This window comes from Arthrobotrys flagrans (assembly GCF_004000055.1).
Source record: "Arthrobotrys flagrans strain CBS H-5679 chromosome Unknown unitig_15, whole genome shotgun sequence".
Classification (NCBI taxonomy): domain Eukaryota; kingdom Fungi; phylum Ascomycota; class Orbiliomycetes; order Orbiliales; family Orbiliaceae; genus Arthrobotrys; species Arthrobotrys flagrans.
In genome coordinates, this window is record NW_027137545.1 from 1,851,798 (window position 1) to 2,068,539 (window position 216,742).

Below are 216,742 nucleotides of genomic sequence, written 5' to 3' on the forward strand. Positions count from 1 at the left end.
GGCTATGTCTATTTTGCAATTGAGAGGAAGAGCGGGGAGCAACAATTTAGACGTCTTCATCCGTGCGATAAACTACAAACGGCAGGAATTCTCTCCGATAATGACCCATTGTCAACTCAGTCATCATGCCTCTGAAATTCCGGATTTCGATCGTCATGGGCTCATAATCCGTAGTTCAAAAGTATTTAAACGTCGTATTTCCATCGCATTCAACAATGAAAGACAGCAATTCAATCGATATCATCAAGCATCAAAGCCGTTCTCAAAATTCCATTAGCTCTTACCATTTTATACCGCTAAGTTACGGTGATCGCAGTACTGTATTTTGAAAATGAGACTTTCATCGCTTTTTGTCCTTCTCTGGGTCTCCAGTGCCCTCGCCGCTCCTCAGTGGCCTTGGTTTCCAACAACTACTAAAAAAACCACCACGACCACAACCACAAAGTCGACCACTACTAGTAGCAAGGTGACAACTACCCCATCAACCACTGCTAAGGCTACTACCACTACCACTACCACTACCACTACTACCACCACCACCACCACCACCACCACCACGGTTGCAACAACTACCCCGGATACCACCACTACAAGCACCACGACTACGACATCTGCCAATCCATCCTATACTATCCCCCAGGCGTTGATCTGTCACAAATTTATGTCAATGCCATCACTTATGGCGGCACTGGATGTCCTCAGGGATCTGTTGGTAAGGAATTCTTTAGCAATCCTCGATTATATCATTAACATTAGGTCGGACTGTTAACCCTCGCTTTTCTTGATCGCTAGGCATTTACATCTCTTCTGACCGTAAGACTTTTACCTTGATCTTTGACAAATATGTTGCAGCCATCGGCACGGGAGTCTCGATTACGGAAAGCCGAAAGAACTGTCAACTCAACATTGATATCCATTACCCGCAAGGATTCCAGTATTCAATCTTCAGCATGGATTATAGAGGATATGGTCTGTCAAAGCTTTCAAATCTATCAATATTTTGATTGAAAAGTTTTCCTAACGGCTTCTATTTCTATAGCTTTCCTCGAAAATGGAGTTACCGCTACTCAAAGCGCTACCTACTATTTCTCCGGGTACTCTCAACAGGTTCGTTTCCTTCACTGATGTTGGGAATAAATATTTTGCGTTGACACCAAAAATACAACAGGTCAGCAAGGCATCCAATTTGGTTGGCCCCAAGGACGAGGACTATTTGATCCATGACGAAATTGAGAGTACCTCTGTTGTTTGGTCTCCATGCGGCGAGGCTGGTGCACTTAACATTAACTCTCAAATCAACCTCAAGTCTTCTATTACTGGGGCAAGCGGACTTATGACCACGGACTCCGAGGATGGCAAATTTACTTACGTTCTTGGTATGCAATGGGCTCAATGCCCGTAAATAGGTGAATGATTTCTGCTCATTTACTATGTGGACTGCTGATATTGTAAGATGGACGTCGAGACAGAACTGTCTTTGAGAGTTGATCAGGTGATGGGCAAGCTTAAACGCTTAACTTTTCTTCTCATCCGTGTCGTGTATGCATGTACATACAGATATTTATGGGCTCAATTGTGGCCTGAAATTGAAATTATTTCTCTGCGAGTATTACTGATGAACTCCCTCGACATCGGTTGTGACTTGAGAAATTGTCTTAGTTTCTACCTTTAACGTTCCTGCCTGGCTATAAAATAGCACGCAATACAGGGCCTATAGGCCTACAGGACTCGCCTCAAAACATCTTTTCGTTTCCCATGGCAGGAACGACATCCGCATGAGCTTTACACTCTTGGAGATTGGTCTACCGAGTGCATGGGCGCATGGATCCCGTGTCTTATTTACCCATACAATAAAATCAAGTTTTCGATGGCTATTACAACGGTATTTAATTGATTTCGGCACCAGAATCTGGCAGCTAGTAAATCGTTGCTTAGGCACAATAAACATTGCGCCCTAAATAACAATGTACTCATGTAACTAGTTCCTAGCCATCGATTTAAAAAGTTCATGCTATGGTTGCGAGCGAAAAAAAAAAAACCCTGTACTGTACCTGGCGGACCCACCCAACAACAAAAAATAAATGCTATGTAATTATGTAGCATGGTTTATCCACCGCTTGGATATGGAATATTTCGAATCGCACAGGGCAGGGAAGGTGTTGGTTAACATTGCAGGGTCTTGGGGAAAAGATCGGTATTTACATTTACCATTGACGACGGCGGACGGAAAAGGCGTTCAAGCCGTCCGTTATCAGTCTAACAATAATCCAGAAAGTATATTACATTGTTCCAGATCGTCGCCCTCCTAACATTATGCTTTACTTGGTTCTGCACCTTGAGAGAAACAATATTTAATACCAGCGGCTTGAAGCAAGCTACGCTAGTAAAGTTGCATTCCGAGCTCGCTAGCTTGCATATGGTCAGCTCTACGAATCTTCTTCTCTGAGGCCATCCATTGGCACTTCTCAGCTGCTAGGCCATCAGCTGGAGCTCATCTTTCCGGCTAGGCAGAATTGGCGTTGTGAATTTTCACACCGCGTTGTGTTTCTTGCAAAGAGGAGACGATTTCAATATCTTTGAAATATGTGGCACCTGTCACAAATCAGCCTGGGCTGGACACTAAACCTTGGTGGGGCCACCAAATCTCCATATTTCGCCGGAACATTCAAGTTAATTGTGCGTCGAGGGACGGCATACGCAGGAAAAGGTGGCTAGCTAACTCGAGATGGTGACATCAGAGATCTGTACGCCGACATGGGTGTGTGACGTTTTGTTAACGACAGTTCCATTAGATGGGACTCAAATCTGGCTTCAATTGGAGACTAGTCTCGAATCCAGACAGAGTGTTCCACCAAAGGGTTTTGTGTTGCTTAAGGGACTCTCGATCCCGGCCGATCCGAAGGTTATACCAGTTGCGAGTCCGACTTGGCCGTTTGCATTCAGAGTTTGATACCTGCTAAGTTTCTGGCGAGCATTCCTAGTATCCGAATATCTACGGTGAAGTCCAAAGAGCGGCTGATATGATCCACACCATCAATTCCGTCCCCCCCCAAGGCCGTGCTAGCGGTGGGATGTCCGGCTAGATATGAATATTGGAAGATACCTAGATGGGAGGCCAGGATAGTTCATATAATTGTCATTGGGACCTCAAATGGTGTTCGAAATATGTATTTAAGCCCCAAAACTCTACTTTCAATTCTATGAATTTCTTCTCATGAATGTCCAGGCGAGCTTTTGATTTATTCAAGTATTCCAAAATGGCGGTCGACAAAAACAAGGGTAAGATAATTCCAATTGACTGCGTTTAAGACCTGTTTGGCTAAGATTTTATAGATAAAAAAGGTGTGAGGGACTTGAAGGCCGGTGCCTCAACTTCGGTCGCGAACCTTACCCCCTCCGAAAGTATTCCAGATGTTCCTGCCGATACATATGACGCCCCTGTAGGCAAAGGCGATGAAGCCAGTCTTTCTTCTCAAGATATTCTAGGTCAGAGGGAAGAGAAACAACTCGAAAAAGCAGCGGAATATCGAAATGGCGCGGCGATAACTTCCCATGGCCAATCGAACAGTCAGAATGGTGTGCCGCTAGTCTCCCAAGCCAGTATTCAGAACGGTGCGGGGGTATTGCCAACCAGCTTTAGAACTGGGCCAGTTGACCCGATAGCTTTGTCTTCGACTGCTCCAGTTGATTTTTCGAAATCGTCAGACATAAGTCGGAACGATAAAGTTCATGTGAACCCTGCACGAGCATCACCTCCTATAAAACTACCAAATGGCTCTGCGAGTTGGGAGACAAAGAGCATTGCGAGGGACTATTACTCCGATGTGAAGACGACAATGACTATGTCGGAGCCATATTCGACGAAGTATCAGTCCCGAACCACGAGCTCCCATGTAACGTCATCTGCTCAATCCAAAGGATTCGATCACGCCGAAAAAATCCGTACCATTTTTAAAAGATGCCGCCATGAACTTGGCCCTGATGCCGACAAGATTCTCAAGGGCTGCCCAAATTTGGAGAGTTTCAAGAGATTTGTCAATGCTCAGAGAATTCGAGATATGCCAGACGAAGGAAGCGTATCTGATAACAGTATGAGATGGGTCGGGCAGTTTGGGGAGCGCATTGAGATCTTCGCCCAACAGCTCACGTTATTCTTCCCCGGGAGCAGCCATAAACAGGCGTCCGAGAGCCTTTTCGGGTGCTGCAAGTCGTTGCTTCTAGTAAGTACATCTTTGTGCTATTCGTTTAGTTTAAATTGGATATGACAGTTTGATATGCTAATAAAAACTGGCGACACGCAGATTGGGTCTCGAAATACAGATGCGTTACAAAGGTTTTTTGATGAACTTTACAAAATTGCAACAGCTTTGGAATCTTTCGAGTCGCACCGGGATGTATACGTCTCGTCTCCAGAGCTTCAACGTGTTCTTTTAGCTATTTTCTGGAATATTGTGGAATTGGTGGTTCGGATAACTCTTCTTTTCCATAACGCACGAAGTAAATATCCCACGCATTGCATTCTCAGCAAAATCAACGAGCGCGGCGACATAACTAACGTATCTTTATAGTCACCCGTTATCTTATCACGGAGTCCGAGGAAATTATCAGCGCTATTATGCGAAGTTTCATGGCCAACAAGGAGATGTTGGAACATGAAATCTGGATCACTAGACTTCGTGAATCCCCAATCGTCCAGGGTAAGTGGAAAATCTTGATATTGACGTGATTTTATTGCTTACACACGGTAGGAACTGGACCCGTTCCGGTGCAGGACTTGAAATCTTGGCTACGACAGGGTGTTGTAGAGACACCTAAGCCTACTATTTCAGAAGGAACTTGCACTTGGTTTGATAGGATTCTCTCAGACCTTAAGGATGGCGAGGATCAATTACTATGCGTCACTGGTAAAACGGGCTGCGGCAAAAGTATGCTCGCCAACTGGGTGGTGGATCGTCTCCGGTTGCATAAGCAAGATATCTTAATGAGCTTTTCGTTCGGTATGTGGTAGCTCTGCGACCCCTTCGTGAACCATTTCTAACGGCATTATATATAGACACTACTGTTAATAACGGAACCTCTCCCGTCTTCTTTTTGAAGTCGCTTCTCTTGCAGTTGATCAACAAGAGCCTCGGAGACGTCGCATTGTTCAAAAAGCTAGCGGACATTCATATTACAGCAGTCTCTCATGAAGACTCACCTGCAGCGGAATTAGAGCTCGAACGAGCCTTGTGGGACGTTTTTGCAGTTGCTGCGAAAAATACAAGACAGTTGAATTTGGTCATCGATGGCCTCGACCACGTCGCAGGAGGTAGAGAGAAGGCTCAAGACATCGTGAACAGAATCCGCGAGATTATTGACCTTAACGGTGCAAACTCGCTGAACTGCGTTTTCCTCTCTGCACCATTCAATCCTCCTCTCACCGGGCGTTTCACAGATGTCAAGATCGACGAGGAAAACACCCGGTATGACATCAAAATCCACGTTACGAGGGTCCTCGAAGAGTTCTTTGGCGCATCGGATGTTAGCCAAAAAGATCGCCATACCGTCATTGAACTCCTTGCGAAGCAAGCGGACGGGTCTTTCCCAGTTGCGAACCTGCTTATCCAGAACGTTAAGCGAGGAAAGAACATTGCAGAAATTTTGAAGACTCTTGGAAGCATCAGCTCCACCGGTGCGGCTGGTCTTTTGGATACTTTGCTGGCCAACATCGACTTCACAAACGCGGATACCCTGAGAATATTGTCTTGGATGTTGGTCTCGGAAGAACCCCTCTCCATCCAGAATATGAAGGAGTTGCTCGAAGTCAACTATGGCGATAATGCACCATCCAGAGCCCCTAGAGTGAAGTGGGATGTTGAAAAGGATATCATCCAGCCCTGTGGGTCTCTTGTGGTCGTCGATAGAAACTTGCTTCAATTTTCGCACCACTCTCTTAAGGAGCACTTCTGGAAGAAGACGGAAACCGATAAATCACTTCCCAATCGTGCTAAGTGTAATACCGAGGTTGTGCTCAGCATGCTTGCGTATATCAAGACCGCCAACATCCCCGAGGCCTTGGAGAATGGTTTCAAACCACCATTGAAGGATATCATCACCAACACTCTTGAGGAGCACAGTCTTCTCAGTTATGCTATTCGCAAGTGGCTGTTCCATTTCCGTCAATCTAGTATCTCTAAATCTGGAAAGTCAGGACAGATCCGCCAATTGATGCCTGTCTTCCCAGCTGGACCTAACTTCCCCCAACTCGAATATGCGCTGTGGGTCTATGACAAAGTTCCAGAAAGTGACTTCCTCCTAGCGTCAACTATTAGACAAATGGTTCTTACCAATGTCCCCGCAACCATTCATTCCTTTTTGAACCTTGCCAGGGTCCGATACTCCAATGGGAAGACTATAAACGCCCTACAGGACTGCTACAAAGCTTTCAAACTCTCTTTGACGCTTTTCGGAGTCGCAAGCAGGGAGGGTTGGGATATCGCATCTGAGTTTTACTCAATTAGTAAGAAGCAGGGAGAAACGGAGTACGATAGCGAAGTCTACGAATGGATGATTAACTACACCAAGAATAACCATTCCAATCGTCCGAGTGATGATATTGTTGAAATTGTTAGGCGATATGGCCAGAGTCTCTCCCGGAAGGGTAAGGACCAAGAAGCAATGAAGCATTATCGATGGCTTTGGAGCGAATGCTGCAAGAACTATGGCGAGACAGACTCAAGGAGTTCGTCTGTGCTGGATCTTATGGGCCCTATCATTCAAAAAGATCCATCGTCGACTGAGTACGTTGACCTTTGTATCAGGCAGCTGACTGTTACCGAAGCCAAGTTGAATGCGTGGGAGGGGGAACGCATCAAAGCTGTTATTAAACTCTCCAACGCATATGAAACTTGCGGTAAATCCACGGAAGTTCGTGAGGCGTTTGATAAGGCCATTAGGGCGCTAACTTTCGCACTGACCGAGCACACTGGCGAAGAAGTCCTCGCGATCCACGAAGGACGTATCCACCTCATCGTCGAGTATGCCAAGTACTATTCTCGAAACGGTAGTAGAGATAGTGGTGTTCTCTTACTCAGAGAATTCTGGCACATGTACCGACCTGACGTTAAACCCCTTCGTTCTCATTCTACTGGTCTCATTGTCCGGCTTATATCACTCGCTGAGTTGTTGGACACCTCTGATCTATTGGAAGAAGCCGAAGAGCTATACTCCTCCCTTTGGTCTTATTTCAAGCAAACGCCAGAGTTGAGTACTAGCCAGTATGCCTACACCGTTGGTTGCGGACTTGCCAAGCTTCGGAAGAATGGACATGGCGATCCAAAGGAGGAAGAGAGCGTCCTACGGGGCTTAGTCGATATCCTCAATCCAACTGGAATAGAGAGTGCTACTAAGGTTGGATTAGACGCTTTCCTTCAACTTACTCGCTTCTATCAAGGTCGCAATGACTGGCGCCAGTCAGGCGACTCCTGCAAGAGAGGCTTGGATAAGTATTGGCCCGCGATTTTGCAAGGCAATAATACTGATACTCTCACCCTACCACAACATTACGAAGACAGAGGTATCGAGCTAGCATATCTTGGGGCTCGAGGGCACGCGAAGCAAGATCCAGCTGGGGCTTGTCAACAATACAAAAACGTTTGGAGAGCGTGTCAAAATACCTTGATGCCGAACACTCAACCTCGTGTCATCCAAGCCTTCAAGGATTATACCACTTTCTGCCAAGAAAACAACCGTCATGATGAAGCTCTACTGTCTACAAAGTCATACTTTGAGACTTTGTGCAAGAATCCCGGTATCTCCCACGAAAGCACCATTGAAGTCGGGTTGTCCTTAGCTGGGATGTACCAGAGAGAACACAAGATAGGAAATGCGATTAATATTTATCAACAGATCTCATATGCTCTGTTGCAAACTACTTTGACGAAACGAACTTTTGACATCCTTGCCACTTTGTTTTCCGTATATGAGAACGCACCCGGCCAGGAAGCCGAGGCCCGCGAATTCTGCAGCGCCTTCTGGGACAAGTTGGCAGCAACTAAGCACTGGGAATTCCACCCTGATGCCGACCTTGTCTTTAAGATCTACACCAAGCATAGGTTTGATCTTGAAAGGTCCAATGCCCCTCTGGCCGAAGTCATTGCCCTTGTGCAGAGCCTTATGCACATCTATATTCACACCGTTGGCGAATCAAGTTCTTACTTTTTCAAAGCGCGACTCGCATATGCTATCTTGCTCGAATCCGATCACTCGAAGACCAAGATCGCAACCGACGAGTACGAGAAACTCCTGGAAGTTGCGCTCCGAACGACTGGACACGAAGACAACGCGAGCATCATCCTCCAAATCCAACAAAGCTTGGCAAAACTCTATCTTCTTGACCAAACCACTGCTGGGAAGGCCGAGGATCTTTACAAGAACCTCTTCGAGGAGTTCAGAGGAACATATGGTCCGACCCATCGACCAACTTTAGGTGCTCTTGAGCAGTTAGTACATTTTTACTCCAAGAAGAAGGATACTCAAACAGCACTTGATCTGCTTCAGAATACTATCATGGACACCCTTTCCATGGAGTCGAGGGAGAAGTACTTGTTCGACAGCGCTCTGTCTATTGCTAAGCTCTTTTTCGTCGCTGGTCAACAGGATTTTGGGAACCGGTTGATTGTGGATTTGCGGAAGTACTGCCGTCTCGGACAAGAAGAACGTCGCGCATTTGATAGTCACGATGCTCGATTCAAGAAACTTGTGTTTAGAAACTCACAGAGTCTAATGACTGAACGCAAGTACCAAGTATTCTTCACCACCTTTGAGTCAGTAATGAGGAAAAATGGTAAGATCGAGAGTGAAGAAGAGCTCTATAGTTCCGTTATTGGCCTCGTTCTCCAAGAGTCGGAGCATTATATGGCTTGGCTTGGCGCTACCAAATTTGGAGACGGACTCGATGTTATCCTCGCTGCTGGTGCTAGGTTGAGGGCATTCCTTTACGCGCAGAATCGTCACGCCGAATTCAAGTTTGTTGAAACCGACCTTCGCACAATCTTTTTGCGCGAGTTCAAGACTTTTGGTCCCGATAATAGTGGGAAGACTAGCATCCAACTCCAGTTCTCGGATGATATGTTGGAAGAATTCTTCCAGGAATGTCTTGCACTTTTCGCTGATTTGCATCCTTCCCAGTCGCTCTCTTTGGTAGATGTCGGGTTGAAGCGTGTAGAGGCCTCGGTTGACATCGGAAACATTGAAGCCGCTTTCATCATTGCCGTCTGGACTCACAAGATTATGACTGAAGAGCATAAGCACGCCAATATCTTCCGATTGCTGTTCCATATGACCTCGGAGAAGGTCAAAGCCGACCGAAATCCAGCCTTGAAAGCAGATATTGGGAAGTTCACCCAGTTGATCTTGCAAGAAATCTTGTCAGGCGATATGGGAGTGTCGTGGGTCTCAGTTGACTTGGGAGACATTGACAAGCTCATGGTTCTCTTGGGCGCCGAAAAGCGTTGGGACTTCATGCTTACTATCTTGGAGCAGCTTTGGGACTCTAGAAACACGCACGATGACATCTGGAGCCCTCGTCTTGTTACCACCATCGGCTGCCGTCTTGTTGATGTTTACATGCAACAAGGTAAGAAGGAATCCGCGCTGAGAGTTTTGGAGAGGATTTATTACAATTACTTCCGTGTCTTTGGCATCTTGCAACCGGAAACACAACAATTTGGCAGGTTACTTTGCCAGATCTATAATAGCGCCGGGTACTACAACAAGACCATTTCCGTGACGGAGAGGCTTTTCTGGTCTTTGAGAGAGGAGGGCAATAACGGTGCCGGCTCCAAAGAGCAGATCTCCAACCTCATCTTCTATCATTTGGATCTCCTCAAATTCGCCAACCAATCTAAGAAAGGTCAGCTTAATACCGAGCATCTCGCACCTATGGTTAAGGAGTTACAAGCAGCGTTCTATGTTAAGAACTCTAAGTGGAATGAGGTCTTGGATTTCAACGCGTGGGCACAGAAGCCAGTGAATCAGGACGAAAAGTCATTCATTTGGCAATCACCGACTTCGTGGGGTATTTTGGAAGATGATGAACCGGAAGATCAGGTTACGCCTAGTGATATTGAGCTTACTAGACGTCAGTCGCTGGGTCCCTCGAAGGCAGAGCAGTATAAGACGTTCTCGAGATCTTCGTTTGCTTCATTGTTCCAAGCTTAATTGCAATAATTTTGTGTTAATTTAGTGTCTACCAGATTGGTATTTTTCTCGTCTACTGCTAACTCACATTGTATTTTTTTCTCTCCTGCTTTCGCGTCTTGTTGATGTAATAATATCTGTTGGCTTGGTTTTTCTTGCCGATGGCAGGATTCTTCCAGACTGGCAACAAAATTTCTTGATGTTATTTACCAGTTTATTAATTGAACAAATTCAAGTAGCTGCCAAAACTTTGCAAGCTCGCTTTAAGTCACAGATCATGTTATTAGGGGTGAAAGACTTTAGCATCCCAGCTCAACCGTAATGGGGCATAATTGCACCGAATTAATACCTTCAGAACTTGCCCGGAAACCCGCCTATAATCCGTATACAGGCGTATATATTGATGACTAGATGCTACAGTATACTTACTTCCGGCCTCATTTCGAGTTCAATAGTCCGCGAAGTCCACAATTCTCCATTGGTACTGAGTCATTAGGTCTCTAGTTCGCCGAACCGAGTCGCGTTGACTTCTTGCATGTGATATCATATTGTGAAGAGGATATCCACAGGATTGGACGGCGTCAAAGATGTGCGATGCGATGCGATGCTATGGTGTAGATAATAGGCCGAACTAACTCCGGGGAGGATGCTTGCCCGCGACCGTGGGGGTTGCACGGCAAAGTTTGTGCGACCTGAGTGACGCTCTTAACCGATTTGGGAAGCTTCTCAATTCGGGAAGAACGGGGATATTGTGTTGACGTAACTACGCGTTGGGAACATCGACGGCGAGATCTAGACAGCCTCGTATTGTTATTCCTATCGTCGAAATGAGCCCCCCGATAGGACAGAAATAGCTTCCTGTGACGATTTATTTTTGAGGCTGTCAACTTGAACGAAATGATCGAGAGTTTCAGGCACCATATGGTGACTTCCCTGCATCTTGACAGCCTTCCCGGCTGTCGTGCCACACAGTTTCAACTTACGCCCATCAGGCACGAGATCCACGGACAACCAATAGTATCCTGTAAAAGCTGCCTCTAAACATCGATGCTGCATGCGGCACAGTTGTTATGCCTAACGTTGTCAGCTGTTCTGCCCCTCCACATTCCACCAACATTCATCTCTCAACCATCATTGCTCCAACTTTCATCACCAACATCAACATCGACATCGACATCGAAATCAAAATCGAAACTCACACTGGTATTAGCAACAGTAAGAAACATCGAATCGAAGCTACAGACGGTATCAAGACGACCTCGAAGCCACTACTTGCAAGAAACATGCTAACTTGGAGACCGTACATTGATAGGTTCCGATAGCGTATTGCACCATAGTCATCAAAATGGCAGAAGCTCAAGATCAACCGTTCGCCCTTGAGTCTACCTTCAATCACATCGTCCTTCCTGCCCAGATTCCAGGAAAAGAGGATAACGACGTCAATGCCATATCTGGTGATCTTCTTAACATCGTAGCAACAGCTACACGCGAATTCCGAGATCTCACCTACGATCGATATTATCAGGAGTTCTCTTTCGTCTACCAATCCTTATCGAGCTACCGACAAGTTTGCATCGACGGCGTTTTGAATAAGCAGATTCTTCTTCAACAGTTTCGCCACCTAGATCTTAAAGAACAGCTCGTTCTTCAGGTTACAAAGCAGAATGCCGCTTTGGTTGTTCGACGCGAAAATAGGTAATATAAAACCCCCCAGATCCTTTCTTCCTCAGGCATACTAATTTAGCCATAGATCCTCGGGCGACTCCATCATTTTCGAGGCATTCGAAACTTCTCCTACCTCCCAGAAAGCTCTCGAAGCTGAATCTGCTCTTCAGTGGGACTTCCCTGCAATCGCCGTATCTATCCCCTATTCGACATTCAGTGATGCTGGATTTCAAGAAGAACTTGTATCCTTCCTTGAGCAAGCCAGCAAGGAGTCCGTTAAAAGATTCGCCGCTGTAACCAGCAAGGCTTCCTCCGGGGCATGGGAGAGCCGCGATACGGTTGACCCGAGCCTCATCACCGGCTTGATGATGACCCTATTGGAGGCAACTGGCACAAATATCACTCCTAACATCCTTCGGAAACGAGTTCGCGACGACGTGTGCTGGAATGATAGCGTCAATCCTTGGAGGAGGAATCCTACTTGGCTGATCCTCCGCGTTGCTGTACAGAAGCACCTGCAACTCCTCTGTGGAGTCGAGATCGGAACAATACAATACAAATTCATGAAGTGCTTTCTCCTACAGTCATTCCTTCGTCGAGTCCTCTATCAAACCGACCCGGAAAGAAGCACCATTCTCAAAGCTAAGCTTTGTCGTCGAATGGCAAAACTAGAAGCGGCCAAAATGCAGGCCCCGAAAAGCCTTAAGGTCGTGTACGATTATTTATTCGACAAAATCAATGAGAAAGTCGCCGCCGCCAGTGACTTAGTTGATGCGCATATTGAAGATATCTGGGAGCAATACTGCAGAAAGATAGAGCGTCGCATCAACCCTCTTCCGAAGAGAGCTGACACTGACGATACTAAACTCACTCTACCGAACAGCGGCCGTTACTTGAACAATATTTTAGATGACCCTAGAATAGTTATCCCGCCGACACAAGGAGGCCGCAAAGCGAACGGACGTGTCGAGGTTCCGAAAGATGGGAGGAAGGATTTCGCGGCATTCGCCGACAAATACTACAATTACTTTGCTCTCGAAGATAGTCTCCGCTATGTAAAAGACTCGACTGACGTTGCAGCGGAAAAGTGCACCAGACTCTCAAAGCAGCTAGAAAAATACCTCGATGGGGTAAATAATTTGTATCAGGGAATGCCTGAAGCCTTTTCGGGTCTCATCCTCAATGTTCTGGAGCTGTGGATTGCCATCGATGGATATGCAGTCGAGACTTTCCCTCTCTTATCTGACTTCCATCCTGTCATCACTGCCGAGATCCTCAATTCTCTCCATATCGAAGCAGCCCGCGATTTTGTGCGTCTTCAAAAGATCGGGGAGTATCTCCGGCATCGAGTTCAACGTTCTGCGAGCCGTATCTCCATATTCGTTGACCCAGTTAAAGGATGCTTTGCCGATCGATACGTGGAGTCACCTGCTGCCCAACTTGTTTTTAAAAAGTTACAAGATCATATTGAAACAACAGCGGAAGCAGGTCGTCTACGGAAAGAAGCTGAATGGAAAGAAAAGAGCAAGGAGTACGAAGCCTTAACCCAACAGATACTTCTGACCGCTTGCCAGTACTATCTGTCAAATGATATGCCACCTGTGCAATATCACGATAGAAATTGCAACAAATGCTACCTGGAAAGAAAAGCTCGAAGGATCAAGATTAAGGCCCACGAGCACCCCCTCCCGGCGGATGGGCCTCACCTACGTGCAACACTTTTCGAGCTCGCCTGCCCGCCCGCCTTCGCAGCATATCGGGATATCTCTTGGCGTATTATCTCTACTCTAGCCCTCCCCGGAAATCGCCCCCCAAGCGAACCACGTCTGCTCATTCAACAATATTCCGAACTTACGATATTCTCGAACAAGTCTGCGCCAATAGTCACATTGGCTTCAAGCAAGAAGTCGTTCCTCCAAACACATCTGGCAAATGTCTCCTTGCCTACGAGCCTTGAAAAGGTCTGCCTTCCAAACGGCTTGGCTTTAACTTACTTTGACACTAGCCGCAAGATTTGGCCTGGACGGCTAAACCTGTCAACCAGCTTCTACTATCACTTTCCTCTTCCAATACCTGAAAACTCACCTTTTTTTGCCCTCGGCAGGGAGTTGGACCCGGTATATCCTCCGTCATCGTACGATGTAATCGCAAGTCAGACTCGTTGCCCGGCCGGGATGAATGTCCATGAATTTTTGGCCTATCAAGGCATCTTGGGGGGTTGGAACAGAAGATTCCCTTCCATTTTGGTGGAGCTTGCTTCTTCAAACCTGAACTTCAGTTCAGAGGCGACCGCCTTGTTGGTGCGCTATCTCACCCACCAGGCTGGACCACCCTTTCCAGCTGAGCCCCTTCGTACGGTTCACAAGATCTTTCGGGACCCCCACTTCTCAGCTCAACTGCTAGATCAACTCGAATATCGCCTTAACCTCATATCTCCTAATTGGCGGGAAGTTCATTCCATGGATATGTTGATTATGCTACTCTCGAGAGGTATTGATATCTGGCAACTGCATTTTGAATGCCCAGAGTCACTCGGAAGGGCAATACAGATGTTACATAAGGTCCGAGCTACCATTTCGTCGTGGCTACATGCTCTACGATCTGAGATATATGGGGCTGAGACGACGGACTCCTCGCGGCGGTTCTCCGAATTTTCTTTATGGGCAGCTTTACTGGGGAGATCAACCTACTTCGTACAAGGGCAACATGCGGACTTGGCGCTGGACCCAAGTTCGCTCAAGTTCTTCATCGAGTGTTCCATCATGTTGCAGCACAGCCTTGTCACAAAACCTTCATCCTTGAACTTGAACTTGAAGAACGCTCTGATCCGTGATCTGAAGATCGTGTATAGCATCAAAGAGCTGCTTCGAGTCGCAATCACAAATTTCCCCATGGGCCTTTCGTCCGCTCTAGGAATTGCGTGGGCTCAAGAAGAGGAAGAAGAGCAAGAAGGTAGCCACTCTGAAACTGAAATGCTTCCGGCTCCGAACGAGTGGTGGGTTCGGATGGATATCGCCGCGACAAAAACGAAGAAGGCTCAGATAGTTCTTTTCCATCTCTTAGAGGGTCATCTACTTATCGACGGAAAACATTTGGGTCAGCTCCCACCAGAACACAGGAACAACCCGATCCTTCGAACTCTCTTTGGGAATCGAAACCTTTTGACCGTGCCATCCAGGTTGTCAGGGATGACGTACATGATTTCTGCTGAAACCTATACTCATCGTATCCACCTTGGATTCCGGGAAGGACAGATGATTGTACGAGCGGAATGGAGAGACATAATGGAGCAGAAACCTAAAACCACAATCATTGAATATGTACCAGTTTCTATATTCCGGAATGAAAAGATCGGTGAGGATCTACCTGCGTCCCTCTTAGATGACTGTTATCATTGGTTAGACCTCCAAAGAAAGCTCTTATTTTGTCGAAAGACTTGTTGGAAGCGGAAAGAAAGCGACTGGACTATTAACCTTGAGTCTAAGGAGGCCTTACGTCGAGGGGTGAAGCTCGTCGATCGGTTCAGTCCCTGCTTCAAGAAAGTTTCTGCCATATTCAACAGATTTGAGTTGGATAGGTTTCTTACTGTCTTCCAGCCTAGAACCAGGCCCCTCTCAGTGGAGATGAGGAGACTTGAATTAAAATGGGAGGTAAACGGTATGGGGTTACTCGAAAGTGAAGCCCTTCAATCTTACATTGACAAAGATCAAGACGCCGGAACCTGGTATGGGCTTCGAAGCAAGATTGTACTCAGAGATAGCTCCAACGGTCGTTTCAGGAGTATCTTAGTTCCAATGGGCCAACCACGTTGTCGACTAAATGGGCCTCATGTCGAAGTCGACATCATCAACGTTGGGGCATACGGCCGCTACCAAATAAATACCATTCTAGGACGCATCGATTGCCCTCCAGAGCCTCGCTTACTATACACAAAAGCCCTCGTACACGCATACACCTCCTTCGTACTCCCAGATCCTTTGACCAAAAGAACAGGAACTGAAGAGTCTCTTCACTGTTTGAGGTCGGGATATTGTCAGCCCTGGACTACTCTCAACCCGGCTCATTATCCACTCCTGGAGATGATCGCTAGTCTCACGCCAATACGAGAGTACTATCCTGTAGAGCTCAAAGTTATGCAGAAGGTTACTTGGGGAACGCACGTCCGCAGCTACGCTCAAAATGAGCATTTCTTTTTTGTCGTCAAAGAGATCATAGCTAAGTCGGAGCAACTCAAACCGTTCAGCAGAGAGAAGACCGATTCTCTTCCCCTTGAACGTGAGCACCACGAACTATACAAGCGTAGCAAAGAGCGAAGGGGGTTATATGAACGTAATATCTCTAACTATCCTCCCAAGCCTACCCAAGACCTTGTATACCAGTCTCGAGGACAGCCAATCGACGGCCAGATAGCACGCCAGAATGTCTATGCCACCACATATCATTTGCATCACTGGGATCAAATGCTTTCCTTGCCGTGCGATCTTGCAGGCATCTTGGAAAAGTGGCAAAATATTGGCGGCTTCGAAAACATTCTTGACAAGATTCTCCTCAGCGACAAGCTTAGCATCGACTTACCGCTCTTCTGGGGATCTCTTGTTTCTCTATGTCAATCAAGCGATCAAACGGATAGATACAAGCTGATGTTTCTTTTCGCAACACTCGTCTACAATGGTAATATAAATATGGACGCGGTTCGAACTTTGATATCGTTTGCAACAAATCCGGCGTTGAAGTCATGCGACGTGCCTATAGGAGCATCCTTCGACAACTTTCGCCGAAATCCAACCATGAAGGCAGAGAGTCTTCGACTACTTATTAAACCATACTACAGGACCTACATTAAGCCTGAGATTCAAACGGCTACCGGCTTCACTTTGAATCCGAAACTTCGGAGGAAGCTGGAAGCTGCGGAGATGGAATTCGTATCATCACTTGAAGTTGAGTGTACCAGGCTGATTAATCATCTTCTGGATCAATGGCCGTGTCTTCAGCCTACCATAACACTCAAATTTAATAACGAGCTTATTGATATGTCTCAAGTTCTCCCCGTTATCCAGCCGGAGTGGTCTCGCCTATTTTTCAACCTCCAACTATCAAACCATACCCAAGAGGTTCAGAGGGTCCTTGACCTCTTCAACCAACAGTCGCAATCTCCAATACCAAGTCAATTGCCTCTAAAAGGGCCACAAGAGAACACAAAAACAAGGCGGTTCGAATCGCGCTCATCTCTAGCCGAGCTCCTTCGGCGACCGGGTCCCAAAGCCTCTATCGCCAGCCTTAAGATTTTCCTTGAATCGAAGCGAGAAACCATCAGTTCTCACCACAGTAAAGATCTTATGAGGCCATTCAACCCACCACCGCATACTAGAGAGATGCACGAGTTAGAGGAAATTATTCAGGATATCTCTCGCACTGATTCCGTTGTTCGGAAACGTTACGCCCAGGATCTTCAGCAAAGCTTGGATTCTTTCAAAAAGGTGTCTGCCGTAGTAGTTGCGAGGAATACTAGGGCCTCCCCTTTTAATATTGAGGCCAAGATTGAAGACTACCTGCAGCGAGTGTATCTCAATTGTTCAAGCATCCGACAGGCGATCGAAGGTGATGGACGGCCCAACTACTGGCTCAAAATGGGTAATATGCTTCCCTGTGTTACCATTGTTTCATTGCTCGAAGGAATTCGGTCTTGCAATAGGATTTTCTTTGGGCAAGGTATGAAAGAGAGCTTGATACTTTTGGGTTTGTCGATTACAGAAGTTCAAAGGCTTATTCGGGTTGAATCTTATCGACTGAGGAAAGACACCCAAAGAGCGACAGAGGAGGAGCAGAATATCGGGCACCAAAACTGGAACCCTACGGAATACCCGGATTGGTTACTGCTGGAAATTGATGGCAATATTTTGATTCGTCCTGATCAAGTTGAGGTTGCCCATGCCACGATCCAACCGGCGAGCGGAAACAACTCCGTGCTACAGATGAACATGGGACAAGGTATGGGTATCTTTCTATTTAAGATGTTGTATATATTACTAATAGATTATAGGGAAAACTTCGTGCATTATGCCGATGGCTGCTGCAGTCCTTGCTGATAGCAAGAGGCTATTGCGTGTCGTAGTACCCCGTGCCTTACTCTTACAGACGGTGCAGATAATACATGCTCGTCTCGGAGGACTTGTAGGGCGGGAAGTTCGTCATGTTCCTTTCTCACGCCAGACTTCGACATCGCCAGAGGTTATCCAAGCCTTCCACGACATCCACTCTAAAATCCTTAGGTCATCCGGCTTGATGATTTGCTTACCTGAGCATACGCTTTCATTTATGCTTAGCGGCCTACAAAGACTTTCTGATGGACGAATCGAGGAAGCTAAACCGATGGTTCGGCTCCAGGGTTGGCTTAACAAGTTCTCCCGCGACGTCCTTGACGAGTCTGACTTCACTCTTGCCGTCAGGACCCAATTGATATATCCCTCGGGATCACAAAAGGCGTTCGATGGTCACCCACACAGATGGAAAACTGCCGAGGCGCTGCTTCAACTTGTCGAGAGTTACCTTGACGATATTCACGAGAAGCATCCCAGGAGTCTTGAGATCGTTCGGCGTCCCAGCGGTGGCTATCCTTTCATCTACTTTTTGCGTCGCGATGCCGAAGAAACTCTTATCAAACGACTCGTTAACGACATTTGTACCGGGAAAACTACAATTCTGCCTATGGCGGATCGGGAACCAAAAATTCAACGAGCGGTCAAAGATTTCATCTCCGAAGCCAAGATCGCGCCTGGCCTACCTACTGAGATCCGTATGTTATTCAGTGATAAAGTAGCCGTACTCAAGACCATATATCTCCTTCGTGGTCTATTCGTTCACCGAATCTTGCTACTTGCTTTGAAGAAACGGTGGAATGTTCAGTATGGTCTTCATCCGACGCGAGATCCTGTCGCAGTACCCTACCACGCCAAAGGTGTTCCATCGGAGCAAGCGGAGTGGGGCCATCCGGATGTCGCGATTTTGTTCACCTGCTTATCTTTTTACTACCATGGGTTGAATATGGACCAACTAGGCCAGAGTTTGCGATATGTCCTTCAGTCAGATGACCCAGCGAGCGAGTATGATAGGTGGACACACAGCTCCGAATCCTTGCCTGGGTCTCTCAAAGAGTGGAATTCCATCAATGTTGATGATGAAGTTCAGTTAACAGAGATTTGGGGTCATGTTCGATATAATGTCGTCGTAATTGACCACTTCCTCAACAACTTTGTCTTTCCTCGACATGCAAAACAGTTTCTCACGAAGCTTCAAGCTTCCGGCTGGGATATCCCACTATTTTCGGACGGCGAAGGTAGCCACAGGAGGCACGGAAAGCCTTTGACGACTGGCTTCAGTGGTACTAACGACAACAAGACTATGCTACCCCTAACAGTCACTCAAGAAGATCTTCCAACACTCTCGCACACCAATGCTGAAGTTTTAACTTATCTGCTTCAGAAACGCAATCGTGGTTATTGTTTAGCTGCTGACACACAGGGTCGTAGATGGACGGAGACGGGGCTTCTCAAACAGCTCATGCAAAAAGGAATCCGTATTTTGATTGATGCTGGGGCCCAGATCCTAGAACTAGACAACCTCCAACTTGTAAAGGCGTGGATGGCTATCGATACCAAAGCTCCTGCAGCCATTTACTTCGACAAGTCCAACAAGCCTTTTGTGTTTTACCGCAACAATAGTCTTGTTCCATTGCTTGCTACCCCCTACGCAGAAGACTCAGCCGACTGCCTTATTTATCTCGACGAATCGCATACTCGTGGAACAGATCTGAAGATGCCATCGCATGCACGAGGTGCGTTGACACTTGGTCTTGGGCAAACAAAGGATCATACTGTTCAAGGTAAGTTATCTCCATCCTAAAGTTACCAGAAAGATACTCACAAAATTACCCTCTTATAGCGGCCATGAGGCTCCGAAAACTCGGCACAACACAGTCCGTTATGTTTTTCGCGCCCCCAGAAGTTCACCAGAGTATTGTTGATACGCAGCAAAAACCGTTCTATTCCCCTATGGATTCCCGAGATGTTGTAGCCTGGTTGTTGCAACAGACTTGTGCTGGAATCGAACAGCTGCAGCCGCTCTACTTTGCCCAAGGAATGGACTTCTGTCGTAGAATCCAGGCCGCTTCTGACAATCCGGATTTCCTCGAGGATCCCCACCAGCTAGCATCTTACCTTCATACTCTCCGACAACCAGAACAACAAACTCTGAGGCAAATGTACGAGCCAAAGCAGAGCCATAAGGCCAGCACAACGATACAAGATCCCTCCCCGGAGATTGGAAAGTTCATGGACGAATTGAAGACTCGAAGACGAGGATTTCAGGATACGGGAGAGGCTGTACATGGATCTGCTCTTCAGGAGGTCGAACAAGAACGCGAAGTTGCCTTTGAGATTGAATCCGTACGTGAGGTTCAAAAGCCAGTTCATTACATGCCTTACAAATTTGGAGGGTTGCACAAGGATCTCGTCACTTTCGTTCATACGGGACGTGCCCTTGTTGGTACTGGAGGATATGAGCCAGCGTTTCTTGCTCTTCGACGAACTTGTTCGCTGGGAGAGAAGTATTCTGTTGATCACAATGCTACTTCTGGGCTATTATACTCGTCTATAGAGTTTTCTAAGACAGTGCATCTGATTGCAAGCAAGTTTAACGATAACTTTCAAGTATGTAGAAAATTTCCAAGAGCAGTATCGGGATGGTAACTAACATGGTTTCTGCTAGCGACCGGTGAACTGGATCCTCGTCAGCACAGCAACAAACATTGCGATCATTGTTACACCAGAAGAGGCTGAGTACTTGATTCCGCACGTCAACAACAGATCTCGGGAATCTCCGGTCCATTTGATTACCTACGCCGCGCCAATCACTCGCAAGATGGTCCAGTTTGATACGTTGAAGTTTTTGTCGATCCCACCACTCCCCGAAGACTGGAAGCCGCCAGCTAAGCTATCTGTGGAGCTGGGAATCGTCGCTGGCAGACTTTACTTCGCCTTCGAACACTCCTCGGATTTAAAAAACTACCTTGATCTGACTAACGAGGGTCTGGAAGAAAGCACAATAGCCGAAGCTGCCGTTTTCACCGGGAAGCCATTGTCATTCCTACAAGAGTGGCTGACTTTGAAGCGTAAAGGACAGGACTTCCTGCACACTCCGATGGGATACCTGTGTCAGAGCAAGGCACTTCTGAAGGGTCATCCATTCTTCAAGGATGGAAGATCCGACGAAATTACAGCGGTGGGGAGAAAGTTCGAGGACTTGGATTTGGATTTAGAGGATATTGATAAAGTCTCTCAGACTGAAGTTGAAGAGATCCAGAGGGATGTGGCGGAGGCGGAGAAGGGACCTAGGTCTTCGTTTGGCTTCTTCTCGAAGTCAAATTAAAATTAGTCTTTTGTACATATTTTGCGGGCTAGAGTGCGAGAGCATTTTTCTCTTCGTTTTCATAGACTTATTACCAGGTCGGGTTTGATCGCATTATGATTTTTCATTATTTGATTCGCTTATAGCCTTTTCCCTTCTAGTTTAAACGTTTCTGCTGGCATCGGGGTTTCGGAGTTAGCACTTTTCGGCATACGGTTTATTTAGGAATATTAACGTATATAGTTAGGACTTAATTTTTTTAATATATATACGACGAACGATATGAACACACCTTTGCGCCAAAAAACATTTGCCGCAACGCAAAAAATTCGACTTCAAAAAAATTTACCGCGAAACCAAAAAAATTAAAACTCCAGCCCAATTACAGCTATTCAATTATTTTAATTACATTCAAGGCCATATAATAGAAGCTAAGATATCTGGATTATCTAAGGCATTCGATAGAATATCATTAACATATAAACGCTCAAAATTATACAGTTCGAAGGCAGCGCGATGGGTATTAGGCTAGCTAAATGGAAGCTTGTCATCAACGTAATTCAGAGGCAGATTATAAGTATGTCAATCGTAAATAGCAACTAATTACTTAATAACAGGATCTGTCGACATAATTTAAGTTTTAACAGTTAACAGATAAGCTATATTAACATAGTTTGTAAAATTAGAACCTAAATCTATAATTATATAGGTAATCTACTCTTTATAGTCTCGGGTATTATCTGATAACTAAAACGTTTAAACAAAAGTATCGTGGATTTTGCTAAATAAATGTTGGTTTATAATGTCGGAGTTAATTATATATCAATACTTCTAATGACAACAGTAAGTTAGGTCTAAGAATAGAATATTAATAAATTTATTAAAATGATTAACTAATCCTTTAGCGACTAAAAAGTTATTGCTAGATTAAGTATTCAGAAGAAAGTAGCGAATGATTTAAAGAAGATAGAAAAAAAAAGCTAGTTCGTTTATTATTCGTTTTATTATACGCTGATTTTAATCTGACGTTACGTTTGAATTTAAGACCGTATACTCAATATTTAAGATATTCGAAAAAAATTGCGCATGATGTTAAAGTAAGACCGGCGTAAAAAAGGTTTATCATCTAAAAATTATCTAAAATAAATTGTAAATTCCGACGAGGATTTTATTAAGAATATAGAATTAACAAAACCTTAAAATAATATCTTAAAATCTGGCGACTATTCCTTAGTAATTCGGATATTAATTAAATATTTCCTAGGTAAATTCATCGTTAAATCCAAGTAAGTTTTAAATTAGAAGCTCTAAGAAAACTACATAAGTAAGATTAATAAGTTGCTAGATGATAAAGATAGCTAATAGACGAAAAACTAATATAGCTATTTTTCTATATTTTTTTAAAAAGGGCTTTTTTAGAGTTAAAGTCGAGGTTAGCAGAGTATATATAAGCCGTAATACTTAAAAAAAATGCTTAAAAAAAGAAAATCCAGCAGACGTTTACAAGAAAGTAAGGGTCTATTTATCGACGACTCAATATTGAAGCTTAGGCTTCAAAAAATATATAAAAAGGAATCTGCGTTGATTTTGTTGGATTTTTGATCAAGTATAATAGCAACGAACGGCATAAAAGAGTCACTTTTAAAGCACATAAAAACAAAAAAATTTTATTCTAATATTAACTTTTTTTTTTTTTTTCATTCTTTTTATTAATTATTTGTATATACTTTTTTGCTTTATTACAGCGTTTTGTTGTTTATACTCTTTTTTATCCCGTTCTTTTGTTATTTTACTCTTTTTTAAAGTTTAGTAAACTATAAAATAATAACGACTATAACTTATTATATAAAATGTGGCGCAGACCTCGCTGATACTTTAAGCTATTAAACTATTGCTTATTATGCTTTTAATGGACAGCTGCACTATCTTAATAATACTAGTAGAGTCGTTAGTGTTGTTATTGAATCTTGTATTAATACTCTAGTTACTACTAATATATGTGCTAGTACTGTATCCCCTAAAAGCCTCGTTTCATATAGACATATAATATTTTAGGAAAAATAAAAAGTTGGCGTCTGAGATAGAAGTATGTTTTAAAAGTAAAGGAGCTGTTACTTAGCCTAATTTGTTATATTACCTCCTACTACTAACTTTGTTTTAGATGACGATTCTGAGAAGAATTATCTCGAAGTTATCTTATTAGAAAAGTACTCTGGTGTTAAACGATTTATTATCGTTGATGGTAATATAAATAACAATATCATTCTATCACACAAAGACAAACATATCTTATAAAGTGATTATTATAAAGTAATTGTCAGAGACTTAAATAACTAAAAGGATTTTGAGTTAGTTAGCTATATGATCGATGAGAATCGCTTTATATACTTTATCGGATTTTTGAGTAGTTATGTAAACCCCGTTACTAATAACATCCCTTTATTAGAGGGATATAGCTTTGACTACTTTAGAGGTTAATGTTATATTATTCGCAAAGCCAAAGGCTCGAAACTTAGGTTCGGTATTGTTATATTTGTTAATGTGGACAGTCTCTTAGTTTGTTGAAAAAGTTTAGGTTGTAAACGATTAGAGACTTCTGAGATATTATAACCTTTTAAAAAGCGATCTTGTAGTTATATTTGGAAAAGTAATCTTTTAACTGTCTTTATTTCTTTGGAGGATGAGGAGGACTCTGAAAACGATATATATTTGAAAAAATATATTACCCTCTGCGACCTTGTGTTAGATGATGAGGAACAAGAAGCAATTAAAAAAAAAATTAAAGCTTTAATAATTTTAATTATTGAAGATCTTTTATTATATTTTATGCTAGCGTTGGAATACCTCGATACTAACTCTGATAACGTTAGCAGCTTTTTTTTAATATCACCTTTTTGCAGCCTTGTTATTTTTATCGAATTTTAAATTAGTACGCATACTCTACGTGTGATTCGCAGCAAGACGGCCAGAGTTTGATTTTAGCGTCTATGTAATCTTGTTAATATTTATTATGGTTAACTAAACTTTAATAAACCTTATTAACCTCTAGTAAACTTTACTGAGAATGTCTCTCTCTCTAACAACTCTTCTTTTTGTTATTGCTTTTTTTTTTTTTAACTACAGCTCCTGCAGAAAATCGAGATCAAGATTGTCGTATTATATATTAGTTGTTAGTATCCTTTCATATATTCTGTAAATTCTGTTATTTTCTCAAGCTTTTACTCCCTATTCCAATTCTTCGTATAATTCTTGTTTTTTTTTTTGTAATCTAGCCTTTTTTTACAGCCACTTTCTTTTACCCCTAGGTATTTCGATTTCGGGAACCGCTTCGGGGCTATTTCTTTGTTTTACTTTATATAATTTATTTTTTAATGTTATATATATTTCTCTATAAACGCTCTTTCCTTTGATAAGGCCATCGTATTTTTACAGTAAGCAGTTCTGAATTAAAATTCGCCTACAGAAGGTATTTGTTATAAAGTATATATATATACTCCAATTATAAACCTCTAACTCTTATAGCATATCCTCCATAATCTTAAAGTTAATTGGCAGCTTTTCGTCCGAATAGTCTTTAAAAGGGTAGTAGTAAAAATATTATAGTTTACTTATTAATAAATAATGTTTTTACTTTCTCTAAGGTGAAATTGGATATTGATTATATAAGTTAACGAAGGATTAAATGTTTTTTCTTAAAAAATTTATATAAACAAAGCATAAAGCAATAATATCTTATTTAAAACCAATAAACTCTTTATTATCTTTGTATTAAAGAAAAATAGTGCGATAATTGTTTGTCGTTGATGAAGCTAACTAACCCCACCATAATTTAATACGAGTGTTATAAATGCTAATCCTGAAATAATAGCAATCTCTGACTTTTAATACTTTTTTTGTGGCTGTTATTTATAGTCTGACTTGTCTTTTTGTTATTATCACGGTTTTAGTCCCTTTGTTGGTTTTTATTAAGATAGGTAGGCCGTGCTTCTGAATTGCTAATAGATAAAAGTATAGAATAGCTACTGCTGTTTGATTGCTGATATTGATGTAAGCAAAAAGAATGTATCGAGAGTAGGCGTTGATAATTCTGTATATTTGAAATTTAAAAATAGATAATTTATTATAGTTATCTACTGACTATACAGTATTCGGCTTAGGAACACGAAATTTAAGTCTATTTCGATGTAAAGCAGTTGTCTTAATTTTATGTTTTTTTAAATTGAGCTTGCGAATAGCTTTCTGGACGGTTTTTTTAGTGATAAGAACTCCTAATAGTACGATTCTTTTGATGTAAGTGGTAGCGTATTGATAACTCTTTTCTCTTAGCTTTTTTTCTATGAAAGCTTGTGCTGCGATCTCTTTTATAGCTTTAAAGTTTACGAGCTCTGTTTTAGGCGATGCTTTGAGATAAAGCCTATAATAATATCTTATCGACGAAAGTAGTCGATTTGTTAATTTCGGTTATTTCGGCGTTAAGTTATCGAGTATTTTTGGTTAAGTGGCCTCTTCTTTTATAAGATCTTTGATATTATCTAGAAGTTTTTAGTTTCGATTTAATGAGCCGCTTTCGTCGGCTGCTTTTTGCATTCGTATTCTAAGAGCCTCTTGCCTTTGATCTCCATTTAGTTTTTGTAGTTGATAGTCTTATTAAGCAATTTTATGGTCAAGATTTCGAGTACTTAAACTGCGCACCTCCGAAGCCTGTAAATTTTTTAATTCAGCTAAGATATCCGATCTGGTAGAATTACTCTCGAATATAAGATATTTAATGAGGTTTTTGTTGTCCTTCCAATTGAATTGGCTTTGAACGGGCATCGTAGGCTGCTATCGATAATACAGGGAGAGGAGACAATGGAGCCTAAAATAAAAAATTTTAAAGTCGAATTTTTTGCGTTGCGGCAAATGTTTTTTGGCGCAAAGGTGTGTTCATATCGTTCGTCGTAATATAATCTCAAGGGCGAAGTGAAAGAGGAGCTAATATAACATGTACGCGATGCAAAAGAATTAATAGGTGTTGAATAACGTAACCAGCAGTAAAAATCACCCCGGCCTAGAATATCGAATGCCCATGAGGTAAGAAGATATCAGCCTTAGAAAACTGGAAGAGGTTACACATGATTCCAATCACAAGAAAGGTTCGCTGGGGTTAAAAAGATTTCATACCCCGAAAACAGCACAGACTAGCCCCAACGCAAGAACCCCATTCAACACCATATATGCCTCAGAAGCGCCAGAGATATAAGTTGGAGTCGGCAAAATAGTATAACTAGTAGTATTTCCACTAATACATATGGTGGTGGTCGAAGTCAGCGTGGTGGTACTGGTGCTTCGAGCATCTGTACCGGTGATAGTGTCCGTTGCGTTTCCTGTGGCCGTGTCGGTGGTTGTGGTTGTGGTGGTTACTGCGGTTGCTGTACCACTAGCGCAAGCCGTACAGGTTGCGAATTCGCCGGTACCGTCCGTGGGTTGGCAGATTCCGAATGGGACTTGGGCTTCGGCGCAGAGGAAGGCGCAGCAGGAGTCGTAGGCCGTGGGGCAGGCTCCTGCGGGAGCGCTGTAGGGGGTACATGTTGAAGACGTTTGGGCGGATACGACGGCCGCGAAGAGGCTGAATGAACGGAAATATTAGAGTTCGGTAGGCCTGGATGAGGGACGGGTGTCTATGGCTAAGGAAGCGTCAACTTACCCGGCGAGGAGGACTTTGGAGGCAACCATTTTTGCGTTGGAGATTGTGGTATTCTGAAATAGGCAATTTCTGAAAGTGTTGGAGCAAGTGCAAAGAAAGAACGAGGTTTCTCTGAAGGTTATTCTACTGGCAAAGGAATTCGAAGGAGAAGAACTAGTCACCAAATCCCTTTCAAGAAAAAAAAGGCTGGCCCTTTGGGGCCGCATTCGAGAGGGGGGCCACTTATATATCCTTACCAGGTCTTCAGCGAGCACTCGAGTTTGATTCTTTCCACGATACTGATCGAGCCCGATCGTCTTTGATTTTATACCTAACCCAAATCACGCGGCGGGATTTGCCAGCTCAAATCGCGGTTTGAGGTGTGTGTGACATCAGAGGAGGTATGGAGGCAAGGGGGAACAAGCTTTGCCCAGACATTGATACCTGTAGGCGAGGTGAGGTTGTATCCGTGATGTATTAGGATTTTTTTTGCATGCCGTGGGCGCTTTGGGAGATATCGATTAGAAGGTTTATTCGATGGACCATGCTGTTCTTACAGGAACGTTCACGTCGAATTGCACGAGCATGCCCTACTCCCAATCATCTAGAGTCGTAAGAGCGGCGCCGGTCTTGAAACTTTGTGGCAAGTGGCGACTTAAGACCCCGACGTCATGAGATATTTTAGGAACCGGCTTCTAACAACATTTTTTCTCCTCGCAAGAAAACACTCTAATTTGAAGTCTGCACTTGATATTTATATACTCTATCGATTGACTAACAGTACAGAAAAAAATCTATCTATATTGGAGCTTTACTCCGGATCAATGTTCGCACAAGGAGAATATATTTTCTTCTAACTCGCGGTTCTGATCCTCGACGTATGTTTTCCTTTCCTCCATCAAATCAACTCTCAGTTTTTTCGCGGCTTCCATGTCAATGGGGAAGTCATCGACGCTATCGACAATCATATCCCGCAGTTCTTGAGGGAGCCGATTGAGCCGTTTCCCGGAATCTGCGTTGAGCACCTCCTCCCACCAATCCTTCCTTTGAGGCGGTACATTAGCGGTACTAATCACCCGGGTATGAGGATCGACGAGGAATACAACTAGGATCTTTCGATGGCCGGGTTTTGTTGGATCTTCTAGCTCAAAGGGCTGAACTCGATGCTGCAGGGTGTTAGGGAAGGTCACGAGACGTCCTTGTTTTGTATCGATTTTGCCGATTTTCTGGACCGCGGCTTCTTCGTTGCCGATACCGAATAACGCGCCCATGAATTCGTGTTCATTTTGTTCGTATGGCCACTCGATCGCAGCCTCGGTGTCGACTTCTTGGCGGAATTTGAGGGATGAGGGGGTGATGTTCTCGTTGGAGTAGTAGTAGATTGACGTCGCGACGATATGATCGTTCTGGAAGGGAGGTCCCGTTAGTGGCCTCCTGGTCCCGGATTACGGAATCTGTGACGTACCAGTTGTCCCTCGTAGTGCCAGACACCGCCGGGGTACTCTGGCTTCTCCGGCGTAAGATAAATTGATGCGAATTTGACGATAACTTGGAGGCCCTTATCCTTGTACTTTTCCCAGAGATCCAGCTCTAGGTCCCCGTCGTAGTTCAAAACGCGCGAGGGCCAGGGTTTGTAGTCTGGGGCATCGGGTTGGATAACATGTTCCTCTCTCATAGATCGCATCCAGTCGCGGGTTTTATCCCATCGTGCATCTTCGTCGTCGTCCTCGGAGTATACGTCCTCGGGAACCGCATCTTCGTCGAAATCGTACTTGATATTCCATGGTAGCCGGATTTCGGTTTTGTCCATTGCGGAGGCACCAAGTAGGGTTTGGCTCCACATTGGGATGGATTTGAGGATGACTTGTTCGAGGATGCGGTAGAGGGAGGTATGGCGTGGGTGGAGGTTGTTGACGTAGCTCTCAAATCTAGGGAGCCGCCCATTAGTTACCATCATTGCTGGTGAATACGTGGGTCTTGGGAAGGGTGGTTACTTTACGGTTTTCTGCCCGTCCACTTCCTTCAGCGAGACATCGGCCGGAAGCCACTGGAAGTTTTTGCTCCACGCGTGCGGAATTGAGATGTTGCCTTTGCTTTTCGAGAGGTTGGCGCCGTCTCGTACTGGCGGCAATACAGTGCCCGTGCCGATATTCTCCAAACAATTCTCAAGGGTAATGAGCTTGTCCTCCACTATTCGGGATTTACCGTATACCAGAGGGAATAGCGATGGGTGGACAAGGTCGAGAACTTGATCGTCGGAACCAGGATGCCAGTCCTTTTGGCTCTCCGGGACATCTTCGAGGACTTTGATCGCTTCTGCGATCTCGAGGCGGGTCTCCTCCGATATGAGCGTATCGGACTTGCAAACGTCGCCGTCGATTGCTACCACGAAGTTTTCCTTCCGGAATTGCTCGGCCTTGTCTTTCAATTCCGCCAAACACTTTGCGAGAGCAGACGATGATTAGTATTAGGTACATTTATCCGGAAATGGCAATCACCTTACCCAATCGAACATTTTGTCAGTGAAATCCAACTGCTCTTTGATCTCCGCCCTCCATTTCTCAGTAATCGCGGGGTCATTTATCTTCGTCGTCCAATCCGGTTTATCGGTTGTCGCGTTCATCGCCCTCACCATGTTGATCTCGCGCAACGTCGCAATCGGTGGACTGATAATCAGTTTTAGTTAACTAGAGATAGAAAATATCGCCGGCCCAGGGCGCTGTTACCAATAAGACAGCAATCCATGAGGGAATGCCTTGACGCTCTCGTGGTTCAATGGAAGCCCAACACCGGGCACCTGCAGCTTGGAGGCGGCCATTGTATTTTTGTTGAAGAGTCCGCGAGGTTTGCGTACTAGTATATGTAGAATATGAATACGCTCTTGAGGTTTGGAGGTATTGGTTCAATTGATTGAGGAGAAGAAACGGTGAGGGTTCGAAGCTGGTGTTTTAAAACTTTCAACGGTTCGTTCTGTATCCGGAGTTATTCGTGAGGGGCTCGACCAAAGCGCAAATACGCGACGGGGAGCTTGAGCTCCAGAGCTAAGTAAAACCACCATGCTTCAAACTCTCGGGTCATAAACCTTTAATTTTGTCGGGGGGTCGCGCATCATGATCAACTATTACACCGCATAGGAATAAACATGTTGGCAGAAGAAAGGGCCTCGGAACATTCCCGGTGCGGTTGATCGTTTTGGGATAATGAAAATACCACATCATCAACACAAATCTCATATTTTCAGGCAAGCTCGGAGCCAAGGGTGACACCAAATCAATACTTCAGATCTATCACGAGTAGTCCCGACCGCTCCTTTGATTGCAAGCCAGAATTCAGCCAATAATCTCTTCCATATACCGACCTGCTCTTTATACCACATTCGGTCGAGTAAAAGCATCTGGAGCTTTATCATTCGGATCATGGATTCGGCGCTGCTTGGCCTGGCAATCCTCTGGTCTCCACTTCGTTATCATAAACGGCAAACCCCGTTGCTTGCGTAGAGATTCACTGCATCAGCTTCACGCCATAGCCCTCAGATAAAAAAGCCACAAAGCTCGAGACCTCTGTTTGTCGCGCCGATCCGATTAATTCGGGTATTTTTATCCTAGAACAGTTAGTACTAAAAGGCCATGTGGGTATGGCGGTGCGACAGCCAATTGGAAGTACATCCGCAATCCCGAGGGTTTGGGCATATCGAAATCAAAGTCGCTTTGCGGCTGGCAAGGTCGACCTGTGCCAATTTTTACCGGACCCCAGCAGGAGCCGGTCTACCAGAGCGAGAAGACAGCGAAAGAAGGAGAGAACCATATGAAGCTGAAGGAGATGCTCCTATGATTGGTACATAGGTGGACACTTATAACAACATGTCGCCGTAAGATATCTAGATATTTAATACAAAGATAAGACCACGAACCCGCCACCCTGAAAGCGTAGAGCTATATCGGTGATCTTATTTCTTTTGATGATTCCAGAGTTAGAGCTAAGGAGCTCTTAATTAGGGACCGCTTGTCGGCTTCGATGGGAAGTGTTAAACATTTTCTTGCTTCCCGGCCGGCTCGTTTCTTTGTTAAACCCTCGTGTGTGTTTCTCGGGACGGGAGTTTAAAATATCAAAGAAAAACTCTTTAGCTCCATGTTGCACTTGAAACTAAAATCAAAAATTATTTTACGGGGTGTAACGTATCGAGGAATTAGGAATGTAGAAACTGTTGCGTGCCTACAAGTTACAGGAAGTTTAACAGAGGCATGATGGTAAACCCTCCTTACCGAGCGAAGGATCGGATCTCTCGATGGCTTCGACGATGCAGCGGCATCCCATGGTTTCACCACCACAATCGGAACCTTCAAAACAATCTATGAGGACGCATACGATGTTAGCAATTTTGATTTCTTAAATCACCATGTCGGCGGGGGGGTTGAAAGTGTAATGCCCACCCGTCATAATCTTTCGGAAGAGGCAAGCATGTGGGTCAGGTCGGTTGCTAGGCGTTTCGGTGTCTGCAGCGGCATCTGAGGCCTTGTCGACTGGCGTAGGAGCACAGCCGGCGGGAGTGATTGATCGATAAAACTTCATTTTGAGCGTTGGTATTATTGGTCGATCGGGTGGTTGTATTTCGTCGCTTGGGGTCAAGAATATTGAAAATATGATCGTTTTGGCTCGGTTCGTGTAGTTAGTACAGATATATACCTTATCTATACGTAGTGTTTCGAGGTGAGCGAAAGGTATGTGGGCGCATCATATTGACCGCGGACGATCGCGAGATTGTTTTCAACATGATCGAAGCACAAGTCGATCGTACGGACCTTGCGACCACAGTGCGAGGCCATGTATGCATGTAGTCGTTTCCAAAATTAATCTTCATTGAATCGACAGATCGTATATCGCTAAGAACAATCAGTACAAGCTTCGCGGGAACACATTAAATGATATCAGGCCGTAATATTCGTAGATAAAACCCGCTATGAAAATGCAAAAAGACAATTTGTGAATATCCCCAGGGTATAATGAGCGCCTACGAAAGATGTATGAACGAACACTCAACGCCGACCGAGAAATCGGGGGGAGAGTGGAGTCAAAGGTTCGATAAGAAAAGGCCCTACTGCCTTCTTATTGCATCGATTGCCTGCCGAGCGGTGTAGGATAGCGTGGGTGATGATGCCCGTCTAATAGCCCTCTGCGCCATGGTCGGTTTTGTAATGTTTTCTGTGAACTCCACGCCGGATTCCCGGTCGTCCCCAAGATAAAAGCTTCGGTCGGCGGTGATGTCCAGGTAGGAGTCGTTGGCGGTTCGCTGCGCAACAGGGACCCGGTGTACTGGCGTAGCCGTTTTTGACTGCTTTCCCACCTCGCCGAGTTCCAGATATTCAGGTGCACCCCCTGATGCCGACACGTCGGGCGAAGAAGTTAGATACTTCCTTGGCCCCTGAAATATAAAATTACGTTCGAAAATGCTGACACGGTGTCTCGTGGTCAGGATTCCAGGCGCCGACCTGTCATCGCTGTGGTAGATCCGTCGGACATATTTAAGTATCACCTGATTAAGAGCCGGGAGGCAGACAATGATGGCGGCCAAACTGCTCTCAAGTATACCCCACAATGCAACCGCCGTAGCGTTCCATGTAAGGTCGTAAGAATCCTGCATGATCCGGTAGAAAATGTAGAGGCGAACGGCACTGAATACCATCGTGAAAACTCCAAGAATAAGAAGAAATACCAAGTTGAACTTCTTCGCAGGCGCCAGAGGTAGACGGGCTAAAACGAACAACGGAGGAAAAATAGTCAAAGCGTCTAATAAAATATGACCAGCGATAAGGAATCCGTAGAGCCACATGGACCGCGATCCTACGCAGGTACCATCGAATTGGGCCGCCAGTTCGAATCTTCCTGCGAATGGTCCACACTCTGCCATTTCGCAACAGATGCAGAAGACGAGATAGCCGTACGAGAGCCCCAGCACGGTTTTCAAGTATAGTTGTTGTGGGCGAGATTGTAGATGAGAGAGTCGGAGGAAGAGATGTAGAATGGAGCAACGGCAGAGATGTATGGCGCCGAAGAGGAATATGAGGTGCAGAGATTCTAGCTAAAAATTGTACGTGTTTATTAGCAAGGGACGGCCTTAAAAACCAACCCATACGGCCGAAATTCCCATATCACAATTTGGGTTGAGGGCTAGTACACACGATTAGAAAAATGCGAATATCAGTAGCGGAAAGATCGTAGAGATGAAATCCGAGCCCACTGCCAAAGACAGCGGTGAGGTTGATAATGGTAAGACCACAGTAAAACATCTAGAGGTTTGTTAATATGCATTAGGCTTGTATTTCGGTCGTTGTCTTCGGATCGAACTCACAAACGAAGCTAACATTGCCCAATCATCCATCCCAAAGAGTCCTCGACTCCTGACCCATAGTCGTAAGCAGACTACGCATGATGTGAGGACACAGAATACCACACCCACTATCAAACAATAGAAAGTGTTGACGGGTGGGACGTAGTTCGGGTCGACGACAAGGGGGAATTCGAAATCGTCCGGAAATCCCTTTTTTCTAAGAAGGGGGAAAAGAGTTTTGAGGAGGTCCCTATCTGCGTCCGTCTGAGGATGCGGCGGGCTGCCCATAATGTTCGTATGTGGTTAGTGCTGTCGACGTTTGAATTGAATACTGGCTCAGTTTTCGAATTCATGAATCATCGGTCGGTTGAATTTCAGATCGATGATGGTCGTAAAGCAACAAAAAATCCTCCCCCTCCTCCATCGACATAGAAGCTTGCTACCACATCGTGTCTTTCGAGCCCATTTAAGGTGGCTGTTCGGTATTTTGAGTTTTCGGTTGGAGCTTAAAAGGGTGTCACGAGAAAGGACCGAAGAAATGGATCTGAGCACAGGATAGAATGCTGATTATATCCCTTTGCAGCGAAGGGTGCGGGAATAAGATGTGAAGAGTGAGCCTATAGGAAAGGTATCGTCCGTGCGTATGCTACAGTCAGCAAAGTAGTCGTCAATCAGATCGTGTTCCTATGCGCGAAAAGGTAGCACAGACTCACCAAAGCCTCGGGTTTGGGCGTTTGCCCCCCCCAGATTCGTGCAAATTCTCTAATGTTTTAGGCACTGACACAGTTTTGCGGATTTCGGCCGACTTGCCAAGGCCTTACTAACTTGTTCAATATGGGATAAACTTTGGCAAGATTAATTCTGGGGAAAAGGCGGGGTTTTTGGAGCCGTGTAACATGGTGATCTTTGTTATCTCTTTGCGAAAGCTTCGATAATTACCGCTTTTAAGGACTCGCTAGGCTCCTTGATAATATATTAGATGAAATAATATCCACCCGCGGAAGGATTCTGCTCCTCTACCAGTATGCCGGGTTTAAAGTTCAACGCTATCTGTTTCGATATGCCGACATCTCCACGGAAAATGACATCGTGTTTTCTTTTCCAGATCAGAAATATCCAGCACACTCTTCGTAGATAGGAATATCAGGCCACAATCAATTCAGCGCACGGGTTGGAGTACAAAAAATTTTTCTTAGAGAGACGGGAGTTGCCGGGGTCGGACCTGGCTAGCGAGGCTTGGAAAATCTCTGGGGAAAAGGGTCCAATCCTGTGATGATCTGCATGTGCGAAAGCCTAGGAATCCCATCATGGATATATCTACCGAGTTATACGAAAAGTCGAAGTCCCTGTTGCTGAGGAATATCTTCGCTTTATCAAAGCGTGAGAGTTGGGAATGTTGCAAAATCGTTTCAACGCCGCCTTTTGTGGTGTTCTCTGGTGTCCCATTACCGATATGGTTTGTAGCGACCGTTATATCTACGTATGTCTTATCGAACAATCCTCTTCACTGTGCAGTACACTGTAATAAGTTATCTATTTGGCCGGCATGTGCCGTCACATGTCATATATCAACCTGATGTTCACAGTTGTTGTTCTCGCAGTCCCCGGTTTTGCATCAGGCAAAGCGGACCCGGCTGACATGATGTGGCCAGTTGTTCCGGGGAACCGGTTCCCATTACAAATCCAGTAGATTGGCGTTCGTGCGGATTATAGGACGGGCTGTATCTGGTCAATATACTCCGTACCACGGCCTTTAATATCGATCCTGGTACCTGGGTAAGTTGTAGTCTGTTAGGTATTGTGTGTTGTGTTGCATTCCACTCCATGACATACGCGTCTGCATTCGAAACCACGTTCATCGACCCTTCGACCGGGCCAATCGAAATCTGGATCCCCACGTGAAGGCCATTAGGTTCGTGGATGCAACTGGAATGATGGCCTCTCGAAAGTGGACACAGCCTGTCGAAGTCACGATCCCAGATGCTGCATCCCGCGCGTCTTTCATAGCATTGCCTCCAGAGACCCTGACTGCGGTTCTGTCATTCGTAGGTGGCTCACAGCCTTGTTACATCTGCCGTTCGTGAACCATGCTCCAGCGCTAACACCAACGGAATCAGCTGGATTTTGAATCCCTAAAGGCAGTAGCCCTCACGTGCTCCGGCCTTCGGAGTGTCGCGGCTCGTCTTTTGTACCGCAACCTTGTCATACGGTGGAACAGAAACGCGGGATTTCCTCTGGCGCGCCTCGAGGCTATTCTGTCATCGTCGAAGTCTACCCTTAGTCACATTAAACGAATTGATGTAATCCAAGACGATGAGAGCGGCCACGCCAATGCCGCTCGGCAGCTTCCGCCGCCTGGCCTAAAACCTACAGAGGACTTGCTTTTTAGGCTGCTTTTGAAGAAGCTGAGGCCAAATCAATTGAGGAGCATCAGGTGAAGCGATGTGCCTTTATCGACGCTTTCCTTGTGTCGTGCAATTGAAGTTAACGATTTTACGTGGATGTAGCCTGTCTTCAGTTGAAGGTGTTGGTGCTGATACAGCAGCGCTATTATTGAACACCCAGAGGAACCTGGCTCAACTGGACTTGTCGACTATGAATGAAGTTGTCGACATCATGCCGTTCGCATTCTCTATCAACAGGCTTGAATCATTCGGTTTCCATCTCGGGGAAAAGGAGGTCGCCGTATCCAGGGCCTTCGCATTTATGTATCACGTATTGAAACGAAACTGCGATACCATCAAAAGTTTATACCTTTCCTTCAACGAGAAAAGCGAACTCTACAAGGAACTGGAAAAAGATTCATCGGCCGCTATGAATACTCGCAATCAATATGACAGCGCTACCGCTCAGATCCTGAGATTATTCGTCGGGGACCCGTCCAGTGGGGGCGAATTGATACACTTTCGAGCACTTCGTCAACTCCGATTACAGCATCTGCCTAGCTTTGGCGCGCTATTTAATATGGGAGGACCAACCCTGACAGAGAGATTAAACCTCGAAAACATGGTTTTCGTTCGCATTGACCACTGCAAGGGTGCAGACCGTATGATAAAGGATATTTCGGGAAAAGTCCCACACCTCCGCGTTCTTCAGCTGATCCATTCATGTGAATGGGCCACAATAGAAGCGGCACTGACCGACTTGCCGCCCTTGGAAGTACTGCACGTCAAGTTCACGGACGGTAAGCCCCTTGGGTCAGAGATAAATCCACGCGCCTTTGAACGGCACAGGGACAGTATTCGAAGCATGTGGCTGGAGTGCCAGTCCCCTGACCCTGACCTACGGCCTCACACTATTTCGTGCATACTTAAACTCTTCAAAGTTGGCGCTCGGTATTATATGTGGCCGAGATTGAAAGAACTGGCTTTACAAACTGACGATTACGGGTTTATGGTTAGTGCATACCATCCCATCCCTCCTTCGTTCTCATGGCCTTGATTTATGAAAGGAAACCCTAGGGTCCTTATTTCTCGATACTAAGATACATTCGTATCCTTCCGACCCGCACTCGCCAAGTTCGGACTGTAACATCTGAGAAAGAAGCTGCCCTTAGAAACTGTGATATGTATCTTCAATTGTACTATGGTATACAGAGAAGGCTCCCAACTCTGGAGGTTATTGCGGTTACAGCATCGGATGCCCTGACGTTTAGCAACGGGAAGGTATATTACTTTGTGGTGGAATTCGTTCGAACGAAGCTTGGAAACTATGCGCCGGTTGTGTCGAAAGCAAAGGCCCATCAAATTAGAAGCCTTTTCCAAGGACTGAATCTGATGGAGTTTGAGAGGGGCGAGAGAGTTTGGAGCGACGTGTTAGTATACTCTTGCTTTGCAAAAACACTAAAGATGATATTCTAACCTTAATGGATCGTCTAGCGAGGGTGAAATGCTAGCCTAGTCACATATATTCCTGGGTATACGTTTATAGACATACGGGGCGGATCGACGGTATATTGCAAGCAGATAAAGAGAGTATTGACAGCTAGCGATAGTAGTACACTTTGTGTCTTTCGATTTCGGCAGCTCGTTCCCAATTGTTCCAACCAGGCTTTCCCCTCACAAATAGCCTGTGTGACTGTATTTTTGTAGTGTCCGATAGCGTGCCCCGTGAAGCTATTCTTGGACAGGCGATCGAGAGCTATGAAGGTTCGATCTGCGTTGTAGTGTTGTAGAAAAACACATGATTGGCCGCCGCGAATTTCCCGATTGGGAATCTATGCTGTTCGCTAAACCCAAAAGGATCTTACCTGTCGCCAAGAAAACTTTGCACAAACTTTCTTGAACTCGGCCCCCACTATCCTTCGCCCCTCTAGACCTCTACTACATCAACCCCTTTGGAGGATCTCGCGGCCATGCCTTCGCTACCTACCATCATCCCAGCCATAGCCGCCGATGGCCAGGCGCCTGCTCCTTCCCAGGCTGACGTCTCAGCTCTCATCGATACGGTTTTCAACGCCAAGTCCTCCGAAGCTTCTATCGATTCAGCTTATGCTCTCTGCGAGCTGCTTATCAGCTCCGTCGGCCACCGCGGTCTCTATCAGTATGGCATACTCGCTGAGGTGAAGAAGGCCGCTGCCGATAAGAAGAACGGGTTTCGTCGTGAGAGTGCGCAGAATCTTCTCGGTGCCCTCTTCGAAAAATTGCCACCCCGGGCTCCTATTAGCGAGGTTGTCCTCATGCTCCAGGACGACGGGATGGTAGGCTGCGCACTAGACGCTCTCGCCGATAAGGGAACAATCGTCCGCGACGCCGCCCAGTACGGACTGAATGCACTTTTCGATAACCTCAGCTCGGAGGCACTCGTTGTCGGGCTTCTGCCTGCCCTTACAACCTACATATCCAAGGCTGCTGGAAAGTGGCAGGGTACCGTCGGCGCATACAAGCTGTTGCAGAAGATGGCCGACAAAGCCAAGTTGACTATCGGAAGCACAAAAGAACAGGCTGAAGATCAAGACACCCTACGAGAGGCCATGGGTGCTAAGCTTGCTGCTCTCATCCCAATCGTGGAAGGTGGCATGCATGACCTCAAAACCGAAGTCTCGAAGCAAGCGATCAAGACGATGAATTCGCTGATGACTTTGATATCAAATGATGACGTTGTTCCGCGCATCCCACTACTCGTCGATACCATGCAGAACCCCTCGACCGAGACCCTGCAGAAAGCTATCCACGCCCTCTCTATGACCACCTTTGTAGCTGTCGTTACATCGCCAGTTCTCGCCCTCCTAACCCCTTTCCTCGAACGATCTCTCAATACACCTACTACTTCTCAAGAAGTTTTACGTCGGACTGTCGTCATTACCGAAAACTTGACCAAACTCGTCCACGATCCTATTGAAGCACGAACTTTTCTACCGAAACTCCAACCCGGTGTGAAGAATGTGATGAACCGAGCCTCGCTGCCCGAGGTTCGTGAGCTGGCTACCAGGGCTTTGAATGTCATGGATAAGGCCATGGCAAACGATAAGACCGATGTCATCGGACGAACCACGGCTGCTGATGTAGCTAAGATCGTGGATGCGGAAATTAGCAAGAGCACCAGTCTCTCTGGCGACGACCTCGATAGTTACAAACTTCTCTCCCCCTACGTGTGCGAAATGGTGGCTGAGGATGTCAATCAACGTCAACTTACCAGGATTGAGTCTAGAATTCGCCCCTACCTCAAATCGCTCATCCAGCTTTCTGACACCCACGAAGCTATCGCCGCGGCTGTGCAAAAGCACTACGCCGACGAAGATGCTCGCAGGTTTGGTGAGCCAGAAAAGGATGATAGCGATGAGGTCGAGATCGTCAACGCGGATTTCTCGCTCGGCTACGGAGGCATGCTCCTTCTATCGCATACAAACTTACGATTACTCAAAGGCCATCGCTACGGTCTCTGTGGGCGCAACGGTGCGGGCAAGTCAACACTCATGAGAAGTATCGCGAGTGGTAAGCTCGAAGGGTTCCCACCCCAGGACGTCTTGCGCACATGCTATGTTGAGCACAATCAGGGCGAAGATGCCGATATTAGCATTCTCGAGTTTGTTTCCAAGGATCCTACTATCGCCAAAGAAGGGAAGGAACGTATCTCTGAAGTTCTAGAGGAGGTCGGTTTCACACCTGGGCCCGAGGGCAGACAGTCGCACAAGGTTGGCACACTCTCCGGAGGGTGGAAGATGAAGTTAGCCCTTGCCCGTGCGATGCTTCAAAGGGCCGACGTTCTACTCCTCGACGAACCTACCAATCACCTTGACGTCGCGAACATCAAGTGGCTAGAGGAGTATCTAAAGTCCCACACCGAAATTACTAGCTTGATCGTATCCCACGACTCGGGTTTCTTAGATGAGGTTACTACCGATATCTACCATTACGAGCCCAACAAAAAGCTAGCCCACTACAGGGGTAACTTGGCTGCTTTCGTCAAGATAAGGCCGGAGGCCAGGAGCTATTATACGCTATCCGATAGTATGGTGCAGTTCAAGTTCCCACCACCAGGTATCCTCACCGGTGTGAAGTCCAACACCCGTGCCATCATCCGCATGACAGATGTATCCTTCACGTACCCTAAAGCGCCCAAACCTTCCCTTAGCGATGTCTCCTGCCAGCTTACACTCTCATCCCGTGTGGCCATCATTGGACCAAACGGTGCCGGCAAGTCGACAATGATTAAGCTGCTAACGGGCGAAGTCATTCCTAACACTGGCAAGGTTGAGAAGCATCCGAATCTGCGAATTGGTTACATCAAACAGCATGCTCTCGAACACGTAGAGATGCACTTGGAGAAGACACCAAACCAATATTTGCAGTGGCGTTATGCTAACGGCGATGATCGTGAGGTTCATATGAAGCAAACTCGCGTGTTGTCTGATCGGGATCGGGAGCAGATGGACAAGTTTGTTGATCTTGGGGAGGGCTATGGAAAACGGCAGATCGAATCCCTGATGGGCCGTCAGAAGTACAAGAAAACATTCCAATACGAAGTGTACGTCTACATCTATCACCTGTTTTCCAACTGTCTTTTCTAACAAATTCATAGGAAATGGCGTGGTTTCTTGCCTAAGCACAACACACAAATTTCTCGTGAGACATTGCTCGAGCTCGGCTTCGCCAAACTCGTCCAGGAGTTTGATGACCACGAGGCTTCGCGCGAAGGTCTGGGTTATCGTGAGCTGCAGCCATCGGTGATCAGCAAGCATTTCCAAGACTTGGGGTTGGACCCCGAGATCGCCAATCACAACGAGATCGGCTCGCTATCAGGTGGGCAGAAGGTCAAAGTCGTTATCGCTGGTGCCATGTGGAATAATCCTCACTTGTTGGTGCTAGACGAGCCGACTAACTTCTTAGATCGTGACTCGCTTGGCGGTCTAGCCGTTGCTATCCGTGACTTCAAAGGTGGCGTAGTCATGATCTCCCACAATGAAGAATTCGTTGGTGCATTGGCTTCGGAGCAGTGGCATGTCAACGATGGAAAGGTCACACATCGTGGCCATTCTGCTATCGCTCTCGATCGCTTCGAGGACAGCCGCCCTGGCAGCGGTGTTCCTAGCGGCCTGAACACCCCAATTCCTGGCAGCAGCGCTGTCAGTAGCGCCGTCAACAGCGCCGTCAACAGCGGCGTGGAGGACAACAGTGAAATGAAGTTCAAAGCTAAGAAAAAGAAGAAGATTACCAAGAAGGAGTTGAAGGAGCGTGAGGTTCGAAGACGGTTGAGACATATTGAGTGGCTCAACAGTCCGAAGGGAACACCACGTCCTCCTGATACTGATGACGAGGGTGACGCTTGAAGGACTCGGGGACTCTTATTTCGTTTTCATTTCTGTGAGGATACGAGCGAGGTCTGGGGATTCGTTATGGTTGTTGCTTCAAAAATAGATCATGTGGTTTCGGCATTGTTTAGACGGCTATAGATATTCCTTGTGTACTTGGATTAAATAGACTTTTATGACTTGAATTTCTGGATATGTTATACTTTGTTGATATTAATATTGCTTATGCAAGTTGGCTTTGTCGACTTGGAACGAAGACGAGCCGGTTGATGTACTGTTGGATTGAAACACCGTAAGCCTAGGGCCGGTATCATTTTGCTATGGTTAAATCAAACGCCGTCAGGATGCTTCTTTAGAGACAACGGTTCTTGATGTCGGATTTTGATATATTGGGGATGAAAGGCGTTCTGGTACCCTGGTTCCCTTCGGCCGCACTATTTCGAGACTCGCTACGACTATTTCAACTTCGCACGTATAGATAATCTGGCGTGTGCAGGCTACAAGGATTTGTAGTTTTTAGTGTGGAGACTGGTAAAGTTTAGTTAGATTGATTATACGAAGTTTCCTAAGATGTTGGGAGGTAGTTAGTCGAGTTTCAAGATTCGATTCGCGCAGAAATTAATTTACAAAGCCCATGTGCCTGCAAACGAGCCTGCAAACCAGCGCGCAAACTAATCATCTTCACATTAATACCATTCAAATCTGTACGGAAAACAGCAAAAAGTAGAGGACCAAGATACTGTGTAGTAGTCTTATGTTTAGCGGCGCTTGGTGGTATCGAAGGAGTTGGGGCCACAGCCTTCGGCAAGAAACCATTCCTGATCATATAGGCTCTAATATCGAGAGTTGGACATCGACGCCAATTTGATATTTCGGTGGGTTTGCTAAGTGAAGCATTTTAGTTAGCTTTTACTCAAAACGTATAAGACCGTAGCTGAAGAGAAGGTGGTATCTCACAAATACGTGCGGTCGCCTCCAAGCCATGCCTCGAGAATGGTTTTACTCTCCGTATGTGTATTATCATCCGCGCCAAGGTCCTCCCCGAGTTTTTCTTGCAACATATACTCGAATTTAGTCGCATTCGTGCTTTTCAATTCCAGGCCTGCTAATTCGAAACCTTCAGGATAATACCCTGCAGACTCCCAATCGACAAGATATAGCGTTCCATCGTCTTTTCGGATGATATTCAGTGGTGCCAGATCCAGATGACAAAGAACTAAATTACGGCCTTAGGGCGAGATTTTGGGGTGGGATTTAGCTCTTTTATTTAACCAATCTTCCATTTCTTTCATTGTTTGGAAGTTCGGGCCTGCTATCGCCATGGGAAGTCCTAAAGTGTCTAAGCACATTGATTATTTCGTCCACCAGATCTTCGTACTCCGACTCAGAAGGAGTCCTCCCTTTAATATACTCCATTACAAGATAGCTCTCGGATCCGTGGGTAAAAAACCGATAGAATTTTGGAACACGGACAATAGCAGGATCTAGAATGGCCCCCAGCTATACGAAGGTTCTCCGCCTCTTCCGGTTGGAGCCATCCAAACTTGATAACAGCTTCATCTGAGATCTTAACAACGTGGGGATTGATCAAAATACGATCTGGGCTATGACATAGCTCCGCCAACTGAGCGTCCGTTAGAATCTCATGAAGAGCCATGCTAGATACTAAAGATTGTAAGAGGTGCAAAAGAAGGTATCCCGTGGTCTTGTGTTGAGGACGCGATGCGATGTAGCGATTCGAAACACAGAAGGAAAAGAGTAATATGACTGCATCTTGGCAGTTGGTCAGGAATTCGAAGTTGAACCCCTCATTCATAAATACGTGATACATATCTATTCGCCCTGCGGATATTATCGACTGTCAATCTTATTTCACACAGTCGACCTATTACCTATTGTTTCTATTATGGGCAAACCAATACCAGAGGGCGAAATTGTTAAGGATGCCCGGGTTGTGGTTAATACGACCGGCGCTCAAGAGAACGGAAGAAGTGTCAACCGTTGGTCGATTTACCTTTGCTTGACGCCGGCAGGTCTGTGAGAGTGAATATGAGGGATAAAACATCTGAACAGTGGCCATACCATCTTCCTGACAATGCAGAACATGGAGAACCTGGAACGATGGAGCTCAGCTCACACAATTATCATGAAATCCTCTCTGCCCTCCTCTCTTGGGATTATCGTTGTATCACGCAATACCCAGTTCGGGATTTCGTCAACCTTTCGGTTCAGAACCATCGAAACTACTACACCATGGCTATAGGTGGCTCTGGCTGTCGGTATTGGGTGTAAGAATGCCTTGAAGGCTGTGCATCGTTGTACCTGAAATATATCACTTACCAAGGCTGCCTTAGACAAACAGCGATCTCCGACTTCGTTGCTGAAGGGTCTATAAGGCGAGATGCCGCAATGATTTGGATTCAAATTTGATAAATTACTACACTAGATTGCCAGATGAAACGGTATCTGTCGAGCCAATCAACACGATGCCAGAAGGGAGATTTTGGTCCCCCGAGGATTGGGCAGAAGAGTTTCGCTCGTATGAGTATGAGTATGAGTATGAAGAAGAGTGAGAAAGCGTGTGTTCCCTTCTTGGTGGGCAGTAATTGCATTGATTGAACAGCGACGACCTCTTTTATAGAAAAGATATTAAATTCTTCGTGCATTTGTCTTATACTTCGTACATCAATTATCACAATATTATCGAATATCAATCTGAGGCAGAATTATTTGGTTCTGCAATATCATAGAGAATTGTGTTCCTGTAGCCCCGAAAGTTGGATGTTTGAGCAGACCCTAGAAATGACGGTGGGAGTTTGGGAAATCGGATTTGCAATGTTAGGTAACTTCCCCACGGGAAGCTAGAAGATAGGACGGAATGGTTGGCAGTCTGAGAAATATTTCACTATGATGGCTTCCCTTGCAAAAGTTGTATTCGTATACATAAATTAATAATTAGAACTAGGAGTGAACGGATGTTTAAAATACAAAGAGTATTATTTATTCGTTTTCATCCAACGCCCACCGAAATAACATTATCTGCCAGTATATGAACTAGATAAAGTCAATCTAGTACAATAAGATTAAATATTATGGCAAAATCCAGAGCTGAAAGTTTACAACTCTACATTGCGAGTAGGGACGACAGGAGTCCGAGGAACGCAGCAGTGCTGATGCCCACGAGAGACGCCTGGGAGCTATAAGTCGGCTGCGGCAACGGGATGGTTGGGCTGCCCGTATGATTACCATTGTAACCAGTTGTAGGTGCCGGTGTAGCAGTAATAGGTGGCTTGCCGGGGCATGCGGTACACCTTCTACCGTCGTTCGATGTGTCACTTGGTGAGCAAAACGGATCGGCTTTGGGATCGCCGAACTTGCAAATGTAGGCGCAGCCTTCAATCCAGGTTGCCGGACAGGTACTTGGAATACCAGGACAAGTGCGGCAGCCAGTTGCACCAGTTTGCATCCAGAGTGTTTTTGAACAAATCGTACCCAAAACATAAGTGCAGATGTAAGGGCAATCAAAACTGAAAGTAGTAGGGCAAGTATCATTGGTCTGCTGCGCGGCAGCTCCCAGAGTTAAGGCTCTGTTGTTCCATAGTTAGTGCGTGCATCGGCATCCATATATCGCGTTCTGGGCGCGCTGGTAAGTTCTTACCCAATGACGGAGAGAGTAGCGAGTGACTTCATTTTCAAAAATGTGGAAAGGGCTTCTTCAAGAATTAATCAATTGACTAATTATAAAACGATTGACTGTTCTGATTTGTGAATGACCGACGAGAGAATAGACGATGAAAGACATAACACCCCGAATATTTATAAATCTTTGATCTGATCATAATTGCTTTCACTACCATTCAGTTTTGATCTATTATCCAGTCCTCTTTGAAAGGTTTCCGATATTGCATGGAATGCATGGTGATAGCTTTCGTAGAAATCCGATTCCACGCTAGTAATCCTGTCAAAGTTTATGGCCCGCGGTTCGAAGGCGGTTTTGGTCATTTGTGATTTTCAAATTCGCACAAATGTTTCGGTACAAACAGCCCTCGATTTCGCGCCATATTAGTCGATGATTTTTAATTAAACGAACCTGGTAACGAAGACTTTTGTCCTGGTTTTCCGTCCGTAAATGATCACCATGAGTGAGCCGCTCATTGAATTCGATTATCCTCGCCCACCGGAAAACGGCAGAGGGCCCCAAATAAGTATAACTGCGTGAATGCTACGTTGCAATTTCCGCGTATAAATCTCTTAGCTATAGACTTCTTTTCAGTAGAAAGTTGAAAAGTCCTATCGGCTGATTGTAATTTTGAGGTTGGCTGTAGTAAATCCCCCTGTTAATTGACGCGGATTTTGATAGGACGGTAAGCTTCGAAGCTTTATTCGTAAGACTTATAAGGCAATCCAAGCTTTCCCAGCCATCGCGGTAGCCTTCTTAGATCGAGGCGGCGATATATTAATTTTTTGTATGCATGTTCAAGATGTATTTATTAGACATAACCAGCCTCGACTAGGACCTACCATTTTCGAACTGCAGTACCATACTGCCCCTGGGAGAGGAAGTTCCTACTATACCCGCCTGGCGGTAACCCCGACCGTATTGTAGAATCTAGATCTTGTGAAGGCTGTTGAGGGACCGACTCGAAGAGAGAATGAGGAGATTCTGCGAGATGCAGTAGCTGCTGCCTCCCAAGCACTGAGTTTGAGCACTGTGAAAATCTTCGCGATTCATTCCTAGCCGCTGTTAGTATTGGTGCATTAAATTGTGAGCCGACTAGTATTCATCCTGAGCGTCAGGACATCTGTTGTACACGGGAAGGAACAAGGTCAAGTTAGAGCCTCATTGACCCTCGATCGATTCCCAAGTACCGTCGAAGTCCAACCTTGCCTCATGGAAAAAAAAAAAGAAACTAGCAACTGCTTAGGAGACTACACCTCCTATGCCCGAGCAACTTGTTACTAACATGCCACCAGTCCTAGGATTAAGCATCAGGAAATCGTTGGATCCGTCCTTGCGACGCGGCCACAGATAATAGTGGCGCAGGGAGGAAGGAACTGCACCCTTATGAGCATTATCAAGATAGTTAAAGGCGAGAAGAAAATGGGCATGAAAGCATGTGCTATTCTAAGATCTTCGGTATGACTGACGATGAACGGGCAAGGTAATTAAACAACTCGAACTCAGAATTATCTCCTTCGTGATCCACTAGGAATACAATCGTAAAGTTGATACTAGTTAGAAATTTTACCTCAACCTGTTAGTTACCAAGTTACTTTGGAATATATTAGGATGAAGATTTGGAGAGTCCGCAAAGCGCATCGCACGAGACTGACGGTGTCTTCATGGCAAAGGTTCAAATATAACATCTAGCCAAACGGACCACATACTTGATATTTCTAATGGGCTGTTAGAAGAATGTCAGTAAAAGCACTCAAAATACACCGCAATTTCAGGATACAATAGCTAGAAACACCGCCTTAACTTTCGCGAGCGTTTCAGTCCTGAAGGAGAAATGAGGGAACACATGTAGTCGTGCTGGAGGATATGTGTTGTATACGAAGTCAAAAAAGTGTGAGGTGTGTTCAAAGTCACTAATCCAATATCCAAAGAAATGTTCTGGATAGATTGCAGTTAAGATTGTGTACAAGCGATAGAATTATTGATAATTTACACAGCGGGATTAGAGAATTGAAACATGTATATTGGCAATATCGGGAAACTTTGTATTCTGTGTAGAAGTAGTGAGCTCGTGAGATGCGATGACAACACACGATGGTCGTCTCCCCTGGCTATGCCAATGGCAGAATGCAACATCTAGCTTACAAAAACCGTACATCTTTGATGATATTGATTTTCGGTATTATAGGGTGCGTTAGGGCTTGTCAGAAGCGGAGGACGATAGATTTGTAGCAAAAAGCCATTGATGAGAACGTAAAGATCTCCAGGTCCTAAACCCGTACTATGCATTTCAAGCATATCCATCCGTTCTTCATCTACTATATCGTGTACAGCGCCTAAATTTTGAGCCGTGAGACTTTTATTACTTGCACGTGCAATAACAGATCTACTTGTTAACGGGTGGCCGCCGAATCTTAGAACTATAGGAGGAGTAGTCCAATGCGTATGCCAAAGATCTCTCAGAAGAGTGCTTTGATTGCAATACAAAACTCTACCTTAAACTAGACTAAACCCTAAAACGCTATTTCAATTTTGAACTATACCACCGATTCAAAATTGCATTGACTGCTATAATTCCAACATAATTTTTTTTTTGCGATGATTATATAGATATTTTTAACCACGCGATAATTTTATTAAAGTTTTATAATTCGAACTTTGTCAGCCCAGTCTTGAATCTAGCATGTAAATAACCAGAAGTTTGATTATGTTTTCTATATAAATTCTCTCAATACATAATTCCTAAGGCTAAATGAGGGCTGAATTTGCTAATCTATCCGCATTTGCATTGAAGCGGCGAGGAACATGGTACCACACGACCTGAACTCCGACCATGGAAAGTTTATCTCTCTCATCAAATATCCGGCGAAACCCGTCGCTATTCTCAATCACCTGCCCGCGGCGATTTCTATAAACCTGTTGCGTTTCATCGTATTTCCACTGCTTCATGTGTTTGCAGATACATTCGACAAGATAGCTGGAATCTGTAGCCAAGATGAGTCGGAAGCGAACGGCCACTTTGATGGCGTCCTTACTGTTCCCTCTCGATACTGATTGAACGAGGGTTTTACGCCGGGGAACTATAACCGTACGAATGTAATGCATCGCTGCAACAGCTGCTTCGGTTTCTGCCGACTGATTGGTAGGCTTCTGGCTATTTAGCAGACGAGAAAAGTTGTGGCCGGATCGTGGGCCGAAATATACACCAATAGCAGCCTTTGCGGGATTCGATCCGTTTCCAGGGCAAGCGCCATCGATGTATACCATTAGGGAGCGGCTAGTCCCGGTATACTGATGAAAGAAAGTATGGTGAGAGGGATGACTGCCGGCGGCCTCAGGCCCTTCCTGACCTTCCAGCCAGGCCAGTTGGCAATCGCCACAGTAATGAGTCGCTAGTTGGTCTGGTGCCGTAGGCTTCGGAGGATTGTCGTAACTCGTCTCCATCCGTAATGACGGAGCGAGTAGTTGTTGGTCCGACTGCGGTGTGAAACGCGCTGTTTCGCCAACTAGAATGAAAACTCGCTCCTCATCTTCCTCATCCATTTCCTCATCTGAGGAGATATAAGTGTAGTCTACGCAGCATATATGGCATATGCGGAGCCTGTGTGGACATACAGCCCTTCCTTTGGCATCATACACAAGCAACTCTTCGTGTTCAGGAATGAGAGACATTTTTTTGGCTACGGAGCGTTGATGCAGGAAAGTTGGAAGTGATTAGGTGTTTGGTTAACGCAGGGTTAAATAATCGTTTGTGTGACATGCCATGGTGGCCTCGAAATCTTGGCTTTGATTCGAAAAGGGCAATATACGGATTCAGCGTGGTTAGGCCTTGTGTTGTGTTGTAATTGGTTACCGCAATATAAAAGTCTTGTTACGAGACTGTTGTGTTGTGCCCAGAGTCCTATATATGCTACACCTGTCCCAGGTTTCCAAACAGGATTCCCAAAACAGTTTAGCACCTTGCTAATTTCTCAACTCCACTTATTCAGGTCTCTCAGTGTAGGAAATTATGTATTCAGATGAATGAATAGAATTGTGGTAGAAAGTGTAACACAGTCAGGTATGACTGTTCAATAGAAGGTTCTGTTAATAAGTTGACCGATGGGGTCTAAGGGAAACCTCATAAACCGCCATCGTTCAAAAATCCTTATATACATGATGAAGTTTCCACATAAGGCGTAGATAGTTCCCTGACCAGGGCCGACCGAGTCCTGCTTGACCGAGCCGGTTCGGCCGGTCATGGTCACAGAGAACCGATCGCCAGAAACTTAGCGTCAAACCATACATGAGATAAACGAGTGTAATAGATTTCCGCCTGCCGAAATGTGTTGCCACACAACGCATTCATACATTGTTGCAGAAAACAAAAGCATAATATAATAAGAATAATTCTTGTGAGGTAGAAAGGAGTAGAAACAAGAAGCATGTTTGTCGCGCCAAGACATATTCCCTAATAGGATTAGTCAATATGGCTGGGCCGTGACAGTATATAATTAGATAGATTCCTTCATGGAGATAGCTCCTCGTTCGGTAATTGTACACGCATCCCGCCAGTACGTAGTCTTACATTAATTTACAATATAATAATGTTATAATATTAATAAAAAATAATATATTAATTCTACTTTGATATTAGGGTTATTGTAGTAAACTAAAGATTAATTTTGTTTGTAATTTGTTAGGAGACATTCTCCTGGGCCTACGGAGTGTGGTATCCAAAATATCACACGATACCGGAATCGTGTGTTAAGATATGGGGTCAAGTTAACCGGGCTTGAATGCGACCAAAAATTAAACCGCCTATTATCATTAGCGTTAGCATTTATATAAAAATTTATTAATCTCTTATTTCTAAATCAATGCGATGTATTCTACTATTTAACCAAAATACAAAAACAATTGAGAAACAATAGACCCGGCCAATGCTATTATTAAGCCCAAAGGACGGGGAAGAAGAAGGGTCTACGATGGACGGAATATACTACAATTCCTAGTTCAGTGGGCGGGTAGGAAAGTACCAACTTTCCAGAATCGCCGCTCCTAACGAAAACGGATCGCTCACCAAACTCTTCAAATACAAAGACTCCTGTCGGGAAATATCGAAGTGGATTAAAGAAGCTAACCGTCAACTGTTCTTCCACAACTACGAAATTTCCTGGTAATACAATCCTTTATAGCGGTAGGCTCCTCGCGCGGTTTGGTGTCGATACTGTTTAAATGTCTTCGAGGAATAGGTTGCGACTACCAGAGATTACAAAATACTATTTCTGCAACACGACCATGCCTGAGCGTAAACAAGATTCTGAAGGACCATCGCTGAATAGCGAATACTTTACTCAAGATTCCTAAAACACCTAAGTCAGGCCTACGATGAACGGTTCCATGCCAACCTACCTATGGCGCAAGCAATTTCCTGATTACCTCTTACCGACAAGCGTGTATAGCCTTCCTCACCTGCAGCCTGGACTTGGGTCATATTGGATTCGATACAAAGTCGTCAGTACAGCCTCGCGTTGTAACAATGCAACTGTCAACGAAATCATTTCTCAACTGCTACAAGAATACAAAGCGACAGGTGCTACCACGCCGGCGGCGATACTTCTCCGAAAGGAACCTATGGGCCTTGTCAACGGCGTTAGTGAAACGAGTGCACTTTCATACCCTCGGTGTCACGGATAGAGTAACTCATCGTTGAGGTTAAAGGGCTATCGGATGAATGGAAGATGCCTAGGTCAGGGAGGATGCCAACCCTACTTTCGTGAAGCTGAGGAGCATCTATTTTTTTTGGTTGCCGCGCACATAAGAACCTTCGCGCGCCCCGTATTAAGAATTAAACGCAAAGTCGGCATGGAAATGTCCATGTTACTAGAGCCTATAAGCCAACTTGAATTTTTTGAAACACAAATATTATAGGTTATTTATTAAGATTACATGGTCCCATTATACATAAGTCAGAACTTAAAGAGGTCAGCACGTTGCAAAATCAAACAAAGTTGGTTCAAAGGGCGAAGAAGAAGGCAATGAGGCCGAAGAAGGAAGCCCCGAGCTGCATGGCCGAAGCGCCGGAGCTGTAAGTTGGCTCTGGGATAGGGTTCGTAGGGGTCGTTTCATTGTGAGCACAAGGAGCGCAGGCATCTCCACCAGTGGCAGAACAAAACTTTGGACCTCCGTGGGGGGTGGCGCAGACGTAAGCGCAGCTAGCGTCAGGTGTAGCTGGGCAAGATTCATCTGGACAAGCTTCGCACTTCTGATCGTCAGGAACAGCTACGCAAACCTTAGCGCCACTGGAGTTAGGGCATAGCCAGGCGCAGCCAGGAGTGTACCTGGCTGGGCAAACGGCGTCGGCTGGAACCGTCGGGACAGGTGTGGTTGGCACAGTGGTATCGGGGGTTGGGTAGACTGGAGGTGGGATGGTAGTATTGGCAGTTGGGTAGACTGGGGGCTGGACGTATGTTGGGGTGGTTGGCTTTCCAGGGCATTCAGAGCAGGCGTCTCCACCGGTAGAAGAGCAGTATTTAGGTCCTCCATGGGGCGTGGAGCAGACATAGGCGCAAGCAGCGTCGTAGTAGGCCGGGCAAGTCTCATCGGGGCATGCGGCGCAATTTTCAGAGTCCGGCGTGGCGGCACAGACCTTAGCGCCTTCAGCAGAGGGACACAACCACGCGCAACCGGGTGTGTACTTAACTGGGCAGGTTGCATCGGCAGGAGGAGGTGGTGGTGGTGGTGGTGCTGAAGAAGATGGCGCTGGAACGGTATAAAAGGTTGTGGGTGGCGGAGCATAAGTCGTTGGTGGAGGCGGGGCGGGACAGGCAGCGCAAGCATCCCCACCGGTCGCAGAACAGTACTTCGGCCCACCATGAGCAGTTGCGCAGAGGTAGGCGCACTCCGCATTGTAGGCCTCGGCGGCGGGACAAGACTCGTCGGGACATGCTTTGCACTTCCCATCATATGGAGCGTTTGCGCAGACTGTGCCGCCTTGATCGTTACAAATCCAGCCGCATTCAGCATTGTACTTGGCCGGACAGCTATCAGCTGGTGGTGGTGGAGGAGGAGGAGGAGGAGGAGGAGGAGGAGGAGGAGGACTGGGGCAGGCTGCACAGTTCTCTCCGCCAGTAGCAGAGCAGAACTTAGGCCCACCGTGGGCGGTAGCACAAAGGAACGCGCAGTCTGCATTATAGGCTTCGGCGGCCGGGCATGATTCATCTGGACAGGCGGTGCATTTCCCATCGTAGGGAGCCTTCGCACAGACCTGACCGCCGCCTTCAGAGCAGAGCCAGGCACAATCAGCGTTGTACTTGCCCGGGCAGGTGGCAGCTGGCGGCGTGTAGACCGGCGACGGTTCCGGCACGGTAGAAGTGGTGCAGGGCACGGTAACTGTAACAATCACGCCTTCCGTGACATAAGTGACGACAGTGGAAGATGGAGCCGGGGCCGGATTGTCGTCATATCCATTGGCCTGGGCGGCGGCGCCAAAAGCGGCGACCCTGCATCAATCGCAACATAAACCCGTTAGTGCTCCATTTCATCCAATCAACGAATGCATCATGATATCATCCCGTCGTTCGCATGACGGGTAGGGATTTTTTTTTCTTACCCGAGAATAAGTGGGTTAACGAATGACTTCATCTCGATTCTGTGAAGCAAAAGAAACTTTCAATTAAGGATTAACGAAGGAATAAAATGTTTCCAAAACAAAAGTGAGTGTCTGATAGAAAGTCCAAATCCCCTACTGACTTTGCTGACTGGGTACCGAAAAGAGACTGACTTGAAGGCGTCATGGCTCTTTGGCCAGCGTTTTATAGGCCATTCCGCCCGTCGAGAAGGCTGGCTTTCGATGCCAACAAAGCTTTCGCGTCCGTGCTTGTTGGGGCCTCCCTCCATTCAATCACGGCGGCGCGACACAGATCAAATTGCATGCATCATGCAGAGTGAAATTAATGCCCGGCGCTGGTTGGAGGAAACCATGCAAGGTCGAGTGGTGATCACAATGCTTAACCCCGGATTTCCCGACACGGTTAGCGCTCGCAGCCATCCCAAAGTTGCCAGCACTCGTCCATAGTCCCGACCCTTTCTTCGTCGGCCATGAGCCGGCCCCTCAACAGTTCTCCATCCGGGGGCCCGCGGAGCTCGTTTCTAGCAATAGTTCGAGTGTTTCAAACCCACCAACTTCACTAACCGGTCTAAACTTAGCAGCTGGGCTTAGTATTCGCGATATTAACTTTGGAAACAAAAGGGTTCTAGGTTGCAGCGATGCTTAAACCGATGCACTTTTAACTAGAACGCCCTTATCGATGCATCAAACCTGAACTCTGAACCGCGAATGTATGGGGATGGCGAGAGGATTCCTGGCTTTCCAACGCAGACGAGAAAATCCCCTCTTCTTAATTGCCACAACATCTCCCCGACCTAGGATATTCAGAGAAAAAACTACTTATTCATTTGCGCCCTTGCTTTATTCCTCGCGATCATACGGCACTCTTCTGTCGATGCCATTGGTGGCGCCGGTTTTCCAAATTGCCGACGTGGCTTCTGCCAGTAATCTTGGCGATCGCTAAAGACGTTTAGTTGATACCAGGCGGAAACAGCTTCGGCTAGCCCCAGAACTGAAACTAGGATTCCGAGGCTTTGGTTCCTTGTAAACTTCATTCTTTTTTCAAAGGCCCCTTTACTGGGTAACGTATTGATGTAAGTTCATTAGCAGCTGGGATTCCAGCATCACAAAACGTGTTCAATATCTAGTTCAACAACTCGTGGCAACCGTGGAAGCGTGTTACGCTTATCAATAAATCTGGATCCCATGCTCAAGGGATGTCATTAAATTCATTACCTATATCGAATATATATACATCCCAAGAAGGAAGAAGGTATGTCCAGGTCTGGCCTTAAATTTGGCTCTAATATTGATACATATTAGGTTGCGAAGGGTATCCCGAAGGCTGCGGCTGGTACTGATATTGCCGTTGCTGCTCCAAATATTGACCTTGCTGACTCAGAATTTGGGGTGCAGGGATGGGCACTTCTTGGTACTGCGGGAAAGCTTGCTTCTCCGGCATGTACTGCCTAGAAACCATTGGATTCATATGTTCAGAGTAAGGGGTAGGAGCGGGTGTTGGATACCCTGTCGGATAGCCGGTAGGCGGCGCATGCTGAGCCGGGATATACTGCGGGTATGAAGCACCTGGGGTCTGCACAGGCGTCAGTGGGTAGTTGGAAGGTGGTGGTGGTGGGAAAGAATTAGGGGGGAAAGTAGGATGCTGTGAGTGTGATCCACTGGGTTGGTAGGCTTGTGGTGGCGGTGGGGCGTACGACTGATACGGGTCGGTCGGTGGCTGTGTCGGGGTAGAATACGATCCTTGATGTTGTAGTGGTGGCCGTGTGAGGTTGGATTCTTGAGATACGGGTTGACTTGGATTTTGGTAATTGTACGAAGGATTGGAGACAGGTTGCAGCGGGGCAGCAGTCGAATTTTGATCCATAGAAACTGAGAATGAATTTCGATGCGCCTGATGTGCCATCTGCTGCATTAGAGGCTCATTCTGCGGCTGTGGAGGTTGAGTACCGGTCGCTGAAGTTGATATCATTGTTCCGGGATTCTCAGGATTGTATGACCCTGGTTGTGTGGAATTCATCATCGTTCCAGGATACGAAGGGTAGCTAGATACGTTCGACGATTGAACTGGCGGTGGTGGATAATGTTGCTGTGGATATGATTGCGGGGCCGAATAAACCTGCTCACCCAACTTTTCCATGACTGGGACAGACCCGATAGGCGGAGGAGCATACAATGGCGGCGGTTGCGTATTCTCTTGCTCGATAACGACGAGTTTATACTTTGAATCCGATCCAGAAGTCGGCGCTGGTGGTAAGCTTGAAATGATATCTTTCTTTTCAGCTGAAGGTGGTGAAAATGGACCTTCTAGAGGCTGACCAGGGTATTGAGGAGGAGGGGGAGGAGGGACTTGTGAAATGGAAGAGCTTGGGTAGGAGTAGTTGGAAACAGCGACCGACTCTCCGGACTGGACCTTCGAATACCCTTGGGGGATTTGAACAACAGGGTAAAACCCATCCGGGGGAACTTGTTGACCCATGCCAACTTGCTGGGCCGGAGCTATCAGTCCCTGCTGCTCCGCCTTCTGAGCTTCTTTCTTCCTCTTATGTTCCGTGTGTGCATGCTCTCCCGCCATGGCCGCAGCGTCAAATGCAATGTGAGTGCCAACTTTGACGGCGAGTTCATTTTCCACAACCTGCTGGATCCCGTAATTGGCGGCGTGGTTGGTGACGGCATCTGCTGCAAGAGTGCTAGCACCCATCGTTACGACACCGACTGTTCCGCTAATAGCTACCGATGTCAAGACATCTCGTTTTCTTGTGACGTGCGAAGTGCCGTGGCTATTCAAATGCTTTTCGATAATCTCCCGCTTCTTGCGGGCGTTGTGAATGGCTGGGGCGGCCAAAGCAACACCGACGACGGAGACACCCATCGTGAGAGGTAATGCGACGCCGGAGACAGCAGTAGATGTCGCTGCTCCAGAGATAAGGCGAGTGTAATGTTCCCATTGAAGCTGTAGCTCCGCGGGAGTCATGGCGGCACATTTTGCATCATATTTTTGGAAGTCGAACGGCATCGAAACGAATGTATTCTCAGGCAAAACTACCTAAGCTTGGTACCAGTATTTAATATTTACAATCGACTCTATGTTGCGTGTGTTGGAGATGTAGTTGAATGTCTGAGATCTGTAGATAAAGGTTTGGGTCGGAAGAAGTACTTTATAATATTTCGGGGGATGCCTTGTACCGTACCGTCTTTCATTTTTATTTCAGCCTCACGCTGTTCTGTGAGCCAAGACACAGCCCTCGCTGGTAATAGAGATACATTTTAACCAGTTTCTGAGGGTCTTTTCATGGAGAACTTTCCCGTTGGAGTAGCCAAATCCTTCGAAACGGAGCCCTCTGCGGCCAAGGAAAGCTTGATTCCGTTCCACCAATCCGCTTCTCCGTTAGTGGCACTCCCCGTCTCCATTTCACCATGCACCAGACGATCCTTTGCTTGGATCTCAGGCTCACAGTCTGTCTCACATATGTACGAATCCTTCGTTCTCGCAGGGAAAAATGGGAATGATTCTCTGGCACCAGACATGACCGCTTTCGAAGATCCCGGTTTGCGGTCAGGTCGCTTCCCTTGTTTCTAACTTTAAAGATTGCAACACTAAACTGGGCAAACTGCGCGTTGTGTTTGGAACGTGCTGGTTAGCAGTTCATATCTAAGTTTACTACTGCTTAACTCAGCCGGAATCGACTTGCATGCTCGGATACACGTACGATCGAATCATGCCAGCGCATAGCCCAATCCATTTACGGTCGTACAGAAATAAGACTTAAGATCTTGCCCCAGCAGCATCATTATTTACACAGTGAATTTTTTTTTTTCTTTGGCAGAAATATATACACGGTTTTGGGACTAATAAAAAAGGGATCCCTATCAGTTGAGACACTGCGAATAATACGGGTTCAACACTTTGCCTAAAAGTCGAAGTGATATCATGGTTAGCGTCGTAAATCAGTACAGATTAAGAAGAATATAGGAGGTATGGGGCTCACATGTTCCCGCTGAGCAACAAGTTGCACCAGTCCACCCGACACCGCCGCATTGGGTGTACAATCCACCGCAATTGCTGGGCGGAGGAGTCGTGGTTATAGCAGGCGTCGTAGTCGTAGTAGGTCTTGGGGTAATTGGCAACGTTGTCGTAGCACCTGTTGTCGTTGCGGTAAGCGTTGGTATATTGGTACCCCGGGTACAGGTTGTTGGTCTAGGTCGCATTTGCTCCTCATAGCAGTACGGGAGGCCTTATAGTTTCTTGTTAGGATATATACGGTATACGGCCGGCAGGGCCTTTTCTTTTCTGCTAGGTTAAAAACTGACCGGTCTGGGCGAATGGGATTCCAGAATAGTTACACCCAGTCACTCTGGCGCCCCCAGGGACGAAGTATTGGTTGTACAGTTGGAACCAGACACTAAAAGAAGTCCACATTTAGTAATCCTGCCAACAGAATTGATTACAGACCTATGCCATCCAGAAGTGCTCACTTTGTGTTGGAACTGCAGTCGGACCGACAGGCTGCTTGTATCATAGCCCCGACGGAGTATACACCGACAATGGAGCAGTCAGGATACTCGCATGATCTGTATTCAAGCGGCTGGCCGACAACAGTACAGTTCAAGGACGCCTGCACTCCTGGAAGAAGCGACGAGGCAAGTGCGAGAACGACAGAGGAGAGAAATTTCATGATGACAAACAGTTGTCACAAAACCTTCGAAGCGGATACTAAAAGCCGACTATTAACTAGAGAATATTATGGATTATATCAAGATGATGTTGCCCGTTACTGAATTGAATGTGGACCATGAGTTTGGAACACCCATCCGAGTCTATGGATTCGAGCCACTGTATTTATAGTCCTCCCTTCCTCGATCCTCATGAATCGACCGTTTGCATTCCGCCTTCTTCTTTCAAATGAAACTTACATCGCCCTCCTATACTATAACCTTCTATTACATCGAGAAATCTTCACAAGACAGAAATCCGGCTTCTCTGATTCCTACCGTCCGAAACCGTCGGCTCGAAGCTAAATCTATGCCATATATGCCAGATGAATTAACCTTCACGTGCCATCGCTTCTCTCGCTAGATTTCTCGCCTGGATATAGGTCAAACCCTCCCTGTGGGGTTTTAGCCGGGAGGATCTTAATTTATCCCCGAATCCTCACCCTCCATGCGATTTAAGTATCAAAGTTTTGGTGTACAAGGCGGGAAACCAGGGCCGGTTGCTCGAAATTAAAAAGTGAACGTCTGTAGGGGGCTAATCGAGATAACCCCATGCTCGCTTGATAGAAACTAGACGACATACATGTAAGTACCTTGAATTTGGTATCGATATCCGGAACATACAAGCGACTATCCCAACTTCCCTTATCATCGTCATGGTATCGATTTCTCACCTAGATTTAAGACGCTCCCGGAGGATATGCTTGGTGCCCATTGCCACCCTCTTCGTCGGCATAGCCTAAACTCACACATCGATGCAATAGATCCACCCTCAAACCAGCTAAAAGGGCACTAAATATTGCCATAACGTGGCATCGATTTCAACCCTCAGCCTGGTTCCGCGAATTCTGTACCCCAACCAAGGTGTATATTCAGGGATTGAGTAACTAGTCGCAACACAAATCTGTAAAGCGGTTCTAGTTTTGTGGATGCATCGATGTAGCTGGTAGACGGACATATGAAGTGCCGTCCATGGCACTTCGGATATGTAGCATCAGTCTCATACTGACCGTTCTTGGTATACGATATTGCTATACAGGATCCCGACAGCTGGCCGGGCCCGGTTAGGCTGGTGGTTTTTTGAGACACGTATAGGTGGACGGCTGTATTGTTTAACATGCGGCGGAATATTTTAGGAAATTCCAGCAAATGGAGGAATATAGGAAAGAACCCTATATACCATCCGAGCCCATCTACCGTGTGGGTGCAGAAATTCATCTCCGCCGGGGATCCTACGAGCAGTTGTTCTAAAAAGATCAAATTATCGGGGAGGACGGGAAAAGTTGAAATATTGACACAACTGACCCTATAGTATTCATGTATTGATATATCAGACGGAGTCGCACGAAGCTCCTGCCAAGATCTTGGCCTTATAGTCGACATTTACACGCGAAGCTGACGATATAGACGGGAAATATGAAGTTGATCGGGATTCTACAACAAAATCAACACAAATGCGTATCGGAAATTTTAGTCGGAGAGTTTAGCCATTTTGCCTGAATATTCACGCGATGTCCTGCGCAAGCTTAAGTTCGTCCGGGTCTATTTATCCATATTATGATCGACAAATTCTCTACAAGTATATACCTTGCTTCCCCGGATACTTACGACCGTTTTCCACGATAGTGACAGGGTGAGTGTAGGCGAGAGTTCCGTTTCGCAATCCCGGCAGAAAGGGAAATTGAACTCGCTCATTTGAGTCCTTTAGCGGGTCTTTCAAGGGTGATTGATGTAAGATAACCACACAGTACTACTTAGTAGTGAGCGAAGGTATTTACGGAACGGAAGTAAGCTGTAGTTAGGGCAACTGTTGAGAGGCATGACGATAATATTCTATGGTATAATATTTGCGTCGGGAAAATGAAAGTTTAGGCTGCGCATTCCGAAGTTTAGGCCGCGCATTCCGAAGTTTAGGCCGCGCATTCCGAAGGCCTGTCCTGTAAGATCCGAACATAAAACTTATATAAATATCGTACTCGGAGACTCAACCCTTCCTTTGTCTTAGCATGCAGCTCGGTGTAGGTACGACTTTGGACAATCGAATCGATTCTACCGCTTAAGAATCTTCAAAATGCCTCTTCTTTCGCGTTTGGGTGCAGTTGCAGTACAGTTGTTGATTTTCAGCAACGTCTGCCTTGCTTACCCAGAGCTAGTTAACAAAATTAGAGCCCGTCAAATCAATGTGGGAGCGTTGAGGTCATCGTACGATTATATCATCGTAGGTGGCGGGCAAAGCGGTCTGGTTATCGCCAACAGATTGAGCGAAGATTCAACCAGTAAATTGACCATCAAACATATCCCGGATCACATAGATTGACTAACTTCTGCCCCTCTGATAGAAAATGTCCTCGTCGTTGAGTACGGATACGTCGACAACAACCCCAGCCAATTGGAGCCTAGCTCAGCCACCAGCTACCCATCCAGAGACCTTTTTAACGTTACTACTGTTCCTCAAACGGGAATCGGTGGTAAACGCGTCTCTGTTTACGCAGCTTCCGTGGTTGGCGGTGGATCAACAGTCAATGGTATGCTGTTTGACCGCGGCGCTGCCGAAGATTATGACAATTGGGCGGCTCTCGGAAACCCGGGCTGGGATTTTGCCGGACTTCTACCGTATTTCAAGAAGGTAAGCAAGTTTGTATTGTCAAAAAAGCGTTCCGTTTCGTAGGACCTAGCTCATCTTCATGACTACAGTCAACCACGTTTGGCAATCCGGACCCCGCCATCGTCCAAGAATACGGAATTACCTGGGAACCTTCTGCCTACGGAAACGGACCCATTGAAGTTACTTTCCCATCTTGGCAATGGCCCTCTATCAGTAAGTTCCTAGGTCCTTTGTCATCCTGTTTCCACCCATAGAATGCAACGCTAACTCTTCACCCAGAGGTCCAATGGCAGGCATGGAACGAAGTCGGCGTCCCTGCTATGCGTGATGGTGAGAACGGAAACGCCTACAACGCATACTGGGTCCCGAACAACGTCGATGCGCAATCCCGTCGTTCATATGCCAAGAACCGATACTTTGACACGGTTTCATCTCGTTCAAACCTCCATCTCTTGACAGGGTACAGAGTCAATGATATTCAATTCTCATCTGCCAAGAGAGCTGAGAGCGTTCGTATCCAGCAGCGAGGTACTCCAAATGGAGGTTCCACCACCACCATTCGGGCTACCCAGGAGATTGTTCTCTGTGCCGGCTGGCTTAATACTCCTGCGGTTCTTCAAAGAAGCGGTATCGGTCCACAAGACCTCCTGAACCGCGCTAACATCCCGGTCGTTGTTGACCTTCCCGGTGTGGGATCCAACCTCCAAGACCACCCTGCGACTCAAATCAACTTCCAGTGTGAGCCACCATCGCCATTGCTTTACATTCGCCCATACTTGAAAGTTTCTAACCACAGGCGCAAAATCTCAAAGATACCCGAGACCTTCAACCCAACCAAGCATCGCTCTATACCAATCAAACATTCCAAGCATGGGCTCAACAACAATGGCAGCAATTCCGCAAGGGTATGTACTACCATCAAGTTCTCATTAAGGGGTAAACGCTGACTTGGGGAACAGGACCTCTGTCAATGCTCGTCGGCAATGCTCTTGCGACGGTTCCACTTCCCACAATGCTCTCCACTTATCAGTCGCTCATCAGCCGTGTGAACAGCCAGAATGCTGCGCAATATCTCCCCAACACATACAGTGCGGCTAGCATCCGCGGGTTTGAAGCCCAGAGGAGAGTTCTGATGGCATCTTATGCTTCCCTTAAGAATGGTATCGTTGAGATTCCATTTTCCGGCGGCGGTGGCACTTCTCTCGTCCACGAAAAACCATTAAGCCGAGGAACCGTTCTCATTAATCCCTCCGATAAATGGGCGGACCCTATCGTCGACTATAACACCTCTATCAATCCGATTGATAATGAGATCTTTGTCGCTATGATTAAGTTCTACCGCAGATGGATGCAAGCACCCTCCATGCAACAGCTGGGCCCACAGGAGCAATCTCCCGGTGCTAGCGTGACCACTGACCAACAGTTGATAAACTATGCCACCCAAGGAATGATTTCCAGCACTGCCCACTCCTGCGGTACCTCCGCAATGATGCCGCAAGATGAGGGTGGTGTCGTTTCATCCCAGCTCCTAGTCTATGGTGTTACCGGTCTCAGTGTCGGTGACATCTCCATTATCCCACTAATCCCAGCTACCCATACTTGTGCCACCGTCTATGCAATTGCAGAAAAGGTATACCCATCCCCAACCCGAAGAACATTACTTAAATCTAACATTCGAAACTTCTAGGCTGCCGATCTCATCAAAGCTAGAGCCGGAAATAACCCGACTACTTCCTCGACTACTTCAGTTCAAAGAACTACAACTACCACGAGGACAACTACTCCGGTCACGACCACAACGACCACAGGTTCCGGGGCAACCCAAAACAAATGGGATCAATGTGGTGGAATTGGATGGACAGGTCCGACAGCTTGTGCCTCAGGTTCCACCTGCCAAGTCCTGAACCCATACTACTCGCAATGTTTGTAGTAATTGGACGTCAAGATGTGGTCAGATTCACAAAACTAAGGAGCGACATGCACATGCCCAAAGTTCAATTGTGAAATGGTCCCTGCTAAAGCCTTCACGCGGAAGTCGCAAGGACTTCTCTTTCCATCAAGTATATAATTTTGTTTTCCTTTAATCTTGTCTATATCCAAATGTAAATATTATACCGCGCTATGTATATATCTTCACGTTCCTTTAGCCTCAATGCAATTGCTCAAAATTAGCCATATTCGGCTTCTGAACTCTGTGTAACCTTATTCAGGACAACACCTAAAATGCAACAAAATACCCAACATGCGAGTAAGCGCAACGATAGTCCTAAGCTATGCAGATTATAGCACCCAAGTGGTTATCCCAAGAAGAGGAATGTCTTCCAGCCATTTAATTAATCGCATTTGGTCCCTTGCCCAGAGAGCGAAGCCAGACCGTTGTTAGCCATTCCTGAAACAACATTCGGCAGGCCAAAGTTCGATAACAGCTAGCTCGCTTAATGCAACGGAAGCTAACTGCCTCTTTGACCGAGCCCAACCCACAGCGGCACCATAAAGCCTCACAGGATCGGATCCAAAGCTAACTTGTAAATCTTAGGGCATCCGCTATAGCGGAAATTTTTTGTGAAGTGGAAGCAAGATCGAAATGTTCTGGTGCGTACCTTCTCCGAAATATGCCCACATTCGATTTAATTGGCTTGGCGTGAGGAATCTTTGGGGGCTGGTACATATCCATCCCAGCTTCTGAAGACAGGAACCTCGAAATATCCGGAAGATGATAGACGTAAACCCAAAACCTGTTTAGGTCAACGTAATTCGCAACCCATGAGCATGCTACATAGCCGGCCCTGATGTTAACTATGAACAGTGGAGCACTGTTTCTGGACTTCTTCCGTACCGGGCCTGCGGCCTGTTTCATCAGGCTATTGCGTATCATATACTACAGATGTTATTCAGAAAAGGCACTTGCTTGGAACTGATGATAATAGGTATATCTTAGAGCGTCTGTAGTTGGCTAGTCGCATGTGGGAACTCTGGTCTGGTGACGGATCGCACCACTTCGCTTCGTTTTAGAAATCCAGTGTGCATACATGTCCCGTAATACCCTCCGCGACTTCAAGCTGTGAAGGAACACTGACTTGAAATCAGAGGGTCCCTACTATCCTCCAAGTTCTTGCCAGACAGCTATTTTCCTGCCAGTGGTGCCGGTGAAGCATTTGACAATATTGATATGCTGAAAATATGAGAACTATCCCTAATCTTACCGGCGATCTCGAGTAGGATATCTGGATCTGACGTCTCGAAAGGTCCGCGCCGGCCTGGCGAGGCGGCTTGTGCTCGTAAAACCTAATGTTGAATCAAACTATCAAGCTGCTTGCTTACTCACGAGCTGCCATGTTCGTACGGACCGGGTTCGCTTCTCAGGAACCAGACTTGGCCCGAGTTCACCAGCATCGACATCTAGCCTGTTTCAACAATCGTCTAAAGGAGTAAAACCATGGCTCTACTGTGGGCAAACTAGCATTAAAATAACGATGATTTCTCATCCTGCGGTCGTTATCTGTCGGATTAGAGGGTGGGGTAACGTGCGTAATCCGAGCTTCCAGAATTAGTCGATTTCACTTCCACACAAAAGCAGAAGAAATCTTTCATCCGACTTTTATGATGCCTCAGGAATAGCTACTTCAGTTCGAGGTTATTTAAGGTTTACAACTTCTGAGACGGATTTCACAGTATCATCTTGGATATGCAAGTATTTCAAACTTCGTCATAAGCTTGGGTGCCGCCTTGGAATCTCTAGGTAGAAAGTCCTTGGATAATAATTAATAAACGGAACTCAGACTGTATTTAGTCATCCCAGATAGGGCTACTAAGTATATAAATAGCCCGCGACGAGACTGTCGATAAGAAGCGAAACATCTGCGTGTTTCTGGTGCAATTCGAGTGCGCGATTAGAATGCCGAAACAAACGGAAAGGTACATACGTGTTAGATTGACGACCCCATAATAGTGATTTTTTTTCCTATCCGTGGCTTTTTTTTTATAGCACTTCGGCAGCGTATACCCGCTTTATCGGCCTGCATACGCGAACAGGTTGCAGGTTACAGGTTGCCACGAACCACGACTAGTCGACTGTGTCAGGTGCTGATGTATATGCTTTGTGGTAATCTTCGGTAGGCTTCTGTCATATATAATTCGGCCAACTAAGCTAAGAATCAGGCGGCCAGGCCTGATAATTATACATGCCGAACTATTAGAATAGTAGACCTCAAACCCCCAGCCATGTTAGTCAGCTTGCGTGAGAAAATTGCTCAATAGTTACCAGGCACCGAACGGCCTACCCACCAGGACTGTACACCCCTTTTAGTATCAGGGACGTGCGCAAGATCCGACTACCTTATTTAGGGTTCCCTAATGAGCAATGTCGGTAGGGCTGCCATGGTCGTCGGGATGGACATCTCCAGAGAATACCGCCACAAATCTAAAAGTGAACAAACGGCGCATCGATTTCGTTTCAGATATCAGCGCACAACAATATCGAAAGCCTCCAACAGAGCGGCCAAGGTACAATTTTCGCTGGTGGAAGCCTCCCTGCTTACGCTCCAAGGCCAGGCTCCCATACTACCTGTTGGTGGTGCATATGCAGCTAGGCACCTGAAGGGAAGGCGTTTGTCTTGCCCAGTAGCAGGGATGGGCTCGCCAGTATGTTTCAACCTTCTATCCTTGCCAACCTTCTCCTCAAAGAACCTCAGCGATCCCTGTTGGAGTTGTTCAAGCACAGAAAACCAACCGGCATGGACAATTGGAGATAATTTGCGATATAAGGTCGGCCGCACCTTTTCTTCCCCAGGTTCAGAACAAAGCTGTTTTCCCTTCATGTCTCCGATCTTTTCGACATTCTCCAAAAGTCAATGCGGCGGTTGGGCGGGGGACTAATTTAATATTTTTCGTGGCTTCGTCCGCTGCGATATCCGTCCGTCCAGATGTCGTTGAACGACATTGTCGATAGCGACGTAGTAGTCGTGAATTCAACGGGGCAAACAGCACACGACCTCTTCCAATTACGAGCGCTATGGGAGATACTACAAGTTGATGGCAACCCGTATATTACGGAAGGATGGTTGCCTCCAGGTCTTTCGGACCCCGACTACGTCCCGCACCGGCAAGAAGGATTGAAAATCGGTTTGACCGTTGCGTTTTTGTTCGGGATGCTGTTCACCGGGCTGCTGGTGGCATTCAAGATCGTGACAACGCAAAGAGGTCGAACGACAAAACTTCTGTTTATAGAAGACTGGCTCTTGATTGTAGCTTTAGTGAGTATCTACGCCCTTTATAGTATCCAAAGTCTATGATTTAACGTTTTATTATCTCTAGTTGTCTAGCTACGCTGTTTTGATTGTGTCATTTGCTTCGATGTATTTGTACCAGGCGGGGTGGCATATCTGGGATGTGCACATTCGCAGCGCCGAGGGAACTTTCAGAGTAGGTGCCTACGTACCTCGATATCGCGGGATCCGTGCTAATTCTTCTTTAATCTAGCTTATCAGTATGTTCATAAATACCTTATCGTGATTCGATTAGTTAGAGCTAACCAACCCATAGTGGTCGTGAATCTCCTCACTATCTGGACATATACGGTCACCAGGATATCGTTGCTACTGTCAATTCGCCGCCTCTACTCCGGCTTTCGTACGCGGATGCAACTCCTATGCGATGTCCTTGTCATCTGCAAGTTGCTGTACTGTTTCGGCAGCTTCGCAGCTTTGATCTTCCAAGTCCCTCGACATCCAGGAATTCTTTTCGACATTTGGAGATCAACAATTCATAAAGCCCGTCCGATGAATCCAACGATTGGGATATGCGCCGCAGGTCTTGCCTTAGACTGTCTAATTCTCTTGACACCTTTGCCTCTTGTTCCAAAGCTTAAAAAGCTTAAGAGGACGCGGAAGGTGCAGATTTGTATCATATTTCTTTGTGGTTTCCTGTACGCCTTCCTCCCCATCACCGAACCGGTACAGAAGACCTCTTTCTAATCTCGGTTCTATAGGACGATCACGGCTTCCGCTGCAAGGCTTGGGCAAATCGTTAGTCTCAGGCATGTTATTGTCTCCGACCAAACCTGTAAGTTATATCGCTAGGCCCAGTTCTTTGGGGCGAATCTTGTCGCTAAAACTTAGCCTTCCTTCAGATTATGTCCCCCTGCTAGAATTGGTAAACTACTTCGAAGTAGTCCTTGCTATCATCACAAGCTGCCTTCCCTCTGCCAAGTTCTTCTTCCGATGGGCCTACGATAAAAAGACATTTCCAAGACAAAGAAGAGACTTCCGTCCAGCAGAAACAAGCCGACAAGGGTTCTTCATTGATGCACAAAGTTTCGAGGTCAACACTTGGAACTCAAGATCAGATTGGCAGTCATTATACGCTATTACATCGAAAGCAGATCTCGAGATAGTTCCATCAGTTCAACAGGCCCCACGTTCGCAACGCGCAACATCCGTACGAACTAATAGCTTTGCGCTTCTCGAGGAATGGGAAGAAGATGACGACAATTTTTATGACCATCTGCAGCCTAGTGAGGCGTTCTTCCCATCCGCAACCACCGGATTATCTCCACGACCACGGAGGTAGTTACGCAACCCATTAGCAATAAATATTGGATTCCTTTGGCCGAGCAACCCTACTCTCACCTTTATCTCCAATATTAGCCTCGCACCATTACCGTTGTCGTCGTTGTTGTTTTGTCGTTTCTGGAATGCAAAAATGCATTTTTAACCTGGCGTTCTTTCTTTTTCTTTTTCTTTTTCTTTTCTTTTTCTTTTCTTTTTTATGAATTTGCTTTTGGGTTTCGGACGGATTCGATTGTTAGTGAATATTTTGGAGATACGTTTTCGTGGTATCTCTGGCGTTTAAGCATGGTGTTGGGGGTTGTTCATGAATGGTCTCACGGGAGAACGAATATTAATTAGCGTCAGGATCTTCGTAGTCTAATGCACGGTATGAGAATGAAGCATACACAGCATGCAACCTCCATTACGTAGTACTTACTACATCATAGGGGGCGAGAAAAGCCGGGTCAGGGTCTGAGTATAAATAAGTAATCGCTTGGAAACAATCCACTTCTTTTCTACCTATTTCCAAGCGTGTACATTAAAGCCTTCAAGGAAATCACCGAGGGATACAAAGTTACGGTCTACATTCAATTCATATCGCATCTTCCCCATAACGAGACACAGAAGAGTTCTAAAAAATAAAACCCACAAGTTCCAGACCCCATGTCCGCGGAAAGCCCAGCCCCAACAACAACCAACACTCGAACAACCAACATGAATAACTCCAAACCATCCAGCGCGAGTGGGATGTCTGGTGTCGGAGCGGCAACTGTCAGAGATTTGAACGCCCAGGAGTGGTCTCAGGCTGTCATCGATGAGCTCCAGCATATCCAAGTCGCGACCCCCCCGATGAAATATATAGTGCCAACGCGGCTGTCAGGAAGCACGGGCGACAAAGCCCACACGCATACCTCGCGCCCGAGGCAAGAGTCAAGTAAACCGTCAGGACATAACCAAAGGAGCACCGGTCAGTTAGATGTACCTCAAAGACCTCAAGCCGGAACGATGGATTCGACGGCTACAATCGACATCGTAAAGCAAATACCAGGAGGTTGGTAAAAAAAGAGTTGACTTGTTGGAATTAATTAGAAACGGGGTATTGAGGTAACTTCCTGTCTCTCTGTTGTACGTGTATCTACACATTTAAAAGCAAAAACCTTAGACGCCTCGCTCAAACTCTATGTGGTATCTTGTCCCCACCCCTGTGTTTTGAAGGAAAATGAATGGGTCTAAAACGACGGCCCACGCCAGCGGCCGAGGGCTAAAGGTAACCCTTGATGGTATCACATGCATCCTTGTAAACCTCTTCGATTCTACTCGGCGGCCATATTGGATTTGGCATTTTATCCCAGGCATGAACGACGCCTTTGACTATCTGAAATTTGACTTCTCTTCCGAGTTCTTCTCGAATCCTGGTTGCGAAGAGCTCTCCTTCTTTCTGAAGCGCATCGAATTGGCACGTGTATATCACGACACGGAGAGGCAAGGCTGCGTCTAGCAGTTCTGTTGGCGCTATGCCTGGCGAGAGAAGTGGGTGTGCGGATTCGTAAGCGTTCAAGTGGGAGTTAAAAATATAAGCAGTGTCGAACATATTAGACATTGCACCTGGCATCGATACTTCAGGGTGCGGGTTCGTATTCCGCCTCTCGTGTCGGGTCTGCGTGAAGTCCACAGATGGATACCACGCAATGATCGCTTTGATGGTGAAATCGGGTAATTGGTATCCTTCGGGCAGCTTGGATACTGGAACGTCAAATTCGTCCGTAATTTGATCCTCAATACCAGGCTCGCTCGCTAGCATTTGCTGTCTGCGAAGTTGTTCCAGTAAGATCGGGGCGGTGAAGGCTAAATTGCCCCCGGACGAGAAACCGCTCAGTATGATTCTGTCCTTATCCAAACACAACTCTTCCGCATTGTCGACAAGGTAGAGAATCGCATCGACCGAATCCTGGACAGCCGTCGGGAAGGTATGTTCCGGAGCGAGCCGATACTCCACACTAACAACAACAGCGCCCAGCTGTTGCATGACATCCTTTGCCCATCTCGCATCATCCGTGCCACTGCCTATGGACATTCCACCGCCGTGAAAATTGACAACAACGGGGAAGCGACTACTTTCCGTCCGTCTGGAGTAAGATTTGGGAACGTAGAATATCAAATTGAAGGTGCCTTTGGTCGGAGAGATTGTAGCTGGGATTTCGACGTAAAACGAGGGCTCTGGGGGCCACGGTCCCGCCCAACTGCCCAAGTACATGCCAAAACTCATGGCGGCTTGTAAGCTCGTTTTTTGGACTTGGAGAAGCCATGACGGTCGCTTGGGAGGAGGCATCCTGGAGCTCGAAGAAAGATCGACTGCTACAGCAGCATGATACACTACGCAATGTAAGGCGCGATGATCCGGAGGGGGTCTATAGCCTTTTATGTTACTTTTTTTGGGTTTATTTTATTTTATTTGTCGCAGATAGTTCAAGGAAAGGCTTTCGGGTCGAACGGATTAGTGGAACTTTGGGGTGAAGGTTTTACGGCCGTCGCACGAGCAGGGCATCTGCGACACCATAGAAGCTCAGTCAGCAAACGCCCATGACGTCATACAAAAAATATCACACGCAACACACTTTGCTTGTCGAGTCGATTTCTCCCCAACGCCCAGCTCTTGTGTTGCAACATCTATATTTACTCCAGCGCCTGGTGACATAGCCAACGTTGTATATAATGTAATGGAGTTCTCGCAGTTGGTCCATGCGCTCACGTATGTTCTAGAGAAAGAACCACTCGGAATTGTAATTCGTTAGCCTGGCCGATAGCTATCCCAGCCAATGGTATTTTGAGGCGAACCAATGACGCCCAAGTGAGTGAATTCGCAGATTCGAGAGCAATCTGTGGCCGCCGAGCCTATAAGCCGATAGACGTCCACTGTCCGTGATAACCGGAATAAATTTAACTCGAGAACCACGTGCCATCTTCTCTACAACATCCTCCTTCACTTCATCACCTCCCACGAGCAACCATCAAACCATCTCAACCACCTCATCCAACCCACCATCTCGACCAAAATGAAGCTATCTAAAATTCTCTCTATCTTCAGTGCTGCCACTGTTGCGGTCTATTCACAGGGAGCTCCTCCTCCCATTCCAGAATGCGCGGTATGTCCACCTCCCCCGTAGTTAGTTTCGCGTTGTTAGCGATATATAGCTGATACCCTATATTGATATTATAGGAAGGCTGCATTCAAGGCGGTCTCGGTTCATCCAACTGCGATCCTACTGATTTCAAATGTCAGTGCGCTGATACCGAGGCCCTCAGAGCCGTCATGGACTGCGTTAAAGCCAAATGCCAACCTTCCCAGATTCCAGGTAACAGCCCGCCACCAGAGCTGCCCTCCTACGAAGCAATTCCGTTGCTAATACACTACCTAGGTATCATCGCTGCTGCGTCTGCCATCTGCTCAGAATACGGAGGCAACGATATCTCTGACGTCCTGAAGTCCGTCGTTGCTTCGGCTACCTCCGTCGCCTCCGAGGTCTCGTCGCGTATCAGCAGTGTCACTGGCAGCCAAAAAATCCTCACGACTGCCACTCCCGCCGAGACCTCCATTGTCAATGAGACTTCCGCGGCTCCTACCCCTACCGGATCTCCAAACGGAGCTGGGAAGAATATCATCGGTGGAAGCTTCGGTTTCATCATCCCAATTGCTGGCCTCGTCGCCATTGGCCTCTAGCGGTCTCCTCTGACCTTTTTACATTTGTCATACCAACCTTGGTTTCTTTGGTTTATTTCACTTTCCCGTGCTAGATTAGTAATCAGCCTCGAGGATTAGCAGTCTAGATCATGTGGGAATAACTACTACTACAATTCAAATCCCTTTTAACTCGGTGTGACAGTCTAGAATTCTCTTGAAATGTTCGGTTCACATTCACTTTCTAATGTCCTCCAAATAACCTTTTACATGTCTAATTCTAAGAGCTCGAAGGGGTTGCAACAATCTATGGCCTCCGAACCCTTCTCGCTTCGACGATAATTTTCAGGTATATTAATCAAGTAGTAATGCAGAATAGCTCCAAATCTATGAGTATATTAAAAGCACCGTTTAACGCCAGAGAACAATATGCATGAAAAAACTCTGCCTCGAATCGCTGAATTCGAAGTTGAACCAACAAACGGTTATCCATGGTATGCGCTGAACGCAAAAGCATAGAGGTGTGGAAACCAGGAGAATCGTCCTGAAAATAAAACCTGACTAAAACGCCATCCCGATCCGGCATGCTAGGAGTTCAAGTTAAAATGATGCAAAGAAACTTTAACTCTCGACGATATAAAATTACTATCTTATTCCCTGGCTAGCATCCCCGTGAGATGTATCTTTCCCCAACATATTCTTTGTTGTTACCGATGAACCCACATTCTCAACATCTTTATCATATTCCCCATTACGACTTGCCGCATTCTCTGAGAGTGGGTTCGAAATTCCATGTTCGACACCTGTTGCTCTACCCGGTACGCCTCCTTGAATCGATATGCTGCTAACGCTATGGTTTTCATTCGGCGCGTCCCCTTCTATAGGACTATCCATCCTAATCCACCGCTCCTCTGTTTCCTCGTCCGTCTCACCTCGCGGATCGCTTCGTGTAGCGGCGGTCACGCTGATCCTCTGTAGGCGACTTAATCGGCTACCTCCATCCGTAAGGTCTACTTTGATACGAGACCCATCCCTGCTCCGATGTTCCAAAATCAAGACTTTGAGCGCGGGTATGCAAACGACGATGAGGCCGGTCATCTGTTCGAACGAAGTCCAGAAACCAACTAAGGGGATGTTAGAGGTAAGGCCGATAGACACCGTCCGGCCGATTGTGCTCGCTATGCAGACACCACCAAGTGCGAAAATGGACATGACGCCCCAATGCTGCCGACGGTTGAGCGACAGGGATTTCAGAATCGGAAAAGGGAGGGCATAGACTGAATACATGAACGGTAACATATTAGCCCTTCTCATGCATTATATTTCCAACTCTTGGAACACCGGAGTGCAAACCTTGGAACTTACTCATAAAATCGGTTACGATGTGGAATGCCGTTAATGTAAAATACGGCTCGTAACTGCTGTACGCAAAGCACCTCCCTTCGTTTCCCTTCAACATCGTGACATCCCAATTCCTATCCACGGGTATGCACCAAAGTGCCATCAAGAGCATGCTGGCGATAAACCCGACCCCAACAACTACCCACGTAGCATAAAGGCAATTCCTCAACCATTTCATAGACGGGGGTACCAACCCTCCATAGAGGAGCAAAAAGCAAACTTTCAAGCCCCAAAGTTCGCAGATATAAGGGAAGCTGCTAGCGTATAATATCTGCAACACGACGACGAGTTCTTCGAGATAACCCCCACCGTGGGCTTCGAAGGCTGCGATAAGGTCGGATTCATACGTAAGGTTTTCGGCGAAAAGACCCTTCGAGGCTGCGATGGTGTCGCATACTGCTGTTGAAAGGAAGCAGACTAAGACAAAAAATACCAGGCCGTCACTGAAGCTTGGGTTGCAGGTGATGAATATACGGACGAGGAGTCGAAAGAAGACGAAGAACGCGGCTAGTCCGAAGAAAGCCCATTCGCAGGCCTATATAAAAACCTCCTTAGCATGTATGGACAAACTTGATGTAGAATGACGTACGATTGCCTGCTTGCCTGAAATGGCCATTCCCAAATCACCAGGTGTCGACACCGGTTCCGAAGCGAATCCCTCATCGATGCTACTTAGAATAGCACAGAACCCTTGTGCATCTTCGAATATCCAATTAAGCCCCTCGTTGTCGTAAATCGAAAGTCGTATCTCGGTCTCAAGAAAGAAGATTTGCCTCCAACTCCAGCCAAAACGTGGGTGCACTGGCCAATATGTAGGCGCACGTATATACTGAGGGAGGACAAGCGCTTGTAAGCAGGATCGCATTGGACCCCCCAGCGATTTTCCGTGGGAGGTCTTCATTCGCTCCGTTGGAAAAAGGCGATAACTTTAGTGTGAGTGGACCTTTCCATGGATCTCAACATGAGACAAGGCTTGCCTATACTTTATCACAGTATATGCACACATGTGGATTCCGGTTCGGTCAAATTTTTTCTCACGATGGATCAAAGGGACCCGCTCGTCACGAAACTTCGAAGCTTATATTTACTGTGTAGGGTTGGCACCGCCCGTCGGCAATTGGTCGCGGAACTGCCGCAAGTTGGTGGAGAACAGAGCTCAGGAATTTCCCACAAAGGGGAAACGATAAGCACTGCGTGTTCTTGTATATATAAAGTTGACAGCTAGGGTGGACCCGACTCCCCGGTTCCGTGATATCGATCCAACCTTCGCTGAGTTTTGTTTTTGAAATACTGATGCATGGTGTGTTTCGAAGCCTTATCGTCAATCGACGTCAAGCAAACCCTTGATATCGCGATGCCCAGCTTGTTTATGGAGGCGAAGCGTTGGACAAGCCTCCCGATCCCAGATAGGCGACGAGGCTTCAGCCAGGGCTTGGACCTCGCCCTTCGCGATTGCTCCATTGCCAGCTCGAAGAAACAAAAAAAAAAAAGTTAGACTGGATACCTTCCGTGCTGAAACGGGAGAGGCCTTGGAAAACTTCAAACTCTTTTTTGTGTTTGGCCACGTCAATTCAAGCTGCTCATGTCCATTCTCGATCGGTTTACCCAAAACAGAGCTGGTTTGTCACCATTTCCAGGCAGGGTTGGGGCTAGCGAGGTTAGTAATACGGGGTAACACATGACTAAAAGTTCCATTTCAGCCACTAATGAGGTTCATGGCTGGTGCCTACATGCACGCCTATCGACGATAGACGGATTCTACTAGAGGCCGCTTTCACTGCTCTGGATGTTATTCTAATCGTCGGAAGTACTTGCTGATATATGTACAAAAAAGGTGTATGGCTCCAACGCTTCAAAAACCAAAACGCCGCCAGGATCCCGTCCGGATGATATGTATATGTACAGTAGGTGAATGCTAAATTTGAGATAAATCAAATAAAAAACGTGAGTGTGTGTGGGTGAGCATGCATTTTTCACGCCGCATGCAGGAAGGGAGTGTCGAGGTACCCGCCCTGGAAGGCACCCTTGAATTTCCAATAATTCGTTAACAGTTCAACCAACCCTCGAAACTTTTACCTGATGATTCCTCCTAAAAGACCTCTTAACCCCTCCTCTCTCCGTAGGCAAACGAATAACGTTGCAATAGCCACCCGTTCGTCACACCGACTCGGATCGACCAATAATGCCGAATGGTGCTTCCGTTTGATGGCGGAGTATTTTGCGCATAGTTCGCCATCGACCACCTTGGAACTTGACTCCGCGGAGGCATTATTATATCGTCGTAAGACACGAGTCCCATCCTCCTCTATCGTCCACCTGTAGTGAAAACTGTCGAATATAAAGTCTTTTGATTTTGCTCCAGGTGATGTCATCGTCAACATTTTTTGTGTCATCTTTTTAGGTTGCTGTCGCCTAGATGTTGATGTTATGGATGCCGCGGAAGAGTTGGAGATTGAAGAGTTGCATGATTGCGGACGAGGTCGAGCATTGGGACCGGAAGGTGGGAAAAAGACAGTGATTACTTTGTGAGGGTGGAGTGGGAGCGAAAAGTTTGCTATTTGAGCAGAGGTGTCGACGGACAAGAGCGAGAAGGATGATATCGAGTTTGCAGAGAGGATATACCTAGGGAGAAACAACAGTTAGCAATTTTCCCATATTGGCACAATCTTTAGCTCATACTTACCCATCCAGATCCACATCAGCGGCATTAGACGCCTCCACAAGTCTGTCCTGCACATCCTCGGGTACACCCTTATCAATGTGCAGCTTAGGGAAATGAATGGTTACGTCCGATGCCGCCATCCGGCCCTTCTTACCATCCGATCTCTTCGCCGCTGGTGTTTTGAGCAGGAAGACCTTGCTCGGAGTGAACGACCTCGTTTTCCGTCTTCTCTTGGACGAAACCTTTGTTATTTCAGGCGAAGTTGGCGCAGGCAACATGGGTAGCGGAATCGCAGAGGCGTCTAGACTCGCGGTCGAGAAAGGTCGGTCGGTTCCTTCTGTCGCATCTTCCACCGCGTGGTAATTCTCAGTAGATGGTGCGTTTACTATTATCATGGGGCCTTTATCCTTTGCTCCCGTTGCTTCCACTTTTTCTTCCTCCGGCTTCGCCGGTGCTGACGTCCAAAACGTGCTGAAGAGCGGCATGATTTGATGGGTAGTCTTCTTGGCGATGAAGTCCATCTGGTATGATTATAAACTCATCTGATGGAAACAGATGTTCAGGTAACACCACAAATCTAGTGCAAATCTGGGTCGGCCGGGTTTATAAAACTATACCGTTGGAAGACTCGACACAGATGCAGAGGTTCGAAGATGGTCGCTCTAGATGACAGGATAGATTAGTAATTAGAACGGATTATATAAAACAAAAAGAATATATTTCCGGGTTTAGAATCTAACACAGAATATAAAGACAAAAGAGGACACCAACCTGCAGGATATGTGGTACCAGGTTGCGATAAAGTGATTGTTATCCTGTTGAGGCTCCAGGAGTGTGACGAAGCAGGGCGGTGCACAAGACTAGCCGGACACGGCCGGTCGGGACTATATTCGCACCGTTGCGCCAGGTGATGTGTTATTCAGCGGACAGTTTACCAAGAAAGGCAGAAATCCCAGTAAGCTGACAGGATCTTTGCAACTTCGGACGATATTTGGTCCTATCGGAGAAGTACAAAGGTTCCGAATCGATATGGTTTGGATCAAGTCGCGAGCGGATGTATTAGAAGTTGTGTTGTCAGTGTTGGGTGAGTCGACGATGAGATTATACTGTGATGATATCCGATTACAACGTTGACAATAAACGATTTGTATGTATTTGTAAAAAAAGAAAAATATATATTTATGTATAAAAAAATGTATCTGTCGGTCTTCTATTATACTGTGATGTGATGTCGATGTTGAATATTCGTAAAGAAAGTAAAATGTTATCGGGTGAGCGAGTGCTTGATGAATAGTGAGTGGATCTGCTAGGGGATGACGTCCGTAATATATTTTAGGCTTCGTTTTCCACCGGGCTTCTCTGCATGCAACAAAACTCGTCTATTCCACGTTTCCGGTTTCAGAACCCACCTGCGAACCTTGTCGGCCCTCCCGCTAAAAGGAAGAAATAACGTTACGAAAGAAATGCCTTTTTTGTCCTGAACGAGGGGGCTTGGAGACGCTCAATTGGACGCGCAAGGGACTGAGTTTGCATGAGGAAGAAATGTGGATTGTATGTGTGTATACGCAACTATGGAAATTATAGAAAGCGCTTACGTCTCACGGTGCTCCTCCAAATTTAACCAGGAGAAGATCCAGAAAGTTTAGGTTCGTATCTCGTATACGGCTTAGGTCAAAGTGCTCTTTAACATTTGCGGCACCAGCCAGGCCCTGGATCCAAAGGCGACAAAACGGAAGGTTTTGCGTTGTTGACGTAGGCTCATGCGGGTGGTTGTACAGGAATGCGCCTGTCCCAATGGAGTATTTGTCGAGAAGCTGGAAGGATTTTATCACCGGCACGAGGTACGGTTCGGATGGGGGGCGGTGCTTGGACGAAGAGACAGGAAAACTTTTATCCCAAGGCTGCGAAACCGTCCCATTCTGTGACGAACATTATATACAGTAAGGAACTTCACCATTCGAACCACCAAAACCTTCGCCCCCTCATGCGCTTGGAACTTCCTGGCCTCTTTCTGTATCAGGCGAACCATAAAAGCAGACTTTTCTCTCTCCGATTTTGTTTTTTGATTATTACGGGGCTCTGTGGGAGGACCGAACTAGCCCTTGGGCTTGAGAATTTGCTGAAGAAGAAACCTCCTCTCGGTCCTTAAAGGTGCCGAAACGCCTGCTTATACACGCCAAGCACGGAAAAGGATACATGTGTGACCATCGGAGGGAAGAAGCCAGGCTTTCGGCAAGGAGAATGGCAGGGCTCGAACCACCAACATTAACGACACTTGCTAAGCAACCATCAACGATAGGTGCAGACATGGCCTTTTGCCTTGAAGGACGGCTGCCCAAGCTGCAGATGTGGATAGCAATAGCGAGCAATCCCCGCACTCCCTCATGCAGAAAGCTGCAGATACTTTTCACTAGAGCCTCACGATCCTCCGGGTCAGCGGAGTCGACGCATTGTGGCATTGTCCTGTTCCACATATCGACATGTATATGTAGACAGACACGTACAAGTTGGGGCTGAACCGCGTCTAAATTCACAGCCGAATGCTAAGCTCTCTTGTCCAAGCTGGTTAATAACGTTAATTGTCTGCGTGATCCTTGGTTTCATGGATTACCACTTTGCAACCATTTTACCTTAATACCTGGTAATAAAACTTCTTTCTCGGCCTGTGAGGTTTCTTTCAAACCAAAATGCAAGAGGCTGTCTGTACCTAATGCAACTAAGCATGCATCAGGAATGTCAGCAGCATTCACAAACCACAGAACACCGGTTCTCGGAATCTTCTTGCTCCGAGCCCAAGCAATTTTTGATGGGAAGCTCGGACCCCGCAGACCGAACTGCATATTCGTCGTTTTCGCTCGTTCAGAAGCTAGACGAATAAGAAGTGGTGTGAAATGGAACCCTGGAAAGAAATTCCAAATGCATGGCTCCGGACCCGGCTTCCGAAACCTTCCGGCTAGCCCTCTCTCGATCCAACAGCAACAACGCCAAAAGTCACACGACCGACGTGGCCAGCAGCAGTCGGGGTGTGATTCTTTCTCATCGAATCCCAACCAATAACTACAACCGGCCGACAATGCAAGGAAGAGACCCGCCCCAGTCGGTGTTTTCAACAAAGCCGATACGAGATACGCGAAGCGAGTAATTTTATATCGAACAAAAAAGCGTACCACGTACGGGCCTATGCATCGGCGTCTATATTGGGTCCGACTCTCCGGCGTGGGATTATCCCTCTCAGCTACCAACAGTTCTTCCTCAATACGGGGTAAGATATACGAGAGACGGCATCTTCCGCTAACATATCGCTATCCGGATCTTAAGTTAACCGTTGCTGGTTTGAAAATGCATCTACTATGTAGCGCCCGAGAAGAGGCGGGCAGTCGCTCATGTGTTCATAAAATCGGGACACCTATCTACTTGGTCAACCAATCACCTTCAAAACAATGGCCGTAAAGCAAACAACAGAGTCTATCATTATGAAGTCGGAACGTCTATACGCTCTCGCAGATACATGCTATCTATGAAACGAATCGAACATATATTAACGCCGCATAATCAAATGGCTGGACAGGATAGAACTTCGCAAAACCTTCCTGCCCACTACCCTTGAATCTGAGCCCGTATTGACCCTCAATTAGGTTAAAGAATACGACAAATTTGGTCAAGAAATTTCTCCCAGTGTTGACGTAGGGCGTAAAGCTAGTGCTATTTTAAAATTTTGGATGGGCTCATCCCATTCCTCCGATTCCCGTTCGTAATCGTATAAGTCGCAATCGGACTCTTCTCATCCGGAATCGCAAATTTGATCTCGCCATCCGGTTGAAACTGCCCCCCGGTCTTTAAATACATCTGTGTAACACCAACGTCGACCAGAAGAGAACCCTGGAAGCCTGTCGCATAAGTCATTATTCAGGGCGACAGAAACTTTCGGTCCCGCCCACGCTCGTTGGTCCTTCTCCCAGTTTGGCCTCTTTTCTAGATCCATAGTTACGAATCCTTGAGTGTTGTTGCTTGTTAAGCCGATAATGATAGACCAGTCGGTGATTATATAACCGGGATGATATTTGGCCCGGTCGATGGTAACATTATTAATCGAAACGATACTAATCATCGCGTTTCGATCCGGAGTGGCTTGAGAGGATGTATCCCGATCTCTTCCGAATCCAATACCAAAATACGGTTGCTGTTACTGCTCTCTTAACAACCCCCGTCGTAGCATTTGGTTGTACTGAGGGCACCTGGCAGCTCTTTCGACTGCAAGAACCGGAGTCCTGGACATAATTCGAACTCCCCTTGGTCCGAAGTATTCGATCTCAATATCCGGAATCCAATACCCCTCCTCTAGAATTTTCGACGACGAATAGAAAACATGCCCTTCTTCAGCCTCCTCGGGGTCAAAACCAGGAAAAAAAGATTTGTCCATCAAGGCGCCGTCGACCCGGTATCGATGGTCGCAGGTCGGTGGATACCATTAACAATTATATTGAGAGCAGGGGCTACCCTCCAGCCCACGTTCAAAGCCCATCCGACCTCTGCCGTTTCCGTAAAGTCGGCGAACTTGTCGGGTACGGGCACTTCTATCATACTATCATTGAAGAATGGTGGATGAGATGTTGCTAATTTTGACATCATAACGACGGCCCGAGAATACGGAGATGTAGGCATTTTTGCGACAGCTTATGAAACTTCGAAGCTGAAGGCAATAAATCGCACGTGATAGCAATAATTCTAAACGGAATAGCTGACGAAGCCAGCAGGTATTAGGAAACAGTGTATTGGATATGAAGATTGCGAATTTAACGAAAGTATGGTAGATAAATTTAACGAATGTGTAATATATAGTAGGAACGTGGATGAAAGAACGATAGTACTCTTCGGATATCAAAGCCTTGGTGGCATATATACCATGGACCGACCATCTACACCTCAATACATTTCAATCAATTGATGCAAAAGCAGGCGCATGAATCACCAACCGAATACCTGAAATGGGAGGCCTATACTCTATACGCTAGCTCGTTCTAGAGACAAAATTGGGAATCGCAGAAACACAAGAAGTACGTATAGCCATACGAATACGCATTTTGCGCCTCGACTAGATATCCTCATCGGGAGCCCACGACGCTGCCTATGGATGTGCACTTAACACCTTTCTATATCAGCTTAAGTCCTGTTTCGTCAATAGACCTCCAAATGGCTAGCAATGCGTACTGCCGGCAAATCATAGCGATCATGGTACGTATCAGGAGGTTTTGTCCGGCTCCTTTATTTGGGTCGTTGTGAAACTAGCTTGGGCCTTCTTTCCAGTTTGGTCACCTTTCCAGGCCCCTCCCCCCCAGTTGTAAAAACCATATATAGAATCACTTGCTAACCAGTTCGAGGTTTCGTCGAAATAACCTCGATTGGGAGTGAGGAGAAGAAAGGAAAGGAAACCGAGCGCAAGTAACCCGAGACTAAATCCCGATGAATGGTATTTCGATCGATGTGATAGACATTCAATACATTCTTCAGCTACCCTAGCGACATAACGGTTCAGCGTCAATCCCTTCTGTTGCAAACTTAACCGAGCAAACGGCCGGCCGGGATCAAACCCCCCTCCAAATCTACGACGCACATCTATTGAAACATACTTTACAGAGCTAAGTGGTACTCGTCCGTAGCATGTGTTTGTGTGATTACACATGTTTAGATAACCCGTGGTCGCACAGACCCTTGACACTTGTCGTCTGCGCCCCATGTGGGATCAAATGTCCAACAAACGACAATTTGATATCGCACGTGCCTCGACAGTACTTTTATGTGCGGGGTGTCGAAGGTATTCTATGCTAGTAGAATTAAATTCCTGGAAGCCGCGGCAAGGGTGATTCGACAACTCTACTAAGCAACGCCTATGATTGCATTGCAATGTGATACAAACCATCTTTATAAATCCAAATGAGGAATTAAACGAGCTATATGCCGACATTATATATCCGCGAGCGGTCTAAGTCGCCTGGTGGCGATTTAGACTCGAAGCCATACTCAACTCCGTATATGCATCTTCATGTTCGAACCTTTAATCACGGATATTCGTTGATCTTACCGAGGTTCCACGCCCACAATTGCCCGATTTTGAAGCCCTTCCGAGCCGTCTGTAACGCGATTGGTGGATTGTTCCCGGCAAAAGTGTTTAAACCATGTCAGGTCCCACCGCCTTCAACTCATACTTCTGGCTTCTGAAAATTTGCCTTCTCATTCGCACTCAGGCTACAATGTTTTCAACAGGTTTGAGCAGCTGGGACCATGAAATATGTAGATCTGATGCCAGGAGGCTGGTCCCCAAGTTTCGGACTGCGAAGTTTGGGCGGCTCCACTTACAGGGCTTTCTAGCCCGCCCTTCTGGAATGTAAGAAGATGCTCTTGTGATATATTTCTCGCTACGCCTCCTAGCCTTTGCATTTGTATCAGCCCAAAAGCTTCTTTACTCCTTACCTAATACCATACTTTGACTTCGTCTACGCGTTGAGGGACGTCAGCAAACTATCTCGGCTCCGGACTATGCGTTAAAGAGAACGACTGGACAGCATCGGTGCGCCGAAGGGGAGGACCGGAGGGGACGAATATAATTATAACCTAATGACCGGATATTCGAATTCACTCGAAAGTCGCTCAACACATCTGCACTCATAATGCCTCCACTACATCCTCAGACTCCCCTTGATAGGGAATATATCATATCGCTTTTCCCGCTATTCAGAAATTTCCCACCAGACTTCCAGTTTCCTTTGGAGGCGGATCCTGATTATGTACCGGGACGGAATTCTCTTTATTGTTTAATTAGTGGCTCAATAGTTTGTTCTTTAACTACTGTTGTGGCATGCTTACGATTTTGGGTGCGGGCCAAGTCAAGCTTTGGGATGGATGATTGGGTTATGATACCAGCATTCGTATGTGGCAGAAAATAACCCGCTAGGTTACCCAACGTGATAAACGAACAGTGGGTCTAACACTTCCACTCGATAATTAATCAGCTATGTTACTGTGTCTTCAACTGTGTCAATATAGTCGGTGGGTATCCCGATGTTCGAGATATCAAGCCTTACGCTAAATTTTGATGACCCAATTAGGTCTTTCGGATACCGGCCTTGGTTACCATTTGTATGATCTTTCTACAAAAGATATCCATAATTATCTCATTGTAAGATTATCACTTCCCTCGCTGCTATAATATAGAATTTCCAGTGATACCTAACAACCTGGCATTCGAATTCAGGTACAATACCTTCATACCGTGTTCTGGACCCTGGCTCTTCACCTCACCCGATGTTCAATTCTACATCTTCTGCTCCGGCTCGCGCCCGCGCAGTCCCTGATTAAACGTAGATTTCTTCAAGGGGTTCTCTTTTGTTCCTATGCATTTCTATTCGCCAATCTTGTGGTTCTTATTTTCGAATGTCGACCCGTTTCGGCTGCCTTCGACCTTCGATCCAGACTGGACGGAACTTGTGCAGGCTCCACATCTGTGGATATCTATGCTGGGTTATGTGCCGGACATATTGCGCTCGACCTGCTCACCATCCTTCCACCCATCCTCGTCATCTATAGACTTCCGATGACCACAGCGAAGAAATTCAATCTCTATTTCATCCTCGCGTTAGGAGTTATCACTATTATATTTACATCAATTCGGATGTTTCTATTTTACAGCATCATGGTCAAGTCGTTTGATTTGACAAGAAACGCCACAGCCGTCGGCTTCTGGAGTATCATGGAGAGCAGTCTTGCGGTAACGATCGCTTGTTTGCCGGCACTCAACCGTTCTATTGTAACATTTTGTAGATGTTTCCATGGCCGAAAGAGCGAACAAGGGAGCACACAAAGAATTCGGAACAAGCATGGAATTATTAGGTTTGATGGGAAAATATACAAAGGGCAGGCGAAATATATCAGCTATTCTGCCGCAGCAACGGCACAGGGTGGTACTATGCAGAGTTATGTGGAGATACCCGACACAAGGGTCGAATCGGATGAACAACTCGATAACCCTACAACCGTGGACGGCAAGGGACCGGACTCATATCCGGATATTACCGTGGAACGAAGCTTCCAAGTTATAGAGGAACGAGCTTCTGTGATAGACCATCAACTGGAGTCTCAGCGAGCAGGATCCTCTCTCGCACATCCTACGAAGGCTCGGTTCTTCTCGGGTTATAGACGGTCGTCACCACCTGATTTGGATGAGAATGAAATGATTATTATTAAAAAGTGATTTATGCTAATGTACGTACTATAGCCAATGATACCCTAGTGTTTTTTGTTTTTTATTTATTTTTTATTTTTTTTTTTGGGGGGATTCGTATGAAGTAAACCGCGATGCAAATATGTTTTGTATGGTTCGATATATGTACATAAGTGAGCCCAAAATGACCTCACTCTTTTGTCCGGAACAAACTCGATCAAAGGCAACCATAGTTTGGGAAGCATACACCTTCGGGTAGGAATTGACGTAAGTCATATCCTTGTATACATTTGAGGTGCCGGCATATATGCTATAAGATAGTCTCGCTTAACGAGAGCAGCCAGAGATGTTGGAGAGTGCGGCTGGGCACCTGACTTCAACAAAGTTGACGCTCGGGTTGTCAGAGCCAGCGAACCAGTCGAAGCGGAAGAGGCAGCCGGCTTGCAGGGCGGAAGGAAGGCCATTGCATTCGCTACGGGAAGAGACACCTCCATATCGTTGACCCCAGCTACACCATCGTTAGTTCGGGTTCGTAGCATCTTAAAGTATTTGATAGAAGGCATGACTTACTTGGAGGCTGGAGTGCCTGGGAATTGACGTGTGCAGGCATCGAAGATACCGAAACCGCTACCTGGGAAGGCTAAGTCGAAGTGGTTCTGGCCGAGATCGCCACCAGTGTTGGTGGCCTGGACAATGAGCTTCTTGCCAGAGGCGGGTCTGTTTGAAGCATTTCATTAGCACATGTTTCGCTCGAATTACCATTCCAAAGATGCATACCCAGAGGTCAAGGTGAGCTCGTAGCAAGAGCAGCACCATTGCTGTTCAGTACGGCCGGCAATGCTCACTGCAGCAAAGCCGTAAGCAAGGCTATCGCTAGCAACCTGTGGCTGCTGGTTGATGCACATGAAAGCATTGCCACCATCACAGGCTGACTTGGCGTTAATTGGGTCATTGGTGATCCTGTTACCGCTGGCGTCACAGACGTTAGGGATAACAGGTCCCTTGTTCGGCCAAGCGCAAGAAGCTTTGCAACAATCCCTAGAAACATAATATTATTAGATCAACTCTGGAATATATATATATCCATTTTATGAGCAGATACTCACCAGTATCTTGTGGTCTGTCCAGATCCAGATGCACCACCTGGGATAGGTTGAGCACCACTTCCGCCAGTTTGCTGGTTATTCTGGGAGGTGGTTGTACGAGTGGTCGCCGAAGGAGTCGTAGTGGTGCGTGCAGTTGTCTGAGGGTTACCGTTTCCACCAGGGATGCACTGAGAATACCAATCGTTGTTGTAACTACATGTGCTTCCACTCTCACAGCTCGTGGGACCTGTCCAACCGTTACCGCCACACTGTCCCCAGACGCTCTGCTGAGCCGAAGCAGCACCGGCCAAAGCGGCAGAAACAATCAATGCAGTCTTCATATTTACAACGAACAAGAAAGCTATACTAGCTTGTAGTATTTCGGTAGAATAAAAAATAAAAAAACGTCGAAGGAAGATGTATATTATGCTGAACCCCAGGCTCTGTGTTGAAGTTTGTTGCAGGAACAAAGAAATATTGGCATCTCACTGACGTCTGGTCGTGAACCTTTTATAAGAATATAATACAATGCAAAGGGGATCGATTTATAACCCCGGAGAGCTACGATTTCAGCCGTGGACTATGGTCACCAGGGTAGCTTTCTCCACTCTTGGAACTTTTTGTGCATTGGATTGTCCAGTGGTTAACCAATAACCCCACGATATCAGTTTTGGGACGAGTCAATCTCTGGGGTGTTTGGGGTTTATCCGTTTCTCAACCCATGATCGAATTTACGTTTTTGTTATCCGGGCTTGCAAGCTTGTTATATGCCTTGATATGTGAAACATGATAGCTCAATGTATGGAACAATATATACTCTGTATATGATCGATTGCTTTGTAGTTGGTATCTGGTGTGCAGCGTCGTATATCGGTATGTAACGTTGACAAGGCGTGGTCGTGGTTTGACGCTAACATCGTTGACGTCGGAAATCAAACCAGCTCGACCCGTCGGCAGGTTCGAAGAGATTCCTGACTACAAACAAAATCATTTTGCTAAGAGATACTAAGAGGCACAGGAGACACAGGATCAAGTGTATCTACATCATCAATGATCCGATGTTCAGACATTTGTTTCTTGGATTCTACAGGGGATCCTTGGATTTTCTCCTTTAGGCGGTCAGCCGGTCCGTAGGCCGTTATAAATCTGAAACGGGTAAGTGCGTCCGCCCAGAGATTAAACATTTGGGATGAACAGGGGTCCTCAAAGCCACATGATTTGATGGTATATTTGTAGCCTCGATGGAAAGTCCACAATACCCCGCTGTTTGAAGATGCTGCTTCTATTGTTCTTATCCTTATGTATACGGGTAAATTCATGTGGATGTGACGTCAGTAAGAAGATACCGACGCCTTGTTTCGATACATACAGTATTCAATACGCTCTTACACCTGTATATTTATCGGGGCTCGAGGCAAAATTTCGAAAAGGTTCGAAAGATCCTCTCCGGAAGGCTATCAATCCGGCATTGGGATCTCTAGGGCTCACAGCTGTCAAATTACATTTGAGGCACTCAGATGGAAAACAGCTACCTTCAAAAAATCTGGAAGAAATTCCATAAACCAGCAGCTCCTTGTAGCTGAGAGTTTTAAAATGTTTAAATTAAAAAAATTACCCGCATCCCCAGAATACTTTTTTGAATCCTGGTCGGGCCGAGTAGGCTGAATGAAGGCTAGTTGGTTATTATGCAGATGCCGAAACAAAGGGTAGAGAAAGCCCTCGTGTCTTTGTAGGTTTGTTCCGGCGTTTTTCCTCCAAAGCGTCTCTCTTTAGGACGGCGAGAGCGGATGCTAGCATTGCTACTTCTCCAATATATTTGGTATTTGCGTCAATTATGACCCTCTTCGAATCAAGGCTTGAAGTCCTTCGCATGCTCCCTACTCTCCGAGTTTGTGATCGTGGGGCTGGTGACGATGACTCCACCAGCCCCTCAGACACCCATAAATCAAATATATCCTCATTTGTTCGACATTCCCAAGTGATAGTGGTGCCGCGGTCGCCAGAAAATCGTATCTTGTGGCCCTTTGATTTCCCCCAAAACTTTGTTCTTGTGTCAAAACCAAAGCTTCTAGAGGAGAGGATATTCGAGAGTTCCTGAAACTCAATTGTCGGTTTTTGGAAAGATGCGAAGGATATTGCTGCAATCGTATCATAAGTCGGCGTCAACAGGACGGACCTGAATCTTGGATCAACCGAAAGATAGTAAGCGACTGGCAGCAGTTCCATATAATCTTCTGGTCTTGGAATTTCAGATGGCTCTCGAAGTCGAGAGATAACAATGGTGCGTTCCCGTCCAAAGTCAAGTGTATAGTCAAACAAAAGGCTCACAGGCCCAGTTTTTGGTATGTAGTCCTCTCCTACGGTGCTTCGAGAACTCACCGGCAACAGGGGAGCTATCGACATGGAGCTGGTAGTCTTGGTTGTAGTGCTAAAATCTCAATTATCTCGGCAGGCCTGGGGTTGACATATCGAAACCAACGTGTATAAATGTATAGAGGCAGGGGCCACTCGTGGTCCTAAGATCTCAATCAGAGGCTGGGATATATTAGGAGAGAAAATATTTGACGAGAAAAGGGTGCCTTGGCATGCATTTAAGGAACATCTGGAGCCACTCCAAAGTGTCGCGTGGATGCCGTCATCGTCAGGTTTGCTTGGAAGTGCGGGGAAACGACTACATATCGGCCGGTTTTCAGCCGGTACATACTAGCTGTACCTGAGTTCTGCACGGATCGCCACCTTTGATTCCACAACACTGGTTAACCGCGGCTACCAGATAATGCTCTGACCAAGTTGTACGATTGTAAGTTCCGACACCCTAAGTACCTAGCACAAATTTATCGTTAGATCCTGCGCCGAGTACTAGTATGGCTTATCATTATATTGGTCGTTGCTTTGAGTCCCTGCAATCAGCCTCCGGACCGAGTCGTCCCGATTATGCGATATACAACCGTGACCAGGAATTCGGTCCCGCATATCATTTTCGAACCACAGTTGGAGTTATAAAAGTGCGTTAGGTCGGTTTCCGTCGATCCTTTAACTCGGGACTTTTTACATATTTCCACCGCCCAGGACACCAGTCTCGCATTTACCATGCAGCCAAGAAATTGCAATGCTATCTAGGAATCCCACTTTGGCACGAATAGCGCTACAGCACACAGGTGCATGCACTGTCGGCTACTTACTTCCAAGGTCTGCCGATGCAATAAGCCTGTTATTTTGGCTGGTAACCCCAAGTCACCGCCAATTCCAGGCCATTCTCGAATTCGCCGATATATGAGGCGAAAGGCAAAATACAACGTCTACAACACACATATAAAACATTTACCAATTTTTATCCAAACTATCACAGAAGACACTTCATGCCTAAATATCGTGTACAAAGCCAGAAAAACTAGAAATAGAGGAATTAGACCGCTAATCTGAAAGTTCTAGAAAATATATGAATATTCTCCGACGTCCCGGACCCATGTTTATAGGTGGCTCCTATGGCAAGCAATCTAGATCTCTAAGGTTTGTAAGAGCCTAGATACCACTTGGGATATTTGTTGGCCGCGTGTACTATTTTGCATCAAACGAGGCACCTCGAATTGTAGAATCTAAACTGCTGGTAATTCACATCGGCTGAAAAGTCATTGGCGTAGGCGTCGGCGACATTCGTTTCGAAGATATTGCAAACGGTGTTGGAATTGAGAGACCCGAATTGGAAGGACTGACATGATGGAGTATTCTGGCAGAATGCCCTGCAGCATTGCAAGGTTTGAATCCTCTAACTGGTCGTAAAATCCATCGCTATCGGTGCATCCAATAACGCCACAAGGAACTGGACCCCCTTCGATCACGGAAGTTGTCGTGGCTGATGCGGTTTGAATGACGAGCGATGTCCGAGTGGCTGTTATGGAAAGGAGAAATTCCTATATAGCGATTAAGACGGATTAGTATGGATGAAAAATGCATTTGAATATCTATCAATCGATCTACGGATTAAACGTACATTTCTCGTGTTTGTGTGGGCTGTCGCTGTCGCTGTCACGGTCAAAACTCCCCAGTCGGTGGGACTATGAAGCAGAAACAAGCACTGCTAACACGAGCCGGGGGCTAGGTAGTTGTGAGCCAAGAGGGGTATGGTATTTCGACACGCTTGACAAAGGTATTAATCACCGTCGGGAAGAAGGTGGTAAATATGGTATCAAGACCTACGACCGTACTGTAGTAGTTATAATAGCGAGAGTTAGTATGCCTAGCTGCTAGTACTAAGACGATTTAAAGAAACCTACGTGGTTCTCGTTTGAGTAATAGTTCCTGCTCCTGGGGTGCTGTCTCTTCTGCCAGATACCCCTATCGCTAACCACATCCGTGATATAAAAGTTCTTCTGTACCCACTCGTTCTCCGCTAGCGATTTGACCATTTCGTGGTTGACTTCTTGTAACTGGTGACGGTTACGGATGATGTAGCGGTAGCAGAAACGGTAGTAGCGGCACTTTGGAGCCATTCTGAACAGAAAATGCTTGCAGAATTACTATACTTCATGTTCCGCAGAGCTCGAAGCAAATTGTCTCCATTGCAGCCCGACCTCCCCCGAAGTGGGCCCTCTGCGGAAACATAATTCGATAGGAGGGATAAACACAAGGCAAAGGTTTCTACTTTGTTGAGATGTTGGGAAATGCAGTTAGATGGTGGAGCTGCATTACATATATGCTATATATTGCGCGAAGGCTAGTTCGCAAGGGCTATATTTACGCGCGGACATCGTGGGTCCCGGATTTGTCCAGCTATAATCTAGAGTCTCGAGCGATATAACGGCTGAATCTGGCTTACCAATTTTATTTGTGTTTTCAAATTTGATAGATATCTGAGGTAACCTGAGCTTGCTAGGTTCGAGACTGACTTTATTCTGGTTACTTCCATATATATCTAGGTTTTCGGCTCGGAGTTTAATACCCTTTCGGCGGGCACCGGCCTTACCTAAGACTATACAAACATCCTGAAGGGTTGAAAGCGCTTCACGACAACATCCTGAACTTTCGCTTGGGCATGTAGAAGAAGCCAAAAGTGGAAATCTATGTAAACGTTAAAACTAACTTTGTGGAACTGCTTCGATGTTAAGCCATTCAAATACAGGCTGTACTTCGGCCCACAATATTTGTACAATGGTACAATTCGTGTTCCTTGTATCCAATTACTGTTACCTTGGCTTCTCCAGTTATAGTGAGTGATGTGGGCATTTTTTAAAGTCAATACCTGTTACGTTCCATTTACTATACGGCTGCGGGTGTGACACTCTTGGAGTCGATACGGGTGTTTGCAGCCGTATCTAATCCATTGCCACGATCAGCACTGGTACCACCCCATCGAATGGGTATTTTTAGCCCCTGTGTAATTTACAACAAAGTACAATGTTGCGGGTTCAGGGACCATTTTCATTCAGCCCTAGAAAGCTCGAAACATATCGGCTTTACTTCAGTCATGCGCCAGAGACAATGAGTAAATATAAGGGGTTTAACTCAAGTTATAATGGTATGGGCATTCCTTCAGATTTTGGTAGGAGGGACACGTCTCGCCTGCCTCGCTGTAGCCAGCTCACATATCGACCACCGAACCTCTTGTGCAAAGGAATTCAGTTTTCGCTTCGGAACTCTGAACGCTGCTGAATATACTAAAACCTATCGAAGCTACCCTTTCCAACTCGTCATGATCCGATTCTATTTCTTATGTCTTTTGGCTTTCACTATCGCTAATTTTGCGGAGTCTCTTTCGCCTCCCCAACGAGTGAAAGATTCAATTTACAGAAACGTGTAGTACTAGAATTCTGTAGCTCTGGTGGCCTTTCTCGACTTGCTTCTCGTCTGTCAGCCAATGTTGCTACCTCCTTCTGCAGTGGGTAACTTGGTATTGAGACGGTTACAGTCACTCAGACCGAAACCTCACAAACCTACACAATTGCCACCACTACAATCGATGAGTTCATATCAACGACCCAAACAGCTTTCACAAAGTATGTATTTTGGTTTCCCTTTATCGGCTATAAAATAGCAATATTGCAATATATGGGCTCGATCCAAATGAACTAGACAGTAACCTTTGCACTTTACTATTTCATTGCCTTCACAGTCACAACTATGGACGCCGCTAGAGCGACGACGGTCGCAACATCTACATCAATTTAAACTTCGGTTTCTACTATCACTACATACCCTTAAACTGTGACTATCATCACGTCAACTTAGTATACTAGCAGTACTGCCAAAAAGCGAGGGGTCTCCGCGATCGAGACAAAGACCGATCCTAATAATGGCGACTTATTTAGTGCATATGCGGCAACCCTTTCTAGTTGGAGGTGCCGGATAATTTTTAGTACTACTTCCGTCAGCACTGGAATTAGCCCGCTTTGCCCAAAGGGCGTTGTTGCTGGCGAAGGTGTGAGCGGCAAAATAGGTACTTTTACACCAGGTTTGTCGAGAGGTATTGGTCCGTGTTACGGTTGTGCAGATGTTCCAATCTAGGGTTTTGTCGTTCTCGTTTGTATAGCTCAGATGCCAATATTTTTCCTAAGCTGCGCAAATCGTTATAAAAACATACATCAATCATCAGGATCTTTTCCAATTCTCATAGGTGTTCCAAACTATGAAGGAACCTCGATTTGTGTGTTCTTGGCCCAACGAAAGCCGCCACAGCCGCCGATCTCGTCGCCAAACCTTTTTGTGAAATCAACCCTAATTCTCAATATCCATCCCGCCCTCGCACAACCCCGTACACCGGTCCACCTTTCTTAAACATATCTTTCAGATCTCCCGCTAGGACATCTGGCTTTTCCCAGGCCTGTGAAATGTACGGAAGTTAATTAATCAATTGCCACTATAGTATGTACTACCCATGGAAGCCACGGTAATCGGGGGGTTAAATCCCAGCGTGGTATGTCGCACATACCGCAAAATGGCCTCCGGACTTGTGTACCCTCTCAAGGACAAAGTTACCCATCGGCCTCGCCCAAACGACAGGTGAAACGTTGATATCCATAGGGAAATGACTGATTCCCATGGGACATTTTGCCCAAGCAAAACCTTTCTTCCTTTGCTCTTGTGGGGCTCGTCTTGATTCGTAGTACAGCCTAAGCGAAGCCGTTGGACTGGGGGTTGAGAACCAATATATCGAGACCCACGTTAAGACTTGTGATACGGGAACCGTTAGAAAATTCAAGCAATTTAGCCGACGTTGTCTTGGTCGAGGCATCATATTGTTCTAAAATTGATAGGTAATCTTCGGAAACAAATTGGAAAACTTACTTTCATCATCGGTCCATGGGTAGCTGTTTTACACAGGATGATTCGTCAGTACGGCGATATAGATACCATGGAGTACAAGGTACAGTATTCCTACTTATCTGTCCAATCTTGCAATTTATCAAGAACCCACCCTAGCAACCCCACAGGGCTGTCCGTTATCGAGTAGCCGATAGTTTGTGGCCTGTGTTTGTGCATCAAGTTATATCCGTATCCTTCGCTCATGAATTTCTGAGTTCGCGCGATCCCCGCCTTTTCAGCCGCGGTGTACGGACCCCGCAGTTGGTTTTGAAGCCAATATATTGGATTTGCAAAGAATGATGGTGGCTCGACTTTGTCCGAATTATTGATATGAGCCGCTCTCACATGTTCAGGGTAGTATGTATTGGCCAGAATGTGCGTTATTATCATGCCTTGGGAACAAAGTCAGTAGAGAAAGACTGGAGGAAGATCAAGTCCCAAAAGTAACACACTATAACATACCCCAATCTCCTCCCTGGACAACTATATGTTGATCGAGATTATTAGAATTATATACCGAAGTATGTGTATACGGTCGGCGCGATCTAAGCAATATGATTGATATCGACCACGTACCGTACTCGCTAAATCCGAGCTTTAGCATCAACTTATGGCACATTTCCGCTTGCTATCACAGAAAAAAACGGGTTAGAAGAATACAATATAATTTTATGAAGGGATAATATAATCTTGAACCTTAAAGCAACTGAACCCAGGCTCCTTTGCACCGTCGCTGAACCCATATCCTGCACGTTGCGGAATTAGTGTTAAGGAGAATCCCCAGCCTGTTCAATCTGGGAAGTTTGAAAATTTGATCCTACCGATGAGAGAAGGCACAATAATTCTAATGACACGTTAGAAAACAACTCGACTGCTATAATTTGGGAGGAGCAAGCACTTACTCAAATGTTGGTTCATCCCCATCCGCAGTTGTTAGTGGACCCAAAATCTTTGTGAATTCAAAGAAACTACCTGGCCATCCATGGACCATAAGCAATGGGATGGCATTCTTTGCGCCCTTGTTCGGATGGAGGTAATGAACATTGAAAGTCCCAAACCCATCAACATCGACCGGAATTGTATATTGCGGAATTAGGTTAAGGCGGGCCTCGGCGGCCTTCCAGTCAAACCCATTGCGCCAGTATTCGACTAGACGCCGCATAATCGGCAATGGAGGGCCATAGGACCAGTCGTTCTCATTTTCTAGGATAGCTATGTCGTGTTAGATGGATTGATATCCTGATCAGGATGGCCTTAGCCTCTTACGCGGCCTCGAAAACAAAACATCAGCGACATACAATCGGGGAATGTAGCAAGCTCTAGTTTTCGCTTTAAAAAATCGATTCTTTCACTAGAGACATTAATCGTGAAAGGTTTGGCAGCTGCGGAATCTGCCATCTTGATCAATTGCGTATGGCTACCTGAAGTTGGGGGGAATACATCAAAGCTTGAATTCGTGATCCATTCGCGTTTACACGCAGGATCTCGGGGCTTTTAAGTATTGCCAATCACTCCAGAAGCTAGCATTTATAGTGAAGGCAGGCACTGGAAACGAGTATCAATTATTCAAAGAAGAGTGTTATGTAAGCTTTCCACGGTGTCGCCATGTTTGCAACGGAAATGCGGGGATTGGCACTTGCATGACGTTATGGCCACGAGTGCATGGACGAACGCTCCGTGAAAGCCACTTAGAAGTACAAATTCGAACCAGACTTGCAATCGCAGCCGCTTTTGCTCGTTGGTATCCCAAAATCATCTCCAAGACAGTACAGACCTAACTAACTGTATTATACAAAGTACCAGGGGAGCCAATCTGTACACCATGAATTCAATCTCAAAGGTCCATTTCACGAGACAAGCAATACCCTCGCCTTATCTTTCAGACATTCAACCAACAGGTTCGTTTACTGCTTTTCGCCAGGCAGTCTAAGAGCTTCGATTTCCGCCTCGGTAACGCTATTCCACTCCTCCACTGGGATCCATCCAATGTAAGCCCTATCGCCGAACCCCCCGACCCAGTATACACCTGTGACGACCAATCTCGCCCATCTACTCGTGTGGATTCTGTTTCCAGGCAACCACCACTTAGCGTCTGGATGGTACTTTGTAAAACACTTGGCAACGTCCCCGTCCGCGACCTCTTCTGCTGAAATATCCTCCAACTTGGTTATTAAGGCGAATCGTGGAAGGCTCGCCACTGTGAACTTTCGTTCGGCGTCCGCTGGTGGTTCGTATCGGAGCGATACGGAAATTTCAGATCCAGCAGCGACGTTTCGGAAGGTAGTGGCAATATTCATCGCCAGAACTGTGGGAGCACCGGGATATTTTGGATCGCAATCTCCGATGTAGTCAGGTAGGCCGATTGGGAACTCTTGGGCATGGGTGTCGGAGGATGGCAGGTTTGTGGAGAGAGTTCCGATGGGACTGAGTCGGAGAATCCGACGGGCCATCACGGCAGATTCATGGACCGTTGGGATCCTGAAGTCCACATCTTTGATCGGCTGCTGCACTGGAGGGAGGGGAGATGAAAGCGCTGGAGCAGCGAGGAAAAGTGCACAGGCCGCAAGAAGCTGCATTCTGTCTGTATTTGAGAGAGGACGAGCTTTAAAGGGAGGGAGCGGTCACTTTAGGGGAAGTTTGGGTTCGGGCGTGTCGAAGGAATAGAAGGGGGGAAACATGGCCGAGGATGTTTCATGGAGATATTTAAATGCGATGCTGCTAAGGAGCTTAGACCAAGCTGCAGAGATCATATGATATGATTCCAGCTGGGTGGAGGAGGTTTAGTAATTCGTTCGTGAAATGTCTCTTCCGAGCCAGTTGGGATTAGCTGGCTGAATGCCCAGCCTGTTGCCCCACTTTCGGACAGGGCAAGAATGATATGATCAATCAGATTAGATTATCGCCAAGATTGAAAGACGGCAGGTCGGCATTGGCTACCAGCAAAACCAGCAGAGTTTTCACAGGGCTTTTTGAGCTCCTCCCAGGTTTGTAACGTAAAGAACATGTCATATCTGCCTGTTCGGCCGTGCGCGCGGTGGGGGTTTCCTTGCTCCTTTGCATTTATCGGTGCCGTGCATGCGTGATCGGTTGGAACTTGTTGTATTTCAATGCAGCAACACAATTAATTCCAAGCATCCGAGCCCGACATGTAAACCAGGGTGATAGCTAAATACACATGCCGCCCTTCATCTCAACCGAGAATTCTAAATTATAAAGTGCTGGTAGCAATAGCTGTAGATTTGGTCTTGCCAGATGTACAAAGTTCAAGAACTATTCCTTCGTAGCTGTTAGAATTCCGTAAGCGGCTACCAAGGGCAGAAGGGGAATATGAGACTTGGCGCTTGTCAATTTGGCAGAAGGACGGTACTAAGTAGCACCTTTTGGCGATATCTTTACCTAATATCCTAATCGAATTCTACTATTCGCATGAAGATCTCCTAGCGACTTAAAAATACAGTCACATCTAGATCTAGTAGACTTCGATGCCATACGTCAACTTCAAAATAATATTCCTGAAATTCGTAAATATATTTGTTCGGGAGAGGGTTGATTCACCTGATAATAAGATCGGACGATACAACAGCCTTCGAATTTGCCAATACTGGTCGCATTCAAAAATTTTGGCGGTCCGACGTTGCGAGGCTTTCCAGTGAAATAAAATTTCCAAACCTGGTTTCTTATTAACTCTGTGCACGGCGCATCGAGTCCGCCCTTACCAAGATACTACAGAACCATGTGTGGAACAGCCGCGCCAAATTCACCGAGCTATGTACATTCTAATAGGATTATAAAATCCAGGGCGGGGGTTATTATAGTGCGGGAACTCGCGTGGGAACGCAGCGTTGGAAACGTCCGTTGAAGGGGGCTTAGCTATAGTTTAGCATCATGCATTTGGTAGATGAATGTGTGGTAATCGTTCGGGCTAAGACTAGTTGCTTGGCGCCCTGTTGTGCATAAAATATAGTCAGTGTACGATCGATCGTGGAGCGAATTATCAGATGCAGACGAATTCCAAGCTAGCTTAAGATACAAGCGTGCAAACTCAACACCTTTTTTACTGATGGCATCGCGACCCCGCCGTGACCTTCAGCAAATTTTTTCGCAAGATGTAACGAGCATAAACCAATAATGTCGGTTGTCGAAACCGTGGAGGATTATACTTTTGTCGGCACAACGGAGTGCGGAGATGAGCAATGTAACTTTCATGATGGCAAAGCAGAATATCGCGTAGAGGAACAAATACTATACTCGGACTTCATGAAACGACTTGTCCCCAAAAAAGGCGACTGTTTAATACGCATAATAGAACCGGACCACAAGGGAACTCTCATAACTTTATCTGCCATGTGGCGGGCCATCACGATGGGATTTTATGTAGTACGTTCCGTGCTGCTGTAATATAGCAATATCTATTTTGCAACTGTCGCGCCCCCAATATAGCAGTGGTGGTTTAGGTGGGTCGAGTGGATTTTTTTTTAGGCATTGACATCTTGGCGAATTTCTTCCTTCACGAATCCGCCAAAGAATTTTCAGCATATTGATAGCTTAGCGAAACATCCGGGCTGGCATTGTTCTTTCAATGCAACCCCCATTTTTGGTGCGCCCCGAAGTTCGGCGCTTGACAGGAAACGCCATTCATTTAGAATTTTCGCCTGACATGGAAGTCCCTCTACTCCACCAGTTAGCACTATTCTCGCTAAGCTAGAAAAAATCAGTTCTATGTCGCGAACCTATCTTGTTGAATATTTCGAAACAAATATATTTTTTAGTTAGCTGGCTAGCGAGAATACGTATGAGACCTTAACATTTGTGCAAGTTTGTGGCTCAGATGGAAATGTAACCGAACGACGGTTGTTATCAACTCGAAACAAAGGCATCGGTCTGTGCCTTCTCTGTGATTCTTGGAGCGAGGGAATGCAAGGCAAAAGGCGCATGGATAGGAAAAGGTCGGAGAACTCTGATTGGTTGGCCAGGGCAAGTCGCACAAGGGCCAAGAATAGCACCAATGTGGCCAAATGGGGAAATTCGTGGGGCCCCGGTCCAGCAACCGTCCAACCAGAAGCCACCTACCTTCGGCCATGAACTCGAGGTTGACAAAACACATCGTCTCAGCAGACGCGCCGGGGTCAAGGCGTGGATAGCAGTGTTCTGCGGGCTGACCAACAGCACAGCACGCAGCGGTGTCTTCCGAGAGAGAGGTGATATTGTATGGATGTTCGTACCTGCAGTATGGTGGCTCTCCAAGGTCCTAGATCCTGTGCCTCCTAATGCAGGTCAGCCCGCAAGTGGAAAGCAAGCTGCTGTCTCGTATTACCGTCCGGCAGCAGGCCCAACAGGACGAGCAGTTGGCAGGGTGTTATAAAATGACATCTCCCCTGAAAATCATTTTACTTGTTCTTTCACAAAAATCATCATTCATTCAAGCATTCGCTTCTGGTTCTTTTGCATCCTTTTTTTTTTTTTTTCCCTTTCCGTTTTCCTTTCTATATCAGAGATTTAGCTAAGCTATCTCTAACTTCCATTCCTTACCATCAAATTCGAACAAGTTACAGCGGCTAGTCCGTTCAAGTTCATTCCTTTGATACCCTTTTGTGTCTTTTACCATATATATATCCACTGTAGCTATAGCCGAGCTGAGCTGAGCTCCTGTGAACAAGCTTGAGGAAACTAGTGCTGCTAAAATCTCGATATCGCTCTGGAGTTTGATTCGTAGGGGAAATACTTGGACTAGATCTCAGCGCATCCTCGCAATATATTCCGGAACGACTTCGATCGACCCAACTTGCAAATATTAGCTTAGATCGAACTGCGATTATTTCCTTTTCCTTACACCGAACTATTACTCACCACTCGTTCGAAATACATTGCGATCCTTCTCGAAAAGAACCTCAAATATGCGTATCATCGCTGTTTCAACGGCGATCTTCGCCACCCTTCGAACTGTCTCAGGCCACGCTTCAATCATCGATCCAAAGCCAATAAATTTCGACCAAGATGGAAGCTACAATGCACCTCTTGCCCGCGGGTTCAGCAACTTTCCTTGCAAAGGTTACCACACTCAAGCATTCCAAGAAGCCGCAGCATGGAAAGCTGGTGAAATGGCGAGCTTCACGGTCAACGTCCCCGAGAAGATTGCTGCCCACGGTGGTGGCAGCTGTCAAGCCTCTATCTCCCATGATGGCGGGAAAACCTTCCAGGTGCTTCACTCGTTTATTGGAGATTGTCCTCGTGGAGTAGTCGATAACAAGGCCGGCCCTGATCAGCGATTCGATTTCAAGATTCCTGAGGATGAGCCTGCTGGTGAAGCTATCTTCGCATGGACTTGGTTTAACACCATTGGTAACCGCGAAATGTACATGAACTGTGCTTTCGTTACCATCCAGAACGACAACCCGGTCAGTCAACCTAAGGCTCGTCCACCTATGTTTATAGGAGCGATGGCCACGGATGGACAGGATTGCTCGACCCCAGAACGCACCAACCTCCAATTCCCAAATCCAGGTGAATTTGTTACCGACGGCTCTCAGAACCCTGATGTACAACATAAGGGCAAGTCATTACCTACCGGGTCCGGATGCGGGGATGCGGCTAGTGGTGGCGGTATGCCTATCGCCAATGCTCTCCCTCCGAACCAGGATCTCACCGGAGGCGGAGCGGTAGCTGGACCTAAGCCAGGCCCAGTCGACCCCATCCCCTCGCTTGATCCTTCGCCAACGCCTACCGAAGTTATGACCACAATGATAACCGCCACTTCCGCTCCACCAGCGGATGATCAAAGAGTTGTCTACATCACCGCAGTCGTTACCCTTCCGATTGTTGATATTGTCACCGTCACCGCTACTACCTATCTCACTTCGCCCACTGGTAACGTTGCCAAACGACACGAGCACATCGCACGAGACAAATCTTGCTCGTTCCAAGAAGCCTTCAAGATTGGCAACGAATGCTCTGTCCCATCCACCACATCTTCTCAATGGGACCCCTGCGTTTGGGAAGAATTCTGCCCATGCCTTAACGAAAACTTGGGCCCCAACGATATCACCAACTTCTCCCAAATTAAGGGCTATTGCGATTGCGTGACCAACGGAATCGGCTGCCGCAAAGCGGTCAGATCACGACACATGCAACGACACGTGCGTACAACTGCTGTGGATATTATATTACGACGAGATGAGGATCAATTGGTACATACGTTTAGAGCCTAACTTGGCAAATAACGACCTACTCTCCTCGAGATTTCTACTGGCTAGGATATCTAACGAAGAGAATCGATGCAAACTCTTTTTTGTTTCTTCGCAATGTTGGTTTTGAACAGCAGCATAGGATTACGGCGTTACCACGTTTTCTATTATTTTTTGTTCGTTTGTAGATACAAAAGAAATTAAATACAAATACATTCGTTCAAATCTGTCGGTATCCGAATTTGTAACTGCATGTACGTTTGAATCGAGGTGTTAGGACCTTTGTCTAGCTGGGTCGGCTCCTGACTTTCGTTTTTTGATCGTATACCACATGTGCTTTTAGGTCAGCGATGCATCGTCCACGATGCATGGAACAACTTATAACTATATCAAGCGTTTCTTAATCTCGCTAATGTGAACAGTAAAGGTTTCCAGACATCAGACATTAACTACTATGTACATCATATATCGCAAAAAAAACGTGGGTTAAATACATGACATGCGTCACAGAAAACATGACAAAATCGTGAGAACAACGTTGGACAAACACGAACACAAACAAACCGCTCCTCGAACCAGGGCTTTTTTCCATGAAGCATCTACGCATATTAATGCAACTTAAAAAAAACTCCTGAAAAACTCATGCGAAATCCTATAATGTTAACTTGAACAAAAGAAATCCTCTCCGTTCCCTGGCAGGGATTCGTTACAAAGTTGTATCCGAAAACCGGTACGTGCCACCAACTTTTTGTACTTCCAACATTAAAAACTTCCCATCGTGGCGGCCGAGCCTAGAGCTTGACCTACCCATGTATCTTATGCGAACGACAGATCCTAACGCCCGACCGGTGGAACACCTAAAAGAACTAGGCTAAGTGTAGGGGACATAACTGGTCGAAATGAGCAAAACCGAGCTCTTCAAATTTTGAAATAGCCAACGCCTTCGCTTTTAGTCGTCGTCGACGATGAGTGTTTTTGGCGCAGGTTGGAACCAGCCGATAATTGTTTGGATGTGGAAGATGGCCCAGAGGATCAATGCAAAGAAAAGGAGGAGAAGAATAATGATGAGAACGATGGCATCGTTGGCCTTCATTTTGAACCGCTAAGAGATTTTATCGGAGGAATAAATTCGGCAAGTCGATCTATAGATATGGTATCTCGAGTTAGTGGATGGATCCTTTGTGTTCTTAGACACTACATAACAGCGCTGACTTGTTGGCCTTTGAACCTGGAACTGGAAAAGTCGCACTATAATTCCAGATGTTTCGATAGATTTTGGCCAGATCGTTTCACTACCGGTGTATACCGTGTATATATGTTGTTCGTAGAGAGAAAGAGGCATGTAGAATTGAGGGTGTTAGTTACCTTTATCTCGCGTCTTCTGAAATTGTAATTATGGACTTGGAAAATTTCAGATATTTTATATCTATATCCTTTGTTCAGATAACCCGGAGGAGAAGAATTGAAGTTCGATGATTCGTGACTCGAGCGTGACAAGGCCGTTACAGTTCGCTGGCAACCCCTTTGGGAGTAAATTTTGACTACCTGGTCGAAGGAATGACGACGAGAAACTTTGGAGGCGACCACGGCGACTCTATATTTTATGCTGGGGCTAACTGAAGTCGATTCGATTGCCAGCAAGCCATTGTTTACAGCCTTCGCTGGGTGGTTGTCAACAACGACGGGACCCTTGTTCGGTTGATTTAATCAGATTAGATCAGATCAGATAAGAATTTACCTAGACGAGATAAGATCAAATCGATAAGTCCGCAACACATTTTCCTGTCAACCCCAGGCACCAGCTGATTCGATTTATGAATTCAGTCCCATTGCATTGACTCGGCATGTGTCAGATTACCTCTTTCTCATGTGCCCCACTTTATGGATAAAATCCAGCTATCCAAATATATCTTCTAGATCTTAGTCGGTATTTGCCATCCATGATATAATAGAGCATAAGCTAAAGCATCAGTTTTCCAAATCTTACCATGGAAATCGTTCGATACGAACGACAATTGCATACAAGCGAGCTCCAGGGAATTGTCCAGCCAGCCACAAAATGCTTGGTTTTAGTTGCCCCACGGCTGCGCTATTGTTAGTGTCGCACCTACTCCGCATCGAGCTCGCGAGGGGCTGAAGGTTCCGTTCCCGCCGTCTTCTGTCGGCTACCATCCAGTTCCTGAAAAAGGAGAGCTATGCCCGAATATATATAGATATCTGCACCTGGTTCATGTCCGAATCCGAGTTCAACTGTATCCTTACGATGCGCCGAGCCTGTGGAAGACAACACAGTAGGAAGAGAACCATCTGCACCCCTCACATCATAGTAGTCTGATATCAGTAAAAACAAGAGCGGGGATGTCGTTCGGTGTCGGCGTTGGAGGTTCGTAATGTATTTTCCCTCTCTGTTCTCGTCACCTAGTGCGAAAAATGAGCTCTGGCTGAGATTTAGGACCTTAATTCGCGCTTGCTTAGATATAATCCAACTCGCAACCATCGCGTTAAGGTTGAGCAACAGCTTTTCCAGCGGTCCGACCGGTGCAGCTTCGGAGTTTAGTGAGGTTCGTAACGCCGTTTGCGCATACGCGAATTCCTAGCCTGCCGCGGACACCGGTCCCAGATCGCGATGAGCACACTGGCTTATATACACCTTGATCCTTTCTAGATTAAAACCCAGCTCTCTTCGTTAAGCATCGTTCTTGAAGCGCTTGCCAGAGAAACCAGTAAACCCGGCCGAAACACTCAGGATGCCCGGAACCAAGAGAAAATCGGGGAGATGGTAGATGGGTGTAGAGCCACCTTGCGTAGATTGGAGTCAATCGTCGAAAAATATACCGACAGGATAGATTCAAGCTGGAGTTGGAAGATATGGTTCTCAAAGGGCTATAAGTTAATCCAATGGACAACAGAAGGAGGCGACATTCGGGCTCTGAAAGAGGACCTTCATCAACACTATGTCATAATCGACGCCTATATCAACGTATTGAATCGGTATGCGATTATCAAAGAACTAGATAAGGAGATATTTCAAACTGACTTCGGCTGCTTTGAATAGGGCTGATTTGCAACAAGCCTTAAGTGTGCTAGAGAAGATGCTAGCGGAGGGAAGACAACGTCGGAGTCTATCCATACATAGTAAACGACATAGTGGTGATCACGTCTTACGCCCCGAAGCCACTCATATCTCTTCATCCTCAAAGCCGAAGACATTCGAAGGATTCCCTCCTTTTTTCGCGCATTCGGATATTGGGTATAAGAAGGCAGCGAAAGCCAAAATGTGGGTTGCTATCTATAGTTTGGAAGTTGTGATGGATCTTAAAAACTGATTCCGATATCCAACATTAGGAACTTTTCGATATCCCGCCGCAATCCAATGGCATCCATTTGCCGCGAGGTTACCGTTAATCCATATTTTTTCCTTGGGGGATCCATAATCTCCAACCAGCCAATGTTTTGCTGCAACTGTAGTCGGATCATGAAAGGTGTTTTCCAAGACTCCCACCATGCGGCCCTCGCGAAGATTAAATGTAATGGAACCCCATACCCGCCTATGCGACTAATGTTTAAATGGATACTATATTGACAACCAAGCGCAAAGGTGGCCCTGGAACTATTATTGTCAAGAATGAGAGTTCAGACCTCACGCAAAGAGAATATACTCTCTATGCACCACGAATCGAGGATCCAGAGGCATCGAAACGAGGCGACAATTTTGACGAAAGGCCATACGTAATCAGCATTCCGCTACGGAAAAGTATGGCCTACCTAGTATCAAAGAGAAATCTCACTCTAATACTCACCTCATTATTGTTGTAGATCAACGTGCGTTTGAAGCATCTCTGGTTACGTTTCTTGCCCATCAGGCAGCGAGATGTCTTGCGGACGGGGTGATACCCGAGAGCAAATGGGTTCGGTGGGAGAACGATGTTGCTGGAGCTATATCACCCCCTTTGACGAAAAACGGCGTATCATTCAACCACCGTGGCCCAGGAAAAGACCAGAAAACATATCAGAATAAACCTACGCGTGGAAGGGTACTGGTCGCAAGCTGTGTTCGCTTGGGGTGAGTCCACCTCGTCACCCCACTCGGAAAGACTCGCTAACCCATCTATTTAAAGAATATCCGCGGAGAATACTATCAAAACCATGAATATACGATATCTACCACCAAATAACAGTAATTGGACCGGTGGGCTGCCTGTGAAATCTCTAATGATTATTCAATACCGATCAATAAGGAAACAAAAGCTTTTCCTAGAAGAAGATGACCCGGCGGCTTGGCAAGATGGTGATTATCTCAAGTTATACCTTGAGTTCGCAAAGGTTTCGGAATACCTCAAACAAATGAAATCATTGTGGTGTGATTGTAAGTATCAATTGGGTACGCATTCGCTTAGAGACTCGGCGAACTAATTCTGTGGAAGTTGTGTGGGAAGAAAAGATTCGAATTATGGGCCCGGCCGTGACCTTTAGAGTCAGAGACCTTAGACACTATGAGAACGGCCTCCAGGTCGAGGGAACTGGAACTCTTACCTACCTTGGCGAACGAATATCATTAACGGCTGGCGCAGGCTCCAGTAAGTTCCCCAGCCAAAATTTACATCTGGTGGGTGTACTAATTTATACGAAAGGTGACATCCAGCTCGATAAATGGAACCTTCCGAAACTTCCTGCAAACAAGAAAGCTGCTACGAATGAATCCGCATTCCTTGTAGCCTGGACACAACCTTTGCACGAGCAACTTCGAAATTTTTGGGCTTCAAGGGCATCCCGCAAAGAAGAGCTTAAAGCAACCTTGTAAGGCTGGTTATTCTCCCTTTAATGAAGCCTCCCTGCTGACTTTGAATCTAGCCATTTGAGTAATGTTACTGTAAAGGGTAGACCCGACATATTCAACCAAGAATTTTATGGTTCTTATCTCGTAATCCTACATAACAGTTGGGCAAGGTCAACCAGGTTGGTTGTAAGAAGCGGATCAGGGCTGTGTGTTCTGACGCAGGATGGTAAAAATGCCCTACGAAGTTGACCCATAACCAATTTGCTAATTAGAAGCTGCTAGTATCCGACCGTAGATGGACAAGAATGGACCTTCGTGACGATGCTCTCTGTATTGATGAACCAATGGCCAATGTAGCACATTTGATACCCGGCCGCGAGAAAGACGGACCGTGCCTCAAAATTCGACAAGAACCAAATACTATCAACTATCATTTTAGTAATGACCAAGGTGTGTTTCACATAAGAACCCAAATCTTGAAATATCTTGCTCTAATTAAAGGTTTAGATGCTGTGGCTTGTATTTGTATGATCACTGAACTCGCTCGAGGGGAATTTGTCACGGAGACAATGGCGCTAGAGGATACTACGGCGGTTCCATTACCAAGGGGGTCTACACCTTCACTTCTAGAGACTACAGAGAGAACTGCTACGCCTGAGTCTTCATATCAAAGCCCTCGTAGTTCGTCACCCTTCCTAGCGGAGCTGCCCTCAAATCACGTCCGGAGATTTTCTATTGGTCAAACGCCAGCCTTGGATGCGCCGAAGGGCTATGAGCTGTTGGTTATATCGTACCAAATTCGGGATTTGGCTATAATGCTAACTAGATCTCTAGGGATATAGAAATATATCTTGACGAAGCGCGCAAAAACTGCTTGTGTCCTCATGCCACTGTGAATCCGGCTTTATTCCTGTCGTTCGATGCTATTGGCCTGGCCGCTTTGCCTCTCTTTGCTTGTCGCTGCAAGGCTGTGGAAGGTGCAGTTAAACAGCATGAGCTCACAGATTATAGAGGTCAGTAGTTCCTAGGAAGCCCTGCGTAATACACAAGTGCTGAATTAAATTTAGCTGGTGCATTTACCCTCCCGATCCTCGCGCTAGGTTCGAGAAATGCCCGAACCCCAGGTTGTTTTGTCCTCGTTAATGTCATCGCAAAGGAGTCTAATCTGGAGCTTTACATCCGTTGTACGAGCCCCCAAAGTAAGTTCCTTCTAGCCAAATGGCTAGTCCACCATGCTAACAGACGCGGCCGTTAGAGGAACGCCAATTCGAAGATGTCATGGCAAATCTCCTACGGACTCGAATCGCAACAAACTTGGCGATTGTTGGGATGCGATCTAGCCAAGAGTTGATCTCTGTTTATACCGAGGACATCGATACAATTTCGATACTTTCTGCGTTCGGCAATATCGAAATATCTCCTTCGGCAGATATTAGAATAGACGGAGTGTGGAAATTTCTTTCGAAGGCCACGAAGGAGGTCTCCATATCGCAGCACCGTATTGTGCGTCGGAAGGACCTCGCCGAAAGGTTGAGTCAAGACTCTACTAGGCCTGGGGCATTGTTCGAAGATAGTGGAAGGAGTATGTTGCAATTCAAATGCGGTAGTCGAAACTTCACATGTTACGTTCGAGCTGCGCCAAAACTTCACCCTCAACAGACCTATACTACGTTAACAATGGCAGTTGACGATGCGGTCCTCTCGCCTCCTGAAAATGCCGTTGGTATCGATGCCATTGAAGAAAAACTTGGCTCTGGGAGGTTGAGGTTGAGGTTTGAAGGCGGTGGGAGAACAATCCAGCAGACCGCGTCGCAGAGTTTTGGATGGTTTAACTTTTGGCGGAATCGTCTCAAAATGAAGAGATGGTTTGATACCGAGGAAGATGAAAGGAAAGAATACGAATGGTATGGCCGACTTTGAAATATCCGTCTCAGGGGAAACGGGCAACTGACTTGATACGTATATGATAGTGTTATTGAGGAGGCGAGCGTCGATGTTGACAACCCAGAATTCTTTGGTGGATTCTTTAATAACAGCAAACTGGCTCTTCTAAAAGACGATGAAATGAATTCTATTCGCATCTTCGTACAAAGCTTTTCAAATGACAGGATAATATCCCAAGAGAGTAAGAACCCCAGCATACTAGCTCTAAAACCGACGCTGACCGTGCCCTCCCTCACAGTAATACCCAGTCATTTTACAAAGGAGCGCAATATTAGAGAGTCTATCGAAGCTTGCTGTATTGGCGAAAAAACTTTCGTCTTAGCCCATGATTCTGCAATTGCTGATAGATCTGGAGATGGGGACCCACGATGCTGGCGCATGAGCGGGAGGGCTGGTTACATGTTCCCCACAAGACAATGTAAGAAACTTCCGTTCAATCTGGTCTCGTACCCAGTCCTGTTCAATCCATGTTCTACTGTGAGTCTGACCACCTAATTATCATAAATACAGTGCGAGACCTGTTTTGCGATAGCCTCGCAAGAGTAGTAACTACGGTTGGGAAAAACACCGGCGAGATCGAGGAAGGAATTTTCGAACTTGATTCAGCATCTACAATATCTCCAGTTGTTGTCGAACTCCCTACCTTTGAAATTTCTATGCCGACCCTCCTCCGTCGTGCAACTTTAAATCACAAGATTGCAGTAGAGGCCGAAGAAAACGACTGTGACGACTCTGACCTGGAACCGGAACCGGAGCCGCCATTACCCCAAACACCACCCCAGCAGACGCAAAGCAGTGGCCTAGAGCTCCCCGATTCTGGCAGATCAATTCGACCTGCTCGTAGCTTTGTCAGAGAACGTCGACCGTCTCCATCGCCAGAACCACGCAACCGTAGAAAGGGGACTCCAAGCCCCAAACCGACCCTTTTCATTCCACCACCTCCACCACTCCCCGCCTTCCCCGATGAGCTCATCGCCTCACCGGTAGCTGTAAGAGTCCAAGAAAAGTTGCTAAGCAACCCAACGACTCATGCAAATCCCATCGTCCATGACTCGGAGCCTACCCGCTCATATACACCCTCCCATAGTTCTGTTCATTCCCGCTCGCCGTCTCTTTCTACTAGCACCACGTACCGAGTGTGGGCACAATACGATGCGAAGAAAGAGGGGGAAATTAACGTGCAAGTAGGGGATATGATTAAAGTTGATTATGAAGAAGAGGATGCGAATGCAGTTTGGGGCGTTAAAATGCAAAGCAAAGCAAGATTAGAAGGGTGGGTTCCAAAGTGGTGTTTAACACAAGTGGGAAATCTAGATTTTAATCTGAGAGGGAGGAGAAGGAATTAAAGTGCGAAAATTTTAGAAATGCAATGGTAGAATCGGAAACAGTCAGTTACTAGCTACGTATCAGTGCCAAATACACATATATACGGGTGGCAAATTCCCAAAGGGAAGCGTTTGCTAATTATCTAGCAACGAAACATGTATTTTTGAAGCGATAGTGGCCCATATATAATCAGTAGAAGAAAGATGATCATATCGGCCATGTTAATCTTAACGGCGACTTCACCACCCAAGTGCCTACGTGTCCTTGAGAAAATTTTAACGCAGTAAGCACTATATGTTTACAATAACTGTTGATGCCCCTAAAAGTTCGAAACGAAACACTCTCATAAATTTAGGAAGGCCTTGATTTATTCTTTAAATGCTAATTACAACTACAACGACCCTCTTTGCTTTGGCAGAGCCTACCCAAAGGCCTTGATGAACTCATCAACATCCTCGTCATCATATTCCGCACCAGTATCCCTGGCCTTCCCGAAAACGAAATCGCTCCAGGTAACCTTGCTCTGGTCTGCTGACCCAATGTTCTGTGGGACCTCAAACCCCATTCGCATATTTGGGTGATAAGCTGACTCCAATGTCCTAATTTCCGGACGTCGAACTCGGCCTGTCATCATTCGGGGGAACCTCCCAAACCAGAATATGTGATAATCGGCATGATAAGGATGTTTGCCAAATCCAAGACGGCGTTTGATACCCTCCGCAAATCTGAAGAGTTCATCGTGCGTATTGTTCGTTAAAGATCGCCAGGACAGAATGCAGTTTACGCAAGCAATCGCGGGTACATTAACACACTTGGGAATCTCAGCGGGATTTAGGGGCGAATTTCTGCGATCAATCCAACCATTCGACGAAGAAGGATCCCGGCGAGGGATTAAAGCTTCATAGCCAATGCATGGCGAGGGCATCGCTGACAGGTAATTTGAGGTATCTGTCCCTTTGGCGGCATCGCCCACAACGAGGAAGTCACCTAAGAAGGAGTTGAACGGCTGTTTCCCCCGGCAACAGGGGCATGCAGAACTGTGTTTGGGGGAGATGAAGAACCGAAAGGTTCCGCGTCGGCGGACGAGGAAAGTAGCGAGCTTTTGGGAAATCTGAAGCCGGTTTCGCGCTCTGGTACAAGCTACATAGAGTAGATTGGTTGCCTCCGTGGACTTTATTTGATCGGGAAAGCCCTCTAATCCGTGCACAAAATCATCCGCAATAATAACATCATCCCACTCTAATCCCTTTGATTGATGCGCATTTGTGAGAATAACATCTGCTAGCTTCTCAGTATCGACGATACGGTTCGCCGAAGATTCCAGCATTTCTAGAAAGGAAGTCCCGCCTATCCCGTTTTCGGCCTGATAATGCTCCTCCATACCCACAATCAGAGCGAGAGCCGGAAGGTCGACTTCGTCGGAGTCTGGGCTTTCAGGATCTTCTTCCCTTTGAACATAGGCTTTGGCTTCTTCAAACGACGCCACTCCTCTCAGACGATGGTGCCTTTGTGGTTTACCCTTGTAAAGGAAATACCCTGCCCTTAGAAGCGGGATAACGGCCGTGGACGCGTTCGCGGCGCTTGTCTTCAAACAGATTGTTTTGTTCGGGTTTTTGACAAATGATGAAAAGAAATATTTGATTAGTGCTGTAAACTATTAGCTTCCGAAAAAGGTATATACTTGAATATGAGATCTAGCATACCCGTGTTGGTGCGAAATATGACGGTATGTTGACTAGCTGGCGGAGTATCTTTAGATCCCTGGAATGGTGGCAGGAAAACCGCTGGCGAGGGAGCGCTAGCGTTTCCTCCATGTACAAGCTTTGTTTCCCCTACAGTTCCAAGGATAAGATTTGCCACGTCTGCGATATCTTTCCCGAATCTAAAGCTTTTCGTGAGATGGAAAGTTTGGGTGGGCGGCAGCTTCCCGTCATCAAAACATTCGTTCTTTGCGCCCCTGAACCCATAAATCATCTGATACGGATCTCCAATAATGATAATACCAGCAGCATCCCTCTGCCTAAGGATGATATTTTCCATGCAGGGATTCGCGTCCTGTGCCTCGTCAAACATGACGATATCGTATTTACCAAAAGTAGCCTGATCAGCTTCCGGGTTAGTTGTCAGAGAAAACATCTTGAGATAGCAATCATGTGTTATGAGCGGGGATTCCCCCGACATAATCTTCCTCCATAGGAGCTTGAGCCATTTTGTAGCTAGTTCGGGATTGCAGAGTTTTGTACGGCACTGTCCAAGAGAAAGGTGGGCGATCGTAGGTTTAGTATCCATTGAATTGCAAAACCTATCAATGCCGGTGGTAATAACTCTGGCTAGGCTTTCAGGGTTCCTATGGTTTCCCGCCGTTCCAACAGTTGCCTTGCTATTTTTGAAACCCATCCAGCCAGAAGGTTCGTCTTGCCAGTCGTATCTGGTTGTGAAGACGGGGGCGACAGTTTCCAACGTCAAATTCAGGGCCTTCACAACGGCATCCATATCCCAACTCTGAATGAACTTGTTCTCGTTTGGCGCCGATTGTATCCGTGCGAGCTTCCCACGACGCGAGGACGGCTCGGGTTCGCCAACGGTCTTTCCCTTAACCTGTAGATCCACAGCCGGATTGACGATGGAAAGAGCACTGAATGCAGCGCTGTGAAGCGTCTTGCAATCCACCTATCCAGCAAGAATTTGTTAGGACGCATCGTTAGTAACGAAGGGCTTAGCTTACATTATAGCAATCTTTGAATCTAAGGCCTGCGTCCCACTTCGCCGCTCTATTGTATGCCACATAAAGGATCTTTTTACGTGGCCTCTTGCTCGCATAGTCGACTAGACATTTGGTCTTCCCTGTCCCAGCGTATGCTCTGACTTTGAATATTTCTCCTTTCTGAATATCGAAATCAACAAACTTCTGCTGCTCTCGTGTCAGGGGTGGCTTTTCCAAGCCTGGCCGGGTGTATGTTTGTGTCTCGTAAAAGTCGACAAACCAGCTCTCAATTTGCCTCTGTAGTATTCGCAGAGCCTGGCTGGATAACGGAGATCCGTTGGTGAACTCCCACCGAACACGGTCTGTTGTTTCATCCTGGATTGATCGCACAATATCCAGCACACGAGCGTGAATGAAGCTGAATACTTTCAGGAATAATAAGAAGTATGACAGATATTCAGCAAGAGCCTGCTCGTTGATATATCCATTCTTTGAGTATCGCGGGAGCAAGGTAATCAGATCCTTAGGTTGTAGTTCCGCGAATAGTAGATATCCGGTTAAGAGGATGAGATCGAGGGTAGTAAAGGGGATAGAATCGATGTCCCTAGATATGACGGATGGAAGTAACGATTTGACTAACTCAACCGGCAGGATTTTGTTGAGAGCAGATTGAAATATCCTTGAGCTTTCTTCAGGGTTCGGGCAATCCACTAACGGAGCAAACGCCGTTCCAGTACCGTTCCCTAGCTCCCGCAACGACAGGAAAATATCGTCCAGCTGAATGAATTGCCCATCTTGGAGTATTACTCCCATTTCCGCCAAAGTTTGGGGTAAGTAGACATCCTCAAACCTGTTTGCTTTGCTAGCTTCAACTTTCACGGACGTCGCATTTACTAGGTCAGTCATCCTTTGCCTTTCCCGGCGGTCATTCTCAATAGCATCGAATGTCCCGTTAAGCTGACGATTGAAATCTTCAAGTAGTCTCTGCCACCTGTGAAATGATTTCCGAGAGACCAAGGGATTCATGCAAGGCAGCACTCTGGTGAAAGTGGTGACATCTTCGTTTGGCAAGTACCCAGTGATGTGAAGTAGAGTTTCAATTGGAAGCGCCGTAACCATTTTTTTTGGCTTCGGCTTAGCCGACGACGACAGTGTCTGTCGATGGCGGGGGAATGACATGATGGTAAAATAGGTATCGAGCCGGATGTGTTGAAATATTCCAGTGTATTAAAAAGGTAAAGGTACTAGTTGGGACTAGTGTTTGTTTAGCTGAGGATCCTGGTGGCTGGGAAACAGATCGCATCGCGACTCATCCAACGATCAGGTTCGCCATCCCAATTTCCTGTTGGCAGGGGAAACGGTCAATCGGGGTAGAAGCTGCCTAGGTAATTCAGGAGCTTTAGTAGCTGCTAGTTGAAGAGCCACAGCCTGAACAGCCGTAGAGATGCGAGGCTAGGGTTCGTTTGTGTGAAATTCGAGAATGTTTTCCCCCTCAGACACGGTGTCTGTCTGAGGGGCCCAATCAAGCAAAAGTCCTTGTGCAACATAGCAAAACTCCAACATTCACAACGCACAACCAGATGTTGTTCCGGAAGTCTTGGTCCTAGCTAAACGAGCTCCAGACGGTTGCTATTGATTTATGATGAAATGAATATGAGATAGAAGGTCCACAGTTAACGTCAGGATTATACGCTCCGATTTACCCCTTTAAACTATACTACCCACAGGTCTGGACCCAGCCTTAAATCTAGCCAAGCCGAGACCGACTCGCGTTCCATCCAAAACGATATAGTCGTGATCCTCTTTCAGGGTGCAATCACAGTCACTAAATTTGCATTCGAGTAAAGATACCAGATAGTAAATGGTCTCGCGAGCCTGCCCAACAATTGTAAATACAAAAGTGTTGCATTGTAAGTGAGTATGGAAAGTCGATGAGACGCGCCAACACAGTGTGGTTACGAGACCTTCGACCAAGTAATGCGTTGCGAGTGGGTATGTCCAGTCACAAGCTTCCCGATTCACGTATGAGAAGGAATACCGATGCGGCACCAACTTGGCCTTCTCTAATAATTATAATTTTACAAAGAAGTGGGAACTGAAGCTCGAGGAGACTGTGTCAAAAAAAGCCCTCGGGCCGTCGGATGTTTATTGGAAATAAAAGTACATCTGTTAGAAATACAGCTACATATCGATATATTCAGACCAGCCAATATCTAGATATCTTTCTATAAACTCCGAGATACACAAACAAACTATGCTAAATTTAATTCACAAATATCATGGGAGATCTATGGTGCCCAATATCAGTGAATCTCAAGGATGTATCCAGAAAGGTCTGTCAGGATACGAAGGGAAGAGCGAATGGCAGCCTTAGCTGTGTTCCTTAAAACTTGCCTCCGGTGACAGTAGTATTCTGAATATCAGGGAGAACGTCCTGACGAAGGTGGGCTTCAGCGCCACCCTTGAGTTTTGTGTGCGCAAGTTCAGCAAGCGTACTAGCGCCACCGCTCTTTGCCTTGTCCTTCGTTGCTGCCGTTTGTATTTTGGCCTTGCCGACTCTCGGTTTAGCCTTCATATTGGTAGGCATGATAACACTCCTACTAGTGACGGCAACCTTGAGGGACTTCATAAGTTTTACGTCGTATGGTTTAGTACCACCCTATACGTGGCTGTCAGCATAATCTAACAAAATACGTTAAAGATAACTTACCTCTTCGGTAACACTCAAACAAGTCCACACTAGGTATTTGGCCAAATAGTCTTGGATCTCTTTCTCTGTGCCTTTGACTCCCTTCTGGGAGAGTAATGGGCCCAGGGGAATAGTCATGCCCTCAAGTTTGCTCATCTTTGGTACGTCTGGGTTACCAAGTAGAGTCATCGTGCTAACCTTCTGTGAAGACATATCCCATTTTTTAGGATCAGCTGGAGGGTTGCCTAAGAAAACATAGATTGAAAAGGTACTATATAACTCTGCTTGGTCGACAATGATGTTAATATCCCATTCAGTAACGTTCTGGCCGGCAGTAGTGGCCTGCTTGACAGCAGCACGTCCTTTGATTTTGGGTGTATTGGTGTCACTATAAGCATTGTTGATCGCCTCCGTAGCGAAGTCATCCAGTGTATTTGTATCACCCTGGAAATAGCAAGGGACTTCTGGGTAGCCATATCCGTAACTCCAAATAGTGGTGACATCTTTAACATCGTTAGATGTCCACCACTTTCCGTTAGGATGTTTCCAGGGATACAATGGAGTATTCAAGTCATCCTTGTCGTCTGGCGAGACTGCCCGCATAAATGAAGGAACGGCAGTGTCTGGTGTCAGATATTTGCCGGGGTTGGCAGCTTGCCAAATTGCAAGCATACGATCAATGTTGTTGTGATGAAGCCTAAGTCTACATTTAGTGAGGTTCTTCCGCGACAGCTGCACTCGTTTGCCTACCAGAATACGGGGTCGAAAGCGGCGTATGGAATGACGCCCATGATACCATTTCCACCAACTTGCATGTGAACGTCATTGTGGAGTTTCTCAAGAGAGTTAGCAAAGTAGTTGAAGGTAGTTGTACTTGTTAGAGCGTTGTATGTTTGTTTACGTCTCCTGATGTAGACACCTGCTCGTTAGCACGTTCGAAGCTCTAGAGATCACGACCTGTATTACTAGTAACTCACGTAATATAGTTGCTCTGCATGGCATTGTCCGCAGCTTCATTGACACTCACGCTACTGGAGGATATTTCTGGCCTCCGTGAAGTCGCGTTCAAACCTATGAACTATACGCCGAGTTTAATATACCGCGTTATCTTAAGAGAATGTATTGATTTCTAACTTACCCCCTTCTTGAAAATTGTGTTTTCAGGTCCTTTGAATACGTATGAATAAAAGGGATTTGCGATTGTGACTTTTCTTTCGCCTCCCTGACCATCCGGCCCCATGACGGTAATCTTTGCGTCCATAGTAACTTTTGGCATATTGCTCTGATTAATACGGTCCGCCCAGTCCCAGTATCTGTCTCATTTTCATTAGTATAGATGAACAAATTGAAGCCGAAGCGCTGTAACCTTACGGCCATCTGAGCTGCTGCAAGGCAGCTATGTACTTTTTCTGGACTTCTGGTTTAGTAAAAAGTCTTCGCACGATGTCTCTGGCATGTCGGTAAAGAGCTTGCTTTTGGGAAGATTAGATACTCATTTGCCACACTAAAATGGAAGCTATCGTAGCAGTTTCTTTACCTCGTAGGCCATAATGTAAGGCCTGTGCCATGTAGCAAACTATATTTCATTGTTAGACTAAGCAAATGTAGATGAGGTCAAAGGTGTTGAACGTACAATGACAGAGTTATGACTACAATACCCCAATCCGGAATTGCCTTTCTCCCCCGGCTTTGGCCAAGAAATAAACCTAGATAGAAACAAACTGTAAGAGAAGTTCTGATTGGTAAAGGAGGTCGATGGTTAAGCTAGTCACTTACGGGGCCCCGTGGACACCTGTACCGGAGAAACAGAAACACGAATTAGCATTTACATCCTTGCAAACTGGCGTGAAGAATAGAGTATTATAGCAGAGGCCTAACTCACCAGACATTTGGAAATAGCTCAGCGCGTCTGTGTCAGGAGTCTTCATCATTTTATCTAGGGCAAGGACAAGCAAGTTGAAAGTATCCGGTAACTCTTTCTGCAAATTAACGATATTCCGTCGGGGGGCGCAGAATCGAGGGCTAAGATTAGTGTCACCGGCACCAAGGACTACGTACTGATCGTCCTCATTCTCCTCAAGCTTTGTAGGAGCCTCTGGATTTTTGGTGGTAAGCTTTACTGCTGGAGGGTTGTCGGCGTGCCGATCATCTTCATCTTCTGTCTCTTCCTCCTCTGCTGGTGGCTCCGCGGGGGCTGCAGTTTTTGTTTCCTTTGCTGATGTCGTGGCTGTGGTTTCTGTTTCCTTCGCTGATGTCGTGGCCGTGGTTTCTGTTTCCTCCGCTGATGTCGTGGCTGTGGATTCTGTTTCCTTTGCTGATGTCGTGGCTGTGGTTTTCGTTTCCTTTGCTGATGTCGTGGCTGTGGTTTTCGTTTCCTTTGCTGATGTCGTGGCCGTGGTTTTCGCGGTTGTGGCCGTGGTTTTCGCGGCTGGGGTCTTCGCAGCTCCAGCAGCAGTACCCGTTTGGACGCAAACGTAGAAGTTCTTTTTGAGATTGCCACAATCATTACCAAGAGCAGGATTGAGCCTGTCAAGATTTGTTCCATCAGCCTTAGATCCATTGAGTGTAGATAGTTGACCAAAAGAACCCCCCCCCCCTGTTATTCACATACTCAAGGAACTTCGCCCCCGTCAATCCGTTTTCTTTGTGCATCTTCACAATAGTGTTGCAATTGTCTGTAGACTCAACATATTTCCACAGTATACAGTTTGCAGGCTGCCCTTTTTGGATAGGTGATGGGATCGCAATAGCCCTCTTCGCTAAGTGGTTTGCTGCAAAGGCCCAGTCGGCCTCGCTGTCCATAGCATGGACGACGCCATTCAGGGACAAGACAGAGACCACGGTCTGCGCGAGGAACGATGTGCGTGTCATCGTAACGAGTCGTCGAAGTACCTCAATTAGGTACTTCTTATTCAAATACTTTGTTTAAGGAATGTCTGTTATTCGTTAATCGTTAATGAAAAGGAGTGTCTGTGTTTAACAAAACATCTGGAACGAAAAGCAAAAGCAAAAAGAATGACTGGGGAAACGAATGTCGACAACAACCGTCTGCAAGGGAGCAAGCTGGGATCTCCTGCGGTGTATTGAGGGCAGAAGGGTGCCCTCTGATTTTATATCTTTCTGGCGATTCCTTCCGTACACATATGCACATGGGTAGGACTAACTGAAGGTGTCCACCATGTTTCGAACAAAGCGGGGCCAGCCTGCAGCATGCTCACGCTACCCTCACTTCATACTCGATATCCTTGAATCGAATCTTTATGATAGATCCGCCGCAATCGTACGCACATTGCAAGCTGCGATAATCAACAAGGGATCTAGACACGCCTTGGCGAAGACTTTCCTAAATTGACAATGCTCAGGCTCGTTGTCCAATCATGATCTATAGGAGCGTCACGGCTAACCATATCAGGTTAGTGTCTCTATTCCCAACCTGCGCCTGTCAGTTGCCGAACAAACTAAAAGGGCACTGTCGAAGCGTACCTTTGCCGATCAGCCGAACTTGTAAGAACTATAGCCATTTCTCATGTCTTTCCGAGATTCCCTGCAGAAGCGTCCAAAGGACATTCGAAGCGCGAACGATCGGTCGGGGCTCATGCCACTTCAACAGACCATGATATATTAACTTAAAGTCTCCGACAAGGAAGGAAAAACCAATTCTAGCATTTGTGAGCTTTGCGAGCTGCTACTAGTACTCAGCTTAGTCCTTTACTGTCACACTCGGGTCTTTTTTGCATGTCGTGTACTACTCCATGCTTGAGGTGTAACTGGCGCGAGGAACCGATATAAGAAGCGTCTACCGGTTATCTGTAACTTTATGCCAAACAGAGAGACACGTGAGTTGCCATGCGCCTTGTATCTCTAGCCACTTATAAAAAGTTTCAGATACGCGGAAAGTTGTGCTAGAAATTTTAGAACAGAGCGGTATTTTGTTCTTGATAAGCTAGCTCCCTGTGTAACTAAGTAGAGCTAGGGTCAATAGATTTCAAAAAGTAAAAATATGTTGACAGCAGTAGCGGGATGGTAAGTATCAAGGAATCTTAAAGCCAGGGTACCAAGAAACATGTACAATTTGGGTTTTTTTTTTCTAAAAAAAAAAATGATTATGTTTACTCAGCTTCTACAACGTTGTTCACGGATTCTTCTGGGTTTGTGGATTTTCAGCATCAGGATATACAGTCTATGCCTAGGTTAGTATACTTATATTGCACGAATTCGGACGGAGGATTCAAATTCCGAAAGACAAGCGCTCAAATCCGAACTTTGAAAGATTCGCGGTGTGCATGTGTCGTCGTATGCACGATCTAGATCTAGCACCTGGTCTCTAGGCTAATCTAGTACTCGGGTTCATAATGACCTATGCAATGCATGTCTCCTCTTCAAAGACCTAAGTGGTCATAAGGAATAAGGCGCTTGCATTTTATCCCGTACGCTGTAAACGTTGACCTCAGGCCATCACTAGCAAGGTTGGTATCATTGGACCTGCGGCATTGACATTCACACGTTGCCGACGCAAAGCTATGTAGAAGATTCTCCCCTTTAGTATCGTAGGTAAGTAGCTATAGCCTCCGATGGAAGTATAAATGCTTTGATCTGATTGCTTGCAAGATAATACAACCGCGTGATATAGACAGCTGGCATGTGCACCCTTCCAGAAGCGGGAAACGGAGCCGCTAAAGTGCTGGAAATAACCTAACATCGCCAAAATTCTCCTACTACGTAAGCGGCCCGTCGCTGTTACCAGAAGAGTGGTTTAGAGTTAATTGGCCCATTTGATATTTTGACAGCTTGACGGCAGGAAAGTCTCTCGGGACAAATCGATCTGAGTATTACGGACAGAGTCACTTTGGAATCATTAGCTCCGAGTGTATATATATAGGTAAATTCAAAGGCCCGTGTCTATCCTAACACAACCTACGCCTGGCGCAGCCGTCGACCCGCTATATAGCTATATATTTGATTCATTTAGCACTATCCAAGCGGGTGATGCCGCTAGCGAGGCTTCGTGGGGCTGGGAACGAGATCATAACCGGCCCTCTGGCTGTATGCATATACAAAGTCGGTAGTTTTGAGTCGTGTATGTTTCGAAACAACCCTAGGATTCTGTATGGCTGGTTGCATGGTGCCTAGTTTGGTTGGTATATTCGTGCGCCCCGATGGACGAATATCGACTATCGTGGTGAGATTTCGCGAATCTTGGAAACTTCGGTACGGTTGGCTTGTTCGGATGTCGAAAAAAAGAAAAAAGAAACTTGACCCGCCGCAACCCAAAATGACACAAAGACAACAACTAATGATAGGTGTCGGGAGCTTCGCATATAGTCAGAGAATCGATCTACATAGTAACTCAAGAGACTAGCGCGAGTCGATCTCATATCCCATAAATCGATTAAGCGAAGAGGTTGAAATTAAATTCAAAAAAGTGTATCAATCCATATCTGATTAAATGCCATCATTTAATCATACATTTACTCTCGAGGTTGTAATCTGAAGTCGTTTACACATTTACATAAAAGTAGATGAGGCAGTGGACTTTCACCAAACTAGTCGACTGGGAATGGTAACGTACGTTATTTACGATAAAAATATATTCATGGTTCAAGGTTTCAGAAGGGCACGGATCAGATTTCATTATTTCAGGGGCGAGCCACAGGCAAACGCCACGCCACGCCACTCTTCCTTCCCTCCCAACTCCCCTGCCCTTCTTCTCCCAACATGTCTAGAACAAAGGAGATATCGTGGCCCGAGCCAAAACATCACCTAATGTCCCAGCTCCCCATAGGCATCTAGCGCCGTCAGAGACCTCTAGAACGCAATGAAGTCATCGCCATTAATCGTGGCGGAATCGCCGACGGGTAAGTCCCCAACAAAACAGCCGGGACTAGCGGCGGGAAGCTCAATCTCAGGCGCCTGTCATCATAGCCGTCTATGATGGAGACAGGCTCCGACTCGGAGGGGCGGCAGAATGAGCCACCGTCACCCTCTGTCATTGCCGGAGTATATACCCAGAGATTAGAGCCTTGCGACCCACCACTGTCCCTGGCGCCGTAGACGGATGGCTCACAGCCGCTAGTAAAGGCATGACGCCCTCGGGCCGCCAGTGTATCAGTGGCTCGGACCTGAACACTCGGACCTCCAGCGACCGGAGGGCTTGTGAAGTTGGTTCGGCCAGCTGCAACTGTCCTAACCTCCTCCACAAGCTGCTCCATCCGTCTCTTCGGCTTTTCTATAAACTCGTCCAAGTGTTTCTGAGCTCAGAGGGACGAACAACGATTCCCTCCTCGGGAACGTTGTCATCCGTGAGCTCTGACTGGCCCCTGACTTCGGATTGCCCTCCAATAAGGACTAGAGGGCACGTCGCGACCGGGACAGAGTAAAACTTCCTGTCGGGTTCCTCCATCCGAGCGTGGTCCAGGTAGTCCAACCATGGGCACGAGTTTACCCCCTCTCTGCCTCCTCATTCTCCTTCATTGGTTTGCTGGGGTCGGCGGAGCCCCAGTGGTGATGTAGAACGTCACCGCACCACGCTTCAACTCGCCGGCATACCCCCCCCTCCCCTTTCGGATGAAGCTACGATGCTGGGAGGGGGGTGTGGACGAACCCATCCGGGGATTAGTTCCCCAATGGTCGGAATGTCTGCTTCCTCAGCAATCAGCTTTTCTTTTTCCGTGTTTAATGTCCCGACTTTTTCGTTCAATATCTTTATCAACCTCGTCATACGTTGGTAAGTCGCAGGCTTCTTTGCAAACAGAGTAAGAAGTTCACTGCATTCGGTGGTGAAAGTTTCTTCAAGTTCCCCATGTTTTGGATGAGACGGTCCATTGTTCTGAACGTTTGCATACGTTAGCCAAGGTCAAATCTCGAACAGGGAGGGGGGATATAGAAGAAAACTAACCTCTACGAAACGAACAAAAGATGGTGACATTGTTACGGCAATACTATCAAGGGGTTCAAGATAGGATGTCTGAGATCGAGAATTGCGTCGAGCGGGTTCTCAAGGGAGAATGATAAAACTTGACACGGGCAATGCTTTTGGGAGGGAAGCAACCGAGGTGGATAGGGTGAACACGAAGAGTCGAATTTCTCTATAGGGTATTGGAAACCAAAAATAGTATTAAGAGAGAGCCTTGTGAAATACTGGTGAAGAGCTCGAGAGTACGAGATGCTTATGGACAGGAAGCAATCAACGTAGATGATTGAAATCGAGATACGAGGGTGATCGGAGATAGAAAGTTAGAGTAACTTCGAGCAAACTTTATGAGATAAGAAAGCAGAAGGAAAAGTTTGGGGTTAGAGGCTTGAAACAGGAAAGTAATCGACGCGTCGTAGTTTTGAGGGACGATTCGAGGCTATAGAGCGGGATGGAAATGACAAAGTTCCAGACGTGAGATGCTTTTCTGAAAAGGGTAGTTATTGGGAGAGAAGAAGAAGTGGGTAGAGGGAAGTTTAAATAGTTGTAATTACAAAGAGGTTTCAACGCTGCAAGGTTCAACTTGAAGACCAAAGATCCCCTCCTCTAACACCAGGCTTATTTCTTCTCATCAATTGCACGCTCTTCGTAACACTTGACACTAGATTCTGCCCAGAAGTAATAAATATGGGGTTGCCCATGCGGCCTAAAAATTATATACTCCCACTGATTGGGAGGCTTGTAGATATGTACAAAAGTGAGAGGTTGAACCATTGAGCGACTACGATGTCCAGGATGTCGAACATGGTATCCCCATGGTCAGGAAGATCAGACTTCTGGCGCAACTCGTTTTCACAAACCAAACTCTGTATCTAAAATTAACAAATAGCGATATCCTAAACTTTAGTTCGCCCCCTATGCTGCTCAGAGGGATGCTTCCACTATTTGTAAGATATGTTGACTCTTGAAAACCATACGTTGACTCCACATATCTTGCGACCTTAGATCCCTTCGAAATACAACAGGATATTGTGTTGCACCTGATGTCTAATCTTCGTGTAACAAACAAATGCATTTCATCAATTTTCCGCGTTGCCGTTCCATTTTCCAACAAAGCTACCAATTGGCCGTTTGGTGGAACTATAACTCCCGATCGATACATGCATATTGAATGCTTCAATGCGGCCCCCCCAGCGCTTCTTTCCGGCCATTTCTCGACTAATTCTCAATCGGCCCCAAAAGCCACTTCCATATCCCCGGACTTGGTCGCCCCGGTGCATCACGCCCCAAGGGAGGCGTCCCTATACATCGGAGCCCCAGCGCGATGTTGATGAAGATCTTAAAGATATATATGATGAGGAGCACATCGATTTTTACAACAAGAATGTCGCTAAAAGGCCCCCCTATAATCCCTTCAATGATTTAGATGGGCAATATCCGTGTGAAAAAGACTACGAACCGGCTATTCAACCTGGCGTCTCTTGTGCCGATTTCGTCCTCTCACGAAAAGCGACGGGAAGTATTCATCTTCGGTATGTTCTACTTTCTCCGGGATGACATGCCATTTTCTTGATGTCCAGTTGTTAATCAATTCTATTCCCCTCGCCAGCGTATACAAGGTTTCAAATACGACATCGAGGTCCCCTGTAATCATTTATTTCCCATCACGGGGAACCAACCCTCTAGCAACCACCTATGAGCACCATGTAATATCTCTACTCACTAAACTCACAAACTCCACGACAATATCAGTCGGCTATCGTGTCTCCCCTCCATTTCCACTGTCACTTCATGACGCTTTTGCGGCTATAGACTGGGTTCGCTCGGAAGTCCCCATAGTTTCATTAGAAACATACTGCCAAAACAATTACAATGGCCGTCTGATGGCAGTCCTAGGGACCGGAATAGGCGGCAGCCTCGCGGCGTCTATCGGTGCAACCGAAGGCCGTGAGGCGGGTATAATTGCCACGGGGGCCTGGCTCCCAATTGTAGACTGGGCATTCGACCCTCTCCCTGGGATACCCGAATCCGACCTCTCAAGCATCCCGCGATCACAATCTCTGCTCGAAAAATATTCTCAATCCGAGGCTGGGGCAGTTGATCCAGATTTACTGTCCACTTACTCCAAGCTTGCGGACAACCCGTTCCTGTCTTCTGAAACCCTCAAGACCATCCGTTCTCACTACCTCGCCACTCCAGAGGACTTCACCGACCCCTTCGTCTCTCCACTCTACCGCTTCTCTTCTTCCGGCGTAAACATCTGGACCGATCTAATCTCTCAAGTGGAATCCGAACTCCTCGCCGACCCCGAAAACCCTCCAGCCTGGATCAAGACATTACCAGGCACAATATTCAAACGAGGACCACGTCGGCCAGTATCCTACCCGCCACTGAATCTAATTGGGAAACTTACCGTCCCAATGATGAGGATCGTCAGCGCAGAAGGCGATATTCTTCACCAACAAATAACAGAGTACGTTCACGCCGCGAGAAGTTCCATGTTCCCCCCCAAGAGCAAAACAATCGAGGACATAGAGAAAGAAGAAACTCGGGAGCTAGGAAAAACACATAACAACGATATATTTGAAGAATCGGAAGGCTTGAAAAGTGGAGGTGAAAAGGGCGTAGGTTGGAATTTCGAGGAAGAAGAAGTTACGGAGGAGGAGGAGGGCGAACAAGTAAAAGTTCAAGGGACAAGCCAGGACGATATCAAGGAGCCAGAAACAACAGGGGTGGTGGTGGAAAAAGAGCTGCAAAATTCAAGCTGGGATGATATCACGGGAGAAGAAGAGATAAATCCAAAATACGCCAAAGGGGCAGAAATTTACATCCAACACGAAATTATCCCCAAAGCCGGCCACTGCCTAATAACTGCAGCCGGCGAGATCAGTCGCGGCATTAAGGAGGTGGAAAACATGGCCGCATGGATCAACTCAGTCTTTGAGTCTGAGCCAAAGCGGGCACAGCACTGGAAATCACAACAAGAACGGATACGAAAAGCATTAGAAGAGGCCTTGAACGCAAGACGGAAGAGGGCCTCGAAGTTATAGGCTTCCAGTGCCTACACGCGTGACTCTGAAAACTCTTCTATGTACCCGGAAAGATCAAAAAAAGACGTTTGTGTTACAATCACCACATAACAGTATCATTTCCCTGCACTTATTTTTTTTCAAGACCTCAGATCTTGGTGTAAGATGTATTATATTACAAGAAACGATCAAAAAAAAAACCAAACTTTTGGGGCATCGAACGGCATACATGCGAATAAAAAACAAAAAAGATAAACTCGAGATCTCGCAAGCACTCTCGGAAATCTTCAAACAAGAAAGAGAATGACATACAAAGAGATGATGTAGCACCGTCGCAAAATGCCAGAAGCACACTATAGCTTCTCGTTTCCTAAAAGTCGCTCTTTTTTCTTTTTTTTTTTGATCTGGAAGAATATGGTTGTACACGGGTACAAGAGATTTCAAGGCAGCAGAAAACGTATAATCATAGAAGATTCGTCGCATGCCAGAAAGAAGAAGATATAGCTTGAAGGAAAGACATCTCAACATCGCCAAGAAGTACAGGACATAAGGAAGTCGAAGGGAGAGTAAGAGGACTCGTGTTCTTCGTGCACCTCGGGTTTAATAGAACAATATTGAAATGTAGAAATGATAGTTTGGGAAGAAGAGAACAGGGGAAGTTGATGTAAACCAAACCGCGCGCCGGTTTTACCGCTAAGGTATTAGAAATATGCTTCAAAGTCAATTAGAACGCCCCACGTGCTTTGACGTACGCCAGATTACTGTGGATATCTGAGTCGAAATCAAAAGAAAATTCAAAAATGTAACAAACCGTCCTAGGTATCAGATAATTTTTCCCAAAAGATAAGAATACCCTATGCAAATTGCCTGCGAGTATCACGGTATTAAGTGATACTAATATCAAAAGATTTTCGAAGCATGCTCAAGATAGATGGCCTTGGAGAATTGGCAGAAACTGAAGATCGAAACATTGTTAGTAAAAGAGATTATAGAGTAAGGAAGGGGAAGGCACTCACATTTCCAATAATCAACATTGGAATATCAAACATATCTCTCTTGACCGTCCAACAGAAGGTACAGTCGACCTTTCCATCTTTTGCCAAGCTGTCAAGGCCGCTCTCGCCAACCACTCCGTTTCTCGACATTTGGGCTGTTGGGCCCCTGACAGGGGTAGAATTTCCTGCCTTCCTCCTCTTACCGGCATCATCTGTAGCAGAAACTTCCGCGGGGAGATACTTTAACAGCTTGCACTTGGTCATAACGGACCCTCTAGCATCACCAAATGCTAGTTTCGCAAACTGCTCGTAAAACTCCACCACAGACTCCTGATCCAGCAGCTCGGCCAAGAACACCGGCTTTGGATTTTGCTCCGTTCCAGCGTTGTGAGTCTGCTGCCCAAAGATTATTTGCTGTTCCCGCTCACCAAGATTGCTGTTGCCAAAATTGGTATTCAGGTTTTGTGTTTTGCCTAACAAGACATCTTTAGGCCAAGATGTTAGGTGGCAAAACTCTTTGCCTACCGCAGCAATCTCGCCAGTTCTGCGGCAGACAATGGTCGGAGTGCCACATTGTCCGATGAACTTCTCGTACTCCCAAAGGGTCCGTTGGAAACACTTTTCCATAAAAAGGAGGTCCTCCTCTTTCAGCGTTTTCGTGCACGCAATGAAGGACGGACGATATGATGCCATCGATCTAGCAATCCTATTCAGCAAGGGGGGCGGAAAACGGTTCCTAAGGACCACTAGGAGGCGGTGGAACCCTGCAGTGTACGAATATGGCTTGGTAACTGTGGTGTACAGGGTAGAAGGGTCTTTTGGCCGCCGAGCGGTAGGAGGAGGGTGAACCGGCTTGGCTAACGGCGCAGACATAGCCGTCTGGTGGCCGTGGTTGAAAATATTCTCGTAGTTAAGAGGCCTGGCTGTGGCGGGGCTATAGAAATTGGCAACCGACATTGGAGGCGAAGCAGTCGCTGGTGGAACGTTGATATCATACAAAGTCGAAGGATGTTTAGGGGATGGAAGTGGCGGAGAAGGCGACGTCAAACCACTACCCGGACCGTTGGTGACGGTGAATGCATGATTCGGATGAGCAGATGTTGTACTAGAAAGGATATTTCCTGCGCTGTTCTGACGGGAATTGCTCCAGTCATTCATGAAGCCTGTGTCACCTAGAGCAAGATAGGCCGGTCCACCAGAGGGTGAGAACGGCCCCTGTTGCTGATAGCCGTTGCCAGATCCGTTGGATTCAGGCGTCGTTGCATTTGCTCCGCCACCAGTCATATGGCCGAGCATGCCGAACTCCAATGCACCGTAGTGGGAACCAAAGTTCAGAGAAGCAATGTCAAAATTATAGATTGAGGGGTCTGCAGGATCGAAGAAAGGGGGATTGCCAAACTGTTGTTGTTGCTGAGGATTTTGAGACGATTGAGGCATAGTTCCCAATCCCAAATTAGCTTCAGCAGTAGTACCGATCTGTGGCGTAAGGAGATCTGGGGTTTGATCCATCGAGAGCGGGTTGATGGTGCCATCTCCCGTATAAATACCGGGATTCGACGAGGCCTGCTTCTGCACTTGGGTGGTACGAAGGTGATCCTTTGGAGGAGTGTCGATGGGTGCATCATGAAGATACTTTGCCTTTTTGCGCACTCCGTCAGCGCAAAGGTCTTGAAGACCTCTTTTGATACAACGCTGACATGGTCGTTCGTCACCTAAGCAGAAGGAAAGTGACCGAGTCAGCCAAAACCAAAGTTCGATCTGTATAAACAAAGAAGGAATTGTGTTCTAGAACAGCATTCTGTTTCTCGATCTATGCAGGGTGTGTGCGATCGAAAATCGAAGCTTGCATGAAATCCAACACGAGGCAAGATATCTTGTCCTACCACACGTCAGGTGCGCCCTCTGGCAGGCATGACAGGCTCTTCTGGCCTTTTTCCGTCGCGGGCGAGACGGGTCCTTTGCAGCTGCAGCGCTGAGGCTAGTCTTCGAAGAGACTTTCACCGCAGTTGGTGACGTCGTGCCGTTGTTCACGCTCGACATGAACACGCCAGAGATAGGGTTTCAGCTTGTAGTCGCCGATGTATAGGTGATATGGTTTGGTAGTATCGGAAAAATCGAGAAAAAACAAATCTAGATAGACAATATGCAAGATATCGACAAATCGTGCCAGTAGGGTGTGATATGCGTCTGTAAGATCTGGCGGCTTCAAGGGATCTCGGGAGGTAGCTGTGCGAGCCTGAAGTCGGAGGTGTCACGCGAGCAGGCGGTCAGAAGCGAGGTGCGGTCGTCCGACGGGCGTAACAGAGCTCGATTGGCGATGCTGGTCGGATCGAGCGCTCGCGGATTGAGGCGCATTAGATACAAAGACTTGGTGGGTGGAATTCTTCTCGAACGTTGAGGGGGTGGTTAGGATTATTTTCGTTGAAACTGGAGTAAATTTTTGGATCCGGGGGACTTGGCGATATGCGTGCTCGCTAACTGGACTGACTCGATGGACGGCCTGTGACGTTGGGAAACCCTTAGTCTCCCAGACCAATTAATTCAATTTGTTTTTTTTTTTTTTTTTGCTCGGGCTTCCTTTCGGGCGAAAGTTTATATACGTCCAGCAAAATCGGACCTGGCCTTTACGGCAACCGAGGTAGAGTCAGCCAAGTCAAGAAATAAGATTGTGAGCCCGGGGACACATGTTTGCCGGGTCTGACCAGGGAAAAGAAGAGCAAGATCTAGATATTATTTTATGACATGGTATTCTCGCTTTTTCGGCTCTCGTGAGAGGGGAGGGAACAACCGAGCTGGTACTTCACAGACCTTTTAAAAGATCAAGATCAAAAACGAAGTTAAGTCGGTATGGCGCTATCTTCGCTGGAGCTAGTCGTAACTGCGGAGGGTACTAGCATGGAGCAGAGCCAGGTGAGGGATTGGCTCGCCAAACGTCAACGTCAACTTCCCATTCGAAGGCTATCAACATCAGAACGAGGGCATGTCGGTCAGTATCATGCTGCTGCTTTAGAATCTGCTGCGTCAAGAGAGAAAACGGGAATATATCAAATGGGAAAAACGGGTTTGAAAAACGAGCGGACGAATAATATTGGGAACGCTTGAACTGGGGACCGAGAAAAAAACCGACCAGAGAAAGACGACACTTGGGAGGGAAAAAAAAAAAAAAAAAAAAAAAAAAAATCAGAAACAAACGTTCTTTTCCTCTCCCTGCTAGTCCCAAAATATCGGGATGCCGCTAAAAGACGCACAAAAGGATGGCAAAGCTGGTCCGCTGTCGTTTGCTGCAGTGGGTGGGCTCGATTGAGGCGTTTTCTACCCTTTTTTTTTTCACCTCGCATAGCATGGCAGGCGTTCTGCTGCAACTTAGGCCCTTGCTACTTGCCGTCTGACCTTGCTACTTGCCGTCTGACCTTGCCCTCGTCACCGACGACATGAGATGCCTTCTTCCTCCCTTCCTTTTGTTTTTTCCTATAATCCAGAATTCGATCTTTCAGGATGTGTCGAAATCGTGGATGAGGGAGACCAATGCAAGCGATGGGTACAGATTACTGTAGGTCGGTCTGTAAGCAATTAAAAACTGCAGATACCTTTCTTTTCTTTTGCTCAGTTGGCAGAGATCAAGGCAAGAGTCGGCAGGTACTCGTAAGTACCCCGCGCAGAAATCAAAGCGGCTCGCGACTTTGATGGGTTATCCTTTCACCGTTTACGAAATAATAATGCAAGCTCGCACGTTTCGTCTTTTCTCGGCGAGAATGGAACGGTTGTAGTGTGGATTTTTTTCTCTCTCTTTCTGTTCGAGCCTGTCAAAAAATGGCAAAAAATGCTTAATTATAGTACCGTGGGCCTGAAAGGAAATTGAATCCGCTTGTGATAATTTCTCCTCGTTCCCTGACTCGGGTTGGGATTTGAACTCGCTTCGTTTCGACAGCTATTTCATCAAGTACTGAGATGCTGACCCAGGGCCCAGGTCTGTCAAGTCACAGGGCTGAGAATATCGCAATTACAGCAGCGCTTAGCAAGGTGGATTGCGTCTCCGTCGACGAGCCTCTCTTCGGAAGGTCTGCCAACCCTTTCTGGAGGAATATTATGCGCGAATAATCACTCGCTACTGGCCAGGTAAACGATGGTGGTTGGAGACGGTGGCCGATGGTGTGGGCCGAATGGACTGGGCAGGACTCGGCTTGGGTTCGCAGGCGGGAACATGGAGTGAAAAATCAGCTGGTTCGGAGGAAGCTGACCCACTTCCCCTACTCCATTGATGTTTAGATCTTCAAATGACGAAAGTGGACGAGCTGTTTGTGGAGATATTTTGTGAGGTGGGATAGTATATGCTTGGTAGCAGTAGCTTAAGCTCGGAGGAGAGGAAGCAGCTTCGAAGCTCGAGCTCTGGTCATGCTCATGGTCATTGGAAGAGCCAAAGCCGTGAATACGATCAGGGCATATCTGTATGTGTCTTGCTTGCACGCATGGTTCGCATGTTCGGCATCGAACCCAACAGGCCGCTGGAATTGAACTTCCTCTGCAGCGGATTGGCTTGAGCAGCGACCAAAAATTCGACAGCATAGAGCATATGTTAGCAGCGCGCATAATACGCCCTCTCGCCTATGAGGTTTTTTTTGGGGACCGATTTGCTGCTTGCCCACCCGTTTGCTTGCTTGCTTCAAGCACATCTGTCGAGCTCCAGAGGGATACAAGAATGTGACAAGTCTGAGGTCGGACGACATGACGCATCACCACATATCCCGGCCTGAAAGTAAGAGGGTAGAAGAGAGAGCCCTCGAGCTTCGAGCGCTTTAGGATTGCATCGTTCAGTTTAATTCGGCCATCGCACAAGAGCAAGCTACATAAAAACGGATATAGCTACTTCGGGCGCCCGTAACGGAAGACGAAGGCGAATGAGGTTCTTTGGATATCATATCAGGAACCCTTGCCGGTTCACCGGGCTGCCTGCTTTTGCCTTGCCCAGCTGCCATATCAGCCGCTTCGAGGAGGTCAGAGGGCCAGCTTCGTATCATAGCTTGGCCTATCCCAGCTTGGTCAACTGGGGGTCAGATATCCATGATCTTGATGGGAATGTTGGGATGCATTTAAAGCATGTCAGTCTGCACGTGTGTAAGTTAGTAGCTAGAGCTAGTCAGTAAGTACCTTACTAGATCAGAGCAGATCGGATGCCGAAGCCAGAGTGCCGCTGCGGGATTTGTGCTAATCGGAATGAAACGTCGAAATCCTCCTCACAAGCTGTAGGTACTAGGGACGTCCAGGCCTCGACGTCGAGGCAACACCACAACACAAAGTTCCAACGATGTCGATATCAATATGAATCGAACACCTTTGGGGGACTTTAGACTTCGTCAGATACAGTGTATCTGCCTAGAAGCTAGCTAACCTTCTTCCCACCTTTGTGAACCCTCCCACACACCCCGCACTACGTCTCTCTCTAGGAATCCTCTAGCCAATCATATCGTCTCACGAAAACGACCAGTCACCAGAGCCTACTTAACATTGTGAGCACCCCCTCCAAATGACACACGAGAAACACTGAGTTTCTCTCTCACTTGTTTCCTCGACCTTCATATTTGCCTCTTTTGCACGACCTGAAATGCGGAGGTTACATCAAGCGAAGTTTGATGTAACTCTGTCCGAGGTCTTCAGGACGAAGGGGCAGGTCGTTCAGAGGGCTCCTTTGAGGAAAAAAAGCGGTCATAGATAAGGGCAGGCACATTGTCAATCACCCCCAGATGTCCCAGTATTGCGTACTCTCCGTCTTTGCTACAAGGCAATACATCTTCCACACACCCCGTTCTCAAAGCTTATAGGACGAAACCTTAGCGGCGTTTTGGTTCGCTAACATGCACCCTGCCTCGTTCCAGCTCAGTCCATGCTGTATTATTCCGACATCAATGTATTTAGTACCCTTCCGCTTGGTCTAGGGCCCTCGATCTCATAGCTCTTTTGTTTTGCTTCGCCTTTTTTCAAGTATCGCCGTAGAATGGGTATTCTTAACGTCCATTCCCTACTTTTACCGTAGCAGGAAATTCCTCCGAAAGAAAGATCTAGAACATCCCGCAAAGAATGTAGTCGCCATTGAAACTAGCGGACCGTGGGGTGGGGTGGATGACTTGCAAGTGTAGTCCCCGCAATGACATGCTTTTTTCTTCTAAGATCTAAGATCTGCATCTTACTAAGGGTTTCCTAGATAAATTCGCAAACGTTTCGGCCAGGTTTATCCAAGAAACGGCATAAGGGCGGAATGGCCCATGTATTGAATTAGTTATACTTCGCTTCATTACTAGTCTTCCGGAGCACAGGTGGATTGCACTAATTCTATCGATATGAAACTACTCACACTGCTACAGTACTACTAATATGTCCCAACCTTTACATCTACCTCGTAGGAACCCTCCGTTTCTTCGCCGTTTTGTCTCTTAGCTTTGGCAGCAGTTACCCTTTTCCAAGTTTTTTCATTATCCAGTATACGCTTCACTTAGCCTTCTGTCTAAAGATGCTATACCTTCTCCACCCAAGCTGTCACACGGCAGTAGGGTCTCACTAGTCCAAACTAGCCAGGCTAGTTTAGCGGTCCATTTGAAACTAGCGAGCGCGAGCTAGGTTCTCCCGTTCACCCTGTTACCAAACCGCGTGTTCCAGCTCTTGACTTGACGGTTCAAGCCATCCGAGAAGCGGATATCAATCGTAAGCTCCTCGTGAGCTCGAAATTCCATTCCATGAATTCCAAACCACCTCACGTGGCTCGTGGGAAGTTCTGATCTGCGAGCTATGCTATATCTTGGCACGTGCGGCGCGCTGGAGCAAACCTCGAGGCCTTGCACTCCCTCGAACAATTCAATTCAATGCAATCCTACATGCCTACATGCATATTGTACCTTCCATGGCGGGCCTGCGATTGCTCCCCACGATCGCACGTTATCAAAAACCCCATCTCGCACAGAGCTAGTCTATGCTGATTAGACCGCTTTTCCAGTGGCCAAATTTAACTTCACCTACTAAGCATATATTACACTGCCATTATACGGATTTTCCTAATTAAAGGGATCCAGATAGCCCATTGCATTGCGTCCCAAAAATTACAGGAAATAATCGCTTCGTCAGTTAACGACATGTCCCTATTGTTCCGTATTATACCTCCGGACTAATAAACCTCCGCATACCTCCTTACCTCCAAGCACGGCCCTCGATTTCGATTCGGTATGTGCTCCACCTCTTGCCTAGTATCCCTTTCTGTGTAACCCACATGATGCATGATGCATCGGTGCATGCGGGTGCGGGCGGACAACCCATCCACGAGCGAGCAGCTGGGAACAGCGGCCAACGCATGCGGATCTTGCCCTCTTTGAGTGGTTATTTTACGATCTGGAGATTCTCGAATAAACTCGACTGGCTTTCGAAGTAGTGCTAGTGATAGATTACAACATTTGTTCCCTGTAATTGGTGAAATCTCTTACGGAGGGTGAATACCGAACATACTCGAGTCATTGGTAGAAAGAGTTCCTCCGATGGTTCCGCGGAAGATCTATTTCCCATTCTCCGACATCCCAAGTAAAATCAATTTCAAATGCCCAAGTCTCAAGCTAGGAGATTTTCCGTAGGATATCCCGACCCATCAGCCGATATTTATCGGACTTTGACTGATAAGATAAACTATTGATCAATTGATATCTAACAGAAAATTTTACCAACAATCAAGACGAGATTTAGCAAATAAAACGAAAGAAATTAGTCTGTATAGAGTGTGGTTTTGAAGGCGGTACCTTATGTCTATGTCTCGTCTAGTTCCAAGATCTATACTAGTAGAGGTCATGATTGCCGTCACGATATAAGTTCCCATTCTAAAATTACGCTTCTAGGGAAAGCAAGGCTGGTCAATAGAGAACTTGAAACGGAGTAACCTTGATCCCTCCTCCTCTAGGCTTCCGATATCGATCCCCGTCAACTCTCGTATATCTTGTACACATTTAGACCGTCTTATCAGAATGATCCTTACGTCTAGTTAATTAATTATTAACCATATTCGTAAATCTTTTCTTTCATTGATACTTCCAATACTAAGCTCATAAGCCCTATGCATATGTCTATCGATTAAGCAAAGATAACGCCTCAAAATATGCATAGGAAAATCTACAAAGACCACCAACAATCCCTGCATCAGTAAAATCCAAATCCGTTTCCCCATCGTGCGTATAAAAATCTGCATTAGAACCAGGGACCATATCTGCATATCTGCACTACATCTAAAACCGGAAAGTTTCGTTAAGAACAAAAGGGGAATAATCCCCAACATCCTCCAAATTACTAACCAATCGAAAGACAGATCTACGGACTCTTCGCATATCGGCTATGTTTCCTCAACTTTTCTCCATACTTGAAGAAAAGGAACGGGAAGGGCGCCATCACAACGGTCAATAACGCCAGTATCAATGTGGCGTACTGTGCTCCAAGGGTTTGATACACTGTACAAAGGCAAAAACTCAAAAGCAACGTCGTACGAGACGTCAAGAACCAAATCGTCAGCCCGATCACGTCCTCTCTCAAATACTCCACCTCCCTCTTTTACATCTTGGGCAAAATCTTGATGCAATTGCACCTGGATAAGGGGTAGAATACGTACTCTGCGTCGAAAATAAGGGAAACCCGGCCGCAAAACAGCTTCGGGAGAAGCTGTTCGCCGCCATAGCACTGGCCGCGTAAAGTGGATAACCTGTTGCATAAGATGAAATGATGCACATGTTAGTCATAGATCTCGGAAACAACATTGCTGAAGAAGCCTGGAGGAGGAGGTGTGGAAACATCGTATGAAAAAGAAGCCGCCGCAATGGTTCACCCGGCCGACGAAGTAAAAAGAAGGGGGGAAAGATAGGACATACAATCTACTAGGAATGCAAAGACAGCGGAATAAACCAGCAGCGTGCCCATTCCGAAAACCATACTTCCGATGATCGGGACAATCCAATGAACACTCCTATACGTCGTCCAACCAAACCATAACAATCCGATAGGCACCAATACTCCTCCCAATATCCCTGGCGTCAGTCGAAACTCTGGTATTGACTCGCCTCTCCTGGCCACCAACTTCGCGTATGTCCGTCTCCAAATCGGATCGGTCATCACACCCATCAGCATTCCGACGAACAATCCCAAGAACGACAACCCGAGTTGCGACAGGGTAAAGCCATATGTGCCTCTGAAAATGAACCCGAAAGCCTGGAAAAACACGTACAATATTCCGAGTAATAGTGCCGTGAACGTGCATAACGCCAACACCATGGGTTCGAACACCAGCAGCTGAAATGGCCGTTGACAGCTTACCAGCACGGTCTTGAGGATGCCGTCCGCCCGCTTGTCGTACGGCGCATAATACCTGTCGTCTCCTGTCTCTCTGCGAATTTTGGCTGCCTTCCGCTGCAGCAGAATCGGGTTATAGGTCTCAGGGATCAAACATAGCAGGATCCACTGCACAAACGACCATATAATCATGACATACCAAGTCCAGCGCCAGTTGGTATTTTCGTTGATAAACCCACCGATCAGCGGTCCCATCTCGGGTCCGATGAAAGGCGAGGCGGTGTAAACCATCATGGGGAGGCCTAGGTCGCTCCCCTCAAACATGTCGCCAACGGTACCGCCTGCCACGCTCAAAAACGCACTTCCTGCCACGCCATCAAAAAAGCGGCCAACAAGCAAGGTAGTGATATTCTGCGCCGCCGCGCAGGGGATTAAGAATAGAATGTAGCAAGCGAAGGAAGCAATATATATCGGACGCCGGCCGTAGAACTCGCTGAGCGGGGCTAGAAACATTGGTCCTACACCAAGTCCCATGACGAAGAGAGATAGGCCAGCAATTGCGAGCTCGTGCGAGCTGCCAAACTCCTTTTCTATCTGGTCGTATGTGGAGGTATATATCGAGCTTGCACATGTACTACAGTTGACAAATCAGCATAACTCGCCTTTTCCAGTACTGAGAAGGAAGAAACCCACGTATTAAACGCGCCTGCCGCCACAATCAGCGTAATAATCCATTTTTTCCTCTTTTTCATGCCTCTTGGGCAACCTGGATCTCCATGGCCCTCCCAAAGCACAAGAAACGGATCTTGTCCATTTCCCTCTTGTTCTTTTGATTTTTCGATCGGTACCAGGTCGTCCTCCTCAACTGCCTTGAAATCTGGATCGTTCGCAATGGCATCTTCGTCCTTCTTCTCGTGTAGGGTCTCCGCAGAGCTTCCCATTGTCGTCGAATCGCAAGGGTGACTCCTGCCAACCTCGCTTGCCGCCGCAGAGTACTCTTGTTCAATGGGACCTGTCGGCATTTCGTAAGTCTGTCGCGCTCCTTCTAAAGCCAAAAAAATAGTTCTTCCGAACCGGAGAACCTACTCTCAATTTTATAGAAGCATCTCCGCCAAACCTGCTACGACACGATAACCTTGAATTCGTATCGGCTTACGAATGAAACTCAGAGAACGATGCAATGCAATGCATATCGAGAGCTTGGCTTCCGCCCTTTCCACGAGGAGAAAGGGACAAAAAATCCTGGCCTTGCCGCCCGCCGTTGTTCAGGACCCGCTTGCCCGGTGACTAACCCATTGAATTTCGCGTCGTCCTTGAGAAAAACTCGTACGAGAGACGCTATGGTGAAAGAGGGCCGTTTTCTGCAAAAGACGGGCCAGTTAAGGTTATTTCTGTGCCAAACGTTGCATTTTTCGGCAGCTTCGGCTACGGGGAGTATGGTACGGAAGATCTTCTGATTGGGTTTGAGTTCTAGGGTCCACACGATGACTAAACATTGGGAGCTCTCAAGCTTTTTCAACATCTCGGGGATAGCTTGCGGGCACGTGTTTTGATTACTGATAGATTGCGGACGCTTTGAAAGCCTCGCTGTGGCAAAACCTCGAGTTCGGGACACAAGAAGGGCTTCAAGATATAGCACGTCTATTGCTGTATATTCTATTATATCCTCTATAGCTTTGACGCCCGAACAGTCAAGACGCCAATTAGAGCACAAAATCGATTGACCACGCTTAGCTCTGGTTCGGGAAGGTGGTCAGGTAGCCCTCTTCTCTCACCGCGGCATAGGGCGGCCTCTCCAGCGACTTGATTGCAATGTCGATATCCTTGTTGATATCCTCGATCAACGCCTCCTTCGAGATGTAATCGAACTCAGGTCGAATATATCCCATTATCAATAGATTCAAATGTGCACCATAAAAGTCCTGCGGGAACTTATGAATAATGTGTACCTCCTGTAGCTCGGATTTCTGCGTCAGCCATCGGCACCCTCCGAAGTAATTTGATAGGATGGGCTTGATTTTTTCTCTCTTTGCGCAAGGCCATAGCGCATGAAAGGACTCGGGCCGAAAGAAAAAATACTTACAACGCTGCGGACCGTATTCTTGTAGAACGGATTCCACCCGACACTCATTACCATCGGAAAGACAGCATCGCCCTTGTCGCTGGATGAGCCGCATTCAGACGACTGTAGCCCTGCCCAGCCGTAATATATGCCGCTCTCTATGAACTCGGGTAGCTCCTCGGTGGGGATATTGGCAGTGGGGATGCCGAGTTCTTTGCTACCACGACCGAAGCCTGAGATAATTTTGCCGGAAAGTCGCACGGGATATGGGGATTCGGGGCCGGCGTCCGGCCCGGCAGTATCCGGTCGACCTTCTCGCATCTTGATGATTGAGTATACGGATTGATATGGTCGTTTTTTTTCCCTCAAGGAAGGATATGAGAATGGATGTCGTTGAACGGTCGCACGAGAATGCGGATCCAGGTCTGTATTAATCAGCGCAACACATTCTCGAGTTGGCTTCTGACCGAGTCAGATCGGTATATCGGTATAAACTTGACGCCGTAGCCGTATACCGCGTAACGTTATATATCTCCAGTTAATAAACCAAGGAACCAGCGGCGTTTTATTCAATCTAATTGTGGTGAATATTTATTTTTCAAAGATCAAAATTTGGAGCAGTGACTAGCATCTTCGATATCATACAGTATATGCAGATGCATATTAAATCGAGTAGTAGCCATGTCGTATAACCTGAAAGTTCAGAATTGCCTCTTCGGGTAGTCTATTATTGAGTTCTCGCCAACATGCAACAGGCTTTCGATTCGGTCGACGGTAACCAGGTCGAAAAAAGCAGTGATCTGTCGAAGTTCAAGACATCGTTGTATTTCCTGCATATATATGCGGGCAACCGAGGCAACCGAGTGCCAGGTGTGCATCATCAAAGAACAGCGGCGAACCTGCCAGACAACAAGCAAACCTTCGACTTTTGCGTCGACGTCTGTCTCGGCTGCTCTTCTTATCAAAAGATACCTCTTTAATCTCTTTAATCTCTTCAACCTTTTCAACATCATCAACCCCACAGGATACCCTCCTATTCATACTATCGTACAAGGCACATACGTACCAGAGCAATATCAAAATGTCTCTCGCCTACGCCCCTACCCTCACCGTCACCGATGGCTGCGTGCCTATCTGCGCCGACTACATCTCCTGCGGCCAAACCTACGGCGGCTGCTCCACCTCCTGCCCTGGCGTTCCTACTCCAGTATGTTCGGTTTCAATCATCTATAGATGTCTTTCATAATGGTATCTATTCTAATATATGATAATCTAGGAACCAACCGTTCCAGACTACGTTGTGTCTGCTTGTATCGCCCTCGGTAGTACTACTGTCAGAACAGCCACTCAACTAGAATATTCAAACCCCGTCACCGTGGTTGAAATTCCTTCGGTTTCCACTGCTCCTGAAACCACTGCCGAAACCATCAATACCGTCGGCACACAGACTGGTGTTTTCACCATCTTGACGGATACGACCAGTTTCACCACACAAGTCTACACCAATGCTACGGCCATTCCTAGCAATGGAACGACTACTGGGTTGCCAACTCCTACCGACAGCCAGCCATCAACCGGCGAGCGTGGGATCAGTGCTGTCACGCTTGGAATTGTGTTTGGAGTCTTGATTGCTACCGTTATCGCTGGAAGTTTCGCCATCTAAGCCTAGAGCTATCAGATAGTGTTGCTTCTGCTTTCCAGTTGCTGTTTCTTTTACAATGCTATTCTTTTATTGTATTTCCTTATTAATTGTGATTAGAAATGGCGGCGGACTTCTATCAACGTATCTAGACGGAAACAACCTTGTTTAGAAACTGCTCAAGGCAAAGCTCAGAGGAGAAATAATGATAATTCTTAATTGATCCAACGTATACATAATTTCGAGGAGTATCGAGATAAATCTAAATTCGAGGAATAATTGCACGTTCGTAGTCATAGAATTAGAAAATAGAGGAAAAGGAAAGGAAGACTATGGATCGATAAAGATAGAAGCAGAACACCGCCAAAAACTTGCGACGCAAAACCAGCCAACGCCATCTCGTATACTAGCACTGTACTAAACTACCTAGGTACGCTAGGCATCATCTTTGACACCATCTACCGGAACAGTATCCAAACACGGCATCGCATACATAACAACCCAAGTCGGATCCTCCGACCAATAAGAATAAGCCTGTACCGATGGCTCTGTAAAATCCGCCACGAACATTCCACCATCATCCTTCCCCTCCCAACGGTCCACCATATTCTCCGCAATAAGTCCAAAATCATGACAAGCAGTCTCGAACCCCTGAGGACGATAATTACACAAATAAAGTCCCATATCCTTTTCCGGATCGCATGACCCGATCAAACATCTCCCATCCTGCTTTACGCCACATAGTCTCTCGGGATCTGCACGGAGGGCGAGGGCCATTTGGCGGGCCATGGTTGAGTCGAAGTCGGGATTGGCGTTTTTGTTAATCCAATAGAGTTGACGCTTGCCTAGGTTGTTCATGTCGGACCATTTCCAGGTTTTGGCAGTACCTAGTTTCGTTAGATGGAATATTAGCGTCGATTCCAATTCGTCTACCGGCCCGCGCGGGGAGTTATCTAAATTATATTTACCATTTACGGCTCGTGCCGTGAGATTGAGATTTGGACGGGGAGTAGTCTCGAGATGGGGAGGATGCTGTATAGCCCTCGTGGTAGTGGCTATTAAGAACAGCGAGAACACGGAAAGTATCTTCATGTTTTGCTTGAAACTACCGTCTCGAGACTTACGCGATGCATTAAATGAAAATTGGAAATACGATATGCCCAGGCAAGAGGATAATTCGAATCTCGAGTCAAAATGGCTCTGCGTACTCGCAAATTCAAGAATTTGAACAACGTCCTCTAAAACACAGGCCGCAGGCACGCACTGGCTTCGCACCCAACGTATAGCAACATCGTTACCGATAGTTAGTGTTACGGTAGTTTCAGAATAGCTGTGCCTCTATACCATTTTCCTAGATCATCTTCAAAACACCGAATATCCCGTATAGTTGTATCAGACATGACTCTTTAAACCTGTGTAACTGCGTTGTATGTTGGAATCGCCCAAATAGACCGCCGACGACTTTAGTTTGAGCTCTACAGCAGGGATCCCGGCCGACAGCTGACAGGATCTCATATATAACAACATCACCTGGAGCCAGCTTTGAAGGTTAAGCTTCAGGTGTTCGAAAAGGTGTTGTATCTAATCGCATCGCCGCAATGGCAATAGCAAACTCGAGCGCACTTCTAAAATAATGTTCAACAGAACCTTTGGAATGCACAACACGGACCTCGATAATTTATGCGTTGGATCAACGGTGGGGATTGGAGTTCTTCGTCAGCGAGGCTAGCTCGAATGGGCATTTCCTTCGATGGCCATGGACGAGCCATCGCCTTGCCATGGGCATAAGTGTGTCGGCATAATTATAATCTATATCGTTAGGCTAGGTCTAGAAAATATACCATCGACCGCTAGGTAAGTATCATAAATATTAGTAAACTGACACTCAAAATTAAACCTCAAACCTTCAAATCCGTCACCGAGATATTGGTAAAAAAAATTGCGGTTTAACAATCCTAAACACTTGACCAGCTCCTCAAATAAACATCGTACGATCATTTCCTGTCACATAATCCTCTCTAGGAAAAACTGCACTTTTGTAAACCGTTGCGGCTGAGCCATCACGCCCGTGAAATTTAGCCACATTCGGTAACCCCCAGCTAATTCTCCTGACTCCAAGAATCGCAGAGCAAGTTCGGAACCTCAAAATCATAACCATTTCACAAAAACCAAGACAGCTTCCGACTTGCCTCTTCTTCCAAGAACATATCCAAATACCTAAGAACGTATACTTCTTGATCCTGCGTAGCGGCTGACCCTAGCTTACGGTCCCCGCATGCGCATGCGCATGCGTTAAGAAACTCCACCTGCTGACTTGCATATCGCCATCTAACGATATCTCGAAACATCTACATCGCCTCCAAAAATGACACCTGAAATAGCAACCACCCACCTAGGCCGCAAAATGCTGGCCGAAAAACGTCGCCACCAACTACTATCCAACGGAACCCGCGGTTTCGCAGCCATGGACAGTGCCGACGTAACAATGGACATCGATGCGCTTGTGAAACGAGCACACGCGAGCCCCACAGGTCCCACGGAAACAGACTGGTGGTGGAAAAGAAGTCTAAGCCTTGGAGTTGGCTGGCAGTTACAACAAAAGCCGACAAAAAATATACTTCATGTTAAGACTGTAAATTCCGTTGCATCGCTGGAAAGATGGTCGGATATAATGGAATATATTGAGAAATATCCAATTGTATGGACCATCCACCGTAGATATCGCCCGACCTTGCGCAGAAAGAAAGGCCAGAAACTAAATATTAAATGTACAGGCGACAGGTTCTCTAGAAGGCAGACGCCAAAACCGTCTATTGTGCGTGCGCCCCCATTCCCTTACCAATCCTCCAACAAAATCAACACAAAATACCACAAATCCACTGACAATAAACTCCACGTGGATGAATTAGTGTCTTTAATACACCCCGATCCGACATTCCGATTCCATTCCTCAAATGGCTTGATGATTTCGAAAAGGCATGCATACGGGCAAAACATCTAAACCTCGATTCATGGAAGATATTTGCAGATTTAATAAGATATCAACATCAAGCTGCATCATGGCACTTCGTCTGGAATCTCGATCCTGGAAAACACCACCGTTTTCTGATGACAAAGCAGCCTTCTGGCCCTCTTCGTACGTTCTATAAAATATGTCCAGATTAGTCTAGAATATAATATATCGGTATCTAACCTGATAATTATACCCAGACACCGCCTCCTTCGCAATCTCCATGACCGAACTCCTCCTCCTCTCCACCCGCCTCCCCACCCTCCGTCGCTCAGGCTTCACCTGGCGCCCCACCTGGCCAAATCTAAACCTGGGCAACCGTAGTCCCGAACAATCCGACCTCTCCTCCGACCACCGTCTAAAATTTCGATTCGCCCCCAAATCCACCCCCGCAGAACTCCTCCTATCCCTCGAATCCCAAATCATCACAAAACGTCCGCTGTTGTATGTAAAACACGTGGCATTGGATATTGCGTATGACTCCGTCACGGGTTGTATTGTGGATATTACGACTTCGGATGTGGCGGATCATATTAATTTGTTGCCGTTGTTGTATAAACGGGATTTTCAACCTATCGATCTTGTCGTTCGACTTTTTGATCAGGAGGTTGATAGGTGGACGTCTTTTATAAGGGCTTACGGGTCACACATCAAAGCCCTTGTATGTCCCCCTACCCCCTTGTCCTTCAATATATACAATTTCCCTAACCCTCGATAGAGAACCTACCTCTACGACAACCGCGTCCAAAAAGCCACAATAAACACCATCCTCGCCTCCCTAAAACTTGTCGACAGTCTTCTATTAGTTGCCCAAAACAACGCAGAAACAATCGACCAATTCCTCTCCCCGGACGTCTACAACCAAAAACCCCACCTCCCCTACTTCTGGATGTGGCGTAAAACCCCAATTTCAACCCACTCGAGAAATAGTTTTCACAGTAACAGCAGCCCGGGTACCCGTGTAAATACCGGTAGTACGGGAGAATCATCCACCTTGAGCGCAACTTCGTCAGCTACTGTTACCGAAAATACGTGTACATCCACAGCTGCGGGAGAGGTATTGTTAGAACAAGCATGTCCGAAACAATACGACGAACTCGTCCGTGATAAAGAATATTTCACACAAGTTCAAGATGTATTAAAGGGATGGGAGATTGACCTCCGCGGTCAAATGCAATTGATGTTTAACCTCATCAGCATTGACGAGGCATATAGATCCAGAGAGCAAAACACCAGCTTGAAACGTCTCAGCTGGATCACCGTAAGCACCCCACCACCATCCAACTATTCACAGCTCCCCTCCTCTGACACGCCTTTGTCACGAAATAGTTCATCTTCCTCCCAATGCTATTCATGTCCTCCCTCTTCGGCATGAACATCAACCTCCTGGCCAACAATCCGGAATGGTGGTGGTATCTAGTCTGGACCGTCCCATGCCTCGTCCTCGTAATGCTATTCTGGTTGTTATACAGAATCTGGGATCAACGAAGAATAGCAGAGGAAGAGTTACCTTTCAAGATCGCCTGATGCGAGAACAACCGACATGTTATTTATTTAGCGACCATACTGTTCAAAAAGCGTTTGAGTCTATCGGCATTTGCGGCGTTTTGCCAGGAATATATATCACATGAAGATTGCACAGCTAATTACTTTACTACATTCGGCAGGAGCTATTACCTTCGCTCGGATTGATAGACCGCCAGACGGTTCGCTGGCAGGGCATATGCATACACTATTAATACAATGGCAATACTTCGATTGCCGATTTATCTACATACTTGCATGTAATTAACCAAGAATATGGATTTCACATGAGCAATCAGTCTCGTGATAAGACGTCACTGAGCAGCCAGACATCGCATATACATCATCACATCGGAAAGTACCTTGGTCAATGCAGCGTTGATCAATACTGCAATACCGGGTATCTTTGAGAATTCCCATCCACGTGCCTGGATATCGAACGGTCCTAAAAAGATTATAGTATTTGAACCCCTCATGGCGGGGTAAGCCCGACTAGGATACTACTTTAAAGTGGAACTCAATACGAAAAACGAAAAAACTCTAAACAATACCCCTAAAACGCCAGCCATGGGAACATCTCCCGAATGCTATCAAACCAGTACAGTAGCCAAAGCGATGCGAACCCCCCGCAGTAGAAAAGGTGATAAAAAGAGTAGAACCCCGCACGCACTCCCCAAATAATTACATAGTACCCAACCAAGCCCCCCAGAAAGGCTCGCTAAATACGATAGGCCATCATCCCAAAACGAAGGCCTCATTACCCCTCTACAACCAATAACGCAAGGCCAGTAACCAATCAAGGCACTCCAAAACCCCTTCCATTCTCCAAAGCAACCCTCAACTTCTCCCTCATCTTCTTCCTCCCACTGTACTCCGGCAGCAACAACCGTCCAAAGCAGGTCAAACTCGTGGGTACCCGTTCGCTGTCCCCTCCGTTCCTCTGGATGACAAACATAACGCTTGAAATTCCACTGACGGGAACACGATCGCTCGCCGTTACGAACTCCAAGAGTGCCCGCTTTTGGTCGTTATCGTAGGTACGCACGATTGCCCAAAAGTCTTTGATGCATCGGTGGTTGGGATGGTATCCATCGTCGTACTTCGCAGCCGCTTCGAGGGCTGCTATATCGATCTCCTTTGAGCCTTCAACGAGGTGTCGGAGGGTAACGGGGTTGAATAACTAGATCACCGTACCCATCAGCATCGAATCGAAAGTGGGAATAATAGAACGGGAACATACGCTAAGACTCTTCCTATCCAACACCGCATGAAAGCCCCTCTCAAACGCCTCGAACTGCGGTCTAACGGACTTATCCGTAAGCCAAAACACATAATCCCGAACATACTGGTCCCGATTGGCATTGGTCACAAGTTCCGATTCCTCGGTTTCCGGCTTCACAAACTTCTCGCTTGTAATCTTGGCCGGAGAAGTCGATGAAACACTAGACGTTTCCGCCGACTGTTGTTGTTTATGGTACGCTTTCCACGTAGCTGCCGCTTCATCATCCTCCTCGATCACAACGGCACTACCTCGTCTAGAGGGTGAAACGGAAGGCGACTGCGAACCAGGAGTCAGGATTTCGGGCGTTAGAATCCTTCGAGACGATGTATCACTTGTAGATATCGAATCCGCAACGTCCGGAATAATGTGTGCCTGCCTCCTTTGAGCGGTATCCATCGCCGCCAGAAACTCTTCTGCCTCCTCGCCAGCCGGCGAAGACAGACTGGTCAACTGTGGTGGGATTGCGAGTCTATGTGCAGTTGTCGAAGAAGGCCCTGCCGCTGGTTGATTCCTCGCAATGGTACGATAACCCCGCGCAACAAAGGAACCGGCTGGTAACCATATATCCAAGTTCGCCAATCTCGTGACTCGTTCCTTCTCAACCTTGATCGGTGCCCACCTATCCTCTCTTCCAACCTTCATCAAGTCTACACTATGCACCTCCCCAAGTGCCTCATATCCGAACTCGTAACCCCTCACAAAGATATCCCCAACATCGCCATCCTCGTCCCTCCACTCCAAAAGCTTCTTCATGCCCTTCACCAACTCGGGCCACCCATCTCCCAAATCCTCTAGCTCCACCTTCCACCCCAGAAGCTTCTTATACATCACTAAAGGAAAGCTCACGGGTAGCGTAACTCCATTGTAAACCGCCAACCCCACCAGTAATCCCAACAACTCGAACTTATGCATCGGCTCCAATGTCACGATCGAGAACCAACTCATCCGCGTCCTTTCGTCCGACACGAAGCACCCGTACTCCCCCTTGGTGACCTCCTCCCATACCAACCTAAAATATTCCTGCTGCACACCCCCATGATCCACACCTTCTTCGCCGACATCTAAGAACCTGACTTTCAGGGGCCGTAAACATTCTCGTAGTTCCCGCCCCACAAGCTGGTTTAGCGTATCCATTACCACGGAGCTCCGATGCACCTCGAGACATAAGTACATGTTCATCGCGATGTCGTAGCTCTGCATGATAAAATTCCGAAGCCAGGGTTTGAAGTTATCCCGCCGTGTCACATCGGCCATCTGATTCACAAATCGGTACATTGCGAGCGCGTCGTCGTAGGCTGCCGACATGCGATGGAAGTTGATGGATCGGAAGAATTTGACCAAGGCCGAGGGCGGGAGCAAGAAGGCATGGTTTAGTAAGTGCGGTGGCCCAGAAGGTCGCGGGTGTGGCGAACCCCCCGTGGGAGGTGTATCCAACAAAGTTGGAGTACTATTTGCCTTAGGCTTCTTCAAGTACCATTTGACAGGCATGTTCTTATACTCTAGCCTGTCGGCTAAAACTTGATTGTGAAAATATGATTCTTCGAGTCCGAGAGCCTCATGGTCCTCATCTGCCAAAACCGTTAGTAGTATGCTCACCAAGTGATACAACGACAGTAGACTTACACAGAAACCTCAAAAAGGCAATGCTAGCGTCCACGACCCCACCGCTCCGGGGTCTCTCACCACCATCCCACTCACTCAGCATTACCGCCCTCATCCACTCCATTATACAAACCACCAACCCCCATCCACCTTTCCCAACCCCCGAATCTACAACCTCACCGGCTAATTCTCTCCCCAACTCCTTCTCCAGATTCTCAACCCTCCCGCTCCTCTCAACTTTCGCATACCCCAGCAGATACTCTTTGAGAACTTCCTTAACGGAGCTCTGGAAAAGACCGAAAGCAGACCAACATCTCGCAAATCTCTTCGCTAGTCTCATTTCTCCTTCATCTTCGAACGAGATATCTAAACATATGCTCCCTCCACTCCTCTCCCTTCTACAATGTTCCCAAACCTCTGGTGTCTTGATAGGGCACGCAGCTGTAAGAACGTGTAGCGTTATCGTAAAGACCTTCGCCGCAACTTCACCCCCGTACTTAGAAGGATTTACAACCTTCCTCTTTTCCTTCCCGACATCCACTTCCTCGACTATAGGAAACAGATCTCCAAGCGCTTTCCACAAAGAATTCACAATTTCTCCGCCAAATCCCCGATCGAACAGTGCTTTCATACTATGTGACACCGAAACCCCCTTCTCGGCTTTCACATCCTCGGGGAAGCAGTTCGCTAGGTTCTCGGGGCGGCTGAACACATAGTGACAACTCTGCCGTAAAAACCCTTCGGCTTCTCGCTTCGCAGAGTTGGATGCCGAGGTATCATCCAGCATCCCAATCAAAGCGGAAATGATATCCACGGTGAAGTGCGTAACTGCTTGAGGGATGGGCGTTGCATTCCTCGACCGGACCGGCGTACTAGTCGTGGTACTACTCTTCTCATCGACGGTAGAGGGTTTTGCCGTTCGAGTCGGTGTCGTATCTGTAGATCTTCTCTGCGTAATATCACGGGTACTGTGGCGGTGCACATGTTGTGGCGGGGTTTGGAGGTCATTAACATCGAGGGTGAAAAACGTGTTTTTGGGGGAAGTAAGGTATGACGAAAGATCGTGGGAAAGTTTTCGGCGTGAGGGCTTGGTGGATTGAGGAGACCATGCCGGTGGGGTGGAAACCGGGTACGATGGGCGGATGTGATGTTGTGGTGTGGTCCTATCTCTATCCGTGGTCGGATGATTCGGGGGTGTGGGGGTGTAACCATCGCCAGTGTTCGTGGGTTTCGGCGCCGTGCTTGGTGCTTGATCTTTCTTCGTTTCCGAATCCAGACGGGCGGGTTCTGATGAAATCCTCCTATGCCTCTCCCCGCTTTCGTTCTTGACCTTGGGAGTGCCTTCCTCCTGAACTATCGCATCAACCACATCTCTAGGCGGCGGCAGCACATTCATCTCCAGCCCTCTGACAGCTGTCGTATTAAACAGCCCTTGCATAAAACTCTTGGGATCTCTCATACCCAAATCCGGTTTTAGCCTCCCACCTGCCGGCGCAGCTGCGAGATCAAGTTCCTTCCTGACCTGCCCCGCCAAACCGGGACATAGAGACCGATAAGGCTCGTCCGCTGTTGCAAGTTGACATGCTATGATCCTCGCGCTCAGCGGTGTGAACTCCCGTTTACTCGCCGAAGAACCACCGGTTGTAGCGTCCTTTCTCGCATGTAGCTGTCGCCGAGCAGTAGCGCACGTTGGTGTCGTGCAGGCCGGTCGATCGCACCCGTATAGAAGCTGGTGTATATACTTCTTGACCAGAACGTTGAATTCTCGGTGTCGTTGGGCTTGCGAAAATGACGGTATGGAGGATGGATCTTGGAGAGTGGTCGTATTTTTGACTATTAAAGGCGGTGCGTGAGATGGAAGTGAAGAAAAGTTGTACGAGCCAGACTTGCGAGGCCGTGGTGTCGCTTTCGCATCATTAGGGGCAAACATCTTGGAGTCGGCCCTGGTCTATAACAGCGATTTAAGAGATGAAGGTCATAAGAAGCTTCGTATCCCTTGTGACAAAGTCAAAGCGTAGGTATCTTCGGAGTATAATAGATCGCAAGCGTGAGGAATATCAGTTCTGTTGAAGCGGATAAGAGAGTTTTTTGTATCTAATTGCTCCGGAATCTATCGCAGGATTCAAAAAATATCTAGGAGCCGTGTCTATTCCAGCTAGACCGCGAGGCTGCGGGAGCGAAGAGCGAGAGTCGTAAGGTGACGGTTGAGAACCCGGACCTATCTCTGGATCCCAGGCTGCCTTCGAATGAGTATGTATAAACGATGGTGAAACGACTGCAAGCGTGGAGGACGGAGGCCTGGAAATGCCCTTGCGGCTGGTCCGGGTGCCAGGGGATGGCTTTTGGGGTGATGTCAAGGATCCCGGTTTCGCTGACAAATCGGGCGATAGCTTTCCCGCACCCGCGTTTGGGAAAACACAAGCGGTGTCTACAGGCGGGAACGAAGTCGTAGAATATGGTATCGACGGCGTCGTCTGATAATACGGTACAATACCTGCGGAACGGGAGAAGTTACTGCAATGTTGGTCTGATTTTGGTGAGATGGCCTTGTCATGCCATGTCAGAGTCGGTTGGGTCGAAAGCGGCCACATGGAAAACCCGCGAAACAACGCACTCCCATGGATCCCACCTGGCCTCCACTCTAACATCACGAAGATTAAGCACCTGGGCATGCATGTGTAGTTATTGCGTGGAATGTAGCTAAAGATCAGATCTACAGGGTACTACGAAGGTTTGAACGAGCAAGTTTCGATATCTTGTTTAAATCGAATATGTGTATGCACCGCATCGCACTGGTCTATGCTACCATAAAAGAATAGTAGTTATGTCACAGAAAGCGTATGTACGAAACACCGAAAAACTCCAATTGATGTGCAAAGAAAAACAGACGACGGAACGACTGGCAATGCACGGTGCGAGGGAAAGCAAAGGGAGGAACACGGCAAGTCGGACAGCGGGATGACTTTGGAAGTCAGGAATGAGGGCCGTTCGAGGTGCCCTTTTATATAGGTGGATGACTATCAGGAAGGAGCATAACGGCGTAACGTTATAACGTTAGGCTCGGGCATGGCGTAAGAAAAAAAAGAAGAAAAATGAGAAACGAGAATGAAACCTCATTAGAAGAAAAACAGTTCCATCACGATCCACGCCGATGACGAGAAGGAAGCTCTAGAATGGAAGGAAAACAAGGGAAATAAAAACGAGCCCATCCTGCTTATGATGATGTCAATTGCATGTTAAAAAGGAAACCGAAGAAAATAGACAGGAAAAGGCGGAGGAGTGGCCGAATGGTAAACCGGCCACGAGCGTAGAAAAAAAACAAGACGAACCATAGAACCACGTTACTTTGGAGTCTGACGGGTTTGTCGAACGTACTCGATGAACGAGGGCATGGTGTTATTGCGAATACGATTGGTACTATGATCAAGTTTCTCGAAGAGGCCGGGAAGAAGAGTAGGGGGCTTTTTGTTTCGAAGTTTGGCCTCAGCTTCAGCTTCAAACTCCGTCTTTTGATTCTCGAGCTTCTGGAGAATGTGTGCTTCAGTTTGGGGTCTGACATGAAGAGAGGACCTTTCGGAACGTGGCCCACAGATGATTTTGTCGAGTTGAACTTCGCGTGTTTCGGAGGAATATTCGGACCAGAGTTTGAGGTGGCGGCGATTCTTATACTAATCAGATTCGCGGTGCACCAAAGACGGATGCCCCTGATGATCAAAGTCGGCGCTGAAGAAGTATTCGTGTTCGCAGGCCTTCTTCGCAGAGATACGACCGACGGGGTCGTAAACGAGAGTTTGTTCGAGAAGGTCAAGACCCACTTCGTCCAAACCCTTGACTTGAGTGGCGAGGTCTTTGCGGTCCCATTGTGGGAAAGTTGTTTTGTAGTCCGGAAGGGCAGAAACTCCGGGCCAAGTAGAATCATCCGGGGTTCCAAGGATGCTAGAAAAGTACATTAGCACAAGTACAGAAGAATCCAATGTGCGAGAGACAGAAGAAGGATTCACACCTAAAGATTTTGAAGATCTCGTCGATTTCGGAGTCGCCAGGGAAGAGAGGACGACGGGTGACCATCTCGGCGAAGATGCAGCCGATGGACCAAGTGTCAATTCCGGTGGAGTATTGCTTGCTACCCAACAAAATTTCCGGGGCCCGGTACCACAAAGTAACAACCTAAAACCGGTTAAATTTATACATAGAAACAATCTGTCGGAGGGGAGAACTCACTTCGTGAGTATAGGTGCGAAGAGGAACGCCGAAAGCGCGAGCCAAGCCAAAGTCGGCAAGCTTGAGGTTCAAGTTGCTATCGATCAAGAGATTCTGAGGTTTAAGATCCCGATGAAGGATACGACGGCCGTGGCAGAATTTGACACCGGAGCAGAGTTGAGACATGAATTTCTTGACGAGGCCGGGTTCGAGCGGGACACCCTTCGGGATGGTCTCCATGTACTTCTTCAAGTCCATGTCAAGGAACTCGAAGACGAGATAAAGCTTATGACCATCGGCATGAACAATGTTATGCAGACGCACGATGTTTTCATTCGTGTTGAGTTCTTTGAGCAAGGAGATCTCGCGGATGGCAGTGGACGGGACGCCCTCGTCTTCTTGTTCGAGACGGATCTTCTTGAGGGCGACGAAGCGGCCTCCGTGGCGAAGGTCACGGGCTTTGTAGACGACACCATAGGTTCCTAGGCAAATATAAGCACTAGCCTCTGACAGAGAGGTTGAAATCAACTCACCTTCACCTATTTTGTCAATTCGTTCGTAGTTCTCCATGGCGGCCCAGGTGGAGGAAACCGAGGAAGATCTCTGATGATGCTGGTTATTATTATAGTAGCTGGGTGGTTGATAGTCAGCTAGCGGTTGAGAATTAGGAGGTGGTTTACAATCAACAGGTCGATCGATAACAGGTGGTTGATAGTTATCGGATGGCATAGAAAGACGCTCACGATGATCGAATGCAGCATGGGCAGGAGGAAGAACAGCGTGGTGGTTCAAGATGATTTGATCCCGGCTGCTATGTCGGTTCAACGGACGTCCGCGAGGAACAGCAGCCATCGGATTCCCGACAGAGTTCATAGCCAGCGCAGGACGGAGTCCGGGGTTGACAGCCAATGGGGCAGGAGGAGGTCCCAAAAGAGGTCCCGGGTTCATTTGCAAAGCCGAAGCCATGGGATGCCCAGGCCCGGGAGGGTAGTGCGGCTCGGCAGCAGCACGCTCTTGGGCAGCTAGCAAGGCAGCACGGTTGGCAGCTTGCCTGGCCGGGCCCGGAGCCACATTTTGGATGGATTGTTGGATGTGCTGGGACGAATAGGGATGGCTAATTCGAGGCCGACGAGGGAGCTGGTGGTTGGGCCACCCGCCACGACCGGCACCGCCACAACCAAGCATTGGAGGAATTTTTGATATGGAGAATACAGAAAAGGCAAAACAAAGGGGAGGAGATGGGGATGGGGATGGATATCAAGGAAGGGGGGAACTCCAGGATACGATGGTGATCAGGGAACTGGCGTGTTGGGTAGCAGGGGCCCGACCCGAGGTAGACGTCGCAGATAACGTAATATAATAGCATCGGAAGGGTAAAAGTATACTGGAGAAGAGACGATATGCTTATGCGAAATGAAGACGTTGAAAGTGCGGTATAGCAGAGGTTTGCAGGATGGGGATAGCAAAGCTGGTGAAGTCTTCCGCAGCCAAATCATGGCGAAGATGTTTATGCCAGCATTTTTGGAGGTCGTCCGAGGAACAGAGGGCAACAGAATAACAACAGAAAATAACAGAGCACGATAGGATATAACGGAGAGCAACAGACGGCACGACGATAGGGAATGATACTCACAATAGAGATGGCGAGGAATGTTGTGTTGGCAGTGTTGTATTTAGAGCTGGTCCAATGAAAAGGCTGGCAGGTCGAAGTAGTAGGGGTAGCTAAAGGACCTTGAGATAATTTGACAGCTTCAGTATTTCTCTTCCGACGTATGGGAGCGCGATTGAGGTGGATGGAGAGACGGGGCAATTGATATATGGACGACGGCTGGGAGGGTTGTAGGTGGAAGACAGCTTGGACGTCGAGTCGACGTTGTGGGGGAAGAGAAGGTCCAAGCTGATTCTTCGTTAGTTCTTTGTGGGTATCGCAACACTCCCAAACAAATCAACAGGACAACAATCAAGAACCACCAAGATTCCCTCTCAAAGGATACATTCCTGACTCGAGCCGAGATACTGTAAGGTATGGAAGTACCTCAAAGTATTACTTCGAAGAATCTTGTTAAAGAGCTACTCGTGGATACTTCGATCGTGTTCTCCAACACGACAATGAGAGCTCGAACCAGAGTGTCAACGACGTTACGCCACGCGCTCTCAGGACAAACCATGTTTGCCATCCCAATATCGAACCGACACGACATCGGATGAACTTTGCGCTGAGGCTACCCCCTCATCTTCCGATGATATTTCCAGAAAGAAGGAAAGATTATAAAGTGAAGCTGGACATTTGTTCGATATCGGGCATTTTAATACAAAATGCCGAAGGATGGTACCCTCGAAGCTCATGCGACAGCACCCAGGTCTGTTCGGGATCTCCAAAAGTACTACCAAAAGTTGCCTGTCGAATTCATACCCGAGGCATCCCACATTCTGGACTTCCGGAACCTCAATTCGACAACAGTTGATACGACTGGTTCCTTGAAAGTTATCGAGACAATATCACCGGAGACACTGGCTGCGGTATACGGAGAATTTCTCGAAAGACGGGTGGATCCGACAGTCTTGGAACCCTTGAACGTATACGAACACGCATCTTTACCAGGTATTCACCTATTCTCCAATACTCCAATTGTGTATTTTACCAATTGAAACTGTCCAGGCCTACGGATCCTCCCATCCTTCCTACCGATACCAGTACAAGAAACTCTTCTATCGAAATTACTTCTCCGGGATCTTTCAAACCCACAGCATCTCACCAACGTCCACCTCCACTACAATGTTCCATACCCCGATACCGATAAATCTTTCTTCGACCTGCCGAAGTCTACTACATTTACACCCAAGGACCCGGACGTGCATAAGCCTTTAAGTGTGGTGGAAGTGCTCGAGAGGAAACTACGGTGGATGACACTGGGTGGACAGTACGATTGGACCGCAAAGAAGTATCCGAATGGGCCACCCGTGCAATTTCCAAAAGATATTCGGAATCTAATTCACGGAATTGTATGAAATCTCCATCCACAGATGTTTCGGGGATTCAACTGACGATATCAAAAGTTTCCAACCGTCGAACCGGAGGCCGCAATTTGCAATACGTACTCTCCCGGCGACACCCTCTCCACCCACAGAGATGTTAGCGAGGAGGCGGACAAAGATCTCATTTCAATCAGTATCGGATGTGATGCTCTCTTCCTGATATCTCTCTCGCCCGAGGCCCAAGACGACAATGCAGTGTCACCCACCACCGTCGAATCTCCAAAACCGCAATCGCAAAAGCAAAACAAGAAGAAAAAGGGCAAGGAACCACCTCCTCCACCCCCTCCGCTCGATGACCACACCCTCATAATCAGAATTCGCTCGGGGGATGCAGTAGTAATGGGAGGCCGATCACGATGGGCATGGCACGGTGTTCCAAAAGTAATCGGAGAGACATGCCCCGAGGAGCTCACTCAATGGCCAAACTCGTACGCCCGTCAAAGCTCAGACAATGCGGACAAAATCGATTGGACTGGTTGGATGAAGCGAAAGCGGGTCAATCTAAACATTCGTCAAATGTACGAATCCAGCAACCCAAACTAAACCAAAAAGAAGCTTTCGTTGCTCTTGATCGGCCACATCCAACCGCACAACGGCAGACCGCATGAGTCACGATAGGAGAGGAGAAAATCCCGCCCCACTAGATTGGTTCCTGAGAATTAAAAGCTAGTTTTTCAACTGCTACGGTAGACGGCAGCACCAGTTACAGCGCATGCACGAAGGTACAGGCGAGGGGGCAGCAAGCCGGCCCGTGCCAAGCTGCGGGTCGGCAGCCAATGGAATCCGCACTAATCCGCATTCTGACTAGTACTTGCGATGATTGTGTCAACCCGCTCAATCGATCGATCAGGTCCAAGAAATCATTGTATTATTAAGAAGCTGACCGGACCGACCGACCCTTTTCTCTGTTTCCACGGGAAGACAATCCTGTCGGTAACGGAGTAGATACTTAATATCCAGCATACTTCTCTCATAAACTCTACCCTTTCTTCCTTCCACTCCCCATTCTCTGGCAATCATCTCATTATCGCAATGCCGCCACGATTGGTCCACCTCGTTCGTAAGTCTTAACGCCTGATACCAACCATGACAATACTAACATGACACGCAGGCCACGCCCAAGGCTACCACAACATCAATTGGCAATTCCGTCTCCGCGATCCAATCCTCACCGACCTCGGTCACTCCCAATGCCAAACCCTTGCCTCCACTTTCCCCCACCATGACTCCATAACCCACATCATCTGTTCTCCCTTAAAACGTACCATCCAAACCACCCTCGAATCCTTCCACCCAACCATCACCCGCCTAGTCTCAGAAAACAAGGAGTTTAAAATTCGAATGGACCCTTATTTTCAAGAAATCGGAGAATGGGAATGCGATATAGGTTCCACTATTCCCGAGGTGCAAGAGTTCTTATCGAACGTTGCGAATGGTGAAGAAGACGGAGTTAAAGTAAATACCCCTCCTGGATATGAACACCACACCCGCCTCGACTTCTCCCAAGTCGAAACATTGTCCCCAGAATGGCCTGGAAAGGTAGGAATATTCGCTGCAACAAACGTAGAAGAGCGCGGGGCGTACGCTCGAAACTTTTTATTCGACAACTTCAAGGAAGACGAAGAAGTCGTGATCGTCAGTCACGGCGGGTACTTACACGTCCTCAGTGAAGATTGGGATAACTATGATGAGTTAAATGGGACCGCGTGGCTCAATACCGAACGCAGGAGTTTTGTGGTGAAGAAGAATGCGGAAGGGAAGGTGAAGCTTGAAGAGACGGAGGAGAGTATAAAGAACAGATGGGTCCATTCTGAAGATACTGATAGCGGTACGGAAAGGAGGGAGACGGAGGTTGCGGGGCATCATGGTAGTTCGAAGAACTGATATTACTGGTTTGGGGGTATTGGGAGGCTTATCGTACTCGTTTCGTTTTATTAGACCACCGTGTCTCTGTGCTACGTGTTACGGATATACAGAATTAACAATAGATGGGGACCAGGTTCCGTACATTATTATAACTTGAATTCGTCGCAATAGCATCCGATGGTAGAACCCATGGTCATAGCTAACGAGGGTAAGAAAACGAAATCGTGAACTATTATCTGTTTTGACAGCTCGGGCGATTCATGAATCTCTTAAGAAGCATCGTCAGAATCATTGGCCATTTCAAAATAGAAGGATTACTTGGCTCAAAAAGCATCGTTCGATCGGTTACGTTGGCGCTCCAAGCTCGGAACCATGCGCTTCCGGTTTCGGGTCTGCCCCGCCCACATTCTCGCACCGGCGATCCAAGAGATGGCATCAAATTTGCTAGGGGTGTAATGGGGGTCGCCAGGGTGACTTGAATTCGGCATATCCCCATCCAGCACCCCACGTCCATTTCGATTCGACCATATTCTTGCGCTTTCGAGGCGCATAGTTGCTTGCGTCGTCGGCGAGGCTACAAATAGCATAGGCAATCCGGAAAGTCATCTCCACGTTCGAGAACTTCCGACGTACCCGGTTTCCATTTATATTTTGACCGTGGCAAATTTTTGGTGTGCCTCGTGCAAGAAGCTTTCCTTTGAGACATTGTGTTTTCCGTGTCTTATGTAAATGAATACATGTAGACGTCAGCTTCATATATTCGGAGCGCAAGGCCCTGTATAGTCATCGACAGTCCTGGGCTCTGTCCTTCCACGGGATTGACGACGGCCCATGGCGTCGAAAGTGATTTTCGTGGAAGATATTGTATGTACTTGCGGGAGGCCCTGGATATTTTGTTGTTGAGATGAAAATTCTCTTCTGCAACGATTCTTTAGAAGCCACGTGCCGGGATTCCGCAGAGATTATTCTCACATCGCGCGTCCCATGCGGCCGATGGTATCATATGTTCATATATTGTTGTCGCGCAGTTAGCGATCTAATAGCCGCGATACGCGCCATTGCTGTCCGATGTCCGCGACTCCCGGAAGCCACGGATAGGCAAGTCGGTGGTATAGATCGATAGCAGGGAGGTGAAGGGGGATGGGAAAGATGGAGCTCGAGGTGGGGGGTTGGCAGGATTAAATAATGAGCAAGTCCCAAACTAGGGAATATTTTCCACCAAGGCTAGTTTATTCTGGAGATGCGGTGGAAATGCGTGATACATTCACATCTTGTGAGAAATCCAGGCTGTACTTGCCACCAGGATCAAATTACTTCTAGCGCAGTAGATTTTGTAGTTCTAGATGGTGTGCTTTAGCAACTAAATTTCCTGTGAGATCTACAGGTGGATCCAGCTTAGTACCAAGACGGGTGCTGTCCCATTGCCAGCGCGCAGCACGATCGAAGAGTGAAAATCCGGCAGCTGGCCTCGAGACTCTTGCCAGATAGTGTGTTGTAATTGTTGCAACTTTCTCCCAAATCCCGTTTTGTTGAGTTTCCAAAATTGGCGGCGACAGCGCAGCGAACTTTTTCGACTCGGGCGTTCCTGACGCTCCTCTTAATCCTTTCAATCCAACAATTCGATTTTATTTTGGCATATAATGTTTCGAAAGCGAGACCATTGGAGGATTTCAGATACACCGTACGCCAAGTTTCTCGACTTAACCTGAACAGAACTGCTAGCCGTGCCTGTTTGTTGTGCAGTACATTAGCCTTATGCTTGCTGCCTCATCGTTCAAGGTGGCTGTCAGTATTGAGTACATAACTACCTAGGTACCGTTCACCTGTTGTTAACCTCCATTGTAATTGTGCCGATGCTTCCCGTAGCTAAATGTTCCATGATGGGAAATTGGTGTCTTCGTGAAGGTGCCCAGCTGACCATTGGTCGTAGTTTACTCTATAATGTCAGATTTTGGATGCAGTATACATCCGAGCGATTTAGCTCAGTGGTCGGAGTGGTAGCTCAGCGGTAGAGCAGGAGATTGCAGTCCCCAAAGGCCAATATCTCAAGGTCCCGTGTTCAATCCACGGTCGCTCCTTTCTTTTTTGCCCTTTTTTTCGACTTTTTTGTTCGATATCTACGAAAAATAACACATTAGCTTTGTTATCCATAACATCGACGCTTTTGGCAACCGTCGTTCTCCTTGAAGAACATTTCGTTTTACATACCTTCTGATATTTCTTCTTGACCTTGAAAATTTCGTACGGGGATGAAAAGTTAAGAAGTTAGGATTGCGGCGGGTAGATTCAATGATGGGAAAATGCATGTTGTGGCGCCATATGTGTGGTATTTCGCGACATCAACACATTATCCGCCCGACTTACAGGGTTAAAGTCCCACAGGTGGGACTTTCCACGAGACTTGCGTAACCTAGCTAGTTAAAGTTGTGCTGTAGTCATCAAGTTCTAGTTCCCTGCTTCTGTATTATTCAAAATTTTGCAAAAAAGCAGGAAATTCTTCGCTTTCGTTAACCACGGTCTCAGCAACCCCTTTAATTTCTGTTGGGAAGGGTCTCACAGGGCTTTTTTCTCTCGCTCCGAGGCCATCTTTTCTCGCATGTTATATACCCCAATACGAGTAAATTATTAATTATAAAACGCACGTGTACTTGGTATATAGCTCGAGTGCCTCGGGAATTAGTCTATGTCGCTATAAGGAGTTTCCAGGCCTAGATTGTACGTTTCCCTAGAATACCGAGCCTTCGCGCGGAAGCCAGATACTACCAGTGCACGACTAGAGCATTTAATCGAGACTTCGTTTGAATTTGCGATAGGGCATAGCTCTTTCCATTTACAATAAAATTCGTGTGAAGTTCTGTGCACGTATCATGGATCTCACGAGATATGCGTAATATATATATATATACTATTATACTTTCAGAGGCGTCATGAAGCAACGGTTGATGGGGAGTACTCACCATAACCTCCCTCGTCTTCAAAGATACCAGTGTGGTGAAGGTGGTATAGGAGTGGTGGACTTGACTTGTTGTATTTTTTTATTGTTCAACACAGCTTGGCGACGGCGCACCCATTCGTTTTGTCTATAAATTGTAATCTGCTATGCTGGGTCCTGTCGGGGGACATCTTACTTACATACGACATATACATACACACATACAGACGAACATTCACCAGTTTACAGTATTCTATGTTTTATCCACAAGCGCGAGCTCTTGTTATTTAGGCCTTTCTTCCAATAGACACTTGTGTTCCCTTAGGCTTATAGGCGGGCCTACCGCCCACCGCTCTATACCGTCCATTTACCTATGTATAGCTGGTGGGCCAGCTAGATAGCTGGTAGTCTCCTAGAGACCATATCACAACCTCACACCAGTACTAGTAATATCGATCAATATATCATGAGAATTATCGACATTTTACGTACCTACGAAATGGTTCTCAGAACGGATCTCACTATCAAACGGCATGGAATATTCAACGCGGAACCGAAGATATCCAGGGGTTACGAAGCTAAAACGTGCCTACATATAACACTATAGGGTTATCCACTCGATATGAAGAGGATATGGATACCGGTTTCAGAGCTATTCAATATCTCGAATAAGAAGAATACGGCATGCTTATTCTCGAACCACGGCGATAAGTCAAGCATAGAGATGGAACTCGGTAACCCCTAAAGCGGAGCCTCGATATCGATTGGACCGCGGACGTGACCGCAACATAAGCCCTACCGATTATAAATATATATTGAAGATCAACATAGACACTTTTATAAACATGCTTTCGACGATTTTAGTTTTAGATGTTCTACGAACGAAAGTTCCGACACGAACTTCCTTCGAATAAACTCTATATAATTCCGGAACAGTATACCGATTACTAAGGGGGTTATACGATATTGACCCAATAAACTTTATGAGTCGAGGTAAATGTACCCTACTGGCCTTTGCCTGCTTGCTATGTTAACTACAGCCTTCAGAGACAGCTGACAGTGCAATAACAGATATATTTGATATACTCACTCACCGTAAACGATATCGTCGATATATTGCAGAAAGGGAGCCAAAAATTTTCATGTGAATATATAACTATATTGGTCTCGCGAATTCGAAAACTGCGGAGTTTTCGGTCTATAGATCTACACAAGTAGGCTAAACTTCACGCCATCTGTGTTAAACTTCAAGTCTGGAAATGTCCCGAACCCACAGATACCGGTGATGGCCATCATGGCGATACTGGAGTAAACTTTCCAACGTTATGTATACATGATATTCATAAGGGCACGAGACTAATATTCATAATTAGAGGATTAGTCCGGAAGAAATCCTAAGTTGCCTCGTTCGATTTCCGGTGATGCATAAAACGATTCTCTGAGCTCGGGAGATATAAAGATTCAGACCGTACATGCTGGCTCCAGAGGACACGATGGTAAGATCATCAAAATCCGCTATATACCTAAGCTCACCGCAGTCCTATACATATATTATTCTACAAATCTAGCAGCCATTCACATGACTGACATAACAAATCTTCGCGTCTAGCCATCTAAGAGACCGATATTGGGTGATATAATATAATATATTAAACTAATACCGATAGCTAAAACTCCAACCGCATGCTCAATGTTCACATTGCCAGTATGGGTATAAAGAACTGGACTATTTCGTATAAACCGCCTCTCGACGAACATCCTGGCTTATGTTTCCTTCTAATATTATCTTTAATGTATTGACCAGACTGCTTGGACCTGATCAATCTGAAGTGACCTGACCTGATGCAGGTGAGCCTTCTCTACATATTAGGTACCGCATATATAACCTTCGAGATAGTCATAATCGGACATTCAAGCTCGTTCTGCAGCATGCAATACGAGTCTCGAGCTACTGATGAGTAGATTACTTTAGTCCGCGCGCCAGCTCCTAAGGCGTGCGATATCTCAATGTAGCAATATTTTTTCTTTGCTTCTATAAATAAATATATTTCTAAACGCACGCTTCCGATTACAATGCGGCATTGGCCCCCAGGATGACCACCTAAGTCATTCATCGTGGAACCTTACCATCAATGTTTAATTAAAGAATTCTAAATCTACAAGACAAGCCTCAAACGAACCTATAAAATATGACATTTGCTCAGTCACGAAAAATTTGGATCCCGGCCTGTTATATATTTACAATCCGGCAACAGCCTGGGTAGATGACATCCAAAAAATCTGCAACAATAATTATTCCCCCAGGCTCTAATAAAATTAAAAAGAAATGATAAAGCCTTGTCTATCGGTTTCCTTGGCCCTCAATACCCCGATGCGAGATGAGAAGGCCGTTTTACAAACGCTTTTCTTGACCCGCGAATAGTTGAAAATTTAAAATAAGTAATAGTTGCATACGTGGCCCGCTTCAATTTCATAACAAATTTCTTCAAGGCTCCTCCTAAAGTCCGTAATTCTGATCTATCGACGCATCCTGGGGATCTTTGGGGTTCCACTGGCCGCATCGCCGAAAAGCGAGACATTCGAGGCATGGTCTAATTGACCAAGCCAAGAATAATACTATCCGACACATTAATGTTAATGGATAAGAGGAAAAGCCGTGAAGGGGGGAGGGCCGCTAGGCTGACCTGCTGATGTCAATCTTTCGTTTGAGATAGTTTTTTGGTATCCGAGGCAGCGCTTCTATAGATTCGTGTTCACTTTGTAGCTTATCACATGTATGTACATACATGGTCTCGTACCCAGCATACATATCTATACGAACATAGTTCTTACACATATCTCATTCTCCTAGAACCTCACAACATATCTATAGCATCGAAACAACGCGGGTATATCTTGTAAAGAGTGAATTGTAAAATAAAATAAAGTCGTTAACGAGGGTATAAATGTAGCAGGGACAGGCATTCCGTCACAACAAAGTCAACAAAAAAAAAGCCGAACCAGAAAATAAGTAAATCCCGCCATAACCAGTTAAACACCATAATGCCGTCCCAGATAGTAAATAAATAAAAATGAAATAAAAAGAAAGAAAAGAAAGTAAGAGTAAAAGGGGGGTGGGGCGAGGGAAAACTTAGAATACAAGAATGTAAAATACAGCTTCGCTTTTTCGAGCCGTTAGTCAGGAAAACACCCACCTCTTACATAGAACGGTCATACATCATAGTTTTTACCAGGCGGAATATCCGCCACCATAACCACCTTGTTCGTATCCGTTATTTCCACCATAGCCTCCCTGTCCATTACCGTTACCGTTTCCGTTTCCATTACCCCTTCCGTATGGTTGTGGCCCCCGTCCTCTTGGTGGTGAAGGTCCCATTCTGTTCTCAAAAATTCTGCTATTACCCCTTGGCGGCGAGTTTCGAACATCTGGTTGTCGTGCAAATGGGGCAGTCATACTCCTTTCCGGCGTTCCGAACTCATCGTTTCTCATCCCTCGGGGTCCCGCAAACCCAGATGTAGGCGTGTCGGTCATACTTCTCATTGGTGGGCCAAAAGCCAGACCAAGGGCTCCGCTATTGCTGTAGTATGAATCGCCAGATTCTCGACGAACTGGGAGACCACGGGTCGGCGTGGAAGGTCTACTTCCTTGCTGTCCCTGTGACTCATATTGCATGAAGGGTCGTTGGAGGGGTTGGGGCGGTTGAGGTTGGATTTGAGATGGTGGAGAACGATGGAGGTATGAATCTAGCACGTCGGCTTCGATGTCGTAGTTGCCGTGGATGTTTCTACCGACTCCGTGTTCTTCGCGCTCGAAGTCTTGTTGGATTCTTCTCTGTGGTAGCTGTCTTTGCGCCTGGGGTGGAGGGGTCGAAGTAGAAGCGATTGGGGCACCGGTGGGTTGATATCTCGGTTTATTGTATGCGGGGTTAGTTGTCTGTTGAGGAGCTTGTTTAGGAGGTGAATTTGCTTGCGGTGCTGGAGTGGTTATCAGCTGGGGAGGGGTGAGGCGGCGAATCCTTGTCTGAGGTGGAGAGGATTTCGTCGGGGATTGAGCAGCAACCGGAACACCAGTATCAAGCTCGAATGCCATAGGATGGGCAGCAAACGAACCATCTGTGGTGCTCTGGATGGGGGCAGGAGTAGTTTTTGGAGGCGAACTGCTCAGTTCAACAGCCCCAGCAGCCGTTGGGTTGCTTTGTGCAGTGACACCACCATCCATCTCGAAAATTTCGCTTTGTGGCATATGATGGATAGGAGGTGTATGTCGATGCTCCGTGTATTTTGAAAAATCGGGAGCTGGGGATGGAGTATGCGCAATTGGTGGTTGCTGGATCCCCGAATCAAAGTTTTGCTCTTGAGGTCGGACCGGAAATCGCCTGGGAATAGAGTTATTCGGAGGGAACGGCTGGAAGGGAGCTTGCATTGGCTCGAAATTAAGTGGTCTATGTTGAACTAGTGATGGCCCATTCCCTAGTGGAGAGATAGTATCATTGCGGTTAACAGGTGGCTGACGCTGATAAAACGGCGATACAGTGTCGTTTCGATTGACTGGTGGGAGATATTGTTGAGATCCAAGGAAGTCATGTGGTTGGAGAGGAGCGGACTCATATGGATTCGTGAGCGAGGCTTGAGAAGAGTTAGGCCCATGCCCCGGTCCGTAGTTTCTGCTGTATGGCCCAATTGGTGGTTGTGGTCGGTGTAGAGGGGTATTGGTCCTCGCAAATGGATCCTTTCGATCTCCTAGTAGACTAGCCGAATCATCGAACATCGACGATGTGGTCGACATTGCTGTATCATTGGTAGATGATCTCATTGGGAATTGAGGTCTTGCAGCGGCGTATGGTGGTCTAGACGGCATGCTTGTATCCGGTCTCGAAGAAACAGTGGTTGTAAACGTATCCATGGTATTGGTTCTCTTAAGCCCGGGGGCGACCGGTTTCTCACTAATAGACGGCAGAGTCGGGCCTGTTGGGGGTTTTGCAGGTCCGGTAGGAGCATCTCCAAAGACGGGTAAGGTGGGTTTTCTAGCACCAAGTCCTGCTTGGTCTGCCTTCATCCTTTCCTCCCGTTCTTCTTCGATGGTCCTCTTATGATTCTTAGCCACAATGCCGACTAGTCGCTTGTCAATCTTCTCCCTGCAGTACGATCCAAGGGTGTGGCCGCTTGGGATGTGATGCCAAATAAACATTATCCAAAGCAGCACGGCGAAAGCAAGGGAGAGGAATGTCAAAATCCACCAGACGCAGGTAAAGAGCATGACAGATAAGATTATTGCCTGTGTCAAAGATTCCTCCTCGAGAGCCTTGATGGAGGCGAGAAGGCCACTGATACCGCTCTTCTGTGTCCCTGGGATAATCTTAGCCTGCATGACGGCATAGAGCGTTATGCCATTGAGGACCTGACGAGGTCCGTCAGCAAGGAGGACTTGGGCCCAGCCTATTATACAATATCAGTAACAGCCCCACAATGCATATTGAGTTCTGGGATTATACCTTTAAAGGAGAAATATGTGAACAACATCACATAGTCGCTGCCATGTTTACTCTTAGTCAATTCGGTAAAGACGAGGAAACGTTTGTATCCATCCCTGCCGACGCAGTACCATCTCTGGGCATAAACGTTCAAGTAACCACGAGCAATACTGTTACCCTTAATTGCCTTGATGCTCCAGAGAATCGAGAGCCCAATCAGTACGAAGGAGAAGATGATGCATCCGGCAAAGATCCATTTCGATATTCTGAATGGGACAACAGGGTCGATTTTCGAAGACCAGCGGTCGAAGATGAGCAGGTTGACAGCAGTGTAGCAATCAGCAGCGACAACGAAGACGCCGAAAAAGAAATTGACGAAGAAGAAGAAATAGGCGACAGGCGACCAGCAAGAACGAGTCTTGAAGTCGTTGAGGTTCTAATTTTTTTTTTTGTTTGGTTAGCAAGCGACATAAGATCGCAATATCGATAGCTACCAATTGATATCACGATACCGACACCGACAAGCGCAATTGATACATACAATATAATCCCACTTCTGCTTTTTACTAACTGGCGCATCATCGCGATCTCTCCGTAGTAAACCCATGATGTTAGATGTGTATATTTGATGGAAGACGTGGAAGGATATTAGTCAGGTGATGAGGTCGATGTTGAAGGCGCTCTGTGTTGAAAGTGTTGTCGATACTTGCAAAAAACTCCGTCTCAGTTCTACTATCGTCGCAGCCTAGCAGTTGTATAATTAATCCTGTCTGGTATGTAAGAACTTTCAAAGTATCCCACTTCCTGAGACCCAGTCTACAGTATCCCTGAGGAATCCGGCACAGCCAGCACGATGGTGATGATGATAATGCCAAATGAGGGCGAATACAGTCTCGCAGAGAACTGTTTCTAGGTCGGTTCTAAAACAATAAGTAACGGACGCTCTGCCACGGTCAACGTGCAACAGCAAGAGCGACTTTGGAACAAACAAAACCAAGTGGCAGAGACCAAGTGATGGAAAAAATGATGGTATCTACTCGATCATTTTTAAGCCTTCCAGACGGTTGGGCGGCGCGGGGTTTCGGAATGCTTAGGACTTCGAGCTGTTGGATTTTGTGAAGTTGCAGTTTGTGTATGCGCCCGCAAAGATCCCTCAAAGGAATGGAGGAGGTTGGAAAGAATATTCTCCTTGTCACAAACAATAAACGATAAACAATGAATGAGCGAGTGAGCGACTGGGATTTCTTGACGCTGTCGGAATGCAAATACGCTGATAACTTTGGTAAAGACCGTCCTTGCGCAATTCAAAAAGCGATAGCTGATTATCGAGTCAGGAAAGCGAGACAAAAAATCGACAAGATGGAGAGAAACCACTCGTGGACTCCGTCAGATTAAGGAGGTGGATTCCTCCACTCACAGGCCTCCATTCCGATAACATGCTCCAGATTGGCTGGTCGGCTCTTTCGGCCGTCCCTTGCAGCTTTTCCACTGGCCGGTTTCAACAGGCTGTTCACCAATCACAGGCCCCGGCCCAACCATAGCCAGGGGCGAATTGTCAAACAAGCTGGTGCTACGGACATGGGCCAGCTGCCTACTTATCAACGGCCACAAGCGCTGTTGGCACTCCACAGCTGACAGATCACCAAGCATGAAAAAGTGCGCGCGCACAGCCGCATGTTGTCATACCGTTTCAAAGGGTGCCACAACTAGCAACTATGTATGGCTTCAATATACAACTAACATACCTGGTTCAGTTAAGATCGGAGCCATCAAACGTGGAGCGGCGACGAGACGTGGGATCTAAAATCGGTACTACTCCGAATGCACGAAATTGTATTATGCCATTGACCAACCGGTTGTAATTCTTGCCTTGGCAATAAATAGCATTGCGGAACACCGTTGAGATCTCGTGACCAGGTTATATTATATCGGGTCCGAGAGCGGTGGATATGAGGTCAATTTAACATCTGATATCACGAGACACAATACAAAGAACTAATTTACGCGTATACGCAAAACGGGAATTTGCAAGGCTAACTGTATAGAACGATAGAATACAATCATACCACTTTGGGGCTATTATCATTGTGTTGTACATGAAAGAAATCGAATCTGGTCTAGGTAGACGAATTCGAAGGAATTGGACTATACTACCTGGGACCCCCTGCTCTATGATTTCTTGAGGCTAAGGGTGAAAATATCGACCATAGTATGGGGCTCCGTGATGGAAACTATCAATAGTCCAAAGTCTTCTTGATCGCGTCAAATATCCCTAAAGCATCCATTAGTACGATGAATCTGACGAAGAGAAAAAGAAGTAAACTTACTGGCAACATCTGGCAGATTGAACTGCTCAAAAATCAATCCCATCGGAGCATCAAAGCCTGCAACTCTGCCTACCGGAGCCTCCAGCCGTAAGAAGCATTCCTCCTGAACGCATGCCGCGATCTCTCCGCCCACTCCACCACTCTTAGAGGCCTCATGTACAATCACACATCTCCCTGTCTTCTTGACACTTTCAAATATAGTTTCCTTGTCCCATGGGTATATCGTCCTCAAGTCAATAACCTCCACACTAGCCCCCAGCATCTCCTTGGCAGCCTTCGCAGCCAGCTCGACAGTATACATCGTAGTACCATACGATATCACCGTAGCATCGCTTCCCTTAGCGAGCACTTCCGCTTTCTCCAGTGGAAGCTCATAATCATCAACCGGCACCTCTTCAACAGCTGCACGGTACAGTATCTTCGGTTCCATAAAGATGACCGGATTTCTCTCTCTAATACTCGCCAGAAGCAGTCCTTTAGCTTGTACCGGGCCTCTAGGAACTACAACCTTCAATCCGGGTACATGACAAAAGAACGCCTCGGGACTCTGTGAGTGGTACAACGCACCGTGTCCCACGCCCATCACCGGCATCCGAATAGTCAATCCTCCACAACTAAACTCGCCTGCTCCGCGATAGCGGTATTTAGCAGCTTCATTGACAATCTGATCGAACGCCGGGAAGACATAGTCTCCGAATTGAATCTCTGCGATCGCAGTATTGGATTCATGATGCGCGGCATATCCGATGCCGAAGCCGATGATGCCCAGTTCGTTCAGCGGTGTGTTGAAGACACGGTCCGGGCCGAATTTATCAAGAAGATTAGTCGAGCAGCGGAAAACACCGCCGAAAGCTACGTCTTCGCCGAAGAGGATGGCACGTTCGTCGGTGCTAAGGGCTGTGGAAAGGGCCGAGTTGATCGACTGATATAGGTTCTGACGGTTTGTGTTACCGGAAGTCCTGATCGAAGATGGGAGTTCGGGGTTCGCGAGAGTCGCCGCCGCTGTATGTGAAAGATAGGTTGAGGTATTATACTGAATAGGCTGGTTCAATTTGGCATTTGGAGGCACATGGCTACTGTAGTATCGCGGAAGCGATGCTATGGGGGCTACCAGGGGGTGCTGAACGGTCGACGGTCGAGAGACCCGGCATAGGAGAGAGATGGCTTTCCGTCGCATCTTGGAGTTGTATATATTAGCTGTGATGATGAAGTCCAAGATCCTACCGGATTGAGGCCCAAAATGCAAATTGGATGCTGCTAGGTGCAGGTGTAGGACTTGTCGAAGGGAGGTGGAAATGGGAATATGGGGAAGCTATCAACGCGAGCCGTGACTAGCCGACGAAGAGCTCCATCCAAATAACCAGATCTGAGAAGAACAAACTTCACAATTATGGAAAGGAATTTTATCTAGTAATTTGAACCAGTTATTCTATAAATTGGTAGTGGTTATTGTATATAAACATGACAGCCGGAAGAACAAATTGGATATGTATAGTATATGGTTGGGTCGGGATATTCATCCATCTGAAGGACGAAGAGAATAATAAAAAGAATGAAAGGAAGAAAAAACACCTGCTCGCTAAAATGCCCTTCGATCTGATTCTAACATTCAAAGAATATACCGCCCCAAAACAGAAAAGGAAATTAGAACACCAGTGGAAAACATATTATGTTTAACTATGCAAGGCCGTTGTTTCGGCGCAATGGCTTCTATCGTGATGTGGTCGAGAATGCGCACTGCATCACTTTCGCCTCCTCACAATAAAATACTTTCCTCCTCCTTCAGCATCCTTGGTATCTCTTTCCCTCTTTCCAGACGACTTTTCGGAAGACTTGTCGTATGACCTCTTGCTGTCGTCGCTCTTTGGGCTCCTAGGCTTATACTCGCTCTTTGACCGCGATGGCCGACTCCTAGATGATGATCTCTTCTCCTTCTTTGGGGAGATGTCGAATGCAAGTGGTGGAACATCTGGTTGCTGGACTTTGGTGTTGATGGCGAGTTCATTTGACCTGGCATCGACAGGAACGGTATGCGATCTCGACGACATAGATGGTCTTCTGGAATCATCGTGTGACCTCCTGGACCCTTCGTCGCGATGTGTGTGCCTCCTTCGGGGCTCCGAATGACCAAATGCCAACGGGTCGTCCTCGGCGTCCTTTCTGGACCTGTGGTGCCTTTCGCGTTCCCTCTCTCTTGCTGTGTCGTTAACTTTGATCTCCTCGATTCTCTGTGTAATCTCCATAACCGCTGGGGTGGGCGCTGGCGGCTCGCCAGCAGCTGTGATTGCTCGAACATCGCCCTCATCCACAACAGTACCACCCATATCAACGATCTCTGGTGGCTTCGCTGGCTCACCATAAATCATCTTCTGGATAATCCTGTATCCACCTAGTAAAATGACTGTGGTACCGATAACACCACCAGCAACAATTGCAAATTGTGGGCTGGCCAAAAACGAGAAAACAACAGGCCAGCTTATTTGCGCACCGGCAAGCGCTGCTGGCGACAACTTGGCAACAATGGTCGAGATTTCCGCCAGCGTAAGCCCGACCATCGCTAATGTCTCTGGTTCACGCCTTAAAGCGTCTACCAATGTCACGACTGAACTCTGTGCTGCTGCAGCGTGATCAATGATATCCTGAACTTGGGTGAACAACGCAGTCAAATGGTCGTCCTCCTCATCGACCTCCGGTCTTGGCGGCATAGGTGGTAACGACAGATCTGTCGTGGAAGCACTCCTGAGTGTTAAAGCACCGGTTGAACCATTCCTCTCACGATGAGAGTAGATACTCGAAGTATCGGACCCTGCATCGCGATCTCTAACTTCAGTACCAGCATCACTTCTTCCATCTTCAATCATACGACGCTCACGACGTTCGCGACGTTCGCGACGACGTTCCTCTGTTCGGCTGTCATCTTCGATGGCACGACGAGCTTCTCGGCGGGCACGACGGGCTTCGCGGAGTTGTTCTTCGTAGGCACGTTCTTTTATTGCGCGGCGAGCAGCCTTCTCGGCTTCTCGTTCCGCTTTACGTTCGGCTCTCTTTGCTTTGTAGGCCTCACGAGCCTCACGGAGGGCTCCGAAGATGGTTTTGGACTGTGTTGAGGAAGGAGGTTGGGTGTTAGCGAAACTAGCTCAATCCATTACACAATCATTGACTTGGCTTGATGAGGTATATCAAGTCAAGACTGCACAAAAATGGATCGGCATATAGGTACTTACTGTATGGATTGCCTTTCCGGCCTTGTCGACAACCTCGACGGTATAGTTAAGGGTTTTCGTTCTCGATGGGGCCATCGTGAAGTATTGTTTTGGGGGAAAGGTCGTCCGATCTTTTGTAATGTGAAACAGTTGTATAGCTTGAGCTGACGAGAGCAACAAAGAAAGAAAGAAAGAAAGAAAGCTAAGCTCAGGACCAAGCTGAGTCTTTAAGCTTCCAAAGTAGTTTGCTTTATTGTCGAAAAGGGATTCTCAGGAGAAGTTGAAGCGTTCGGAGTTCAGATTTAAGCAAGTAAGAAACTATAGGCTAGAAAAGAAAGAAATCGTGGCTGGGTTATTCTGTCAAAGAATGTTTCTGTCGTTCGCCCTGAAAAATTGCTTGAAGGGGGAAAACAAAGCGGTCTCCTCGCGATTTCGGAATATTAAGACTACCTTTGGAACTTGAACAACTTTAAGAACATGGATCTCGAGAAAAAAAAAAGTGAAGGGAAAAAAAAGAAGGGGGGTTTCTATATACCATATTTAGCTGGACCAAGCGAGCGAGTATCACACTGGACAGGCTTCCCCCGCTTTAGAGTAGTCATTGCTAGTCTGGTTAACGGGATCGCACTGCCATACTGAGGGAAGGGAAACAGGTGGCAGGCGACAAGTGAGGAGACATGTCAATGCCCTCACCCGCTCCTGCCAGCGAACGAAACGTTAGTTCGATAAGACTATTCTGGTTAGCTGCATCGCTGGCCAGCTAAGCTAGGCACTTAGCTAGCCGAGCGGATAGGAAGATTTGAAGATGGCCAAGAGCTCCAAAGAAAGAAAGAAGGAGAGAACATCAAGGAGCAATTTTTAGCGTCGTCACTTGATTACGAGGCGAGGGTAATCCAATAATCCCATATTGTGTACTGGACTATCCTGTTTCGAACCAACTTCAGACGGGCATTCGCACAGGTCAAATCACAATTGGCTTGGCCCCCCTTCTCACATCTGCATTTTGCTGCAAGAAGCGTTCCATGGATTGTCTGATTTGACATGTTTGAGGCGGTCGTGGTTCTGCATCACTATTTGCTGGCCGACAGGGATGGGTGCTGGCGGGCGACAATTGGCTGAACTCTCAATATCATGGAGAAACAGGAAGTCTATTTTCGCAGCCCGACTACGGAAAGACGGGAAATTGTGCACATGTACATCCATGTGGCGATATCTTTGGCATCACTCTGCCTTGATAGTGGACCGGGCTGGGCTGGGCTGGACTATAACGGGATAACTTCCGTGGTCGGAGAAGCCTCGCAATCGCCATCCTGAGCTCCATATCAATTGAATTCGCTTCGAATTAAGGAGGTCAGTTAGGTGCTCAATTGATCAAGCGTAGTGTGGCTTAGTCATCTGTGGCATCGGCAAGGAAATCCCGCAATGCAAAAGAATTAGATTAGATACTCTCATCGCCGATGATATACGCTCCATAATGGTCTGGACTACGTATTCACATCAGATCCAACTTCGCTTCTCCCCTGGGCTTAGGCAAGAATGACGGACTTCAAGCCGTTGACTCGGAAATGTCATGCAAGTTGAAACGAAACAAAACCAATGTCCCATTCCACGCAACACATTGTATTTTAGGTGTGGCTAGTCGTCATCCGCATCTGGTCTGGTGTGCAGGTGCCTCTGTGTAACGTAGCCTGGCATTGTAGACGGCATTCAATGGCATGCATACTTAGGTACTTACATGTAACGTGAGAACAAGTAACGTTTTTGGGCGTATATGCATAAGCTAGTTTTTTGGTTACCTCGGTGTCTCAATATATTAATATCTAGTTACAGTCTCGCGCCCAGTTAAGGGTGACTATAGACTTATTTGATGAACGACCATATCCACATAATCAAAATACTTAAAACTCAATTTTCAATATTATCTTGAATTCACAAATACGAAAGTTGTAGATGCGGCTGAGTTATAGTGGTTATACGGGCGAGAATTGGGGCTGCGGCTAGCATCTCACGTTCCTCGTAACAACACTAGAATCTTGTTGGATTTTCTACTAATCTAAACCACTTTCTATCCTGGGTGCGCCATCCTATCATTCTCAAACTTGACTGGATTGCATAGGAGAAAATATATATATACAGGATGTATTAATGTAAATACACGAATATTTTTAACTTATTGAAACCGATATATGTTGTTAACTTAAATTCAGGCGTATACTATAGATGCATGCTTCCTTCAACGAGACCTGAAGTATAGTACCGATGCCCAAAGAGCTAGATATGATCAGGGAAGGATTGATATTCTTCGAATCCCACGGGGTGTCTCAAAGCTCCTAAAACTCCGTAGAATTCGAATCGAAAAACCAGCTTGCAGTCAAGCATTCTTCTTCCGTAATACCTAAGCTAAATATATTCGTAACAGGCTGGGATGAATTAAAAGACGTTGTTAAACTGATTGGTTGAGCTAACTGTTTGCAATCCTCAGCAGCTAGTTGCCTGGCGGTTAAGTTTAATCCTAGGTCATCGGGGCCTGCATTTCCATGGGGAAAGTTATCGGCTTTTACGTATGGCCAATCCTCTATGCCGTCAAATGGTAGGGCAAGCAAGGGCTGATACGGGTATCTGCCATACCTCTTTTGCACCCATTGAGCTATCACATAGCATGGATATGTTTCCGAAGTGCTTGACGGCTCGACTGGATGCCAAAGAGGCTTAGTAAGACCAGTAGCGAGCGCCCTGACTTTATCGCACCCATATACACGGAACCATTCGTCGGGCTCTTGGCCGGGTATACGCAATGCCAAATCAATGAGTTGAAGCTTCTTCCTTCTAGGAAGCACCTTCAAGAAATCTCTATGGGCTGATGCCCTGGAAGGTAAGTGCATCATTTCGTGAAGCATCACACCGGCTAGAAATTAAATAAACAATACGTTAGTGAACAAATACAAAATTAATCTCAAACCAACGGGTTTGCATCGTTGAACGCCCCAGTCGGCTACTACCTATTTTGTTCCCCTAACCCCCCTTTTTCCGTTCTCGTCCACGGGAACTTACATCGAGTGTACATGAATTGCTCTAAATTTGTAGATTGGCTAGCAGGATCTTGCATACTATCAACCCTCTTGACTACCGTTTGAAGATCGTCGAAATCTGCAAAAAAGGGAGGACAAAAGTTTATAAAAAATAAATCCGGATCATGTCCAGGGTTAGCTTCTTGGCCGGGCACGAACGCCACCACACCACGACTTCCAGTGCATCCTCTGGCTGGATCGTCACATCTTACGAGTGTATATCCCTCTGGGTTCTTAGGATCCAAGTATCGAGCAGTGTGGCCGAGATTCCCTAAGCTTTTTGTTAAAGAAAGATACATAAAGAGGATTTCTTCTGTACATGTACGAAAAGGCTTTATAGGGCGACAGTCCCCTCACTGATTCAGACAAACACAACATGCGCCCACAGGTAATCAGAAACCCGCCTTCGCAGTGACGCAATTCAAGAATACTCACGGAGATACTTTTAACGTATGATCTTGAACCCCCGACTGACCGCCTGATTCGTACACTTTCCCTCGGAATCATTTAAATAGGCTCTCGAATCTGTGTACTTACGAAGAACAGTAGCACGATAAGGACGTGTTTCCCCCCCGGGTCCAAAAAACTCAATAGCTGCAGGGCTTGTCCAGTCTATAGAGTAGTCCTTCCAGTCTTTCGGAAGGGGTTCGAAAAGGGATCGGACGTTTAAAAAGGTCTGGATAATTACCCCCTTTTCATCATTACTACACCCCTGGAAACCTTGAAGACTGTTCGGCTCGTCGCGCATAAATGTCGATATTTCTTCCTTTGTTAGCCCCGGTCGAGGAGGTTCCTGGGATAATACTAATTTGTATCGCTCTGCCTTCGCCCTTTGTTCCTCGTCTGGGAGATAGATATTCAAACGCATTGTGGCATTAGAATCGAAACTTGGTTCGGCTCGAGATTCAATCGATCGCCTACTAGACGTATCTACAGGTTCGGTGTACCCTGCTGAAATACAATGGACTAAAGCAGCTGCCACAGTGCAATTTACTAACTTTGCCATCATCACTAAAACCTAAGATAAACAATAGACGAAGTTAGCTACCAAGATCAAGGCTAGTCAGTGCTCTTTTAGCAGGTAGGGAACCCTGGGTTCGTAGCTGATTCTCGTACGTACCGTAGATGTCAATAGAGTTAGAGTAATTTGGGGGGTAATAAGATGGAATCGACTTGCGTTGGCTTCGAAATAAAACGCTCTCCACATAGAGTCATCCTAAAAGGGCTCCTTTTATCTATGTTACTACGGGGTGGGGGCCAGTGTGGTATTGTGTAAATACCATGGTTTGGTTTGCTTGTCTTTAGCAAGAGTGCTCTAAATAGTGTATGTTAAGCCTGTAGGGGAAGTTAATATCAATATGAAAGTGGGTTATCAGCCCCGGGATTAGTGGGCTCTAGGGGCTACAGGAGATAAAGTTGGAACTAGGGGAGCAGGACCTGAATGGCAGGTTCTGTCCTCGGTCTCATGCAAAATCGTGTGGCACGTGTCCCCAAACTAAATGTTGGATTCTTTGAGGCCAAGCCTGTTTCGTTGTATATTGGAATGTTATGGCTTGATGTGAAAACATTTATGAGCTCCGTATGGATTATTATTCTCGATATTGACTATATTGAGAATTAAACCAACGACGAAACTACATTAGTATCCACTAACGTTCTATTCGTAGTAACAAACTCCGCTGGGGTGTGAATGTTAGTTGGTGGCATGTACCGTGTCTTAAGATGAAGGAGGCTGTACATATACTCCCTTCGACCCTATCTTCGGATATATATGTTGCGAGGCGCGCATGCAACTCGAGATCAAGGTAACTTGAGGGGGTGGTTGTGACAAGCCTACATACGGTGGCGCAATATCGTCGTATTCCTGCCCTTTATCACTGTAAATGTGTGGTGTCAGTAGGTACAGAAATTGTGCCATGTTGGATTTAATTTAGGTAAGCTCTGCCCACTAGCCTCGCGCACTCGAGGCTACACTTAAGTACTTTCACAGGTCTATTTACCTATATGAATGAGTATAATGTATGCGGGTTTTTTATAACTAACTAACTTACTTCAATGACCACTGAAGCATCAAAATCTCAAAAATCACTAAAACCTTGCCTCAGGGTTTAGCCAGAATAATTTGAAACAGTCACATACCCGGCACCCCAGCGCTTTAAATCGCAACATTCAATGTTCCCCTGTGTCCTATAACATCAGAACTTTGAGTTATCCATATAATTACAAGACTGCGAGGCTTATTATTTCTCGCAAGAAAAGTAAGCATGGCTCCAATCCGATAGCTGAGGCCGAACAACAGTTGGCTAAGCTGAATGTCACAACTAACTTGTTTGCGTGTGTATCATGTTTGTTGACTGTGAAACATTTCGAGCTCTGGATCTCTGCGGCACAAATATCGAGAACGTGTCGAGATTGTTGCTCAAGGCCATAGAGTTACTAGTGATCTACGCATACCAGGCTATCGATTCTTTAGGTCGATATTTATGCCTGAGCTAAAAATAAACACACTCCCCTTTCCGGGAAACTGTAGCTGCTTGCTCAGATTACAAGAATCAATTCCAGCCTCTACCAGCGTACCTGATTTAATTAAGATAGCCAGACTCTAGTAACCAGGCCTCGGTCCTGGCAGGCCAGGACTCTGACGCCAATCATGGCCTGGCTGAGTATATGCTTCACTACAGTTTCTAGATACCCTCTTTTCTCTTTAATACTACCCCTTATTCTGGTCCTCATTCAAGCGAGTTTAGTCTTAGCCCAAAACAAAGGAAAAGAAAATGAACCTGTCGACTCCAAAGAAAACCTCAAATGGAAACAAGGCTGCGACTCAGAACAGGCAAGCGGTATCGATGATGCTTTCGAAACTGTTAAAGCTATGTTAGCGGGTGTCCAGGACCCGGATTGGACTTCAAATGCAGCTGTAGAATATTTGGGGACAAATTACATAAGCTCTTGGGACAGGTATGAGCCAAAGGTTAAAAGTAAGTTGACAATATATAACTACCCAAAAGCAAATGGGTATAAATTTGTGGACGGGGGAAAGTTCGCGATCTAATGGAATTTGAACGGTATAGAAATGCTAAAAAAGGCATACGAATGGACGACTAGGTCGTACTGGTTCTCCGGCCCATGGATAATTTGTGAGCCGGCGTATGAGCATATCTGCAATACGAATTATGTAACTGATAAAATCTTCATGTTGTACCCGGAAGGGCCCTACAAGGAGGATCAGCAGCTCACTATATCGATATGTCCCGTATGGTTTAGCAAACCATCCTTGAAGGTCTTGATCGCGCAAGCGAATCATTGTCGTAAAAATGAAAATGATCCTATTCGCAAAACGTATCCGTGGGACATTCGGTGGTATGAGAGCCGCGAGTTCTGGCTCCTGCACGCTATCTTCCATGTTCGAGAAGTATATTTCAATCTACCCACGCAAATAGTCGAGCCTGGTGCACACGAAAAGAGCAAATATCTTCTAGTACCTCCCCCCTTCCACGACTATGTTAGAACGGGCTATAACTTTGGTGGACTGGTGTCTGTGCTTGGTCCTTGGGCGGCCAAAAAGCTGGCGACCAATAAAGTGGGGCGAAGATGGGAAAACTCAGGCCCTCTTGGTTCCCCATCAAACTACGCCTTTTATATACTGGCGGAATACGTCAGAAAGCAAACGAAGGAGTATCCGAATTCACCATCGCGTTTTTTGCGTTATGATCAGACTTGGGTTGGAGATCAAAAACTTCTAAGGATGTGTACTTCAGAGCCATATAAAGTCGGCATGGCGGGAAGCCCTTCGTATAAACCGGACGAAACGGAGTTGGCGATTGCCCCCTGGGTATTTACGCCGCAGGCCCCACCAGCTCCAGAATAGGTGGAGTATCATATGCAATCGATTTTGAGATACAAATCGTTGGGACAGAAATCTAGAAGAATCTAGATTAGAATGGGGCCAGCTGCCCGTGTTCAAAAGGCAGATACGAATCATGCATGGACACCTTTATATGTATTTACAGATACACATTTATTGAACACGAAATTATTACTACAAGCGCATGCAAATAATTTATGGACTAACGCGAGGGTTCTTTTGCCAGCAATTATAGTGGAATAATCATTCCTTAAGGCCGTAATTTTTCAGATTCTGCCGCAAGTGGATAGAAGATTCTTTCGCTCTTCCAAGTAATAGGTATTTCCGTCATGGGTTTGAATTTTAGTTAGCTACTTGACGGCATGTCTCCGATGATTTTGGAACTCAGAAAATTTGTGGTGTAGTATGTAAATGTGCATGTGTATGTGAAGTAGGTTTAACTTTAGCCTCAATCTTAGGGCCTCATCAGGAAAAAAACACATTGTTTTAAATTTATCGGGTGGAATATCTTTCCATTATGCTTCATCGCGCTTTATCGCGCTTTATTACAATATAAAAAAAGATTTAAGAGTTTGAAAAGGTTTTTCTAGCTAGGAGTTAGATTTGGATTCGATAGGCTGCTCTTTTCCCTTAGAGGTCGGCATCCCATTTTGTTCAGCGCAGCAAAAGGACAACTGAAGACTCTGGCTGTTTGGAGGAATTTTTGTCAACATATAAATTACTTGGGGTTTTGATATATGGGCTATCGAAAGCATTGTCATTGAAGACCAACGCAATAACACAGCTAATGATATCAAATGCAAGCGGAGCGTTCATTTCCTGGAATATAAACGAGGTGCCAAAAGCCGCAGGTGGTTAGCTGGGGTGATTGTAAAATGGGCCGCGAATCTTGGCGGGTAAAACTCGAATTGATTCAGATCTCTCGGTACCGCTTTAAAAGCCTAAGTGGGGTATACGGGTCCAGGTGGGGATTGGTGCAACGGGTAATGGGTGATTTGCATTGGCTAAATATCTCGATGGTTTCATGTTCATTCGAATGAGGTTCTGAATGCACGGGTTCTAAGTTGCGTTCCCAGCGTCCAAACTCAGCACGTGACTCAGTCAGCTCCAACATCTTTCAGATAACGCAATTGACCCGAAGTTTTCATCGACTCAGCGTCTGTGGTGTAACGGTTATCATTATTGCCTGTAAGCAACCAATTCTTGACAACCCTACTTCGTCCAACAAGTATTCTAACACACCATAGTCCAAGCAATAGACCCGGGTTCGACTCCCGGCGGACGCAACCGCCTCTTCTTTTTTATATTTTTTATTTTAATTTTCCGCTTCCCCAAGGTCCTTATCGGTAGCCGACAACAACCCGGTGAACTCTCGCTTTGAATAAGCCAATTCTTGCGCTGGGGTTCATCTGATAAGCGTCTGTAGTGTAACGGTTATCATTATTGCCTGTAAGTTGTACTTCTGACGAACCAAGCCACTGAATCTGATTTAACGCCTCCTCCCTCTCAGTCCAAGCAATAGAACCGGGTTCGACTCCCGGCGGACGCATCCCGCCATTGTACTGATAATTCGATTCGCCACTCTTTTTTTATATATTTTTTTCAAATTTTGTGTTCTTTTTGCAGCCCGCCCAAACTTGTCGGGATGGAGTGGTCTCGGCACCAACTGGGGTTGGAGACTTCCAACAATATCTCAACACACCTGGAAGTTACTAATTTAACATAAGGGCCATCCAAACTTGGGCCAGGGCTTGGTTGAGCTTCCGGCGTGTCTAAGCCGATCCACGCTTTGGTTCCCGCATCTTGTTTTCTGCAAGTTTGGATCTTTGCACGCTGTCTGGCTATTCGATTCATTGAACCAAAGAAAAAGGAGCGATTGTTTAAAAGCATAGGCTTGGAACCCAAAATGACTTCGTGGCTATCTAGACCAGCCTCGGAATCCAGTACACAAAGAATATTCTTTCTTCCCCTTCTCCAGCTCCACCTTCGATCGCGTTGAACAATCCGACATATATTACCCAAGATGGCACCAATTCCGGGGACTCCCTACCACATCTACGCCATAGTGAATGGGGAGAAAGCTTACCTGGGGTTCTCCATAATTTCAATCCCCATATCCCCCAAATTCTACACGATCGTTGGGTACCGCTCAATCAATAACCCCCGAGTTACCGCTGTAGGTTCTCCCCATGTTATATCTAATCAGTCGCGTCAGATAGCGGAAGAATTGAGAAACATATTTGCGCTTTTACAATTTTAGTGGACATTCACCCCAATGGGGGGCGACGACGTAAAGCTGTACAGCACCGAGCACCCGAGAGCAGCGGTCGCAGCCAGAGGTAGCCCAGTGGTCGCTTCGGAGGGGGCTGCCGATATATTAAGACCGCTTATGGACGAACCGAATGCTTACAGGTAAAAATTGACGGAGAGAAGCCGCACTATTACCACGAAAGATTTTACCGGGCGCAGGTTTTACTAACGGATGGTGTTTACAGCATCAGCGGAGTATCGAGCGGAGTGGAGAAGCAGTTTTGGACATTGCCCCCTGCGGACACGGTAAGTCGGAATTGTCTTTTAACTATAGTATTTTTATTTTTTTTTGCCCGCTTCCTTGATCTTCAAGCTGGTCTCTTTGCGGCAAATGCTGACGCTTTCTCGCGTATTCCAGATTACGCAGTTGCGAACGAGACCATTCAATGGACATCCTAACGAGGTATTCTATCTCGAGTTTGCGGTGATGTAGGGTCCGCAGCGGCCTCGGTACGGCTTGATATATTAGTCCCTAATCCCTTTAGAACAACTAAGAAATCGCACACCGGGAATTTGTTGGTGTTCTTGCATAATCCTCTCATTAATCATTTCAATACCGTGCGCTCCGAATTTGTCAGTGCGAGGCGTAGGATTTCTTAACCATTAACCAGCAAGTCGTTTTCACTAGGCGTTCCGTATTGGGCGCAGGTATCTGATATATGTTAAGATCCTGGTTTCACTAGAAAATAAATACAAGGCGACCTATTGTCGCAACAACTATCTAGACCTAGGCCAAATCTGGGTCTCGCATATAGTATTCGGCAAAACCTTGTTACTAGGTGGGGTAAAACGCTCGAATATACAGTGGCATTATGATTATATGGATGGCGATATTATATCGGGTCAGAAGGCCTCTTTCGCACAACATCAGAGCGAGGCGTCACTGGCGTAACATCCTCCGAGATATAGGGTAGCAAACTCTGGTAGCTCTATGCTGCTTTCGAAGACTTGCCACAATTCCCATTTCGTCCCCACCCCCTTCATCTGCAGGCTTACTAAGTCCATTGAAATCGGATGAAATCGTTGAAAAATGGCATTTTACTCTCAGAGGCCTGCAGGATTGATGGAGACAGATTAGCGGGTCCCTTGAGTGGAGGCTTGGACATGGAGGAATTAGCGATGGTAATATATATCTACACTAGCAGCAGCCGCAGGGGTAGCCAGTCGGCCAGTCTTGTCCAGCGGCCACTTTATTTGAGCTAAATTCTTTCAAATCACATTGTTTAAAGGAATTAATTTATAATTTCGCGGATTCTCCGGCTAAAAGGATCTCGTTCTCCATGCTTAAATGTGCCGCCTACTTTTCTTAATATAGCTGAAGTTACTCCCAAGAACATACCTGGCTTTCCAGCTCCGGCCATATATCCGATTTACACAGTACACCCAGCACGCCTGATTTTGGAGTTCCATTAAAGCCGGAAAGTGTGGCGGAAACCATCAACAAATCTGAAATGGACGAGAATATGCACGTCCACTTCTTTGTTTGTATGTTCCGTCCACTCTTACCCCCGTTATTATGGTGATTCCTTGGTACTGCGTTCGGAAGAAGAGGTAGAGAAAGCCTATAGGCGTTATAGTTGTTGTATGTCTCTGACCTATTATTGCCGTCGCTCAACCAGCTCCTCGGGAAGCGCGCAGACCCATCACACAATGTATTCGTTGAGTTCTGGACTCATTAGCCATTATGAAAATGCGGATAATTAGGGGTGGAGAGCCAAATTATGGATTCAATCTGTTGATGAATTAAATTTAAGTGGAGATCATTTTGATAAATACTCGCGAATAGCTCAAAAATGTGTTTCGGATGTCTGTATAGAAAAGCATGAAAAAGGCCACCAACATATGGGGCTTCCTTACATTTGTCTTTGTCCTTGCCCGGGTTAGCCCGACTCTGTGCCTTGGGGCTTTACAAAACCTTCAAGGAACTCCACCATCTTTTGGTTCATGCTCTCATATATCTCCAACTGCCCCTTTTCTAGACGTTCAAAATAAGGGCCATTTTTATTCGATAGAATCTCTTCACCCTCCTCATCGGTAGGCAAAAAATCCTTAAACAGAATCTTTCTCAAATTGGAACAAAGGCCCCTGAACTTCTTATCCCTAAATTCTGGTTTCATAGTATTAAGCAGGCTTGTAAACTCCACCGGGTGTGTCATAGCACTATATTTCGAGTTTGCTGCCGCATTCAGTGTTCCCGTGTACCACGTCTTTAAAGTCTCTTCGGGGTTATCGACCGAGAGCCATAGGATAACATATAAGAATGACTCAAGATCTCTACGGTATGTATGCTTGCTGCCATTTTTTTGAAGTGTATGGATGGCCATGAACTCAGGTGTCCCAGTGCGCTCTAGGAGGCCTGAGCGATCGTTCCCTAGGACGGCATAGTCAAGGTCGATAAGGAAGCCGTGGAGTTGCTCATCACTACCAGTAAGCCTGGTATTGGGATTAGAAGCAAGGATATTGCTGACCGAGATATCTTTCGAGTAATATATTAGTTTATGCAGCTATAAAGGGATGGAGAAAACTCACCGTGGTGAATAATCTTCGCCTCAGTATGCAACCGATGGTGGACAAGCATAGCATCGCGGATGATATTTATAAGAGATTGAGGATCCTTCGCCTCCTCCTCAATGGGTGACCCAATTGTATTTGAGACCATACGTGTATGGGTACGGGTAGAGACGGCGGTAGGAGGAAGTTGTGTTGGAATCTTGCATCCGCGGACGCCAAACTGGCTGGCGCTTGGCTTGCTCGGCAGAGCCATGGAGTATCTCTTGAAGTTTTTCTTTCGTGGTCGCGAATCGATTTCATCAAAGTTGGCGGTGATGGGGGAGCGTTTCCTTCCTGGTGTGAAATCTGGGCGACGTATAGAAGCGGATTCCTCGTTATCATCGCTCTCGTTATCATCGCTCTCGCTATCGCCGTTGTCGCACCAGGAAGATTTCTGAACCTTTTCGCCTAGCTTGTCCAGTATTTGTCCACGAATGAATTTCCCAGTATCGTCTATGCATCCGTCGATTACCACGTCGTTCATGTAATGAGTAATTGGTAATCCACGGATGTCTTTCTTAATCGCGCACTCGTAAAGAAATTGCTCAGCGTTAATCTTTTCGTTTGATCTCCATGCATCCTTAACAACTTTGAGATGCTTGTCATCATCTGATAATGCCACCCCGTTCTGGTCGCAAGGCCGGGCTTGCCAGCAAGCTGTCGCTCGACCTACAAGGTGACCTCGTTGGCAAAGCGTCTTCTCTAGGATTAAGTATTCTCCAGTAGTTCGTAGCTTCAGAATATCTTGTCCGTTGATCCTTTTGATATCAGGATCGCGCCCAAGGTGTTGCTCAGACATCCATGCAAGACTTGTGATAACGGTTGCGAATTTTTTCGGTTCTTTTTGGAAATCAAAGGATTCGGTGCAAAGCACCCCAGCATGGTCAAATAAATATAATGAAACCTGTTGCTTCATAAACAAAAGGCCAAAGATGTAGCGTTGGGATGGTCGTGAGGAAAAGACGTTACGAGCATATGAGGCAAGGCAAAGTTGTTTAGACTTAAGGAATTTCTGGCTCTTTGTTGTGTGCTCCATAACGACCAAAACCTCCGACCACTTTGTGTCATTTCCTGGTCGGTCTAGCTTTGAAGGTTCTATCTCTCGTAATCCAATATCCAGCTTCCTTTTTCTGCACCGTCCTTCCAGCGGATTCTGTGCGCTTGTGAAGAGCTCGCGCTTGGATGTTGCCGGTTCTGTAGGTTTAGTCCGAAGGATGATCTCGTCAACTAGGTTGATCAGAGCTGGCAGGAACCTTCGTTCATTATATGAATCAAGATTTATCCATCTTCTCTCCTGTTCATCGTAGATGCCGTTTTTAACAGTAGCGAAATTCGAATCTAGATGGTCAAGTGACTGCCGTAAATGCGAATCACATCCGTTGTAGTCGATATACGCAGCTGTCTCGGGAATCGCTGATGTCCCAGTGAGCAAGGTGTCGATGAAGGTATCTGTATCGAATCCCCCAATAATGTGGCCTTCTAGTTCATCGTTTAGTAGAGGGTCGAGTTCCTCCCTTGTGCTGGCAGATCGCGATATCCTACCACCAGTTTGCGATACTCTGCCCGTGGAGCGACGGTGAGGTGTTGGCTTAGCCATGTCATCCTGTCTGGGTTTGCGAGGTGTGTTTGGATCTGAAGTTGGGTGGGGCATTATGGAGGTTTCGTAGGTGGGTTGATGCTACTGATGAAGGGAAGGATGGAAAATTTTCTTGGATTGGAAGAAGTGCTCTGTAAACAAATAAAGACGCGTTTAGAGTCTTTGCCTGCGCCGCACAATAACGATGTCAAGTGACAAGGAAACTGCAGCAAATTATGGCAGGGTTTGTAAGGAAAGTAAATTAATAGATTTGTAAAGCGTATGTCACTGCGTTTGAAGCCCAATTTAACCACCGTTGTGTAGTAGATAAGTGGCGACTGCTTTAGGCCGTAAAGTGACTTAAGTATCTTGAAGACTTGGTCTTCCTTGACACCTAGGCGCTTGCAGAGGGCTTTGTCGCTTAGGACTTCCTGGGGTATGACCATGTAAATGCCATGTTCTATTCCGTCTGCTCCTAGGAAAGCTGTTGAGGCGTCACCTTGGTCTATGTAGCAACCAATTGAGGTGGCTAGAATACAGCGGACCGTGGAATAGCTTACTACTAGGGCGTAGGTGGCATCGTAGTCTACTTCTCTTTGTTGGTGGTTACCGCAGACTACTAGACGGGCCTTATAGCGGCTGAAATCGCCATTCTCGTCTCTTTTGCGATTGAGCACCCACTTATAATAGAGTGGCCTAGCCCTAGGTTTGGTGACTGCCTGCCATACTCCATGCTCAACTACCTTCTCTAGCTCTTCCTTAATAGCCTGGGCCCACTTAGGCGCCCCAGGGGAGTCCATAGCTTCGCGGTAAGGTGACTTGTCTTCAATAGTCTTATAAACTGACATGGCTACCTGAATTTCCTGGTCTGTAGTAGAGAGGGAGTAGTAGGAGTAGTAGGCGTTGGATTCTTCCATAGATTCTTCCACCCTTACTTCCTCGAAGCGGAGGGATGGTGCTACTTTAATGTCTCTGACCCTAGCTATTCTATAGCCGTTCCAGACTCTGTAGATGTTATTGTGTTCTAGGCCTACAAACGTGCCTTCCCAGGCCTTAACGTCGAGCTTCTTTCTGTCCTTGAGTGGAACATGGACGAAACAGCGTGAGCCCCACTGGTGTAGACTTGAAGCGTCTGGTTTGGTACCGTAGTACCTTTGGTAGGGAGTGACTATTTCGTCCAGCGCAGAGCTGGGAATTCTATTTCGAACGTAACAGGCGTAGGTTGCTGCTTCAGCCCAAAGACTCTTAGGGCACTCTGGGTCTGCTTCTGACATCATGGCCACTACGTCTTCCATTATGGTGCGGTTGTACCTTTCCGCTCTGCCGTTCTGATTGTGGGCATTAGTGGCAGCTGGTTCTGTTCTTATGCCATGGCTTTGCAGCATTAGCTTGAACTTCCGTTACTTGTGCGTGGCCGCCTCCGAACTCCGCCGCTGGGTCTAGCCTTAGGAATAGGATCTGTTTGTCCGTTGGGTTCTCGAGGTTGCGTTCTTTGACAAAAGCTTCTGTTATTTCGTAGGTCTGGGAGCGTTCCTTCAGAAACCTGACCCAAACTGGGCCGCTGAAGCAGTCCATGAATGGCTGCATGTATCTGTTGCTGCTAATAGTCGCAACATCCGCAGGGCCCCATATGTCTGTGTGGCACCTGTGATTCGGTTTGGGGGCGCGGGTTCCTGGCCCACGGTTGATTGTCTGGTGCATTTTGCCTTTGAGGCATGGAATGCAGCTGCTGCTATGTGAACTGGTCGTCCCTGGGGCTACGGCTATTTGCATTCCGGTAACTGCCTGGGGCATCTGTTTTATAGCTTGGAGGTTGGCGTGCTTTGGGATTCGGTGCCATTCGTCGATCGTCCGGATCACGTACGTAGGTTCGCTGGTCAAGCTTAAGCCTAGGTGAGCTCCAGCATGGGCTGGGGTCATGGCGGCTGGTTTGGCAGTGGTTACAGGCCATTGGTGCATAAGTATCTCATAGAGGTTATTAGGTAGATGCCTCGTTTGTACGATGGCTGCGCCTGTGGATTCGTTGTAAAGTTCTAAGGCAGTGCCTAATGGTCCTTTGCGTACGGATACTCCCCTAGGTTCTAATTGACCTAGGGATAGGAGCTTGGCTTTGAATTGTGGTACCCAGTAAGCATTGGTGAACTGGATATGCTGAGGCCTTCCATTTATAGACAGCTGGAGGTGCAGAGTGCCTATGCCATGAACTGGTGTAGTTGTGCCGTTACCCATTAGCATCTTCCTACTGCAAGGCCTTATCTCCACGAAGTCTGCTTCGTCTGGAGACATGTGCCTAGCGCAGCCCGTGTCAAGCAGCCACTGCAGCTTTGAAGCATGAGCTCCTTCGGTGATGTTGACGTCCGATTGCGGACTGACAGGGCCTACTAATCCTAGCTGTGTAGCCATGTAGGTTCCTTCTGTATAATTTGTAGTTTCTGGCTCTCCTGCAGGTGGTGGTGCTGTCATATTTGCATTGGGTTGAGCTCCGCCTCGACCGCGGCCACGGTTATTACCGCCACGGCCCCTACCACCTCGACGGTTTTTATTATTATTACTGCTGCGGCCAACTAAGTTCCAGCACTGGCTGGTATCGTGGTTGGGCTTGTCACAGTTTGTGCAACGGTATCTTGGGAGTTCCGGGTTGGAATTACCGGATTGGGAGCCTTGGCCTGCATTTGTGTTATTTTGTGTGTTGCGACCTGTTGTGTTACCTGCGTGCCGTCCTAGCCTATTTCCTCTTCCAGAACCACGGTTACTTGAGCTCTGTCCTGCAGTTCCTGTTCTTGAGCTCGGGGTTCCTGCATGGTAAGCTGCTAGCTGCTGCCGTTTAGGTCGCAGCTTGAGCTCCGTCTCTTTCTTCATTAGGACGTGCTGTACCGTGTTGATTGATAGTTTAGGATCCTTCGTAAGGTCGTAGTCGATATTGTCCCTGACGTTCTGGTACTTAGGTGGTAGGCCACGTAGAATGTTACCAATGAAACGGCTATTATCTAGCTGTCCACCGGCTGCTGTAAGCTTGCTTCTGAGGTCGACAGCTCGTGTAACGTAGTCCTCAATTGACTCTTCAGAGTCAAGCTGTAAGGCGTCCAGCTGCATTTCGTAGCGACGCTTGCCTTCGTCGTTCTGTGCTTGCCAAACGCTCTTGATTTCCCTCCACATCTTGAAGGGGTCTTCCTCACTTGGATGAAACCTAGTCCATAAGGAGGACTCTACGTTTTCAAGTATGTAGGTAGAGCAGTTCAGTCGCTGCTTCCATTGTTCTTCGTGTTTTGACTTTTCAGCTGCTGACATTGCGCCTATTACTGTGGCATCCGTTACTCCTTCTGCTTTAAGGTAATGTTCCCAGCCTAGGCGCTTTATATTCCGTTTCATTAGGATTCTCCACTGTAGGTAGTTGTCCTGCTTTAGGACGATTTGCTTAGGCTGGTAGGTTCGCCATTCCGTAGGTGCTGGCGTAGATGTTGACATTTTGAGCCTTGCAAGTCTCTGAGCTTCCGCTAGCCGTTTGATCCTAGCTATTGCTTCTGTTGTTTTTGCAAGCGTACCTTCTCTTTCGATCCGTTCAAAGAGTTCTGCGTTCTCACGTAGCAAGTCCTCTAAGTTTGGCTCTTCAGATTGTGGCTCTTCAGATTGTGGCTCTTCAGATTCTGGCTCAGATCCTACTATAAATTCTGGTTCGGGTTCTACCGCTACTGAGGCTACGCTCACGCGGCGGCTAGCTGGTAAACTTGGTAGATCGAATAGGTTGTCTCTTGAGAGAATAGGATCTGTGGCTCTTTGGCCGGATTCTTGTGAATTCCGTCTGGTGACTGGCCTGGATCCGCTTCTTTGTGAGCTTGGTCCGCCGTTACCAGCAGTCCTAGTTCTTCGTTCTTTACGGCTTCCTTCTGGCTCTGACATTCAATAGTCCTAGAAGGGACCGAATTCGTAGGTAGGTAGGTAGGTAGAACGTAGCTTAGTAGCTCGTTCGTGAATTTATAAGTAGATTCGTGGAGGAGTGAAGTATCACGCTTCCGGGCTCATAACCTGTAAAGCGTGTGTAGAGGGTGATGTGTAGTGAATTCGATGGTGAGCTATTCTATGCCTCTGAGGCCTCATTATATACATGAATTGGTTACACAGACGTGTTTGCCCTGCCCTAATGGCAGCCTGGGTCACGTGAAGCTTCGGCCATATGGGTAGCTTCAACAAGATTTCCAAGTTATTAAGGTATTCAACCAACGTGCGAAACAGTCATCATACCACACCAACATTTGTATGGGAAAACGACGAAACAGAGCGGCCTGACGACAATGTTTACAAGTTCATCAAAAAAATATAATTTTAACATCTCTGTAATCCTGAAATCCTATTCTACGATTTTCATGTATAACAATTTGAGGTGGGTGGCCCGGTTGCTATGTGATTTACTGGTGAATCAGGTAGGCTGACTGGCAGGCTGAGCGTGAACGTGATTTGTGTTATTGAATAGGCGTGAAAATCTCTGCAATTCAGGCTATAGAACGGGTTGAGTAATAGCACAGTTTTGCTGTTCAGTTTGTGCAGCTTGAGGCAGCGAAGTATAATAGTGTTGGCGGGCAGGTAGACGGGCAGGTTGGTGGGGTGGTTTACAGATCAGAGCTGGGTCCTGCCCTGCAACCCGATTTAGCTGTTTCGCGTTGCCGGTGTGTTTCGCAGGCCAGGTGGGTGTAGTGAATCCAATGGATTCTCTCGGGTAAAGCCGGAAACCGTGCCACGCGATTGCTTTGTAAAATATCCTGGTTTAACCCTTGCAAAATTTAGCCTTGTTAGTGGCTTATTAAAATTGTAGCTGGTCCACCTTCCACGAGCGTTTGATACCTCACGCAATATCATGAATCATCAGAACGGATATGAGATGACATCGAGCTGGTGCACGCGGTGAGGACTGGGGGGATATATGGGTCGGGGGTACGCAATGTGACGGGAATGTGCATAAAGGCGGAAATTTTTCCTTCAATGTTGATCTTAAGCTAGCTTTAGGGTACCCTGTGTAGCCTTTGAATCCAGGCAACCTTGCGAACTCCAGACAAATCTTTGCAGCTTTGCTGCAGTCATACAACAATACGAATAGTCGCTCTCAGCGGGACCGACACTCACATCATGGCCCTCGCCAGGCTGCGACAAGAGCCTGACCCTAGAAGCCTTTCACCTGATGGGTTTATAGGTTTTGATTGGTATTACCAGGTATGTTTGCATCGGTTATCGCTCTCGAGAGGCTTATCTAAAGATCATTAATTGAACTGCTAACAATATTCCCTGTTCTTCCAGGTTAAATTGAATGGATCTTCTGATTTTTCGGAGAAACGTTATCGGAAACTAGCCCTTGATTATATCAGACTAGGCCATAAGGGTCGCCAGGTACCCAAGCTTCCTATACGAAAAAGCTCTCTGACAGGATTCAATACTGAGCCGTTTGTCACTCGGCCTAACAGCCATATATCATACGCGCAAGCCAATCACCACGGTGGATTAACGAAATCGTTCCAGCGAGACGTTGTGCCAAAGAAGAGGGCATACACATCATCCCAAGAGTCTCCGTAACCCTGTATCCGAATCGAGAGCGTTGGTGCTGCCAGAACGCTGGGAATTTTGGATCTGAGACTCTATTCTTTCGAACTTGGTTTGGTGACCAGGATTATCCGCCTGAACAGTCTGGCAAGTTATACGAAGAACTTATTTCGGGTTGGAAGGATGCTTGGCAGGTAGAAGATTTTGTTATCGATCAGCAATATTGTTTCACTGACAGTTCCTATGCCGACGTGCCAACCGCGTGCATGCGGTCTGAAGCTCACACCCTCGAGGAATGGCTTTTGACCCGTCTACCCGATCAACTAGATTGGATGGACTGGGAGGAGCAATACACCGAGGCTGAGCAATACGAAGAAGAGAGCTTATGCCTCGCCATAGCAGACAGAGAGGCAATCGTTAATGGTTGGTTGTTACTTTCTGCAATCAATCATAAAGGGAGTGTTATAGGTAGATGGAGGCTTCCGGCTGGCGGCTTAGCCGCCGCACTGCTTTCCCTCCGTAAAACCATCCTAGAATCGATAGGCGAGGCGATATTTAACAGGGGATTTGGCCGGCTAGCGGAGCCTGATGTCCTTTGCCCAAGGATTGGCTCCGTGTTCGGTGTGTCTGACCCGCCCGGTCTGTGGTGGCATGCTCTGGACAAAAGATCTTTCACGCGTGAGCGCCCATCCGAGAAAGTTCCGTTAGATCTATCTAGATTCTAGCATAGGGTACGTCCTGAGGGATAGCTTAGAATTATTTGAATCGAAGTTATCTTGCCAGCTTTCGATAAGATAGCTTCGTCTACTACCCAGACATTATACAAAGAAATTCCTGAATCAGATAGATAGGTCTATCACGCCACTGATATGTTGCAACCCCGAAACAGATCTCCACGATGACGTAGGAGGCAGTATCATCACCGCACACACAATATAGTTACTGAAATTAGAGCAAAACAACATTCAAAGTATTCGAAGTGGTAAGCTTCTATATACTATCAATCCTGGCTTCACAATGTCGTAAAATTACCCATTTATCCAAACACAATAAGCGTTTCCATCGATTAGGTTACTGCAACTGGAGTTCACTCCTCGATTTAATTGTAGAAACCTTCCAACTATTATTCCGTATTTCTTCGCAATTGTTGCACCTGTGTCTCCTGTAAATGGTCGCGTTAGATTATACCCGTGGTAATGCATAGCAAATACGATTGAAAGGGGGTTCCATTGAAGCTGGTGGCGCTTGGGCCCAGGATCCTATAGAAGATATTGACGATGACAAAGTCCTGGTGCTCATTGAAATAGCCACGGATGTCATTGTAAACTTAGTCGCGATATCTGAAGGCGACATGCATATATATTTGTTGATCATGTATTTGAGGTTTGCGCAGTCCATCCCGATAGTGGGATTCCAACTTCTGAACATATTCTCGGTCACATTATACCCAATAGCTTTTAAGAGATTGGGACAGTTATCCGTGAGAGAAACCTTCCGAAGAAAACATGGTGGTACATTATCAAGGCAAAGAACCTTTCCGCTTGGGAATGTAGTATTGTGATTTAGCGGTAAATTATTGTATTGTAGCAAACGGTCAGTCGGCATCTTTTTGAGGATGACTATTGATTCAGGTGTATCGGTTGCTGCAGATTTGTATGTTTGAATGCATGGTGGACTGGTTCCATCAGTTAGTGGAATCTTGGGAGAAACATTATAAATTCAGAAGTTTATGAACTCATGGGCTACTAATGGCGGTCGAAGTTGTTGAAACAGACGATATCGACGGAGTGTATGTTAACGGATAAAGGGTGGGGGCCACGGAACAAGACTTCAAAAGTGAAGAAAACGATGAAGCGTTTCGAAGATGGTAGTCATATGGGTTCTTTAGCTATTTCTGGAGTCTCATGAGATTACATTTGCTGCACTCCTGAGTCTTTGTAATGTTTACGAGCTGTTGTTTGCAGTATGACCCAGAACTGAGATACAAAGTATTAGAGTAGAATCCATCAAGAAATATAGTTTCCGACGGTAGAGTTACCCTTGAGACAAATGAGATCAAAATTATACAATGGACGGCCCGCCATGAGAAGAGGTTGTAGAACGACCTTTGAAGTGCCAATGGTAGTAGTATTCTGGGTGTTTCCACAACTGGTCGTCGCATTACCGACCATATAGATAAGGTTCACCCGACAAGCCGACGAACAAAGAACATTGAAATTGGTACTTGGAACATCGTCAAGTGGTAGCATGAATATGTTCGGGCATTATGTGATATTAGTGGCAAGTGTAGCGCGGCAGGAAGCACTGATGGTCGTAGGAAGAGCAGCTGGAATTGGTATGACCTGAAGCGCAGCGGATGCTAGCGATGCTGAAAAGAAAACGGTCGAAAAGATTTGAAACTTCATAGCTAGGAGATATCGAGCGCATCAACTCTGATAGATGAATGCGAGAAACTACGTCTTGAGCAAAACACTATTAAGAGGAATGGACGGGTTTTTTATTTTTTATTTTTTATTTTTTGAGTTTTAGAAAATAGTCTCCTGTAGCTGGTAGAGGTTTGTCCTAATATCGTATCTTTAGTTCGTCCAATTCTGTTACCTATTTTACCAATGAGATGTCGAAAGGGTTCACCGATACAATGAGCTGTTTATGCAGTATGTGGCCATGGCGCCAAGGCTTCAGATTGAATAGCTTCCCCATTGCGCAGACTTACGAGCTTGCGAGGCAAATCATTAGTTGATGTTTCCTGCTTAACACCGGCTATAGAAACTTAGAGTCATATCATCCGTGGTCCATATGGCGCCAAAGCTTGAAATATTATCATCAGCTTGTGATATTGCATATCTAATATTGTTGTTGCATGTGTAAAGCTTAATTTCCAGGGTGGCCCAACACGAGGTTTCATTGCTAATGTAGTCGCGCGACACAGCATGAATTTACGAACGAGATGAACACACCTTTGTGCCACAAAACGTTTAAGACTTTTCACCTAAATCCTGCGCACGGATGCCACTAAAACATAATATTTTGTTATTTTGAGACCTGGAACTACAAGACTACAGCGTACTGAAGCTTATATTTTAGTTACAAATTAAAATAATCGATTTTCATGAATCTATGGGCTTGTAGTCAAGTCGACACAGTCTCGTAACCAGACAATTTTGTGTTGCGTCAAAAATGGTGCAATATTTATATAACGTAGCGCAACTGTGAGCGAGTGACAAGCCTACTCAGGCTAGTGAGGTAGGCAGGCTGGTATCGCTGTGTAAACCTACCTGTAAATCTTGAACCTGCCTGTAAACCTGCCATTATTGTGTTGTGGTACTATATATTGCAACAGCCTAACTGCCCACCAGCCTGCGACTCATCTCGTTCTCGTAGCACCGCTTTTTTACCAATTAAGCATGTCGGTTAGTTCTAAAACAAATTCTCCGAAGCCACGAATAAGTAATCCACACGGCGGAAACCTCTCATCGTCAATCGGATATTTGGTGAAATGGGCTTCCATGACAATGCAAGGCCATGCATTAATTCCATGCATTGCCTTGAACTTCGAACGGGGTCCCTAGCGAAGAGATTTTCTGTTAATCTTTGTTGCATACATCCATGCATCTGTATCTGAATTGGCTGAGCCCTGCGCACGAAAAAGATGGTACAGTTACACAGAAAGGGCGAAAGTTTGAACCCCGGCGATGTCTCGTACAATCCGAGCGCATGGGGGTCCAAGAGTTTTTGAAGTACTGTGGGCCGCTGGATGCTAAATTCTAGATAAAGACTACCTACCGGGCCAATCCACCCACCCACCCCTGGTGAAAATTAAATTAATACCAAGGATAGTAATCTATTTAATTTACGAGCCTTTGTAGAGAACTCTTAGTTTTCAACAGGAATCCCAGATATAACTGTCAGAATCTTGTGTGTTCGTTGATTGTTCCTTGTTAGATTACATGCGATGGAGCCATACAACAACAACACTAATAACGCTAGTAACAACGTCATGTGACCATGCTTCTGACAATAACAACGCAAAATATGCAACAGTAATAATCCCACACCTCACATACTAAAGTGGCTTAGGTGGACCTTCTTTGGAAAACGCTGCATAGTACGAAGTACTATAGATGACAACCCCGCGCTTCGCGCTGCGATAACTTGTGTAGACACCTAAAGGGACTCCGTCCAAGAGCCCCCTTCCGCACCACTCACCATACATCCACATCTGGTCCATCCCTTCGAAAACCCCTCCTGCGACCCCACAATTCACATTCACCTCCAAAAACCCACTCAACGCCACATCGACAACATGGCTAACCTAGCTAGAGCACTTGAGTTAGCTACTGCCTGAATTTTTTATTTTTTTTGAATTCCGCCAAAACAAAATGTCGAACACCTATACCATCAAGATCACAAACGATGACAAATGGATCGAATCGACAGCTTGCCACATCTACCAAGCCCCCATTAAGTCTAGGACAACACTATATGCATCTCCTCACCAATATATCAACATTGGGGCCCTAGAGTCTGGGACAATTACGATACTCCCAGAACCCTATGCGATCGTAGCCACCACCCCCAATGACGATAGCGATCCCGATAATTTGGTTCCTACCAGTATCAGTAATTTACAGGCTCGGCCCGTAAAGCTGACTAAGCGACCGGTAAAGGGCTCGGTAGTCAAGATTGATTGTAACACGGATGATGCCGCTGGAAAAAAGCCTTTCTTTGACGATGCTGTAGGTGCGACAACGACAATCGATGGATCCTTTCGTATAAGTACATCGAAGAATGTTACTCATTCCGAGGATGGTATTTATCTTAATCTTCTAATTATACCTGTACAAATCATTTCGGGTCTTTCTAACCGTGTGGCACAATTATGGAGATAGAAATGATCGTAATGGGTATGGGACTCAAAAACCCACAGACCGAAGAAATCGTTCCAATCGCTTTGTGCCCTGCAATCCCCGACGGCACTTTAACGTTTACCCCTGAGTTAAATGTTTACTATATCGCTCTCGGCGATTTTACAATGGGCCGCTTTGAAAAGATGGAATATGTGCCCTATTCTTGGTTTACCGAGATTGACTTTCGCGGAAAGCCTCCAGGAACCGAAATCGCCGTCACATGGAGAAGAAACCCGGATGGCAATTGTGTATGGGTGAGGCATTGAATTTCGCAAGTTTACCGGTCTGTTGTTATAAGTTTGAGGAGATGTCTTTGGAGGTCTATGGACATGATAGAGGTCTTTTATCTCATTTAGGAGACAAAGGATGTAGTTTACCCCAAAGAACGAGATTCTCATGATGAAACATGAATTTGGGAATGTATCGACATCCTGTGAATGGATCCTAAGAAATCGGGTTTAATAACTTTACTCTTACGATTTCAAAGAATAATAGATATATATATAACCTTTCTTTAACATTAAAGATTCCCAAACAAGACATTTACAGCCCAGTCTAAAATATCTAGAGGCTCGAGTACTCCTAGAGATTTAAAAGTCAAACCCCGAACAAGATACTAAAAATGTGTATTCCAACTGTCCTTGTCCACCCATGTGGTCACGAGTGGGAGGGCCCTCTTCTGGCCTCCTGCGGGTGCTCCGAACGGAGATATCTCGTGTCCAAGCGTGGAACTCCATGTCCTGTGTGTCAGGAGCTAGCATTTACAGAACGCATGGCATTTGTACGCGCAGACTTCCCTGAGCCAGAGCTAGACTCGGAGGAGAAAAAGAGACCCCATGACCAAGTCGATTAAGCTATGCAAGCTGTATGTGCATTCGGTTAGAGTTATAGTTCTCTTGAACTAGGAGCTTCATTCATATGCTGTCGAAGCTATCATATATGCATATTGCGCAGTTCTTATAAAAAAAAGGTTAACTCGCCGCGCATGCGTGACACTTTACGTACAAGTTTTCGGCTACTAGCTGCTATACTTTCGCGAGGCAATTCGAATAGGATACAGTGAGCCTAGTCTAGTTTCCAGTAGTGAGCCCAAATGTTTTAAAACGATCACGGGACTAGAACTCAGATACAAATGAAATAAAACTCTCTTTGTATACACCATTCCTTTAATATCACTCTTGCAATAGACTATTAAACCTTCATTCAAAAGGTGGAGTCAAGAACAATCAATCCCACGATGCCATGTACTTGTCTCGTCATTACACCCCTCAATTTGCGCTATAGCGCTACACAGCCACTGTTCTTAATACTTTGCCGCCGCTGAATCATCCGGCCACCCTACATTGCCACCCGTCCCGGGTCCGGGAATCCTATTCCTTTTCATCAACTCACTCCGTCTACTCAAGCAACAGCACAAAGTCACCAAAAATGCCGCTAGAAAGACCCCCATCCCAACTCCCAAGCCCACCGCCACTTTCCCTTGCATAGTCAATCCCTTCTCGCTTCCGATCCCCCACATCTCCAGCGTCTGCCTTAGATTATCAGTACTATTGAACACTGCCGTAAAGGTCTGGTATTCAATCTGTGTAAGGCTGCTGGGCACTCGTATCGTCGTCGTCTCCGTAAAACTCGTGAGCGTGGTAACTCCGTTTACGACTTGGGTGGCAAAAGAGGTGCGAGTAACAGTTGCGACATCATCGACGGTTTCAGTTGCAAAATTTGTCTCCGTGGCGGTTGCGGTAGCTTCAACTGTTATTCGCTCTATAACTGTGGTTTCGATAACTTCTTCGGTGGCGACAGGAGTAACCACTGGCTCAGGATCATCGGCTTTCCCCGAACAGTAACTTTGATAGATGCTGATTCCACTATTCACATCCCTTGTATAGCCGGCACAGCTATTGGATATACAGGTAGAGAGATAGGATGTCATCTGAGGTTGAAGGTCGATACGACAGATGCAGTCGTTGGTGTTATCGCAGCCATTGCGACCAGCGATCTTAAAAATACAGTCGCGCATACAGACGCGGCCGGCGGCATAGGAGTCGAGGTTTGTGATTGTTTGCACGACTGCCTTTTGGGCGAGTATTGTTGGTATGTTTATAATCAAAGCGGCGAGAGTGAAAAAGCGTGAGGACGACATAGCAGCAAGGATATGCATTATACACCGGAGTTAGATATCGATCGTGGAGGTAGATTGTTATGGTAGCTATGGACTCTCGAGCGAAATGGTATCCCTTTGGGAACAGAAGTTCGGCCGAATTTCAAAGGTCTTCAGCCTACGTTCTGAGAATTTGCTGTTTTGTCGAGACCTATACGGTGAAGTCGAAGCTATACGGTTTTTGGACTCTTGTGATGCCAGCCAAGCCTTTTCCTATCAGATTTAACTGTATATAAATTTCGTAGCCGTAAGATACCAATCCAGAAACCTTAGTCCGAGGAACTTCTTACTCGAAAGATATGCAGAGGAGATGGAGGACTCAGCCTGATTACAACCACATGCTACACGAACGGTGGACGGTAAGGCTAATTTATAGCCTGGCGCTCGCAAGAGCCTCAATAGAAACCTCGTCCCATTGGGGCATTGCATGGCCGTCAATAATTCAATAACCAAGAAAACTAACCTTCTTGCTTTCACCGCGAATATGAATATTAGGCTCACCATCGAATCCCTCTGCAGAAATCTGCATCGTGATAAAAAACCGCAAGCCGATCAAAGTTTCTAGCAGCTGCGTTCGCCGCCCCAAGCCCCGGCGCAAAACGTGCATATATATCCAACGATTAGAAAACTCACCCCTCGACTCTAACTAATCAAGAAAGAAAGGAAGGAAGGAAGGAAGAAAGCCACAAAAATTGGATCAAATCTAAGCCAATCAGAGAAATCTTAAAGTAGCTTAAACTTGGACTCGGCCGTCGAGATATCTACCACCTCGCGTACATCCCCTGCATTCCCCTATGGGCCCCATCCAAGTCTTCCAAATCCCGATTTTGAACTAAAAGGAAGTGGGTCCCAAATGACACTTCTTCGCATCTCCCATTGCGATTTTTGGCGGATAAAATATGGAGAAGGCTGCGGCTCTGCACTCTTCAGCCGCAGTTTTCCTAATGTGGGCATTCATCGATTGTAAAAGCTTGTTGTGTTTTTTTCCCGACGCAAGGCTATTATACTATTGGCTATACCAGCCAGAATGCATGCCAACGGGCGTCGGTGTCTCCCATTTTAGGATGGGGCTAGGCTTCATGTGGTCCCCTGCATTCTCTCGCAGGGAGGAGTTTCGTCAGAAAGTCTTATCGATATTACCTGAACTTGCAGGAAATATCGAACAGTGACTCTTCCATTTTGTGGCTGCGGGGCCAATGCAATACCGCCCTGCTTTAGTATATTCTAACTAGTTCACTTGTGCTGTAAGGTTGCTGCGCTTGTTACCTGTCTAGTTTTCCCAAAGAGTTTCTTGTCGAGGCCGGCTGTATCGTAGGTCATGAAACTGGTAATGCAATGATAGATATTCTTGAATTAATTCAAAAAATAAAACCTAATATGAACGAAGGCAGAAAATTGACATATTTAATTGTATGATAAATTTGATCAACGGACATGATCAACGATTCTTTAGCTATATAAGTCTTTTCACGTTCATGGTGGTGGTTCTTGTTGCTGCAGATAATTGCTTACTAATGTTTGTTGGTTAAATCTCAGCCATTTATTTGTGGAGTACGTGTCTCAGCTTTACTTGCCCCAAGCCCCCTAAGTGTGGCGTTGGGCGTATGCTGCCTAATTTGGTTTTACAACAGGTGCAACGCAGACATGTGGAGAAGTATATACATATGTTCAGCGGCGCTCTTATTCTAGTAGTTTCATGGGAAAGACTCCTAAGATTGGTTTTAACGACAAGCAGATTTTCAATGAGATCATCAGCTTGATTCCTGATTATATCAATCTGGTTAATCAGGCAATGTTGGATTTTTCTCATGCACCGAGTTGGCAAATTCTATGACAGACAAGCCTATCGTCCATTATCCTATTTCAAGGCATTTTATTTCGATAGAAATGACAAAGAAAAGTGCCTTTTCGCTACTTTACACACATAAAAGTAGTTTATAACATCCTAAAAGTCTCCAGTTTTAACCCAATAGCCCGACACCGCGACGCTACCTTAAAGCCAATGCGGGACTCGGGGCCCGGAAGTGCCTCGGCGGGCCCGGGCTGAAAATTATATTCCCCACATTATGGCCTAGTTGAATACCCGAATTACTACCTCCTTTGAACCGAACACTGAGAGAACCTTGGCTCGGCATCTTGGGAGTAACCCCAGAAGTTGCTTCCGCCCCCCTAGCATGACCCGCTGAACCATACACTTCCCTTTTAGCCATAGTTAACAAAACCTTGCGTGCATATGACGCTGCTGTTGCAGCTGCATATCCCTGCCAGTCTTTATTCTTGTGGGAGTCGCAATAGTCAGATATTCCACGAATAACTAGGCAAGGAAAGACGTCCATGACACCGGCTGCTTCCATCTCAAAACAGAGGGCGTTGTTATGTTTGGCGCTCAACTCGTCTCGGATTTTTGCCGACTTCATCACCATATCACCAGAGAGAATGGTGCTGCAATGGATATGAATTCGGCTCGGATCACGCTCCTCTCGTTCAATCTCATAGCGGGCATCATGAGAAGTGCAAGGATTGCCATCACGCTCTGACCAGGTCTGGGTCCGAGACAAATCATGCTCGTATTCCGGCCGGAATAGTCGATCAATGGTTTTTGGACGCCTATAAAAATTTCCCAACCGTGGATATTCTGAAAATCGCTGCAAATGAGTGGTGAAAAAATCTTCTTCCCCTCGTTTCAGCAGCTGGTATTCATTTTCCACTTTATCAACCACTCTAAGTAACAAATCCGGGGGCTTGTTGAGCGTCCGTGAAACTGTTGTTCCCTTCGTATACTGTTTTCCGTGATCATACTGAACAACGGCAGGTCCGTCTTCCGGCGCACCGACGACGACGTCACCGAGTCGGACATCTGCACCTGTCGGGTATGGAACACCTCCGCCGATTCCTACTAGTAGCCCAACTCTTATATTGCGAAACGTCAAAGGAATGCGGGCAACCACAGAAGAAATTGAGACTTTTCCTTGGGCTCCCTTCGCCGGGCCAGCTATTATCACATTGTGGTCGCCGATGCAGCCCAGAGTGTACTCATTACTGTCGCCTAGCGGTAGTGGGATAGATTGATGGATTTCATCCATCATGACCATAATAGCCTTCAATTCCAACGGCTTGACGTATATAATTCCAACCGTGTAGGCATCCGCGGTGAGTTGTTTCCTCACTGGCATCTTCTTTGATATATCTTGAGGTTTTGGGGTTGCCAATAATTTGCAGTTTTATGAGGGAGAGCTTTAATTGAGATCAAGAGTATTATCCACTCCGTCACTAGCACTTATCTTATATCCTTTTTCCCGCATTCTTAATACGCTTTTGAAGACAGTACATAGTTTTGCTCTTTATCTTATCGCATATAGCCCACCACCCCTCCGCTGAATTGCATGTACAGGTCTCTGCAAGATCTCTCGAAGAGTACTCCGTTAGGCTTACGCTATTTATGGCAACAGGACGCAAGTGAGGACGTTCAATTGGTTTCTCAGGCATGCATCTCAAAACATAACTCAAGGTACAAGCTGTATGTACCATTCAAGACGTGTAATTTGATTACAAATATTCTGCAGAGCTGACTTAATCCCGCATGCATATCACGAATTGAGATGCAGATTGCAGTTCTCAGCGGCATGCATATGAGGACTTAGGGTTGCTAGTATACCGTGTTCAAGGCTCATTGGTTACACACTCAGACTCAAAGGCTATATTGTGTTTACTTTGCTATACGGCCTTAGATCAAAAGCGTTACTAGAGTAGATGGTCGAGTTGCTCTACTGGGAACTTTGGTCACCTTCAACAGCCTATCATCCCTGGAGAATTCGTGGAGGTTGGCATACGCATATACGAGGCTCATTCTATATGTGTATTGCTGAAAAGAATTTGACACGCCCAGAATCAGGCAGTTCTTCAATATATATCACTTTCCAGGTAAGAATGTCGAAGCGTCCAGCTCACGAGCGTACCCTGTTTTGTTATTCACATAATACCATCGTCGTGTCGTATTTGGCAATTAGAAAGTAGTAGCTGATAGCTGAAAATAATGATTATATAATAACAACTTCGATGAACTGGCTAGTACATACAATATATATGAACGCTAGTTTTATTGGAGGCTAGCTATATTGTGAATATAAGTCTTGGTTGCCAAATACCGAAACCGCAAGACATTCTACACGCAGCCTAGGAAAACTTTCTATGGCTATCTGTATCTTTCGCTTCAATTCTGATTGAAAAAGGTGCCCTAGTAGTTACGGTTGAATAATATTGTTACAATTTGTCCCGTCGCTAGGTTTAGACTCCTGAACTTGTGGTCGTACCGGTATAGCTTTGTATGTTGAGAGAAGTGCATTCAAGTCTTCGGGAAGTCCATCGCCTCGTTCTTTTGCAAACTCAAAGATATCTTTGCGGTTGTTATCGACAACCGACCGCAAAAAATCGATAAACTTCGTTGCTTTACCCTTCAAAGCCTGGCGAGCAAGTTCACCCTGCGGGTAATCTGACACCGTTATAGTATCCCACACTTTTAAGCAAATTCCGGCTACCTTGTCGAACAGGCTGTCAAGGCTCAACTCGGTTATTACATGTATGAAAACCGCAAGTATGACCTCGGCGAGTTGCTCAATCCTTTTTCCGTCTTTATTCTTGAGAGCGGTTTTGATAGCTTCAATAACCGTTTCTAGCAATGGGGTCAAGTAATCCTGCTTTTTTTCTTCGCCTAACTCGTGAATATTTCCCATGGCAAGCGCCCAAATACGTGCAAGGCTGCATACCAAGTGTTTATACTTTTCATCCCCCCCAATATGACCAATCGCTGTTGCTAACAACTGAACCGCTACTTTTGCTATCCTTTTTCCGCCTTCCAGTTCACCTTTTTTAAGTAATAACATGAGCTCCTCAGCGCGGGCGTTAATGAGATCTCTAAGCATCTCATCGCCGATTTTCTCCTGGCGTTGTACCTCAAATAAGGCTCTTGTCCAGACCGTCGATAACAGATTAACTGCGTCCCAGTTATTTCTATCTATGGAATTGCCTAATATGGCAACTGCTATATTAGTAAGGCGATCCAGAGTTCTAAAGGCGGGATCTTCGCTATAAAAGGGAAAATCTTTGGTGGTTGATCCATCATCTGCAGGAGTCTCGATACTAGCATCCGCGGGAAAATCTTGTTCAGCTTTTGGAGGATGACTCCATTTATTAAAAATACGAAATAAAAAATTGACGATAGTCTCAGCTAGGCTTCGAGGAGTTTTTGTTTGTGTTTTCGTATCCAGGATTTGAGCTGCAGGAGTAGGCTTGCCAGCTCGTGAATTATGCCGGAGAACTGTGAAAGAGATTATTTCTTGGAAAACCTGCTCCCCAATCAAAGCTAGCACCTCAAGTGATCCCATCTGATTCGCATTGATATTTTGTTCAATAATCTTCTGGTAAGCCGTGAAGAACATCTCCATTCGTTTCTCGTCATCTGCCTTTAGTGCGGTCATAAACATCCACAAGGGAACTGCAGTGATGTGCTTAACGAACCCCCCCTGGGTAGAAACTTCTTTCGGTGCTCTTGAATTGCCACTTCCGCTGCTAATTTCGAAGATACTCCAGAACCACCTGCTCTTTCTTTGTTTAAGAAGTTTCACGATCTCTGTGTACCCTTCTTGCTGCGCTATTTGCAATGCGGTTCCATTTACGCCCTTGATGTTTACCCTCGCTCCCTTTTGGAGCAGCATATCTGCTAATTCACAATGCCCGTTATGAACGACAGCATGTAGGGCAGTTTGAAATAAACCTCCTTGGGCGTTGACATCTGCGCCGGATTCCAAGAGCATTTTGAAGATCTTCTTGAACTCAACGTTAGCGCGGTCGTTCCCCTTATAACAGCCACCTGCAGCGGCTTGTAGAGGTGTTCCGTAACTTTCACTTTTACTGTCGACGCCAAATCCCTTCTTAAGAAGCATCCCCACAATTTCGGGTTGACCATAATAGGCCGCCTCATGAAGAGGCGTGCCGATCTTTGGTACAGCTATGTCCAATAATCGAGCCTTTCTATCTTCCAGGATTATCGAAACGCACTTTGTAGATCCCTGTGAGGCTGCTGCATGCAGTGCTGTTCCAAATTCGCTACTAATAGTGGCGTCTGCTTTTTTTTCAATAAGTTTTTCGACAATAGCTGCGTGGCCCTTGTACGAAGCAACTATCAAAGGCGTTCCCGACTTTTCACCGTGGAGGTCGACCATTATCTCTTTCGTCTGTAGGAGCTCCCTGACAACATTAAGATATCCTTGTCTCGCGGCATGATACAAGGGGGTGCAACCTTTATTGTCCTGGATGTTGATGTTTGCGTTATATTCAACCAATTTCTTCACCGTGGATAGGACATCCTCTTCGTGCGCGCGGAAGTCTGTGGCAGTGTCGGAGTCCTCTTCGGAAATGTTTATGTCGGCCGGGTTGTTGTAACTATCGATGGCCCAATGTACTGCCGTAAATCCATTCCCTGCCTGAGCATGAGTTTCCAAAAGTTTCCGCCGGTCCAATTCTTTGAAAAACTCGGATAAGTGAAAATAACTGATTATGTGTGTGGGACAAACGCCATCAACTATGTATGCATTCCGGCTGGCGATGTGTAGGAAGATATGGAACGCCAGCTGCATATTCGAGTAGTTCTTGCACAGCTCAAGTATAGACTTTTTTACTTGGCCATGAGCCAACCTTGGCCGGCTATAATGGGCCCATTTGGTACATGCAAACTCCAGAAATTTGTTCTCCGACAGATATTTCTTAAAAGAGTTATTGCCATATCGAGCAGAGTCAATTTGCTCCGCTCTTGCAAACGTGGGGCGACAAAGGTATGACAAACATATCTCTGCAATGAGGGCTCTGTCACTGGTTCCTTCCAATGCAATTAGTTTGTGTGGCCGTGTAGTCGATTGCCCATCCTTTATTTTATTCGTGAAGTATTGGTAGACAGAGTAGTGAGTCCACCGAAAGACACGCTGACTTTCGTCTATATCCACGAGATATTTGCAAAAACTAACGATGTCTTTTGGGTCAAAGCCCTTTGTATCCGGGAAAAGAGCGTCCAGCAGGGTATCCACTGGAATTGGGCCGGATGCGTGAACTAGCAATGTAAAAACCTTTCGAGCAGTTTCTCGCTGAAGCTGGGAAATCATAACCCCGCTCGTTAATTTCTCTATGATCTGCTTGTAGAAAGAATTTATTCCATCTACCGAGCCTCCACCCGGTGTGGCCAGCGTTTCAACATGACGACCAATAGATGACCATGGCATATTACAAATGATCATCACCTGATAATGAACCCAGAGAAATCTACATCATATTTAGCATTGCTCATCTCAAGGAAATAAAAGAAAAGGTTACTAACGTTCCATTTGCACGTTCGGTTAGCGTGTTAACGATCTTTATCTGCCAATCCGAGTTTAGATCGTAACCGGATTTTCCAAAACATATTGGCACAAGCTCTCTCTGGATGAAAGATTGGATATCATCCGCGATATCCTTGGGTTGAATCTCAAAGATGTCAAGTTTTGTCCGGCGGTCTTTTGTGCTAGGAAGCGTCCGGATTGTTTCAACACCAACATCGTCGCGAGAACTCAAGAGGATCTTGAAACAAGGTTTTCTAAGGTTCGATTCGTGCTCTTTGGTGGGGGTCGACCTATCCTGTTCAGTGAGATCTGTCGATTCGTGCTCTTCGATAATCATCTTGAGCAGTAAGTTGCGATCGCCATTGCCGACTTCGTCTAAAGCGTCGACGATTATGAACACAGGCAATGCTGTCTTATTCCGAAGATAGTTGAATAGATAGGGTCTAAGATCGTGATCTTCTTTCTGTTCGATGTCATTCCGATCCAGTGGTGAGCCTGGGAATTTGTTTGCTGTGGGGCCGCACTTCATGATTTGTCTCATAAACGATCGTATGAGAGCCCCTCCCCCCCTGAGCTTTTCATCAGTCGCACTGATGTAGAAATAGAGAAGATGTATTTCCCCTTGTGTAGACCGCACATTAAGCTCATCAACTATTCGGGATCTGGATCGGAGGCACAATCAACCCTCTGTTAGACCCAGAGAGATTGTTACGGCCGCCGCAATACTTACAAAATGGTCGACTTGCCGCAACCAACTGCTTTTTGTTAATATGGGCACTAATCGATGCGCTTGGTACAAGAAAACGTACCCCGGCCTTGAATCCAAAGAACAGAAGTCTTAGCTTCATCTGTGCTCCACTTCTTATAACACTCTCTTTCTAAAATCCAGTCGCATGGTCCAGGTCTGTGAGACAATGATTCTTCATCTTTTGAGGCATCAGTCTGATGGATCCGAGCTTTCCAGAGTTCCATGTGACGGTGAAAATTGGCGTCCTTGTAATCGATCCCTTGGGCTTGGAGGTGTCAGCATGCTTTCTCTTTCGAATTTTACAAGCAAACAGCTATAGTAAGTATTGTTCTTATTACCATTATGATCACAATTCTGATGGCAAATATTATAATGAACGTCAATATTTTGAATGTAGCCAGTACCGTGCACTTGCTGAATGTTGCCACTATTGGAGACCAGCTGAATGCCAGAATTAAACCCCGTTTCAAAGCTACCGGTTTGGTTCATGATTTAGAACCTAATAAGCGAGATGAATTTTCCTTGATAAATTCGAAATTAATTATAATTGTTATCAACTACGGAGCTAGCGCTATAGCCCATCGCCCTAAACATATACTAGGCTTCCTAGCTCGAGCGCTCCTTATAAGCACGAGTCTCGCTAATCAAGCAGGGTATACAAGGCCATAATCTCGCGGAGTGTAGGGAAATGCACGGCCTGGCGAGTTCTGTATGGATGGGCAAAGGTGACCTCATGGCTAACAGCCTCGAACTTGCAATGGTGTGTGACGTGGCGAGGCAAGTCCAGAAGCTTTCGAAATGCAACGATGCATATGCACCGTAGCGCAGGATACTATCCTTCGCAGGATATTTGTATACCTAGGGGTATATCATTCAAGTATTATATTACCTGCATACGAATCTGCATGTGTGGTACAGAAGAAGGCATAGAAATACGGAATTTATATCAATCAGCGTAAAATTATAGGTTCTCATTTGTATCTTAAAACCGGTTATGTCGTCAATTGCGGAAAGATGAAGCTGTACGATTATTCTGTTTTTTTTTTTTGGCATATATCGAATTTCAGAATGATATTTTGTGTCACCCATGTTGGAAAGTGAAACGCAATAGTTTCGAGCAATCGACCAGAGCTCCGTGGAGCAGTCTTCGGAACCGGCACATATATGGCCTCGTGGGGGTGTATTTAATTAACAACGCGGCACATTCTATTTTGAATAATTCGCCAGGCAGGAGTTTTGGGGATGGCAACCTAGAAAAAGAGAAACATGGAAAAAGAAAGTGAAAGACCATGACAGATCGCAGAATTTCCCGTTGATGTAGACTTTACATCGTAGCCTGGTTCACAATATACGATTATCAATGTCGACATGTCTAACAGTGACTTTATCCACCATTGATCCCTACTTTATGAGAATTTGTGCGAATATCTCAAAATTAGTTAGTTGCTGCTATAGTATATACTAGAATGAAACTCCATCACGCACCAGCATTAGACAATATAAAAGAATCCGTAATTAACGCACGCACACCCGAAGGTAAAGTTCGCGGTAGAATTAAGGCGATATTATGTATTACTCATACGATGAAGTAAAGTGCGTTGAAAAATATGTGATTGCCCTAGATCTATAGAGTTTGGTCATTGAAAACGAGAACTGGTAGAAAGGATAACCACAATGGAGAGTAGTTTTATTGAAACTAAGAGTACCAACTCAGGTAAAAGTAGGGCTAGCCCTATAGAGTTGTATATAGGTACCAATATACGAAGTATCTTTCATATGATATATCATTTTCCTTCAATACTAAATATGTCAGCAACAAACATTCACTGATAGATATTAACGAATACAAATTTCATTTTATGAGATCCTGGAGAAGCTGCATTCTATCGTGTTGAGGATATCTAGATGCATCAGCCATTCAGCAAAAGCCACGGTATCAGCACTAATTCTCTATAGAATTGATCAGGCGGAATGAGTCTCCGATCGATCTCAACCACTTATATAATTATACTACGTATGAAATTAGAAGAAATAATCAAGTACTAATACCATGCTATAGGGCTGCCACTAATCTGCGTGCGCATATGCATGGAAGACAATCACGGAGCTGCAGGTTTCGCAATGATAACGAGCATGCGCATGGCACTTTAGTAAAGGTTTATCGCACGGAGATTTTAGCAAATGATTTAGATATCTGGAGGAGGACAGTAATTAACATCGCTCTCGCTGCTATGGCCTAAACTGCCTGCTCAGGAGCCGGGGTCGGACTTGCATATTTCACCACAAAAAATGAAGAGGAATAATTCTGTTCCGAGGAGCTCTGCTAAGACTTTTCCGGCCAATTATTTGAACTCCGGGTATAGTAGCATCATGCATCAGTATATCGATCTTTGGGCCATGGACGGATGGCAGATGTGCGTTTCGCTCAGGATTCATAGCTAGTCGAACGGTACCGCTTCTTCTCCACCATCATGGATACCATATTTACGTACGTAGCCCCTACTACTAAGTTTACTGAGAATTTCTTTTGCAACCTCGAGCTCCTTGATTCTTGTAAAGGCGATAATCCAAACTCTGTCCCAAACTCGAATTTTCTACCTTAAGCTTGGCATCAACATTGATACCAACTTTAAAAGCTTTCAGAGGAGCTTTGACGCCTTTCATCTACCTATCTATTTCCACAGGTAGGGTATGAGGCCTGAGGTAAATTCACAGGTAAATTCACAGGTACCTTCTATCAAGCTTCCAAATGCGCCTTGTAAGCCCGCAGTAACGCTCGTAGGCCCGCGGTTAACCCTGTTATTCTGCAGCAAAGCCAGGTTCGCCGATATCATACTGTTTATTCAGAAACACGCGATCATTTTCATTACGAAAATGGAGGAGGCTGTCGAGTAATTCCGGATTTCTTTTTATATCTCATATGAGAAATTTTTTTCCTTCAAGGTAATTTTGAGCATGAAGGTAGTCACACGACACCATTCTGCTGACGTTTGAATAAACTTCCCCATGGTAATTCCCAAATGCAAAGAATAGTTCCATAAAATCGCAATGAGTTTAGGGGACTGGACAAAATCTACAGGTTAGAGATATCTTTAAAGTATTTTATTTCACGGAAATCCAATTCTTTCGTACTCGACATATATAAACTTGGTAGCAGAAATGATACTACCCACTTTTAACGGGACCTATCTAAAATAACAAAGAAAGACTTCTGCGCGTTCTGGCTATAACTAAAATCTGCGAAAAACATCTTCATCGCAAGCAAGCGAGCAAGCGCATATATGCAAGCAGGTATAACGTCAGAAACAATGGTTTCCCCGGGCGAAGCCACAGGGGAGGATAAATGCGATGGCCAATAAATGCAATCAGCCTGCAACGTATAATTCGAATGAAACGCCTGTTCTCCAATCTATGACCCGACCAAAACTGATAATGCAAAGGAATCAAAGGAATGATAGCTCTTAAGAGTACCCGCTCAGAGCGGAGTAAAATAGGTAATCTAGCAGAGCAATCTATGAAGGAAAGAATGAAAGGAAAGGACATATATACTCAACGCTAAATGATAGCAAAAAAAAACTCACAGGGACTCCCCGTTAACGAATCGACGTAGTCAACGAAAGGACGAAGTATCCATGCCAGTGGATACGATTTATATCATAAATCAGAAGAAACTGCTCTTCTTTTTCGTCAACCCGCTTCCAGAGCTGCTCCCACCACCAAAGATGCTAAGGAGCCCGCTAGACTTCTTCTTAGGCTGTTTCTGCGGCTGCTGGAAGCTCGATGGTGGCCCGCTAGGACTCAAATTCTGCGGTGGCCTCGCCTGTTGAGTCTCTGGAACCGGGTACAACGGCTGTCGGGGTGGTAGTTGCTGACTCCACCTCCTGCCATTCGGTGCCGGTTGACTCGGCGAGGTATCCGTGGGTTCGAGAATAACCGGTGGTCGCTGGTTATAGGAACTAGGTGGCTGAGGTACCGATTGGTTCCTCTGATGGCCGTAATAGTCATAATGTTGTGCATTACCCTGATCCCTCCTCAACCGATCCCAGGCAGCTGCATCGCTACCATATTGTTTCCTCAATCTTTCCGTCTCAGCATTCACCCTCGCCTCTTCTTTGCGTCTCTCGGCTTCCTCCTTCTCCAACATCTTTCGGATCCTCTTCTCTTCGAGCGCAGCTTCTTTCTGTCGTTTCTTTTCTTCCTCGATACGACGACGGTCTTCGATTGCTTGTTGTCGCTGGAGAGCGGCCGTGTCGCGAAGGACGTTGTTATTTACTACAGCTGGGGCGTTATTCGGTGGTGTTGGGTGTTTTAGGAGTGTGTGTGTCGGTGGAGTGCCGCTGATCGGACTTATACTGCTGCTTCTCCTCCTACCGTTATCCGCACCGAGCCCAACAGGTCCAGGGACAACAGTCGGTAACGGTCTCTGCGGCCTCACATTTGGGCCACTATTAGGAGACACCGCGGGTTGGATTCCAACATTGAAACTAGTACTCGGCGGAGTGAAATAAATATCCGCAATAACCGTCGCGGTTAGTAGTAATGCGACTTCCAGCCCCTTTTTATCTTCAACATCGACACGTTGCAAGCTCGGTTGGTATATCGTGACATCCTTTAGTTTGTCCATAATTGCGACGGTGATGTCGGGTTCGCTGCCGCCTTTTTTCCTGGCATTTTTATCGCCTGAATTCGAGGCCGGAGAGAGCATTGTGCATCGTAATGATGTTTTGGAAACTACACCCCCATCTTTGCGCCAACGGAAGGTGGAAACGTCGGTTGGTGGGAGGGCGTTGTTTCGTGCTAGTTCGGCATCAAGACGAGAGCCCGTTGGCTGGCGGAACGAACGGCGGGGGAGTGTGAATTCCCAATACGATCCGGTCCATTTTGACGACTTGTGATGTACTATAACCTGAGATTCCGGATTGTAAAGCTGAATCGTAAAGGAGGTCGGTAGTGCAATTGTCGGTAGATTCGGAGAACCACCGTTATTTTGTCGACGGATTTCGTCGAGCGAAAGAGAAGGCGTGGATATCGTCGGCTTGGCTACAACCTGGGCGAATATTATATCCGGAATATAGGCGTCTAAAAGAGCAATGGAGTATTCGTCCGGATGTTTTGAGCGAGACTTGAGGTAAGCTGGTTCGGCAGGACGATAGTCGTGGGAGAACAGAATTGTTTGGTGGTACGGGTCGCCATCAGGAGAGGGACGAATCTGGAAGCCTGCAAGCGATAACAATCCACGAAGGAACGTGGGGTTAACATGGCGTTTCTCATGGCATTCTCGCGGCCCATCCATGGCACCGACCATGGCATTCTCTCGTTACATGGGGGATCGAAGCAGAAGCGGAAGTAGGTAATGCACGTACGTGGGAGAACCTCGTCGGCTGGCATGGTGTTTCTAGGATTAATCTACGGAACAGCGACAGACGAATGATATGTAGCGACGGAAACCGTTGGCAATATACTATGTACGGTGGTTATATTGGGTCGGAATGGTCGGACGAGGTTTAGTTGTGAAGTGGCCGGGGATGTCGATGTCGATGGTTCATGGCGTTTGTCGTGAGTGTAGTGGTGGTTGTGATGCTGTCAGATGAGGCCGCAGACACTTGGCTCTCCTTCATACTACGATACTCTACAAGACAAATACGATCCAAAAGACTCGACTCCGGAATTAAATACAAACGGACCATGATCCTTGGAAGACAGGATTAATAAGTATTTCAAGCTTCTTCACAGCCTCGCTTCCCTGTCAGTTAGTTACCAACTTCGGTTGGCGCTACCTTTGACTGACTCCCTTGTCAATCAGGCAAGCTAAAAATGGCATCGCCTTCCACTAATATCATGACTGCCTCGTAATATATCCTGGAACCAGGAATGTCAAACCAGGTATGTTTTCTCTATTTGCTATGGAAATGCATTCTGCCTATCCCAATTTGAGCCTCACTATATTGTGTATGTCATATCGATAGCAGGGCGGGCCATGCAATGCTGTCAGAAAGGAATCCAAGAACTGCAAAAGATATGTGATTCTATCTTGGTGCTGGTAATTCGCTCTCCAAACGCCTACCAGATGTAGCACCGCCAAAACGCGTAACCCCTTTCGCCCCGATACCTACGACAAAAAAAAGAGCCAAGCTCTTGGTTTCGAACAAAAGTATTGTGAACAGGAAAGGAAGTATCCTTCACACTCTTTATCTTCGAATGTGACAAATATTCGTCAGCTGGTTTCGCAAACGGTGAAGCAAACGGTTCCTGCCTTGGCGCTGTTGAGGCTGTGTGCGACAAACCATATATTTCGATTATGCTAGGTTCGTCCCCACACCTTGTTTAAGCCGGTCTGGGATCGTATGCGAGCGCGGGATCACAAGTTTATGCTTGGGTCTAACCAGCATATGCTTTGGCGGAGCACCATAAAACTTTCGTTCGGGTGGAGTGCGAATGCGAGTGTGGAAGCCCAATTGGAAATTCGATCCGATCGATATCGATTTCACCTCCACTTGCCGACTCTATGCAGAGCTCTAGCTATAACGTTACAATTGCGGTTGGGTCTTCAAGATATAATATCTCTTAGTAAGGAAGTGGTTCCGATCCGCGGTGTGTAATAGGCTTGCTGCGGAATTTAGAACACAGCTGACGACGCCTGCGTTCTAATATTCTCACCATGCCACGACAATTCGAGGCTTCGACTTAATTATCAAGCGGGATGATAAACAAATTTACCTAACTATCTCTTGGAAGTACACTTCAATAGTAACTCGATCCAAAAGTATTTTTACATTGACTTTCTACCGCCAAAATCAAAAGCGGATCTATATCACTTGCACGAGTGTTCAAAATCCAACATTACAACTCCAAAATCTCAAGATTATCTATATCCGAAAATATGAGAGGTAGAAACGAGTCTGGTTCCCCGTGAAACTAAAGTAATTAATGAATCTACGAGGGTAGTACTTGAAACAAAAAACATCAAATCTTAGACACGATGATCCGAGCCCGTATCTCGTACTCCTGGATGCTCCCCATTGAGTAAAACCAACCATCTTATCGGCACAAAAGTCTTCGTATCCTAGCCAGAATAGTATACATGTTCCTTCGATATGTATTTATCGCGGCATCGGGGCATACGTAAACCCCAGGCTGTACACCACCATCTACAATTCACCCGAGGATGCCTAAGAACCTTCTATAACGGAAGCCTCTCTAATCATTTCTTCTTCTGATATCACAATCCTAAAATGCAGAAGCATACGTATTATACATCACGATCGATAACCAATCCCCTCTCCAAACCCTCTCGATCGTCTCTGCCTCCTCTTCATTCAACATACCCCTCAACTTCCTCTCAAACTCCCCTTCCTTTTTACCCGCATGTACACTATTACCAACCACCATCTCCAACCTCAAACACCCTAGGAAACCACCCCACACTCTCCTAATCCACCACCGCCACATCCTTCTCCCCTCCGTCATCAACCATCGAAAAGTTCCTAATAACCAAATCCAAATGACATAATACCATTCCCCTCTCCTTCACTCCCAAACTCCCTTTCTCATCTCCCAACTCCTTTTGACTCTCAAATCTCGGAAAATCGCTACTCAACCAGCATCCTCTGCACCTACCCCCTCCGATCGCCCCTACCATCTCTTTCCCGTCAAGCCCCCAAAAGTACTTGATAACCTCCACAACCTTCTCAGCCAACCAAACCACCTCATTTTCGTCGTTAACATTTAAGTGTCTTCCGTTGATATATTCCATAACTACCTATCCCATCCCATCCCATTTCTTCCAAACGCTCCATATAACTTTGTAACTCTTATTATTGATTTATCAAGGATTTTCAAGGCGGTTTGGAGGTTGAGGGATTTGTCGGGGATATAGAGGCCGGATTTTATGATTGAGGGGGGGTCGTCCCGTTTCGGAAGGGTTTGGGTGTATCCGAGCCGGAGTTCGGGCAGGAGTTAGGAGGGCTTTGGGAATGAGATTCGTAGTACTCGACGATTTCGTCGTCGGTGAGGGTTTCGTGGGACATTACCGTACAAGCAATTCGTGAAATCCATCTGACCATACTCCATTCAATTGAAATAGACTTCTGGGCGAGATGTATTGGCGAAAGTTTATGTATACCTTTGATATAAAACCGCATAGAGGCCATAATAGCATTTGAAATCATTCAAAGGCTGTTAATATGGCGATCCTCGGACGATATTCTCGAGAGAATCTACTTTTTGTACGTTTAATGTCAAAAGGCCATTCCGAAATAATGATGCATAGAAGCCATAAAAGTGCCAATTAATCTGTCACGTTCGCTCATCGTTGGTAAAATCGATACCAATTGAAGTTTCATAGATTACAATTGTATTGAATCAGCGACGTTAAAGCGGTCGGGGTATCTATCTAACAATATGATCATGAGGGGCTGGCAGAGCTTTTGTCGTAGCAATTAAGACTTGACCAAAAAAAAAAAAGTACAAAAATACAAATATGCAGTTTTCTCGCCTATGAATTTGGCACAGCGGGACCTCAACAGTGCTAACCCTTCCACAAGCCCTCTTCCAAGGGAACAATGATAGACGAAAATTAAAAAAAAAATAGATAATCAACCCTATTCCGTTTATTCGTCCGGAACTAGAGTTCGATACTTCTTTTAGGAGAAGGACTCGAATACTGTTCAGTGCCTTCATAAACACCATCGTCATCTTTGTACTGCTGAAGGGATCTTTGCATCTTAGTAATCGGCGAGAGGGCTTCGGCATTGATTGGTGAGGGAGCTTCGGCATTGGTGTCGTTTCCTTGTGATAATTTCAAAAGGGCCGCCCTTTTCCTGACGCGGTAGAGGTACAGACGATGTTCATTACGCGCCTTTTTGTAGTGAACCTGATAGGGCAGGAGTTTAAAAGGAGTTGGGGGTCTAATAATAAGCGGCGAGGATCCAAGAAGAGGCGAGTATTCAGGCAGAGGTGAGGGCTCAGGAAGAGACGAGGGTTGACGAGCTGGAGTTTCGATTTTCTGAGGCGGCGAGTTTTCCTGCGTCCCAACAGCTTCGAACTTTGGGGTCCCTGAGGGGGTTATGGACGTTGATTTGGTAATCGTGGCCAAGGATCGCTGTGTGGTCGAGGGGCGCTTTGATTCTACCATCGCCCACCACGTCGTCCACCGTAACCCCTACCGCCTCGTCTATCTCTTCGGTCGCCTCCATATTCACCGTAACTCCTATCGCCGCCCCACCCACCTTCGCCGCCCGGTCCCCTGGCGGGACCTTCGGATTGTGGTGGTCTCCGGTTGCCAATTATCTCGTGTAGCTCCTTTAGTTTGTTTCTCATTTGGGCGTATCCGAGGTGCATCTATAAGATATCAGTCAGTAATGTCAACCAAACAGAGTAAACAATGTCGATGTAGGAGAGGATGCGTACTTTTCCGTAAAAGTGATCCGCAAGTCGTCTATCGTTATCCAAACGAGACAGGTAGGCCCCGCAGACATCGCAGACTTGCAGCTTCTGATGCCCCGATGGGCCCGACGTGTCTGACAGTGATTTGAGCTCTCTCTACGCATCCACATCCGTCAGCATACCCTTCCACACTCCCCCGATAGAATGCTAAAACCTACCTCCTTCTCATCCTTATCAAACTTCATCTTCTTAATCTTAAAATACTCCTCCATCGCCAACCCCACACTCCCGAGCGATCCCAAAACCTCCACCTCCTTCAATCCGCACTGAATACTCTCCGTCAGATCCCTAATATCCTTCAACAGCACATTGGTCTTCATTATCTCCTCCGGTGTCTTCTCAAGTCTCCTTTGCGCAGCATCAATCCGTCGATTACAATCCTCCACATACTTTTGTAAATCACGGGCATAATCCCATTCGTATCCTGGATCTTTCCCATTGGCTTTATCGGCTTCGTATTCAGATTTTAAGGGTTCGGAGTGCAGTTTTGGGCATGCACCGAGATCTTGTTTGGTGTTTGTGAAGAGGTCGTGAGGGCAGGTGCCGACGAGGTAGGAACGACAGACAGTCGGGTCGGTGTATTTAGTCGAGGAGGGGGTACGGGATGTGCCCATCTGATGCAGAAGAGTCAGTTGGGTCAATGGAAGCTTGAAGGCAATTGACGGCGAGGAGAGAAGAATGACATACCAGCTGCTCAAGCAGCCGTCGCTGTTCGCTAGCCATGGTAGAGAATCAGCTGAGAGAGTGTTTACTATGTGATGGCGAGCTGAGGATGGCGGTAGAGGGGGTAGGGTTTTCGCCCTGCGATGTCGAAGCCGAGGTGATGAGGTCGCGATGGAATGGATTTTACAAGCACGCAGGGTGGGTTACAGGACTGGGAACTGATCCGCCTTGCTTGTCGCGTCGAATCAAAGACTTGTTCGCCAACGTCACGTGAACAAACTCACGTGATACGGTTCTTGGCATGGTAATCTGCCACACTAGCAACGCAGAATCCGTGTCTGCAGAACCTCCTCCATTCGCTGGCGCAACTGGCTTGGGGTCGTCGGACTTTGTGCTAGCAGAGGTTGTCTGCGGGCTATAACTACGGGAGCTTTATGTCACTAAGAAAAACCAACCCGCAGTTTTTGGTTTATGATTTAGTAAATTTAAGATACCAAAGATCCTCTGATACGATGTCGATGTATATTGATCTTTAGTTTATATCATGTCGTATCACTCTTCATGCGCCCTCCGTTGTTCTTTTCCCTTAAAATCCGTACCCATAAGGCCTAGCATTGCTAATTTAATACTCTAGCGCATCCTCAAACAATCCCGTCAGAATCTCCCTCTGCCTCTCCTTCTCCCCCCTCAAATTCGGCGCCAAAACCAATACTCTCTGCTGCGGCATCGTCCCCTCAACCAGCGCTCCAATATCACCCTTCTCATACCCGAGCGCCTTGATCCCTCTCGGTTGATCTCCCAGTCCCACCAAAAACTTTGCCAAGGCCTCACTCAATATCTCACCCGCACTCTCTTCCTTCGCATTACTGATATCCGCACCAAATACCTCAGCTGCAGCAAGATGTCGTTGTGGGTTTGTGGGGCCCGTGAATTTGAATACTGCGGGAGCAGTCACGGCAACCGAAACGCCGTGGGGGATGAGCGGATGGGGCACCTGGTATCCTGCGTGTTTATACCCTTTATTCATACCGCTGAGTGGATAACTCATCCCATGGCAGAGATGTACGCCTGCGTTTCCAAACCCTACGCCGGCGAGGGTAGCCGCAAGGAGCATATTACTCTGTGCTTCTGAGTCTCCGGGATCCTTTACCACTCTAGGAAGGTATTTTACCGTCATTTTTAGTGCTTCGAAGGAGAAGACGTCGGAGATGGGGTTGGCGCCTTGGTAGGCTGGTCGGAGGATGGGGTTTGTAGGACGCGGGATACGTTCGTTGTAGGGGATTGCAGTCCAAGATTCGAGGGAGTGGCATAGGACGTCGAGACCTGATGAGGCATGGACGGCTGAGGGCATGGTTTTGGTGTTTAGAGGGTCGCAGATGCCGAGGGTGGGTTTGAGGTAGCGGTGGGCGACGCCGGTTTTGGCTTTGACGTCTGTTAGGTCGCTGTATTGCAAAACCGTTAGCCCGTCATGGAACCCATAAATTCTCGAGGGTGGTACGGCGTGTATATACTCACAAAATCGCGGTACCGGTAGTTTCGCTACCCGTACCGGCAGTAGTAGGAATGCAAATCAACGGCTTCAATGCCTTGGTAATCGGCAACCCCTTCCCCAGCGGCGCATTCACAAAGTCGAGAAAATCGGCATCCGGATAACTCGTATACAGATTCACGAGTTTCGCGGTATCCATAACCGACCCACCGCCAACCGCCAATATAGCATCCGCACCAGAGTTCCGTCCATACTCAATTGCCTTCTTAACCCTGATCCACCATATAGGGTATTAGCTTCAGTCCCCAAAAGCACCAATTATATTAGAGATACTTACGAATAATCCTTCGGCTCAACCATAACATCCTCATAAACATCAAACTTAACCCCTTCCCTTTCCAACCCTTCGATCGCCTGCTTCATAGGCGTCAACTGCGCAACAGTAGTATCCGTAAGGACAAGCACCTTCTTCGCCTTCATATTCGCAAAGTCCATGCCAACTTCTTTGGTAGCTCCGGGTCCAAACCGGATGCTACTTGCTGCCATTTCAAATGCATATTCCTAATAAAAACCCCCAAAATCAAAACTTTCGATCAATGTTGATATTGATTTATGGAACGGAATATACCCACCTTCTGCTGCGACGCATCAATGGGAGTAGCATACCCACGCCCCCTGCGCAGGATATTCGTAGCGTGGCGGGAGTGTTCGTGGGAATGGTGGTGTGAGGGATCCCCGTGGCATGGACATGTCTTGTTGGTGTGGTTAATTGCCCGCATAAGACCCAGGGCCCTATTCCGAGCCGTCGTGGCGACTCTGGCGACAACCATCTTTCTTATTCTTGCGGTCGAGCCGGGGCGGTGGGTTGGGTATCAGGCTATGCAAATGCAAGATTATCTATAGATCCCTGGGGTTTAGATGGGTGAATGAGAAATGAGAATTGAATACGGAAAACCCGGAAATGCCCACGGCTATAAAATATACTACTCTTGAAATCTCCGGACCGAGATACACTCGAATTTGGTGAAGCTAAGCTCGGAACGGGATTACGAGCTTAAAAGTTGACCGGCCGTCGGCAACGAATTGCGGGGAACTAAAGTTGCGACACAAAAGACAAACATGCCGCGGCCCATTTTAGCGTCATGACGGAGCAGACCCCACCACCTTCAAAGTCCGACGATGTCAGTATGCAGGTGTGGCCTTTCTTTCCTAGGGAAGATAAGATCTATTCAAGCATGATTCCCATTAAATAACATTTTTGAACTATCCGAGCATCTAAATGATAAAAAGGATAAAACCCGAGGAGAAACCAAGACTCCGTCCCCCGATTGCAATTAAAACTCCGTCTTGCGTCCGATTTAAATCGCGTCAGACAAATTTCAACTAAGAAATGGGGTAAAGGGAAAAAAAATGATGGGGAGGCATTTGTCTCGAGGGAGACAGTATTGTATCAAGCGTCCAAATCTCTAAGTCTAGACCCCTCCAAATGCTTGATACGGCTCCAAGTCCATCCAAGCCTTGTCCAACAACTCCTTCTTGCTCACCAACGAGCTCCTCATTCTCTCCTTCGCAGGGTCTTCGACCATAAGCTCCCTGCACTTCCTCTCCTGTTCGTCCTCTCCCAATTCTCGGAGCCCCAATTGTTGTTCCACGTGCTCCTTAAACGTCCCCTGAACCGTATACTTTGTAAAAATTCCCCTTATCATCCTCATCATGACCGTATCCCCAAACCTTCTTCTCGCCAAACCCAAATAAGCCTGAGTATGAGTAAAAGTATCAAGCTCTCTTTGGTATGGATCTGGGCCCTCGGGGGGGATCACTTCAACTTTGCCTTTTCTACCGGCTTGGTTGTGACGCTCCTGAGCCCGTTGTTGTTTGATAGCCAACTGTTCTTCTACTGCTCGTTTGCGTCGACGTTTATTGTCTTGCTTCCAATTATCGTGCTCGCGGTTCCAGTCTCGGTCTTGCATAGTGTAGATGCACTCGGCTTCGATGCGGAAGCACTTGGAGATCGATTTCTGGATCTTTGTCATCATGATCGTGTGGAACTCGTCGATGATCCCGGTCATAAGTGAGTACAATGGTGACAATTCATAAGGAGAGAAGATGCTGGCGAAGGTAGTGTGGGCGTGAGTATAGAGAAGGGTATCGAACTCATTTATGAACATTTTGATAGGACCATCCCACAGACGTATGTGCATCTTGGAAAGGATCTCAACGGCTTTGTGGTCGACGATACCCGGGATTCCGGTGGCACCCCTGACTTCGAGGATTTCGTGAATTTCGTGGAGGTGCATGGCCTTGGATTGAGATGACTCTGCGGGTGTATCGGTCACAGAATCTGCCTCAAGAACCTCGTCGTCTTCAACGGAGATGACCTTCCTCGATGGGGTGCGGGACTCGATAGCAGCCCTCTTACGAGGCGGAGGCCCTTCAGCGCTGGAACCTGCATTAAAGGGGTCTGACGAAGAACCATCCGGTGGGTCATCATGGCTGCCTGGGCGTTTACGCTTATTTGGAGTTGAAGGTGTAGAAGAGAAGCTCCCGAAAAGTGACATCGAGCTAGCTCTGGCGGCAGAGAGCGTGAATGGCGAATTTGGATTTCGAGGGGAATTTTCGTCCGGGTTGAGACGCGGCCTGAGTGCTATCAAGTCCGCCTTGAGTTTCGCTGCGATCTTACGCCATTCGTACGAAAATTTATTATCGTCGCCGCGGCCATCAATTGTGTCGTAGAGTCGGTAAAAGTATTTGTCCAAATCTTGTCTTAGGACTTGTCGCAAGCTATTAGCCGGCGGTGGAGGCAGCTTCTCAAGCTGCATCTGGACCTGTGCGCTTTGGTTTTGGACATTCCTGATTATTGCAGGGAGGCGTTGGCGAATGAGATTGGCAAGTTGTTTCGAGAGATATTTTTGGAGGTTAACAGTGCCAAAGCTAGTGACACGTTATGTTAGCTTGGCGGCGAGGAAGTTTTATTAAATAGCTTACATACCGTTCGCTCAGGTCAGCCAATTCGGTGTTCCAGGGGTCCTCGCCATTGAAGAAATCATCTTCAAGACGACGGGCTTCAGGATGACTCATACGCTTGAGAAGCTGCTGTTGAGATGGCTGTCGAGTAACGAAATAGCCATGGGGGAGACGATGTTCGTGTCCGCGAAGGATCTTGATCCATTGATCATGCTCTCCTCCGAGAACGGTGTCTGGCTTCGTGAGAGCTCCAATCGTGCGGTTCGGACCTAATTTGCGGGCCATTTGAGCAGCCGACTGGTTTACCGCATCATCTACATATATCACATTAACTTTAAATTCTCCTACGTTTATTCCCACTCCTTAGTATGAACATACCTTTCATCGTCATTGCGAGAAGGATTAGACAATCCTCCTGCTTAATGTAGCCTTCCACAAGATTCCTGACCAACTTGATCAAATACTCCTCCTCCTTTCTCTCAGTCACATGGATGATACCAGGTAAATCAATAAAGCTGAGATTGGGAACATTGTTGCCAGTGATCTCCATACAAATCACGTTTGGAGAAAACGGAACTTCGGTCGTCGCGGTATTACCGGCGATTTGAACCGGCATGTTTATAAAATCACCCCAATGTCTGGAAGGATTCAAGATCGCCAACTGGGCTCTGATTATAACAGCCTCGACATTTTCTGGATCATCGATACTCATAAATGGGTGCTGGGTGTGCTGTATTTCCGTCCATGGATCGCCCTTCTTCTTGGGGTTGTACGCTTTGTGGAAACGTAAGGATACCTTGCAATTCCAGGGCGCGAGCGGTGAAGTATCCTCAGTCAGAGTAATTTCCAGGGGACAGCGGGTGCAAGTGCCTGCATATCGAGGGACTCGGATCTAAGCAGAGATAAGAACTTTATATCAGTTTGGAATCTTTATTATTGGGATTTGGGGTAGCGCATATTGTACTTACCCCACTGATAGCCTCGATTAATGACGATTTGCCCGCACTTTGATTTCCTATAACTGCAATCCTCTATAAACTTATCTTAATTATCTTTAACTCGATAAAACACGGGGCGGTCATGTTCTTACCGGTAGTGGTAACCCTAAATCTTCCACCCCTTTCATCCTCAACTGGTTAATGGTATTAACCATATCTCTCATATCCTCTCCCAACATATCGTATCCCATGCTCGATGACTTCTTAACGACCTGCATGGCATCTCTAAGGAGAGTTTCACCTCCTCTAGAGGGTCCAGCGGAGTTAAAGGTAATCCTAGCACCTTCGCTCATAGTTTTGCTGGTATCGAGAGTCTTATTCACGATTTTACCGTCAATAACAGTCTTCGATGAAGTACTGTCAGTATCCATAACAACAACATCATTTGGAGGAGTAGGAGTATCGTGAGGTGGGGTGTTTCCCAACTCTGTCAGCGGGGAAGTGGGTTCTTCGATATCCGCGATTTGAGAACTACCCATGAGTACTGGGCTAGGGTCTTCTTTGATGGCAGTTCTGCGACTCATCTTTGCGGCCTGGCGGAGATATGCCCACGAATGGAGTATCAACGAATGAAGCGCAACCGAAGCTCAGGATATGATGCCTTTGGCACGAAGCCTCGAGCTTGGAAAAGTACGGAGGAATGAAAAGGTTAAGAAAAGATGAAGCTTACAGAATTATTTGGGGTAGTAGGAGCAGTTGCAATCCAGAGCTGGGCGGTCTCCTCCTACTTATATGTTCCAAACCCGCTCCTCTCTAAGGTGTTCCAGCCGTTGGTAGAAAACTTTGGGAGAAACAACTGGAAGGGCGAAAAATGCCCGGATCTGATCCAGCGGCCTCCAGGCATTTTGTACGATATCTGTGGCATGGGATTAGGGAACGGCACACCGCGTCTAGACCGGTGTTTGGGGAGTTATGCAGATGGGTTCCCGTCAGGATTCAATGTTGGATGAGGTTGGGACCAAGCGAAGGGGAACTGAGGATTGGAATCGCTAACAATTTGTATGGGGAAAGCATCGTGTTGTGCCCAAATTAGGGGAGTGGGGCTGGCAATCGCGGGCGGCAGAGGGGTCGAACTCCCCTTCCAAGGGGTCAGGATCCCTATACCTACATCATTCGCCCGATCTGCGATAGCTTTGCAAGTACCTGTGGATATCAATGTACCTCAAATTTCCTCCGTGAGAACGCAAGCTCTCAGCAAGCTCTGATATTAGAACGTTGAACCTTGTACTCTGATTGATCGCATGAGAATCAACACAGGTTTGGGGCTAGCCCGGACAACGCAAAACAAGATGTTGTATTTTTTCGTGGGTCGAGAGATCCTGGTGGTTCGGAGATTCGATCATGCAGGAACTGAAATCTCGATCGAAATAAGGAAGCATCGGATAATAATCTTAGATAACTCTTTCGCTCTTTAACCAAAGGGAAATATGCAAGAATTGACTGCATTGTAAGTTGTCAATAGAAATTAACTTAAATTTGCAACGAAGAGAGCTTCAAGAGTGCAATACACGCAAGTTTGGTCCTGCAAGCAAGACGGGGGTGATTAGATTTACGCAAGTACACTATATCTGATAGTTGAAGTTGGGCGGATTTAGTCTCTTACCCAAGAGGGACAGTACATTTAC

The 216,742-nt window shown here is 46.5% G+C and overlaps 59 protein-coding genes across 62 annotated transcripts; 21 read left to right on the forward strand and 38 right to left on the reverse strand.

The window, feature by feature from the left end:
- Window positions 1-331: 331 nt before the first annotated feature.
- Window positions 332-1,402, forward strand: DFL_000469 (uncharacterized protein; the record flags this gene model as incomplete). The annotated part of the gene is made up of 3 exons (XM_067633828.1): window positions 332-712; window positions 853-969; window positions 1,040-1,402. 3 exons carry the CDS (start codon window positions 332-334, stop codon window positions 1,400-1,402), a joined length of 861 nt encoding a protein of 286 aa, XP_067495006.1.
- A 1,855-nt stretch (window positions 1,403-3,257) lies between these two features.
- DFL_000470 (uncharacterized protein) lies at window positions 3,258-10,200 on the forward strand (the record flags this gene model as incomplete). The annotated part of the gene is made up of 6 exons (XM_067633839.1): window positions 3,258-3,279; window positions 3,334-4,220; window positions 4,302-4,497; window positions 4,569-4,697; window positions 4,749-4,997; window positions 5,054-10,200. The coding sequence occupies 6 exons, from the start codon at window positions 3,258-3,260 to the stop codon at window positions 10,198-10,200; spliced, it is 6,630 nt and encodes a 2,209-aa protein (XP_067495007.1).
- A 1,026-nt stretch (window positions 10,201-11,226) lies between these two features.
- Window positions 11,227-21,267, forward strand: DFL_000471 (uncharacterized protein; the record flags this gene model as incomplete). Its single annotated transcript, XM_067633850.1, has 6 exons — window positions 11,227-11,424; window positions 11,492-11,874; window positions 11,930-17,832; window positions 17,885-19,723; window positions 19,783-20,549; window positions 20,608-21,267. 6 exons carry the CDS (start codon window positions 11,227-11,229, stop codon window positions 21,265-21,267), a joined length of 9,750 nt encoding a protein of 3,249 aa, XP_067495008.1.
- Window positions 21,268-26,403: 5,136 nt separating this feature from the next.
- DFL_000472 (uncharacterized protein) lies at window positions 26,404-26,961 on the reverse strand (the record flags this gene model as incomplete). The annotated part of the gene is made up of 2 exons (XM_067633862.1): window positions 26,404-26,854; window positions 26,933-26,961. The coding sequence occupies 2 exons, from the start codon at window positions 26,959-26,961 to the stop codon at window positions 26,404-26,406; spliced, it is 480 nt and encodes a 159-aa protein (XP_067495009.1).
- Window positions 26,962-27,732: 771 nt separating this feature from the next.
- Window positions 27,733-29,729, reverse strand: DFL_000473 (uncharacterized protein; the record flags this gene model as incomplete). The annotated part of the gene is made up of 5 exons (XM_067633874.1): window positions 27,733-28,317; window positions 28,377-28,839; window positions 28,906-29,351; window positions 29,415-29,577; window positions 29,638-29,729. The coding sequence occupies 5 exons, from the start codon at window positions 29,727-29,729 to the stop codon at window positions 27,733-27,735; spliced, it is 1,749 nt and encodes a 582-aa protein (XP_067495010.1).
- Window positions 29,730-31,141: 1,412 nt separating this feature from the next.
- On the reverse strand, window positions 31,142-31,480 carry DFL_000474 (uncharacterized protein; the record flags this gene model as incomplete). The annotated part of the gene is made up of 2 exons (XM_067633885.1): window positions 31,142-31,260; window positions 31,342-31,480. The coding sequence occupies 2 exons, from the start codon at window positions 31,478-31,480 to the stop codon at window positions 31,142-31,144; spliced, it is 258 nt and encodes an 85-aa protein (XP_067495011.1).
- Window positions 31,481-32,003: 523 nt separating this feature from the next.
- Window positions 32,004-34,134, reverse strand: DFL_000475 (uncharacterized protein; the record flags this gene model as incomplete). Its single annotated transcript, XM_067633896.1, has 6 exons — window positions 32,004-32,987; window positions 33,088-33,195; window positions 33,258-33,516; window positions 33,768-33,853; window positions 33,950-33,998; window positions 34,082-34,134. The coding sequence occupies 6 exons, from the start codon at window positions 34,132-34,134 to the stop codon at window positions 32,004-32,006; spliced, it is 1,539 nt and encodes a 512-aa protein (XP_067495012.1).
- Window positions 34,135-35,170: 1,036 nt separating this feature from the next.
- DFL_000476 (uncharacterized protein) lies at window positions 35,171-37,136 on the forward strand (the record flags this gene model as incomplete). The annotated part of the gene is made up of 5 exons (XM_067633907.1): window positions 35,171-35,281; window positions 35,354-35,670; window positions 35,744-36,632; window positions 36,698-37,050; window positions 37,115-37,136. The coding sequence occupies 5 exons, from the start codon at window positions 35,171-35,173 to the stop codon at window positions 37,134-37,136; spliced, it is 1,692 nt and encodes a 563-aa protein (XP_067495013.1).
- A 454-nt stretch (window positions 37,137-37,590) lies between these two features.
- On the forward strand, window positions 37,591-41,004 carry DFL_000477 (uncharacterized protein; the record flags this gene model as incomplete). The annotated part of the gene is made up of 2 exons (XM_067633920.1): window positions 37,591-40,202; window positions 40,257-41,004. The coding sequence occupies 2 exons, from the start codon at window positions 37,591-37,593 to the stop codon at window positions 41,002-41,004; spliced, it is 3,360 nt and encodes a 1,119-aa protein (XP_067495014.1).
- A 195-nt stretch (window positions 41,005-41,199) lies between these two features.
- DFL_000478 (uncharacterized protein) lies at window positions 41,200-42,643 on the reverse strand (the record flags this gene model as incomplete). The annotated part of the gene is made up of 5 exons (XM_067633931.1): window positions 41,200-41,304; window positions 41,401-41,483; window positions 41,614-41,870; window positions 41,944-42,202; window positions 42,460-42,643. The coding sequence occupies 5 exons, from the start codon at window positions 42,641-42,643 to the stop codon at window positions 41,200-41,202; spliced, it is 888 nt and encodes a 295-aa protein (XP_067495015.1).
- Window positions 42,644-44,110: 1,467 nt separating this feature from the next.
- DFL_000479 (uncharacterized protein) lies at window positions 44,111-44,676 on the reverse strand (the record flags this gene model as incomplete). Its single annotated transcript, XM_067633943.1, has 2 exons — window positions 44,111-44,573; window positions 44,645-44,676. 2 exons carry the CDS (start codon window positions 44,674-44,676, stop codon window positions 44,111-44,113), a joined length of 495 nt encoding a protein of 164 aa, XP_067495016.1.
- A 2,737-nt stretch (window positions 44,677-47,413) lies between these two features.
- DFL_000480 (uncharacterized protein) lies at window positions 47,414-48,337 on the reverse strand (the record flags this gene model as incomplete). The annotated part of the gene is made up of 1 exon (XM_067633955.1): window positions 47,414-48,337. The coding sequence occupies one exon, from the start codon at window positions 48,335-48,337 to the stop codon at window positions 47,414-47,416; it is 924 nt and encodes a 307-aa protein (XP_067495017.1).
- A 2,326-nt stretch (window positions 48,338-50,663) lies between these two features.
- Window positions 50,664-52,291, reverse strand: DFL_000481 (uncharacterized protein; the record flags this gene model as incomplete). Its single annotated transcript, XM_067633967.1, has 2 exons — window positions 50,664-52,149; window positions 52,260-52,291. The coding sequence occupies 2 exons, from the start codon at window positions 52,289-52,291 to the stop codon at window positions 50,664-50,666; spliced, it is 1,518 nt and encodes a 505-aa protein (XP_067495018.1).
- A 1,268-nt stretch (window positions 52,292-53,559) lies between these two features.
- DFL_000482 (uncharacterized protein) lies at window positions 53,560-55,248 on the reverse strand (the record flags this gene model as incomplete). 2 transcript variants are annotated; one of them, XM_067633980.1, is made up of 2 exons in its annotated part: window positions 54,243-54,275; window positions 54,328-55,248. In XM_067633980.1, the coding sequence occupies 2 exons, from the start codon at window positions 55,246-55,248 to the stop codon at window positions 54,243-54,245; spliced, it is 954 nt and encodes a 317-aa protein (XP_067495020.1). The 2 variants fall into 2 exon arrangements, with proteins under 2 accessions (XP_067495019.1, XP_067495020.1); XM_067633979.1 differs by having other exon boundaries at window positions 53,560-55,248.
- An 896-nt stretch (window positions 55,249-56,144) lies between these two features.
- On the reverse strand, window positions 56,145-56,950 carry DFL_000483 (uncharacterized protein; the record flags this gene model as incomplete). Its single annotated transcript, XM_067633991.1, has 4 exons — window positions 56,145-56,185; window positions 56,264-56,509; window positions 56,586-56,677; window positions 56,751-56,950. The coding sequence occupies 4 exons, from the start codon at window positions 56,948-56,950 to the stop codon at window positions 56,145-56,147; spliced, it is 579 nt and encodes a 192-aa protein (XP_067495021.1).
- Window positions 56,951-59,058: 2,108 nt separating this feature from the next.
- DFL_000484 (uncharacterized protein) lies at window positions 59,059-61,522 on the forward strand (the record flags this gene model as incomplete). 2 transcript variants are annotated; one of them, XM_067634003.1, is made up of 7 exons in its annotated part: window positions 59,059-59,263; window positions 59,327-59,613; window positions 59,682-59,805; window positions 59,872-60,330; window positions 60,405-60,497; window positions 60,552-61,222; window positions 61,280-61,522. In XM_067634003.1, 7 exons carry the CDS (start codon window positions 59,059-59,061, stop codon window positions 61,520-61,522), a joined length of 2,082 nt encoding a protein of 693 aa, XP_067495022.1. The 2 variants fall into 2 exon arrangements, with proteins under 2 accessions (XP_067495022.1, XP_067495023.1); XM_067634004.1 differs by lacking the exons at window positions 59,059-59,263; window positions 59,327-59,613; window positions 59,682-59,805 and having other exon boundaries at window positions 59,913-60,330.
- A 2,992-nt stretch (window positions 61,523-64,514) lies between these two features.
- On the forward strand, window positions 64,515-66,159 carry DFL_000485 (uncharacterized protein; the record flags this gene model as incomplete). Its single annotated transcript, XM_067634015.1, has 6 exons — window positions 64,515-64,844; window positions 64,906-65,013; window positions 65,071-65,077; window positions 65,134-65,515; window positions 65,579-65,652; window positions 65,720-66,159. The coding sequence occupies 6 exons, from the start codon at window positions 64,515-64,517 to the stop codon at window positions 66,157-66,159; spliced, it is 1,341 nt and encodes a 446-aa protein (XP_067495024.1).
- Window positions 66,160-66,854: 695 nt separating this feature from the next.
- On the forward strand, window positions 66,855-67,199 carry DFL_000486 (uncharacterized protein; the record flags this gene model as incomplete). The annotated part of the gene is made up of 1 exon (XM_067634026.1): window positions 66,855-67,199. The coding sequence occupies one exon, from the start codon at window positions 66,855-66,857 to the stop codon at window positions 67,197-67,199; it is 345 nt and encodes a 114-aa protein (XP_067495025.1).
- A 202-nt stretch (window positions 67,200-67,401) lies between these two features.
- Window positions 67,402-68,469, reverse strand: DFL_000487 (uncharacterized protein; the record flags this gene model as incomplete). Its single annotated transcript, XM_067634037.1, has 1 exon — window positions 67,402-68,469. One exon carries the CDS (start codon window positions 68,467-68,469, stop codon window positions 67,402-67,404), a length of 1,068 nt encoding a protein of 355 aa, XP_067495026.1.
- A 724-nt stretch (window positions 68,470-69,193) lies between these two features.
- On the forward strand, window positions 69,194-69,858 carry DFL_000488 (uncharacterized protein; the record flags this gene model as incomplete). The annotated part of the gene is made up of 2 exons (XM_067634048.1): window positions 69,194-69,283; window positions 69,358-69,858. The coding sequence occupies 2 exons, from the start codon at window positions 69,194-69,196 to the stop codon at window positions 69,856-69,858; spliced, it is 591 nt and encodes a 196-aa protein (XP_067495027.1).
- Window positions 69,859-70,461: 603 nt separating this feature from the next.
- Window positions 70,462-72,082, reverse strand: DFL_000489 (uncharacterized protein; the record flags this gene model as incomplete). The annotated part of the gene is made up of 3 exons (XM_067634061.1): window positions 70,462-71,093; window positions 71,182-71,752; window positions 71,807-72,082. 3 exons carry the CDS (start codon window positions 72,080-72,082, stop codon window positions 70,462-70,464), a joined length of 1,479 nt encoding a protein of 492 aa, XP_067495028.1.
- A 1,207-nt stretch (window positions 72,083-73,289) lies between these two features.
- On the reverse strand, window positions 73,290-74,400 carry DFL_000490 (uncharacterized protein; the record flags this gene model as incomplete). The annotated part of the gene is made up of 2 exons (XM_067634073.1): window positions 73,290-73,839; window positions 73,901-74,400. The coding sequence occupies 2 exons, from the start codon at window positions 74,398-74,400 to the stop codon at window positions 73,290-73,292; spliced, it is 1,050 nt and encodes a 349-aa protein (XP_067495029.1).
- Window positions 74,401-78,245: 3,845 nt separating this feature from the next.
- DFL_000491 (uncharacterized protein) lies at window positions 78,246-78,593 on the forward strand (the record flags this gene model as incomplete). The annotated part of the gene is made up of 2 exons (XM_067634086.1): window positions 78,246-78,441; window positions 78,538-78,593. 2 exons carry the CDS (start codon window positions 78,246-78,248, stop codon window positions 78,591-78,593), a joined length of 252 nt encoding a protein of 83 aa, XP_067495030.1.
- Window positions 78,594-80,772: 2,179 nt separating this feature from the next.
- Window positions 80,773-82,124, forward strand: DFL_000492 (uncharacterized protein; the record flags this gene model as incomplete). Its single annotated transcript, XM_067634097.1, has 4 exons — window positions 80,773-80,802; window positions 80,887-80,923; window positions 80,983-81,053; window positions 81,129-82,124. 4 exons carry the CDS (start codon window positions 80,773-80,775, stop codon window positions 82,122-82,124), a joined length of 1,134 nt encoding a protein of 377 aa, XP_067495031.1.
- Window positions 82,125-82,421: 297 nt separating this feature from the next.
- DFL_000493 (uncharacterized protein) lies at window positions 82,422-83,520 on the reverse strand (the record flags this gene model as incomplete). The annotated part of the gene is made up of 4 exons (XM_067634109.1): window positions 82,422-82,602; window positions 82,665-82,811; window positions 82,872-83,132; window positions 83,201-83,520. The coding sequence occupies 4 exons, from the start codon at window positions 83,518-83,520 to the stop codon at window positions 82,422-82,424; spliced, it is 909 nt and encodes a 302-aa protein (XP_067495032.1).
- Window positions 83,521-87,365: 3,845 nt separating this feature from the next.
- On the reverse strand, window positions 87,366-87,669 carry DFL_000494 (uncharacterized protein; the record flags this gene model as incomplete). Its single annotated transcript, XM_067634120.1, has 2 exons — window positions 87,366-87,383; window positions 87,454-87,669. The coding sequence occupies 2 exons, from the start codon at window positions 87,667-87,669 to the stop codon at window positions 87,366-87,368; spliced, it is 234 nt and encodes a 77-aa protein (XP_067495033.1).
- A 2,228-nt stretch (window positions 87,670-89,897) lies between these two features.
- DFL_000495 (uncharacterized protein) lies at window positions 89,898-91,876 on the reverse strand (the record flags this gene model as incomplete). Its single annotated transcript, XM_067634131.1, has 10 exons — window positions 89,898-89,996; window positions 90,105-90,343; window positions 90,461-90,483; window positions 90,555-90,870; window positions 90,941-90,961; window positions 91,055-91,106; window positions 91,175-91,224; window positions 91,300-91,322; window positions 91,381-91,690; window positions 91,777-91,876. 10 exons carry the CDS (start codon window positions 91,874-91,876, stop codon window positions 89,898-89,900), a joined length of 1,233 nt encoding a protein of 410 aa, XP_067495034.1.
- Window positions 91,877-92,382: 506 nt separating this feature from the next.
- On the reverse strand, window positions 92,383-93,054 carry DFL_000496 (uncharacterized protein; the record flags this gene model as incomplete). Its single annotated transcript, XM_067634142.1, has 1 exon — window positions 92,383-93,054. One exon carries the CDS (start codon window positions 93,052-93,054, stop codon window positions 92,383-92,385), a length of 672 nt encoding a protein of 223 aa, XP_067495035.1.
- Window positions 93,055-96,372: 3,318 nt separating this feature from the next.
- On the forward strand, window positions 96,373-97,683 carry DFL_000497 (uncharacterized protein; the record flags this gene model as incomplete). Its single annotated transcript, XM_067634154.1, has 1 exon — window positions 96,373-97,683. The coding sequence occupies one exon, from the start codon at window positions 96,373-96,375 to the stop codon at window positions 97,681-97,683; it is 1,311 nt and encodes a 436-aa protein (XP_067495036.1).
- A 1,088-nt stretch (window positions 97,684-98,771) lies between these two features.
- Window positions 98,772-99,777, reverse strand: DFL_000498 (uncharacterized protein; the record flags this gene model as incomplete). Of its 2 annotated transcripts, XM_067634166.1 has the most annotated exons (4): window positions 98,772-98,801; window positions 99,025-99,348; window positions 99,518-99,536; window positions 99,647-99,777. In XM_067634166.1, the coding sequence occupies 4 exons, from the start codon at window positions 99,775-99,777 to the stop codon at window positions 98,772-98,774; spliced, it is 504 nt and encodes a 167-aa protein (XP_067495038.1). The 2 variants fall into 2 exon arrangements, with proteins under 2 accessions (XP_067495038.1, XP_067495037.1); XM_067634165.1 differs by lacking the exons at window positions 99,518-99,536; window positions 99,647-99,777 and adding an exon at window positions 99,398-99,437 and having other exon boundaries at window positions 99,025-99,320.
- Window positions 99,778-100,017: 240 nt separating this feature from the next.
- DFL_000499 (uncharacterized protein) lies at window positions 100,018-105,726 on the forward strand (the record flags this gene model as incomplete). The annotated part of the gene is made up of 19 exons (XM_067634177.1): window positions 100,018-100,042; window positions 100,135-100,220; window positions 100,325-100,650; window positions 100,715-100,936; window positions 101,005-101,186; window positions 101,258-101,413; window positions 101,476-101,722; window positions 101,778-102,025; window positions 102,084-102,236; window positions 102,291-102,456; window positions 102,511-102,662; window positions 102,719-102,886; window positions 102,944-103,214; window positions 103,271-103,449; window positions 103,504-103,635; window positions 103,692-104,340; window positions 104,407-104,561; window positions 104,619-104,798; window positions 104,891-105,726. The coding sequence occupies 19 exons, from the start codon at window positions 100,018-100,020 to the stop codon at window positions 105,724-105,726; spliced, it is 4,533 nt and encodes a 1,510-aa protein (XP_067495039.1).
- A 401-nt stretch (window positions 105,727-106,127) lies between these two features.
- Window positions 106,128-109,529, reverse strand: DFL_000500 (uncharacterized protein; the record flags this gene model as incomplete). The annotated part of the gene is made up of 3 exons (XM_067634191.1): window positions 106,128-107,353; window positions 107,410-108,376; window positions 108,432-109,529. The coding sequence occupies 3 exons, from the start codon at window positions 109,527-109,529 to the stop codon at window positions 106,128-106,130; spliced, it is 3,291 nt and encodes a 1,096-aa protein (XP_067495040.1).
- A 1,264-nt stretch (window positions 109,530-110,793) lies between these two features.
- Window positions 110,794-113,970, reverse strand: DFL_000501 (uncharacterized protein; the record flags this gene model as incomplete). Its single annotated transcript, XM_067634202.1, has 11 exons — window positions 110,794-111,069; window positions 111,121-111,796; window positions 111,850-112,005; window positions 112,077-112,177; window positions 112,238-112,412; window positions 112,471-112,571; window positions 112,637-112,675; window positions 112,733-112,805; window positions 112,876-112,891; window positions 112,982-113,625; window positions 113,711-113,970. The coding sequence occupies 11 exons, from the start codon at window positions 113,968-113,970 to the stop codon at window positions 110,794-110,796; spliced, it is 2,517 nt and encodes an 838-aa protein (XP_067495041.1).
- A 2,924-nt stretch (window positions 113,971-116,894) lies between these two features.
- On the reverse strand, window positions 116,895-118,024 carry DFL_000502 (uncharacterized protein; the record flags this gene model as incomplete). Its single annotated transcript, XM_067634213.1, has 3 exons — window positions 116,895-117,325; window positions 117,646-117,925; window positions 117,995-118,024. 3 exons carry the CDS (start codon window positions 118,022-118,024, stop codon window positions 116,895-116,897), a joined length of 741 nt encoding a protein of 246 aa, XP_067495042.1.
- An 800-nt stretch (window positions 118,025-118,824) lies between these two features.
- DFL_000503 (uncharacterized protein) lies at window positions 118,825-121,059 on the forward strand (the record flags this gene model as incomplete). Its single annotated transcript, XM_067634226.1, has 3 exons — window positions 118,825-118,956; window positions 119,330-119,541; window positions 119,619-121,059. 3 exons carry the CDS (start codon window positions 118,825-118,827, stop codon window positions 121,057-121,059), a joined length of 1,785 nt encoding a protein of 594 aa, XP_067495043.1.
- A 901-nt stretch (window positions 121,060-121,960) lies between these two features.
- DFL_000504 (uncharacterized protein) lies at window positions 121,961-124,073 on the reverse strand (the record flags this gene model as incomplete). The annotated part of the gene is made up of 3 exons (XM_067634238.1): window positions 121,961-121,993; window positions 122,055-123,745; window positions 123,917-124,073. 3 exons carry the CDS (start codon window positions 124,071-124,073, stop codon window positions 121,961-121,963), a joined length of 1,881 nt encoding a protein of 626 aa, XP_067495044.1.
- A 6,291-nt stretch (window positions 124,074-130,364) lies between these two features.
- DFL_000505 (uncharacterized protein) lies at window positions 130,365-133,716 on the reverse strand (the record flags this gene model as incomplete). The annotated part of the gene is made up of 8 exons (XM_067634250.1): window positions 130,365-130,501; window positions 130,660-130,749; window positions 130,916-131,252; window positions 131,358-131,967; window positions 132,027-132,345; window positions 132,420-132,450; window positions 133,109-133,285; window positions 133,417-133,716. The coding sequence occupies 8 exons, from the start codon at window positions 133,714-133,716 to the stop codon at window positions 130,365-130,367; spliced, it is 2,001 nt and encodes a 666-aa protein (XP_067495045.1).
- A 760-nt stretch (window positions 133,717-134,476) lies between these two features.
- DFL_000506 (uncharacterized protein) lies at window positions 134,477-135,058 on the forward strand (the record flags this gene model as incomplete). The annotated part of the gene is made up of 2 exons (XM_067634261.1): window positions 134,477-134,602; window positions 134,672-135,058. The coding sequence occupies 2 exons, from the start codon at window positions 134,477-134,479 to the stop codon at window positions 135,056-135,058; spliced, it is 513 nt and encodes a 170-aa protein (XP_067495046.1).
- A 411-nt stretch (window positions 135,059-135,469) lies between these two features.
- On the reverse strand, window positions 135,470-136,126 carry DFL_000507 (uncharacterized protein; the record flags this gene model as incomplete). The annotated part of the gene is made up of 2 exons (XM_067634272.1): window positions 135,470-135,921; window positions 136,003-136,126. 2 exons carry the CDS (start codon window positions 136,124-136,126, stop codon window positions 135,470-135,472), a joined length of 576 nt encoding a protein of 191 aa, XP_067495047.1.
- A 1,273-nt stretch (window positions 136,127-137,399) lies between these two features.
- Window positions 137,400-139,571, forward strand: DFL_000508 (uncharacterized protein; the record flags this gene model as incomplete). Its single annotated transcript, XM_067634284.1, has 6 exons — window positions 137,400-137,732; window positions 137,809-137,849; window positions 137,944-138,170; window positions 138,245-138,705; window positions 138,763-139,305; window positions 139,374-139,571. 6 exons carry the CDS (start codon window positions 137,400-137,402, stop codon window positions 139,569-139,571), a joined length of 1,803 nt encoding a protein of 600 aa, XP_067495048.1.
- Window positions 139,572-140,364: 793 nt separating this feature from the next.
- On the reverse strand, window positions 140,365-144,382 carry DFL_000509 (uncharacterized protein; the record flags this gene model as incomplete). Its single annotated transcript, XM_067634295.1, has 3 exons — window positions 140,365-140,748; window positions 140,809-142,418; window positions 142,474-144,382. 3 exons carry the CDS (start codon window positions 144,380-144,382, stop codon window positions 140,365-140,367), a joined length of 3,903 nt encoding a protein of 1,300 aa, XP_067495049.1.
- Window positions 144,383-146,120: 1,738 nt separating this feature from the next.
- Window positions 146,121-147,837, reverse strand: DFL_000510 (uncharacterized protein; the record flags this gene model as incomplete). The annotated part of the gene is made up of 4 exons (XM_067634308.1): window positions 146,121-146,388; window positions 146,456-146,619; window positions 146,674-147,134; window positions 147,186-147,837. 4 exons carry the CDS (start codon window positions 147,835-147,837, stop codon window positions 146,121-146,123), a joined length of 1,545 nt encoding a protein of 514 aa, XP_067495050.1.
- A 1,131-nt stretch (window positions 147,838-148,968) lies between these two features.
- On the forward strand, window positions 148,969-150,231 carry DFL_000511 (uncharacterized protein; the record flags this gene model as incomplete). Its single annotated transcript, XM_067634320.1, has 3 exons — window positions 148,969-149,254; window positions 149,312-149,655; window positions 149,710-150,231. 3 exons carry the CDS (start codon window positions 148,969-148,971, stop codon window positions 150,229-150,231), a joined length of 1,152 nt encoding a protein of 383 aa, XP_067495051.1.
- Window positions 150,232-150,720: 489 nt separating this feature from the next.
- On the forward strand, window positions 150,721-151,572 carry DFL_000512 (uncharacterized protein; the record flags this gene model as incomplete). Its single annotated transcript, XM_067634332.1, has 2 exons — window positions 150,721-150,748; window positions 150,800-151,572. The coding sequence occupies 2 exons, from the start codon at window positions 150,721-150,723 to the stop codon at window positions 151,570-151,572; spliced, it is 801 nt and encodes a 266-aa protein (XP_067495052.1).
- A 6,140-nt stretch (window positions 151,573-157,712) lies between these two features.
- DFL_000513 (uncharacterized protein) lies at window positions 157,713-160,564 on the reverse strand (the record flags this gene model as incomplete). The annotated part of the gene is made up of 3 exons (XM_067634343.1): window positions 157,713-159,922; window positions 159,979-160,393; window positions 160,499-160,564. The coding sequence occupies 3 exons, from the start codon at window positions 160,562-160,564 to the stop codon at window positions 157,713-157,715; spliced, it is 2,691 nt and encodes an 896-aa protein (XP_067495053.1).
- A 1,627-nt stretch (window positions 160,565-162,191) lies between these two features.
- DFL_000514 (uncharacterized protein) lies at window positions 162,192-163,461 on the reverse strand (the record flags this gene model as incomplete). Its single annotated transcript, XM_067634354.1, has 2 exons — window positions 162,192-162,229; window positions 162,285-163,461. The coding sequence occupies 2 exons, from the start codon at window positions 163,459-163,461 to the stop codon at window positions 162,192-162,194; spliced, it is 1,215 nt and encodes a 404-aa protein (XP_067495054.1).
- A 565-nt stretch (window positions 163,462-164,026) lies between these two features.
- DFL_000515 (uncharacterized protein) lies at window positions 164,027-165,583 on the reverse strand (the record flags this gene model as incomplete). Its single annotated transcript, XM_067634367.1, has 2 exons — window positions 164,027-165,382; window positions 165,509-165,583. 2 exons carry the CDS (start codon window positions 165,581-165,583, stop codon window positions 164,027-164,029), a joined length of 1,431 nt encoding a protein of 476 aa, XP_067495055.1.
- Window positions 165,584-174,443: 8,860 nt separating this feature from the next.
- On the forward strand, window positions 174,444-175,163 carry DFL_000516 (uncharacterized protein; the record flags this gene model as incomplete). The annotated part of the gene is made up of 4 exons (XM_067634378.1): window positions 174,444-174,596; window positions 174,681-174,832; window positions 174,916-174,976; window positions 175,089-175,163. The coding sequence occupies 4 exons, from the start codon at window positions 174,444-174,446 to the stop codon at window positions 175,161-175,163; spliced, it is 441 nt and encodes a 146-aa protein (XP_067495056.1).
- Window positions 175,164-176,610: 1,447 nt separating this feature from the next.
- On the reverse strand, window positions 176,611-180,151 carry DFL_000517 (uncharacterized protein; the record flags this gene model as incomplete). Its single annotated transcript, XM_067634389.1, has 3 exons — window positions 176,611-177,206; window positions 177,260-178,958; window positions 179,171-180,151. The coding sequence occupies 3 exons, from the start codon at window positions 180,149-180,151 to the stop codon at window positions 176,611-176,613; spliced, it is 3,276 nt and encodes a 1,091-aa protein (XP_067495057.1).
- A 46-nt stretch (window positions 180,152-180,197) lies between these two features.
- Window positions 180,198-182,753, reverse strand: DFL_000518 (uncharacterized protein; the record flags this gene model as incomplete). Its single annotated transcript, XM_067634400.1, has 1 exon — window positions 180,198-182,753. The coding sequence occupies one exon, from the start codon at window positions 182,751-182,753 to the stop codon at window positions 180,198-180,200; it is 2,556 nt and encodes an 851-aa protein (XP_067495058.1).
- Window positions 182,754-183,974: 1,221 nt separating this feature from the next.
- Window positions 183,975-185,107, forward strand: DFL_000519 (uncharacterized protein; the record flags this gene model as incomplete). Its single annotated transcript, XM_067634411.1, has 3 exons — window positions 183,975-184,058; window positions 184,143-184,232; window positions 184,307-185,107. 3 exons carry the CDS (start codon window positions 183,975-183,977, stop codon window positions 185,105-185,107), a joined length of 975 nt encoding a protein of 324 aa, XP_067495059.1.
- Window positions 185,108-188,761: 3,654 nt separating this feature from the next.
- DFL_000520 (uncharacterized protein) lies at window positions 188,762-189,555 on the forward strand (the record flags this gene model as incomplete). The annotated part of the gene is made up of 2 exons (XM_067634425.1): window positions 188,762-189,191; window positions 189,272-189,555. 2 exons carry the CDS (start codon window positions 188,762-188,764, stop codon window positions 189,553-189,555), a joined length of 714 nt encoding a protein of 237 aa, XP_067495060.1.
- Window positions 189,556-190,592: 1,037 nt separating this feature from the next.
- Window positions 190,593-191,429, reverse strand: DFL_000521 (uncharacterized protein; the record flags this gene model as incomplete). The annotated part of the gene is made up of 1 exon (XM_067634435.1): window positions 190,593-191,429. The coding sequence occupies one exon, from the start codon at window positions 191,427-191,429 to the stop codon at window positions 190,593-190,595; it is 837 nt and encodes a 278-aa protein (XP_067495061.1).
- Window positions 191,430-193,435: 2,006 nt separating this feature from the next.
- On the reverse strand, window positions 193,436-194,620 carry DFL_000522 (uncharacterized protein; the record flags this gene model as incomplete). Its single annotated transcript, XM_067634446.1, has 1 exon — window positions 193,436-194,620. One exon carries the CDS (start codon window positions 194,618-194,620, stop codon window positions 193,436-193,438), a length of 1,185 nt encoding a protein of 394 aa, XP_067495062.1.
- Window positions 194,621-195,688: 1,068 nt separating this feature from the next.
- Window positions 195,689-200,048, reverse strand: DFL_000523 (uncharacterized protein; the record flags this gene model as incomplete). The annotated part of the gene is made up of 5 exons (XM_067634457.1): window positions 195,689-198,755; window positions 198,811-199,473; window positions 199,542-199,566; window positions 199,621-199,824; window positions 199,898-200,048. 5 exons carry the CDS (start codon window positions 200,046-200,048, stop codon window positions 195,689-195,691), a joined length of 4,110 nt encoding a protein of 1,369 aa, XP_067495063.1.
- Window positions 200,049-203,220: 3,172 nt separating this feature from the next.
- On the reverse strand, window positions 203,221-204,947 carry DFL_000524 (uncharacterized protein; the record flags this gene model as incomplete). The annotated part of the gene is made up of 2 exons (XM_067634468.1): window positions 203,221-204,776; window positions 204,923-204,947. The coding sequence occupies 2 exons, from the start codon at window positions 204,945-204,947 to the stop codon at window positions 203,221-203,223; spliced, it is 1,581 nt and encodes a 526-aa protein (XP_067495064.1).
- Window positions 204,948-208,182: 3,235 nt separating this feature from the next.
- Window positions 208,183-209,726, reverse strand: DFL_000525 (uncharacterized protein; the record flags this gene model as incomplete). The annotated part of the gene is made up of 5 exons (XM_067634479.1): window positions 208,183-208,613; window positions 208,724-208,898; window positions 208,968-209,099; window positions 209,162-209,617; window positions 209,691-209,726. The coding sequence occupies 5 exons, from the start codon at window positions 209,724-209,726 to the stop codon at window positions 208,183-208,185; spliced, it is 1,230 nt and encodes a 409-aa protein (XP_067495065.1).
- A 562-nt stretch (window positions 209,727-210,288) lies between these two features.
- On the reverse strand, window positions 210,289-211,985 carry DFL_000526 (uncharacterized protein; the record flags this gene model as incomplete). The annotated part of the gene is made up of 4 exons (XM_067634491.1): window positions 210,289-211,108; window positions 211,182-211,427; window positions 211,493-211,716; window positions 211,788-211,985. The coding sequence occupies 4 exons, from the start codon at window positions 211,983-211,985 to the stop codon at window positions 210,289-210,291; spliced, it is 1,488 nt and encodes a 495-aa protein (XP_067495066.1).
- Window positions 211,986-212,627: 642 nt separating this feature from the next.
- Window positions 212,628-215,641, reverse strand: DFL_000527 (uncharacterized protein; the record flags this gene model as incomplete). The annotated part of the gene is made up of 5 exons (XM_067634502.1): window positions 212,628-214,086; window positions 214,145-214,433; window positions 214,498-215,011; window positions 215,088-215,150; window positions 215,210-215,641. 5 exons carry the CDS (start codon window positions 215,639-215,641, stop codon window positions 212,628-212,630), a joined length of 2,757 nt encoding a protein of 918 aa, XP_067495067.1.
- Between the last annotated feature and the right edge of the window lie 1,101 nt (window positions 215,642-216,742).